General features: G+C 39.3%; 7 protein-coding genes across 12 annotated transcripts in view; 3 read left to right on the top strand and 4 right to left on the bottom strand.

The window, feature by feature from the left end:
- Positions 1-16947, bottom strand: part of sycp2 (synaptonemal complex protein 2) — a 20806-nt gene extending 3859 nt beyond the window's left edge. The window contains exons 1-31 of the mRNA XM_061734862.1: positions 16926-16947; positions 16305-16729; positions 12875-13015; positions 12669-12800; positions 12471-12575; positions 12355-12379; positions 11956-12041; positions 11758-11852; positions 11627-11661; positions 11371-11513; positions 11195-11247; positions 10801-10846; positions 10466-10568; positions 10289-10351; positions 9948-10096; positions 9681-9737; positions 9307-9393; positions 8776-8878; positions 7041-7086; positions 6840-6916; positions 6089-6696; positions 5868-5983; positions 5728-5764; positions 4769-4934; positions 4620-4684; positions 4326-4535; positions 2911-3049; positions 1912-2213; positions 639-923; positions 408-459; positions 135-260 (exon numbers count right to left, since the gene is read on the bottom strand). Coding sequence (XP_061590846.1) covers positions 135-260; positions 408-459; positions 639-923; positions 1912-2213; positions 2911-3049; positions 4326-4535; positions 4620-4684; positions 4769-4934; positions 5728-5764; positions 5868-5983; positions 6089-6696; positions 6840-6916; positions 7041-7086; positions 8776-8878; positions 9307-9393; positions 9681-9737; positions 9948-10096; positions 10289-10351; positions 10466-10568; positions 10801-10846; positions 11195-11247; positions 11371-11513; positions 11627-11661; positions 11758-11852; positions 11956-12041; positions 12355-12379; positions 12471-12575; positions 12669-12800; positions 12875-13015; positions 16305-16729; positions 16926-16947 — 4099 coding nt within the window. The remainder of the gene's footprint in view (positions 1-134; positions 261-407; positions 460-638; positions 924-1911; positions 2214-2910; positions 3050-4325; positions 4536-4619; positions 4685-4768; positions 4935-5727; positions 5765-5867; positions 5984-6088; positions 6697-6839; positions 6917-7040; positions 7087-8775; positions 8879-9306; positions 9394-9680; positions 9738-9947; positions 10097-10288; positions 10352-10465; positions 10569-10800; positions 10847-11194; positions 11248-11370; positions 11514-11626; positions 11662-11757; positions 11853-11955; positions 12042-12354; positions 12380-12470; positions 12576-12668; positions 12801-12874; positions 13016-16304; positions 16730-16925) is intronic.
- A 587-nt stretch (positions 16948-17534) lies between these two features.
- ppp1r3da (protein phosphatase 1, regulatory subunit 3Da) lies at positions 17535-20608 on the bottom strand. Of its 3 annotated transcripts, none has more exons than XM_061735002.1 (2): positions 20198-20608; positions 17535-19698 (listed from the first exon to the last, which is right to left on the bottom strand). In XM_061735002.1, exons 1-2 carry the CDS (start codon positions 20298-20300, stop codon positions 18749-18751), a joined length of 1053 nt encoding a protein of 350 aa, XP_061590986.1. In that variant the 5' UTR covers positions 20301-20608; the 3' UTR covers positions 17535-18748. The 3 variants fall into 3 exon arrangements, with proteins under 3 accessions (XP_061590986.1, XP_061590987.1, XP_061590988.1); XM_061735003.1 differs by having other exon boundaries at positions 20386-20608; XM_061735004.1 differs by lacking the exon at positions 20198-20608 and adding an exon at positions 19912-20049.
- A 1082-nt stretch (positions 20609-21690) lies between these two features.
- On the top strand, positions 21691-26750 carry fam217ba (family with sequence similarity 217 member Ba). Its single transcript, XM_061736437.1, has 4 exons — positions 21691-22185; positions 23008-23107; positions 23202-23266; positions 24029-26750. The coding sequence occupies exons 1-4, from the start codon at positions 22079-22081 to the stop codon at positions 25446-25448; spliced, it is 1692 nt and encodes a 563-aa protein (XP_061592421.1). The 5' UTR covers positions 21691-22078; the 3' UTR covers positions 25449-26750.
- A 535-nt stretch (positions 26751-27285) lies between these two features.
- ttll9 (tubulin tyrosine ligase-like family, member 9) lies at positions 27286-33472 on the bottom strand. The gene is made up of 14 exons (XM_061734861.1): positions 33458-33472; positions 31383-31429; positions 31172-31267; positions 30888-30999; positions 30343-30528; positions 30129-30197; positions 29949-30039; positions 28989-29029; positions 28808-28895; positions 28520-28578; positions 28193-28389; positions 27923-28036; positions 27548-27672; positions 27286-27356 (listed from the first exon to the last, which is right to left on the bottom strand). Exons 1-14 carry the CDS (start codon positions 33470-33472, stop codon positions 27286-27288), a joined length of 1311 nt encoding a protein of 436 aa, XP_061590845.1.
- A 9195-nt stretch (positions 33473-42667) lies between these two features.
- edn3b (endothelin 3b) lies at positions 42668-51087 on the top strand. Of its 2 annotated transcripts, XM_061736436.1 has the most exons (5): positions 42668-42781; positions 42944-43079; positions 43212-43404; positions 46635-46787; positions 47289-51087. In XM_061736436.1, the coding sequence occupies exons 2-5, from the start codon at positions 43013-43015 to the stop codon at positions 47341-47343; spliced, it is 468 nt and encodes a 155-aa protein (XP_061592420.1). In that variant the 5' UTR covers positions 42668-42781; positions 42944-43012; the 3' UTR covers positions 47344-51087. The 2 variants fall into 2 exon arrangements, with proteins under 2 accessions (XP_061592420.1, XP_061592419.1); XM_061736435.1 differs by having other exon boundaries at positions 42674-43079.
- A 44733-nt stretch (positions 51088-95820) lies between these two features.
- Positions 95821-150887, top strand: si:dkey-178k16.1 (band 4.1-like protein 1). 3 transcript variants are annotated; one of them, XM_061736432.1, is made up of 24 exons: positions 95821-96016; positions 117289-117377; positions 117698-117847; positions 122943-123047; positions 126889-126931; positions 127036-127111; positions 129354-129572; positions 129654-129741; positions 129855-130007; positions 130928-131025; positions 132758-132933; positions 133071-133303; positions 133809-133847; positions 134859-134888; positions 137273-137428; positions 139227-140198; positions 141330-141380; positions 142567-142968; positions 144370-144591; positions 144689-144748; positions 144891-144980; positions 145100-145180; positions 146343-146459; positions 146557-150887. In XM_061736432.1, the coding sequence occupies exons 2-23, from the start codon at positions 117306-117308 to the stop codon at positions 146457-146459; spliced, it is 3633 nt and encodes a 1210-aa protein (XP_061592416.1). In that variant the 5' UTR covers positions 95821-96016; positions 117289-117305; the 3' UTR covers positions 146557-150887. The 3 variants fall into 3 exon arrangements, with proteins under 3 accessions (XP_061592416.1, XP_061592417.1, XP_061592418.1); XM_061736433.1 differs by lacking the exon at positions 139227-140198; XM_061736434.1 differs by lacking the exons at positions 134859-134888; positions 139227-140198.
- A 489-nt stretch (positions 150888-151376) lies between these two features.
- Positions 151377-253584, bottom strand: cntn3a.1 (contactin 3a, tandem duplicate 1). Its single transcript, XM_061736430.1, has 23 exons — positions 253135-253584; positions 237730-237865; positions 223375-223507; positions 216718-216893; positions 203042-203137; positions 192764-192967; positions 192120-192222; positions 191669-191853; positions 188387-188526; positions 183915-184044; positions 181399-181549; positions 175243-175370; positions 164674-164849; positions 162946-163063; positions 162115-162273; positions 161787-161936; positions 160316-160386; positions 159575-159809; positions 159185-159300; positions 158727-158913; positions 158017-158129; positions 154326-154494; positions 151377-152760 (listed from the first exon to the last, which is right to left on the bottom strand). The coding sequence occupies exons 2-23, from the start codon at positions 237782-237784 to the stop codon at positions 152669-152671; spliced, it is 3087 nt and encodes a 1028-aa protein (XP_061592414.1). The 5' UTR covers positions 237785-237865; positions 253135-253584; the 3' UTR covers positions 151377-152668.
- Positions 253585-288358: the final 34774 nt, after the last annotated feature.

Below are 288358 nucleotides of genomic sequence, written 5' to 3'. Positions count from 1 at the left end.
ACCCCCCTGTTGATGGCCGGTCACATACACGTACATAGCAACTTCATCTCGTGTTTACAAACCATAATTGTGTAGTCTGAACAGTGCAGCAATCTACTGGCAGTAACATGTGTGCAAAATGAAAGCAGCCTTACAGGATTTGAACAATTTTCTTGGCTTCATACGAGGAGAATGCTGTTGTCTAATATTGCTTTTCTTCACTTCTTTCTCATCTTCCTCAGAATTACTAGACGGGGAGATGTGGCGCTTCCGATTCGGTCCTGCAGAAGGGGGAAAAAAAGGACAATTAATCTATGTGGTACCCTATTTAGGGGGAATTTTTGTTCATTATAGCTATTCAATTAAGTGTAAATGGAAACTAGAAAATCCTAGTCCAAATAACAAGAGGAATACAAACAATGTTTTACCTGAGGCAAGATGCTGTGTGCGGTCAAAGTTTCTGCTTGTACCTGGTGTTTTCTATCAGAAAGGGTAGTAATGCATTAAATATATTTTGATGGCTACATTGCTTTAGAAATCATATGAACTCAGTCACCCATTTGTGTTTTTTGAATCCATCCATCCATCCATCCATACATCCATACATACATACATACATACATAATCATGACAAACAGAGCTCAGGACAGTGATCAAACCTCTGTTTTAGAAGACACGGTCAGTGCAGCAGGGGAGGTGTCCTTATAACTAAGTACTGATGACTTAAAGGATGATCGGCTCAGTGAAACCAGGGATCCAGAAGACATTTTACTGAATTGAAGGTTGCACTCTTGATGAATGATATCCTTAAGGACTGGTGATTCAGGTGAGGACGGTACAGTTGGCTTATCGAGCTCAAGGAGAGTGGACGTCAAAAGTGGCGGAGAAGATGGAGATACAAGAGACTGAGGAGCTGAGGACAGATGTGGCTGGACTGCAGGCATCTGAAAACAAACAGAAGAGACAGAAAGTGAAGAATAAATATAGACACTCATTAAATCATGCTATGGATTAATGAGAGTAAATGATGAGGACACATTTCCACAGTATGTAGGATATACTGTATATTAGTGATGCACCGAAATGAAAATTTGTGGCCGAAATCGAAAATAATAATAAACACTTGGCCGAATACCGAACAATACTGAACATGGTTCTCCAGCAGTTTTTCATTTATTTTGCCAATTTTTTCACCATTGCATAAATCAAATACATTTGATTTAGGCATGCTTTTCAAAGAAAAAAATCTTTTACAAAATTACAAGGTAGAAAATATTTATTGAACATAAAAAAATGAAATCTTTTTAATTTCCCAGCATTATGTTGTTTTGGTTCCACCTCCTCCTGGTGAATGTTAGGTAAAATTCTTATGGGGTTAGTTTTTGGTTGGCCAACGATTTATGTAGTGCGCAACGTTACGGGACGGAGCGGCGAGTCTATTTCCTTATTTTACAACGCCGTTATTAATTGTTCGTTTTTTTTCCCCACTTATTCCACCGAACACCGAAAGTGTTTTTTTTGCCATTTTCGGCCGAACAATTTCGGTTACCGAACAATCGGTGCATCACTACTGTATATATATGCAGAAGGATATATGAAATGCACGACTGTTAAGCTCTGCCTGCAGATAAACATGTCATTTAAATCATGTTACTTGACTGTGGCTCATACTTTACAATGACATGGTTATAGCTTAAAAATGGGGTCACCTTTAATTTTACAGTCACGTGCACTTGATCTGGGAATTTCTCACTGGAATATTTCCTTTTAATAAATCAATATATTTACACTATGTTAAAAGACAATTTTATTTAAAACATCAAAAGTGCTTTTAAAACTTTTGCTACGAACAGCTCTTTAGCATTGTGAATGGGGAGAACATAACTGGGAACACGTGATACAGAATCATGAAGAGGTGTCAGAGAAAGGTACCTTGTTTGTTTTATGTCCAGTTGGAGGACTGGGAGCAGGGACTCGACGTCCCAATGGAATGGGAGAGGGGGTAGTCCGCATGGACTGAATCTTGGATGAGTTGCGTTTCTTTGCTGTACTGTAGAATGAAGACGGCTTGAATAATCCTTTACTGCTGACTGTAGAGTGAAGTTTGGGTAACAGCAGGATTGGCGAGAGGGTGTCATGGCAGGGAGGCGTAGGGGAGGCAGGGAGTGGGGATCCCCGTGGGCTGAGGACAGTGGAACGGGTCAAATTCCAGGCTGGGGCTGACCCGTCAGCAGCTGTGTAAGTCCAAAATAAGCACAGATGTTCATACAGCTGGCTTCAGAAGTTGGACAGAGAGCAGAGGGTCAACATATACATGCATTTTACATATCCATTTACAGTAAAGAGTTTAGAGAACAGAGGGGCTCTTTATGCAACACTTTTTGTGGGTTAAATGTATCTTATGCAACCTGGAACTGTACTTAATGAGTATGTAGAATGTTTGAGTGAGGCGAGTGCAAAGATCTAATAACTACCGGTACTATTAATGCAACTGAATAAGTGCTTTATACCTTAAATAGTTGTAACAATGTGGGTTTTTGGTTGATTTTCTTTTTTTAATACTTCACTACCACCACTACAGGTGGAAATTGAGATCTATAGTTGTTTTCTTTAAACATTTAATGTCCATTGTACCATCAAATTTGAGGACTTTTGATAAGTATGGGACATTTGAATAAACTATCTCTGAAGGGAAGTACTTTTGAACTGAAGCCACAAACTCTTTAACTACAAGTGAGCAAACAGTTTAACTGTGATCAGTAAAAAGAAAATCACAAACTAACCATACTCGATATATGTCAATGATGAGAAACAAATGTGTCTAAAAGAGATATTAAGTAATAAATGTGGTCACTGTGATGGACTTAAACAACATCAAGAACAATGTTCTTGAACTCCGGTGTTGGAAAGTAGCTTCCCACAGGATCTTACATCTCATCTTCTCGATGACAGGAGGGAGAGACTTCTGGAAGCCCGCCAGGGAATCTTTCAAAGAGCTCATCTGTTCTTGGGCTAGGATATTTTTCTTTTTCAACTTTGAAGTTTTTTGAGGAATATTTCCAGGTCTAAGCTGTGAAAAAAAAAAAAGTGAAGAAGGCATGTTTACATAATTCAGCATTCAGCTTAGCAGAGTAAAAATGTTACAGCTTAATAAATTCTTGTTTCCCCTTTATGTTACATGAGATGCAGTCCACTGTATTTTAATTTGTGCAATACTAGGGTGTTTTAGAACCCATCATGTGGATATCCAAAGTTATTCAACATACAATATTAATTAATATTACTATTAACTAATTATGTTAAGCAAGAGTTGAGGATTGAGAGGACATGTAGTTGAGCAAAGTCAAAATAAATGTGATATTGATGCAACGTTCTACTATACTACCAGTCTTCATTCAGAAATAACATGCTATATTTCAAAACTAACTAAAATATTTTGCAAAGCGTATTAACAAAACAGAATAAGATCATATGTAATCTATTTTTACAATATGTAACAGTAATTTCAGGGCATTGCTGTTGTGATGCCTGTTGGTGGTTATCCATGTTATCTGATTATGTGTCATCAAAACTATGTCAAGCTAACCTTAGTTTCAAAGATATGAGTTAAATACAAAGGTTGCAAAAAGAAATCACTATTTATGCCAGATTTTAATTATTGTACATGCTAATATAAATAATCAGAAACTTTTTTGTTAATGTACATCTAAATTGGGGTAGCAGATCTATATGTCAGTGTAGTTAAATGACAAAAGATTAAAAAAAAACAACCCAAAAGGAATAGCTCAGTCATTGTATCTCTATGTACAAGCATCTTTGAGAAAAACTGTTGAAAGCTGATCATTTTCAGGTTTTTGCAACCCATCGTGTGGATATTTCAAGTTATTGCTAATTAAAATGTTTAAATTTAAATACTGACAACTGACAGAACTGTATCATTACTGAGAATTTTTGAGTAAATATGTATTAACTGTCTAAAATGATCAGTTAGAATGATGTGGTGGACAGTGAAAACAGAACAGAAAGCATCGTTTATGAAGAACTTAATAATCTTAGTGTTTGAAGCCATGATTTTGTGTGAGTTCTTGAACTGAGTAAACCTCAAACTGAGTTAGGATGCCTGCTGATTTGCAATTTTGAATTCAATCACATCAATTTGTAATACTACTTTAATCAAAATAAAATTCCAAAATGGTATGTGCAGAGCTATGATACTTCATCTGATAGATATTGATGTAAATTACTTTGATTACCTGCCAGGAGAACAATAACAGTGAATATATAATTTGTTCAGCTGTGTTTAAAAAGGAAAAAAAAAAAGGAAAGAAAACAGAGGAGAAATTTGCCTTAAGAGGGGGAGACGCTTCTGGTTCACTTTGGCTGTCATCAGTATTCACTTCCCTGTAGCTTTTCTTGGATTTTGTTGCGGCTCTACTGGGTCTCTTGCCAGATGCACGCGGTTTGCTGATTGCCGCTGTTGCCTTCACCATCTCGAGTTTATCCAACTCCTTCTTTGGCTGAGCTGGAGCTGGAGCTTTCTTCACATTGGGATTCTTCTGATACAACAATGACACACTGTGGCTAAATGGGAGAGTGCAAGACTGACCTGAAAAATGTCCTTTACACCTACATTCCTTTACCTTACTGGGTTTTTTGTTGCCTGTAACAGCTTTCGAAGAGGGTGGAAGCAATTTTAGAGATTCATCTGCAATTTAAAAAAATGCATAACAAATATATTATTGGGAAGAACATTAGTACGGCGAGCATTAATACTGTTTGAAGGGCCTACATGAAGAATTGGGTGGGTCAGCTTGGGGTTTGATGACTGGCTGTCTGGAATATTTAGTAACTTTGGGTTTGGGCTTCCTGGAAGATTCTCTCAGCCAGCTGACCTCTGTCGTGACATTGTCTGTGTCTGTGTCACTGAACAAATGCTTTTTGACAAACCGCTTGTTCTGCAACACACATACATATATCACATACACAATTAGAAGTAGACTTTCTTTCATGTGCATTCAAGCAGCCATTAAAGAAACTTGGCTCTGTATATAGATTGACAAGGGAACTTGGTAAAAAAAAACACAAACTACAGGACACTGAAAGCCTACTTTTTCCACAGGTTGTGTTTTCTTGGTTGTCCTTAAAGGAATGGGGGAGTTCTGGATGTCACTGTAAAAATAATGCCAGAAATATGAAAATAAATCCATGCAATAACAAAACAGCAATTTCAGGGTCTTCAATTAATTTCCATTATTTTCAGCTGCTGTTTGACCTACCTGCTTGACACGGGATGAGTTGTGGTGAAAGTTGTGTTTCCTTCCTAAAGTGCAATAAATGAAAAATACTTACAGCAGTGCAGTGGTCATCAGAGGACTCAAGTATACACTGAATTATATGAAATGCAATAACAATATTTACAATACTTACAATACTAAAAGATGAATCTATGTTGAATGCGAAAACATCTTCTCTGTAAATTGGAAAGGGCATTAAAAACAACCTTAAATGCTTTGAAAAACAATTCCAATCTTTTAACTGACATATACTACCTGTGCTTGACACTGTTTGTTTTGCTTTTGCTGTAAGATTTCATTACAGCTCCAGGTGTTCCTTTCTATCGCAAAAAATATAAATTTAGGCATAATTAAATATAATTTTTGAGGTATAAATAAAAGACAAATCAAAATTATGTTCAGTGTTAGTCAAGTCGGGTCAGGTTATTACCGTAACTAATTGCTAATCACTTACCTTACCAGATGATAACCAGCTCGTGTTGAAGATTGACCTATTATCAAAGCAGAATAGTCACTATGACACCTTCAGACTAAAAATGAACAATTACTAGAGCAGAAATAAACTGTAACTCTAATATGTATCACCAAACCTACCTGTTGACAGAACGGTTCCAGCTCGGAATATTTTTCCCAGCATCACTGGATTTGGTATTTGTCTCATGATGGCTCGAGATGAGCTTTATCATGCTGCCTGCAACCTCTGCACCCCTCTAGGTAGAGACAGCAAAGGAATAAACACAATATTTAATTTTTTTTTGTTTTTAAAGCAAAACCAAGAACCTTAAAATGAACATGGAAATTTACATAATTCCTACTTTCTCTTTGCTTGAAAGGATCATCTTAGTTTCAACCCTAACCCTGGAGTCCTTTTTCTCTTGCAGAGCTTTGGCTTTGGAGGGCTTGCCTGAAGCTTTAATTGGAACAGGATCTGTATCCAGTGACATTCTGTCTTTACTTTCTCTTTTGGTATGGTCATTTCTCTGAGCCTGCTGCTCCCTGGGAGCCCTCCGTGAAGAACCACATGAGTTTCCTGAGCTTGTGCCTTCCAACTCCTTTCTGTTACTGGTCATTTTTTTCTGTAGCGGAGCTGGTTCCTGGGTTGAGGGTTTTCTATTCCTTTCCTTGAGGACCTGCTGTAACGGAGCTGGTTCCTGGGGTGAGGGTTTTCTATTCCTTTCCTTGAGGACCTGCTGTAACGGAGCTGGTTCCTGGGGTGAGGGTTTTCTATTCCTTTCCTTGAGGACCTGCTGTAGCAGAGCTGGCTCCTGAGGTGAAGGATTTTGATTCCTTTCCTTGAGGACTTGCTGTAACCGTAGAGTAAGTTCACTGTGGAGTTGCTCTTGGAGGACAAGGCTTGAGTTTGAAACTGACATTTTCTTTGCTGAGGGCGGGCAGCTCTCCTGCTGTGCCTTTAAATTAGGCTCTTGGGGTGGGGGTGCAGGTGGGGGGTAAAAAACAATTACATTACTTTTTTGTTGACCAAGACAGATGTCAGTTTTTAAGTATGTAAAAAAAAAAAAAGGCACTGAGAGATACTACAGATATTTGATGTCTTTGTTGATTTACCAGGGTTTGGCAGATCCATTTTCTGTGTTGGCATCATTACCATTTCTGAAACTGACATTTTGCTCCAACTAGATGATCTGTAATTTGAACAAAGCCTAATCAAGCACCCTCTTAATGTATGGTAAATGTGCACACACAGATAATGATGATTAGCATGTCAGCCATTTGAATGTTCAACAAATTTTCTTTCACAGAGCTTACATATTGTGTCCAGATTTGGGTTGGGTGTCAGGTACAAAATAAGACTCTGTAAGTAAAATAAAAAAGCCATGAGAAAGCTTCAAGAGACTTTAAAAAAATAAATGAAGTAGCTGTATTACTAACAAAACCTGTCAAAAAAAGCAAACCAATACCTTGATATATTTCTTCTCCTTGTCCAGCCACAACCGCCACTGGTGTCTTCTGCAGAAAACGACAACAAATATCACTGAACGTTAAACTAGTCCTACTTAATAACAACTTACAAACTGTCGTTTTGTGTCATTTAAAAATCAAAATGATCTAACTGGTATACTATCTGTGATGGAAGCAGATAAAGAAACTGGGAACAGAGGCTATAAAGCCCAAGTTCAAGTCCTGGCCTGTGGCTCTGGAAGTCTTTACCACTAAACTACTTTTGAACATAAAGCAAGTTTTTCTTTTGCTGCCCTCTGCCACTAACACATAGACTGTGTGGACTTGCACACTTACAATTACATATCTGAGTGCATAAGTGCATTCATAACAACTGTAGTGTCTATAAGGTACACAAACAGCACACCCAAAATGGTGTGGAACCCTGAATACTTTGTACACTCTGTGGTCATTATCTTGTTCGCAATGTAGAAGATGTGGAACACTCAAATCTCTCTGGTAATAAGACAGGAAGATTTTTATTTTAGAGTAGGACATCTAAAATGCCTAAAGGACAAAGACTGGGGAACACTGAAGTACAGTATATTGAATAAACATTACAAGTGCAGCATCTTACATGAAATATGTTGAGTACTGTCACATACCTTTGCTTTCATAGCAACTGCATTTTTGCTATTAAAAGTAGTGGTTTGGCCACGGATCTTAATGGTTATATCATCTGAACAAAACTTTTCCACAGATGTATTGTCCTTGCCTGGAGTAGAAAAAAAGAAAGAAGAAAAGAAACAAAATGTAAAAGGTTTAAGTTGAGAATACATATTTTGTAAGATTCAACTTTGCAGTAAATAAAAAAGGAAAAAAGGAATAAAGCGTCCATCAGGCAAGAGAATATGCATGGAAACCTTTGCTATAATGTTGTGATTGTTAACAGGCAACAAATTCCACTACTGTGAAGCAAACATTAATTACTCTTTCGGAGGGGTTTTAACCAACTTTGATATCACTAAATTAGAGTAGCTTGAGATTTCTTTTTGCCAGAATAATGACACATTTGCTCCAGGAAAGTCTATTACCCACGATAATATTAACTCATTTTTTACAACGATCTTAGCTGATACCAAAAGATAAAATTCAGAGTGATTCTGTCCATCTCCTTGGATCATCAAAAAGCCACAAGACAAAAGAAAAAAAAAAAACAAAAACAAAAAACAAACAGGATTGTTAGTTTGATTGTGCTTTTATCAATGTGCACTCAAAATTTGTGTTCAGAGGTTTCATGTTCATAAATATCTTGGGAAATGTACTTTATGTACAGTTATACTGCTTATGAGATTAAAAAGGACCAAGCAGTAGTTCATAATACCTAATAAGTTGATAGCTAAAGCAGATTGAATATAGTAGAATATTTTACATACTTTACAGAAAAGGTATCCAACATTGATTAAAGAATAGGTGTGATGCCTGTACATCTGCTATACAGCTAAATCTTAGTTTTTTCAAAGCTGAAAGATTAATGGTATCATGATAGTAATAAAGTAACACTCCAACAGGTGTGACAGCAGACCTTCCTAGTGTGACCTACTTGATAGCTTGTGCGCATGAGAACTGCTACTGTGCATAACTCCTCCACTGCTGCATATGAAGTTTAAGGACTCTGACAGTCTCTTCTTGGCAGGGGTCACCATCTGGATGGAAAATCCAAAACTCTTTCATATTTTGTCTCGCCTCCACAACGTCAATTTAAATCAGCTTCACAAACTGGCATGGTAAACCAAATAAATCTTAATAGAAAAATTGAAGTCATGCTGTGAAAAGATATTCATTCATTCACGATTGTTAGTCTACTAGTTAACCATATGGATTTCAGTTGAGATAAATTTGGACACAGGCGTGTGTTACTTGTGTATTATATGATAGGTCAGGTATAATGCATAAAATATCAAATAACTAACATTGTAACAATAATTTACAAAGCTTTGTTATAACATACTCTTCTGAATTTACTACACAGCTCAGCCTAGTTTTATGACTTTACTGAATCATTAATGCCCTTTGTCACTGATAAACCAAAGTACCTGTATATTTGAATTTAACATCCGGCCACATCTCTTACCTGTGCAGATGCAGCTGGGGCACATGACCTATAAGGGGCAGTATTTTTCTGGCTTTCACCTAGAGAAAGCTGACTCTCTGGAACAACCTGTGTGAAGGGTGGTATGCAGTGCAAACACAAATGATCACTTCATAGCCAGTATGCTGGTTTCATGTAAACAAGGTTTTTTTGATACAATAAAAGTCAATGTAAAGGATTATTGCCTGGTTTAATTCCAACTATAATTTTGTCTATTTGATCAAAGATCGTCTTAAATCTTAGCCAGCCCTAACAGTGTGCAGCCATTTCAATGATTGCCTGTTTTATATCATTTTAAATCACTCTCAAACCACAGCTATAAATTGAAAGAAATATATTAACAAGACATTATTTACCTGGGAGTTGTTCCCATCAATCACAGCTTTAACTTCAACGTTTGTTACAGATGTGTGCTGGAAGAAAAATAAACGTATTATATATTTTCAGATCTATGATGCTACTTAAAATACTCTAGTATAGATATATTTACAGAGTATCTATGTCATCATTGTTAATCTTTAAATTAGCAACTCATGTTTGTACTGTGACATGTAAATACAATAAACACTTTTAGTAGGGTGCAGTTGATAAAGAGATGAGTGAATATGCCAGGATATCGCTACTTTGTTTTTAAGATGCCCGTAGACACTGCGAGCAGCCTGTAGGACGTCCAGAGAAGAACTAAAATGGATGGTGAGACTGGATCCTTCCACTGCACCAACGATCACCACCTCTGAGAGCTTTATCCGCAAGACTTGCTCCTTTCTGTTCCCTGAAGATACAGGACTGTCTGTATTGGAGCAAACCAAAGGGGGTAGCAAGGAAAGTGCTGTTGATCAAGTTCATTTGTGCATCAAAATATGTGTACTTAATTTCCTTTGCATGGAAATCCATGGAATGCTGTAAATATACTTCAGATAAATCAGCATCAAAATGCACGCAGCTGTCTTTATGATCTAATTACCTGTAACAGTGTAGCTTTGGACTTCATTCTCACTGATGCATATTGTTTCCCAGTGGCCCTCCTAGATCAAGTAAAAACATGCTTTAATAGATGTTGACTTTCCAAAAAGTGTTTGGTTCTTCTTAAACAAAAATACAGCTTTTTTTTTTTTTGCACATAAACAGACTTAATGTATAAGAACCTCTTCGCCGGGTAAGGAAAAGTAAAAGGAGATGCTGTGGCTGGCAAGGTTGAAATCAATCCAGAATTCCTCAAGCTTCTCATCTGAGGGCATCAGCAGCTGACAAGACAATCACAATCTATTAAAACCTACTACCAGACTTACTTTGTGAGCATTATGACATTCAAACTTATATACTGTGAACTTAAAAAACCAATGCAACCAAAGGGTTTTTGATAATAGAATATTTATATACTACGTATGTTTGGATATTGAACACTAAATTATTATTTATTTTCAAAGGATCCCCCACCCACACAAACACAGACTTAAAAATCCTGTTGATTCTGACCTCATATTTGTCCAGATAAACTTCCAAACAAGGATATGAGTACACTCTGCCGAAGAGAAAAAATATTTGTCAGTTATCAAACCATCAATTTTATCAACAATTCGTGTATCCTGGGACCAGTTTAGAAACCGGAATACACTATGAATTTATAGGGTTTAAGTAAAAAAAAAAACAAGCTCACAATAATGCAGTCGCCTTCCAACACAGCTGCTGTGAGGAATTACGATTAAAACAGAAAAAAGAAGTAATAGCTCTGACTAAAACAGTCGTTAAAAATTATTCACTCTACTTTAAGAGTGTAGAAAAACATTTCTCCTTTGAACAACAACCTTAAAGACACTTCAGGTTTCCAAGCCAGCCTTGAAAAAAACCTTGATCTACAGCACATTTGTACCTTCGCTTGTCTCCCTGCATCCCATTCACCATGTTCAGAAACCTCCGACAAGCCTGAAATCACACGCATTTACATTCAATTGTATGTATTGTTTTGGGGTAAGACATTACAATAAGTTGTAACATTAAAATACAAATACAAATTAAACCGAATTAACAAGAACCGTATGATTGTACCGTTTCAAACTCAGAATCGCTGATCTGAGTAAATGCAGTAGCCACAAGCCCCATACTGAACCACTGATCTGCTAGCTTCTTCCTCTGGTCAGGAGTGGCCATTCTGCATAATGCCTCCATCAGCGACGACTGCAAGTCATAATCTGAAAAAAATGAAACACCAAAAGTAATGATGTGTTTATTTATAACTTAAAAAGAAAAAAAGAAATAATATACTAGGCAAAAGGTCATATGAAGGTTCATAATAAAAACTTACCACCACCCTCCAATATCAGACCAGCCAATTTGGTCCTGTGGGAAATTGAACACATAAGGCTTTAAAATAGTGTGGACAAGCTTAAAAAGAATGTATATATTCCTTGCTATTAAGAAACTAGTCTGACATACATGATATCTGAGGCCTCTTGTGATGTTAGGATCTTTTTGTTTCTCTTAAGCTCCACTGGGATTTTGTCCAGAATCAAGTTATATTTGCGAATTGCCTATTAGAACATGGTGGACAAGTTAATTTAAGAGTAATTGATCTTAAGTGTTTCATATTTAATGATACTCTGAGAACAGGTAGTTAGAAAACATATTCTACACCTCCTTCTGGATCGCAATGTAGATTCTGGGGTCTATTGCCAACTGACCGACAGGATACAGGAAGGACTCTGTGATTTTGTAGGTTCCTGTAAAAATAAAAACAAAATAAAGCCTTTTCTCATGTACAGAGATTCGTCACATAATTGTTATAAGAAACCAATCTTGCATATAGATTTTATCAAATATTTCCAAGCAATTTTTAAAACATGGTTTGAAAATTAGAATAAACAACCTTTTGTGAAACGATTGCACAAAAGAAAAGATTGTACTTTGATAAATGATCATCTTTCTATTGATTTTCGCTCTGAGATTTGGATATTAGTATTAATTTCATATGGTTTCTAGCTTAAGACCTTACATACTGAGTACTGAATGCAAATAAAAAATATATAAGCATACCTTCTTTGCCTGCCTTGTGAACTGCCTGTGACAGACGAATTTGGAAAACCCTTTTAAATTAGGTAAATTAACACATTTTATGATACAGAATGTGTCTTCTATTAGTATAAGCTCACCATTAAAGCACTGAAGAAGTTATCACACAGGGTGATCAAATTCTCATCCCAGTGAAGGCCACACTGGATCCACAGTTGCTTGCATTTCTCAAACCACTGCACCATGTGCACAAAATCATATTCAATCAAAACCTGAGTGAATATACTTGAAAAGGCATCATTATACTATGCACTGGCATGCATTAGATGTATACTTATCTTCTTAATGAGTCCTTGAGTTATTAAACCTTGTAGTCCTTGACTGCCATCTGGTAGTTTCAGCATTTTCCCACACTTACAGAGAGTAACAAAACCTAAACTGGCTGATTTTGCATCTTCTTGATCCAAACTCTGAGGAATATTGACAAAATTGTTAAATCCAAAAGCAACACAGGATCATATTATAGCATTGGGCTTCTTCTTACCTTTCTCATAAATGTATCTAATTTGGTGACAAACTGCTGTGAACACTTAATGTGGGTCTTTTCATGCATGTCCTTCTCTAAGAAAACATAAAGCGCTCGGACATTTCCACTCTTTAACACCTCCTCCATCAGGTTCTCCAACTGTTAAAAAATATTACATCATACACAACAATTAAATAATAGTAAGGTAAGGGATGTTAATTTTGGTGAGCTTAAGTTGTCAGTGCTGATCAGCACAACCTGTAGGCTTTGATTTGTTGCCATTCTTGCTTCTTAGGGACAGCTTCACTACCACTTGGCCTGTGCAGTCCTCAGTATGCGCTGAAACTGAAAACACAAACTTGAAGATTACAACTCTTCTCCAACAGTCACAAAAGAGTGACGTTGTTCTGCCAATTTCTGCTGCTTTGCCAAAAAATGCTACCTAATGGTTTTATACCTTTGTAGAGCTACAATTTTACTGTGTTTTACTCCCTAGCCCACTTCCTTTTCCCCCAAGTGGTCATTGTCGCTTGCCAGGCCGTCATTGTAAATAAGAATGTGTTCTTAATGACCTGTCTGGTTAAATACATTCAGTTTCAATTGTTGAAATTTCATGAATTAGTAGACTATAGTATCTTGCAAACTGTTTAAAGCTCATAAAAAAACTTTACCAATCAACATTCAGAAAAGATTTGAAAAAAGAGAAAGCAAGTATAACTTAAAAGGAACAGACATTTTTTAAAGAAGATTAAAGATTAAAGATTCAGGACTAAATTGATGGAACGTTGTGTTTCTGTGAAAAAAAAGAATCAAAATCAAACATTACATTCAAAATAACAATTAAAGCCTGTATGTCAAGTAAATATAATGAAAAATGTTAGTTAAGTTTGATTGACAAACCCATAGCTGGCGGTAATTTTATTTTATTTTAGTTTTTTATTTACTTAGTTGTTGTTTTTTTAATTTTTAATTTATGTTATTTGTAAATGTATTTCTTGGGAAAAAGGGGCAGATTAGATAAGATTCTTCTTCTTTCTGCTCCATTTTCATTCACAATTTAGGAACATTTGTGTTTGTATTTGTATTGAATTGTTTGTTTTATTTTTGAATGAAATAAAGAATAAAATGAAATGAAAAAATGCTTAATGAAATTAAGGCAAACGACTGAATGAATATCAAATAAAGCGATAGAATTGTTTGTTTGTTTTTCTCTTGATCGTATAATGTTCACAAAGTGTAATGCAATTCATGTCATGGGTAGTGTATTTTGAAGGATCAAATACTCAACATCCCATATTATACATTTTACATCGTGTAAAATGACGCAAACTATGAAAATCGACTGTGCGCATGCGCAGAACCACAAAGTATCATTTCTCGGCAGGGAGCAAAGATTGGCAGAACACCGGTCGCCATCATAAATCGAGCAGTTTAAGATGGATAAATGCATTGTGACTGTCAAATTACATATTAAATGTGGCTTGTCTTAAATTGTTGATGACCTCCAAACGGTTATAATCAAATAATGTCATAATTGCGGCGTTAGTACATATTTATTTCAGATATTTCATGCTGTTGGATGGTAATCAAAGAGCCATCTAAAGTAACTGCCCCGCTAGCTTCACGATTACAGTGAGAGCAGCTGGCTTTGTCTGCTGTCTAACTCAACTTTTTGGAGAAAAAAAAAACATCAACAGACTCTTAATGACAGAATGTAAAGACGGAGTTTTTCTCACCAATTGTTCATCGTGTTGCCATATTTTGTACAAAATCCGACGTGAGACTTCGGAACGTTTGGGGTTTTATTCTAAACGGTCGCTAAAAGCGCGCGAAATTGACCGTGACGTCACAGCATGTGACCGTGTAACGGTCGTTTCTGATCCGTGAGATTCTTATGGAAAAAATATGTAGAAATTACATTAGAACCATTCGTCTCTCCCAGTCTAGTCTAGTCTAGTCTCTCTCAGTTCTATAATACATCCATGGTCTCTCCACCAATGCAAAGGCCATTAACACCTTAAGTTTATGTGCTCTTTTCAATGTATTTTTTGTATTTCATTGTGTCCTGATTTTCCGCCGCTGAGTGTATGTCTCCCCCTGGCGGTTGTATTGTGCTGTTTGCATCTTGTCTTTCAATAAAAAAAAATATGTAGAAATGATTTCTTACATTCACATTCTATAGTTGCACCTCATTAAATCCTAAATTGGTAAAAAAAATAAATAAAAGTCAGCTAAAATATTTTCTAAAAAAGTTAGTGTATATTTTCAAAAAGGATAATCATTAAAAAGGTAAGAAAATTAGTCATATTACAGCATAGCTGTCAAGTTTTGGATTTATGAATTTATGAATGTATTAGGATCAATAGATCCATGATTAGGATCCCCATTAGCTGATGCAGTACATCAGCTACTCTTCCTGGGGTCCACACATAACAAACAGACATAATATACATTTACACCAAGCACAAAAACAATATGATCCATACTGATATTCCCTGCTTAATACACTTAACAGTCAAATAAAACAACATTAACAGTAATAGTAATAATGCAAGATAAACTCAATAACAAAATGAGATTAAAAAGTAATAATCATAATAATAAAATATTAAATAAATAAACATAATTATAAGTGTGTGAGTGTGTGTGTGTGTGTGTGTTTGTGTGCGTGTGTGTGTGTGTGTGTGTGTGTGTGTGTGTGTGTGTGTGTGTGTGTGTGTGTGTGTGTGTGTGTGTGTGCGTGTGCGTGTGCGTGCATGCGTGTGTGTGTGTGATAGTATCCTACGTGTATGTCTACATGTGCAGAATTGTTTACAGGCGTAGGGCTATTTGACGTTGTTTCAGTTGTCTTTTAAAGCTTGCTTTTGTTCTTTCTTTAGCAATCTGTCGTGGAAGAGTTTTCCCTTCTATCATGGCTCGATATATAACTGTTCTTTGCTTTGATTGTGTTCTAGCTTTAGGAACTATATAGCAACCTCTGGTGGCATGCCTCGTGTGTACATACCACACGAGTGAGTGTGGTGAGTGGCCACTACACCTTATTTTTAAATCATACATGTATGATTTAAAAATACGGTGTAGTGGCCACTCACTAGCAGGACACTACGGGAAATCTTCCGCCACCCGCTGTCTCACCGGCCCAACCGAGGTCCAGTTTCTTACATTTTTAAGACAGATTTAAGAGAAATCCAAAATAACTACCTGTCAACCACTTACAAACTGCAATTGATTGATTGAAACCCCCTCTGGGGAAAATCAGTTGTTAAAAAGAGGAAGACAAACAGAAAAACAGAAAAATAAAGTGCAACATGTGCAGATAACAACATGTGCATGTGTTAAAGTGCAACATAGATAAAAGTCCAAGTCAGTTAGCCTAACAACTCCAGCTCCAGGTCTCCCCGGGCCTGCAGGGCCTGGTTATAGTCGGAGTGCAGCAGGAATAAACGACTGTCCAAATCTCTCTGTGCTCTGACGGGGGAGAACAAATCTGTTGCTGAATTTGCTCCTCATCCCCGTCAGCTCGCATGTGCAGTGGATGTGGGGGATTGGCCAACATGGCCGCCAGTTTTTCCCCCATCCTCTGTTCAGCCAGCACCTCCAGGCTGTCCAACCCGGTCCCCACCACAGAGCTGGCCTTCTTCACCAGCTTGTTCAGCCTGGCAGCGTCCCTGGCACAGATGTTGCCTCCCCAGCAGGCCACGGCGAAGAACAGGACACTGGAGACCATTGACAGGTAGAACATTCTCTGTAGCCTATTACAAACTTTAAACAACCTCAGCCTTCTCAGGAAAAACATCCTGATCTGCCCCTTGCTGATAAGAGCCTGGGTGTTGTCGGCCCAGTCCAGTTTGTTGTTAATGTGTACCCAGGTACCTGTAGGAGGTCCACACATTTAACTTACACTCCCAATTATGTGCTCATAGCCTGATAGGCCGACCTTTGTTGATACTGAAATGCTGTGGACATTCCTATGTTTGTAAATCCTATAATAGGTCTGCTGCTAGTGGTGACCTGAGGAAGCTCCAGGTTGTCCAGAACAGGGCAGCACGGTTAGTTCTCGGCTGCTCACCTAGGTCTAATGTGAGCCACATGCATGCCAGCCTTTCTTGGCTTACAGTAGATAAAAGGTTGTATTTTAATAAGCTTGTACTGTTCAGCTCAGTCATAATCTGTAAAAGTCCTGTTTTTATTTAGAGTCAAATAGTTTATAGCAATACTGTGCATGATCACAACACTAGAGGTTCCAGGAATGGACATCTTGTACCAGGTCCAAAGACAAATGCTTTAAAGAGAACTTTCATATATCGATCATTGGCTCTTTGGAATAACCTGCCCCAAAACCTCTGCAATACCCTTTTCAGTAAACTTACTTTTAAAAAGAAGTTAAAATTGTATTTGTCACTGTAAGGTTTTTTTTTGTATTTTGTTTTTGTTTTTTTTTGTTTACCATGCTTTTTAACAACTCCCATCATGTAACTTGTTTTTAAATTGTAAGGTTTTTTAGTACTGAATACTGATATTAATTAATGTTGTATTTGTAAATCTATTTTGTATGTCTTTTATGTGGACCCCAGGAAGACTAGCTGGTCGCTACGGCGCCAGCTAATGGGGATCCCTAATAAAATCAAATCAAATCAAATAGAGCCTAAATGAAAACACAAAAGTGGATTAAAGCACATTTATTTATTACATAGTTAATATGCACATTTATTGTCTTCAAGTGAAACATTTACATTTTCTTTTAAGTTGTCATTTTCACTCATGTGGCTCTATGGTATTCACTGACTGTATTCTGTATCTCCTCTTTAGGAAAGTAAATTTAGTTTCCCATTTTTAGAGATATTTACACCAAGTCTTCTTTTTTGGCAGAAATGTTTTCTCTCTTGTTACATCCATTCATCTTTGATTTGTTGTTCCGAGTTTGCTCCCGTTGTCGCCACTAACCTCGCGAGAACTTCCACCCAGGCTACAGCAGGTAGCAGTTCTCACGAGGTTAGTGACAATTTAGTTTGCTGTTTAAAAATTATTATATTATAAAACGGGAAATTCAAGAGAAAATACTAATACGGGAAGACAGCGGGAAAGAGAGGTCAAATACGGTAATTTCCCGGCCCAAACGGGAGACTTGACAGGTATGTATTAAAGTTTACATAAAACTGGAAAATGTGGACTTGAGTTAAATAAAAAAAACAATATATTACAACAAAATAATGTTTTGACATTATTTATTGTTACACAAAATTAGCATTCATTTGATTATTTATTAAACATAGATAACAATTAACAATATGATTTCTAATCTCCAACATGCTTTGGACAAGTAGTGAATACAAAATAAGAAAAAAAAAGTTCAGCAGCTCTAAATGTACAAAATTAGATGACCCCATGGTCATTTTACATTTTAAATAGCTACGTTTTATAAAAAGAAAACTCCCGCACACCTTCTTCTCACAGTGCACTCGTTTATTAGGCCAACATAGACCTTTTTCAAGGCATCAAGGTTTTTGATGCCTTGAAAAAGGTCTGACTGAAACGTTGGCCTAATAAACGAGTGCACGGTGAGAAGAAGCTGTGCAGGAGTTTTCTTTTCATATTTGGCTGCACCTTTCCTCCTCCAACGCACCTTTCTGCATATCCGGTGTGCAAAAACTTTTCTACTTCAAATAGCTACATTTTAAAATTCAGTGCAGTTTTAAAAAACAAGTCAAACAATGTTTTTTTAATTTCAGTCTAGTCAAGTCTTATCAACGTTTATCTAGAATGCAATGGGATCAAAGACTTTCTGCAGTGACAAAATGAACAGCATCACTACATGTGCTTCAGTTATTTGAAAGTGTATTGCTACCAGCAGTCATAAAGTGCTAAAAATAGATTTATTCTACTTTCTGCACCCTAAATAAAGTGCACCATGCTGTCCTCACATTCTTTAGGCACGGTGAGTTTGTAGTTTTGGCAAATTAACTTATAATTCTCTCCATCATTGTTGTCCCAGTATTCAGCCCCACAGACTTTGTACTGAATGGCAAACTCTAACACTGCACCTGGCTGCAGAAATGGAGGGACTGGCAGATGGAAACGAAATGCATCACAACTAAATTCCCCCTCTCCTCCTTCCCAGGTCTTCGTGACGGTGGACACCCAAGAGGCCTTTGCTTCTGCATAGCTCTTCCACTGTGTAAATGAATAACGAGCTCTGATGTCTTTCTGAAAGTCCAAGTTTAGGACCTGGGTGATGCAGATAATCCCCAATTCAAAACACAAGACCCTCTCCAGACACACTTTCTGTTCACAGAGGTGGTACAGGAATTCTGGCTGATCGCCAGGTTGTTGGGCAAAAACTGGCTTCAGATATGGCAAGGAAATCTCCAGATGCCTCCCATCTGCCATCTCGGCACCCATTAGCAATCTGAACGTGACATGATGTGGCACAAATGGATCTTCTCCTGATTTAAAAAGCCTGACGTCTTCCAAGTCCAGTCCCAAGGAATCAATAAACCGCACGCCAACATTTCTGCGTTGTCCCTTTTTCTTCTCGGTGGTGGAAGGCAGTGAGCGTGACCTTCTCCGGATGATGGGTTTAGGCGCAGCTTCACAAGAGAGGAAACCACGGCGCTCTTGCTCTCTTGGCAGATGCTTTCTAGGGCTTGGTGGGCGGATTGGGACCGGCTTCTTCACCACATTGGGTTTGTCAGCTTGAAGCATTTTAGTCAAGTTAATAATCAAGCGTGGTCTTGTGGCACTGCTGTGGTCGGATACTAGCTGTTCAGATTCTGATGGGAGAATCTTCTCACGTCCAATAAACCCACCTCTATCCATGTTGTCAAGAAGGAGTTTCTGCTCACCTGCATGAAAAATAACATGAAAATGAGTTAAGTCAAATGTATTCCTTCAATTTGACTCTAATCAAAAGCATAGTGACACTGAAATGAAATCATAATTTTAATTTTCAAAAGATTGCTTGAGTTTGTCCTAACACTTTGACAAGCCGTTTTGAAATCAAGAAAAAAGTGGGTGTGTACTCCAAGAGTACGTGCCTTCTGCTGCGTTCCATTTACCTCGGAAGTCGGAACTCGGAACTGGGAATGGCGTCACAGCCGAGTTATCAGCGTTCCAGTTACAAAGTAGGAAAACAAGTTTGTAGTTCGCATATAGCACATGAAAAATGTAAATTACACTATGGCAGCATATATATGCCGAACCATACTTGTATACGACTGATTTAGTGTGACCAAAACTAGAATGAAGTGCTACGAATTTTTACAGAGCTCTCTTCTACTGTTTACAACCGGGGCAGCCATATTGGAATGTGAACTCGGGGGTGGGGAAGACTCTCCCACTTACCCAGTGGGAAATCCCACTTCGAGGGGCGTTCCAGTTGAAAATTCCGACTCGGAACTGGGAAATCCCCACTTCCGAGGACAAATGGAACGCGGCATTTATGCATGTAGTCTATTTTCCTCTGTTCCGAACACCGAATACTGAAAATGCCTTTAAAGGCCAAGTAAAATTAAACTTTGACATCACCTCACCATGTAAACACACGAAGGATTAGTTGCATGTGGGATGAAGGATATGGTCTAAGCGTGATCCTCCGTTTGGAGTAATATTTATTGAGTTGCTCGTTTCCGTGCGTCATGAAGTCTCAACTATCCAGTCATGCCACATGATTTGTAAAACACACGAACATGACTATATAATGGCTTTTATCCCTCCTTAAGTCGCAGGAGATCAGCTAACATTCGTGCAGTTAACAGGAAACCACATAAAAGCATGCCACTGAGGCCGCATGGGTGATTGAGTCATGTAAGGTTCTCTATTATATTTCTATCAATTTATTTCAATGTCCCTAATCACACACGCAGACGGTCGCTTTTCTGCATGTGTATCCTTTATTTTAATGTGACAAGCAGACGTGAAAAAAACTCAGACAGCAGTGGATTTTAATATCGACTATCAAATTAGTACTACAAGTCCCACAATGCATCTGTGCGTCTCGCTTCGACACAGGCAGGCGCATAGACATATATACGTAGACGCCCCATCGCTGCTGCGATACGTCAACGACGCCGCCATATTGGATGTGGCAAAACTGCGCTCTAAACTGTAAATTGACTTATTTTCATAAAGCGCCTTTCTACAAAGAAATGCACGTTTTACGTCTCATTTATTCATTCACACACGCACTGATATACTTGGGAAACAGTTAGGCACCAAATATAATATGTTTAATTTTCTCAGATGGCAAAAATAAAAACCTTATTGTTCCCACATAGGAGTAAGAACAAGGTAGTGCTAAAAAACAATATATATCCCCCCTCACAAAAATAAGAAAAATAGAGAAACATATTTTCTCATCAACAAAACTAATTTAAAATTTTTCAAATAACATATTTGAACCATTTTTCAGACAATAAAATAACATTTTAACCATTTTTCAGACAATAAAATAACTGAAAAAATCTGAAAAATGGTTCAAATATGTTATTTTGTTACTTGAAAAATTTAAAATATTTTTATGTAAAATATGCTTTGTTGATGAGAAAATTGAGAGAATTACTCCTATGTGGAATTAATAAAATCTTATTTTTGCCATCTGAAAAAAATTAATATATTATATTTGGTGCCTAAACTGTTTCCCAAGTATATTAGTGCGTGTGTGAATGAATAAATGAGACGTAAAAGGTAAATTTCTTTGTATAAAGGCGCTTTATGAAAATAAGTCCATTTACTGTTTACAGCGCAGTCTTGCCACATCCAATATGGCGGCGACGTTGACGTACGGCTCAGCGCTGGATGGGGCGTCTACGTTTTTATGTCTATGGGCAGGCGAGCCAGTCAGCAGCAGGTAAACAAACCCATCTCACTGGGAAGCAGAGTCAAACAAAGCGTCTGCACTGTTTTTTCGTTTTTTTTTGCAATTGTCATGGCGAGAAAGATGACAGTCGAATACGACGTGCATCTGCTGTCACAACCCCATTAAAATAACTGCAGAACCGGAGTTCAAAACCGTGAGCTCGACTGAGTTGACGTTTGTGAAGCTGCAGCATCAGAGAAGAGGCTGAGATCTGCGAGTGATGCACTGCAGCACATCGGAGAAAATGGGCGCTTTTAGCCGTCATTTGAAAGGAGTGTGTCACATCCGAGATGTCGGTTGGCTTCTTTAGCTACCGTTTAATTTAACAACCCACGCTGGATTCGGCACAGCATCCCCTGTGGTGCAACATGGGGCCCATTATGCAGGAGCGCACTGCATCCACGACGCTGAAACGCGTCGTTTCCAAAGAGAAGATACGCGTTAAGAATACTGAAAACAGCGGGACAGTGACCAGGTAGGCCTCGTTTTTTACAATGGCACGAATACGATGGGTAGTTGTGTTTTACTCAGTACTCGAGTTGTAAAAAATAAATCAGGGGGGATGGTGGATTTTATCATATGGGGACAGATAATTTGTGCTGTACAAATAATATAATATATTACAAATAATAGCACTGACCAAAACACCTGCAGAAATACTGCAGGAATGACATAGCAGCAGTTAAATGCAGCCTTCTATAAGCTTTAAATCAAATACATCAAAACACAACAATAAAAAACTGTTTTCTGAACTTATCAATATGCCTCTGTCCTTCACAGGATAAGTAAAATGGATCACTGCAAAAACTCACACTCTTAACAAGAATATTTGTCTTATTTCTTGTTCAAATGTCTCATTTTAGTAAAAAAAATCTCAAAGAAGACTCATCACTGGAAAAAACAACAATTTTCACCTGTTTCAAGTAGATTTTCACTTAAAATAAGAAGAAAAATCTGCCAAATCTTTTTTTTGCTTATAATAAGAAGATAAATCTTGTCCCACTGGCAGATGTTCCTACTTATTTCAAGTGAAAATTTACTTGAAATAGGTGAAAATTTTCACATTTTTCTGGTGTTATTTTTCTGGTGATGACTCTAAATGTTGAAATAGCAGTAAAACCACATTCATTGATGAAATGACATAAGGGATGGAAAGGGGGGATGGCAGTTTTACAGGGATGGGATGATTTTGACCATTTTTATTTCAGGGGGGGATGCCATCCCCCCTCATCCCCCCTCAACTCCAGTACTGGTTTTACTGCAGGGACAAATTTGAACCATGATAATGTTTTCACAGTTTAAAGAAAGGTAACAAGACGAAGAAGGCAGTGAGCCAAATGAGAAATGGCCTGCCAGGACCAGGTCAGGATAAGGACGCAGTGACATCAATCCACAGGGTATGTGACTGGCATTTTGATGAAGAATAGAGATGATTGTTTATTAAATACTTTGCTTGATTGACAAAATAAAATTTTGATGACTGTGTTACAGGGTGCACAATCCAAAAGTGGAAGACTCAAGTCTAGCTCTACACGTAATACTAACAACGTGTCCAGGTAAGGATCATAATTTATGAACAGTGTTGCCAACTCCTCAGTAAGGAAAGTAGCTATTGGCTGTCCCAAAAGTCGCTAGAAGTCGCTAAATGACGTCATCGCCTAATTTGCATAATTGGCAATTTGCATATAACTGTAATGGACGCTGTAGGAGAGGAATAACGTCGTGGGAGAGACAAAAGTGAGTAAAAAACACCCTAAATATGTTTAGAACTACAAATGTACAAAAATAATTTCAACATTAACAACATTTAATGATTTCAATGCTTTGTCTAGATCCACATTACACACATCAGTGTTGTCCTGTATTGTTAAATGTTATAACAGCAAATTTAATCAAAAGATTGTTATGTAGGGTGAAATTCCTAGCTCTACAACCAACCCTCCTCCTTTATCCGGGCTTGGGACCGGCAAAGTGACCCAAAAGAAAAAAGAAACGTTTACATTTACATCCCGCTCTGCAAGCCAGCGGCGGCTTTGTGCAAGCGCATTTCATTTGCAGTCTGGACGCGGAGTGGTGAGGGTCTCGTCTCTGCTCTGCTCTGCCCACCAGATAAGTCTCCAATAACACCAGAAAAAGTCGCTAGATTTGTCGCTAGTCGCTTTTTTGGAAAAAAAAGTCGCTATAGGGGTCTGAAAAGTCGCTAAATCTAGCGACAAAGTCGCTAAGTTGGCAACACTGTTTATGAATGCTTTCCTTCAGGTAAAGTTATTTCCTAAACCCTTAAGGGCTTTCCTCTCAATTAATCTGGTTCTTTACAGTCCTGAAGAGGATGTAGATTTGAGGCCTCAACTCCGCAAACACTCATCTGTTACAAAAAAAGAGGAAAAACGAGAAAACCAACGGATGCCAATGCCACAGTGCAGTACTGAGCTCCTCCAGAATCGTCAGGGGATGGGGAAAAATCGGCGAGCCCTCTCCCTGCCGCTTTCTCCAATATCAGGGCTACGCCACTCACCAGCTCTGCCCCTATCACGCTCCCCCGCCCCCACCCCGGAGACACTACAGCAGCACTACAACCACAAGGATGAAGACACTGACAGTGCCAGCGATCTGTCCGACTCTGAGAGGTTGCCTGTCCTGCCCTCTCCGTGCACCCCCTGCACACCTCCTCACCTCAACCTGCGCGCAGAGATCATCAACAGTGATGACTTCCCCCCAGACTTTCCAGGACCCCATGGGATAGCGGGTGATGAAGATGAGAGTGAAATCCCCAAGTACGGTTACTCAGACTTCCTGCCTCCTCCTTTCAACAGCTGGAGTCTGAGACAGTTGGCGATGTTTCTTCACACCGAGGGTCGCGGTGCCCCCCGGCCCAAGCCCGTGGGGCCCATGGAGAAGTACCTGGAGAGGCTGCTGCAGCTGGAGTGGCTCCAGATCCAAACAGTTCAAGCAGAGAACAGCCGCCCACCTGGGAGCCGTCCAAGGCCGCAGAGCTTCCCCTCTGCAGCTGCCACTCACATATCCAGGCCTCACACGGCACCGCCGTCCCGTCTCAACTCCCCCAAAGGGCTGCGGCAAAGCCAGCGAGCTTTTACCCCCGTCAGTAACCCCTTGTCACCTGCCTCGGCCCAACACCAGCTGTCCCGCTTTCCCGTCTGTCCACACTGTCACACCCGCTATCCATTGTGTAACGGCAGCTGCTCGGCCTATGCGTACCAGCGCCACTCGCGTCTCAGCCCACTGCTCGAGCGCAAAACGCGAACCGGAGCAGCAGCAAAGAGAAGCAGCAGCGAGACTCGAGCGACCTCCGCGGAAAGCAGGAGCCCAGGAGGTCAAGGCGGAAACGGAGGAGGAGGAGCCCGGACCCCCGTGAGCCCGTCGGCTGGGAGGAGTCACCTCAGGCACATGCAGGCCGCAGGTAATGCCCGCAAGCCGCCCCACGAATCTAGCGCCAATCAAAACAGCAGAGGTCAGGTGAGGAAAAGCAGAGTCAGAGCTTACTCGGAGACAGATGTCAAAAAGGAACCTGGAGGAGTTAAACCACCAAGCGCTGAGAAACGTGGTTCTGCTGCAAGTAAGAGGGAGATCATGACACCAACAAGAGAAGAAAAGGATTATCTGAGGATAGAGGCAGGAGGTCAGGGCTGTAAAACCGCCATGAAAAGAGCATCTTCCTCCAAAGCTCAGCTAAGTAAACAGAATGGCAAGACAAAAAATGTCCACTTTGTTGCAAAGTAACTCCTATAGACCTGATGGATAGAGCTTTACTTAGTAACATATACTTGCTTTTGGTGTAACGTGTGTAATACAAGCACCTTCTAACTGTATTACAGCAGACTAATTAATTCACTGGTGTACAGCCATTAAACAGTTGAAACTAAGAGCGACCGAGCAGCTAGAATTCAGATAGACTAAAACTCCTTTCATTTCATGTAAATGGCCAGGTATATTCATAATTGCTGAGCTGTGTATTTAACAGAAGTCTGAGTATGAACTTGAACTCTGATTCTGTGATTAAAAACAGCTTTTATTTAAACTTCTATTGCACTTGCAGAGCCATCACTCAATATTCTACTAATGTTAAAATAGAAATAAAATAAGGATCCACTGTTCTGCTGGACAGCTTTGAACACAAGTAATCCATAGTAGTGTTTAACAACAGTCATCGCATTTCAGTCATCAAATACTTGAGCAACTTTTGATGGTGGAATGTATTTATTTTCAATTGTTTTCCTTTACTTGATGTTTTCTTTTTTTATTATTTATTTATTTTGTGCCTCGTGTTTTAAAGTGTATACTAAGTTGAAGCATCTTTTAGTTGAATGGGAGGCACGTTAAAGAGTGGGTTACTGCAATACTGTGGTTGTTTTCAGATATGTTGTGCTATGGTTTTACATTTTTGGTTACAAGGGCTCTTGGTCTTTGACTCGCTGGAATTGTCGTCAGTGAAAATGTATTTTGCATAGAGCCAAGCTCCTCCTGTCGTTGAAGATGGTGTAACGTTTGCTACGAATGTAAATGCATATTTTTCCAGATTTTATATACCATAGTTATATTTATGAGAAGTGTTGTGTTGGACTTGTATTTATCATTGACATTGTTGAGTTTACATTGCCACGCACAATAAGAAAATATTTCGTAAAAAAGCTGAATGTAACTATGTCTCCTGTGCTGTCATTAAAATGATTCAGTTGAATTTTCCAAACGAATCATCGCTGGTCGACTGCAGCATGGTGGTGTTTGGAAGATCCACATTCCACTGCATACTTGACATCTGTCGAACATTGTTTACATTATAGTGCTGTATCTGTTTCTTGTATGATTTAACATGTGCAACTGATTCGTGAGAACAATAAATCACAGAAAAATGTGAAATATCTTAACCGCTTATACTTTCACAATATCCATGTAAAATATTCAAGCCATAGGTAACGAACCAGGACACGCAATATAGTTGTAAACGTTGTACACTACATGGACATGCACGCTGAAAGATTGTAGTATGTATTTTCTTGGTGTTGAATGCAAGTGTTTGTAAGGCATAGAAATAAATGTTTTGCACATGAAAGAGGTCTTTTCTTTTTTTCGTTGAATTGCCTGGAAAAGCAAAAGTAGATAACCTGGGTTCCTTCTTCCCTTCTCTTCCTTCTCCCTACAGAGGTTTCTTCCTCTTAAAGGGAATTTTTCCTTTCCTTAATCGCCTGGTGCTTGCTCAGGATGAGACATTGTTTCAAAAAAAAGTTTTGATGCAATCTGTTGGTTCCTTAGCGAAGCGATAATTACTGTTATCCAATTAGCTTTGTGTTGATTGGACTAATTTGGAATCAGCTGAACTATTGTTGAAGTGTCATGAGATGAAGCTTGTGATTTGTCATTATATTAATCAAGTTAAATTAAATTTAATATATCAAATCTACACTTTTAAAAACTCATGGTTGCTCAAAACACGACTTGCTCCTGCAGATTTTAACAAAGTTCACCGAAGAACTATTGAGCCAAGAAATACTACATTTTATTATTTTTGCTTTAACTTAAACCATCTACGATGTTAGCAGGCTAGAAGTCCTGCACATGTTCACTTCTTCCTCTGGAATAGAAAAGGTCTTTGAAGCTGGCGAAGCTGCTGCTCTCTGTCATTCACGCATCCTGCAATGAAGAACAGGTGAATATTTTAGTGATTATAGTCATCATATGATTATTCAGAATATAAATCATAACCAGTCAAATATCACAGTAGTTGCATGAAAGACTTTGTCAGAATGTCTTATTTCTAATCCTTAAAAAACGAGAACTCCTGTTGCCTCATTAAGTTTGCATTAGGAACACTGTTAAATTACCCAAGTGTGTGTTGGCAATGAAACTTGAACTGCAAAGTGTTTGCAGATTGACATCCTCTCTATAGACGGGTCCATCATTCCACATGAGATCATAGCCTCCCACTCGTTTCTCCTTGCCAGTCAGCCTAATTAGAGAACCAGTCTGTTAGAACTCTAGAACGGTTATCAGATCACCACATGAATGCACGGTCTTCATCAGGTGATCTGATAAGATGGTAGGAAGTTTTTCTTAACACCTACAGCGTCTTCTTCAACTTCAAACATGCCACAACACTATTTTTAAAAATAGTTCCTTCTTCTTCTTTTTTAATGAATCAAATGAAAACCAGGAAACTAGCGTTCCTTTTTCCCAAAAGAATGGTTGCACCTCTTTACCTTCCCTCCATATCAACAACATTCAAAGTGTCCTCCAGCAGTCTGCACTTCATCTCGCCATCCTCTTGACTGCTGGCTGTGTATGACGGTGAGGCGTTCACTTCAATCAACCACCTGCAAAACAAGGGGACAGAATTCAAACATTTACTTACCGGTAGCTTTTCGACCAGTTACCAGTTGGTTGGGGGTTGCTGATACAACTTGGTGGTGCATGCTCCAACGGGGAGTGTGTGCAGGTCTGTTGATGACGCTCTTTGATGGCCCACTTACGGTTTGAGGTTCTGGTCCAGAAGTATGTCGTAGCCATAGAGCTCGAAGCAGTGTTTGTCATTTATAATGATCTTCTGAACACTCTGAAGGCTTCGGACAAAGATGTTGTCTATTTCTTTAAAGAGGGTTTCGACTACCTCTCGACCGTGTTTGGCAGTGAGGTATCTTCGAAGCTGCTGCATCTGCCATTTACATCCCTGTTTAGTGACAGGGATGAACATAATATAAATACAGTAATGAAAATATACAAATAGTTACTTATTATATGATATAACTTATACGATACAGTAAGGGATCACTGATTTGTGAGCTTCATACAATACACACCTTTTCAGGGTCATAGTCAGGTGCTGTTTTCTGAACAGAGACGTTTGTGAGGTGCATGTCTGAAATGCTGCAATAAGGATTATTTAGAAACTTGGATGAAGAGCCTTAGAAACTGGGCCAAACTGAGCTTTTCAAAACAGGATTTGCATGAATATTTTATTAAAATAAGTAACAGAACAACTAAAGGGTATTTTTCTTCTACACTATCGTATAAATGAATCAGCATTCAAATCTAAATTACTAAATGTGCACAAAAGTACGTTGTTACCGAAAGAAAAAAAGGGATACACTTGTCGTGAATGCTGGTGAGGGAAAAGCGAGTGCCGGAAAAGCGGGCGAAGCCGTCTCGATACAGCCAAGCTCTCAGGGGAACATACTGGAATACAAACACATATTCACTCATTTAACTATGCACCAATATTCAAACTTTGTGCCAAACATTGGACAATAGGAAACAATCAGTACTTACTGACGTGACCAGGACATAAACTCTCAGATCAAATTTCCTCCCTGTAAGGACAGAAAAAAAGAAACTTGGGAAACTTCCACATTTATGTGTTAGGGCCAGTAGCAGAACAAGACTAGTGCAGGCTTGTTTTAAACAGAGCTGCAGGGGGATACCAACATGATCCACTGAGCGGTGCCCCTCACCCCTTTTGCTCTCCTCTCCTCTTCTTCTCTTTCCTTTCTTCAGCTCAATCCACAGTTATTAATTATAAGTATCTCATCACCATAATTGCGCTCCATTGTTCTTGTAGTTTGTTGTGCTGGTCTGCTCCGTCTTTTTCTCTTCTATCCATGTTTACAGACCAGAGCTTCCAGAGCTGCATGCTGCCCTGCAGTCCCACCCTCTGACCACCTCAGCGTTTGCTGTCTATACCTATTTATATAGTCCGTCAACTAATCACGTATCAGTCATATGTACATACAACTCTTCAGACAACGGATGACTACTAATAAATCTTGTATCTTGTACCACTGACAATATATCTGTGCCTCTCCTCCCTCTGTTGTTCATCCTCTCTTTCCTATCCCCTTTTTCCTGCTCTATCCAGCTGGCCTTCAGCAGAAGGGTTTCCCCTAATGAGTCAGGTCCTGCTCAAGGTTTCTTCCCTCCTAAAGGGGAGTTTTTCTTGCTACTGTTTGGCTTAAGGTTTTCCTCCCACTAGGGGAGTTTTTACCTGCCATTGTTTATGTAATAATTGCTCGGGGGTCATGTTCTGGGTCTCTGGAAAGAGCCTAAAGACAACTTGTGTTGTAATAGACGTTATGTAAGTAAAATTGAATTACAGTGTACATGCAGTTATTGTACAATTCACAATTTGACACTTTTTTTTAAAACTACATTTCATAGAATTCAATTCCTCTTTTCAAAAAAGTGATTTATAATCAGAGCACATTTTTTTATAAGATTAAATTAGTTTATTACCGTTAATAAGGTAGGGGCTCTCGACATAACGCTGCGCTACGTAGTTTTCAACGTGTGCTGCATCCTTCTCTTCCTCTGAGCGGGAACTGTTCTGTGTAAGCACATTATCAGTGAGTGTGGAAGTACAACATTAGCTTTTGAATTTACATCCAATTCGTACATCAACTTCATAAACATTACCTTCTTCCAATCGGTTATGTCCTTCAGTTTCCTGAACAGGAAAATGCCTTTGCCTTGAGACTTTGCAACCTAAATAAACACAAACACATTCATTTTCATGCTGTCAAAGCGGTTTGGAGATAACTTTATTTTTGTTTCTAGGATCAGAAAAAAATGAAAGGATAAAATATCTCTTTCACAAATTTGGTTAAATCTCTGGCCTTCTTTGGCTCACCGGCTTCATGATCCAAGTGCTGCCAGAGTTTCTGTTGAACTCCTCCACAAAGAGGTGGTACTCGCTGGGCATTGCAAAAGTGCAGGGGAAAAAATCACATTCGGATGCCTCGCTGTGGCTGGACTCCTTCTCGAGATTTTTCTGGAACCTTTTGAGGTTTTTCACCATGAAATCTTTGCGTGACAGCTGTGATATATAATTCAGAAAACATACACACCACATCTGTTATTGCAGATAGATAGATAGATAAATAGATAGATAGATAGATAGATAGATAGATAGATAGATAGATAGATAGATAGATAGATAGATAGATAGATAGATAGATAGATAGATAGATAGATAGATAGATAGATAGATAGATAGATAGATAGATAGATAGATAGATAGATAGATAGATAGATAGATAGATAGATAGATAGATCTTTATTAATCCAGAGGGAAATTCAAGGTATTCAGCAGCTACATAGATGCCCAAAAAGCAGGTTAGTATCAACAACAAACAGAAATATCATCCTTAAAGTTTACAGCCATAACATACTCACCTCATAATAATTGCGAAAGTGGTTTATTCTAACATGCTCTTCCATGTACATCTGATCAAAATTCTCCTTGAGCCAGCCTACATCACACCAGTTGAAGTCCCACTCTCCATCACTGTACACAGGAGAAAACAGGTCAAGAATTCAACCAGATAAAAGTTGATGAGGGATGATTCATTCTGAATTCACTCATGCTGCTTATTGAATGCCTCTCACACATGGTAACATTCAAGGATGATCCTACACCTTTCCTGCAAAGCTCTCTCTACAATTATCTACCAACTCACTCTTTGACTTCAACCCAGTTTGGTCTTTGGCGCAGGACAACTTGTACTGTGCTGCTGATCATGCTACATTTGTAACGCACGCAACTTCTTCCTTGCCTGAGGGGACAAATTAATAACACAGCGAGCGTTGCCAGAGTGTGTTGCCAGAGTGTTCTTTTGTGTGGGTGCGAATCACAGATAATTGTAACACAGCTTATCTACAGCACCTTACCGTTCCCCAGTTTTGGCTTTATCACATGGGCCTTTATACCCAGATGTCTGTAAAGAAAGCAAATCAAAATGAAATTCTACTCACTTGCTTATTACAAGTAGATTTACTTTATTCTTTGCTATAATCTTTTATGTCATGATATCTTCTTCTTGTAAGCCAGTAGTTTTTTTTACATAAATATTTGAGTTTTTTGTATATTGCATTTATCTGAAGGCTGTAGACAATGATTGCTTTACATATTAAGCATTTTAGCATTTAAAATCTTCAAAATATAAGGTTTTCCAGATTCAAATACCCAACAGATTATCCAAGTAAAGGCTTTGCGATCATGTCACCACATTCCAGTTTTGGTAAATCTCCCATGTGTATAGCTCGTGTTTGGTCCTGTACACCAGTGATCTTGGGTAGTAATATGTTGCTCTGTTTGTTGGTTGGTTTCTTTTTTTTTTTATTGTACACTTTGTATTTTGTTGTATAAATGGTATATGGATCTATGCTTAGATACTGTTGTTTGGCCAAGAGCAGAGAGACCATCATTTAAAAAAGAGAGACAATGGGATTACTTTTCCTAGCTTTCCTGCCAGCTGCATGTAAACATATACTGTACTTCCATCATGCCAGATTAACTTGTTTACTTGCGGTCCTCAACAATGTAGATTATCACTATTTGTTACCGCACTACTACTCGGTTTTGCTGTTTGTTTAGTTTTATTTACTTCAAGACCGTCAACATACTAATGATCGGAGTAAAGACCTGATATATAGTTGTTGTACCTCTGATTCGTTGTGATTTTTATTGTCATTACCATCTCTTTCTTCAGAGCGGACCTTAGTTTATGTAGTTAGGCTGTACAAGACTTTAAGAATAGATGAGAAAAGTACACAAATAAAGATGTGCCAAACCTTCATTTGAGTGACTGTATTAGAAGAGCTTGTCAGCTTGAAGGTTTTTAAGTCCTCGACTCATCTACCTCTAAATTGCATGTGACTGATGGGGTTTGTTACTCCTGAGCTGCTCATCTGTATGAACTCACACCACAGATAAGACAAGAAAACACATTGGGTGGTTGGGCGTCTCAGTGAAGGGAGCAGGTGGGGTCAGCTGTGCTTTCTTTGGGGCCTCACATGAATCTCAACTGTTCAAAAGCAGTGTCTGGGCCTTTTTCTACAGAGAAGGTACACTACACTTCCTGAGGGGCCTGTTCGTTCAGCATCAGCAGGAAACTGCTGTGGAAAACCAGTGTTTTCTTCTACTCTGTGGTGGGAAGCAGCACGGTGAAGAAGGATTTCACCAAGCAACTCCATAGTGGGTGGTAGGAAAGAGAGCATGGGGAGGATATGGGAAACAACACCTGGGGAAGAGGTGTAATGCCTGCTGATGACCATCACATACATCTCCCAAACCCCAGGAATCAGACAGACTCACATTTTCATGAAGAGTCATTATTTATTTTTTTATTTATCATTCAATTCTCACAACTGCTGACACATAGTTTTAACCAATAAGCTGCAATTTATGTATAGATTTTTTTTGGTCTGTCATACTCATTTTTTGTATGTGTTTTTCTTTCTTTCATTATTTATTTATTTATGGTGCTGTTTTCTTTCTTTCCCTTTGGTGCCGTAACCCGGAACATACATTTTTCCTCAATAAAATTGTTCTATCTATCTTGCTTTGGACGGTAACTTGTCACAGTGGGTTTACTCCATAATTTTCTTTCTGTTTAATTATTTTATTTTCGTTTATCGTGGCTTATCTCCTTTTAATTCTTTTTTGACCAGGCACTTCTGTAGCCACCAGCATGGCTGCCACATCACAAAATACAACAGGCTTTCCCAAGCCCTATTTAAGAAAGGATATTTAAAATTAAAATATTAGTTAATTGAAAGATCCTTTTTCTTAAAGTAAAGAATTGTGATACTTGAGCAGAGAGAACCTTGCTCCACTATGGATTACTGATTTTTGACTCTTACCATTGCAAAATAGTCTTGCCTCAATTGACACCTCATTTGCTTACAAAAGTCACAAAAAGCTATTTAACCCCAACACAAAATAGCTATTGGTTTGTTCTTACCTTGTACTTTGACATTGAAGCCGTCACCATAAATAAAAATACACAACCTGCTGTTGAAGTAAATAGTCTTTAAAGCTACAAGTATCTGGTGAGACTGGAGTTTCACAACGACTGTTGTCATGGTAACGTCCTAACAACAGGAAGGAAGATTGTCCGAGTGAGCTTCTGTAGCATAAAAAAAGAGAAAAATATCCTCAAAGTACCAATCAATCACCATGCGGTGGCGCCAAAACTTCAACCTAATTTAACAGGACGGCTCTTAAACGGATTATTACCCCACACCTCTCCCTTTCTCAAAGAAGTTACATTAGATGTTTAAACGTTAAATAGCTTGCATTGGACCAAATCACTTTGAATGTCAAATTATCTGCCTGTTTATACAAATAATAGTCAATAAAAATCTGGTCAAAACACCAAAAGCAAACAAATGGTGTGGTAATTAAACACAGACGTTTACTCTGAAAGGAGCATTATGAAAGCAAACTGTCTGGAGTGCACCAGGTTTGTACTTGATCTGTGATCCCGTGCCATACCAAGATTAACATCCCCTACGGCTCATTGAGAAAACAGAAATTCCAACACATTCAAGGCTGGATTTGCTTCTAATATGTGTTTACTTCTCTGCGTTTGAAGCTTGTGAATTATTAATCTGTGTAATATTCAAGAACTATGTTTTCATGTTCTTGCATGAAGTGCAAAAAGGGTTATTTTTTTCCATCAAGGAGCTATGCCGTCTTGGGGCGCACTATTTGTTCTACTCAAGTAACGCCCCTACACAGTTCACAAAAACATTACTGATTGTTTTTAACACCTTGTTGTCAATAATGTAATGCAAGCAGAGCACATACCTGACTCAGATTACTGTCTCAAGTTAAATAAATGTGAAAATCCTAATTTCTTATGGATCACTGCATTTTTACATCTCAGCCATCCATCACTAATCAAACAATTGGCCGTATTTAAGACTCTTAGATAAACAAATTGGCTGTATTTAAGTGGGCCTAATATGGAATTTTATCACTTGTGTGGCCAGATACTGCCAGCGTCCACAGTGGCAAAGAGGACAGAGTTGGCCTCTCAGCAGTGTGTAAGAAGAGTATTCTCTAACGTTTCAAAACTCCTCTAAGAAAACAAACAAATAAAAAAAATGAAGGTTTCGCAATTGCTTATTCAAAGCATAATTAAAATCCGTGGCGGGGCCTTTGGAGACCTATACATAAACAAATACCTGCAAATCTCAATTAACTGAAGCAACACTGAAAAGAACAGTGAGCCAGAATTCCTCCACATTAATATGACAGATATTATACAGAAGATTAGTGCTTTGATTTATTGCTGTTAAATGTGGTTGTAACAATTAAGTGAAGTATGACGTATACTTTGTTTTTCACAGCTAGGTTTTGGCAATAGCTTTTGATCAATAAATCATGTCACAGTGTACAAGAATAAATATACACACACACACACATACATACATATATATACACACACACATACATACACACACACACACACACACATACATACATATATATACACACACACATACATACATATATATACACACACACGCACACACATACATACATATATATATATACACACACACATACATACATACATATACATACACACACACATATATATATGTATATATATATATATATATATATATATATATATATATATATATATATATATATATATATATATATATATATATATATACACACACACACACATACATACATATACATACACACACACATATATATATGTATATATATATATATATATATATATATATATATATATATATATATATATATACACACACACATACATACATATATATACACACACACATATATGTATATATATATATATATATATATATATATATATATATATATATATATATATATATATATATATATATATATATATATATATATATATACATACGTATATACATATATACCAGTACATACACATGTATTACGTGTTTTTTTCACGTACCACATAAATACAGGTTTTAAAAGCCTTGCGCCTGGAAATAATTTATTTCTTAATCCCCATTATTATTTTTTTTAAACCATAGGTGCCTTCTAGAGGTTAACCTTTCCATGATCCTTTATTTTGAAGCAGATTCCCTTCATTTGAGCTGGTGCAACAGTTTAAGGTTTGGCAGCCGTCCCTCCAGAGAGCTGCTATCTGTCTCGTGTAGTAGCCATACGTGTTATGCATGTAATTTCGGCTAACCACTTGTCCTTATGCAACTTGTGGGCAGAAAAAAAAAAGTAAATGTTCAAGTATCTTGGAATGAAAACTGTTTATGGGAATTAAACCACAATGAGTTTGTCTCTGTTCAACATGCAGCCTAAGTTTCTCGGTATATAAAGTTAAGTGCCAACTTTATTTTCCTATCTAAATAGTCACACTGAATCTTTATATTTATTTTTCAGTGTTTCTGTGATTGACATAGACTGACAGTGCTGTTTTTTGGGTTTTATCTAACCACTGCTTGGGTTTTGCATAAGTCTCACAAACCACCTCATGCTGTGAAGCATCCCACAAATCATGTTTTCCACAGGGTGATAGTGACTGCATACTCCCCAGTAACTAAACCACAAAGCATGAAATCTGTGCGAGCCAGGGCATCAGCTGCAAACCATTTCAGAGGTATGTTACTGACTTTAGTGTGATAATCCTCACCTTAGAAAGATGCTCTTTTTGGTGGAGAGTCCAGCTCCAAGACAGATATTTCAAAGTAAATTGATTCAAGCTCTTCTCCACATGCAGAGGAAACATCTCTACTAGTGCACATCTTCAGATCAAGAGAGTAACGGTAGGAAGAGGTAAAGCAAAGTACTAAAATGTGCCCTGGGAGGACTTATTATATATTATTCCACCAATATTGTCAATGACTGATGAGTGATGATTGCGTTTACAGCAGTCTTTTTTTTATAGATCTGTATTTTTATTGATTATTATATAGAATTAGGTGTGATATAAAGTGTAAGTAGTGAGAGTACAGATTATTGAATATATTGAATTATTGGCATGGCGAGCCTACACTGAGCCTTTTCTTCTACAACTTAGAACTATCATGCGATTTACAGTTGACATGCATGTCCTTAAATTGCTGCATAAGATGGCACACCCATAAACTGTATAAGAAGAACTGGATAAAACCTCTGCGATGTCATCCATAGGTTTTCTGATGCTTGGTTTTGAAGCCTCCTTCCTGCTTGTACTCCATGTTTTAAATGGGTAGAATGGGAAGGCCTGGAAGCCGGAACCGGAACACACCCACCTTAGTTCAGTCACTGTGAGTTCGCTTTCGTAGCTTGGCTAACTCAGCTTAACTCATGATGGTAAATAATGTTAGTTTACATTATTTCAGGTCAAATCTGTTGAGTCATAGTCATTTCAAATGTTGCTACCAAAACAACCTCCAAAATAAATGCTCCCAGAACTGAGGCGAGCAGCTCCACTGGGGCCCACTGTGAATTACAGGACTAGGCCAGTTTCAGAGCCTGGCAGCTCATCCAAGCCCAAGTGGTGGGCCTGGGCTTTGCAAGCCAAGTGAATATGGACCCCAGCACTTCTCATCTCAGCTTTGGGAGTACTTTTTTCAGATGTAGTTGGCTAACGGTCTGCTTAGTCAACTTGGATGGGTCCTGAAATAAAGTCTCTCAACTGGAGGACCTAGATCCTGCTAGAAGTAGAAGGCGATGAGCTAGAGACCGTCCAGCTGATCCCTCTGGTCAGCCCTGGATGGAAGCCTTCAGCTGGAGGGAGTTATTGCTTTAGGATGCTTTGTTTGGCCTCCGGACCACTTCAGGTGCTCACTTAAAGGAGCTTGAGGCTCCTTTTAAGAAATGAGACTCTCTAGCGCCACCCTTCACCACGACGGCCGTTGGGGGTACTGCAGCCAACAGTGAAGCCGGCACGGGAGAACGGGGAGAACGCACATGCATGTGACGTCACATCCGCCGCCCAGCGCGGGAAATTCGGGACCGAATTGCAGCACATTTTGCAGCACACAGCCTGTTCAAGGCAAAGGAGAGATACACTAGAGGGCTCATTCTTTTGGGTTTGGAACGCTTCATCTGACATTATTACTAGAAAACTTAAAATGTATACAGATTTTTTTCATAAATCTTGCCACAATCCGGCCTCAAGCTCCTTTAAGCGGTTGCAGCCGGCTCTTAGTACAATTAACAGCAAAACAATCCAGATTATCATTAAAATCACTATATTCTGGTAGGTCTTCAATCACACCTCAGAGGTCAACCCAAGACAAAACTATGTGCTAAATTGCAGCTAGCCATTGGCTATGCCTATTGTGAATCAAAAAGCCATGCCCTTAAATATTCATAAATGTGTTGTTTTAAGTAATCTGAATTGATGTGGTTCAAGAAAATTCACCCTTCTATATTTGTCATGGATGTGAACTCTATCTATTGAAACCAAAACTGTTTTTTGAACCAGGCTGCATGTGTTAATTTCTGCTGCAAAGTTGGATGTTTTTTTACATGTGGTACCTGCGTTTTGAGCCAGCCCCTGGTGGTCAGTTGGGAAACTGCAACGTTTCTTACTTCTTCATTGGACTCTACCCAAAAGACCAGACATTGCCCCCTGAGAGATCCTGAAAAACAGGCAATCAAAAACACACCAGCTCCCCGCAAAACACCTCTAGCCTATTCAGACAGATTCATCACGAGGCGATTGCCCGCGCCAAAACTCTGCTACCCCGATCAGACAACACTTTGGCATATTCATTTCAAAAGGCTTACATATCTGCAGCCTGTAAGATGTTAAAGCCACCTGTTTATTTTTTTCCTCTGCTCCCCACCCCAGTAGCACCACAAGACTATAGGGGTAATGAGTGTGCAAATCCTTTGACTCTGAACACAAAAATGTTTTCTAATAAAACATAAGAAGAGGCCCAGAAAAACAGGTCAAAGTGGTAGCTGGAATTCTTCTGAAAGGCTTTACATTCCCTAATGTCTCCTGGTTTATGCCAGATTTTCTTGTGAACTTGTGAGTTTTGCTCTGCTGAAAGGATAAATGCAATGAACACCTCCTGGGAACAAAGGTTGGGACACAAAAAAGTTAACACCTATTATGTGTGTTCCTTGTAATGCATAACTATAACTAGATTAGTGTTGAGGTGAGGAAAAGTGAAGGGGTCCCAAGAGTCTGTCAAATTATTGTAAAAGTGTGAGAAATGCCAAATATAAACTTATGGAAACTGCGTGAGTGAAAGATTTGATTTGATAATGGTAGTGGGAATAAAGTGAGAGAGAATTAATATAATGTGGTCTACTCTTGGGTTTCCCAACCTCAGTCCACTTTTATTGCTTTGATGGGTGATGCCAAACCAAGTTATCCAAGGAGATTTTATTCCGTGATTGTTTAGTTATGACTGCACACTTGGGGGAAATAATCAGCGCTGAACCCAACATCACTTTCAGTAGAACAGGAGGCAGGAGGTCCTTCACAGCTTCCACACATCCTGAGAACGCGAAACCACACACAATCAACTTTCTGATAGCATTCTGCTCCATAACTCTGGTCAGGAGAAAGAAAACAGAATATGGTCTTAATTTATCTGGAATTCTTTCTGTTTCCCAGCTTGGGGATCATGCCAGAGAACTTGGGTATGGCACAAAACCTTAGCCTGAGGGAATTTGGGAGGGGACGAGAGGGCAGTCATGAGTCAGACAGATCTGGCTTTTGTAGATGCCTCAGCAAGAAAGTACAAATCCAGGACACTTACCGAATGTAATCCAGAGAATGAGAAGGTAAATAGTTTGGGAGACTATGGATCCTTATGCATTAATAATGATACGCTATCCTATAAGCTTGAATCTTCCCTGGGTGTATGTAGATGCTACATTTGGGTCTACAATGTATATCTATGCTTGACCAGCTTTAGAAGATAATTACATTTAACCTGACTTTTATCTTTTATCTTAAGTACTTATTTCCACAAGGGAAACACAGCATAGTAATCCATGGATATTTGAAGAAAGAAGACACACAAAAGGAGTTCTGTTTCTCTGTAACAGGTTTGGGGGCTGGTTGATGTTTCACTGCAATAATTGCCCCAAGGGGGCACATAACTTAAAGGAAATTGGAGTTGGATGCTCCAGGGGCTAAGCTTGTTTTTGTAACAATTATCTGAGCAAAGCTGCAGGTGACAGCCCCACCCACCCACCCACCTACTGGTCATCTCCTTGGTGCTCCCTTTGAGTTGGTTTAGCAACAGGGTGGGGAGCATTTTTCGATACACATCTAGCTGCTGTGTTCTTTACCGAGCTGCAAATCAATCACTGACAGTTAAGATCTATCACTCCCATTTATTACTATATACTTGAACTGGTGAAGCTGGATTTGACTGCAGTTGTTTGAGTGTCTGCATCATCCAAAGCATTCCTGTGTGGATCAATAAAACCCCAGCTGCTTTAGTTATGTTTCCAGGTTTAGCATCCATGCTACATGGCTTTCACCTCCCCAACGTCTAACAGATGAGATGGTCTGCTTTGGATTGTGAGCTGTCCATATAGCATCGCTGTACTTTCCACCATTAATCAAACAGGAACATTGTCTCAGTTGACCATTTTGGTTAGATTTAAAGGTCTTTCCGTTGTATCCAAAGAGAGATCTTTGGACTCTCTGGGGTCATTTTAATGTGAATTTAAAGGGTGTGAGTTAAACAGAAATGCCAGCATGAATTTACTTTGTACAACTCAAAATGAGAAAGTGAGATGATTGTCAAGTCTACCTCTTGTCAAATAGGGCCATTATATCAAAAATCTTTTGAATACTGGTAACAGTTGTAATGTTTGCTACAGTTCGTTGGTGCTGGCATAAGCTGGTACGGAGGACTGGAAGCAATGACGTGTCTATAGGACCAATACTCAGCCTCCAATCTATGTTACACTTCCTAAGTCACTGAATAGAAGGTAATTAACTTTCCATCTTGGTTCTTAAAGAGGTTTCACCTTTCCCCTAAAAGGCTTCTATGGTTATACCTGAGGAATTGTGAAACAGCCTTGGAGGGGAGTCAGGAACGTTGCGTTGTAAACGCTGCATAGCCGATACCTGAGGCCACCTCCACTGTTTAGGTATCACATATCCAACAATTACAATGCAGCCTCAACCCTCCTCCCCAGGCCATTTCACACTTTGCACATCTTGATTCACACGACTTAAACATCTGACAGGTTGCCAGCAAGGTAAATTACTCAGAGTTGACAACGACATTCCAGAGCCGCAGCTGGACCACTATCGTGCAGATGACTTCAGTGACTCAAGAAGTATGAATGTCCCAACAACAGCCTGTCAGCCGAAACTCCCCACGATCCATTCAGAGGAGCTCAAAGTAATATTCTCTTGTAAATAACTGCAAAGTTATTTAGTAGCACATTCATGAAATCCTTCCCAATCTTTAAGGTAAAGCAGTGTCTGGTGGTGTTTCTTAACTGACTCAAGTTCTTTTTGAATCAATATAACATTGATATTAAATCATATAGAAAGGGGCCCAGTTTCTCAGGGCTGTTTTAAAAAAAAACAAGTGACCCCACCTTCTACACCTATTTTTGTCAAAGGGCACACTAAAACTTAAAGTTGGGTTTCCGATGCTCGCCGGTGTTGGGTTTCTGCCTCCCTCCCCCAGTCCTAACTAACCTAAATGCAGCTGTAGACAAGCAGATACTTCAGATCGGTCTGAGAAAATGTTTAGGCAATGGCATTTACTATCAAAACAAACCCAAAATGCAGCAGGAGAGACACAACAGAGGATTGATATGTCTGTCTTGTTAACATGTAAATCTTGTATATACATACTATGTAAACGTATATTACTTATACTGTCAATAATGAGCACCATTACAAAAGTAATAATGCAAACTTAAATCATTAACTCTAAATGCTCTCCATTATTCTGACCAGAGTAAAAGAAAACAGTGGCTTCAGACAATCAACCCTTATATAAACTAAAACAGTTCAAAACTGAAGGACTCCTCTAAATCAGACAAAGTTAAACATTGGATAGATCTAGAAGAGTCTAGAAGAAACGTAGATCTTGGACAGGGCCAGCACCAGGTGCCAAACGACCTACAGATTAGTTTATTTAGATTCAAGTGTATGTTTCAGTTATAAACAGTCCTTTTAATCCTCACATGAGGATCAATTTCAGTTCCAGGATGAAAACGTTTATGTTAATTAGAACTTTTTTTTTTTTCCTGGGGCACTGTCCTTGAATTACATGCAATTTTCAAACAAAAAGTGCTTGTGTTGTGAGGTGTGCTGTTCTTGAAATGAAGGTACCACAACAACAGAGACAAATAGCTTCATCAAATCTATCATGCACAATATTTGATTCAGTAGAGCTTGTAGCACCCTATAATGTAATAATTTCCTGAAAATGTAATAACACCTGAAAATGTAATAAAATTTGCACTTAACTCAATCGAAAATGTAATAAAACCCAATAATGTAATAACTTCACCGAAAATGTAATAAAACCAAATAATGTAATAACTTCACCAATAATGTAATAAAATATCCTGACGGATATTGTAATAACATTTTTACCAACAACTACATTATTACCTTATTACATTATTGGGAATTTATTACATGGTACTCAAAGTCTGCAATTTAACCCAATAGTAATTCTGGTGCTTCTAATCCAGCGTATATAACATTCTTAGATACTTATACTTAACACAAAATGTAGAACTCTGGACTGAAAATGAACAAATATATTACATTATTTGTCAAGTATTACATTATCAGTTTTGGAAGAAAAAAAAAGACCCACCTGAAAATGTAATAAATTCCCAATAATGTAATAAGGTATTACATTATCGGTAAAAATGTTATTACAATATCAGTCAGGATATTTTATTACATTATTGGTGAAGTTATTACATTATTGGGTTTTATTACATTTTCGATTGAGTTAAGTGCAAATTTTATTACATTTTCAGGCGTTATTACATGTTCAGGATATTATTACAGGGTGCTACAGAGCTGCCCAGTCCTGCTCTGCAGCCTGCTGCTGCTGCTGCTGCTGCTGCTGCATGTGACTCAGCAGCTACATAAGCAGCCAGGAGCGCTAGGGGAGGTGTGGGCGTGGACCCGTGACTCTCTAAAGCCCTATACCTTAGTTTGGGGCTTTTAGAAGGTGGAGGGAAACTGACGTTCATCGTTCCTGTCTTCGCCACAAAGAGCACATTTGCATTGAGACTAAGAGGATTTACAGTTTACATTAAGAAGACAATTTCCTTTGACTCCGATGCGCAGGTAACAGCTTTCTGACAGGTTATTCATCTGAGAGGGAAGTGCGCAACAATTATCCTCCCAGCTATTTCATTTATTTATTACTTATTTACTATTTACTTTATTACTTTATTTTTTTATTTTTTATTTTTATTTTTTCTTCCTGGACTATGTAAACTGCTGAAGGACTTTCCCTAAAGTTAACGGATATGCATCCTCACCCAGCTATGACTGATTTGGGGACTATTTGACAAGATGAAGATGATGCCGTTCCACGCAAGAATCATGCTCATCAAAATATTGGCACTGATTCTCTTACAAGGTAGATTTTTATTTCTTAAAAATAGTGTATAATGATTGCAATACAAAGAAAATACAATTGTACACTGTTCTTAAATTTAAAAATGTATATCTAGTGCTGATTTGGTTTCTTTTTGCTCTTTGATACATGAAGGTGTGTTGGCGTCCCCTGTGCAGCCTGAGCGGGACTCCAGGAGCCTCCCGGGCTCCAAGCTGTTTGGCTCCCGGGATTCACAGCTGTCTGAGGGCGCAAAGTCCAGACAAAAGCGCTGCACCTGTTATTCCTACACGGATAAGGAGTGCGTCTACTACTGCCACTTGGATATCATCTGGATTAACACCCCCGAGTAAGAACTGCAGTTAAGCATGCAAAAACAAACAGTCTGTTTTTTTTTTTTTTTTTTTTTTTCAAGTATTGTGGGAGGTTTGTGCAAGCATCACCATGCTGGCATTCGCTGCTTGTCTGAGGATAAAGGGAAGCAATTAAATCGCCGATTGGCCTGTGGCGGGTTTGACGGTCCCTAAAAGGAATCATTCAGTGAAAACAACGCGCAGTCGAGTCACACCCGGTAGTCTAATCCGTCCGGAGGCGCCACAAGCTTCACGGTTCAAGTGATGACAAGCCCCAACGGAGCAACCTGCCCGGCTACAGTTCAAAATCGCTTTTTATTTCCTTTTCAGTGATTGGCATCGTAGATTGCACGCACTTTTACATGCGTGGCGTATCGTGTAAAGCCTGAATTATGGTTGCGCGTTAAATCGACGCAGAGCTTTCGCCGTAGGGTACGCGGCGACGCGCGCCGTACGTTGCGCGTCGCCGCATACCCTACGCCGTAGGTTTTGCGTTGGTTTAACGCGGAACCATAAATCAGCCTTAAATCTAATTGTTTAATGATACTGCAATTAACCTCCAGCAGAAAGAACGCCTGCGACTAAAACTTGTACTCTAAGAACTGAATTTATTGCAAAGTTATTACCGAAATAGGATCATATTATTAGCAATTAAGATGAAAAAATAGTTTGGAGCGCCTGTAATGTAGGAAAACGCCGTTTTAAAATTGGCCGTCCTCCAAGTAGGAGGTCGCGGGTTCGAGCCCCATCCATTCCCAGCAAAGATAAATGCTTTTACCGCACATTTTAAGCAACAGGGTATAATCAAAACATGGTTGAGGAGGAACTATAGTCTATAAGTGGCTTAAGTTATAACCACATACAACATGCTGGGGGCAAAGATGCTATCAAAGGTGAATATGTGTTCATTTACTTCATATAAACTGTTACAACCAGAAAGTACTAAATAAGATTAACATTTGTCTGACAGCTGTGCGATCAGGATTGCAACAGCTCTCTTTTTGGTTTGGTTTTTGGCAGGTAAATTATCCACAGCGCTGCTGTAGATCTTGTCTCTCTCTGTGCCATGGAGTCTTCTCCTCGCATAATCTTAGAATGACTCCTCCACAATAAAATTAGAGCTCCCCCGGGAACAAACCATCTGTTGAACAACTTATCTTGCTGAGATAGCTCTTTGAGGTAGTGATTTGGTTCTGGATGTAATTTTCTGGTTGTTGTTATGTGTCTTCGCTTGACAGATGATAATTTGAACACATGAAGCACACAGCAATTTAATACAAAACGATAGCTAAAGCTGACACAGGCTTAAAAAAAAAAAAAAAGGTTTCTTCAAAAATATCGGCTCCTAGTAGATTAACATTTCAAAGAAGAGGTTGAGAGGCTTGGAAGGCAATGAAAGAGAAATCTGTCATGCAAAGATAAATGTTATGGTGTGGAGAAAGAATTGTCCTCATGGTAGAGTTTAAATTGTATCAACCAACACTTTGCCACATTTTCCTCCCCTCTGGTATTGTGTAGTAAATTTGCCCTTAATTGTACTTTTTGTTACACAGTAGATGCCTTGGAATTACCCACAATTTAAATTCATAAACTTTTCATGCATGGCTTGTGATAGGCCTATAACAACAAACATCAGGAAAGGCAGCACAATGAAGGTATTGTTGTTAAAGGTTGCAGTCATTTTATTGGTTTACCACACAAAACCCTCGTTTTTCGATCACTAGGAGTCAGAGGCCTGTATAAAGGACTAGTAGCAAGAAGTGTTTAACATTCCTGTCCTCATGCTGCCGCTGCAGGTGGTGAAGAACCATGAAAAGTAAAGGATACTTTTGGATATCATTCAAATGGACAGTTTACGCCAAACCGAATCCACAAAATGTGGTGGACATGTGGGCAGGCATACTGCAGAAAAGTTACAATACCATAAAATGTAACTTAGTTTGAAAGCAGAAAAACAAACATTCTTCTCTTTTTTTAAAAGCTTCTGTTGCACACTGCCTCAGATGAAGAACTCACTTTATTACTGCATGGCATGTTGGGACAAACTGGCATACTTGAAATACTGAGCTGGGTATTGACACACACAGAAAAGTTAGAACAAAAGTAGCAAATCTATTTCTCAATATGCATCTAAATACTGTGAGAACCTGCAACAAAGAACAAGGGAAGCTGCCACCTTCCTCTCATCCTGGCAGCATCCTTACCCATAACACTCCAGAGCAGGTTGCTTTTCAGATGACTTTTGTTAGAAGTCACTTTCAAGTGATAGTGTGTACAAGAGCGGAATGATCTCACCTCAATGCCACTTGTAGCACTTAAGTTACTTTACCATCAACAGATTACTTTGAGCTATATTACGAGTGAACAGGTAGAAAGCCACTTGGTACTTTGAGGTGTAGAGTTGCAAACTGGCAGGACCGAAAGAGCAGGCAAACAAGTCAAAGTGGAAGCAGCAGGCGGGATGTCAACAGCGCTTCAGGTATTCAATCAGACGCAAGCAGCACGCAGTCTGACATATTCTGACAAGCCCATGAACGAAAGCAATTCATCTGTCAATTGATCTTAATTTCTAACTGCAAATGTTGCATATTTGGCCTCATGGGCAAAATTTTTCTGAACAACACGTGCTGGGATACTTAACAGCACACTCTTTATCTCCTGACTTTTAAGACCTCACAAGCTACAAGCAAAAAAAAAAGAAGATTTTTTTTATTTGATGGTGATTTATTTATATAAGTCAATCACAGATGTTTGAAAAGAGATGAAACAAAAGAGGGGAAAATGCCAATCTGACAGTGAAAATGTTGGTGTCCAGATGAGAGAATTGGCAAAGATGTACGTTTCTGACTTCATAATGTTGATCTATGGAAGTCCACTGTCAGGGTTTTTATTCCCCTTTCAACACCCGTTCTGGTCTGGCTGCCTTTATGTTTTTCCACGATCAGGTCCTGCTAGTCATTTAACTAAAACCAACTGTTTCAAAGGTGTTACAACTTCTAAAGGCCAAGACACAGACCCACAGCAGAAAGCAAAACCCTCACTTGTTTCAGGGTGACCACATCTGTCTAACATATCACTAGAACTTTTATCATTAAAAAAGAAACGGTTATAAAATAGTGTTTAAAATGTCACCACCTTATAGGAAGCAGAAAAATCTGATACATGAATTAACATTTTGCAATGGCACTGTTTGTAATACCAGGCTACTGTTTGCTCTTCATCTTAGGCGTACTGTGCCCTATGGTATGTCCAGCTACAGAGGACACCAGAGAAGGAGACGCGCCGTCGGAGGACGAACGTCCGAAAGTGACGGGCTAAACACACCACGCTGCATTTGTGTCGTGGCTGATAAAGAGTGCCAGGACTTTTGTCTTTCAAAGTAAGCCTGCTTTTCTTTATCAAATATTTATAAAGTAGATTTTTCTTAAATCATATTATGGGTATAATTATGTGAATCGATCAGCTGTTTTATTTGGAAATGAAAAGCAGTTTCAGATTGTAAGGAAACACTGTTTTTTATTTTTGTTTGTTGGTTTTTTAAGGATATTTTGATCTTCTCCAATATTAAGTAATTGTTCTAGGAATGTATTTGCTTAAAAACCTAATATATGTTTAAAAGGCATATATCCTGTAGAAAGGTTATCCAGACAATCATGGTTCAGTTTCGGTTGAGTAAATCTGTCAACTGTGTTTTATTGTTTCACTGTTAGATAACACTAGGTGAATGAGTGCAGTCCCACACTGTGGAGCACATTGTTGGACATTAAGGCCACTTTGAATCTAATTATTCATTTTAAAAAGCTCCCTGTACATTAGATGTTAAATTCCTGAATGATTCGTTTAAAATTTCAGACTTAATTTGCAATTATTTTTTTCCAAGCTCCAGTCAAACTCTGTCAAGCAAGAGTCTGCACAGAGTCCCCGGCCTCGGATGACAGTTTTCACACCTTCCCCATCTTCTGGTCCTTCTTCTTGGGTGAATGGACCCTCCTCTCCTCTGCAGCCCCTTCCCCTTCCCACTCCGTTTGGCACCTTGCCTCCCAGGTACACAGTCGAGTGAAGAACTTCGGAGCTGAACACTGCCAACATTCCTCAAAACTCTTGGAACATGTTCCATCAAGCCAAGTGGATTCAAGAACTCTACAGCAGATTTGATGCAGATCCCTTGAGGCTGTTCCCCTTTCAGTGCCCTCCTGAGAGCAGCGTGGGGATTACTTTCCCCCATATTAACAATATTTTAGTATACTGGCCTTGCATATGTCATGCATAAGACTAACTCTTTGGTTTCATACCTGGTGTTGTGGACTACTCTTGGCAAAATCTGTTAAGCAATACAATCATTTCCTATCTTTTAAAAAATGGAAAGCAAAGACAATTCCACAAAACTGTGAGGGAAGCAAAAAGTTTCCTGAGGATCTGTGGAAAGCATGCGTGAGACCTAACATTGCAATATTTGGGCATTAAAAGCACTAAAAAGTGCAAACAAATACAGGGGTAAGCGTTTGACCCCATATCGTCTGAATTTATGTGACAGTATTATTGATCCATGAATTTGTCAGATTATGTAAAGTCTTTATGGGAAGTGTTGACTGTTAAGTTTCATATATACTTTTACGACAAGGATGACCATACTCCCTGTTATTTTACAACTGGCAAACATCACACCTGTATTTGCTGTGCCCAACTCAAGCCAGTGTAAAAATGTTCGTACAGTATTTTTCAGGTGTGTATTTCTTCTACTTTAATAGTAAAGTAAAGCTGATGATGTTCTATTTTTTTGTTTCTGACATGGACAAAAATGCGGTTGGCATGTGTTGAAAAAACAAGAAAAAATGTTTGTGAACAGCTGCACTCTGAATTTCATGTACCGTAATATTATATTTGTGAGTAATCGAAAAGATATGCAGCCTATTAGTCGAGGATTAAACGTACTGTCTCTTCATTGTATCAAATTAATAAGATGTGCTACTAACTAAAAATAACATACACCACCAGCCCCACCAGCAACCCCCCCCCCCCGAATTTCCTTCTCCCGGAAGGCTTGCGTCCTCCCATCAGCCAGTAACTAAATCACTGAAATACTTCAGTTTCCTTCGACCAGTGCAGAGAAGTGATTGCACCTTGAGAAAGTTTCATTACTTTGGAGAAAGATTTCTCATTTCACAAAACAACTACAGTGTAAATTGATAATATGATTAACAATGTAGATAAACGTTTGTGTGGATAGTGTGTTTTTTTGGCAGGAAACATGGTATCTTAGTCATCCAAACTGCTCGTAAAATTCCGTATTTGTTTGGTCACCGTATGCTGTTTAAAAATGCTAAAAAACTAAGTTTTATTACATTAGAAAAGAAAATGTAATGAATCCAGTACGTGGACAGGTATTAATTGGTGGTTCTGAGCTTATTTGCAGCTACAGTACATGTCACTGAGAGAATTATATGAGAATGTTAAGACAAAACATCGCTGCTTTTTCCTTTAAACATATAGGCTTAAACTGGAGTTTTAGTGTTTTTTCTTTCTGTATTATCAGGTGCAGTAGGGAATTTGGTACATGCACCTGTCGTAATTGCCACATCTGTGTGTTTGTTTGTGGGTGAGAGAGGGAAACTAGCTGGTGTTTACACCCAACCCAAGATTTCTTGTTAGGAGTTGTGTCTGGACTCTGGTTTGGTCACTGTGAAATGTTATCCACGATTATCTGTTACACATTTAATAAGTTCTCTGGCTCAATATTGAATGGTTTGTCTTTTTGGAAGGTGCACTACCCCTTCAACCCAAAGATCTTATCTAGATTCCTCCAGAATCCTCCAGAATAACATGCAGTCTTCTTTCCTGAAGTTTATTTAAGGTTAAAGCATCATCCCAAGGCCACCCTGATGGATCTGAAACATTCCTCTATTAACATCTCAAAATAGACCAGCGGACACTGCACAGGGCTAATTTTTGCTTCACCGAGATGGGTACACACAGGCTTGCTTAAACTTTCCAAAAGCTTAGGTTGACAGAGGAAAAGGGTTTTAGTCCCTAACGCAACCCAATCTCCCAACAGAATGAGTAATAGCTATACTGATCCATAAAAACTCAATTACCATGTTTTTCTGAATAAATTCCCTCTGTAAATGCAGTAACACAGCTTAAATGTTGCTACATGACGATATCATTGTTAGCATGTACTATTAAAGTCTTTCTAAAGAACTTTCATGATCAAGTCATCACACAAGACTTAGCACATGTTTGATAGTGATGGTTTGGACATACAGAAGGAGGAGAAAGAGTGAGGCAATGCATTACTCTGTTTGCTTCCATGCATGACACCATGGGTTGACATGGGTTATCTACACACTTTTGTACTCAGCTCTCTGTTTTGAATGGTTACGCTTATAGTTCATAATTATGGTGTGGGTTAGAAGAAAATGCATGGTTAGTTCTTACACGTGTTAATATTCCATGGACCACATACAGTACCATCATCTCTAGTCATAGAACGTAAAACTGCTATGTTTTCAAAATGTAGACCAACATACAATACCTATTACACACTTTCTCATGAGACTGGGTTAAAAAGTGCATTTTAGATGATATTAAAGTAAATAAGACACGTTCACCACCGAAAACATGGTAGCAGCAGCATAATGCTTTGACTCTTTAGGGAATTTCAAGAAATTCCCCAGAAAATAAACTTGGCCTTGGGATGTGTTGGACCTTCCGACAGGACATTACAGCTGACCTGATCGGATGATGGTTAATAGAGAACAGTGTCAACCAGGCACAGTCTGGACATAGCCCTCAACCAGAATGACAATCAAAACGTTTGTTAGTGTAAATAAACCCTTTAATTCTCTTGGTTGCAACAAAATAATTCTTTGCCACATATTATGGATAAGTAGTATGAACCCTTCTGAACTTCACATTAGCATTTCTTGGTCATATCTATCACGAAATCAGACCTATCTCATGCCATTAAAAAAGAAGTCTTCAGAAAGCTGTTAATCATTTAAAAAGTCCCTATAAATCAAAGTGGAGCATGGCGTTGAATAATTTTGAGATTAAAATGAGAGAAAGATCTAGCCATCTCAAATATGAAATCAATTTGAATATAACAATGGAATCAACACTCTTGTGAAACTTGTTTACTTTGAAGAAGCTATTTCTACAAGATCATCTCTATTGGTATGCATAACCTTCATGTTTATAGTTTTCATAAAATGTCCTGGAAACCTCTGTCCAAAAGTACGTGAAGAAAAAAAATATATACAAGGTCACAAGTTTTGTACAGTCATTTTCAAAAGTACCCCTTTTTTTAAATTTCAAATGTTTATCTATCAGGATATAAATGACCATAAGCTGTTAAGTCATGGGGTGTACTTAGTTTTTCACTTTTTCTTTCTAAATTATATCCCTTTGTTCAATGAATGATGACATGTGTTATGTGTTCTTCATCTGAGGTTACATCTACCACATTTTAAGGCCTGATGAAGACCAGATGATTTTTTTTTTCTTAAATTATTTTTTGTTGTCCTGATACACAAAACTTAAAACATGTAAAAGGGGGTACTAACTTTGAATGTGACTGCATATATTTTAACGGTGTATCTCCTTTTATACAATGTATAGCATGTATCTATGACTTGTATATACATTCATGGTTCACATATTTATATATTTTAAGATTTTGACACGTATATCAAGAACATATAAATAAATAGATGTGAAATTAGTGATGGTGCGCAGCATGTTATTTATCTATCTTCCAACATGAAAAGGCGGAGGGGGTTGGGACATTACAAACAATATGAAAAAGAATTTTAAAAAGTAAGAAGTCAACTTGAGTCAACTTCGGTGGCATAACTGGATATTATTTGTTTCTCTTCCTGGCCTTGCTACAGATGGATGCTATATTTCCCCCTATAGGCTTAATGATGTGTAAAGTAAAGAAGCAATAGTTTTCTGTATAAATTGTACTTTGGACCTTTAATGAACAAATGAAAAACACATACAGGGCTTTGTTGAACCATACATACATCTTTTTATTTTAGGTCTTTAGAACATTTTTGTTCTGTATATATCTTCTCTTACACAACACAGGAAAGTCATTTTGGAAGGAGAGATACACAGGAACAGCCCCCCTTCCACATGTTTTAACGTCCCTTTCTTCCTGTAAACAAGCCTTAAGGTGCGCCACAGCTGGGGGTCATTACTTTGACGGGTCAAGACTTCTGGCAAGTCAGTCCATCATCTGAACTTTCTTCCTCTGCAGTCATGACTCTGCGATGTGCCCAGAAGGGCAACGTCTCATGCATGAATGCCTCTGGAAGGCATGTGCTTTTGAAGGCAGCATATGCTGCTCTGAAATTTGAATTTATGTCTTTTTTTCTGCATTAATGCAGCAATAACAGAAATATAAATGACCCTCCCAAGGGTATGGTTACAACCTCTTACCTCTTACCTTATTCTTTTTTTTCTTCTTTTTTTTAAAGTCTGGATAACTGACTTGTTTAACCATGTTTCCATTGTGTTGGTGCAGCCCAGAAATCAACATCCTCCCATGGAAAGTTTAACATCAGGATTCCTTTTTGAGCTCTTACCGTGTCCTTTACTCGTGTGTTGATATCGGCAACTGATTCAGGGTTGTCCGACGCATCATTGATCATAAATATTCACTTTAGACCTGCATCCTTGCCCTCTACACACTAAACTCCCTCCAGAATCTTTAAAACATCTAATGACACTTTTACAACCCAGATGGAAAATAATGCAAATCTCAGCCAATATTTCTTTAAGGAATTTTACGTTTAAACAATGATTTCATAGTTAGTCATTGCTCGTCCTAACTGGTCCAGGTCTCAACTTTTTTTACACTGTGTTGCTGGTCTAAAATGGGGGAACTGATTCTATTTCAACAACAAAAAACACATTCTGAGAAATGAACTGCCAAGATGCCCACTCATAAGCTGTGCAAACCCACCCTTGATGTTATTAAATATTTGATTCGTAGTCTGCATTTTTTTCTTACAAGCGGAGAAATAGAACAAATAAGACAATAAACTGGTACAAATCTGCACAGAAGAAAAGATACGCAGCAAATTGAAACGATTCCCCTGCTGTTAGCTATCTTCTCATCTCCAGATGGCAAATTCATTATTTTCTTGGTAATTTGCTCATTTGTCTGTGATTTGTACAAAACAGAAAATTACTATGTGATCAGGAGCTTACTTTCTAATTGCCTCGAGATAATGTCTTTTTGTTTTCTCAAGATCAAGAAAAAAAATCTCATTATGAGAAGGAAAAAAAAACATTGCTTTTCTCTGCTTGTGTGATTTTTCATTAGCTCAAAAAGGACTGTAGCAACTTCTATTTTTTCTCCCCATTATTTGCTTACAAATCTGCAGAATTCTGTTATTATTTGCATTTTTGTCTTGAAAACACCTTTTCCCATTATAAAGGCAATATGAGATTGACTGGATCTTTGAAACTAATACCACTTATCAAGCTGGAATGTTGCGCTAAGTCCAGCCTAAATAAGCCTACCCTGGAGCCTCAGTGTAAACCCAATGCAGTCAGCAAACCTTTATTCCCACAGTACACCCTGGGAAATGTTTTTGTGCAGACATCCTGAACATGCAAAGGCAGGTTCAGGGCCCCAGTCACAGCTTAAACCTTGTAGATTGTGCTCTGGTCTGGTGACTACATGGACCACATGTAACAGTTTTATGTAAATATATTTAAGTTTGCATTTAGGTTATAAAACATCAAGTACAGAGAAGCAGCTGTTTTAAATGTACTTGGCCCAGTCACAGTCACACTGATACTTTTTCTAAAGTAAAATAAATTAAAGGTAAGTTGAAATATAATATGTTCATACTTTTAATTCCTTTTTTTCCTGAGGAGGTGTATTGTTTGGTCATCCTCATATGTAATGTTTTTCTTAGCAGAATGTAGCACACACTTCCTGCTACAACTGCGTACAAGTGTTTTTTTGCTGCTACAGTAATCAACTCCAGTCTGATCGCTAGATCTCCGCTCTGTCCGTTCTGCAGAGATCTGCATAGCAGGTTTAATATACTTTTGCAACTGATCTAACCGACTTGCCCTGCTTGTGACCTCATCAGATGACGGTTTTATAAGACTGTCTGGCACACTTCTATCAGTTTTTCTTTTCCACGCTCATTGGCATTTAGGAAAATTCTTAAAATCAACAAGGTGTTTTTCAGTTTTATGCGAGAGGACTGTTGCGACACTTTCTAAATCTTTGTTACAATCTGCTCCACCCTTGTCAGGGACTGTTTAGCTATACAGAAGTTAGGAATTAGCAAGGACAGAAAACATTCGATTCTATCTGCAGTGGTATAAACACCAAACAAAAATAGTATGAGTCAAAGAGTTTACTTTCACACCCCAAAATCTCCTTTTCATTGGTAAAATGTTGATGTTCACCATGCAAGATTAGAAAAGAAACCAGTATGGACACACGTGGTTAAAATTGCAACTGTCCCACATGACAACATTCCTAGCCTTCCCTAATTTAGCACAATTGGATCAGGACAATGGAAAATGTTCTCATCTTTTTTAATCTTTTGATCACAACCTACATCTGAGCTGTCTCTATAAACAGCACAAAACCATGCAGGGCTCTTAAAGGGTCCATATTAAGTTTTCTTGATTTTCAAAGGCTCAAAAGCTTAAACTCATCTTAAATATGTTCCTAGATTTTCAGGCTGTCCAACTGTACATTTGACAGATGCACAGTGAATTAAGCAATAAATAAGTTTTGAAAGCACATTCATATCAACAATTTCCACAGATTTGTTTTTTCTAAATTCTCTGTTTATGCAAGCATTGACCTAACTCCAAGCAGAAAAAAAGAAAGATAGAGGATTTTGAGCTCATGATCTAAGCAGAGAGTTTTTGATTTGTAAGGAAAGTAAAATGACTCCATTGTGGTGGTTGAAAACCTGAAAAGGGATCAGAACTGCATAATAAGGGGTCTTTAAGAAAATTAGGTTGTCTTCGCACAGGAGTAACATATATTGAACTGAAATGAATTTAACTGAATTAAATAATACTATATTAATACGTCAGTCAATCATATTATACTGTAAATACATGTATTGCTTGATAAAAACTCTCTTGGCATGGTACAAAAAAAAATTCACAACCGTCAGAGTTGTCATGGATGTGAAACGACGATGAAAACGGCCTTTTGAACCAGGTTGTTGTTTATTTCTAGCCCTTTTAACATTGGACTCATGGGAGATTGACTCGCTTTTGCAGCCAATCTCTAGTGGCCAGTCGAGGGACTGCAGCACATCTTGTATCCAGGCTCCTTTTGAGATGATGAAGTCACATTTTCATGTGGATTCTCAGTAAACAGCATAGACAGAAACTCACAAACAAGTTGAATATCTGGGAGGCAGAGATGCTCCTCAACTACAACAAGTCCAGGACTACACCTGGTGTTAACAAGCACTGGAATCCCACAAACGTTTAGTCTTGCTGCTCTGGCAGTTATTTCCTCCACGTATAATAGTTGGGCATAGACGCACTGGAGATCAGAATGTACAGAGCTGTTGGAATCCTGAAATGACATCATGGTGAAATACACAGCGTTTAATTTCCAAAAGTCCAAATATGTCTTTATTGGCTCTCCAAGCTATTTAACCTTACAGGATGTGCCAGTAATCTCACTTTCTCCCTGACAACTGAGTAAAGAAATTGTTTAAGCGTTGTCCTCTTTGCACTCTATTTTTCTCCATTTTACTGCTCAAATTCCTCAATGTCTGGTCTTCAACCCATCTGGATATGGGGTCTTTTTCTGAGCATTACTTGGGCCTTGGAATGCTCAAACAGCTGCTCCTAAATACAAACAACTCATGGTCATGGTTCAAGCCATGGTTACCCCTCATAGCAGATGCTGAAAAGCAGAACAGTAGTCAAAACCAGCATTGGAAAATATTTTTAAAATATTTATTATAAAAGGGGAAAAAAAATCTGTATAAAATCTCAAGATGTTGCAAAGAAAGAATTTAGTGCCGTGCATTCAAGAACTATCAATCTGCATATATATATATATATATATATATATGTATATACATATTGAAGTCAGCTTCAAAAAGACTGGAATTGATCAAACTGCAACCCAGTTCTAATAAACTCAATGATTTATGGCGAAGTGGCCAACTGAATTCTGGCTGTTGTGGATGATTTGAGAGATCTGTGGGCTGTATCTGGATCAAACATTTTAAGATGCATTCTGAGTGACAGTCATCATGTACATCTCTCCAGGGAGTTGGCCCAAGACTCCTTCGGTGAGAGATACTAAATCATCCCCAGAAAAATGTTAGGCACATGGGAGAATTTGCCCGTTAGAAAGGATTATTAAGCAGATAAGACATTAAAGATTTCAAAGAAGATTTTAAAACATCTATACCACGTGCCTGTGTGGGTGAGTTGAGGAATTTAAATGACAAACATGCCAGAACTTACACAAAGAATGAGAGAAAGGTGGCCCTTGGGGATTACTGGGGGAAGAAATGGATCGAAAGCTGGCCAAACGCACTGATGACTAGCAGCAGGAAGCTGGCATGCCAGAGGCAAGTAGGATAAAAGCCAATTTGCAGCTTGCAGTCAGGGAGTTTTGCTTGTGGTGAGAAGTAGGGTTTTAAATAGGGAAACTGGCAGGAGGCAAAGATGTCCCACCCTAAACACCGGGGGTGCTAGATGGAGGCTGATTGTTTTAGGACTGGAACAGGAGGGAGGTTAACAGACTTGAGGTCTGCTTAAACTCCGGGGAGCCGGCACCATCCAGGGGGCCAGCGGGCCAGTAGGCTGGGAAGCTTATGAGAAGGGCCAAGCAGACCCAGCGCATCAGTGACAAGCCAAGTCAGAAATGGGATTTTGATGTGGGCTATCAGGTCATGGACAAGCCAACTCAGGCAGGAGATCAAGCAGAATGGGATGAGTGGAAGCAAAAGTATGTCAGGTAGGAATTATGAGTCTGAAGTGAACAAGATAGAAAAAGAAATTCTGCATAATGTCAACTCACTGTTCAAATTCTGGCTGCTGCTTCCAAAAGGTTGCTAACATGTCCAAAATACATCTTGATCTTACCTAATGAAAATATCCATTTTAATTCCCTTATTCTTTCTTGAAAGGGGTAAATTAGTGAGGTGAATCCAAGATTATAACATAAAAAGCAGGAAATATATACCGTATTTTCCGCACTATAAGGCGCACCTTCAATGAATGACGTATTTTAAAACTTTTTCCATATATAAGGCGCACTGCATTATAAGGCGCTACAGTAGAGGCTGGGGTTACGTTCTGCATCCATTATACCAAGGGTATGCAACCCGCAGCTCCGGAGCCGCATGCGCTCTTTCATCCTTATACTGCGGCTCTGAGTGGCTTGGGAAAATAAATTACAAAAAAAAAAAAACTAAAGTATTTAATTGAAGTGTATTTTATTTGTGTTAGTTCTTTAATATTTTAGTTCTAAATTGGAAGATTATTGTGATCTTGACATATTAGAATAAATATATTTTATTGTTTTTTTCGTCACTCAAAATAGACGTCATACTCGCGAAAGCCGGTATACCCGCCAAAACGCCATCCATTCGTCGCGATATATATATAAGGCGCACCGGATTGTAAGACGCTTGGTCAGCTTTTGAAAAAATGTAAGGCTTTTAGGTGCGCCTTATAGTGCGGAAAATACGGTGTGTATATATATATATATATATATATATATATATATATATATATATATATATATATATATATGTATATATATGTGTGTGTGTGTGTGTGTGTGTGTGTGTGTGTGTGTGTAAAGGAAAAATGCCAGCTTTACTCACAAAATGCTCTTTTTTGTTAGAAATATTAAACCAGAGTTAAAACAAATAAAAACTATGGTGAGCGGAGGGGGAAAGATGACGTGGTTGATTGGAGAGCTGGGTGCAGGGCTGGCTGGTCTTAGGAAGGATTACAGTGGATCGTTAATGAATAAATCTATGACAAAATCACTTATTTTCATTTTCTTTTAAAATGTTTTCATCTGTGTGCTATTTGCTGTGGGGGTAAAGCTGCTGAATTCAACAATTAATATAAAAAAATGTGGCAGGGTTCAAACAAAAGACAAAATGTACAATAGGTAACAGAGCAGTATGAATGATACAATGAAAATTTTAGTGAAATGCAGGATATCAGTTAATGAAGCATTCACCTGCCATACCACAGAGAATTTTTCAGTTGCTTGTAACATGAGACACCAAAATATATGTTCTCACTGAGATTTATTTTCCATACTTTACTCTTTAAGGTTAACGGCATTATCCCTCAGCTAGAAGCGATCGCTGTGAACCTTTATGAATATGTGAATCTAAAGACACTATACAAACACCACATATTGAGTCTTAAAAGAGTTAAAAGAGTGAGGATCCAGACTCGGCTGCCAGATGCACACATGTAGACGTTGGAAGTATATGGCAGACCTGGCATGCAGCTGACATGTGGATATAAATTATTTCAAGGATATGTTCTTGGCTCTTCAGGTACTGTAGGCTTCGGGCACTTGATGTCTCAAGATCTGAACATTGTACATTTAGTTTCCACATGTACTTTGAGAGAAACTCAAATTGTACATTTGATTTTCTCCACAGAACTTATTCATTTTGATTACTGTATGTTATAAAAGGCCAATTAATGGAACATTGCTTTATTTTGAAGAGTAAAAGAGAAAAAAGAACGTTATATAAACCGAATGAAACACAGAAGAAAACAATGGAATGAGAAACATCCTAGTGTGTCTGTCCTTAGCTGTAATCGCTCACAGGGCTTTTTTAATAAAGGTTTTGAAATCAAGGCTCACATTGCTCCAGGGAGCCAAGCAATTCATTTCCTGTCTAAGTGGCAAAATCAAATCAATGTTAGCATGTAAAAACCACTTGAAAGAATGCATCTTCAGATCCCCACAAGACAAGCCTTAACCCATTGGTGTAGTTCACAAACATTGGAACTAATATGTTCATGTTGTCATCAGTTTTTGATGTGTTCAATTTGTTCCAAATTAGCTCCATTAAACATGTGGAATGTTATTTTTTAATCTTTTTCCTGTGGTTTTTTGTTTTATTTATTTTTTTGCAACAAGTTGACACCATATTTTGAGATATTAATAAAAAAAAATGATAGAGATACTTCACAAATGTCAGCTCTACATTACCTTTAGTGAAATGGGTACTCAGTTCTTAATTCTAAACTCAGTGACTATGTTATTTTTGTCTATTTGGCAGAATTAGATCCAAATACAGAGCGTGAGCACAGAGAAAAGGTTCACACGTTTTATTGCAAAACAAAGGTACAGGAGTACATTGATTATAGGTTAGAGGGGTGATGACTGGAGAATAGGGGCTGAGTTGGCAGAAAGTGGCACCGGAACTCACCCTGAAGGCAAAAGGGTAGGCGGGAGCTGTCGAAAGGTAGACTGGAGGCTTGGGCGTGAGGGAAATTAGTGGGCACCTAAGGGGATACCAGGCAGGGGAAAAAAAGGAATGACTCAAGAACAATTGGACTGAGAGTCAACAATTCAATCAGGGAAATCTCACAGGGTCCAGCGGAAACGCTGGTATTAGTGTAGTGTGGGATTTTAACAGGAAAAAAAGATCAGCTGTTGAAACCAACTTTCATGCAGGAGGACAAGCCATTTCCAGACACATCTAACTCTTACAGAATATATAAAGTGACTTTTCGCACATAATTTTGTTAACAGGCTGCAACCCACTGCTTTATTGTTTCTATTTGGCTTTTTTATGCTTCCATAACTGCGTATATCCAGCTGTTTTTGGACAGCTGTAAAAATCCTCTTACCTTTTATGATCCTCTTTCTGCCCAGTACCTCAGAACATAAGAGGCATGCTGTGAGATGAATAAAGTTAAGCATTTATCGACGAAAACAGAGATGTAGTGCTACAAAACCACCATCCAACTTTGAAAGTGAGATGTCAAAGTTACGATCACACAGGGAAGCCAACATATATCCATATTCTGACGCAGCGAAAATACAATCACAACTAATGAGCCTGACTTGTACAAAGAGGAAACGTACGCTGCGTGCACAGACACGGGAGAAGCTGTAAATATGAGGTTTTCAAACCAATGAGCCGGAAAAGTGATTCTAATTTTGTTCTGTCTGCACAGACGGAGGGATGAGTGTATGTGAGTTACTATGGCAACACTACATGGTGTCTCTGTTCCTCTGAGATATTTATTTTACTTCTTTAATTTCATAATCATTTTTTGCAACTGATAGACTGTGAAAGTAAACAACTACTGTAGGAATTACAATAGGAGCCCAAAGGTTTAATACTGTTCAAGGAAGTTTAATTATTCAAAACATTGTGTGCTCTAAGGTTTCATTTATCAAATCGATTTACCACATTTTTATCATGACAGTACAAATGCGGCAAATAAATTCAAATGTGAAAAAGATTTTCTTGTAATAATACTTTCCTATACTGACCCCTTTCTCAGATATTTACTGTTGTAGAAGTATTCTTAGTGTAACTCCCCCCCAGTTTAATTAAGTTCTTGGGTTTTAACAGCCATTCATTTGGACAACATGTCTTCTTATGCCCCAATAATGATAATAACTGAAATTAACTTATGAAAAATACAAAAGGACTTACATGAAATAAATACAAATACAGATTAAACAAATAAATAAAGCACACATTGACTAGATATGAAATTTAAGGCTTAATTGGCTTCACTTTCACTCATAACTTTCACATGAGGAAGTAATTAATAAGAAACAACTGAATATTGTACTTCATTGGCCCCATTACACTACACAGGAATAAAGATGATTTTCACAGCTAATTCTTGTAAGAAAAGATAATTTTATCTTCTGGGAAAACTTATGACGTGTCTCTTGTAGACATTACATGCAGAGCCTCATGTGGCTCTTGGAGTGGGTCAATTAACCTGTGGAAGTGGAACAAAACAATTGGTCCGCCCTTACCTCTGTTTTTAACCTGTTTTGAAAATTGTCCCATATCCTATTATTGAACATTGAAATGAATATTAATATGTATTTATTGTTCTTTTTAACTGAATATTATTAATTGAACATATGAGAGATGCCTCTGACGACAGCTACACTTAGTTTTCACGACTTCCTAACTAATCTTCTTTCAAACAAAGGTTAGGTGGTGTTAAACATCACTACATTTGTCACCATATTTAGTTAACCTAAATTAAAAAGTTACTTTTGAATTTAGATTTTTCTAAGTTTTTTGTTGTTGTTGTTTTAAAATCTTATTCTGATGCACTTTTCTGTACTGCTTGCAGAAATTGAATAAAGAGATAAAAAAAAAGGTATATTTTTCTCTGCTTTGATCATTCTATAAAGGAATCATATGCATGATCAATGACTCAGACAGATTTGCATGTAGAACGAAAGATAGTTAGAGTAACTTTAGAAGCCTTTTCCAATAAAAATGAATTGAGAATTAATCAAAACTGTTATACTTTGTGTTCCTTCATGAGCCGAATCAGAAGTAGCTGCTCTGAAACTGCAGAGTACCACCTACAGTGTCAGAAAAACAAGGCCAGATGACTCCAGTTTCAATTAAATCATTGTTTCCCAACCCTGTTCCTCGTGTTGCACACTGCCCAGCACGTTTTAGATGTGGCTCCGCTTTAACAAACCTGATTGGGTCACCATCAGCTTATCATCAACATCTACACATGTCTGTCAATGTCCCACAAATTTGAGCCAGGTGTGTTAGAGCAGAGCAAAATCTAAAACCAGCAAGGTGGTAAGGACTCCAGGAACAGGGTTAGGAAACACTGACTGCCTAAGGACTGTTTAAATGGGAAGTTTGCACATGCTACTTAAAGAAATAAGCACAAGCAGCTAGAACTTGGAGGAGAAGCTTGTTAATATGTTCAGCTAATTTCTATTTTAGAAGGATCAAATTATTGATCTATGTCAAGGTGAAAAAACATCTTCAACAACATTGATTGTTAAAACAGAAATTGGTAAATAACTGTAATGCACTATTAAAATTCTAGCACAACGGTGGTGAATTACCGAGTTTAGGAGGATCATAATTGGAAGTAACAGGATAACCGACTACTTCCAAAAATGGTCGTCTTAAACAAGCAGACATTATCTCGTTACTGATATGACCTGACAAAAGATTCCTAAATTGATTAATACATAGATTAGACTTTTGTTTCCAGTTCATTAGAATGGTTTTCTTTGCGATACATAAGACAGTGAGAACCAGGTGAGCCAAGTTACGTTCCATGTGGCTGTCCCCCAAGTGACCTAATATGCATAGTGTGGGGCACACAGGGATTCTGCAATTGAGCCATGTGGATAAGTCTTCACATACCTCCAGCCAAAATGTCTGCACAGGTGCACAAAACCATAAAGCATGCATTTAATTATCAGGGGTGTTCTCTGTGCACTGTGAGCAGATATTAGAGGGTCAAAACCCATCTGGAACATCCTTTGTCCTGTATAATGTGTTTGTAAAGAACATTGCATTGTATAAGTTGCAAGTTTGGATTCTTGGTCATAGTGAAAGTATTTAAACATATTTGTGACCCAAAAATTTGATTAGTGTTAAGAGATAAGTCAGCCTCCGACTGAATTATCAATTTTGGACATTCATCTGTATAGTTTTCATAGTAATTTTGGGGTGTTTAGATTAAGTAATTCTGTCACCTTAATGGGAAGTTGCAGATCCAGTCGGTTGAGTTTATATTTTTTACTTATTATGGACTTGAGTTGTTGGTATTCTAAAAATGTGTTACTGCTAATCTCATATTGAACAGTGAGTGTGTTAAATGGTAAACAATTTCTGCTTATGATTATATGTTCTAGATACTTTATTCCTTCGTCCCTCCATTGAGTGAAGTTCACCATCTTTTTATCATTTTTCAGAATGTCTGGGTTGTTCCAGAGATGGGTGTGTGATCACATGTAATAAGTGAGATTTGAGCTATTTTAAGGAAGTCCCACCAGGCTGTCGGAGAGGAGCTAATATTAATACTTTTAAAGCATTTATGATGCTTAATATTTTAACTAATAAATGGTAACGCTGAGCTTTCCAAATCATTGCAAAACCCTTGTTCTGAATTCAGCCATTGACTAGTGACATTGATCTAGTGAGTGATTTTTGCAAAATGTTAAGATATACTGTAACTTTCGACTCAGCTCCTTCTTCACCACAACCGTCTGGTACACCAACCTTATAACTGCAACAATCCGTCTGTCAATCTTACCCTCCCCTCACCCGTGGAGAAGACCCCGAGACACTTAAACTCTCCACCTAGATGGCCCCCCACCCTTTTCTTGTCAAGAACCAAGGCCTCGGATTTGTAGTCCAATTATAATCAAGTAGATCCAATGTGTTATAATCAATTTATAATGCAAAGTATTCCATACTCCAATCAGAAATCTATGAATGTTACATTAAATTTCCTTAACTGAATACATGAAGATGTTGGAGAGGGTTGAGCTACACTGTTCTTCATTGATATTTTGTCTGAAATATCAATAGATCAAACATCAATAATCCACAAAATTCGTACCCTGCCTTCAAATAAACCTACTCATCAAATCAGGATTTTCAGAGTAATTGAATTAGCATTTCGTGTTGCAGTCACATTATTTCTGTTGTAGCATTTTTCCCAGCTTCCCTAGTTAACCCAGTATGTTTTCAGCTCAGCATAACGGTTACAGGCTTTGTATGTATGTTATGTAATTAAATGCTTATGTTTGACTGCAGAGGACAATATTTGAAAAATAACTCTGTATCTACTTTAATTTAATTTAATTTATTGATTCCTTCCAAACATGAAATGAAAATGAAAATGAAAAAACCAAGCATGTACACTTAGGTCACGACCAAAGGGTCAAGGTTGAAGCCTCGGCTTGTGAAGGCCCACCCCCCTTCTTACATTTCAAAAATTTCCCCTTGTCTGACATTTTCCTTATATGAAATACAACAAATGAATAATAGCTAACAACAACAAAGAGCATATGCACATATACATGCATACCTATCTGCTTATGACGTACCTACACATATATCCATACATGTACATACATATACACAAGAACATTACATATCCACATACATATGTACACTACACATGCTTACACTTACATACATGCATGTATCTGTACACACATACCGGTATATTAAAAAAGGATTACTTAAGTGTTTATCATAATAATACTCAATGTACCCATCCTTTTGTTTCTTTTCTTTATGACATCATTCCATTACATGAGAACAAGTCTGTACTTATCCATCATCATGTCTTTATACCTTTTTTAAAAATTCAACACATTTTTGCTATATTTTAATTCTTCTGGTAATGCGTTCCATAACCTCACGCCACAGACAGAAATGCACCTACTTTTCGAAACTGTATTCCAGATTGGTTGTTTCCAGTTGAATTGGCCTCTGAGGGCATAACCCCCCTCTCTCTCTCTGAACATGGTTTGTATGCTGGGAGGAAGTAGATTTTTTCTGGCTTTAAACATAAGCAAAGCTGTTTTCTGATCCACCAGGTCCATGAATTTAAGCGCTTTTGACTTGATGAATAATAAATTGTGTGATCATAAAAGCCAACATTATTCACGATTCGTATTGCTCTTTTCTGTATTGTGCAAACTGTCTGTAGTGTGGTCTTGCAAGCATTACCCCAGATTTCAACACAGTAAGCCAAGTAAGGTAGAATAAGCGTGCAGTATAGAGTATTCATAGATCTAAAGTTGAAAAAATGTCTGACTTTGTTCAATACTCCGATACTTCTGGAATTGTTTAATCTTACTTGGCCTCCCTGTGGTTTCCAACTGAGTTTATGGTCTATTATTATCCCCAAAAAGGTGTTCTCATATACTCTTTCTAAATCAACTCTTTCTATTCTTGAACCTACCTGGGTTGTTAAATGTGTTTTACGGTTTCCAAAAATCATAAATTTGGTTTTATTTAAATTCAAAGATAATTTGTTGACATCACACCACATTTTCAGTTTGCCTAGTTCAGCTTTCACCTTCTCCATTAGCCTCTGTAAACAATCATCTGAATAGAAGACAGTAGTATCATCTGTCATGTCAAAACCATTGTACATAGAGCATAACAACGTTAACACTAGTATGAATCTATGTATCTATATACAAATATACATACACATATACACACATGCATATACACACATTTTCATCTCACATATATAATCTCTTGTAAATACACTTGTATAAATAAATGAATCTATTTTAACTGAATGTACACAAAATGAATAAATCTCATACAATGCAAAGTACTTGTTCATTCTCAACCTTACTGACCTTATAGGATAAGGAGGTTTATCAGAACAGGAAAAAAACGATACTGGTGTCCTACGGCACATTTCTTTGCCACAAATTTGTATCACGCTGGCAGAAGTCGACTCTCGTGGGAGTCCAAATCTCACCTCCGCAGGCAAGTAATGTGTAAACATTGGTTTGTTATAAAGTGGAATGTGAGGGATTTTTCCATTTGGCTGTTGTTCACACTTAATGACCTTGTCACTCTGTTCCTTATTTGGCATTGTGATGACAAACATATGATGCATTTTGTGCTGTTTTCAGACTGAAATGTGCTACCAATTCCCCCCTCTTTTACATGTCAGAAGATCCCGTGTGCGGTTGAAATTATTATTTTTACATTCCAATAGTATAAACAATAATGCTCTTAATAGTAACAGTAATTCTACTGTCAATACAAATAATAAAATAAGTAATAAGAAATGCCTTAGACAAACCTGTCTCATGTGGTGTTCTTTTTTTTCTTGCTTATTATGGTTACGAAAAGCATCAACTGTCATCTTAAAATCCTTAACAGCAACGTGACAGGTTGCTAAAACAGAAATAAAACACTCATGAATAAGTTTATCTGCATGTTTTTAAAAGTTTTATGAAAAAAGTAATATCTTTTAGCTGCAGTAAATCTGCTGGCACTTGTAAAATCAAGCCCATCTGGATGATGATTGAATCCTCATTAATGGAAATTGGCACGGCTGTCAGAGCTCCGTTTGATGATTGCCCACAGGGAACTGAGAGGTGTTTAGAGGTGTATCGGTGCATGTTGTAACGCAACACCTGCTGAAAGTGGTTGCAGTTATGCATGAATCTTGAAAGAATCAATAACGCTTAGACTTGATTAATGTAGCTGTCTAAAAGCTATATCTCTCTGACAATCAGTTATGTTCCATTTCACCTCAGCGGGACACTGAACAATTTTGAAGGAATTGTAGATGAACTCCATTTTCATTCCATTGTGGTGAGGTTTTTTTTTAGAGAACTTCACAATTTTGTGGAAGAATGTTGACAGTTATTATGGAAGAGAAAAAGCTTTTTTCCTCTTTTTTCACCCCCTGGAAATGAAGCCAAAAGTGGTAAAGTGAAAGCAGGTCGAGAGGTCTCCTGACAGACAATGTCAGGACTCACCGACTATGTAGTTGTGTGTAAATAAACTGTGGAGGGGAATGCTGGGAAGAGTGAAGGTAGTGCTCCTGTGTTTATTTTTACTTTCAACACCTTTATATATTCAAAATTTGTTGCAGTCCCCTTAATCCATATATGCATTCATACGTCAACACACGCATATACATAAACCTCCGTTGGGTCACTCGGGAAGCAGCCTAACCAGAGAAGTCCACACCTCCCTCTCCCTGGCCACCGCCACTAGTGCTGCCGGGAGAATACCAAGGCATTCCCTAGCCACCTGGGAGATAAAATCTCTCCAGCATCTCCTGGGTCTGCCTCAGGGGAATTTTTTTATGTAATCATTAATACGACACAGGACAGAATTCAGAATAAGTCAGACCAAATTTATATCAGGACCTTAATTTTTGAGGAAATTTTACATATTTAAAGTATATTTATGAAATATGATGCTCCCTTATAGATGCTGAAGTCAACAGTACATATGTTACATGGTGTACCCTGACCTGATACAGCAGTAAAATGATGACTCCACCTGGCAACCTGCACAAGCATGCACATGGTTTAACATTTTTAGGAGAGCTCCCACTCCTGTCAGACTAAACTTAATCCCCTCAAAACTCCTCAGTGCTCTTTTACAGAGTACATTCTAACATTTCTATTCATTCATATGACTCAGGGTTGCTCATTTTTAACCATGGTGCGATATACAACAGCCAGCTATAAATGTTTGAACCAAACAGATTCTTCCAAGTGAAAAACAGATCAATTAGCTTCTCCTCTGTATATTTTGGAACCAGAAAATGATTTTTAATAACAGGAAGAGTAATTAGAAGAGATTACGTGCAACATAACAATATGAAAAGTAAATAGTAATAGATAAAATGAGCATGTGACTTGAAATGAATTTGATGCTAACAGCAAACAGACCGTCGTCTCAGCTCTGAGACGTTCGATAGCTCTTTGTTTAGGGGCCAAAGAGGTAATAATGTTCAAAGACACTTAAACATATGGCGACTGTGTGACTCTAAGATGAAAGTATGCAAATATATCAGACTTTTAAAATATTTAATTGAGGTACTTCAGCTGATTCGAATTTGAAGAGCAGATATATCTGTTAATGAAAAGACTGGAGCCAGTTTCTATGGTCCTTTTATGTGACTTGAAAGAACATATTCACCAAAGAAGTACCTCCAGTGGGAGGCTATTTCCTAATTTCTTGGGTAAATCGAGGGGGTGAATGGTTTTTTTTTCCCAAGAAGTCTATTTTTCTGAGTAACTTATTTTGATGCACCAAAACAAATACTGCACTTTATTTCCACATTCAAAATCAGACTTACTGATCAAAAGTGGTTCAGAATAAATGAGACAAATGGCACCATTGTAGAATAATATGTAGCTGAGGCAAATTTTGTCATAAGAGATTATGAGGGCAAGAAGTATTTGTTCATGTGGACCGTGCTCTCAGCAAGGGGGCAAGGACCAAGTGGGCCAGTTCTTGTGGCCCTTTGAATGCCTAAATCTAAAAGTTCAACTTGCAAAGCAATTGATGAAACAAAAAGTAAACATGGAAGTATAAAAAAAACCCTAACTCTTCAAAACTCACCTCTAATGATTTAACATCCTGTAACCTTCTGCTTCTTTTTTTCACCTCATGGGTCAACATTACTTACCGTATTCATATTTACTGTCTTGGCTATTTGCATCTTCAAATCCTGCTGGAGGCCGTGCATCAGTAGGGTGGTGTGTCCCTCACAGGCTTAAGTTTGAGAAGATTCAAAGCTTTACTGATGCTCCAACTATGAATCATGGAAGCTCTGAGGAGGCACCCTTAAGGCTACTGAGAATGCAAAACCAAGTTTACATGTGCTGTTACTAATGCTGATTACTTAAAAAAAAGAAGAAAAAACAAACTGCACCATGATTGGGTGGGTACATGCTACATGCCTGTCCATAAACCCTGCAAGTGTTTCTGCTTTTTCTGGATTTAAATTCTTTATATTCACGCCATTGTCTCCGAGGGAGCTCAAAGAACAACATCAAATGTCAGACTGCTGAAATGTTTACATTTAAGAGTACATTGTGCAGTCAGTCAGTCAGTTCAAACTTCTTTGACAACATGTAGGAATTTACCCTGTAGCGGTATATGATGTGTAACCAAACAAATGAGAAGAAGAACCCATTGCTTTCACTCTGTGCATTAAGCCTGTAAATAATTGTATACATGGAACTACTTTTAATCAAAATTAAAAAAGAAAGAAACAATATATATTGTAAGGTGCTACAAGGATGTAATAAAATTGGAATAGAACAATTAATTTACTGTCACTGCATGTAACATACACAATGAATATTTTATGTACAGTACAGACCAAAAGTTTGGAAACACCTCATTCAAACAAATGGGGAAGTGTGTCCAAACTCTTGGTCTGTACTGTATATATGTATCTATCTTATATATGCAGAACAAATCTATTTTCTCTGTGCAATGAAGGCAATGCACGCACGCACGCACGCACGCACGCACGCACGCACGCACGCACGCACGCACGCACGCACGCACGCACGCACGCACGCACACTCGCACACTCGCACACACGCACACAAGCACGCGCACACACACACACACACACACACACACACACACACACACACACACACACACACACACACACACACACACACACACACACACACACACACACACACAGTCTTGTCAAGATTTGAATTACATATGTATATGGATTTGTAAACATAAGTCACATAAACAATTGTGACATTATGATATCAATTCACACATTAAGAGGGTTTGTAAGGCAAATTCCTGGGTGGTTTGAATTAAATATTGTCAACATGCAACAGTTTCACACAAGTTATGAATTCATGCGTGAGATATTCTTCTTTCAGCTGTAATTCATGAAAAGCCATGCGGCATTCCAGTTCCAGTCCAGCGCATGCAAAACATTTACCAAATTTGAGTCACATTTAGCCCTGTGCAGCTTTTATGGTTATAAGATGTACTTCTTGAAAGATAAAATGTTTCATGAAGTACATCTTTGTTACTTAAACCATGGTATATCTGGAGAGTTCCATTTCTCACTCACTCACTCATCTTCTTCCGCTTATCCGTTCCCGGGTCGCGGGGGCAGCAGCCTCAGCAGGGATGAGTTCCATTTCATCACAAAAATCTGCAGACATGGACAGATTTGGATGTTCTCTTCCATGAGAGAAATAAGAACCCACAATGGTCACCAAAGCAATGATAAATTATAATTTACTGAAGATTGATGATGAAAATTGATTGACATTGCCTTTAAATGTAGGTTTAACAGAATAGTTAAAAAAAACTAATGAAATTGGACTTGACAACTTGGTTGGTACCGATAGAAAATATTAAAATGGTGACATGTTTAACTAAAGAACATAGCAGGTGTCTTCAGCCTTCAGTCAGTCTTCCTATTTAATGGATGAAAAGTTTGGTATCATGGTGTTCAGCCCACTGAACCTGGACCAGAGAAAGAAAAATGAGGGAGTTAGCTGAGGACAATTGGATATATTAGTCAGCCGTTTCGGGTCAACAGGCCTGTAGCCAACATCCACGGATGTGGCAGCAAGTGGAAAAATGATGACAAATTGATGGAAGTATGAACGGTAACCAAAGAGCCCAGAACAACTTCCAAAGAGATTCAAGGTGAACTCTGAGGTCAAGTTAGGTCAGGGTGATATGACACCATCCATCACTGTTTGAGCTGAAGTGGATGATTGAGGAGGACTCCACTGTTGAAAGAAAATAATAGAAAAGCCAGAAAGAAATTTGTCAAATTGCATATTGACAAGCCATAAAGCTTCTGGGAGAAGCTTTATGGCTTAATTGCATATTGACAAGCCATAAAGCTTCTGGGAGAATGTGCTTTGGACAAATGAAACAGAACTAGAACTTTTTTTCACATCAGTTCTATGTTCACAGACACAAAGAATGAAACATTTAAAGAAAACAAGACTGTCGCTACTGTGAATCATGGAGTAGGCTTGGTTATGTTCTAGGGCTGCGTTCCTGCATCTGGCGCAGGGTTTCTGTGTCTGTATCTGTGCAAGGTAAAATTAAATCTCAAGACTATTAAGGCATTCTGGAGCGAAACATACTGCCCAGTGTCAGAACATGATACAACAGGATAATGACCCAACGCACATGGCAACAACACCTAATAATAACGAGAAAAACAAAAGACTGTTCTGAAGAGGCCTAAACCTAAATCCTATTGAACATCTGTGGACAAAGCTGGAACATTAACTCTGGAGAAGAAACCTGTCAAACCTCCTAAATACCTGTTTACAGGTGCATAGGTCTGATTAGGAGTTACACAAAACCACTTGACTGCGGTTGTGGTTGTGCAACCAAACATTATCAAACAAACAAACTGGTCATTTTTGTCCAGGCCAGTTTCATTAGCTCTTTTTCCAAATGAGTCGCCTGAACCTTACAGTTTAAAGTTCAAGATATTTCAGTGACCATTGCAGATTTTTCTTTCTTTAATCGAAATGTACCAACAAACATTTCTACCATTATATATATTTATATCATTGCCATTAATCTACAAATCAAGCGGAAGCTACTTGGTCTGTGTGTCTCGAAGAATACCTGGTTCGGTTTAGGAAAACACATTTAATGTTGGCATTTGACACTATCAGTGACATGTTATACAGTTTAATTTGCAGTTCCCAGACAGTGACACATTGATGAGTCCCACAATGATGCACTACCAAAAAATGTGCCACTTGAGTTTCAGAGCAATTATGCCGTCTCAAGTGAGGCTGGGCTGCCTCCGTAGCTGAAGTTGACTGCTGGTGATTTGTTTATTGCTTGGATACTCATCACTTTCCCGGGTCACCTGGAATCAAGCAAGGCATAGCAAAAGAAAACACTCTGTATCCTGAAACAAGAACGAACATGCTGCAAGATGAATTGCTCCGCTTGCTCTCATTATTATTTTTTTTAAGGTGGCTGGCTGCACAGAGAAAGACTCAACTGTTCAACTGTCATTCTCTCATTTTCTTCCCCGCTCTCTTTTTTTCTCTCAGGTTTCTGACGTTATATTGTTCACATTGGACATACTGTATCATCCGTAATATCTTTTTAAAGATCCTATGACAATGTTCTCATCTGTATTTCCACAAAGTACAAAGCTATACCCAAAAGATGCCAGGTTTGGCCCTCAGCTGGAGCTTATGTGGAGTTTTGCAGGTTCTCCTTGTGTTTTTTTGGGTTGTCTCGAGTAACATCAGTTTCCTCCAACAGTCCAATAGCTAATTGGTGATTCGAAATGGCCCTCACGATTTTGTGTGGTTGTTGGTCTTCATGTGGGCCTACAGTAGACTGACCACTTGCCCTTTCGCCCTAAGAGAGCTGGGGTAGGCTCCAGCAGACCCCCGAAGGTCTGAATGAGCTGTTATAGATGACGGATCACTAATTGGTGACCTCACTACAAGCCTAAGAACTATATTTAGGAAGAAAATGATCAGGCTGTTGTCACACTAATTTTGAAACGTGACCCATGTCAGACTGCGCCGTAAACTTCTCAAGGACCAACATAACACAGAATGTTATGGATGAATGTAAACAAGAAAACGTGTTGAGTTAAGAGGCCTTAAGTGAGGTAAAATGGAAATAACACATGTGAGGGTCAAAGGGTTGTTGCGGTAGTTGTTGTGTAGGGGAAACAGGCATAATTATGTTTAACAGCAAAATGATGACGTGAACGAAAAAAAGAACCTGCCTTCTGAAATCAGCGAACGAAAAAGGAAAAAGTTTGGACAATAATAGTAATATCTTTTATTAGAAGAGTAGCTGAGCTCTGCTTTAAGCTTCATCGCTGCATTGGCCAGCCAAGCATTCTGCTTCAAAACTGAACCTAGTGATCACAAGTTAACCATCTTTCATTGTGTTTATATTGCAAGAATTATTCTCCGGTTCTGTCAGCCATATTTTTATTCCTGCGGTACACATAACCGTGTTATCTTCTTTGCGTCCAGTTTTGAGGACTGCACTGTGGTTGCATGATGCAGTTTGATTCCTCAAAGTTATCCACTAACTCATCACATGGGTCCAGTTTGGAAATGAGGACGTGTTTTTGTCCGTTAATCTATGTTGTTCAAGCAGATTTTTTAAAACACAGTAAACCTAAAACAAAACATCACCCCAGAATTCCCAAAAGGTTGAACAAGATAGAAAATGCAAAGAAATGAAAGAAAGAAAGAAAACAGACAGACACTGCTTTTCTTTTACTGCAGCAGATTTGAGACATGGACAATTTAGTGCACATAAGAATGTGAAGGAAAGAATATGATTTGTCCATGGCAGGGTTTTTGTCAATCAAAACAAGGTTAAGGGTTTACACTTTCTCAAATAAAAATGTTATTGAAGTATAAGTCTAATGTGCATAATATGTATAAAATTTCAAGCAATCCAATAAAAGGAGGAGACACAAGTCTAAACTGGACGCCTGTGATTTCTGATCCCTCAGATGATTCTGGATGACATTAATATTAAGATTGCTCTGATCTGTGTTTATGCACCAAATTGTTTTGATCAGCATTTTTATGACTCACTAGCCTCTATATTAATAGATCTTCCAGAGTACCAGCTTTTGATAGGGGGTGATTTCAATGCTGTATGGCTCCATGACATTGATAGAACAGGAGTAACAGAAAGTAGAGATCAACAGCTGGCATCTATAGCATTACAGAAATTGTCTACAGATCATGGGGTGATTGATATTTGGCGCCTGATGAATCCTTCCACCAGAGAATTTTCTTTCTTCTCCGCTCGACATAAGACTTTTTCAAGAATTGACTATATTTTTGCATCCAAAACTCTTTTTAGTGATATTCACAGAACTGGAATGACTCCAATCTCATTATCTGATCATAGGGCTGTTTTATGTACTTTATCATTAAGAGCCAGTCAATCTAAGGCTGTCCGCTGGCGTTTTAACACGTCTCTACTTCAGAATGACACTTTTAGACGAGAGCTTGAGGCTGAATTGAACGAATTCATCACAATAAATAGTCCATCAGTTGATGATCCTCGTGTGTTATGGGATGCGGTTAAAGGTTGCATCAGAAACAAAGCGATTTCATTTGCATCAAATCTCAGTAAATCTAGAAAACATCGCATTGAATCTCTGGAATCTGAAATTGTAGCACTTGAGCAAGACATGATGAATAATATTTCTTGTGAAAATACCTGTAAGCGACGGAAATTACTTGGTGAACTAAATAGTCTGTTAAGAAGGGAAGCAGAATTTATTATCCACCGCACTAGGCAGAATTATTATATGAACAGTGCTCGACCTAGCCGATTGCTTGCACATAAAATACGAACAAATGATAATCTAGCAAATATATCAGCAATTAGGACGAATGAGGGGGACATAACATCTGATCCCATAAAGATTAATAGCACCTTTCAACTGTTTTACCAAAATCTTTATAAGTCAGAGGTGCTTCATGATGATAAACTCTGCTCTGAATTCCTTAGGCCATTGCATTTACCTACGCTAACTCAGGAGGCCACTTGTCAGTTAGAGGCACCTATTACTCTAGAAGAATTAAGGAAAGCCATCCAATCAATGAACAGAGGAAAATCTCCAGGCTTGGATGGATTACCACCAGAATTATATGATGCTTTCTGGCCTCAGCTTGGTCATTTGCTGTTAAATATGTTTAATTTTGCTATTAAAAGAGGCTCCTTCTGTGTTAGTTCTAATATTGCAATCATTTCTCTTTTACTAAAAAAGGACAAACCATCTGATGACTGCAGTTCCTACAGGCCTTTAAGTCTCCTGAACTGTGAAGTTAAGCTTTACGCTAAGGTTTTAGCTACCCGTTTAGAACAGCATATGCCCCGTTTGGTCCACCACGACCAAACTGGGTTTATTAAATCCAGATTAGCATCTGATAATGTCCGTCGCTTACTCCATATTATAGATTCAGCCTCAGATTCGGAAGATCAAAGTGGCATTCTCTCATTAGATGCCGAGAAGGCTTTTGACCGGTTGGAATGGTGTTATTTATGGTCTGTACTCCAACACATGGGCTTCAGTGATAGTTTTATTTCTATGATTAAATTATTGTATGTCAACCCTTCTGCAGTTGTTATAACGGGCAACACTTGCTCATCTAGGTTTCCAGTCTCCAGATCCTCTCGTCAGGGCTGCCCTTTATCTCCACTTCTATTTTCTTTATCTCTGGAACCGGTTGCTCAGGTGATACGACAGTCAGAGGTTCTTGAACCAATTATTATTCACAATACTCCACATTATATCTCTCTGTACGCAGATGATATTTTGATTTTTACAAAAAATCCATCTAAATCTCTCCCACATCTCTTTAAAATGTTTGATGTCTTTAGCAGTATATCAGGTTATAAAATAAATTGGACAAAATCAGCCTTAATGCTATTGGGAAGACCGGGTGATCAGACTCCCCTCTTTAATATTCCAGTTGTTTGTGAATTTAAATATTTAGGAGTGTCCATCCATCCCTCCCTTACCTCACTAACCTCTGCTAACTATAATAAAGTCCTAAGTGATATTGATGGTGACTTGAAAAGATGGGGTATGCTCCCAACCTCCTTTCAATCCAGACTTTCAGTCATCAAGATGAATATACTGCCTCGCATTAATTTTATCAGTTCCATGATCCCTCTAGCTCCACCGGGTGGTTACTGGAAGAAGCTCCAGTCCATTATTAGTACATACTTATGGAACAAAAAGAAACCCAGAATCAAAGCTGCTACTCTGCAAAGGTATAGATCCTCAGGAGGTGTTAATTTGCCCAATTTTGAATGGTATTCATGGTGTTTTATTTTGCGTCCACTTACTACTTGGCTGAACTCAGAGACTCTAGTGTCATGGCGCCCTATCGAAGAGCATCTAATCTATCCACACAAACTGTCTAATCTGATATACTCCAATATACCCCAGAGGACAGTAAAACGCGATTTTGGGCCAATAATTTCGTATCTTTTTATAGTATGGCATAAAGTCCAGCGATTTGCCAAAATTCACAATCAATTCTTTGCTCAATCCCCTATTTTTCTTAATTATTCTCTTCTAATCGAGAAAAAACCAATTGTTTTCCCAAAATGGAGGGATAAAGGAGTCTGGGTGTTTAAAGACATCATAGGAAGAAGTGGGCTTCGTGAATTCCATGACTTAGATAGGTCTTACAACCTACCAGGTACTTTTTACTTTTATTTACAGTTACGTGCAGCAATGCGCGCTCAAGGTGTTCCGTGGGGCACTGAGTTGGAAAACCATCCTCTCCATGCTCTTTTTGACACTAAAGGCAAAAACAATGGTATTGTTTCTGATTTATATAAATTCATAACCAAGGCCTCATACAAACCTCTATTTCTTAATAGACTCTGGAAGACGGATATTAGTACTCCCTCAGATCTAGATTGGCAAACTATATGGTCAAATGTATCTTTGTCTTCCAGAAATCCTGATCATCAAATGATACACTACAAATTTATTCATAGATCTTACTTAACTCCTCGGAGACTACAACAAATGAAATTCAGAGATAATCCATACTGTGATTTTTGTCCAGACAATACCATTGCTACTTTCTATCATATGGTTTGGCAGTGTCCGGAGGTAAATAGTTTCTGGAATAATGTTTCATGTATCATGTCTAACTTAACTGGAAAGGCCATTCCTCACTCACAAGCTTTGCTTTTACTTAATGACACCTCATCTCTAAAACTAACTATAAACAACAAGCGTTTATTGTTGGCTGGTGTTACAGCCGCTAAAAGAATGATAGCCTGTCGCTGGAAACCACCACATGCACTGTCAGTGAGGGAATGGCTTTTTGCTTACCGGGATATTGCACAGCTTGAGCTTTCTACAGCTCGCCTACATCATGCCAAATCACCAAATATCAATTGCTGGTCAAATCTATTAGAGAACATTTCTGAGAGGTTATGAATGTTTGTGGTCCAACTCGTCCATGGTTTACATGATCTTTGTCTGTTTGGTTTTATGTTTAGAATGGCTTATTTAGTGAATGGGAATGTCATGGGATTCCTGGATGGCAAGCGGAGGGGGTTGGGAGTGGTGTACGTGCTTTGTGTTTTGTTGCTGCTGCTGTTTTTGTTTTGTGTGTTCTGTTTTGTGCTTCTTTTTTTTTTTTTTTTTTTTTTAATTTATTTATTTAATTTTTTTTTTTTTTTTTTTTTTTTGCTCTCTGCATTTGGATTCATTATTTGGGGGGGTATGGGGTGGGGGTGGAGTGGGTTGGTGGGAGTGGGAGGGTGTGGGAAGGAAGGGGGAAGAAGCATCTGAGCAGGTGGTGTTTTTTTGTATTTTTTTTTTTTTTCTCTCTCCCTGGACTGTGGGGACGCTTCTCTATATATATAAATGAAAAATAAATAAAAAGTTGATCACAAAAAAAAAAAAAAGGATGACATTCATCAATATCTGACAATAACTACATGGACGTACAATACTACAATACTACCTATATTCCCGAAGCCAGGGTAAACTAAACAAATGTAAAAAATAAGCTTTTATGTTAAAGCTGTTGTTGGCCTCTCTGAGATGGTCTTACAGTGGAAACATGCATTATAGTCAAAAGAGCTGGGAGTCCAGATCTTTTTGGGAAGAATTGGACATTGTTTGCTCCCGACTGTTTCGTTGATCAAGCTGCCTGAACAACTGGAACATGCTATGCTCAGAGATGCTGCAGCTGAGGGAGAAGGTGTACAAAAAGTGGATGAGGAGAAGACTCCCTTCACACTTCCCTGTTATGATCTGTCATCCTCTGTCAGTGCTGACTCCAGAGAGGGAGCGAGACTGAAGCTGCGTCTTGCACGACTGGGGTTTGAAGCTCGTGAAAAACACAAGGAAGCATAGCTCAACTACCAGCTGCTAATGAAGAAGATGGAAATCAAAGCTGACAAAGCAGTGCGCATACATCAGCGAGAACTCTCTGCTAAACAAGAAGCACACTCCTTGGAAACAGTTGCTGACTCCAACCGCAGCAAACATCCCTCCTCCCCTCTCTTATGAAATCCTAGTTCCACATTTGGTATCAGTAAGCATATTCCCTTAGTTCTGACCTTTCATAAAATCAAAGTGGATGCCTATTGTGGTACGTTTGAGCGCATTGCGTCTGCTCTACCATGGTCATTATTGTTGCAGTGCAAGATACGTGGAAGGTTTCAGGAAGCCGTTTCAGCTCTTTCTTTGGAAGACAACCTAACATACAACTGCATTCAAGCAGCAATTTTGAATGTTTATGAGCTGTTACCTGAAGATTATAGACAAAAGTTCAGGAAAAAAACCTTATCAAACCCATGTTGAGTTTGCCAGGGAAAAGGGACTTTTTCGGATAAATGGAGTGCAGCTTGTGTAGCTACTGATTTTGTTTCCATTCATGATTTTATTAGAGGAGTTTAAGATGTGTTTGCCCAATCGTATAGTTGTTTATTTGAATGTGTAGAAGACAAAAACATTCATCCACTGCTGTGTTCGCCAAGGAGTGTGTGCTTAGTCACAAAACTACTTTTGTGTTGATTTTCGAGAGGGCACAACAGACTCGGGCAATGCAAAACCAACTGTCTAATGTATCTAGTTGGCTTATGCGCTGCCGTTAATCCGCATGCAAATCCAACACAGCCTTACAAGGTGTTGAACTGGGTATCGTTCTGTGACCTGTATACCGAATTCAGTCTAAATGCGGTTTTTCCAGTAGTCGTCGGTCCTGAATAGCTGGCATTGTATTTCTGATGGGAAGTGAGATTGCTTGGGGAAAAGGCACTCCTGCGCTGGAGGGGACAGATGTGCCTCAGTGTTCCAGAACTGATGATTTACTTCAATTTCCTTGTATCTTTCCCAGCTGTCTGATCACACACGCCCAGGCTTGCAAAAATGACAGTATTTTATCATATGATACCATGTTTGTGTCTGTCTTTTCAGACTATGAAAACGATGCACTCGAGGAAGCTGCTGCGCCGATGCATGGTGGCACAGAGTGTATCCCTCTGCAGGTGCATCGAGAAATGCTATGTGCTGAGCAAAAGGCTGACCTAACTTTGACACAGTATCTCACTAAGATGATGGTATTTTGGTGCATAAATGATTTTATTTGTTAGCATCTGATTATGAATTTTCAAACATTTAACAGATTGTTGTTCCTTTTGTCTAAAGAGCTCCGGACCACACGTGAGCTGTTTTGTTTACAGCGCCAATGTGGCAGGAGAGATAACTGTTTGTGCAAGTCAAACGTCACGGCGTAATTATGAACTCCTGAGTCTGAGATTACAGCACATTACAACCCAAAGGATATTGAAAACTATGTGGCTAAAATTGAAAGATCAATATTACTTACCCTTACAAAGCTCTGGGAGTACTTTTTAAAAGCACCAAAAGTGCAACAGAGCTGCTAAACCTCCACTGTCCCAACATCTACGACTACTTTCCTTCGTCCTACAAAAGCCTGGAGAGGTACAAATGGACGTCAGGCCCTGGATTTGTGAACAACATTCAGCTTCGGACTCAACAGCAAAGGATTATTTAATCATTACTGGAAGGGTAAGTAGCACATCATTATTTAATTTAACAAAGGTGCTTAATAAAGGCACAACACAAAGACAGTCAGTGTAGGCTAATGTGAGTCAGGTGAGTCATTCACAAAGACTAAATGACCCTCGTATGAAGGCTTGGATAGGGGTCAGAAAGGATGGTGTCGTGCTTGGAGTCCACTGCAATTGCATGGCTGGATTCGGGGAGAGCTTCTCTCATGTGTCAGCTGTCTTGTTGTAGTATGCTGGCATCCTGGTGCACAACAGCTATCGGGCATTGTTACTACCGTTTACCGACGCAGAAACGTAATTCTCGCCTGTTTCGGCCTTACTGCCAATAGGGCACTGTCTACATTCTAGAGTGTTGCATGCTGGGAATTCCAGCCTCTAAAGGGCTCCCAACTTAGTGACGGCTCATGAAAGTGTGCTGTCGGAACATCTTGGAATAATGAAGACCTATCAGCTTATTCTGCTGCATTTCTTCTGCATGGCCAGGTATTCAAATAGATATTTCCAAGTACTACCGAACTATCGATCTTTGAAGAATATGGACAAAACATCTTGACTCTGACAAATTATTGCGACTGTCGCTACCGCTGTTGAGAAAATAGTCAGATGATTAAGGCAACAGATGATCATTGAAATTATTCTTCAGAGACAAAGCTCTTATGTGATACAGTAATGCATAATTATAAAGAAGTATTTGAAGCCAAAAATACCTGGAAACTAGATTTTGATTACTTTAGATAGACCTTTGTCACATCCAGCGCTGCTGATACATGCAAAAAGTGTTTCAACTACACTTTTGCAACAAATTAGATTATGGACATACAGGAAAAACCACCTATGAAAGCATAAAAGGTTTTTGCGATATTTGGGAGTTTTTTCGTATTAGAGCAGTTTCCATTACAGGGTTGGTTGTTTTTTTTTATTGACATTGGTGTTTTGTGAAATTTTTTGGGGTAATGGAAAAAAAAGTACTTCTCCAGGAAAGCAGTGCCTGAAGAATCACATGTTGAAGTATCTGCAGAAGGCAGTTGTGTGCCCCGACAGTAGAAGAGACTGTTGGACCCGAGGACGAGGGACTACCTACTCCAGTCAACACATGAAAGCGCACCCTTATTAATCTCATAATAAATATAGTGTTCCAAATATTACCTTCTCCGTAAAGTCATCTATCAAATGAGCGAAAGCATGATGTGATCACCTTGATAAATCAATATTTCATGATGTACTGATCTGAACTACTGTCATTGAACATGACTTAGATGTGAGAGCCCATAACACAACATCCATACCGCACTAATCCCACAAGATGCAAATTAATGGAAAATGGGGCCAAGCTGTACCCAGTTCCACTCCCAGGAGTTTTCCATGCCTGTTGGAAATAAAACTAGAAGGAAAGCTAGAAGGAAAGCCCAGATTTACAGACTAACAGTTCTCTGCAAAGTAAACAGTGTTACAACTCCCAGTTCGCACCTATTGCCGTACATGAAAGACTGCGTGGATAATCTAGGCTCTGCTAAGAATGTCACCAAATTAGACTTGTTTAAAGGTCATTGGCAGGTTCCCTCACTCCCTGCACCTCGGAAATCTCTGCACTTGTCACTTTTGATCATTTTCTTCAGTATACTATTAGGACCTTTGGAACATGTAAGATTAGTAAATACCCTTTTAACAGATTCGACAAATTTCAACACTTATTTAGATGATCTAATCGTTCACATGTTTGTTTCACGTGTTTGCATGACTTGCAAACACCTTTCTCACTTTAAACCTGGATAAAGGTGAATCTGGCAAAGCTATGGTGACATTTTTGGGGAGACAAGTTGGTCAGGGAGAAGTGCGTTCTGTAGATGACCAAATGTCTGTGATGGCCACATTTCCTTCCCCAACCACACGGAAAACTCTCCATCATTTTCTTGGCATGGCAAGTTACTACCGGGACTTCTATCACAATTCTCCACAGTAGTCCATTCCCTGACTCAGCTACTCAACCCTTCTGTAATGCCAGGATGCTTTTGAGAGCATAAAGACTCTCTAACCCTATGCCCCTGTGCTGGCAGCTCCACACCTCTCAAAGCCTTTTAATTGGCGGTTGATGCCAGCACTGTTGAGGCTGCTGCAGTGCTTATACAAGATGATGATGGAGTTGACCATCCAGTTCCCTATTTTTTCATAAATTCACCAAACATTCAACTACTCCAACATTAAAAAGGAGACCTTGGCTCTTTTATTAGCTCTCCAGTACTTTGAGGTGTACCTTGGGTCCAGCCCTACTCCTATAGTAGTTTACACCGACCACAACCCACTTGTGTTCCTTTCTTCCATGTAAAACCACAATCAGGGAGTTGTGATGGGCACTAGTCGTCCAAGATTTTAATCTTGACCTTCCTCACAAGAAGAGATCTGACAATGCATTGGTGCATCGTGCATGTGTGAACTGTGTAACTTATTTACGAGATAGATAGATAGTTCCTCACCTCAGCATCATGTCAGATGTTTATGATAATGTTTTCATGTGTATCTTGGTGGGGTATATATGTGTGCTGTGCAAGTATCAATGTGAGGATGTGCATGAAAATGACCTGACCTAAGTTTATATGTTGGTGTTGATTTTATTATGTGAAGCACTTTGCGCTACTGTGTATGAAAAGTGCTACATAAATAAAGTTTGATTTGATTTGGTTTGATTTATCATTTATCAAGTTTGCAAAACTGCATTGTGGAAGAAGGTGGTGCAGGTTCTGGACTGGCCTACCTGCAAGTTCAGACCTGGCCCAATGGAGAATATGTGGAGAATTCAGAAAAATAAAGTGCAACCCCTTAAGATGTGTTTTCAGAAAATGAAACTCCCCATAATGCCAGAACTCGTTTTACTGTAAGTGTTTTGAGAAGGAATAGCAATAGCAGAAAGGGGTAAAAGTTTACTATCCCAATATTTCAAATTTTCACTCGGCCTGATTGCAAAAATGGATGGAAATCAACAAAGAAAATGAAATTGATGACTTAAAATGAAAGTAAATTCCATATTTTCTGATTTGGAGTTATTCTTCATTATCACATAAAAAATGAAGAGGAAGGAATTTTTCTTTTAAACCAGTAACCTTTGTGATGTTGCATGATTTCAAGGTGTTTAAATTCCCCCTGGATTTATCTTTAAATTAATATGGAATGACATCCTACATCCTTCAAGCTAATGTCTACAAACCACAAAGAATTGACCACGTATACCCAGATTACAGTGTGATCTCAAGAAGTACCTCACCTCAAATATTGCATCACTGGGGAGCAGGACTTCTTGCACTTCAATTTCGATCATCAACATCCACTTCCCACCATGTTTTCGACGTTTCCCCACTCTAACACAGCTGATATAAATGATAAGCTGACTAACAGAACTATGCATACATTGATGACAAGTTGATGGCGATCCATTCATTTGAATCATTTGTGTCGGAGCAGAGAAATATCTAAAACATGCAGGGGAGTGGCCCCTAAGAGTTGGATTTGAGGAACAGTGACTTACTCGACCGCAGAGATCCAGATGTGACCTTAATTTGCATGTGCAGACACGAGAAACACCAAAACAGTTTCTGGGTCTCTGGCTTAGCCTAATCCAACAGACGTCTTTAAAATTGGAGAGATGGCAGCAGCCAGCTAAAGTTTGCAGGGCGGTGGTCTTGAAACAAGAGCACACCATGGTGTCCCATAAATACACAGCCTGTCAGTACACATGATGATCACAGAAGCAAGTGTGTGTACAGTGTGTGCGGCTGCTTGTTTACACAGGTGTAAGGTCAAGTCACTGAAGAGATGTAAGTTGACACTAAGTGAACAGACCACACACACACGCACACAACTCAGTTGTGCTGAACGTCAACATTAACAACAGTCCACAAACTAAGTTAGACAAATATGTACATGTATATGTAGCATCAGCCCTGTTGCTTGCATTTCCTCAAAGCCTTACCTGGCACAGCTGATTTCAAATGTAATATGCCACTGGATGGTATTGGCTGATTCATGGGGGGAAGAAAAAAACCCTCTACAAGCTGTTACTGTTGCACTGGAAAATAAAGGAAAAATGATCACACCAGTGACCGGTGTAGCCTACAAGCAAAACACAATTTCTTATTAGATCAGGGAAATTCACCTTTTTAATACAAAAGCTGCTACATACATACTAACTAAACAATTAACATAAACAAATATGGTTTTTGCCTTAACGAAATATAATAAAATACATTCACTCATGCACAACGCATACACAATGCATGTCAGAATTTAGTAATTCCACAAGATGGCGGCACACGCACTTGCTTACTCTTGAACACCAAGAAAACCTACTTTTTAACTTAACCTCCTGAGACCCATGCTTTTGTTTGATGTGCATTTTTTATGTCTCCTTACTATTTGGGATCAGTAGGACCTAATTTTAGTTGAAATAAAATTTTAGCTTTCTATGTGCTGTTGAACTATGTCAAATCCAATGTCCTCACATGAGGACAATGGGTTTATCTTTGCATATACATTTTTTCCTTGCTATTTGGGATCAGGAGGACCCAAATAGACTAAAAATGAAATTTTAGCTTTCTACAATAAGTAGAAAAAATCAATGTCCTCATATGAGGACATTGGTTTTTTCTACTTATTATTATAAGTATTATAATTATTATTATTGGTCTATCTTACTGTATGACAATAAAGACCATTCAATCAATGTTATTATTTACACCTGTTTCTTTCTGTCCCAACTTTATGTATGACACAATGAAGACGCCATTAGTTAATAAAGTACAAAAGTTTATTTTATACTGTCAACAAACACAAAAGTGCAGATAAAGGTGTGCAGCTTTTGCATGAAAAAAGTGCAAAGTTTATGAATGTCATTATGAACATGTCATAGCGAACTCAGTCATTCATTCAAATACTGCTACTGGCCTCTGTGAAAGGCTTTGCATGGAAAAGTGCAAAGTTTATGAACATCATTATTGCAAGGACAATTTTTGAATGGCAACCATCTTGGCAGAAAACAGGGTAAACCTGCACCTTGAGCCAGACCGACACAACAATTGACCGATGGACACAGATTGATGAATGTAATTTGCTGTGAAACCGAAAAAGCAAAAAAGAATAACAACAAGCTGAATAATACCTAGGAAACTATATAAAATATATACCTGCTTCTCCAGCATGCAATCCACAGCTGAAGAACACGCAGTACACCTTTGTACCAGGATGCACTATTTTTGTCAGGCTTTTGAGGACCAGGGCTCCCAAACCCAATCCTTCTGCATCTGGAACCTGTGCAGCCAGTGCCCTTGAAACTTGGTAAACTTCAAAGTCCAGAACGATCCCATCTGCTGATGCCAGGACAAAGTTCTTCATGCCAACTGGATTTGGCTTTAGCGGCACATACTGGCGGAATGGACAGGCTCCACTGAATGGTATCATCTGCTCATCTATTGAGACGGATTCTGGTCGAGCCTCAGCGTGGCAGCCTTTGAGTATGCGATTCATGAAAGACCTCACCTTCCAGAATTTGTCTGTTTTCCTGTCTTCAGGAACGTCGTCATCAATCTACCTTCAGATGGCTTCTCAGCTTGAAGAATCAGTCGCGTCTCATTGTGTCACTAATGGCAGGGATTCTCAGGCTATTGGACCAGAACATGCGGGTTTGTGGATAAGGGACACAGGACATCAAGATGGATGCTCAAAAAAAGTTGTACATCTCTTCAACCGATGTGTTGAGAGATCTCCCACTTTTGGCTAAGGACATAGAATTTGTACAGGCGGCAAGGACTTTCATCAGTTCTATGTCAATGTACTGCTCCATGTACTGCACCGGCCATAAATCTGCTCTCTCGTCTTGTTGTTCATCAGATCCCTGAAATGGGACTAAGATAGGGTTGAATGGAGCAAACTTCCAGTACTCTCTATTTCCCTTTCTTTTTCCTGCAATATACTCAGCATTTTGAACGAAATAAAGTGCTACAGAGTAAAAACATGGGTATTAGGTTATGTCTCATCATCAAGTGTTTATTTCCTATTACAAGGAAATAAAAACTTGCTCCGCTGGCAGATTATTCTACTTATTTCTCGTGAAATTTGCTTTAAACAAATGTAAATTGTCTAAAAACAAGTATTTTTAGTGTAATGAGACTTATTTTGACTACTGTAGATATTGGACATTTTGGGTAGAAATAAAGACAAATGTTCTTGAAAAGTGTGGCAGGGTGGGTGCCACGGGGGCCCGACCGAAGGACGGAGAGACACAGAGTTTTGTGCAGACCCTTTTTAATAATCACAAACCACCCACATGTGCACAAGCATCACACACAGCTTCTCCGACCCCTTTGCTGCTGTCCAGCTCTGCCTTACAAAGGCAGGCCGGGTGGAGGCGTGGCAGCCACTCAGGTGGATGGGACACAGGTGCGTGTCCCGTCAACCTCTCCACCCGGCCACACACCCCCAACGCCAATCTCGAGCCGGGGTCCGTCCGGAACGAGCCTACTCCCCCCCCCGCCCCCTCGGAGCGGGAGAGGAAGCCCGGAACCCTCCGGGCCTTCCTGGTCGGGGGGTCGTCCCCGGCGTCGGCCTTACCAGCGCAACGGTCGGGGGGGTCGCCCCCGGCGTCGGCCCGCCCGCCGTGGAAGACGCTCTCGGGGCCGGGCCCATGGTGGCCTCGGGCCACACAGTGCGTCCACGACCGCGTCCCTCACGGCGCAGCCCCGTTCTAGAGCTGGTGCGTCCCGGACCACGCCCTCCTTTGTGACGCAGCCCTGCGCCGGCTGCTGGTCCGCCTCCAGGACCGCCTCTTCCCCCACACTCTGCTTTGGCCGCAGGTCCGGCCCCGTCTCCGCGGGACCCGCCGTCGCGGGCGGCTGCGCCTCCGCAGCCGCCTCCCCCGCCAACTCTGCCTCCGCGACGCAGCCCTGCGCGGGCTGCTGGTCCGCCCCCGTCTCCGCGGGACCCGCCGTCGCTGGCGGCTGCGCCTCCGCAGCCGCCTCCCCAGCCAACTCCGCCTCCCCCTCCGTCTCCGCCGCTGACTCCATCCCAGGAGCCGTCGTCTGGCGGCCCGCAGCTTCTGCCTCGCGGCCCCTAAGCTGCGCCACCAGCGCTGCCGCGGCGAACCTCAGACGGGGTGCAGGGATGGGTCGCTCCGTCGGTCCCGCCGTCTCGGGAGCCGTCGCCTGGCGGCCCGCAGCTCCTGCCTCCCGGCCGCTTAGCTGCGGCGCTGGCATCTCCTCCCGCGCTGCTGGCGCAGGGGTGGGTCTCCCCGCGGCCACGAGCGCCTCCATTGCGGCCAGCTGCCGCTCGCCCTGGTCGCGGAACATGGCCGCCATGGCCTGGGCGAGCACGTCCAGGGCCCGCTCCATGCCTCTCTCCGTCCGTCCCTCGAAGCCCCACGTTGGGCGCCAGATGTGGCAGGGTGCGTGCCACGGGGGCCCGACCGAAGGATGGACAGACACAGAGTTTCGTGCAGAACCCTGTTTTATTCAATTAAACACCACACACAGTGCACAAGCATGACAGCAGCTCCTCCGACCCCTTTGCTCCTGTCCAGCTCTGCCTTATAAAGGCAGGCCGGGTGGAGGCGTGGCAGCCACTCAGGTGGATGGGACACAGGTGCGTGTCCCGTCAACCTCTCCACCCGGCCACAGAAAGAATTTACGTTTTTGCAGTGAAGATAGACCTGGGGGGTATTCCAAGAAGGAGGTTTACTGGGTAAACTGGGTATGTTAACCCAGGGTAAATGGTAAACCTGGGTTTTCCGTTCCAAAATGGTCAGGTTAAGTAAGTCACCATGGTAACATAGGCTCTGAACATAACCTGGTAGGGGGTAGGTTTTATGCCGGTTTTGTTCAGATAACCCAGTTATGTTCGGGTATTTAAGCGCAAGTTCAGGAGGGCTGCTGCGTAACTTGTTACACATAGAAGCCCAAATTGTCCGTGGAATTCACCGTGAGAGGGTGATAAGACCACGGTATGACAAATTCTATGACGGCATTTTGGCTTTCCCCGATGAGTATTTGCGAGAGCACTACCGTTTTACAGCAGAATCCCTGATTTATTTGAGTAACCTTCTCCATCCATACACTGTAAACCCTAATAAGTTCACAGAACTCAAAATTATTTTTGTAACTGATTACCCAAAAATATTTTAGTGATATTTTTAAATGGTTTAAGTTTATATAAAATAAAAATTACACTTACAGTTGCGTTACATTATCTTAATATTATCTTTAAAAAAGTTATATTCCACAACTTATAGTTTGGGAGAAATACACTCAAAATATTCCTCAACTCATAGTCTGTGAGACATACACTCAAAATTCATTCTAAAACCAAATACTGATTCCAGCCCACTACACATAATCAGCTAATAATGTTAGAAAAAATGAAAGTGACACCACTGTTACAATTCAACCATTTTTAACGTTTAACGTTTGCAATGTATACATTGCAAACGTTACTTATTGTGGGTCTGCCCTCTCTTCGCTGCAAACAATGTGCATCGCTCTCCGTTTTGGAGACGCTGAACATATCGGGAAAGCAACTGCCTGTCGTTCGGTGCGTAAAGTGTGCCTTGCGCTAAAGCGCTTCATGCACAACTTTATTCATTTTCCTGGCCACAAACCTACGAGGGTCATAAAGACGGAGTTCCACCAACTGGCAGGTCAGCAGCGCTTAGGTTTCTCAAATATGCACAGAAGTCTTTGCTGGTGAGATTACATTTAATGAGCATTGGCTATATTGCCGGCTTTCCAAATGTTATTGTATGCATCGATGGGACGCATGTACCAATTACAGCACCATCCCAAAATGAGGCTGACTTTGTTAACAGGAAAGGTTTCCACAGCATCAATGTCCAAGTATTGAACCGTAAGCTGCTTTTATTTTTGAGTGCTCTCTTAATGATGTTTGAAAACGTATTTTTTCAATTGCCAGATGATATGCAATGCTGCAAATCTAATATCAAACGTGGAGACGAGATGGCCAGGCTCTGTGCATGATGCCAGGATGTACAGGGAATCAAATTTGAGCACCAAATGTCTACAGAGTGCGTTTTATTACTAATATTATATTGATCAGTTTTGCGAATATTCATGTGTCTAACTTTGTGTTATACGTGCAATTGCAGGAGCATTTGATGGCTATCTCCTGGGGGATAGAGGATATCCGTGCCTCCCCACGCTCATTACCCCGTATCCCGATCCGGATGCTGGAGCGCAATGAAATCTGTCTCAATCATTTCAATTAAAAAAATACAGTTGACAGAGTTTTCACTTTTTTTTGTTTTTATTTCTTATTTTTCTCAATTCATTTGCTTCATTGCCTGAAAAGAGAAACATTGTATTAAAGATACAATAATGGAATCACTGACAGGTTGTTTTGAACATCATTTCTTTACCTCAATTTTAAGTTTTAAATATTCCATCTCCAGATCAGCCTTGGTTATCTGGCTCTGCAGATGGACCCTGTAGAGTTCCTTTGCCGACATCTAACATAACAAAGCACGTTCAGCATTTGATGGAGTTTGGCCCGTTTACGCATAAACTATGATTATTTCTTACGTTGCTGTATTGATTGGAGCTTGTAGCAGGCTCCTCAGCATCTGCCTCATTATCAGCCTGAAGTACATATTCATTTAACTTAAGTGAAGACTGAACTGTAGGTTGAATAATTTGAAATTGATCACGGCAAAGGCTTTACCTCTGTAGAGAGTGTTGGTGGCTCCTCTATGGCCAAGAGTGTTTGTTCATCACCCTCCTATAGAAAACAAAATAGGCTACTGGCTGTGGGCTTGATTAATAGCCTAAAACACTGAAATAAGGACTTACAGCAGCAGTATCAGCATGTATGGGTAGCTGCTCCACCAGCAGCAGTACTCCACCTTGAACTAAGAGGTTGACAAATTGGTAATTTTCGCGTAAAAGCAACACTTAACACACGAGGAGTTTTTTTTATACAATATGGTAATTAAAAAGATAATAATTATAATAATTGAATATTCCAATTGAATATAATAATTTATATTAAATAAGCCTAGGAAAAAGCAATAGGTCATACTGGATACATGAAGGGCTGACTAGGCGTAATTAGGAAAAATACATTGGACAAGAGGGTTGTGCTCCTCCTGGGAGGTGGCCGGCTCTGACGACGTCCCCCCAGGAATCCCCTCCATCATCGGCCGGCCCGATTCGCTGATACTGCAGCTCCTCGACAGGGGTGAGGGGCTCAGTTACCCCTGCGCCAGTCCTTCTCGCCTCTGCAGTCTTCTTATTAGCTTTAAAATAGATGCATCTTGTTGGAGCATGACAATAAAAGGCCCATATGGGAGACATGATATCCGAAAATAATACTCACCAATTTGGACAATGTTTTTGTATTTCATTTTGACCTGTTTCCAGGTTATTTTCTGCCCACCGGGGTTGCATCTAATAAATAAATAATTCAGTGACAAGTAGTCTGTATTAGAAAGCATCATAATAATAAGAAAACAGGATTTTATTTAATTTAATATAAAATTCACATAATGGACTAAACTTAGCATTTACGCGATCAGCCAAGCCTTATCACGTGCTTTGGCAGATGAATGGGTGTTACTTTTTTTTATGATCACTGGCCTCTCCTCCTTGTATGCCTCGAGGAGGACTTGCTGCTCCATCTCAGTAAAATATGTTGCTCTTCGTCGAGCCATCTTTTCGGGTTTCGACCCTCAATAGATGATGTCTTTATAGAGTCACCGGGAACGCGCACAACTCTGGGTTAACCAATCGGGGGTTAATTGAGTTAATTCATAACCGGTGTGTTGGAACCAACGGAGCGGATTTAGTTGTCATGGGTTCAGATAACCTTCATGTTTACAGACGTTGTTGCTAATATTATTTAAATGTATCAAAAAAGCATGCCATGTGAAGCTGCAGACGTTATTGTGCCTAAATATACTAGTTTCAATCATAAAATGAGGTTAGGATTTTTACCTTGTCCACATTTCTGTCGGGAGCTCGTAGAAGACTTCCGTTGTGATCCCAGCCATCTTGTTTTTTCCCAAATGAGTGTAATTTCATTATGAGACCACTAGATGGTGCAGGCGGGGATGAGGACAATGGTCAATGTTCGCACAAATGAAGTATCATGGCGCAGAGCAGCAGAAATGTAATGTCCTCATATGAGGATGCGGGGTCTTTAATAAAACATCACAAAAATATTCTGTTGTGTTTCCTCAAACCAGAGCTTTTAGTTATGAGAAAACCCGCGCTCGCTCTCTCTGTTGGTGGGCGCCTACTCTGAGCGCAGACCAAGTGTCATGAGGCGTCAAACTGAATCCCAGAAGGACCGGTGTCCTGCATGTTTTAGATGTGTCAGTGCTTTAACACACCTGATTCTAATTAATCATCGTCACCAGCTTGTCATCAAAGTCTGGATAGTTCTGTTGATGACACAGTCACTTGTATCATGGTGCAATGAAGCAGGGAAACATCTAAAACCTGCAGGGACACCGGCCCTCGAGGACTGGAGTCCGACACCCCACGATCCCTGATCCTGGCACCTACTCTGTGCAAAATACAGGATTTTTTCTGTAAATACACAGCATTTTCTCTTACTATTACATTACCAGGGTTCAAGTGCTGTCTTACAGCTTGACAAGCGGATCCAAAAGTATCTGGACAATGACATAGTTTTAGTTTACACACCACCACAGCAGATGGGAGTTCAATAAATCAAGATGTGATTAAAGTGTAGACTTTCCACTTTAGTCCAATAGGTTTAACAAACATATAGCACTCATTTACAACTTAGGAATTAACAGCTATTGTAATCAAAGAACCTCCATATTTAAGGGCTAAAAAACATATGCAGGGAAAATGACATAAGTGTAAATACTGTATAATCATCATTTTCGATAAAGGACATTTTTAAATCCTTTGCAATCAAAATTAGTTTGAAGTCTAGCATTGGTGAGTATAACCAAATTCAGATTTTCCGCTCTGGAGATGTGTTGTCAGGCCTTCTTTGCAACCAACTTTAGTTGCTTTTTTGACATGTTTTGGGTCATTATTCATAAATGCTATTGAAACGCCATTGCTTCAGTTTTGTAGCATTTGACTGAATTTGATTAGAGTATAATCCTATAGGGTTACGCCTCAGAATTCATTCCTATTCATAGCTGTTTCTGTCTCATCATCAGTTTTTTGCAGCCATAACACTCCCTCCACCATGTTTGACACATGATGTGACATGCTTTACATCAGTGTTTTCCAACCCCTGGTCCTCAGGGGCACAATGTCCTTACATGTTTTAGATATGGCTCTGCTCCAACATATCTGACTCAAATGACTGGATCACCATCAGCTTGTCATCAGGGTCTACACAAATCTGTCAATGACCCACTAATACGTGTGTTAGAAGAGAGCAACATCTAAAACATTCAGCACAGTGGGCCCTGAGGACCAGGCTTGAAAAACACTCCTATAGATCACAACCAGCTGAATTTCTGCTACATACTTCTTCTCTTCCAAACCACTCTAGCACACATTTATTTGCCCAAATATTCCGATTCAAGAACATCTGAGGCTTTTGAAGATGGGGAATGTCTCATGGCTTCTACTTCTTGAATGTTACCAGGGATTACACCTTGTTGCAAACCTTCACTGATAAAGGCATCTATTCATTTTAGATTGGCAATGACGCTTTTTTTCTTTTTCAGCTTTAAGATTACCTCCTTAACTTGCACTTAGATCTCCTTGGACTTTATATTGGTAGCGTCAGTCTTAAAGCTGCCTAAAAATACCTGATATCTATCTTAGACCTTTTAACTGCTTTATTTGTCCTGAACAAACAAAGTAATGGACCACACCTGGCCAATTAACTTATTTACAGTAAATAAAAATACATTTGAACCACTGAAAGTGGAAGCCCTTTACTTAAAATGACTGAAATCCCTAAATTGTAAATACCATATTTTTGGCAAACCTCTTAAATAAAAGCCGACGATCCACCCTTTGATCACATCTTGACTGTTTTATTTTAAATTCATTGTGTGGTGTGTAAAGGCTCTGTCTTTTTTCAACTGTTTGTGATTATAACTGTAAGAAACAAGTACAAGGCATGATTGGTATTACTTTGGCTACTTCATTGAAACAGCTGTAAATGTTGCAGCATTTTTTCCGTGTGAAAAATGCAGCAAATTTAACTCAAAACTGCACAACATCTGGCATGAAAAACACTTCTTTTTAGTCAACAGGTTGCATTACTTAAATGCTTATGTGGCCACAGTGGATTGCATAAGAAATCGGTTTCACCTGTTTGCAGTGTCATGAGTGAGTCATTACTTCAGACTGAAAGTTTTGATTTGGTGGTTTACGGTTAGCAGGAAGTATTGTGAGTGGGAAGGTAAGCATCCTGACAGAAGCCATCAACAAAGAATAAACTCAGACTTATGAGTAATCGTGAGTCTTGAGAAAATATCACTGAGCAGGTTAAAGGACTTTGTAGTGCAATTAAGCATATCATCGCTTCAGTAGCTTTAAAATCAGATTAGTTTAATTAAAACTGTCTGTTTTGAAACCTAAGCCTCCAATTCTTGCATGCCCTTTTGTATCACCTTATGAAGATAGTATGCTACGCTACAAATCGTATTTTTTTAAAAGAAGTCATAGTTCTGCCTTTAGGTAGAAATCTATCAAATAAATCAGATATGATAAAATATTTTATTGAGACGTTTTCATCTTCGCTCCTCCCTGAGTCCCCTTTTTTGTGCCCCCTTAATATGACAACTCTGATGAAGAAGACTTTGCATCCAGCTCTGCCTAATAACCGCAGAAGCATTAATTTCTCGCATGAGACCTAGAGCAGGTTGTCACATTTTTCATGTATGGAATGTTGCTGATGTTCTCCACAGAGACAGCCAGAAGAAATGAGTGATCACATAGTAAAATGCAGGTGCAAAGAGAAAGAAATTCTTTCAGGAGTCTTAACATGTGTTTGCCGTTAAGGGTAAAGCAGCCTGTTTTTTTTTTTTGTTTCAGACTGTTATCCTAGTTGTGATCAGTGCAAAGATGGCGTATGATTGCCACCATGTGGAGAAATCTCATCACAACTTGGAACGTATTTTGAGCTGCATATGTTCACAAGTAAATTATCCATTGATATCTTGAATAATTGTGATATGTGTATGTGGTCATTAAAGGCCACATTCAATAATTCAGCAGAAGTATAAAAGATTCAGGAATACCCTCAAGCATTTGTTTTTTTGCTCTATTTATCCTCCATATGCTCATTTGTGCACATTTAAATCGAGGAGACCCACTAAACCGTGAAGAAAAAAATTATTTTCCTGTATGTGTATTTGCATTTCAACACAGCCTTTTTGCATGAACACAGAAGGTTTGCATGAGTCACCGAAGCAATACATCACCCACGTAGCCTTCATGCATACAACACACTGCTTGCTATAGGAACAGTATGACTTTCAGTATGACTTTCAGTAGTTTTAATGTATAATTTGCTGGAAGTATGATTCTGTAACCCTAAACACCACATAAATGTATTGGTACAGCTATTTATACATGTTTGAACTGCTATGTTATGCAATTAATGATGTTGAATGTATATTTGATGTGGACTGGGAATAACTGGAAGGTTCATTAATGACCACTTTTGAGACCAAAATGATGTAGTTTTATTTCTCAAAAACTCTAAAAGAGCTGCTCAGCTCTTTACTTTGAGGAGGGCTGGCTTTAGTTTTCAAGCCTCGGGGGGAAATCATGTGAAATGTGCTTCATTGTTGATGTCCCTGTATTTTTCTGTTTAGTCTACTGACTCGTTTCACTGTGGAGATCACTTGTTAGTGTCTGGCAGTCCTTGTGTCCAAGCATGGTGCATTACATAAATCAAATCCTCTTTTTTCTTGTAAATGAAGAGACTGCCTGGTTGAACCATAATAGTAACTTATAAAGGATTTTTCTTTCCTTCTTTTGCAACGAAATTTCAGCAGATGAGTTTGAAGTAGGATAGATTGGTGAATTTAATATCCATCCATCCTTCCATCATCTATACCTGCATGTTCCCATTTAGGGTCACTGAGGTCTGCTGGAACTTATCTTCAGGTTAAAGGCAGGGCTACGACGTGGACGTGTCTCCAGTCTATCACAGGGTTAAGCATATTAACAACTAGATGTTCAAACTCATCGCCACGGCCAATAAAAAAATCACCAATTAGCTTAACATGAATATTTTTGGGATGTGGGAGGAACCCTGAGTACTCCCTGCTAAGATTTGAACCAGACACCTTCTAACTGTGAGGGAACAGTGCCAAACACCATGCAGTACTGTACAAAAGTCTTAAGCAGGTGGGAAGAAATACTGCAAAGCAAGAATGCTTTCACAAATTGACTTTTTTTTTTATCAATATACAGTACAAACTGCAAAGTGAGCATACAGAAGAAACATAAATAAAACCAGGATCCCATTGATTATGACCAAATTGCCAACTCCATTTGCAGAATTGCAGAGCGCTCTGCAGCTCTGCAGACAAAGTGCCTTCTGCTGCAGCCAAATGTTACACATCTTGGCTCACTCCCAATTGCTATATTTTCAAACTGTATGTAGTTGAGTCTATTGGCCTTGCTCCCAAATTGGAGGCATGGCTTTTTGACCTTGACTGTTCCATGAACATCACTCCTGGCCAGACTTCTCTGGACATTATGGGAGTATGTAGGTCCCACCGGTTTCTAGTTCTAACCCGGTGGTGCTATGGGACATCTCACATCTTTGAAATCAGCACAAGGCATATTTCACATTTCGCACAAGGGTTCCTTCGTTCACCACTGAGTCTACAGCTATATACCAATATCCTGTTTTTATGTGCTTTTTCAAAGGAGTTTGAATGGTACAGCTTGACATCCCTCTCTGGGTTACAATCTTTGCACGTGCTTCTTGCTGTACTGTACTCAAGTTTGGCATGGCATGTTTGCTGTTTCAATTCTATTTCTCATTAGCAATCTCATTTGAGAGGTTAATCATAAAGCTACAAAATCATGACTTTGTGCAAGTATACCTGAGGGTGACCACACACACACACACACACACACACACACACACACACACACACACACACACACACACACACACACACACACACACACACACACACACACACACACACACACATATAGATATCCTAATATTTATCAAATGAAAATATTAGACCCCTGTGCAAGTGAATTTAAAGGGACCTATTATGAAAAACACATTTTCTCTTGCTTTAACATATGGTCTCCCCTCAGCCTGCCAACTCAAAGGAGGAAAGCAACCAAATTCTGCAGTGTCTGTACAGCCGCCCGGATGAGCCTACCAGTGTGATGTGGCTTCTACGAGCGGTTCAGATTCTGCTCCCTTTCGTTACGTAACCAAAATGCAAACCACGCCCGCAACTACACAACGTGTCCTAACTGCATGCGAGTGTCCGACTATCTCGTCGCACTGCGTGACATCGGACGCTCTCTGTCCATCTCCCTCCAGCCAGCTGCCACTTTATTGAGGTTTTTGTAGTGAAATGAGGAGGATCATCGAGATAACTTCTCATTTCAACTAACTGGATCAGCCGTTCCTCATCCATGACCGTTTCCTACAGCGCTTTCAACCTGCTTTCAACAAGAGTGACAGGAAGAAAATAGAAGCAGGGCGTCCGACAAATGTTTAGCTCAAAACGGCACGCTGCGTCGCTCGTGGCCAGTTAGGACAGTCCAATAGAAAATAAAGCAATGGAATTGATTTTGTCGCTGACGCTCGCTCGCATTGCATGCAGTTAGGACACGGTAACTCCGCCGGCCGGAGCTTCCGCCATTTTTCCGTAGCGATGTATCGCGTCATTCAGGCAGCCAATCAGCACAGTGCCTCATTATCATAGCCACGCCCACTCAGAATCCTGCATAGATAATGAGGTTAGAGAATGGGAAGATAAAGACATGGTTTAGAGGCTGAATTTCTAATTTATTTAGCAAAAACTATTAAAAGCTTGTTTTTAAGACATTAAAGGCCTGTTTAAAATAGGTATTAGATGCCATAATAGGTCCCCTTTAAATATTCACAAAGAAGTCTATCACATTGAAAATATATTTTTTTTTCCTGGCAAAAGCCCCAGCTGTGAGCTTTGGTGGGAAAAGATGAGCCAAAAATGAGTAGGGCCAGTGCAAGAGACGCTGCTCGTCATGTGCACAGACTACGCACGACGTTAGGAGTTCCCTCGCCTGCCTGCTGAAACGCCCCTCCGCTGTGCTCGTCTCCTCCCGACCGCCATCCATCCCTGCCGGCTGCGCCCGTCTCCCTCCCCGCCTGCAGCGCTGCATCTCCGGCGGAGAACAAGGTGCTCCGGGGCGGCGGCGTCCTCCTCCTCCTCCTGGTCCTCCGCCTCCTCCTCCTCTTTCCTCCACTTTCCTGCTAATCTCAATGATCACAAGCCGGACTGAGCTTTAACAATCCGGACCTGACAGGGCAGGTATGCAGTTCATTTGTTTGTCTGGTGCAGCGGAACAGGTGCATGGCTGCGTTTACTGCTTATTGCCAGGTGACATTGTGGGGGGAAAGGAGGTGAAGCTTCACCGGTCCGGCGCGCACAATAAAGGCTGCGCGTTTGACATGTCTTGCAAAGACATTTCTTTTGTGCTTTCGGGTTGCCATGGGCTGGGATGTACAGGGTGTTGGCACACGGCTTAAATACGGCCAATATGGTCGGCGGGCTGCTTTAATAAGCTGCAGCATGAGAGGGCAGCGTTTATTTCATGGGTATCAAGGCCCACTATAGGAAGCAGGTGCACCTTTTAAACGTCTTATTACATTTCATATCGCCTGCTGCCGAGCACATCCTGCCCACGTCCAGTGTTTGAGAGCCGCTCTGCGAGTGTAGGGATGTGATTCGTGTGTGTGGAGCCGTGGGCCAACAGCTGATGCCGGAGATAATGAGCTGATTGAAGACGGAGCTGCGCGGGTGCGGGTGTGGCAGAGACCAAGGTCTCCTGAGGGCGCGAGGCTGGACCTGGACATTCCCTCAAACTAGGAGACACTGCTGAAAAGAGTGTATTCTGCCCCCTTTTTTTCCTGTGTCAAAAGACAGCACATTGTATACACTTTTGGTTAGATGTTTGTGGCATGATTTGGCCAAAATACCAACTGCACACATGATCAGAGGTGTGTTTTCAACATGCCTACATGGCACTGTCCATGGCCTCTGATCCAGGACTGTGATGTCACAGATTCTGGATGATGTTTACTCAATTTACATCATTATCAGATCCAGGCAGCCCAAAAACCAAGAGAAGGGGCTATGTTATGATGAAGCTTTGTGTTTGATCGTCACATCAAACACCAGAATGCATGCCATATTGCTTATATATAATATATAAAGTATTTTTTCATTATATCCTCTTTATAACATCATTATTAATAATAATGTAAGGATGTATGCATGTTTACTAGCATCAAGCAGAAGCAAAGTCAGTGTAACCTGAATTTATCAGACTTCCTGGACTACCTTTTGAAATAAATTAATGAATTAGACAGTGTGTTAACTGCTTGTTCATTAAATCTCACTCAACATTAATAAGTTAATGCAGTTAAGGTAAAATCAGTGTGATAGTTTTTATTTATTTCATTGGACAGCTCATCCAACTGAAAGATTATCATACTGAAATATCATGGATATTATATTGTGTAAAATACAAACAATAAATAACATTTGTTTAGATTTTGACAGTCTGTGTACAAAAATATCATAATTTCCAAAAAATAAACTACTGAGTTCTGCTTCCTTACAGTAAAAGTGAGAAAAAATAATTTGCTGTAGTTCTAAATATATCGGTGGAGTGAGAATATTCATCAAATCAGACTGTAAGCCTTCATCTTTATTAATGCATGCTAAAGTTAGTTTTGCTTCTATTCAAACAGACTGTCAGCTCCCGATTGTCTGGCTCTTTTGCAACCACCCTGCAGGCTAAAGCTTCTTCCAGGCTGACTTTGTGGAGGGGCATATTAGATCTAAAATTCATCCATCTGTCCATCCGTGTCTCTGCCCCTCCATGCGTCCTCCAGTCTCATTTTCCTTTCACCTGCTCCACTTTCGGCTTCCCGGGTGTTTTGTTACGATGACACGCCCATAAACAGTAGCACTCCTCCTTTACAGGTCTTTCCCTCGTTTTAGATTAAAAGGGCAAAAACTGTTTCCTTCCATGGGTGTTGTGTTGAGAAGTTTTATTTACTCGACTGTTGTCAAGGTGGCTTCACCGTGGGCAATAAAATAAAGACATTTCATCCAGATAATATCTAGCAGCAAATCAAGGGAACTGCTTAATTCACTGCCAATGAGTGATGTATAAAACCTAAGTGCATGTTTATATGTTATCAGTAGGGAGGTTGCACCTTTGTAGGTGTGTGTGTGTGTGTGTTTGTTTTCCATGTAAATTCAGCATGCATGTTTGTTTAAAGTGATGCAATTCTCCCCTGAGCCTCATGTTAAGTCATCCTGTGATCGATTTGTAATAGCCCATTGAAGCAGAGCCGGCGTGTGTTCACAGCCAACCTGGAACTCTTCTCTGAATGAACTGAAATAGCTTTGAAGTCGGAGGAGCTTTCAAAGGCATATCAAAGAAAGGACCATGTAATAAACTGTCACTTGTGCATTATCCCCACAGATGATGCAAACATTTGCACACTTGGACTTACAACTGGTAACATGATTTGACACACAGTCGCATGTCAGGTCACACCCGATGAGACTTTCAGTTTAACACCTGCAGTAATTAATTTTTCTGAGGGACGTCGGCGTGATTGCTGCTATCTAACAGGATAAAGTAATAAATTAGGGTGAAGAATGAAAAGAAGGAAATCTGGTTATATGGTTAGACTTTCTAAAGTCTTTAGCTGGAAGTAGAGTTAAATCCACAAGTAGGGACAGTTTGTAAATTTGGTCAATGTTCACACTGCAGCTATATTGTCCAATTTCTGTGCAATTCTGATTTGGTAAATATTTGATTTGATGATTTACAATCATAACAACATGTGTTTTGCACTGGATTTTCATGTGAGCGTGGCAGCCCTCTGAAACAGCATGCACGCACACCAGATGCTGTTCGGCATGTGTCGTTTCCATCAGCAACAGAAAATGTCATAGTTGTGAGCCCATACTGAAGTGGGAGATTGTATAGAGGCACCGATACAGACAGTTCAGAATATATGTGGCCGTAGCTACAGTAAGATATTGGTGACATCTCACCTCTGACGGCTGCTACTTTCTTCTATTTCTACTGACTGATTTTTGCCTGTGTCAGTGCTGTCGTGTTCTGCCTGTCTGATGAGAAATTCATCCCCTGTTACAGAATGCACATGTATAAATCCAAAAAGCCACATGAATTCTGTTAGGTGTCACATGGCCTCATAGAATCGCATACTGAAGTGATCCAAATGTGATCTTAAAAATCATAAGTGATAATGAAATTTAACTCTGGAAAAAGAAAGGATATGAGTAGCATCAATAGAGGAATTTGGACATGGAACGGTTCAATCATGTAGTGTGAACAGGATAAAAAGTTACCGGATGTTTGTATTGTATGCCACCTAACACTGCATTTCTGTCCTTGAGGTATAGGCCTACTCTTTCACGCCTTTCCTGCAGCCTGAATAATGGTCCGTGATGGGATTCTTCTGTTTACTTTTGACTTCAGTAAATTAAAAGGTGCTGAAGAAGACAAATGGCAAGGAAATTACTTGACCATTTAATTTCTCGGCCTTGAGAAGCTGACGAGTTGCTTTAACTGTATATTTTTACCCTTCGTCCATCTGTGCTGCGACACACTCTCCAGTTTTTTTGCAGCCTTGCACTGAATCTGAGCTGACAGCAAATATTAATAGACCTCAAAATGCATTGTGCTTCCTCCATCAGCAGCCACAGTATCGATAAACCCCAGTGGGCCGGGGCCACTGGCAGCGGTTGATGCCTGTACCGTCACACTGCCACCAGTTTGGAAACATGAGGTGTGCTTCCTGCTCCATACTTATCTCCTTCCATTGTTCTGTGACCTGCGGGTGGTGGCTTTGTCTGTCAAAACAATACGGACACTTAGATGTTTTTGGGCAAAGTTAAATGTAGCCTTTCAGTCTGAGTGGTTTTTGGTGGTTTGCAACTTGAAGTAAATCTTAAAATCTTTTGTGTTCATGGAAATCTATTTAAGCTTTTTCATCTCTAAAAATTTTGCATTCATCAACTTCAATTGCAAGTACATTATTTGATTGTTTTTTTTTTATCAAATTCTGTGTATTTTTCTTTGAATTTAAAGTTTTCATAATGCACAGTTTTTATGTTTATCAATGAACAGCAGCATGAACAACAACAACAACCCAGGTTTTGAAAGGGTGCTGGTGTGCATTATTCTTCATCCAAAGGAACACTCGCTAAATGTTCAAAAAAAGTTTCAATGAAATATTTCAGAACAACACCTTCTCATCTCCTCTGGCTGCACTGAGGCGTTCTCTTGCGTTCGTTACATACTTCAGTTGTTTTCAGCAACAGACCCAGCCTGGCTTGTCGTTCCTGATACGAGGCTTCAGTCCTGTTGTCATTTCCTCACACCAGTAGCCAGTGTTTTTATGCAGGTTGATGCTGGGAAATGAGGCAGATAACTACACACATTCCTCACATTAAGCTGTGTATTCTTCTTTCTGTCTGCCTTACCAAAAAAACAAGCTGCTACATTTGCAGTCAATTTTTCACAGATGGACCACATATTGTCGCTGCGATAATTACACGACGCGGTGATGACTCGGGATCAATCAAAATTTTATACTTGGGCATTTCAACATTGCAGTTAGAATCTAAAAAGTATGGTTAAATGGTTTTCATAACCGTTTTCAGCAGCTAGCTAACATCACTCCACACATGTACTCTAGGCATCTTTTTATAACTTACCCTTGTAGACTAATGGGATTATTTACAGTTAAGGTCACATAAGTGATAGCAATAAAAAGGTAGCATTAAATTATCTTGTTTATTGTGCAGAGTGCCTCACAAAAAAGAGAATAAAACATTTAAGCAGTAAATCCCACACACGTGCACACAGGCAGCATGAGGAGTTTTTACTTTGACAGCGTCACATATTACAAATCGGATTTTTAGTTGTGTCTGACTTCGATCCTGAACATCCACATTACTAGACAGATGTTTTGTATTAGAAGCAAACGTTTAAAGCACAAAGCAGAAACCGAGACCACATGTGAATCTTGTGTTTGCTCTCTCTATCGTTACCGGCGTCTTCACCACAGTCTCCACCGTGTCACATCAGTGCGCCGGTCTCTACGTGAACAGTCACATTCTTCATTAGACCGCCATGTGATGCTTCACCTCTTCCGCCTTCTCTTGCAAGCATGTTCGTGTCAAACAGACCCCCCCCGCCCCTCCGGCGGCTCTCTTTCTCACTCCCTGTCTTTTCCTATTTCCTTTATCTTATTTTGATATGCTTGGTGCATGATGTTATGCCAGAGTTCCCATGGTAACTGCATATTAAACAGGCATGTCGGATGTCTTTGTGTTAACTATTGTTGGTGGCAACACTCCTGACTTTTGTCAGATGCGAATCGAAAAAAAAAATAGCCGGCTTCCCGCTGGCAGCGCAGCAGGGTGCCTGCTATTTTCCTGTCACTGGCTGAAGTGAAGCCTTTTTTCCTGTTTGACTTTGAGAGTAAAGGTGGCAGAAACACAAAAGTGCAAATATCATCCCACTGTGAGCATGCAGACTAATATAATGAATATGTTTGACTTTTCAAACGATCGAAATACCCCTTTACTCTGTCCAGCTACAGTAATTATGACTGTATAACAACCGGCATGGTGAAGAGTCATCTTCCTCTTCTTGAAAATCACTTTCAGATTCAAATTTGTACGGCTGAATTACCGCAGCATCCACAGTAATACATTGTAATTCTGCAAACCCCATTATAGTTTGTGGTGGACCAATGTGAATAGCTTAAACCATAAACATTTGGAGACAATTACTTGGTTGCACCGATTCGCTTCATTTCTAGCTTTTTTGTGGTTAACCTCCCCTGATTCACAAAGCTTATGTCAAGTGATAATGAGCAGAAAACAACACTCAGATGCGGCGTGACGACGGAACAGTAAGTGCTGCTGACTTTGTTGTCCTTGGCTGTTTGAAATCGCTGCAGCTGCCGACATGTGCAGGAGGAAAGTAACTATGAGAGCAATCCGATGAAGGCTGTTTTCCAGCAGCCTGTTTTTGTTTCAGTGCCAATGCGAAGTGAGCATGGGTGACTGTGTGATATGCATTTATGGCAGTGTGTAGATGTGGACCTGCTTGGTTTTGAATCGGTGCTTTTAAAAGGAGCAGTTACTAGTATGGATGTAGTCTAAGTTGCGGAGTCACGGGAGATGGGCCAGAACTGAACCATCTGCTCGCGTGGAGATGTGGACGGATTAACATATTCATAGATCCCAATTTGACTGAATAAGGAATGAGTTGGTGAGTAACAAAGTGGGTTTGAGCGGACCGGAACTGTGTTCTGGTAATGGAGGAGCACAGCTTCCTGTCCACACACCTTCTAACATTATAACCCATTAAAAAAGGACATTGTTCCTTTAGCAACAGTGTTACCTCTCAATCGTCCAAGTCTGATGTGAACCTGTTACCAGTTTCTCCACTTCTGTGGACTTCAGCATGTTTGTGTTTTTTTTCACAATAATTCCCAAACAGTGGTTTTGATGATTACACAAGTTGCAAAGACATTGTTAGGACTCACTAACTGTAAATACTGAGAGCAGCCGTGGCGCGATACAACCTCATCTGAGCAGTTTTCACTAGTACTTTGTAGGGATGCAAATTATCGATTATTTCATTAATTGACAGTTGATAACCTTATCGATCGATCATCGATTAGTTGATAAGCGGCGTTTTTCCCCCATCTGAGATACAAACATAATTTTTTTTGCTTATATAAAATACAAAGGACATTTTAATGTATTCCTTAATCAAATATTTATTTGATACAAAAGTAACAAAAAGACATTTTTGTACCACAAGGAATATAATATAAAGTGCACTTCAAGGCTATTAGTAGTAGCAGCAGCCATAATAGTGTCATTTGTGTCAAGCAAATTTTAAGTTCTAGTTACGTTTTAAGTTAGAGTTTTGGCAGTGTTCAAAATAAAATGATGAGACCTGCTGTATTGGAGCACATTTTCTTTTAGTTAAAACTGTAGCGGGGACAGATGTTTAGAGAAACCTATGTATGTACCGGGTGAAGGCTGATTTATGGTTCCGCGTTACAACAACGCAGAGCCTACGCCGTAGGCTACGGCGGCGGCTCTGCGTCGATTTAAGGCGGAACCATAATTCAGGCTTTAGGGGAGCATATCGGAGAACAACCAGAAGAATATAGAGTGGATTAAAAATAAAAGTTAAGCACTGAGCTACATGTGTCTCCCGTCTGGGCCATTGCAGACTCATTGCCTGAGCATGATATTACTAAAACCAAACATATCCGCAGTCTCTTTAACTTTATGTGCGCGGCGCAGCACGTTGTGTCGCATTAAATGTGGTCCGGGCGTAATACCAGTTGGTGAAATTAAACGAAAAAAATAAATAAATAAATAGATTAATTGTAATCGTTAATTTTAATCGGGTAATTTCATAACGGCAATTAATCGAAAATCGATTAATTATTAACATCCCTAGTACTTTGTGTGTTAGCTTAGCGAAGATCACAGTGTTCAGTTTCGGTGGCAGCCTCGTTTTAACAGGTGATTCAATATCATTGTTCATTTTTTAGGGAGAAAGTTGTGTTGGTGTATCAAACTTTTGTTTGAGTTGTTTTACAGATTTCAAAGTCTGTAAAAACCAGTTGAAGTCGTGGTTATTTTGAAGACCAAACTCCAATGGCATTTTAACAAATCTGATTATCTGTGTCACCCACACAAGGGCACATTCAGTGGGATTTTTATTGAAATACTACAAATCTAAACGAGTATTCCAGTCACATCCATGTTAGTAATTCCAGCACGAGCTACGACACTGAATGGTGGCACGATTACGTTGTGGTGTTGTAGGATCGAAGATGCTGGCTCTTTCAATTTTATGACCCGATTAATATTTAAGATATTCATCTCATAAATCAAATCATGCATTTTTGACAGCTCATTTTGAGGGATTTCACTTGCTGATTTATTTTAATCAGTGAAGATTAACATTACGGTGACCTGCCCCAAACTCCCTGCTCTAATAATCTTGAAATGCAGAGTTTCTACCTTCTTTGACCCAGGGCAATAATGAAGCAGACACAGATACCTTTGCCATCTCACAGTCTGTCTTTTCATATCAGCTGAAAAAGAAAGGGGTACGAGAGACTAACAGTGATGGAATGAAGAGACTGCATGTACGGATACCAGACGTAGTAGTGCAGACCCTTTCACACTTAAATGTGGACTTGTACTGAAGTTGCTTTCTCTTTGGGAGGATGAACTTGTAGCCTCATTGGTTTGGATGTTGGCTCATTTATCTCAGATGCAGGTGACATGATTTTCAGCCGACTTAACAGTTGTGCTACGCAATGTGCTTCTCAGACTGCTGAGTGCCACAGGTTTGGATGGTGCGTGTACGTGGTTTCTCCTGAGCAAGGGCATCTCACCGCTCCCTCTCACCCAACCCCCTCCTTCCTGTAACTGGTTTCCCCGAGCCAGCCTCCGCTCCAGGATTGATGGACTGGCCGTCCAGGCCATTAGAAGGGAGGCGCTGATAGTGAAACTGAGGTGCACGATGATATGGAGAGACGAGGAATGTGGAGGGATTGGCTGATAGAGGAGATGGTTTCTTTGGATGTCAGTGGAGCAATAAAAATATAGCTTCTGCTGTAAATGATATTCTACAAGACAGTGTATACTACGCCCTAAGAGCTTCATGGGCAAATTCCTATTTATTAATTCTATTCTTGCCAGTACTCAGTAATGAATAATCATGAATGTGAATACACTACCTTCATTAGCTGTCGTTTAGCCACGTTCTTGATTGAAAATGTTGCTGTTTTTTGTAGCTGAGTATTCGTAATAATTGTATAATTGTCAATTAAATCTCAACTGCAAAATTTCTACATTTCCATTAGGTCGCAACAAAGTTGTATTTTCTACTCCAAAGTCTCAAGTCTGTGAATAATTCCAATAAATATTCTGCAGCTTTTCATTTTGGGGATTAAATGTCTATTTCTGGACATCTGCGGTGAACTGTCACAGGTGCAGCGCTGGCTGCATCTCAGAAAATACTGGAAAATCGGTGTCCAGGATTTCACTGAAGAGTAGTGGATTCAACAATACAAGATGACTATGGCAAGTTTTTGTTGAGTTAAACACGGCTACTCGAGTTGTTGTGCATGCTATACAATACACACGGGAGCCCACAGAAAAGTGAATGTGACTTTTTATGGTACGTCTTGTGATCCGTAGAAACAAAATGGATATTTCCATTTCAGTTTTACAAAATTTATCTTTCTCATATCAGCAGAGAGACTGCCTCATGCAAACGTTAAACTGGTTTTGCTACATATTGCAGTTTTTACAAAATCGTTGGTTGTGGTTGTATTTTAATCACGTCTCAGTAATGATTTTCTGTGGATTTTCTGTGGATTTTCTTCTTTTTTTTTTTTTTTTTTTTTTTGAATTAACTACATCATTTTTGCTTTTTAGAAATAAAAAATATGGTGAGTGCAAGAAAAAAATAGAAAATTACCTAAAATGAGCTCTTCCACATTAATAAGTGTAAGATAATTCAGAAATCATGTTATTTGCCAACATAGAACATTCCATTTTTAACCATAATTATACACATCTAATGTCTCAGCCTATAAAGAAAGTATTAACTGTTTAAAATGAAAGTAGTGAGACATGTTTGCTCCTGAATCCTGAATTATTCAGAAAATGGAGCAGCTTTTTTTTTTTTTTTTTTTTTTTTTAGGAATGACATTTTTTTTTAAAGAAAAATGACATTGTCAATTCTGAAAACACAGAAAGAAAATATTTATAAAAAGGAAAATGATTATGTAAATTTAGAAAACAAACCTTTCTTTTAAAGTGAATGCAAAAGTTTCCAAATGATTCATAAATAAATAGATCGAATAAAAAACAAATCCTATAATATCTAATCCTGACTGTTGGACTCCTTTCTGTGCAGGGAGTGCACTACTTGAGAGGTGTTTTGAACTCATGATCTGAGGGGAGAGGTCTCTGCACTCTCCACAAATTCTTTAAAGACATACTAGAGCCGGTGCCACAGAACTCTGAAAACCAATACCGGTTGCATGAGTTTGCAAAAGCATTGAACAAACTTGCAAATCAGTTCTATAGCCTAACAGTTACAAAATAGCAAGGTAATGTCGTTTACCCTGCAGCTAAACCTAACAATAATTACGATATGTCTGCAACACTGAGTACTCTCATGCCTGCCAGGCATGATTTCAGTGCATAGTCTACACTTTGTCTGAGTCTGAAGATCTAATCTAGTTGTCCTTTTTGCTGCAAAAGGTTTTTGACTGATCAAAAGACCGAGGTACCTGTGTAAATGGCCCATTGCATATGGTCACTACACCATCACTTTGCCATAAAAGGTATTCTGTAGTCATTTCTGGATCTGGCAAATGTAAAACATTAGGTCAAATAATAAAGTTTTAAGAAACTGATTTTAGTACGTCTCCATGAAGGAATCATTTAACACAGTCTTCAGTATATTTCCACGTAACCTTCATGGTGTGTTGGGATGGATGTGGTTTAGGATTTAAATATTTCCATCTTTGGTGTGCTCAGTTTGTTGTTATCTTCTGAGTAGGTGTTTTTAGGGTTGAAATACATCACAATGATGTCTTTAGGCATCTGATTTTTCTTTTAATCACGGTTAAAGCACCTTAACTTGGGATTATGCTGCAGGAATCGCTGATTTGCATGGGTGTATTGCATTGGCAAACGTTGTTCCCATGGGAGGGGATACAAATGATAACGACTAAGCACCATAGAGCTAAAACTCTTCAAAGAATATCGTGGGGAAGGATGTGCTTCTTCTAACAGCAGCTCAGGATTGTCTTTTACTTTTTCAGGCAATCAGGTCTGATGGACACAGTCAAATGCTGCATTTGGGTCTGAAGGCTCATCAGCAGGATCCACTGATAGGTCTGACGTACGGATGAGGGCGTTAAAACTTTTTATTATGAGAGATATTTTAAGGATTTCTGTGGGTTTTCAGGAAATAATGCTGTTTCCACATACATTAGTTTTGTTAGAAACTGTTTGATGACTCATGGGTTGAGCTCAATGCAGTGTATTTTCTTCAGAAAGAGGTTCTGAAAACGTTGTTTTTTATTCAGTGATTTTGAAATTGAAACAGTCTCGAGGCAAACCGTTGATATATCATAATAAGTGGACTTTGACTTGGCTCGCTGCTGCTTTTCTCTCCTTGTTTTGCTGTCCTATGTGTAAAAGGCTTGTTTTTTTCCCACCAAAATAATCTTAGCGTTGGGAAAATGCTTGTTCTGTTAGCATTTTCTTTTTCCTTTTCATGCCATTGTGTGAGAAGCCACAAGCTGTTGGTCGTGCATTACACCTGCCTTGCTGTGACATATTGTTGAGATGCTACATTTGACACATTCTTGTGCCCGTCTGTCGATGAAGGATGGGCTGCTGGGTAACTGACGCCCGCCTGAAGACACATCAATTTCGGGGGCCTCTAAACTGACAGACTCTTTGTTTGAAAAATGACGTGAAGACAAATGTGCCCAGGCACGCTGCAGTGAATGATGCAGCATGGACATTATTTTGCCTTACATGATCAGCCATCATGTGTTTTTTACTATCTGTCAATATTTCTGACCTTATCTGTAGCAGACAGTGAGGGGTTTGCATTGTATCCATTTGGGTTCTTTGTGCAGTTTGAAACCTTTGTTCAAGGCAGTAAGTGTAGTGGATACAGGACTTAAGCAATGGACTAAAAGTAGAGCACAGAGGAGGTCATCTTCAGAGATAGAAAAGAGAGAGAGTGAGAGGACTCTGCGATACTGATTGTGTATGTGTAACTAAACATAGCTTATCAGCTTCTTGTCACAAAGTATTTCCAGTAACTGTGACTGATCAGCTGAATGCATCTTATCTTAACAATAGGAGCTGGAAGGCAGTGCCTCCTCATGGAGACGAAGCCCTTGTTTCTGATTTGAAGATAAGATCTTTTCTTATTTGCTGTTGGACATACTGCACTGACGTAAGGTGAAAAGATAAAAAAAAAAGTATGCAATGGCGTTGGACCATCTGTGCACTCCTGTACAGGGAGAGTCAGCCCAGGATGGGGAAGTGAGTCATGGCTCCCTGCTATAGAAGTATACGGTGTGTATGGTAAAGCTTAAAGGAACACTGTTTACATAATCATTTTAGATGCTATTTCACAAGTGCCTTAAGTAAATTCCCTAGCAAATTTGATTAATGTACCTGAACATGGATATAGTGTACATGCATTTTCTGTTACAGAACAGTTTGGTCTTAAAATATTTGTCCAATCTTGAAGTAATGGATGTATGGAATAGATTTTTTTTTTTTTTGCATCACCCAGCCAGCCAGCATCAGAAATACAAATGGGCTGAAAAATGGGGCCCTATGTGGAATTGTCTGCTGGTTCCACAATGACTCCCTTGGGTTCGCTTATATGTGTGACTTGGATAAGACACCCATTTTGCAATTGACTATCTGTTAATGTTTCTTTGCTTTTCTGTTGTTTCTTTGCCTTTTGTTGTTTCTTTGCTTTTCTGTTGTTTCTTTGCTTTTCTATTCTCTTTTTGGTTTTCTGGAGGTCGGTAGCCACAAAAAGAAATTTGATAATGTAGGATAGGCTTTTATAAGCAGTTTGCTTCAGCCTATGCCTTTTCAGTCATTGTTCAACACATGATTATTGGTTTTGTATGAAATGTTAATGCTGTGCACAATGTTTTTTTTTTGTGTTGTGTTTTGTGTTTTGTGTTGTCATGACTCAATAAACTTCATTCATTCATTCATTCATTCATTCATTCATTCATTTTGGAGCTATACACAGTCACCACCCATGAACCTGAGCATAACCGTAACATGGCTAACAGAATCCATGGAAAATACCATATGACGCCCATTTTTCAACCCATTTATATATCAGATGGGCTTCTCATGCAAACTTTGGCTGGATCTGAGGCAGGGTGTCCCCCTAATCTGGCGATCGTAGAAACCTGTTTCATGTGAGTGCAAAAGGTCATATCTTGGTCAAAATATCTGTAATGCTCCACACAGTAGTATCGGAAGTCAATATTTTGGAATAAATAATGACAACAATGATTATATTTTGTTTTTCCAATGTATTTAGGTCCAAAGAGCAAAATTTGAGGTTTAGGCTGAATTAAGACAGATAATTCCAAGTCATGTACATTTATGTGCTTTTAAGTCATGCTTTTAGTCTGTGTCAATTACATGTCAACATCCAATTTGTAGATTAGTGCAAGATAATCTACCAATTGGTTCTCAACCAACAACTGGTTCTCAATGCTGCATTCGACATGGTTGTCTATAATATCCTGATAGAACGGTTGAAGAACTGGATGGGACTTTCTGGCACAGCACTTAACGTGGAGTACCTCAAGGTTCAGTTCTGGGGCCTCTGTTGTTTAACATCTATATGCTCACACTTGCTCAAATTATGAAAAAAAAAAATAATCTGTTACCATAACAATGCAGATGACACACAAATCTATATAATCATTTTACCAGGAGATTATAATCCAATTCAAACACTGATCAAGTGCATTGATCAAATTAAAGAGTGGATGTGCCAGAATTTCCCCTCAGTTAACCCTTTATAGGGCACTCATTGAAATACTTGGAAATGTACAATTTCAACCCTAGAGTGTTATTGGGGGCTACTACCAGAGTATCTTTCATTTTTTAATTTTTTTTTTATTATTCTTGATGCAAATCAAGGTCAAAGAAGTTACCACATATGGTTCCTTGCCCGTCGCGAGTAACATTGTATCTAACACTGAAGTTACCATGTATGGTTACTTGCCCATTGTGGGTGAAATTGTACCCATAAATTGGATATGTATAAAAATACAAAAAACACATACAATATTTATGATACCTTATTTTTTAAAACTTCTCAACATTTTACTGTCTCTTCATAGAGATATTAGAACTTTTCTCCATAAATGGTATAACTTGACTTATAGGGCTTCTCTTTTTCTCCATCCATATATTTCGTCCAATCAGTCCAATCACCTCCTGACCCTCTCTCTCCACCAGCAGCACACAGGTTGATCATGCCATTGACCATGCCACAGAACAAGAAGTGAAGAATAGCATTAGAATTAATGGTGGTACTGACATTATGCTATACAAATCTGTGGCAACATCCAATATTGTCTTACCTTATAATGCGCTATTTGTAAAACGAAAACACCCGAAGTATGACTTACTAGATGCACCGGGCATATGTCTACAAAAGGACACTGTCACTTGAACTAGTTTGACCATAAGGGGGTGTATTTGTAAAAAAAAAATCACAAAGTATGGCTTTTTAGAGTATCTGGCATATGTCTATAAAAGGTTCCTCAGTCACTTGTACTATGATCATATATGGGATCACCATTATTCATGCTAACTATTTCACTGATTTCACTAATTCTGCACAAACAACACTTGTCTCATCAGTTAGCACCATTCAAACACATACTGTGTGATTGTCATCAACTTAGCATGGTTAGTTTCAGCTTTCTGAACTTTTGTGTGGAAGAAGGTAGGAGCAAAAATGTGAATTTTCCCCTTCTTCAAAATCAATGAAGTTCCCGCTTCTCCAGGGCACTACTGATTGGTCAGATGCCATGATGACACTGTCTGTGACAAAGCATGATCTGTGCTGATTGGCAGGATTAACTCACATGACTTCAACACCTCACTGAGAAGTGTGGGGAAAGTAGTTTTTCATGTCCACGGAAGTTACCATATATGGTTACTCGCCCTATGACAACACAGAAATAATAGTGTTTGGAGCCAAGGAAGAAAGATTAATAAATAACAACAACAAATAGCCAAGTCAGAAATCTGGAAGTGGTTCTGGACAGCCACATTAAGACAGCAGTGAAGTCAGCCTATTATCACCTAAAGAACAAATTGAGGATTAAAGGACTGATGTCTCAGCAGGATTTAGAAAAACTGTAACGCTGTTCTCACGGGGCTCCTAAAAAATCCATCAAACAGCTGCAGTTAGTCCAGAACGCTGCTGCCCGAGTCCTCACTAAGACTAGGAGAATGGACCATATATCTCCAGTTCTTAAATCTTTACACTGGGTTCCTGTCTGTCACAGAATATATGTTATAATCCTGCTGTTGGTTTATAAATCTCTGAATGGTCTCGGGCTGAAATATTTCTCTGATCTCCTGGTCCATTATGAACCAACCAGAACCCTCAGGTCGTCAGGTTCACGCCTACTTTCTGTCCCCGTGAACCAAACACGGTGAGGCAGCTTTCAGCTTTTATGCTCCTCACCTGTGGAACAAACCACAGAATGCATCTGGGCTGCTGGACTTTTAAGTTGCTTTAAATCAAGGTTGAAAACCTTTTTATTTACTGCTGCATTTCAGTAATCTCCCACAGTGCACTGCAACCTTTATTTCTTGCATCTCATTTGTTACTCCTTTTTAAGTGATGTATGTTTGTCTTCAATTATTGCTTTTTGACTCTTTTCTACACTGGTACTTTTAAATTTGAGTTTCAAAATGTAATAATTTAAAATCCTGTAAATTGGGTTTTATTTATTTCTTATACATTTTTTTGTTTAACTTTAAATCATACTTTTTATGTATGTTTTAATTTATTTGTAAAGCACTGTGAATCACCCTGTAGTTGAATTGGGCTATACAAACAAACTATAAACCTTGCCTTAAGCTAGTGAGCCTTTAGGTACAGTAGATGAATAAATAAATGAAACTTTCAGTAATTGTTGGAGACCAACAAGCGAACTGAAAGGGAGAATAAATCAGCTTTTCAAGAGGAGAACAGAAACTTGGCTCTAAATTCATACCAACTGCTCTGGTTAATGAGTAAATATTAATCAGTTTTTAAACTTTTCATTTCAAAATGCTTTTGAATAAAGGAACAATTGAACATATGGACACTTTTGGATACACTTCATGGGGTATTTCAGACTTCCTCTCAGTGCCAATGCTTCTATATCCATTGTTATGAAAAGGAAAATACTCCAATTTAAATCATTTTTAGCACTCAGTTGCTTAATATTTCTTTGAAAATATATAAAAAACAATCTCAAATACCCTTTTAGAAAGCTTTTTGGTTTTCAACTTCAGTGTTGAGTGTACAAAGGGTCGGTTAACTGCATCATATTCTAATTCTTATGAAGTAAATTCTGGCTGATGCACTGAAACATGTGACGTGAACTTGCCAACTTGCAAATGTAAAAGCACAAACAAAAATATCAACAATTAGGTGGAAATATCTGTTTTGATGCCGGGCTAATGGCCCTAAACGCAAATCTTTTCTGTAGGGAGTGGCATTCCTTCAACAGGGAAGATAATCAATGAGAACTGACGGCAGAGCTTTGCCTGCTTCTCTGTCAATATCTGATTGATTTCTGTTTCTCCATGTTGGACCCAATTACTATCCATGGTAATTTGGGCCTGCTCCAGACACAGTTAATTGTCTATTAGGTACACTTGACATTTATCAGATCAGACACACACACACCCACACACCACAGTGACCACAGAGGAAAAACTTAATAGACATGCAGAGAGGAAGTTGTCTGGGACTATTTCTTTTACGTGTGACTAAAATAAATATTCGATCTCCGTAGTACACTAAGTACATGAGTTATATAATAGCGTGAATGTTAGCAGACACTGTTTTAATTTGATCTGCGAGGGACTAAAGCGTAACAAAAAACTATTTCTGTCTCATCCAAAAAAAGAAAAGCCAACTCATGCGATCTGACTATTTTTGGAAGCTGCTGTTTTCAAAGCTTCACCCGCCATCATTCTGCTCCTGCAGCTTTTAAGGTCAAGGACCGTAAAGCTGAGATCGTTTAATGATGAAAGATCATTCATTCGAAGTCTGTCTGAAGAAATCAGTGTTGCAGGAATTAGAATTCGAGCAGCAGCAAGACCTCAGTCCTCATCCATCTCTCTCGCACCAATGAGGTGTGCAGAGGCCAGAACCGAAGCAACCTCGATTGATTCAATCATAAAGTGACTCAAATGAAAAAATTGATTGGCTTCACGGTCACTATGCGTGTGCTATAACAACAGTTTGAAGTCTTCGACACCGAGCTGTGAGGATTTTTCTGTAATTTACTTGTGGTTCAAAGAGGTTTTTATCATCGCTGCATCATTGTGTTGACACAAAACGGTTGTATTATAGTGAACAGATCTGAGTGGCTTACGAGACGGATCAGATTAGAGATAGATATCCTGGTTAAACAATGGATTTAGAATCTGAGTCTTCTTTACTCTGCTTCGTTGCACATAATAGTCATTGCACTTATGTGGGAAGATTGAATTCTTAATAAGTAATTCAAAGCCTCACGGTGTTACTGAGGCACTGGGATCCAAGAGATGATCATTATTCAGGCCCCATTTTTGAAGGAGGGAACTCACTGACATATTGTGGAACCATCTCTCCTATTGTTTCCTGTCAGCCTGATTGTACACAGATATATATGCAAAATCGTGTATAAAATAATCATACTGAGTGCACCCTGGACATTAAAGCTGGGATAGGAATAAGAAACCACCCTGAAGGGGATGATGGATGGATGGATGGATGGATGGATGGATGGATGGATGGATAGATGGATAGATAGATCAGTATTATGCCCCTTTTACAACCCTTGAAACAATTTTGTTTAGTCTTAATGAATTTGCTGTAATGAATTCAGCCACCTTTCTCATGGGTAATGATGCGTCAATAATGAATGAACTTTGATACAGTTCTGATTTGGTAAAGATCCGATTTCACGGTTCATAGGACACAAGCATCAAACTTTCATGTGAATGCTACAGCCCAGAAGTGTCTGTACAGATACCCTCCATCCAATGTCATCTGTATCAATAATAACAGGAAACATCACGCTTTGGAGAAGAGGTAGAAATGATTCAGGCAGGAGCTAAAGCATCCAGTATGGAAGAGGTCACAGCTGTTGTGGATGACATTCAGCTCCAGAGTATGGGAAAGACTTGCGCAGCCATATTTGATAACGTCAAGCAGGAGAAGATGGATTTTTGCTGTTGAGCTGCAGCATGTCTGCGTAGAAAACGGAGCCTTGGAGGCAAAATGAAAGGCAAAATGAAAACTACAGAATACTGAAATGCTATGTCAGAAATGTAAAACACATGTCAACCTGCTGCCAGAAATGTTGTTAAAACACAAATACTGAAGCATAATGAACACATTTGAACACTTGAACACTTCATAGTTTTTCAACTTTTATTCTAATCCTGCATCTTCTTCATTAGACACCTAACAAAATATCACGCGGTTGAGTCGAAGCTCTGAAGGAAAAAAGAACGTCCAGTAGTTTTTGTTGGAGTTATGTACCAGCCAGGGGGCGACTGATTCATGTCACATGGATATTGATCAGATGTGCCGTATATCCTCTCTCAGACCAGCTTTTTAAAGCGACACAGTTCAGATCTGAAACTCTGAACTGATCAAATCTTTCTTCCACACAGCCCTATAAATTCAGATGTGGGTAACATCAACGGAAGAAAATCGGATATTTGTCACTGAAGGGAAGGAGTGTCAATGTTAAATGATAGAAAGCAACGTTGTCTCTTTTCAAAAATCATTATTTGATCACACAAAATCTACTATGATTTCTCTCTTTGATTCTCTTTGGGTGCAAGGCTAAGGTGGTCAGAATTATTGTGTATTTTTAATGGAAAATTATACAGTTAAATTAGATTTTTACTTGATGCAAATCGTAACTGCTAGTGAGTGAATGTCTGGCTGAATCTGAACAAGTTTTAGTTACACTTTCTGCGAGGTGGTTCTCTTTTGAGTTGTATCCTACAGCTTTGTTCCTCCATGCAAACATAGGTTGAAGACTAACTATACTCAGAAAGCCTTGAAGTCTGTTATTATTGCCCTCACTACAAACACTTCAAACACAACAATCCAAGCGCTTACCACACAACAAATTGATTGAAATACTTGACTAACCCTTTTTTTAATCTTTTCATAAAACATCTTTTCTTTCTCTTCTCTGCAGTTTTGCCTTGAACTCTTGGTACTCCCTCTTTTTTAAGTGGATTCATGAGCCAGGAACCAACAACCCCAGCTGGTCTTTATCCCATATAGGCTTTAGAAAGCCTGAGCCTCATGTTTTTGGTCTAAGGTTAAAAATTGTTGCTTACCTGGTTAAGGATTGCATGATGTGTCCAAGTTCATGCTGGTTCTGCTGCTGCATACCAAGGTTGCATTTGATAACAAATTGACCCCAGGATGTACAATTTCAAATTAGTTAAAAAAGAAAAAGAAGAACAGGGAGTCAAGAAGTTAAATTTCATAGTAAGGATATCAAACTTTATCCAAAGTATAAAGATAACACAGCAAAAAGCAAGACCAAAATCGTTTCTGCGTCACAGTGAATGCACTGTGATTTGAAATTGAAACTGGGAGGAGATAAAGATGAGCAGGAAGGACAATTCTGCTTCAAGCTTATTTTGTGATACCACAGTACTGCATATCTGAATGACTAACTGAAAGACACATTTTCCGATCTAGGTGTCTCCAAAGAGTTGTTAGCCTCTTCAGACACCCAAACAAATACCCTCAATCACAAAAAATATTATTTAAAAAAAAAAATTAGATGTCCATCTTAAATAAAAACTACGTTATTAATTCAACTGAGATGTGATGAATCGTGTTCCACAGCCATGGCTATGGACATTTGATGTGGTCAGCTCACTGACATCACTATAACATGACAACAATATGCTAGAAGATTGAAGAAGCCGTTGATGGACGATATATGTTATTGTGTTCCAGTGTCTTAACCTTTACAAAGATTTTTCGTGCTGCAGTTTCTCATTTGTCTACTAAAATTAAGAAAACTTGATCATTTGCATGGTCAAGTCACAGGGTTGCATTTGAAAAAGCATTCTCTAAAATAAATAGACTTCATTTTTGTATTTGATATCCAGCGATAAGAGCTATGCCTTGTCTTGTAACAAATTATATGATTATTCATTAAATGAGTGAAACGGCCCTTTAAAGTTTTGGAGGAACAGCGTGTGTGACATCTGCAGCCTTCAAAGAGCCAGGCGGCTCCGTGCCTTTGATCCGATTTCATTATACAGAAAAACCACGACTGACCTATCATGAAAGTCAAGATGTGATGTTCTGCAGCCTCCCAAACTGTAAACAGAGGCGTTCTCAGACAGCTGGTGGGGAAGAAATAGAAAAGTCACAAAATGTACACTGCTTTATTGCTATTCTCCACATACTAAGTAGTTATTAATGATGTCTCTAGAGGTGGCCGGTACAGTGGTAAACACCCTTGGCAGACACAATTTCAACATAAGAACCCGCATGAAAAGTCACAGTATATGGCAAAGAAGGTATTTTTTGCACGGAAATTGGGAAGTTGGATATTCCAAAATAAATTATATTCTTTTGGTGAGGAAAAAGCAAAATAACCTGCAATTATCACCACATACTTTAGCCAGACACGGAAAATTAGGCACCTGCTTAAAAACCCACACGACTGCTGCTCCATTGTCTCCAACATACACACAAAAAAAGGAACTTTGGCCAGCCTGAAACTGTTGGGAAGAGTGTTTCCCATTTTATCGGAAACTTTCAGCTTGCATTTAAAGCTGACATAAGCCCGTGACCCGGTGCTCCCCTTTAGTAGTAAAGATAAATTTGCCGGGGGCTTTATCTTGGATAATTCCTTTCACACAGCTATCAGCCATTTTACTGTCTCTCGCCTGCAGAAATATGCCGTGCAAGAGTCCAGTGCCAATTTAGCAGTGGTCACCTTGAAATGATAAGCCTCATCTGTCCCCTGCTCAACGGCATATTGCAACAATTTTTGTATGTTCTACATGATTTTGTGCAGCGCTTTCCTTCCTCCTGTCTCTCATCCTCGCAATCGCGCGTGCCCTTTTTCTTCCTTGTTGTCCCCCCCCCCCCTCATTCTCTATCACGGTTACTCTGCTGGCTCGTGTGCCGCTGCAGGGCTCTCTGGTTGATGTGATTTATGCGATCTCCTTTGCTAGTGTGAGGAGAGAGTGTCCTGAAGCCAACACTCTTCATGCAGAGTGCTCCTCTGGGAGGCTGCGAGCCAGCTCCGACTGAGCTATACCCTTTCAGTCGCCTTTTGCTATCGTTTTTGCAACACAATAGTGACCATGCATGTATAAAATGATGCTTAATCTGCATGGTAGCGCAGGCTAATTAAAGCTACCACACAGTAGCTGTCAGCTGCAGTTGAAATGGATGTTATGTCAGTGAAAGTATTGGCTCTGCAACCATTTCAGCAAATGTCAGTGTAAGTCCAGCATGTGCTTTCTACAGATGGGGAAAGTGTGTTATCATCAGCTATTTGGTCTAATTGAATCTGTGGGCAGATTTGATTTATTTATATATGTTTTCATTAACGTTTAGGAAAGGAAACAATTTGTTGATGACTGAACATGTCTATGTTTGATTGCAGGTTTGTAATTCATTCCTATGACAACGGAAAGGGATTGGGCTGAGGACATGAAGACGGCGATGGAGTGTGACGCCAGAAGAGCCAATCAGGTGGGAGCATTTTACAGCTCGTATTAGCAGTAGATAATTTTACTCGGGCCTCTTAATAACTCAGGAGCCTTCTGGCTCTCTGTTTGATATGCAAGACGTCCCGTCCTTCCTGCCTGTGCCAATAACAGCATCTCAGAGCAGCAGCTCACACTACATCATCTAATGAAAGACTTTTTTGATGAAAGACTTTGGTTTTTTTAATTTGTTTCAAGGGACAAACGCATAAAGTCCCTTGAGACTCAGAATCCAAATATTTACATGCCAGACAAAGTGCAGGGACGTCTTCCTCAATGGCTCAAAGACGTTTTCGTGTCTCCCAGGGTTCAGACGACCACGGGGAGCTGGATGATAGCTCAGAGAAGACCCCCAGCAAAGCCTCCAAATCCCCCCAGAAAACCACCAAGCGGCTCAAGACCGTGCCGGTCAAAGTCACTCTGCTCGACGGCTCAGACTACGATACTGGAGTTGAGGTATGGCGCTCACGTTGTACAGAAAATGAAGAAGACGGATGATCAATACGAGAACACCTTTTTAACGGGGGAATCCATGTTTCGAAAATGACTTTAACTTGGATTCTCTTTCTAGTCCAGTTCATCCAATAAATATCATTTTCAGACAGGGACGTGAGCATGGAGACAATCATATGAGGCTTAAAGGCAAACAGCAGGGGGCCCGAGCTCTGAAGCAGGATTTAGGGCAGTATGAGGTGATTTTAGATTAGATTAGTTTTTTTCAGATCCACAAAAGTGGTTCACTTATTGGGGTACACTGCACGGTAATTTACGCTGCACACCTAACTGGCTTTTTCGAAAGAGATTAAGAAAAAAAATTGATTCAACATAAAAAAATATTAACATGGGCAACAGGTTATCTTTAAAAGAGACTAAGAGAAGCACTAACTGCTTTTACCTCAGATTTAGCAGATGCTTTCATCTGAACAGGAAAGCAAACAAGACAACTAAGCAAGAGGAGATGGAAATCCCAGGACACCTGCATCGTGGTGTAACACATTAAGAGTAATTGTTTATTCTTGCTGTGAGGAATGTGCAGCTTCTGTATGAACAGGATGAGAGAATAAAGAACTTGCTCTACTTTAGCATGAGGTTGATCTCTGTGAGGACAACTCTGGCATTTATGAAACAATAAACAGAAATATAAACATGCACTTTGTATTCCCCTAGTTTGGGGCTTGTTTGCAACCTTACAATTATTGATCTACTCTGCTTTTCTTGCTCTGTCAGTTTGTTGAAGGAGTATCGCACCGCTCATGGGAATTAATCGATTGGTCGAACGGGCAAAAATAATGCTGCTATCTTATTTTCATGGCATTCTTATGTGAGGAGTTCTCCTTAGGCAATTATTTTAACCTTAGCAACTCTAAAAACTTGCAGAAACACAGAAAAAGATGGTTTGGAAAGGTTGTTTTCCAATACTGTTTGGCTGTTTTTCTGCTCTGAAATGTACATATGCTTATGATTCCTGTATTATTTAAATTTAAGACAGTGCTTTGCAAATCCTGGATTGGAGCAGAGCCCTTGACTCAGCATACTGCATCATTGTGGCGATGGTGTCTGGAGACGACGTGCTGTTGGGGCAGGAAACGTAGATTTACACTGAGACTCGGAGGGAGCTGAGTTACGCTCCCTCATGGGGAGGGAAGACTAAAACAAGGAATTCCCAGCATCCACGGTTTGTACACAGACGAGTGCAGCTCGCAGAATCTGCACTGCCAATCTCCAGCAGTCAACACGTTTATCTCGAACAAGCGCTGAAGAAAATGAATCTGCTGTTCTAATGAAGTGACTTCTGTGGGATGTCAGAGGGGGGGGGATTCACACCGGTGGGGTATCCTGAGCTGCTTTCAAGAGCTGCCTTTATTCTCAGTTAAAGCAGCACTGGGGCCCTGCTGGATGCTCCTGATGACGGGGGGAGATGCTGGCCTCCCAGCCTCGTTCCTGTCATCTCCATTGCTGTTATTGTCAAATGACCTCGCGTAGCAACTGGAAATCACATGCATGCATTTTCCTCCAACTCCACCTCATCTTTCTTTCTGTTACATTCATGCGCGTGCATGCACACACACACTTTTTCAGGTCATCTGGGAGGTGACAGTCCAGGTTGTAGGCTTTGACAGGAAATCCATACAGTTGACCGATGACTGCTCTTATGTTTGACCGGGGAGAAAATAGAATGGGAGGAGGAGAGGAAAGGAGGAAAAGATGGAGAGGAGGAAGAGAATAGGGAGTGCTTGTTTATATACTGCAGGAATGGGTAGATGAGCGCGCTTGCGGCGGGGAAAGAAGGCAAGCGGGGACACAATGATGAATGCAGCAAAGTCGATACTTTAATTAGAGTCATAATGTCCACCGAGCAAACTGGAAACGATAAAAATAAGCAGCCAGAAGCTCCCGTTGATGTTTGGCTCACCACATTATAGATATTGACTGCGGTCAATGCATTTACCGCGTCCAGTCCTTAACCTGGAGCCGTGCTGTTACAGCAACCTCACTGTGTCACTGTGTTTGGGCTCAGATTATTCTTTCATGGAGCATCTGGCATTTTTGTTAACTCCTGAGCTGATTATCATACCTGTGAAGTATGCATGAACAGAATTTTCTTGCAGTTGACATACATTTGCTCCTAAACCTCGTGGGCTTGTGAGTTTCCACTTTATAAGAATCACAGGGCTTGTTTGAGATTTACTATCCTGTCCATGAGTTCCCTGTTGCTCATATTTCAGACCTCAGCTCATGATGCTGGGCAGATATGGATGATTAATAGCTGTCAGATATATTGTAGGTTGTTGCAAGAATTGGTTCATTTCTTTATTGCTTGCATGAATTCATGTCCAGTCCAGCAGGAAGGTTCTGGATTTGAACCTGCTGGTCAGCTGGGATGCAGTTTGCATGTTCTCCCTGAGCTTCCAGGTACAGTGACTTCTTCCACCAATCCAGAGTCACACTATACTATCTGGTATTTCTAAATTAATTGACAAGGGAGAATATTTGTGTGAATAAGGGTCTGTTTATCTGCATTGATCCAGTGATGGACTAGTTAGTGGAGGGATGGATGTTCCTGTGTTGGACTCAAGTAAAGGGATGGAGCAGAGGTGGGGCGATCACTGAGACAAGACATGCAAGCCGGACAAAAATACATTTAAATAATCTCCAGTACACTTTCTCCAAGGGGAAATCCACAAGGTCCTGCTTCTGTGCCTTAAAACCCAATGAAACCAGATGAAAGAATAATGGAAGGAAGATGATAGGAAGATGATAAGAGCCAATGCACAGTAGACGATGCAGCATTTCTGCCTACATGTATCAATACCACTGATCTCAAATACAGTACATACCAAAACAACTCTACTTCAGGGTTCAGTCTGAATTATAAAACCTTTGGTATTTTGCTCAAGGCAACTTCAGAAAATGTATTTATACTCATACTTGGGCCTGTCTAAGTTTGCATTTTATGAACCATCTTGTGTAATTTAAACTCAGTAAACTCAGCAGCGGCTGGACAGACTGGTTTAGTTTGTAAATTAAGTCACCAGGAAATGAATGGCTGTTATGAACAATGTTCATCAGTTTTTACTTTCGTCTCGTGAGAGAGGCCACGGGGATTTGTAAGACTGCACACGTGCAGGATGTGGATGCATAACAAGAAAATTCAGATATGATTAGCTGCCGTTGTGTGACAGTCACATCCTCTAAACTGCTGCCCAACACGGTTTAGGGTTGAGTTTGGTTGAATAGATTTTGATCTCTAGTACATCATGTTGCTGCAAGTTCCCTTTGATGAGTCTTGAAGAGGTCATAATTTTCCCTGACAGTTAGCATTTTCAGGCAGTTTTTTTCCTTCATAATCCACAATATTTGGCAGTAAAGTATGCTACATAAGTCTGCAGAAGCTCCTGTAGGTAAAGTCATCATGACCTGATGCAACATGTGTGTGCTTTCAGGCTTAAAGCTTAAAGCCTGGAGCAGTCTGTGGTATGCAGGTTTCCAAGTCACATTAAATCTTTTATGATGAAATGAATCATACATTTATGATTAAAAATAAATAAAAACACACTTATTTCCAGTGAAATCAGAGAGTTAAGGCTTTTAATATTTATCATGTTCTTTATGAAAAGGATTTGACTTTAATTAAACATAAAACGGTGCAAACAAACCATAAAGCAACTCACTGTAGAAGTAATTTCTATGCAGGAACAACCCTGTTTAAAACAAAACAACAGTTTTTGAGTAGGTGGCAGCTTCAGACAGCCAAGAATATGCTCTTCCTGTTCAGTACGAGCTATGCTAAGTACTATGCCTGCCTCTGCAGTGTGCTGGAGAACTTCACGAGCTACATTTTTAAAGAACACATCTCCCAGTTTGCAGTCAGGATTATTTGTCAGTCACTTCATCCTTTTAACATTTTTTATCATTCGCAGTTTTGGATTCAATTGTGCTTTAATTCCCCTTTGCATTCGTATAAAAGTGACCAAGTTCAATAGATTTATTTGCCCCTTGTCTTTCCTCATCTCGTTTGTATGAGGGATGCAGTTCCCTGTATGGATTTCTAGAATTACACCGAATGGCTGCTAATACAGTCAGACCACAGAGCTAGTGACAGAAATGGGATTCGATCCATTCACTGTTCTGTGGAGTAGTAAAATCTCATTAACAGCATCTGAACTGGTGGCCATGCTTTGGAGAACTCGCAAAATCTGTGTTGAAATAACATTTTCGGGTAATCTGACTGCACTTCCTCTGTCTATTAATCACTGCATCACCCCTGACACCCTCTGTGCTGTGAAGGAGCTAAGTTATTATTTATTTGCATGATACAGACAGATTACATTATAGTGTTTAATTAACTATCCTTCTCAAAATTTTAAAAGTTGCCCTGGCTGTAATGCCGTCTTCACTCAAGACCCCAACAAAGCTTCATGGTGGCCTTCTATTAACCAGAGATGGAGTGAGAGGGCATGCTCACATACAGAAGGGACCTATTACCTCTGTTTCCATGGTAACAGCTGCTTGGTTGCTTTTGTCACCATAAGAGCCAGGTCTCCCGAGGAGATGAATCTGGTGTATATGTGTGCGTGTCTGTCTGTCTGTCTGTGTGGGTGCGTGTGTGTGTGTGTGTCGGTTCATGTTTGCGTGGACATTTTGCCGGGTCTGTCTGTGCAGCACACATGCCTTGATTTCAGCCCTGAAGGGATGGAAAGAAAATAGGTGTGGCCTCTTTGAAACGCCGCAGATGCAAAGTGCTATTCCTCGCCTTATATAGGCACAAAGAGTGTTCAGTAGCTCCTCCCACTCAGCAGGGAGGAGTGACAGGCTGAAAGCATCTCTCAGACCCCTGTTGGAGTGGATTTTCTGGTCACTGATATTTCTGTTGTGTTTATTTAAGAAGACTCAAAGATAATATACAATTCTTATCATAAAAACGCAGTACAGAGAGGTTAGTAGCAACTCGCAGCTGAACTCTCCTGCTTAAATCACATCTCCACAGTATTAAGCACCTTTATTTCAAGCACTGCCCTAATGTTTGCGTGCATATTTGTGTGTGTGACAGAAACTCGCCAAGGGCCAAACCCTGCTGGACATGGTGTGTGGCCATCTGAACCTGCTGGAGAGGGACTACTTTGGCCTGAGTTTCCTGGACACGGATAACACCAAGGTCAGAGACGGGGAGGAAAAAAAAAAACAAAAGAAATCATCCACCTACAAAAATATAGTCTACTTTGAGACTTTGATGCAAGTCTGAGACCTGTGACAGTGAAAATCTGTAACTGCTACCACATGAAGCCACATTTAAACCAAATGCAACATACGGTATTTTCCCTTTCAGACATGGAAACCAACCATTTGCAAGACTTTCTTAAATATTGATAAGTATAAGTTCAGAGTTAATATCACTCCTGGTTTGGAATGATTTTTATTCAAATTATGTATTTTATCTGAATGGATTGAAAATCCATGGTTTAAATTAAATGAGCAAGAAAGAAAGAATTTTTAAAAGTGCAGTTAATCAGTATAACATATATCATAGATAAGAACCACAAAGCTCTTCATGATAAAATACAGCAAGGAAAATAAAAAGTAAGAAGTAGTGAGAAACAATGAGCTAACTAATGATGATGAACGATAAAACTGGAGTCATGCGAGTTCTTTTATTCATTCCAATCAGGAGCCTGCAGGGTTTCTCTCAATCTGAAGATAATTGAGGTCTTTTTGAAAATTAGATTGTTCCAGTGACCAAAGTCATGAAAAAGAAAGGACATCGTCTTTTATGACTAATATTTTATGCATTAACACATGGAAAAAAAAGAACGTTTTAAAATGAGGCAACAACAACCTCAGATGATTATTAGCTTGAGATGTATTGCAGCATTTAATTTATGAAACAAAACTGAGCTGAACTGCAGAAGCAGTGAGTGAAAAATTGAGTACACACAACTCAGTGGTTTGTCAAATCAAAGTCAGCGGCCGTAACTTGAAGTAGGTTTCATGTTTGGCACAGCTCCCTTATAGTCCCACCACAGCATTTGAATTAGGTTGAGATCCTGACTTTGCGTGGGCTGTTTCAACACCTGGCTTCTTTTCCTTTTCCTTCTTTTTCATGAGATCATGTCTCTGTTGGATGACCCAGTTTAAGTCAAGTTTTAGTTGTCAGATGGCTTCACATTAGGCTGCGACAGCTGTGAAATAAGTCAAAATAATCAGTCTTCTTCCTCTATGCCTCAAATCGTGGATATGAGGTGTTTGTCATGTGCTGTGTTTTGTTTTCAGCAACTTTGCACTGTGCATTATGGTGAAATATCTCAAATACGGCTTAGTCCGTCCAAAAGACTGTTTCCAGAAGCCTTGTGGTTTGTTTGGATTCAGCTTTGCCAACCTAAGCCATGCTGCAATGTAAGAGGAGGCTTTCCCCTGGGCAACCTTTCCAAATGAGCCTTTTTTTTTCCTTCAAACTACATGAGGTTTCAGTAACTGAAGCCTGTAGTGTAGCGTAGTGATTTGGCTCTGTGATTATCGAATTTCTCTCAGCGTTATAAGGCCTGACCACGCGCCAACCATCTAACTTCCGGGTTGAGATTGGTTGCAGATCCTCGACTGGCTGCCCGAGGCCGGCTCTAAAAGCGGGTCAGTCACTATTGACTCCCATGTTAAATTGTCCGACGTTGGAGCAGAAATAAACATATTTATAGCCTGGTTCTAAAAACTGTTTTAGTCTCAATCTTTGGAATGTATTTCTAATATGATTGATTCACAGTTGACTCACCCAATGTCAAGTCACTATCACTCCTTTATAGGGCTGGGCGATATGGACCAAAAGTCATATCTCGATATTTTCTAGCTAAATGGCGATACTCGATATATATCGATATTTTTTCTGTGCCTTAATTGGGGTTTCCCCCAAAGCATTATAGCATAGCATCTCTGTTAGCTTCATTTTTTCTGAGGCAAACCCTTAAAAAAACAGTCAGTTTTAATACAAAGCCTCGTGCCAAATGTCACACAGGTACCTTATTTAACAGAGATCTGCACAATATCAAAATGTATAAAACAAATGAAATAAAAATAAACTGCCTGCATATATAGAATAAAAATGCTTCTTGAATAAAATAAAACAAATATCCCTTTCCTGCAAAACAATTAAATTAAAATACACTGTACAATTAATACAATGTAGACAGTGACAGGCAGACTTTTCCACTGAGGTTGACAGTTGTGCAAATAACAAAACATTTGTGCAACTCTCAAATAAAACATTCAAGTCAATTAGTCACAAAATAAGCTATATCAAAATAAAAAAAAAAAAAAAAAAAAAAAATGTTTTTTTTTTTTTTAAATCGATATAAACGATATTGTCTCGTACCATATCGCATTTGAAAATATATCGATATATATTAAAATCTCGATATATCGCCCAGCCCTACTCCTTTATCATATCCGTTACTGCCATGCTACTACGCTTAGTGACCAGTTGTTCGTAATAAACCAGCATCGGCTAAACGTGGCAGGAATTCTTCATTTCACAGGTGAGAACATGTGTAACTGTATGTTCTGCTATGAAGTCTGCTGGCAGCTCTGGAGATATTTCGGCGGGGATCCGCTGAAGGATCTCGTAGCAGCTAATTTTGGATGGAGTTACGGTGGGCATGTTCCTGTTGGCTTCTAGAACAGTGTGGCTGTGCCCTGTAGGAAGAAAAAGAGGCTTCAAAACGGCTCTTCCAAACCACTGGGTCATGTGACCTAAAGCTTCCTCCATTGTTTTTTACAGTCCGTGGGTCTGACCTTGGGCTGAACCTGTTGGAACTTATACCCCGTCTTGAATATTACCCTAGCAATGTTTTACTACGGAGCCATAGTTTAGGAATAAATAACTGTAAAATTGAAAAACAAAAAAAGAGAGTCAATTTTCTCTTTTAGAAAAATAATGAAATGCAAAAAAAACTATACAAAATAAGAACCACTACTCCCTTTTTAAGAATACTAATATGGAATGAAAGTTGTTCTCCGACATGTTTTAGTCATCGTAGCCGATGAATCCTTGAGCTGTGAGAAAATTAACTTTTTCTCTTAGCTTGGTATTAAAGCAACCATTAAAAAGATGAGAGATGACGTTGTTTACTCTTTTTACAGCTTTTAGAGGTCAAACTAATTATATACTGAAAAATAACTTAGTAGTTGTTTTTTTTTATCTGCTTTCAAAAGATTATTTTCTGTTTTCTTTGGATTTTCTCTTTGATTTCAGACCAGATGTCAGCCAGCCTTCCAGCTGAGCATCATATCTAACTATCTAGTTTCTCCAATTACAGAGCAAAGAGACTTTGATTGCTCTTTTAAAAGTCATTAAACCATTTATATCGTAAGAGTGACTTACATGGCCCCCAACATTTTAAAATGTGATTAGGCAGCATGACATTATCAAAGATTGTGTACATGATTTACCCTAAAAGCTCTAGTGACATTAACTTGACAGAGTTTGAATCTGCTTACATTTCTAGCTCCAGTTTTGTTTCATTCAGTGTTGAGGCTGATAGAACGGATTTCTTAGGGTTTCAATCGTCACGGGAGATTGTACAGTGGAAGCAGGACCCAAACATAAGAGAGGAGGCGTCAGGTAAAGTTGAAAAAAGTAATTGAAAGCAATGAAATGCAAGAAGACCAAAGGAATCAAACTCAAAACAGAACTCAGGACAGACCAAAAAACCCAGAAACCCACAAACACACACAGGTACAAACACGGAGAACCCAAGGAAACTGAACACACGAGGAACAAAACCGTACGGACCATCAGGGAGGAAATCAGGGCAGATGGGAACAAGGGAAGTCAAATTTATAATGAAAACGCAAGGACACAGACTTTCAAAATAAAAAGGGAACAAAAATAAAACTCAACACCATGACATTCAACATTGAGTAGTTGGAGAGGTACACGTTTAAAAAAGTGTTCTAAAATCTTTTCTGGATCTGTATCTGAACACCCTCTACCCTCTACCTTCCATTATCAGAACTGGCTGGATCCTTCCAAAGAGATTAAGAAGCAAATTCGGGGTAAGTGCTGCACATTCACCATTCATGCATGCGCACCAAAAGTGTGAGGAATCCACTTTCTTATTATCCCTCACAAGACAACCTTGCTGGTGGTTTGTTCACAGTTGGTTCCTGGAATTTTGGGTTTTCTGTCAAGTTTTACCCTCCAGACCCGTCTGTACTCATCGAAGACATCACCAGGTACGTCTGATTACAACAAAACTGAGTTCATCCCAAAGAAAGAGATTTGTTTCTTTTGGGTTGTTTTTTTTTTTTGGCGCATTTTTAGCATAAAAAGGCTTTTGCACTTTACTTACAGTCACGGTATTGGACTCAAATTGGCATTCAGTGAATAATAAATAGATGAATATTAAATAGTATGTAGCGCTGGATAAAAATATATGAACAAGTGATTTTCTGTTGGTACTTTTTAAAGTTTAATTCAAGTCCGGTTTGCTTATCAGTACGCTTGGCAGAAGACTGCCTTTACCTGCACATTAAGGTCACCTTCAGCCGCCCCGACTGCTTTCCCCATGTTGGTGTTTATCAATCCTGGTCCTCCCGCACCACGACCCTGCAGGCTCTAGATGTTTCTCTGCTCCAACAGACTTGATTCAGATGAGTGGTTCACCTCATCAAGGTCTGAACAAGTCTGCTAATGAGCCGTTCCTTTCTCTTGAAGCAGGAAAACAACTAACGCATCCTTATAAATGACGTTTCAGGACCAGAAACACTGGTCTGGCATCAATCTGAATGTTCTCGTATGAATGGAGCCACATGTTCTAAGATTTGATTTATTTCAAGATTTGATTTAGATGCTTTCATGTCCTCCATGCTTTGTTGGATTTTAGATGGATCATAACAAGGTTTCCGTTCTGTTTATTTCTTTATTTAGGCATTAGTCTAACCCTTGCGAAACCCTGACCTTTAATGAACCAGGTATATAAATGGACTCTTTTAGTTTTCATGAGGGCTATAGCCAGAGAACAGCTGACGTTTGGTTTGAGGATGATCCTAAATGCCTAAAAGGTTTTTTGTTGTTATTTTTTCACAAAAATCTCAGCTCGGTCATCCATATCATTTGACACCTCTGATCGTTGGATGAGTACGTCAGGGACATAAATCCATTCAGTAACATGAGCCACAATCTTTTAACTTCCTTTTTATATTACGGGGTGGTCAGAGCATTGTGCATTAGGAAATCAATGAAGTCTTGAGACAAGTTGGAGAGGGTGGTATTGTTTACGCCACTTCTCTGAACTGCTTACATAAATATGATTATCACAAGCTCTTGTTGAGTAGGTTAAATCGCTGCACCCTGCTCTTGCAGCAGTGTCATGGCGACACTTGGCGGTGTGTGTGTTTCCTGCGTGTCTTCGTCAAACCAGTAAACAATTAATCACATTTCTGCCTGATTGGTACACAAGTAAACTGGGGACTTTGACAAAGTGTTCAAGTTCATTGGCTGGAACTATGACAGTTACCGTCTCCCTAGAGCCAAATCCTCAACATGACCAAAATCCTTACTCAGCGATTAAATCTAAGACCAAATCCAGCAGCTGGATCTGATAATGTGGACTAGGTGTGGGTATTGGGAAGGACCTCACGATACGATACGCATCACGATACTTGAGCCACGATACGATACACATTGCGATATCCCGATTATGCGATATCCCGATTATTATATTCTACATAGTTCACCGAAAAATTTAAAAATGCATTACACATCTTAAAATCCAAGTTGTATATATGTACATCAGATGATAGTGATGGATCTTAAAATCCGAGTTGCACGTTCATCAGATTATAGTGACAATTCATGGGACAAACTGAGTCAAAACAATGTTTTATTATAACTATACAAGCTAAAGTTACAACATATTTGTATATGTTTTTCATATTATTTACATCATATGAAATTAACATTAAATTTAGTATGAGGTTGCTTTAATTATTTGGCAAATGATAATAAACACAAGAAAGATGGTACTAAAACCAAGGACAGGCACAGTGATCAGTCAGTATAGATATAAATCCATTATTTTTCATTTTTTAAGGACAGGCAATTGTGTTATATAAAAAATAAATTATAAAATGAAATAAAACGTGAAATAAAACCTGAGCTCAGTGCAGGGCCCTCCCAGTGTTGGTAGAGAGTGGCAATGCCCAGGACTGTCACTTAGGTAGGAGCACTGGGTGATATAATGGGAAAAAGATCGGGGATAAAAAAATTAAATAAAAAAATAAATAAATAAATAAAAAAAAAAATAAAAAATAAAAATCGATATTCAAATTTTGAATATCGATATTGAATCGGCTGGAAAAGTATCACGATATATTGCCATATCGATATTTTTGCCCACCCCTAATGTGGACTCTACCTTTTTTTTTTTTAAAGTGGAATGTCAACTGCATCTCTCCTTCCACCGTATTTCTACAGGTACTATTTGTGCCTGCAGCTGAGGGACGACATCCTGTCCGGTCGTCTCCCCTGCTCATTCGTCACTCATGCCCTTCTGGGCTCCTACACCGTCCAGGCTGAACTGGGAGACTACGACCCAGAGGAACATGGCCCAGACTATGTCAATGAATTTCATTTTGCTCCCAGCCAGACGCGAGAGCTGGAGGAGAGAGTTATGGAGCTACATCGTAATTACAGGTTAGTTAAAGAAGCATGACATTTCTTGAATAGGAAGAAGCGATAAGAATTGCATCATCCCTTGTGGTTCCTCTTCTGTAGAGGGATGAGTCCAGCAGAAGCAGAGATGAACTTTCTTGAAAATGCAAAAAAGCTCTCCATGTATGGCGTTGACTTGCATCACGCTAAGGTGAGTAACTAATATTCCAAGTCTTCCATCTCATACTATTTATCTCTCACTGTTTTTTGTTTCTCAGTTATTTTTCACATACTTTTTGATGTTTTGTTGCTTGCCTTCACTAGGATTCAGAAGGAATAGACATAATGCTCGGTGTGAGTGCCAATGGACTGCTCATCTACCGCGACCGCCTCAGGATCAATCGCTTTGCATGGCCCAAAATCCTCAAGATCTCTTATAAAAGAAGTAACTTCTACATCAAGATCCGTCCCGGAGAGGTAAATAAAACACCAGGATTGTTATTTCTGTAGCGCATACAGCTCACTGCACAAATACTGCATAAAAAAGCTCAGAGAAGAGCTTGCAGTCACTCTGGTAAAGTTGTCAAATATAGAATAAAGAACAAATTCTTCCAGATCCAACTTCACATTTCTATTTCTTGGTCTCGCAGTTCATAAAATTACATCACACTTTCTCTTGAGTTGCCCCAAGCAAAATAAATGTTACTTCATGTGCCGAAGTGGGATTTATCTGCTACTAGCTGTGTGACATCTTTGGCGAGTGTTTTTCTTTTAAAAGTCATTATTAGGATTTTCCCTCATTCTTAAGCCTTAAGGATTTAAGAAGTGTGCTTTGTCTACTATCAAACTGACACTGACATCTTTATAATGAATACAAATACCACTGAGTACATTCACCTGGCCTGCATATCTATCCTCTTAAGTCAGCTGTCACTTTAAATCGGCCTGGAGCTTCATCGTTGCACTTTAAAGCACTTTTATTCAACACTATCCCCACCATAGTTTTGTCTCACTATAGTTAAGTTCCTCTTACGAGGAGACTACTCCTGGTCTTTAAAGACCGATTATTGTTAATAGCTTATTGATCTGTGAGCATTTTTCATCTCTTCACACCACTGAACCTCTGATGGAGTGTGTGCATGAACGATTAATTTATAGGTTAGTTAGAAATGGAAAATCAACCTGACACAACTGCAGGGGATGAAGGCACAGATTTCCGTGAGTAAACAGTAAAAACATTGATTTTCCCATTTCTGCTGTGTAAACACAATTCACCCTGCTGCCAAATTTCCAACTTTCCCAGCACTTGATTCCTTCACTCTCCTTTTTTCTTCACCCACCCCCCTCCCCCGACGCTTCCATCACCTCGACTTCCACCGCTTTCCCTCACCACTCAGTACGAACAGTTCGAGAGCACCATAGGCTTCAAGCTGCCCAACCATCGGGCCTCGAAGCGTTTGTGGAAGGTCTGCATTGAGCACCACACCTTCTTCAGGTAGGACTCAGATACGCTGACAGAAGCACTCTCTCTGCACTGAACCCGTTCACCTTGCATGAACTCTTACCACTTCATGTAGAACTCACGATAGAGGTGTTTCATTCCTAGGATTTAATTGGTGAAACTTCTGAAAAGATTTTCTTTTTCTTTTTTTTCTTGAAATTATCTTGAAAAAAGAAGTGATCCAGTGTATGCAAGAGTTATGGCACCCCCGGTACATTTCAAGTGCTACAAAAAGGCTTATATACCTCTTTATTCGTATATTTTTGCTGCTCTGATTATACATCTGTGGATGCATTAGACTGTTGTGATGAATGTCTGTGAAGGAAACAATAAAAAGCATAATTGAAAAAAAAAGTGCTACAAAAAGGCAACTACAGTTATAATGAAGCATTTTCCTAATTTGTTTACGACCTTCATAGTCAAAGTTGCTAGTTATACAGGAAAGTGGAGATGCATATATAACAGAATCAGTAATGTAGACTGTACGAGAAAAACTGGACAAATCACACAAGTGTTTTTGAAGAGTGCTTTTGAAGCCTCTTTCTCAGTCCTACTGCACAGCATCATGTTGCAAAAGAGCAGAACGAGCAGCTGGAAGCTGGAACACATCCACCTTAGTTCAGTCACTGCTAGGTAGTTGTTTCAGCCTGGCTGGCTTAATTTATGCTAACCTATGATGCTAATTGATATTATTTACATTCATTTTGATCAAATATGACCAGCCCGCACTCAGCCTGCCTCTCATGGGGATATGAATCCATGGGCACTTAGGACATTAACAGGGTGATTTATGTCCACTGTGACCAGAATTTCTCTGTGATTCTCCAAACTCAGAGCGCTGCGATCACTATCCACCCTGGAATAGTTAGTTTCTTGCCCTAAGTGCTTAATAGAGCCCCACTTTAAAAGAATTATTATTATTATTAAGTTGTCCATTTCTTTTTCGGAGTCTTATCCTGGAAACATCTTACTGATTAGCTTTTTGCCACGATTACAAATTATAACTAATACGGCCTCATGTTCAAACCGTTGAACCGTTAAGAGTAAAATTAACATCAAAGCGGTTTCAGCGGATGTCTTTAGCGTCTACCCTCTTTTATTTAAATGGGACCTATTATGAAAAACACGTTTTTTTCTTGCTTTAACATATATAAAGTGGTCTCCTCTCAGCCTGCCAACTCAGAGAAGGAGGAAAGCAACCAAATTCTGCAGTGTCTGTACAGCCGCCCGGATCAGCCGTCCAGTGTGATGTGGATCTACGAGCCGTTCAGATTCTGCTCCGGTCATTACGTAACGATGGAGCGATGCTTGAAACCACAACTAACTCCACCAGCCGGAGCTTCCGAGATTTTTTCGTAGCGGTGTATCGCATCATTCAGGCAGCCAATCAGCACAGTGCCTCATTATCATAGCCTTCCCGCCCCCTCAGAATCCTGCATAGATAATGAGGTTAGAGAATGGGATGATAAAGACATGGCTCAGAGGCTGAATTTCTAATTTATTTAGCAAAAACAATCAAAAGCTTGTTTTTAAGACATTCAAGGCCCGTTTAAAATAGGTATTAGATGCCATAATAGGTCCCCTTTAACACGTCCAAAACATAGAGGTGTTTTTATCCTCAATATGAAGGTAGAAACTAACATGACATTGTACTTCCCACTAAACTTCCTGTGAAGATATAGTGAATATCTGTGGTAGGTGTTCATAAATGGAAGCCTCTCTCCAGGTTGGTTTCCCCGGAGCCGCCTCCCAAGGGCTTCCTGGTGATCGGCTCCAAGTTCCGCTACAGTGGACGGACGCAGGCGCAGACCAGACAGGCCAGCGCGCTGATCGACAGGCCGGCCCCACAGTTCGATCGCTCCGTTAGCAAGCGGTACCTGCTGCCTCGAAGCATAGATGGAGGTACGGGGGAAGAATCTTTGATTGTCCACATGGAGGTTCACTCACCTTTGCTGATGTCATATTCCATTACAAAAACCCCTTAAAGCAACCCTCCAAGTGTCTTATTGTCCTATCACCCCCCCTCATTCATTCCCCAGCTTCAGCTCTTGGTGATAGTATGGACCAGCTGTCACAGAGGAGCTCCAGTGATCGCACGCAGTTCATGTCGAGAGAAGATCTGGACCAGGAGGGCAGCTTAGACCTGGAGCACGATCAGTATTCCTACCAGGACAAGGACCATGACCTGTATGGCGATCAGGATGAGGAGCATTACGAAGGACAAGATCAGAGGAAGACAATTTCAACGCCCATCAGGACCTTGGAGCTCAAGGTAAAGAGAGTAGTTGTTTTTATCCCAGCTCTGGATGCAGAACCCAGCGCTCTTTGTGGAGTTTACTCACATTTTTATCAACAACTACCAGTCAACAGTAACATTAAAAATGAACCCTCAGCTGTTAACAGAAATATTGTAATTTGAAGGCGAGTATACCTCCATTTTTGCACCCCAAGTCAGAAAAATCCCACATGAATTATACTTGAAATCGTTCTTTTTCACGTTCATTTTTACCAAAGATAGTAATCATCATCCTTCTGTTACTCTAACTTGGCCTCATATCTCATATTCTCAGCAGATTTATAAAACTTGCCAGTTTAAGTTCTCTCTACTTAACATTTCCTAAAATCTTCCCAAGCTGACTTCTCTGCTGCAGATATTTTTTTAACCCAACACCTTCCTTCTAACAAATCTCTTTTATTCCTGCTGCTGTTAACACTCCTCGCTAACCTCACCTCTCTTTTTCGTGCATTTCTGCCCCTTACCTCGTCCTCTCCTGCAGGGTGAGGAGGCAGGCTCGCCTCTAGACTCAAAGCCAGAGGTACTTTGGCCGTGGACCTTTTGTGCACGCCTGTGTGGTTTTAGGTCATGCGCTAGTATTCTGTGTCCAAGCACGAAGTTTGTGTCGTTTTATTGTTTGTCTGAGGAAACGTTTTCTCTATTCATGCCACTATTTCCAGGATTCCACAAAGTATAATCCGTGGAAATGGCATGAATTGATCTTCAGAAGAATGCTTCACTGGAAATCCACATTGAATTTGAATAATTATTGGGACTAGAACACAAGCAGAATTACTTAAAATACCAAAACGTCAATTAACTTGGTGTTTTTAGCTGACGGCACACATTCAGCAGCATGTGTCTGTGACAGTGTCTCTGTGTGATATTAAAGGGACTGATTGTTGATAACAGGATAAACAGATGGTCCCTAATCTGTGTTGATAATGTAGAGAATTAGTGGGTCCCCAGTTGATAAATCCCACGCAGGCAAAACATCTTTCATCATTTACAAATTTACTTAAAAGTAATTTTTTCCTCCCAAACTGCCTCATCGATATATGCTGTTGCTTCTTTTATTTATCAGTCCCATTTGCCGGTGTGTGTGATTGTGTTTTGTATATCGCAGGAAATATTGGGATTGCATTAGTATCCTAGAGGACGAGTTGTTTTGTTGTGTTCTCATCAGTCTTTCAGTGAAGAAGTATGGGATTAATCCTCATCCAAGCATTTAGAATCAGTCAAGAAAAAATAAAAAAGACTGCATTAATTATCATTTGGCTGACACTGAAGTGGATTGTCCCCGTCTTCTTGGCAGAACATTATTCAGCTGAACAGTCTCAGTCCCGAGCCCCCCTGCCCCCCTCCCGCGATGGTTTCAACTGTTTCTTGTATGTCGGTCTGGCCGCCTGCCTTTTTTGACTCACCTGCAGCATTTTACCTCTTTGTCTCTGCACGCTTCCGTTCTCCTCCCTCTCCCTCAAACTCTCAACCTCCTGCTTTGCTCTAAACCGTTCACTTCATCTCACTCGCCCCACCTCATCTGTTGGACAAGGATCTGGTCCCTCTTCGGCCCAAACAGGAGGTACTGCCTGTCCTCTTCTTGGCATGCGCTGCGTATGAACCTCATCAGGTGTTCTGTGCTGTCGTATTCACATGTGCACCTGCCGGTCCGGTTAGCTACTGCTAGAAACGCATCACTGTCAGCATGTGACGCTCTGGGGGAATTTCACCACCGGTTCCCATAAAAATACCCTACTAGTCTCAGTTCAATATAGGTTACTACTAGTAACTATTAATTAGTAATCCTTACAAAGAAGATGTGAAAAAAGTGTCTTAAATAATCATGAACAAAGTGTTAATTAGATTAAAGGAGCATGAGGCAAGAATAAGAAATGAGACTCATTAGCGCCACGACGACTGTCGGGGTTCCTGCAGCCAACAGCGAAGCCGGCACGTGTAATCTCATGTGATTTTCAAATCAAGCTCTAAATATGACTTACAATGTTATCTTACCTGGTCAGTAGGAAATGAGCCATGTCAGCATCTGTTTTCAGTCCCAATTCAAGTTGAAGCTGCCTCAATGACTCAAACGCGTATCCAATGTTTACTCGTGCGCCGCCGAGAACGCGCATGCAGCGTCATTTGACGTCACATCCGCAGGACAGCGCGGGAAATTCCGGTCCGGAATTGCAGCACATTTTGCAGCACACAGCCTGTTCAAGGCAACGGAGAGCTACACTAGAGGGCTCATTCTTTTTGGTTTGGAACGCTTCATCTGACATTATTACTAGAAAACTTAAAACGTATACGAATTTTTTTCATAAATCCTTCCTCAATCCTGCCTCATGCTCCTTTAAGCTGACTTAACAACAAATTGACACGGATTCAGACGTAAATCAAGTAATATGTATGAAATCTGCTGACTGTGGCGACGGCATGAAAAATAAGTACACAAACTTGCCTCAGGGTGGCACATTTTGTCATATCCAGTGCTGTCATGGACAACATTTACAACCAAGTGCAAGAGTAGTTTATCCATCTCTTCACCAGTGCACAGACACAAATCCTTCTGTTTTTCAAAACAAGTAGCTATATAGAGGGGCCATAAAATGCGACCCAGGTATGCTGTTTTTTATATTCATGCATCTTTATTAATGCAGTGCAGGTCATTAAACAGTAACTAAACTAACATAAAATAAACAACTACTTATGACAGCAATTACAATTGTGGTAAAAGGGAGTGTATGTAACTTGTTAAAGAAACCAACAAATATAATTTCCTTTTCCATAAGTATGATGTGGACAGCAGTACAGCTCCAATACAAATCCAATTTAATAAATAAATACAGTGTAGAAAAAGTAGGGAGCAGAGTGGCCTAGTGGTTGGGGCTTCGGGCTAATTATCCAAAGGTCGTGGGTTCGAACCCTGGCCCTGGCGTCACTTTGGGAAAGATGCTTTACTTTGCTTTTAAGATGCCTTTCCTCACTTCACCCAGGTGTATGAATGGGTACCTAGCTTTGCTAGGGGAAGTATCCAGCGATAGACTAGCGTCCTATCCTGGGGGTGGTTACCACCTGTTCGTTTGCGCTACAGAAACCGGAGATAAACACCGGCTCTATGGGCCACAAGGCTCGAAAAGGACATACACATAGAAAAAGTAGACACAAAATACTTAAAAAAATTATTTATCCTATGTATTGTATGATCATCTTCTGGCAGTGGAACGGCAGAAAAAAACACCACATACAAACAGATGTCGACCTTTGTTTTGATTTCATCTTTGACATTCTGACATTTGATGCAAATAAGGTTACAGAGAAGGTTGTTCATGCGTGAAACAGGTGTTGAATGAAGTAAACATGCCACGGGCGATCCGTAGCAGTCAGAGGCCGAGGCCAAACTCCCACATTTATAGGAAAGACCAGCTGGGGAACGGCGGCGGCAGGTTGTTCTTAGAGCTCAATAGTGTTAGATAATTATTTGAGACATAGTTATATTCAAAATCAATCTAGTTTCAAAAATGTTTGTCAGTTTAAGTTTTATTTTGTTTTCGAGGTGCTGATCAGTGAATATTATCAGACTTCACTTACGTTATACTTAATTTTATCTACTTAAGATTGTTTTTTTGTCAATAAAAAACCGTGATACTTTAAAATAAAATACTTAACACATCATTTTAGACTTTTACACTGATTTATGAACTTCCAAAAATCTAAAAGGCCTTTTTTTTTGTTTATTTAGCTTTAACAAAATAATGCAACAAAGAGGTAAAAGTCCACCTCTGATTATCAGTGAGACCTTTGTTGTCGGTTCAACCTTTAACTTATTCAGACAGCAGACTGCCATGTTGGTTAATTTGGACTGAGATACAAGTCTAGATCAATTTTAGACACAATTATAACACTACATAGCTTTTGAAGTCATGTTAATTTATGTCCCTGATGTTCTCTGTCCTGTGTGAGTAGCAGTTCTTGGACAAGCCAGAGGATGTTTTACAAAAGCATCAGGCCAGCATCAACGAACTGAAGAGAGCTCTGAAGCAGCCGAACAGCAAGATGTCCCAGCGGGAGAGACGCGTCTCCTCCACCACTCCTCCTGGAGGGACCCCTGAACGTAGAACTGTAAGAATCTAATCGTGTCTGTGATACTTACGATGCTGCTGTAGCTGTATCTCCCTCTACAGCAGCATTGGGTTCATTTCCTGCCAACTCAAAATATGTTCCCGGTGAGGTCATGTGACCTTGGAAAAATCCTAAATCTCTACTGAAATACATTTGTGGCTTTGGATTTTTGAAGTGCGGCCAACAAAGCTGAATTCACTGGATTGAATTGACACTTTTAAACACCCATGACACCCTGAAGATAACCTGCCATTAGACATTCAATATTAATTTAATATTTTACATCAATCATATAAATATTAAGAACCCCTCCCCCCAAAAAACATTTACACATTTAAGGTTTTTCTTAATGTAAAAAAAGAAAAAGAAAAAGAAAAGATGGAAAGCATCAGGACACTATTTGTTTAGTAATAGATGCTTTATAAATACAATTAAATGTAATTAAACTGAATATTACGTTTTATATAAAACTGAGTAAATGTAACATTTTACAGAGAGAAGAAAAACATCAGTTCAGGAATAAAGTTGATTAGGATGAAAAACTCGATAACCCCAAAGAAAAAGGAAAAGTCAATACAGAGATGAAGAGAAATAACATTTGAATATAAAAAAGAAAGAATCCCCTTAGACGAAACAAATCCTAACTAAATATTTTATGACGCAAAATATTTTACCCTGCAAAACAAAATAAATGGCTAAAAGAGGTAGAAAACTTGGAGTCTATAAAACGGTAATGAAAGTATTTTGAGAATCAAGATTACTGACTCAGATATCAAATGAATTAATGACTCCCTAAAGAAACAATTTAACTGAAATAAAAAAAAAATGTTTTAAAGATATTTGAAAATGGATTTTCAAAAAGAGAAATAAATTATTTAATTTACAAATTCGTTCAAGGGTACATTTTCCTTTCAGAATTTCCCACAAGTTCTCACGAGTGTTTCCTCTTCTCTGCTGAATTCTCAAATCCTTTTCGAAGTTAGATTTGCAAAATTACTGACCTTCTTTGTCCAGCGTCTCTTTTTACCTCCAGCGTTAAACTTCGGCACTGCGGGCCTTGGGCAAAGAAAAGCCAGTTAAAATATTAAAATCCGGTCCTTGAGGGCAACAAAGCCTTCTGATTGGTGTAGCCATTAAATAATTTATTTGTCTTTTTAAAATGCATTTTCAGATGGATTTTCAAATTGCATTAGTCAATAATGAATAAATGATTAATTAGATGAATCCTTAAAAAAAAGCCTTTTAATATGTGAAAAAAGAAAATGCTTTACACGCTTATTTATGGCTTTATTTATGAATTTGCAATCCCATTTATTCATTCATATTTTTATGTTCCCCTGGTCCTCCACAGAAAACAGGTTGTGTTATAAAATCATTGAAGGTACCTTTTAAGGTAGAAAACGATTACTTTGATCATGAGAAAGACATTTTATCCTCGGAGCGCCATGGATGTTAAAAGTATTCAGTAGAGCTTCACTTCTAAAACTCAAGGTGTTATGAACTTAATAACCTCTTTCCCAAAATACTTTTTCCCCCCAAAGAAAAACTATGACACACAAGAGGAAGTATCCAATGAGGTGGCACTGAATGGCACAGTGTATTATTTTATTCACCCAATATCAAAACTATGATTGAATTAAGCCAAAGCACATTTTGAAAGTTTGCACAGTGAAAGGCCCCCCAGGTAATGTGTTTTCTGACTAATCAGACAGTAATGATGCAGGTTTACAGTGATATCACCCACAGAACAGCAGTGTATCTGGTCAGGCTAATGCAACTGTCTACTCTGTCAACATAGGCAACCAGTGGTGCCAAATTCATAGACAAGCAAGATGCTTATGAGGGAACAATGGAGTCTTGCTCTAAAGCAGAAAAGAGTAAGCCCTCTTCTGTGGGCACGGACGCCTTTGCAGCGACATCTTGGACTGAAGGAGTTCTGAACAATGGCCGCGCATCCTGGGAATCTTCAAAAGCTGTAATTACAGCAGCGGGACGGAGGGACATGAACGAGACTGATAACACAGCCGCTACTAATGGCCATCTTGATCCTGTATTAGCGAGGAACGTTTTCAATGAAAAGGGGTATGGCTTTCCACCTGACACACGGACGAGTACAATAAACAAAGACATCAAGAACTATCAGTATCAGCAGAGACCCAAGAACTTGGACTCTCAAGGTGGGGACTTTTACTCTAAGGGTGGCGGGGCTAAAGGTGAGAGCAGTACAAGGCATTCAGACACTCGGAAAATGAAAGACCCGGGCCCCATGGGAGATACAGATTGCAAAAAAAGTGCTTACTCTCATTCAGAAGTCACTAAAATAGTCCCTCTTAAGCCGCAGAGATCAAAGAAGTCCCTGAATAAAGAGGACAAAGATGTTGTAAATGCTCGGAGTCAGAGCCAGTCTGATGGTGAGGCCGGGGAGGCGCGGATGACGAAACCGTCCTGCGAGTCGGGAGGCCGATGGGACGACAGTTCTGTACCTCAGTCTTCAGCGTGGCATCAGGAGCAAACGCAACTTCGTCAGCAGACTCATGAGTCATTTCCGCAGCAGGAGCTCAGAGACGGCAGGGACCAGTGGACGAGAGGCGGCGTGCCGCACGAAGATCATTTCCAGAACGTCTCGGAGTTCGGCTCTAAATTTTCCACAGCACCCCCTCGCAGTCTTCCTCTGAAAACCCACTGGTCCCGGGACCGAGCGGGCAACACGGACAGCAGCCACATCCACTACAGGACCCCCATCCAAGAAACAGCCAAGAGGAAGCAAGCGGTAAACCGTCTGCCCCTTAACCTGTTTGTCCATCATGGGAAAGTAAACACATTGCATGAGCTTCAGGCGATGCGGAGCAGATCTTGTTTTCACCATCTAAACACACACAACCCCCCCCCCCCCCACCTCCCAACATTACACACGTGTGTATACCTCAACACCCATGTGGCTGTTCATGAGAAAGCAAAAGTTCACGTTCCTTTGCATCGCACCATTGACCGACTCAATTCACGTCCATGGGCCCCGGAGCGTTTTGCTTTCCCTCGTTTCCTCTGCAAAGCTTGACATCTGCTTGGCCATTTCAGAACACCGTGGGGCCTTTTTTTTTTTTTTTTTAAGCAAGGTTCCCATTGCTTAAGCTTCAGGTGTCCTCTTTATCCCGCCTTATCTCGTCACCTTAACACCCGGTCTCTCCTTCCAACATCCTCACAGAGTAAAAGGTGGCCGCTGTTGCAAGGAGCGCAAGACCTTTCCACCATTTTTCTTTGAAACCTCCTTTCTCACATAATTTATATCCCCTTTTGTAAATGGCTGTGAAGGGCATTTGAACCGAGTGTTCTACCTTGGCACCTCTGTAGCTACAGCAGAAAATGAAAAAGGCGATTTGGAGTAATCACAGGCTGCAGAGCTGCCAAATCTCTTCAGGGCTGAGGCATTCCTACTTTATGCTGCATTTCCACATATAAATACCTTTCCCCCTGTAAGGGGATATTGAAAAATGGAACCTTTCAGTGCATGGCATTACCATTGCACTTGCAGTCATTTTTAATGATGTCAACCTGTTAATTGTTCCCTACGTGCATGCAAACAACAGCATTGATATGTGGAGTCTCTGGAAATCTTCAGATGCGAGTTTACCAATGTATTGCATAAGCCCTGTATTTATAAAGGATTATGAGTCCTCATTTTATAAATAGAAACTTTACCCAGTGCACTGCAGAAGCAATTAACTTGAAAGCTTTGAGTTTAGAACATTGGTTTCTAAATTATTCTGTCAGTTGCGCTTTGCCACAAACAGAAATTCGCATCAAAGCAGCGACGAGAACATAAAGCTCTCTTCTCCGTGCACTTAGCTTTTCCGGGAGGAAATTGTCTGACTTTTACCTGCTTTTTGTTTTTGCTCTTCTGCAGGAAACACCTCCCACACCTGCGATTCACGAGGAGCCTCTCAGTGAAGCCTCGGTGAGTATTTTTCTTTCTTTAATTTAGCATTTAAACACATTTTCTTCAGGGCATTCAGCATGATCAGCACGCTTCTTTCAAATAGATAATGAAATGGAGAAAAACATCTCACTGTAGCCAATTCAGTATCTGGAGATGGATATTTGATCAAGAGGAAATAACTCAAAAGAGAATTCTTTCATCTACCGAAATGACCCAGTAAATCAATGTGATTGATAAGGCAAACATGGTATGAAACTAATGGGTGTGTAAATGACAGATATGCTTATGTTATTATTTATTCTGACTGAGATTAAATAGAAGAGACTCAAAAAATATAACAACTCATAGATGTGTTTGATGTGTTTGAGTGTGAACCTTTGTTTTCGATATCTGGTATCCTGTAGTAACGTCTCCAATGACACTTTGGACCATTTTTAACACATTTTTATGTGTTTTGGATTAAGTCCTGGACTTTGACTCGGAGATTCCACGGCGTTCGCTTTATTCATTTCACGACGGTTCATGGTGGTGTGATTTGGTTTCAGTGGTCGTCATGTGTCATGACTTGCTCTCTGCTGCAAACAGATCCAGACCATGATACTTTCACTGCCATGTATTAGATATGAAAATGCTCTTGTGGTTGAATAAGAGCTTTTCGTTTCTGGAAGAATTCAGCTCATTTTTAAATAAAGAAAGCTCCGTTTTAGGACTGAGCTTTACAGGGTTTTTTTGTTTTTTACCGGCAAACTGCCGACAGCGCTGTTATTTTTGGAAAGCAGCTGCTTTCTCCCTAAAACACCAGTGATGTTCAGTCTTCTCCTGATGGAGGACTCATGCACATGAACATCAGGGGAAGGGAAAGATTCCTTCGATGCTTTTGCATCCTTGCGGATGATTGCACTTTGTTCTTGGAGAGACTTTGGATGGTTGCCCACGCTGCCCTGTGGAGTGACAGTGGCTGATTGGTCCAATTATTTGTATTATGAAATGGTTTCAAGTTCACACTAATCTTCTGATAATTTTCTCCATTTTCACATGTTTGATTTCATTAACTGCCCTTACAGATGTACAGATTTTTGTCCCTCACAGATATGTGGATATCATTGTTTTCCTTGGTAGAAATACCCGAACCTTGTATTTATGAAGAATATGGAAACGTGGATATTCTGGCAGGGAACATTCTGATCAATCCTCTTCTGTGCAGAGGGACCTGTGGGAGAGACGTCTCGGCTCGGTGTCCGAGGACGACCAGGATCATGACATCCTGTACCCGAGGGAAACCCACCTGGGCATCGAGCGCAAATGCTCCAGCATCACAGTCAGTTCTACGTCCAGCCTGGAGGCCGAAGTGGATTTCACTGTCCTCACAGACCTGCAGACGGGCATGGAGGAGTTCTCCAGGGGTATGACCGAGCTGGGAGAGAGGGAGTTGTCACCCGACCGGGGACTGTGCATGGGGATCGACCTGCTCCAGCAGGAGGGCCCGTCTGAACCCCCTCCACCCCCCATGCCGGCCCCTCTGTGCAGAGGAGCCAGCGGCAGCCCGCCGGCCAAACCCGTGCAGCCGGAAGAAGTTCGACCGGAGGTCAAGCGGCCTGAAGGCCAGGTAGACCAAAGTTTAAATATCTGAAATCATCGTTGTCCATGTTTTATCATATTTGCCGCTACTGTTGAAGCAAATGGAAGGTGTGCATCACACCTCAATGTGCCGCCACAAAGTGATGACAGGCCACAAAACAGAGGTGCTGATGACTTAATGCAAGCTTTGTTGGCTGCCTCTGGCGTTTCCGTTGAGATGTTGATCGAGTTTATGTGGAAGGAACTTAAAAATAGAACAGTGGAAGTGTCATACTTTGTATTTAAAGGAGCATGAGGCTCCTTTTAAGAAATGAGACTCTCTAGCGCCACCCTTCACCACGACGGCCGTCGGGGGTACTGCAGCCAACAGTGAAGCCGGCACGGGAGAACGGGGAGAACGCACATGCAGCGTCATGTGACGTCACATCCGCAGCCCAGCGCGGGAAATTCGGGACCGAATTGCAGCACATTTTGCAGCACACAGCCTGTTCAAGGCAAAGGAGAGATACACTAGAGGGCTCATTCTTTTGGGTTTGGAATGCTTCATCTGACATTATTACTAGAAAACTTAAAATGTATACGGATTTTTTTCATAAATCTTGCCACAATCCGGCCTCAAGCTCCTTTAAGTAGAAATTTTGGTTATCTATACTTCACTGGAGTAATTATTTTTCAGACGACTTTTTACTTTTACTCCTTACATTTTCACGCAATTATCTGTACTTTTTACTCCTTACATTTTAAAAACAGCCTTGTTACTCTATTTCATTTCGGCCTTTAAAAAAAACTATCCAATTAAATTGCTCCATCCGGATAGAGTGAATTTGGTTGTGGTTGTTTCAGATGTTCTTGTCCAGTTTTGTTCTTACATCCGTTCCCTCAGATTCCTGCAACTAAACTTGGATGTACATTCCAATAAAGGTTAGGATAAATGATAACATGCCTGAAGTTTGACTTTTTGCACCATTACAATACTTATAGGCAACTAGTCATCATATCTGCTGCTCTCTGAAACACATGTTAATGCTCAATAGTACACATATATGCTTCTTTAATATATTTGCATTATACTAAGATACATTCATTTTCAATGGCTTTTGTCCCAATGGCTTTTTCCCCCTTACATTACTTTTACTTTTATACTTTAAGTAGTTTTGAAACCAGTACTTTTATACTTTCACTTGGGTAAAAAACTTGAGTTGATACTTCAACTTTTACAGGAGTATTTTTAAACTCTAGTATCTATACTTCTACCTGAGTAATGAATGTGAATACTTTTGACACCTCTGAAAATAGAACAGTGGAAGTGTCATACTTTGTATTTAACAAAAAAAAAATATATCATTCAAACTGTACATTGGATCTTGTTACACAGTAATAAGCATTTAGTGATACAAGAAAATGTTTTTTTTAATTCCTTGTTTCAAAGCCTGTCGTTCCCAAAAAACCAAAGAGGTCCGTGCCGGTGTCGTCGTCGGTGGACAGAGATCGGTCGCACAGAGACGGCGGTCGCGTCTCCGCCGCCGCGCCGCTGAGCAGGGAGGCCAGCGACCTCATGCCCACGCCGGCCGTCAGGAAAACCGATGTGAGGACGGAGACTCAGCCCAACGGGTCAGAGGTCACCACCACCATCGTGGAGTTCACAGATCAGGTTGTCATTTAGTGAAACGCTGCTGTTGTACATTTCTGGAGCGCCATGTTTACTGTTCTGAATAAAAGAAGTCACACAACCACTCGGTCTGTTTCAGGATCACGGCATCACTGGCCTAAGTGAGATTTCTTACTCCACAAGACAGAGTGTATCCCCTGTGAGTGCAAATAGGACCTTAATGTTTTTAACCCAACCTCCTAAGATATAACAAAGCAAATAATGATTGTACTGTAATCTGCAGTGATTAGTGCACACGCGTTGTTGTTCGCCTGTTACATCCAGCTGTTCTGCTTTATCAGGTGCACAAAAGCGGCTTCGGAAGAGAGACGTCAGGGTCGCCTATCCTTGTTACCGAAAACGTTACCTCAGCAACCACGCATGTCTCCAAGGTAAAGAGGCTTAAAGGGAACTTTTAAAGACCGCTTTGTGACGGTCCGAGTGGGAGCAGCTCCTTTGTCATGCCACTTCTGCTGGCAGATGTTAAAAGAAAATCCACCGTGTGTTGCAGACGGTGAAAGGAGGATACTCTGAGACGAGGATCGAGAAGAGGATCATAATCACAGGGGATGATGATGTAGACCAGGAGCAGGTGAGAGACTGTGGCTGAAGCAACACATGCAATCCCAACACATTGGGACCCCCTTTTATTTTGGGGGGGGGGGGGGGGGTGTATTTTTTTTAAAAATTGTATTTATTTATGTATTTTTTTTTCATCATTACAACTTTTGGTTATTTTTTTGTTTATCCCCAAAAAAGGAATGTTTTGTTGGACACGAGAATAACTGGTGCCATGTTTTTGCCTTTAAATATGTCTAAAGGTATGAAAACATTAAAGTGTTAGGTTATAATTGCATAAATTGTCTATATTTCATTACTTTATATACTGTCTTGGGGTTACATTTGCAAAAAATGCTAAAAACCAAATGCTCAAAAATTAAAAACCAAAATAGACCGAAAATGGAACAAATAAAAACGGAATGTGGGAAAAAATAAAACCGATTTCATCCGTGTCTGTTTGCTGCCCTGGATCTGTTTGGTAATTCGGACCCACGTGATGTTTCTGAAAGCAGTTCTATCAGCATTCTGGGAGCTGATTGGTCCTTACAGCATCATTAGCTGCCAATACTTGCTGTTCAATCTCAATATAATACTAGTAGTAATATTTTGCATAACTACAGTCATATAATTCATGCAACAGCTCAAAAAACAGTTTTAATAACACTAACCCAAAACAATATCGGAATCGAATCGGATTGAATCTTGATAATCGATTCTGAATCTTAAGAATCGGAATCAAATCGATTCTTGACATTTTAATCGATCCCCAGCCCTAATCTCAAGGGGCTATCCTTTAATAAATTCAAATTCAAAAACCACACACAAGCGTCAGAAACACAAGCAAAGGAAGTATATCACGGCTGTAAATAGTAATTTCTTTTTCAAAAGTTGCACTGTTTTTAGGAGAGCATCCCATAATTTAATCTCTATTAAAAAGAAAAACCTTCTCTGTGTGAAGGTTTCGTCATTTATCCTCTCAGCAGCCCCGACACACTCCGTCACCGTCTTTGTGCATGAAAGGAACCTCAAGCTGACACCAATTATGCCCATCAATGAGCAATTCTCGAGACAAAAACACTGCAGTGTGATTATTAAAAAGTGCCGTATAGGTGACGGGCAAGAAAAAGTGCTCTGCTGAAACTAAAGGCTGCTTTACAAATGCAGTGAATTCAGTAAATGCTCTGTCTTCGCAGGCTCTGGCTATTGCAATACAGGAAGCCAAGCAGCAGCATCCAGACATGCAGGTGACCAAGGCAGTTGTCGTCAGGGAAACGGAATCAGCCTCCGAGGATCGACACGGTGCATCATAGGTACAGGTGGCTTCTTAGCATCTGTCTTTTATTCAAGCCTCTTCTAGCCGCCTCTGCTCTTCAGTGATTGTGACCATCTCGTGTCTCTTCTCTGCAGTGCTACTTTCCTGAGATGAGAGTGCCCCCCTTTGGACCAGAAGCGTCAGTACCTGACCTGAAATTGCCACCAACCATCCCGACTGATAAAATGACTGCCAGCAGCGCTGTAATGGAGCCTCTTGTACACGTTCATGCTGAAAGGGGGTCTCCTTTCCAATTCTTCTGTCTTGTTTTTATCCAAGCATTCCTGTAGTGAAAACGTACATACTCTCTGGAGCGGTTTTACAGTGAAGCTGCAAAAAAAAACAAAAAACAAACTGTGCTGATAATACGCCACCTGAAATCCAAACCCTTAATTAGAGACATAATCCAAATAAATTTCCTGCAAACCTCTCAGGGCCTTTATTTTTAAGTCAATAGCTGAATATTCGTCAAAGGTCAAAGGGAATTTGTTTAGATGCACTTATTTACGGTGGAATAATTCAAGGTCACATCTGGTGATGGCACCCATCCCATTTAGAGGGTAGGTCTAAGAAAATGAGCCTCTTTTCTTTTCATATTCCCAATGATGGAAAAATAACTACTGGGAAACTTTCTGTGTGTGTGCTGATGAGGGAGGTAATCTGTTACATGTAGCTGCAGTGAAGTTGGGTTTATTGAGAGCTGAAGCAATCCCCTGTTGAGTTTCCACTCCTGCATACAGGATGAAATGTAAGGAAAAAAAAAAGAGCTTTGTCCTCTCCCATCACTCTGAAGGATGAGTGTGTGCTGATTAGAGGGGACTGCGGTCCTCCGGAGGTGTTTTCTCCAGCTCGTCTGGTGATTATACGTCCCTCTCTCTCTCTCTCACATTTAATCTTCAGTCTGGCGCGTCTCACCTTCATGTGTGGGCGGCGAGGATCTGCATATACCGTAGGTGACTTTAGGAGCCGTTTAATACCCGATGTACCCGTTGTAATCTTACAAAATACCAGCAATGTAGTTTCGGAGCACGCTGATGTTTCCGAATGGGCCCAGGTTCTCTTTGGCTCCCCGCCTTCAGGCTTTCGGAGAGTTTGTTTAATAAATATATAGAGCAAACTTAGACTCCAGTCGCATTAGGAAAAGTAGTATTTGAGGTTACATTTGCATGGTAGATTCTTGCATCACTGGATTATAAGAGTACAGTAGATGTTTACGGAAGAAGGATGAAACACCCGGACAAAAAGGCTCAATAGTTCAGTGTAACTTGGAAGATGAGGATTGAAGATTCAAACTTTGAGGAACCCCAAACACGCAGTGGCAGCACAGTTGTTAGTTAATTTCATTAAAACCCTTTCCGTCTCATTCTGGCCACTGGTGCTGAACAATATTCAACATATCAGTTCACTTTTTATTGAATTTTCAACTGAATGAAAAGTAAAGCAGCCGTAAAGTAAAGCAACATTGTTTTTTTTCTTCTTTTAACTGTCTGTTTTTCCTGCAGTTTAATTTACAGCTAATTGTCCTTTTCTCAAGCTAGTCTGCTGAAGTAGTAATAGCATCAGAGCTGTTTCAACACGTCATGCGAAATGCAGTGTTACAAAAAAAGAAGAAAATACAAGAAACATCTTTGAAGTTTTAGCTGTGTGGGATTTAGTCTTTAAATGTTAGAGGGAAGCCATAGACGTCTTATGTGGCAATTAAGGTTGCAGTCCAATTTTACAAACACTGGTTTTGTATGGAATATATTTATATGAACAAGCTACTTTTAATTACAGTAGTGCCAGAGTGAAATGCATGAACTTGGCATGACGAGGTTTCCCTTTGAGTTTGCTACCTTTAACAAATAAAAGGGTCAGTTCTGTCTCTTTGCAAAAGTCATATATGCAGCGGGTCAGCTGTGGCCCCTCAAACAAATCTTTTAGGAAGTGCTCCAGCAAAACGATGGGCCGTCCCCAACATCCCAGTGCAAGATGCACCAACGGTATCTTTCGTCCAGACGCTGACCGGTCAGAGCTCTTTGGGAAAAGAAGAACAGCCTGCTCAATATTAAGCCAGTGGTTATGATGTAGCTATGAAGTCTACACACCCTTATTTAGTTGAGGGTTTTTTTATGTAAAGACAGAAATAAAACCAACATAAATGTCAGACTTGTTACATCTTCAAAGCAATATTCCAACTAGAAATCTGGATAAACTCTTCCACGGCTCGATTTCTTTAATCTCGAAACCCCTCCCAACAAATCCTTAGTGCAAGCCTCTTTTCCCTGTTTCACAGCATTGTGGCTTTATGAATAAGTCTCCCATTAACTTCACACATCTAGACTTGATCTATGTCCCACTTTTCTTTTTCAAAAGAATTCAAGCTCCTTCAGACTGCAAGAGGAGTCTGAGGACTGGAATCTGACCGGGCCATTCCAGGACGTTTTCTTTCCTCGTCTTGGCTGATTCGCATGTGTGCATTGGGTTATCGATCTCTTGGAATGTGAAATTCCTCTAAATTTTCAGCTTTTTGTGCCAAAATGTCTTGACATTTGGAGTGTCATCTCCCTTGACAAGTACCCTGGTCCAGCAGAAGAGAAGATCCTCTCACACAGCTTTCAGACTCAAGGCCAACGAGCTCCACCTTTGTCCCGTTAGACATGACACAAATTCCCACATGGGTTTGGGGTTACTGAAGGAATGGTTTTGGCTTTATTCAGACTTCCCACAGCCTTGACTTGCACAGAATGCAGGAGATGACAGTCACATGCAAGCAGGGATCAGGACCTACAAGAAATTCCTGTAGTTTTACTGTTGGCCTCTTGGTGGCGCCCCTGATATGTTTTTTCCTTGTCATAATGTTCGCCACATCTTTCTACTTTATTTTTGGCCGTTGATATTTTCCTGGCTTCTCCTGCTCCTTGTTGATGCTGCTTGGGCCTTGCTGCAACTACCACCTCTGCTTTCTTCTGGAGTTTGTTGACCACCGCCACGTCTGGTTGCTAAATCACCTGTTAATCAGTTTGGATTTGGAAATCTCAAAGGATATTTGCTCTTTGATTGTCTAACATCACCCTTGGAGGTATCTATTTTGACTTTGAACTTCCGATCCCTACTTGACACAGATGTTCCTGTACACTACTCCAGGTTGATGATTATGGCGTTCCACGTATGCCGTGCCTGCACCTTACACCTGGATCATCTCAGGGGCATCTTTGCACAGTCTTCTTGATCTCTTGTGCTCAAGGTCTGTTCTTGTGCTGCTATGAAGAGTGCCTCGGAGTCATCTTCAGACGTTTCTAGCCACTGCTAGGACTTCTTAATATCAGCCAGTGGCTGATATGGTGCAGGGTTTCTCCTTTCTGCTGCCTCAGCAGTATATCATTGAGGGACGTCTTGGCTGTGAATTGTCCGCTGGGGTTGTCTTCCACAGTCCTCTTGGGTTATTGATGAAGACTCATAATGTCCTGTCGATGTTGTGCAGCTCTGAACATTCCAGTATGGACGTGTGTACGTCATCATCCTGGCTCCCTTCTGCCATGGCATCATTATCGTACCTCACCGATACCCAACAGTGTTTAAAAACGTCCAATTAGACACTGGAACACCGAGTCCAAACACACATCTCCGTGCAATCTTAGATGTTGGGCTTTGAAGTACGAATAGGTCCCAGACTCACACACACACTCAAACATTTATCTACATATCTATTGGAAAATAAAATATGACTTTTGCAAAGTCACTTTTATATATATAAATATAGACACACATGCATTAATAAGTACTTGCAGCAAAAATAAAACCATTCAATTGATTAAAAACAATGTTAGAACCAGTCATGTCAGGTTTATGAGGGTAACACAGTTACAGCTTTGGCCTTTTCTCGTGTTCACTTGTGTCGTGTTTCAGGTTTTGATTCCAGATCCTTTAAAGTGATGGTTACTCATGGTGTGTGGGTGTCATTGGGAGGTAGGCTGAAAAAAAAGAAGCAGAAATGCACTCCTTGTACTGTTTATTTGGTGCCGTTTGGTGGATTGTAAAGATGTGAAGTAGTTAATGGCCATGGGCTTGATGTACACCAGGGGGCACCAGTTACCTAAAAGAAGTGAGCTTTGCATCATCAAACATACGCAGCAGACGAAATCCTTTTCACCGCTCTCTCATTTGCTGGCAAAGTTGTCCAAATCTTCCTCGGTTCACCCCGTAAGGACAAATTCATCCTCCTGCATCCAGAAAAGGCTCATTCATGACAAATAAGAAGCGGGGCTGTAATCACAGGCACTTGACTCAGACGCCTTGTCAAAGTGTGACAGAATGACCTGTGGTTGACCCTGAAACCTCTCAGCCTCCACTTCATCTTTTCTGCTCTACTGCTCTCCATTGCTTGGTACTGTGTCCTTGCTGTACATTGTACTTGCATTCTTTCAAAAATCAATAAAGAATAGGAAAACGAATTCACAAGAAGAGACTGTTTGGGTCTTGTAACCTGTCTGTTTCATAATAACTGATATTAAGGGAGTAAGTGACCTCTAAGGGAATAATGAAGCAAAGCTCCTGTATTTTTGACTATAAATCAGGACAGAATAGAAGATTATTTTACATCCTGAAGCAATAATCTCACCATTATTCACATACATTTCCACTGACTACCAGGACTGCATTTGAGTTTATTTTCAACATCGTGATCAGGAGCATATTTAAAAGCAAACGGAGAAGAACACGGATCATGCATGTACTGTAGCCCAAGTGGACTGAAGGTGGTTAATCTGCAGGTTCACATAAGGTTTCAATGTGTAACTGCTTTTCACGTGCTAAAATGATATTTCTCAGCTTTTCTACTTCAAACCTGTATTTGATCAGGAGACCGTAATATTGTGTAGTACCTGTAAAAGTTATCAATCTGAACTTGAGGAAAGAAATGAGGAAAATGGCATTATCTTTATTAAAAGCAGGTTGATCCATTCAGACATCCTCAGAAAGGTACATATACTGACCAGTGTCATGCCAAAACAGCGGCCGAACAGGAAAATACTGCTCGCACTTTGTAGTAAGCTATGTTAGAAAAGTCAGAAATCACTGTCACTTACTGTATTGCAATGCTCATCAGGACGAGATACATGAAAGGCTGCGGTTTCTGAGACCAATAACATGATCTAAAAATGAACAAAAGTGAAAATCATTACAGCCAAAATACAATGTGGATAAACAGACAAAAGAAAGGGGGAATAAATAAAAGTTGTTCTTTAAATAACAGCAACATGGATACTAATCAGAAGACTTAAGGCTCATTTGGGTCCTGAGGATTTCATACATACTTGCCTTAGTTACACACGTATGACGGCGGCAGGAAGGTGAAACATTGAATATCAACACAAGTCAGCTGTTTACACTGGAAGCCATACAGATGAAGGTACAGGCTGCCTTTTCTTACAATGCAGCAGGTGCAACTGAACCTGGTTGCTCCCAAAGCTTTGGTCCAGTCAGTTTCGTGTAACGGGGAGTGTGAAAGTGGGACTGAAATCCAGGCGGAGCTAAAAAGGTCCCAACTTCAGTTTTCCCCTAAAGTAATGAAGCTTATCCACTTTTTTGTTCTTTAATTTTTTATCATGGATGACTAACAGTAAGCTGTCTTTCTTTGACAGTGGAGGCGTTTTCTAAAGACACCCCGAAAAAGAGCAGCACTTTTTGTTTTTAAATCGAGCTTAAATGTTACTTCATTCACATAAACATTTAAGTGACCCCAGATCTCCTCCGCTCTCGGCTGCGCTGGAATCCGACGATCAATGAAAAGGTCACCGGCACATAAAATACACATCCTTCTAACAGAACTTTTACAGTCCCATTGGGAAACCATAAACACGTCCTAACGTATCCTCCAAGGTGAAAACCACACGAGATTATCCACCGCTTAGAAAGGAGACGGGACCCAAAAAAAAAAAAGAAAAGAAGAAGAAGAAAAACACCTACAAAGAAACTGCCATCAGTCGAGTCACAGACTCTTTTCAGTTCCATAAAAGAGACTTCAGAAGGAGCCGGTTCCTTTTAGCTACCACTTCAGAAAAGGTAGAGGAAAAGAATCTTCCTCAGACAAAGATCTTTGTAGACAGAGTGGGGAAACACACAGCAGGTTAAGGAAGAGAGCAGGTGGAACTGCGGCTGGCGGCCTTGTGTTGTCTTTGACCTGCTGTTTCTCCTCTGAATGAGCAGCTGCACGCGCCCGGACGGTTGTCATAGTATAGCTGTGGCTGTGAAGATCAGGGCTGCAAGGTTCACCAGTGGAAAAGCCAAGGACTCTGAAGCAGCTCCCATCGCCGTGGAGCCTGAAACACATAATCAATTCACTATTCAACATCTTTTTCTCCCTTTTTTTCTTCTTTTTCTTCTGTGCTTGCTCTGGTAATGTTGTGTGGTCCAGAAAAATCAGGGGAAAAACATATCCTATGTTTAATAGAAGCTAAATGCATGAACAAGAATATTTAACATCAGTGGTGGACAGTAACGGAGTAAATTTACTTGAGTACTGTACTTAAGTACATATCCAGAGGATTTGTACTTTACTTGAGTATTAGATTTCTTTGGTATTTATTACTCTTACTTGAATACATTTCCAAGACAAATATTTTTACTTTTACTCGAGTAAATGTCTAGGAAGGCTGAAAAGTACTCGTTACTTTCAGGTCTGCTCTTTTTTCTTCTTCCCTAAAATCCTATTGGACACAAGCTGTTTTTGTCAAAGGAGGAGACCTATCACAGTGCACGCTCTCCACTGGGATGTACGTAAAGCGGAAATACGTCAAGCCTCCTCAAAACGATACCGCCAAAGTAGCCTGCGTTTGTCAGGTTCATTTGGTTTCAGTTCATGATTGTTAATAAACTCTGCATCATCTGCTGTCCTCTTATGATCCCATTCATTTGATTTGTTTTTGGTTTTTCTGCAGGTTTTATATAACATTGTGGTTCTAAAAGCAGCACATCAGTGCAGCTGGTTTCAAAGAGTTAATTCTCAGAAACAAGAGTTAAAAGATCCTTAAATTAATTTAGAAAAAATATAGTAATTTACTGATGTGGAAAATAAGAAATTTACTCTTACTCTTACTTTTACTTAAAGTAAATTTAAGAGCATTTACTTTTGGATACTTAAGTACCTTTAAAAGTAAGTACTTTTCTACTCTTACTCAAGTAATATTTTGACTGAGCTACTTTTACTTATAACGGAGTACATTTTGACCAGTAGTATTTGTACTCTTACTCAAGTACTGGGGTCGAGTACTCTGTCCACCTCTGTTTAACATACATAATAGTATTACAGAAACATACCAAAGAAACCTAGTTTAACATGCATGAAGCACACGTGAGCGCTGCCTGGTGCGAGTGCACATAACCGTCGCTAGGTGGCAGTAGCACCACGAGCTGGACTAAGGCCTTAAAGAGCTGAGTAAGTGAAGCAGACGCAGCAGAAGACACAAATAACCACTTTCAAACGACCGACGTTGGGCAGTTTCCCGTGCATGTCTGAGACCATTTTGGTGTTTGATTATATATCTTAGCCAGTTGGTAGAAGAGGGAATATATAACCAAGCTGCTTCAAGAGAAAACTGCCCTATTCAAACACTAGACATTAAACACCATTAAATGGGGAAAATGACTCAGCAAGGAGTCTAAGATAATCTATTAAAGGCAGCTGCACTATGTGTTCAAACATATGTAGCTGAATTAAATGCAGCGGTCACAGTTTTCTTCTGCAAGCTATGAAAAACTAAATAGTGGTGTGAACGATACATTTTAATAGAATGAATAGAGCAAAACAGTGTAGCAGTTGTATTTTCTTGCAGGATTTTGAACGTGGTCTCATGAATGTGACTCTCACGCTTCAAAACTGTCCCACCTTCAATCTTGGGTATGGTAATCTGGCGACTGCTAATGCCTTCTCCGCCCTCGCTGAAAGGTTTAATCTGGATCACGTAGTCTTCGTTGACAGGCAGCGACAACTCCAGGGAGGTGTTGTTGGTCTCCACCACGCTGGGACGGCTGTGTTTGTCCTGGCTGTACATCACCTGCAGGGAGCAGAGTGAATATTCTACTTTACGGCACCAAGTTACCCGGAGACAATGTGAGTGGTGGTTGTCACGCGTTGCACTGACGCGAGTTCCTGCCTCATTACACGGAATGATTTGCCTCAGAGAGTAATGAGGATGAGTCTTGTGCTGCACATCTGCACAAATGACTGAGATGAATTAGCAGAGCAGTGAGTGTAGCAGAGATGAAGTCCACGTGAGGTACGGATGTTCTCATAAAGATGCATTTAGATGGCCCGAGTTTGACATGTTAATATAAACAACAGGACCGATGGGACGAACATGTCAGAGCTGGGGATCGGTAACAAGGTTTATCTCCCATCAGCAAACATTATTAGCTGGTTAATGACATAGTGGAGCTGAAGTGGACGGAGTCGGGGATGAACAGCTACAGCCAGACAGGCAGCAGAAATAGAGGCGGGGCTAGTTTGCATATTTACTGAACCATGAATATCAAATATGGCTGTTGTAGTGTTTCATCTAAAGCATGAGATATAATGTCAGGGCATATAATTTACCTTTGGGAATTAATGAAGCATCTCCAGATAATCTAAGTGAAGTCATTTAAAAAGCTGTTAAGGTAAAAAAAACAAGAAAAAAGATTGTACTACTAAATTGCCCACATCTGGAGAGGAGATAAGTTAGTGCTCTTTTTTTGAACCACCTGTAATGAAACATCACATAGACGTGGACAATTCAGAGGTAAGAGCAAATCCTGGTCATGTAGAGCACCAATCGCTCTCTGGGCAGTGGTCAGTGGATATTAACTCGTTTTTTGAATCGTGTACTTGGATGTGGACTGTATTGTTCCTGTCACCGTACTGTTCTGGCTTAAACGTGCAAATGAGGAGGAGACCCAGCCGATGAGGGCGTGGGTTCATGGTATCCTGCAAAAGCAGACAGAAGTCGGGAGGGTTTGTGCTCATCCAGGAGCTGCAGCTCTACACTGAGTGTTTTCAGGTGTATTTCAGGCTGAGAAGCACTGAGACTCACAAAACTGTGCAGGATATGAGGTGTGTCACAGTATGTCTTAAAACTCATCATATGCCATTGGCAAAATCAGCTTTCTCTTGTGGTCTGACAGGTTAGGTAACTTGCCGCACCAAACATTTTCTAACTCTGCTGCTGCGGCCATACGCTTCGCGTGGCGGGACAAGCACCCATCGTCTCTTCACAAGAAAAAAGAAAGTGCTGTTTAAGATTTTATATCGTTAGCAAGTGTCTCCTTGCAGTGATTGGTTTTGAACATAGTCTTGGAGCTCTCTCCTCTGACTGCAATGCTGTTCTGCCTCAGTATCTTTTACTGGAATTTAGTTCCTGACTGTTTACTTTCACTGCTGCCTGAAAGAGAGTTAAAAAGAAAAAAAAAATCCTTATTCTGCCTCTGATGCTTCCAACACAAGTCAAAGGTGACGAACTGGGACGATATGATGTTTATACGCGATCCATTAACAACCACTCCAACAATCATCAGAGACGTAACCTTTGTTGACCTAACTAAATTGTTAAATATGGGATGAAATGTTTTAGTTATTATCTTGTGAGATTGTCAGAGGTCGTTTGCCACATTCAGTTTTGTGATTAGTTGAAGTTCGTTTGCATGGAAACAGACAGATCCTTCATCTAATCAGCTTATGAGTATTTTTTTCAAACCATAAGTCCTGCTTTGCACCCTGTTTGTTAAGCAGACAAGGTCGGATTAATAAAGGTCAGCACGGTTGCTGATTAAGCATAACAAATCATTATTGATCTTCACAGTCACTTTGATGAATGTGAATACATCTTTGATTATAAATCAGGGGAAATTGTTTCTTGTACGCCTTGAGATATCACTTCCACTGTTACAATGGGAAGTTGTCAGAAAAGCCAGATACCCAGTACGCCTACAGCAGCCACATGAAACATCGTGAGCAGGAAAAGAATTTCAAAGAACTGAAACGCAGAAATGTTCTGCATTAGACATGACGGTTTTATTGTGTGAGTGTAACATCGCATTAGTCATGCATGCTTTCTACTTTCTTGTTTCATTGTAAAGTAGTGATCTGTCTTGTCAGTCCAACTCCTGGCCCTGGTTCTCCAGCGTATATTTCTGCCTGCTCTGGACTCCTGCCAACCCTGCCTTTTTTCCTACTGCTCCTTAGTTTCTGCCCTCTCTAACCTCTGCCCACATCTCCTCACAGTCCTTTGTCAGATTGTCTTTGTTCTCCATCTGTGTTCATGTGCAGCTTCCGAGCGTTTCCTTCAAGCGTTTTCCACACGGTTCACTCTCCTGCCTCTTTCCTTGGTTTCTGCTGGCTCCTTGACTGGAATAGTTTGCTGGTGTTTTTTGACTGTTTGAAAATTAGACATTATAGATTCATACAACTTTAACACCCACCCCCCCTCCAAAAAAGGAACACTGTTTAAAATGTAAATAGAAACAGCAAGGCGATGTTTTGTAAATCCCAAGGAACATGGGAAAGAATAATGCTGAAAGTGATTTCAGGAGGCTCTTTCTTGAAAACCATAACTTCCTTGTGAATTTTGTGGCAGCATCATGTTGAGACATGAGCATCAAAATACTGGAAAAGTAAGTTTTCAAACGGACTGATTCAAACGGACTGAGGAATTTTTGTTTTTGGAAAGCATGAATAGAGTGTCCTTTTGTTATCAGCGCTCAGTCTAAAAGTCATTTTTTTCTATGTACTTTTGGGACCTGCATATGGGTTTATGAGCTCTGCAACTCACTGCATTCTGATTTTATTGACATTTTACAGTATATATTTATATATATATATATATATATATATATATATATATATATATATATATATATATATATATATATATATATATATAGTATCCTGCTGTTGCCCAGAGTCAGGACTAAACAGGATGAAGCTGCATTTCAGTTTTATGCTCTTCAGATCTGTAAGAGTCTTCCAAAAGATGTGACACAGGCCTGTGAGAATGTTCAGATCCAGGCAAGAAACGGTTATACTCAGCTGTGCGTATGACAACTGAAAGTTCATTTTTAATCAAATAAATTATATAATAATCGTTTTAATGTTTTATTAGCCTTCTTGTGATTTTATGTAGCTGTAAGCTGTAGCCCTGTGATTGCATGAGTATGATTTGTACTCTGCAAATAAACTTGCCTTGCCTACTATATAAGCTCTATAACTTCATCAATATACTGTAAATGTAGAATATATTGAAAGAAATACCTCTTAATCAGTGTTTACAAGCTGGTAAAAAGTATATATAGACAGTATATATATATATATATATATATATATATATATATATATATATATATATATACACCATTTTAAGCTGGGTGTGCAGCTATATATTGCTCTAGATTCTAGAGTCTAGAATAAACGTCTTTATCTTGGAGTTAATGGATGAACTCAGTCTGTCATTCCCTGTTACGCTACACTCTAAAGACATTTCCTTGTCAGCTTTTGCAGTGGCGCCACCTCAAACATATGCTGGAGTAAGAAAAACTCGACTCCTTGCCTTATATCCTGTGACTTCTGATTCGTTCTCCAGGGCGTGCACTTGGTCCCATCGCAGGATGACTTTGGAGTTGGACGTGTTCCACATGATTTTGACTGGGGCTTGACTGGGTGCTTGATGAGGACACGCGGGGTGCAGGACAAGGTGAGCAAGGGAAGAAAAACAACAGACGATCCAGTAAATATGCAACAGCGAACCAGCTCAGCATGAAGAAGATTTCTCATTATCAGTTTACCATCCCACTGTTAGGAGTGAGCAGTGACTCCACAAATATGCTTAACGGAGTAAAAGAGAGTCTAATGATTGTCAGTTTATTGTTGGAAGTGGATGAGTATGGAAGAATGTGTTTCTTATTTTAACCACAATCTGACATGTTTATATAATTATCATATTGAAACAAAGGACAAAGGAAGAAACAAAGGAAAATCCCAGCTTTTGTCTATATATATATATATATATATATATATATATATATATATATATATATATATATATATATATATGATTTCAGTGTACAAATAACAGCTGATACATAACAAGAGCTCCATGTGGTTTCGCATGTGAATGCTTCCTGCTTTCAGGAATGTTATTTGTCATAATTGGATTTTTCTTTCTAAAGACAGAAAAATGCAAAAAAAGAAAATAAAAAAAGAAAAGGAAAACAATACAAGGACATTAGCCAACAGCATCCTGCGAGTGCAGTCCCTTACGTGGTTTCTTGGTTGTGACATTGACTATGCTGCTCTGTGGACCCACTCCAGCGCTGTTATAGGCCCGTAGGGAAATGTAATATGTACTGCGTCCCTCCAGATCCCTGATGAGTACTGAAGTTTTATTCCCCACTGTCCTGATCACTCTGGCTGGCTCTTGCTTCTCTTTCTCCCCCCAGTAACGCAGCTAAAAGCAAAAGACACCCAGGTTATGCATCATCAGTTTGCATTTAATTTCATACTGAATCTTTGCCAGTCTCTCAATACAAAAGTGGGCAAACAAAAACAACCCACAAAGGCCTTCATATACTGTAGTTTAAATGAATATACAGTAGAAGCTTATATAAAAAGTCATAAAAAGTGGATCAAATGAAAAAGAAGAAAACAAGAAAGCTATGAGCTGTTGACACTGTCAGTTAGGTTTGTTGTTGTAAGAGTGTAAGACTCTGCTGTTTGACCTCGTAGCCCAGGATGCGTCTGCGGCTGTTACTCCAAGGTAGCGGCTTCCAGGTGACGTCCACCTCAGACGCTGATACACTCTTCGCCCTCAGCCTACCCGGAGCCCTGTTGGGCTCTGAAGAACACACAAGGGGGATAGTTAGGAATACATTATTTCAAATCCCCTGTATGACTTATTTAACATTTTCACCTGAGAAATAGATACATAAGCGCCACTTTATTTATGCCAATAGATTCAAACTACCCAGGTGACCCCAATGTAAAAGTTTATTGAACATGATTTTAAATCTTAAAACTTGTTGAAATTGAAATGTTTCAGTGGATCACTGTTTAATATTAGTAAACAAATTAACACGTGCTTTGTTTGACAGCTGCAGTGTTTCATATACCTTCCTCTGCTGAGTAGATTGTTGTGACTGGACTGAAAGGACTTTCTCCCTTGTTGTTGTAAACCCTAACTTTCACTTGGTAAGGGGTGAATGGCGGTATGGTCTCATTTTTGAAGACGTATTTAGAAGCGTCTGGGGACGTGACAGCAGCCTGCATCCAGTCCTGTGCCCCAAGTGGGCGGAAGGCCACCACATATCCGAATCCTGGACCGCTCTGCAACTCCTCGGGGACAGGCTGAGGAGGTATGAGATGACGCAGAAGGATGACTCAAGAGGGACGAGGTTGACTGAACTTAAAGATATTAATACCTTTGCAGATATACAGCTCTGAATAGATTAGGGCACTTAGAGAAATAGAGCTGACGGCATAACAATACATGCAAGCGATGCATGAGCTTATCATCCTGTCTGGTTCAGTGAATTTATACTGAAAAGAAATAAAATAGAGGTAAACAAACAGAGATGGAGATTTATTTCTCATTATGTTTCCATTTTGTTACACAATTAATGTAAGAAACACAAAAGAACAAAAGAAAAACATTCAAATCCAAGTCATTAAGTCTTCACTGTTCTTTTGTTATTTTGTTATATAGGTGAGTGTTGTTTTTCTTTTTAATTATAATCATTAATGATTGTATGTATTCAAGTACAGAAATAAATTCATCCCAAAAGAAGCTACTAAAAAAAAACAAAAAAAATCCCACAAAGCTGAAATGACTTCATGTATGTAAAAGTACTTACCTCCCAAGTCATTACCAGCTCGGAGCGTCCTCCACCGCCACCATTCAGCCTCGCTGGAGTCGCCCTGGGAGCTGACGGATCAAATGTGTTGCATATTCAGCTATATTCAGTTGCAGCTGAAAACATACTCTCTTTGGTTAAAGCTACAAATTTAGTAAAAAATGTTAATATAAATACAGGCTTATTAGTAGCCTAAAATACAATTTCAAAACATCGTCACACATGTGGATATTTTGGTTTTCCAACTTGCTCCATCTTATCCAAAAGCACCAGCAAATTTGCCCACAACGCAGGGGGTGGTGGGGCCTCCATGTACTGTATGAAAGATGTCTGACTCAAACAGATAAATGAGACCAGCAAAGGAATAAATACAATCCCTGAAGTCATCCTTCAATTTCTTTCTGCTTGTAAACTTTTCATTTATTTATAATTTAGTTAGTACTGATTTCTGTTGAACATTTGGAAGAAGTCAGTGCCATTCTGGGCGCAAATAAAACATTAGTTTCAAAAAAGCTTTTGGAAAAAAACCCCAACAACTGCTAATCCAAGCAACACATGGGTTTTTGTTTATATTTTTAGGAAAGCAGTTTCATTAACTCAACATATCTTCATTATGTGAATCTAATTCCACCTTATATCATCCACCACGTCACAAAAGTGAAGGATAACATCATCTACTTTTATGTCTCGTTCCTAAGTTGAATAACTTAAAAACTGGCGATTCTTGACATATATTTTGTTAATCAAATACTATGATTTTTCTGTCTTTTTAAGGTTGTAACTTCCATCAGATGCTGTGGACATTCAAACACGTGGATGCAGAGAAGATGAAGATGTTGCCCTTCATGTACCTTACTCAGACATCCTTATTCGCTTCTCCTCAATACGTAGAATCAGATGCTCAACGTCCGTTTCTCAGCTATGCAGTAAAAATCGTGTTGATCCAAGGTTTTGAATTCACTGGCACCCCCGTATTTTTCGGAGCTTATTCATGGTCATACTCCTGTCGGAACACTGAGGTCTTTCAGCCAGATGGTCCTTGATATTCCCAGATCGAGACTTAAAAATAGCAGTGGCCATGCTTTTTAAGTTGCTGCCCTCATTCTTTGGAACCGCATGCCACTACAAATGAAAATTGCTTAAACTGTTGCCGCAAAATCTTTGTTCAAGACTTATCTCTTTGTGCTAAATAAATAAACATTTTGCAGCAATACTGGCTGTTTTGAATATTTGTTTTTTGATGTTATTGTATGAGTCATGGCATAAAAGCCTGCCCTGCTGACCTGTTGCGATTGGTTCGATACATTCTGTACCGTTGGAAATAGTTGTGAATGGTGAGAGTGCTGTGTCCAATTTTGCTATATAAAGTTTTTATGAAGTCAATGGGTTTGGCCAGGCTACCTGTTGAGCCTATTGTGTAAGAACTGTGTTCCTGTTAGCAGTAGAAGAAATACAAAGAACCGCTACTTACGCATTTCTTTGGTGCGAGCCTTTTTGGAAGGCTTGCTGGGTTCCCCTGTCCCTATGCTGTTGCTTGCCAAAACTCTGAACTCGTACTCCACCCACGGGTTCAAGTCAAAGACGGTAGCTGACAGCTGTTTCCCCCTTAGCAGCTCAGGAACTGAGAAGAGATCACACAATTAACCTTTCATTAAAGCCATGCCCACTGACAGTTAGCCAAGCTGCTGATCTCTTATTTACTGTCATCTCATTAGTAGTGTTCAAAAAAAGATACCAGTCACATCTCCTCACAGTTTTTTTTTAAGTACTCAGGAAGCTTGTCTTTCACTCAATCTCACCCGTGGTCACAGCTTGCCAGCCGAGAGAGAAGGGCGTCCTGGCCTGGATGGTGTAGCTGAGGACGGGGCTGTGGTTGTCCATCCCCGGTCCCCATGATAGAGAGGCGCTAGTTGCCGTCATATCAATCACCTGACAGTCCACAGGTGGGCCAGGAGGACCTGGTGGGATCATCAATCACATTTCCCTCATACCAGATCATAAATGTTGCCAAGATTAAATAATAAAAGGCGGCACAGAATGCAAACAAGACGTACAGCAGATATAACAGATAGACTGGAGAGCTAATGCTGTCTGAGGTTCAATATTAAACTACATCTGCTAAAGCCCATCTTTTTGGGTTTGTTATTCTAAATTAGTGGCCATTTATGAAAAATGTAGTTATTCTTATCTAATCGTCTTCTTTCTTGGTGTGGCTCACATATTGATAGTCTGAATCTCCATCAGGGTTGATGATTTGTAGAAAAAAATTGCCTGGATAGGTTTATCTTATCTACATGTGCTGGAAATGAAATAATCTAAAAGAAATTATAAAAAGTCATGCATCCTTTGTCAAACAATTCATGAACGCTGATCACACTGGGTGTAGTCTGGGACTGATGAGCCAAAATTGTTCTGTAATTATAATATGCTGCATGCAACATTCTCCCATTCACCTTCCCAGATAGTATGGAAGAGTTAGGAATACTAGTTTATTTTCTTAAACACTGATTAAGCTCATGCTGTAAGTTTTACACATTGATACGGTCGTGCTCGTCCTTCTTCACTCTCCTCCTCACTGACTGACCTTTTTTTTTCTTCTTTTTTTGTTCCATAATGATGGGAATCCTTACCTCTGACGACCACATCTGTGGCAATGGACACACTGTCCACCTTGGTCTGAACAGCGCAGGTGTATTTCCCAGCATGCCTTAGTTGAATGTTGCGGATCATGACATCACCAGCGGACCGCTTTTAGTAATAAAAAGAATATAGAAAAACAAAACACATTTTCAAATTTCTTAGATATGCAAAAGAAAACTTCTAAACACCCCCCCCCCCCAAAAAAAAAAAACAAGCATAATAGTTATTTTATTTCATTAGACTGATAAAAGTCCACAGACAAAATAAATGAATGCTGCTTTAATCAATTATGAGGACAGATCTTTGTCAGGCATAAAAAAGCTTCCCTCAGCTCTCTCTTTTATTCTTCCTGATTAAATTTGTTCTAAAGACAACCACTCAATGCCAAACACACTGTGAGCTTTGAACTTTTAAAATTAAAGCTAATATTAAGTTGATGCATTATCTGTAAAAGTAAGGAACTGGGGAGCAAGATGGAGCTCTGTAACTACTTTCATCTTTAATAGGGACATTTTATGTAGAGAAAAATTCAGATGCTTCAAATCATTCACTTTGAAACTCCCTGCTGTCATTAAAATAATATAGCTAAGGGCTGGATGCATGACAGATCTTTCACTTTGGAAAATTTTATATACAGCAAGAAATAGAAGCTCCAAGCTTGGGAAATACAATGACACTAAAAAGTCGTACCGAATACTGCAATAATCTGCTGTGGACCTCTTACTTCTCCAGCATGCACGGCTTTTGTGGTCATGTAGGATTATTACATCTCACAGTGCACAACTTTCAACTGCATAATCACGAGTATGATGTTAAGATTGATACGTGTGCTGTCTAATGATGAGACCTCCTGAATTGTAGGCGATGACAGATGGGGAATAATGGCAGCAGCATTAATATGGTTTGGCGATGGAAAATACACGGAGAAATAATGATCAGCCCAGAATTTACTTTAAATTTGTAGATTCTCTGGAGCAGCAAGGATTTAGTGTTTGAATTAACTATAGAGCAGCACATAATTATAGAGCTCTTGTTGATGTTCAAAATCCTGCCAAACACACATAAAAACAAAGGGTGGAATGATAATTGTTCTCCCAAATTAAAAGACGATGATCAACTGCAACACATCACTGAGTTTGATCTTCTTGCTTGTTTCTCTCGTCAATAGAGGAGGCGTTATTAACAAGTACACTGTGCAAACACGTTCCTATTTTCAGCAGATAAACAAATTAAATGAGCGAGATTTATCATGAAAGTGTTAAATCCTTATCTGCAATCAAGATTTTAAGAACAGAAAGTATAATATGCTGCAGTATGTTATTCTAATGTGGCACAAAGCGCTTTCCTGAGACTCACTTAGAACTAGTGCAGTATATTTTATATGTGCAGTTTCTTTAGCAACAGAAATTTGAGAATGTGGAAAATGTATGCTTTAACTTTCATTAAATCTTTTGAATCTCATATTCAGATGCTGAAACCTTTCATATGTGGTAAAATCCACAGCACTGCCATGAAGTGGAAAAACAAATTTTTAAGAGGATATAGAAGTACAACTTCATAATCTAGCAAAATATAACTTTCTGTTAACTAGATTCCAGTCTTTCAACTATGCAAGTTCTACCACACTGAGCAGCTTAAAAGTTCCTTAACTATTTACAGAAAGTTTTAGCAAAAGAAATTGGGACAAAGTGAAAACGCGGATGGAAGGATGAACTTACCCCACCAACTTTTTCAAAAAAAGCCCCGTGGCTTCCAAAGTGGATGAGCTGCTCGTTGAAGAACCAGGTGAACTTGAGGTCCAGAGTTGGGTCATGAGAAACCTGACAGGGCAGCACAATGCTCTCGCCCACGGTGACATCCAGGTGGCCTGCTGGACTGGTGATCACAGTTGCTTCTGCAGACAAATAACAGATTCAGAAAAGATGTGTCATATTAATGGGGTGGCTTTCCTCATTTAGAGTTGATATGCCATCTTCCAGACTGTCTGCTCCACTGTATTACAGCGTCTTTGAGCAAAATATTTTTTGGTCCACCCACTCCTTCCCTGAACTTTGACAAATGATCAAAACAAAAAACATTGCACCCTTAAAAACAAATCCTGTCCTCTCTCAAAACGTATCTAAGATATCGCGCTACAATTATGAATCTGGCAGCAGACTTTTGTTGGATCTCCTTTGAGTTTAATAGAAGCGTAATGCTATGAAGCAATGGAACAGTGCAAGTAAAACAAAAACAGGGTTAGGGTTAGACAGACAGAGACAGAGAATAAAAGCAAGAAAAACTCCAGTGCCATTAAGGCTGTTCAGGTCTGAGTGTATAATTTTCCACCATTTATGTGAGACCACCAGGCCCTCGATGTCATCCTCTCTGTGGTGTGCATCAACATAATCTTTGCTCATTTCTGCTGGATGTCTCATTCAATAGCGCTGCTGTGCAAAGAATTCATCTCGGTCTGAGAGGCCTACACACAATCCACTGTGAATAATGCATGTATGCCACAAACATCTAATGAACAGGCAAACCTGTGCTGCATATCAGGGGGGAGTAAAGCTCTACTGTATATTCAGCTCTGTCAAAACAAGCTAGCTTGTTTACTTCACTTATCATAGGGAAAACCGACTGGCCTTGGCATTTTATTCCAGGAGAGTCTTGGGGAAAGTTTGGCACAAGTTGTAAACTGAGGGGGCAAAACTTTCTGCCTACGACTGCAAAGCTGTCAAAGACCTTTCGTTTTATGACTGGAGGGAAATTCACAAATTGGCCCTATGAATCCCTAGTGTCCAATGTAAACATCCATCCTCATTCTGTAAATTAACAAAACGGCAGTAAACATATTCAAACAGCTATCAGGAGCTTTATGTACTACATTGATCAGGGACAGGGAACCTTTTTATTTGTATGATGTGTCATTATGCCTGGAAATCCACATCCTAACGCACCAAAACATAAATATTGCACCTGACATTCAGTGACGTAATAACCTGGGGAGAAGTTGATCATCAGCAATCAATTCAATACATCTTAGGAATGATTTTCCTCTGCAATGAATGCATCATCAGCAAGTTGGACAATCTACAGTTTTGTAAAACCAGCAAACTTCTGTATCCTGTCAGAACATTTATGACAATCAACTTTTTCTTTCTTGTTACACATCCAACAGTTCTGTCAAATCACATAAGGAAAACTACAAATACTTCAATAATTATAAAACACATTTGAGTTGTGGAGTTCAGGATCCAATCTATCTGATGCATCACTTATCAGGCATATGTGCAGATATTGGAGGTTAATGGGTGAAACTTAAACCCCAATTCGTAGAACTGGAGCCTGCATGTGGAAGATGGAGACGTGGTGGGATTTTCAGAAGGTGAGATGTATCAGAAGACACGTGAGACCTCTGGGTCCTTAAATAGAGCCATTAATGAGATGGGGTAACAGGAAAGAGCCATGTAGAGGGGTGAAAGTGAACTTAAAACGCCTCAAGATTTACTTTCTAAACTAGCCCTCTGGATACACACTGTAGTTATAAAATATTCATGTTATACGTCATTCCAGTAATCCACTGTTTTCCTGGTTATAATTATTAACTGAATGCTTTTAGTGGACATGTACAAAAAAAGAAGGAAAAAGAGGAAACTATCACTTGAAGTTTTGAAAACAAGCTATTTTTCTTGTTTTTTTTAGGAGAAAATTCAATTAAATAAAGAAATAAAAATAAAAAAATAAAAATGCAGATTACAATAAGTTGGGCCGCTAGATACATTAAACCTTACTGCACACAGTGCGTTGATATATCTTTAGTATCCCTCTGTGACTAATTTCCGAAGCACGGCATGCAGACTTTGAGCAACATACATGCATGTTATTTTTACATAGTGTTCTAACAGGCCCACTGAGCATGTAAGGAGGCTCTGTGGGGGAAAAAAGAGCAAAATTCAGCTTCTATATAAAACTTGATTTGCAATTCAAAAAAACCTATGAAAAAACACCACCATCAGGCTTTTTAATAGAGCAGGGTTGTTGACTCTGCTCTTCACAAAGACCTACAAAATGCCTTGCACTGCAGAAGTGTGTGATTTAAATGGATTGAAATCTTAAACAAACCAAGCATGGCTATGAACCACTGTGCAAAGGAAAAAAAAAAGTATGAATTAAACATTGCGGCACATGAAGGCAATGAGCCTCATGTCTCATTTCCTCGAGCCACTGTCAGTCCACCAAGATCCTATTTATATTTTTTCCAAGACAAATAATTAGCTGGTGACACGTCCATCTTGTTGATGTGGGTTTCCATCAGGAAGTTGGTATTTTTTTGTAGGGTCGATGACAACAGTGCATCTATCTCATCAACATTTCTGCCCATTTCTTTGCTTTTGTACATGTAGCTGGACAAAGAATGTTGTTCCTGGTCAGCAGTGAAGATTAGGATAGTAATCATGTATACTCTCTCTCGCTCTATACATATATATGTATGTAATGACGTATGTATGTGATGAAAATGTAGAAAACACTATGATATATATATATATATATATATATATATATATATATATATATACACATACACATACATATATACACACACACACACACACACACACACACACACACACACACACACACACACACACACACTAGTCAATTTATTATAACTGTTAAATGCTCACAGCCATTCACCAACTAGCTTTCATTAACATATACTTTTAATACTTTGCTACACCTTGGTCACATGTGTACGAAAAAGCTGTCATGTTGCACTGCGCAGGATGATAAAATGTCATTACCTTAACAATGAAGCTTGCCAAACACACATTTATAATAACCTAAGAGCATGCTCACAGTGTAACAATGGAAATTGCTTTCAAAGTAAACATCACCAACAGGAAAGCACTGGGTTGCAATAGCTGCACAAATGATGGATGGATTTATCACTGGATGAAAAGCTGCTGCTGGAGTGGAAATGATAGTAAACCATGAGGTACACTGCAATGCAAAACTCAGAAAAAAGAAAAAAAGATATGGTACAGAATTGTCTTATACAAAGAGGGGTGAAAAGGCTGTAGCGATTACTTTACTTACTGTGACTTATTTCTTTGCACACACTATGAACTCAATGCATGATTTAGATTTGCTTTGCAGGTATGTCTAGCTACCGTCCGTTGAAGCTCATTAAATATTCTAGAGTCTTGGGGAGCAAATCAAATCAGTCTATCCTTGTAGTGAGTCGCTGTGCAGGCTTAGCACGATGACGACAGAGCAGTAACATAATCTGGATGTAAATGGTGTGGATGGCTGCAGCTGCAGATTAACCTCCATTTGAATCAGCTTTGGAATCAACTGTTTAAGATTCAGGCTTTCCTTTGAAAATTGAACAGAATACAGCAAATCACTCCTTTGCATGGTGGATGTATTTTTCAAAAGTTATATTACTTTCCTACAAAACACACTCTTGACTCGTTTCTGTCGCTATGACCATGTCCTCTAGTTCCTTGCTCTGATTGGTTGTTGCACTAACCAACAAACTGCAAAGGCAGTTTGATAAGCAGCCGTTGGTGCTTATCATCTTTCTAGATGTTGGTCTGATCTACCAGGCCACAGAAAAAGATTAGATTTGGGAAATTTAAGAATTTTAATGGAGAAATTAATAATTATGTTATTCCAAACAGGTGTGTTAACAGCTGACTGTAATGATGATGTTTTACAAAACCATATCAGCAAATGCTAAGTCACTGAGGGGCGAAGATAGGAAAAGGATCACCAGTAAAAAAAAAAAAAAAAATGAATAGCAATGTTCTTCAAATAAATCTGTAACATGCATACTTCTCCTTGAGTATTGTCTTTAAAGAATTGAAAACATTTTGAGGACTTTTACAGCATAAAGAGCAAGTAAATCCCTCAGATGGGACTGCGTCAAAGAGCCGTCAGTCATCAATAACTTATGCAACCACATAGGTGATGATTACTTTGGGAAACTTTTGTTAAACACGAACAAAGAGACAAATCAGTATTCCAGATCTTTTTTCAATAAATGAAAATTTGGTCAGGCCAGAAACAAAAAGCCATCCAGCAAGTTGAAAAGCCAGGCTCTGTGATGTGCAGGCTTCAGTGATGCACGGGCTGATCTGAACTGAGCGGTCGACCGCGGTCACCTGCGGTCACTGCAGGTAATGAGTCAGACAAAAATATGCATAATCAGTTTTGGGTCAGGTTCAGTCGGGCTGGTTAGAATAATTATTGTACTTTGAAAATGAATATTTGAAAACAATTTTAACACAATGTAAAAAATATAGCAAACGCTATATAAGTCATAAATACTAAGACATAATTTACTGATGGAGGAGATTTCCGTACAGGCGCAAGCGTGCGAGGGAAAAGTTGAAGACGTTGAAAACGGAAAGATAGCCATATAGAAAAAAAAAAAGTTTGAGGAAACAATGAATCAAGATCATATTTGTTGTCCTGATGGATCATCAATGTTTGAGCCTTTAGGCTAAGACAGACCATGATTATTTGTAGAACAGGGAACTTTTTTGTTTTTCTTTTAAAATACGATATATCCAAGAATCAGTCACAGAAAGCCCTTTTTTTGTCTGGGCAATAATCTGTATGTCTCGGCAGGCGCAGCGCCACAATTTCTATTCTGGGTGTAATGTTGGATGGGCCTTTAATTAATAACAGACAACTGACATAGAGCTGAAAATCCCAACTTGATTGTCTCTGTAGTGCCTGATAGCCGAGGCCGTTAATGCTGAGACACAAGCTGTTGATATGAGCTTTGACAGCGCAGTGCTGCTCTCTCTCCCAGCTCACCCAAGAAAAAACTGTGGGTCGCGTAGCGGGTCGGGTAATATCTTGTGTTTATTAAAATTGTGCAGTTCTAGTTGCAGTCGGGTTGACTGAAAATGCTGGTTGGTTCTAAACCTACCCACGGATCACTGGTGTGGTTGTATCAGTGACGTTGGAAAATATAATTTAATCCTCTGTGATCCATCGATCCATCCATCCATCCATCCATCCATCCATCCATCCTCTACACCCTCTTCAACAGGGACTCTGATGAGTCCGTAACAACTATTCTGTCGGTGCAGAATTAATTCAGTAAAGGACATGACATCTTAGAGCAACATATATTCCCCTCAAGACAACATTTTCAGGGATGTCCACGTAATTTCTGTGAGACAACAAAAAGGTGTAGCTCAGAAAACAAAACAAGCAAAAAAAAAACAATATTCAAAACCATATCACCCATATTATCAGCAGATTTGAATATTGTTTAAAAAAAGGGGGGAAAAAAAGAACTAAATACAGGTATAGGCTCATATCAAAGCTGGAATTCATTGAGCCTTGATAGGTCCGAATAATTACAGTGTGATTTTAAGTCATCTACCAGCTCCGGCCGTCTGCTACATTTATTCAGCAGTCCATCTGTAGCAGCCACCAGATAAAAAAGCCCTGGAAAGTATGCGGTGCTTCAGGGAGCATCCTAGCTCCCATTTCCCTCAGCGAGCCTCCAGAAATGTTGAGTCTGAAAGCCTCTGAGGACTGAAGCCAAGCACTACTGCAGATCTGGCGCGCAGACCTGGGCATTGAAAGAACCGAAAACAGACAACCAGATGAGAAAGGAGCCGATATGAAAAGGACACAAAGTAAGGGGTTGACCTTTTCAGAGACACCGGGGAGTGGTCGGATTGAAGTGAGCCATCATTTAGACACTGGAGACAGGTCAAGCTGAATAACCTCATGAAGGAAGAGGCTTTGAGGATGGCACATTTGAGACACTTTGGGAAAAAAGCAGAATAGGCCCTGTGGTGTAAAGAGAGCTTTAACTTGCGGGTGTTCTGGTAAGTGGTTATGCAATGTTCAGATGTACGTGTACTGAATATGGCCATCTGTATGTCACCAGCAACAACAACGGTCCTGGTTAAGCTAAGCAAAAGGTTATTTTCTTTTAATTCTAAATATTGAAAGTGCTCAAAGCTTGCCAATAAATATCTGGTAGATATTTTGTAACTGATTCCTTTTTTATTCAATATGCTCTTTCATCCATAAGCTGCAAATAGTAAATTACTACTGGAAAAATAAATATATGCAATAGTGTCAGGCAGGGCGCTACTTAAACAGTTTTGGGGTGCGAGAAATGTGAAAAAGGGTGCAAAGTTGTGACTGGATGAGAGCGTGAGAGATTATTTGAGTGCTTGAGATTGTAGAAACTAATTTTTTTTTGTTTCAAAGCTCAAACAGAAAATAAAACATCAAGTGTTGACCTCGAGACATCAAAATGAATCAGAAGTTATGGGGAAAAGGGCTTCAACAAAACAAAAAAGACCCAAAGGACAGAAAGTACACAAAAAAGAGAGGAGCTTTAATGTCGGTTAGAGACGTTTTTCGTTTTAAAGATTTGTTTGTGGCTTGTCCTTTTAAAGAGGTTGCACACAGATCATTTACTGAATAAAACAAATGTGTTTGTCTGTGTGCAGGGATAGAATAATAAAATGTTATATGTGTGAGTCTTCAATGGGAACCCCCCCCCCCAAAAAAAAAAGTATATATTGAAGCTTGAAATGACTTGGCTCCCAAATGGTGGCCTGCAGCCTCCATGATGAGCCTCTTTGATACCTAAACTTCTCAAACTGCTCCATGTCTACATGCCTAAAAACTAAAAGCTGATGTAAAGTATGGAAACCGGGGCAAAAGAAAAAGTAAAATAAATAAAACCTGCTTTTCCAAATAAGCTAGAGCAATTGTTCGTCCTGCTTAAACCGCCAAAAGGCAGGAGAAAGTAGTCTGTTTAATGAACCTAAAAAAAAAGGGCACGTTGTACAAAAAGGTTTGTCTTAAAATAACATAACCCACATAGCTGGTAGAGCTAGAAAAAAAAAAGCCAATGGAGGCTGAGACCTGCCTGGTATGACAGGTACATGGGCCTGTTCTGGCAGCTAGAGGACCACCGGTCCGGCTAGCACAGGAGACCGGCCAACATATTCATTAGCACTGCCTTATTTCCTTGTACTGCTTGGGCTCATGTAAATTTATGGCAATGTGTGTGTGCTTGTGCCTCAAGAATGGATGCTGTGCTGCTGTAAGTTAACACTCACTGAAAACTTCCAATATAATTTAGTGTATCAAAGTTTCAGCTTGCTTTATTATCTACCTTGTACAATGAGAAATAACTCAACAGGGACAGCTCTCCCATAAAGGAGAAATAGGGCCGCCGCAAGGGGTGTGCGAACCGTGCGACCGCACGGGGCCTCGCGCCCCAAGGGGCCTCGCGCTATGGGCCGTTTTTGAAAAAAAAAAAAAAAAATTTTTTTTTTTTGGTTCTTTTTTCCTTTTTTCCCTTATAAATATATAAATATCAACAGTCACGTTCCATTACAGAACTAAATGTGTACTAGTCTGTGCATATCAATAAATATATGTGCAATGATGCGCGTGTCTGTTGTTCAATACAACTGATCAGACCAAGCGCAGACACAAGCTGCTCTGATCCAGACGGGTGAAGTGTGGAACAAACTGTCACACAATGTCGAGAGAACGAGACAGATTCAGGAAATTTCCATCAGGGGATGAAAAAAGAAAAAAACAAAAGAAAATGGAAGAGTTTAATGCCTCTCTGAAAGGCTCGTTTGATAAATTTGTTACAAAAATCACTGATCCGACTGGGTCTCAAGCAGCCGTGGGGCCCCGCATCCAGGCAAGCCAAATGATGATGAGGCAGGGGAAGGTATCCAGTATTTTGCTAATTGGAGAGTTAAAATTGCGCATATAGACACCCGATCTGACCCGAAAAAAACAAAAATTTTGCGCGCGCTCGCTACACTCACGCGTGAGGGCCCCCCCTGACCATTTCGCACAGGGCCTTGCAAATCTCCCAGACGTCTCTGAGAAATATTATCACTTTTTTCCAAAAGTTGCTACTTTTCAGACCTGTTTTGGTCTATATACACACACACACCATAGGAACAGTACAAAGGTCCCTTCTTTTCAACCATACCTTCACAGCTCTGTTCATAGAAGTAGGTTTTTAGTGGGTGGAGTTAGCTTCTTGATTCAGCTCTACCCACATTCTTCAAGGTGTGTCTTTTTTTTTTTAAGTCGAAAGACAACTTTGTGACAACTTCAGAGGTACAGTAAATGCTGTGAGATGTGAAACTGGTTGGAAATCCCTTTGGGGAAGTTGGATAATTCTAGTCTGATCAGCTCTGTCATGTAATGCTGTCCCATCCTGATGTGCTTTCCAAATCGGAAATCGGATCATGGTAGTCCTCAGCAGCTTGAATCAAAGTCAACTGGACTTTTTTTTTCTTGGTTATTATAGATGTGGATGCTTCCAACCAGAAAGCTTAAGTTCAGGTTTGCTGGGGGGGAATCACACATCACTGACCCTCCTGTCAGTCATGTGGGTTCTTTTGTCATCTGTAAGTTGTTTACCTCGTCAGCTGGAGAGATATTTTTGGCACATGAATCAAGGCATGGATGGTTGTGAAACAGCCTGGGTAAAAGATTCAAGGCTGCACTGATGAAATGTCTTGTTGTCTGCAGAGGATGAATTCTTCATAAAGCTGCCTTAGAAGGTACAAAGTTAGGCAGAACTTGGATAAAGGCATCTTTTCAAGTTGTTAATCTTTTACAATCCAGACTGGGAAGACTAATGGGTCTATAATAAGGTGGATTTGTTACATCCCTGTCCTTCTTGGGACTAAAGACATAAGGGCTTAATTAAATGTTGTGTGACTAAACCTCTTTGGGAAGCCAGTTTCAGTTTAATGTTTGCAGAATCTAAGCAAAAAGTACATACTCAATGTAAGAGACAACAGAAAACCTGTGAGTACTTGATTTCTAAATTTAAAAAAATATATATAAATCTCCCATTTTTTTCCTGTTTCAGCATATTTGCTCAATCTGACACTGTTTAGAGTAAAAAATAACTATTTTTGTTGTCTCTAATTATCATGTTGACCTTCTCAATCACTCATTATACCTCTGCAATGATGAAAATAATACATTTAATTTTTAATGCATTTCACATGTCTTTTACATTCTGAGCACAGTTAAAACTGTTCATATAAGAATATTCATTTATTGTTTTTTTTCTTTTGGGCGGCCTCTCTCATGACCTCCATATTTGCTTTAGTGGCCTTTCAGACAGTTGTAAATCTCTGTTCCCAAAGTTTGGTCATCAAAAAATAGTTCAATGATTGTGCATTAGTACTACACTATTTATTCTTTATCATGTCTCCCTCCCAATATCAAATTCTGCAGGTTCTGCAATAGTACCCCTGCAGGATTGTAACAGCAGTATGTTAAGTGCAGACTGATCACTCTTCCTATTAAAGGGAAAACAATTAAAAAGAGCTCAATCAAGGGTATCCCTGTGGGTGGGGATGGGTGGAAAGGGGATGGGGCTTAGTAAGTCTCTAAACATCCATACTGTAGACTCGTGTCTTGTTTCACAACATGAACTGTGCCTCTTTCATCATCAATGGACTCTTAGTCAATTTTTGCCCAGAACAGGATCCGACACTTGCTTTAAATCTCCTTGGATCCAATTCATTTATTATTCAAGGGCCATATTAAATTGTCATCTGCAGGTACGGCGATTAAAATAAATGTAAACCTAAGTAGGTCCCACAGGTTACCGCAGTGTCTTACTGTTGTCCCTTTTTGACCCCAGCTCATTCCAGTCTCTGCACTCAAACAGCCCCCCTCCCGTTCTGTCTCTTTTACGGGAAGATAAATACCCACTCGTCTCACTGCTTTGTCATTCATTCAGCTGGGATCTTTACTGTGGATGCTGGGGATGGATTCATCCGGAGGTGCCACTATGGAGAACAACTCACATTCGTCTTCTCCACTTGAATCACAAGCTGTTGATTGCAGTCTCAAATCACCTCTTGTTTGCTTTTTTTCTTTTTGCCCTTATCACTGTGAAGCTGCTCTGAGACCTTCACGCAGTCGATGTTTGACCTCCCTCAGTATTGCTTGCATGGCCACTACCATTTTCAGCTTGGTCCTGTCAATTTAATTGTAAAGAAAGCTGTTGTAACACTGCTGCAAGTCGGTGATCACTGCAGTCATGTAAGTCAAGCTGGGGAGGGGGCGTCACCTGCAGCGTAGGTGACGTTATGTTGAGGGGTTCTTGATTTGCTTTGGGTTGACAGCTACACGATATATAATTGAAATATAGAAATGATAATTACCAAGAATGCAATTTCCATTTCAATTTCATGCATTAACTTGAGTTAACCGAGAAAAAGTCAAGAAGCCAAGGTATTGGGGTAACTTACCTTTAACTAAAAGGCTTCCAGTACTACTTGCTACTCCAAACTGGTTTCTGGCTGCACAAGTGTAGAGTCCTGCATCCATTTTAGTAACATTGGATATCCGTAGGCTTCCGTTATCCAACACCATTATTCTATAGGGGATGGAAAAACAAGAAATTGCAAACCTTTATATACAAAGTACATATTAAAGCTACTAAAACATTTACACTTCTGCCTGTAGTGTTTTTGTGTTTAATAATTTCATTACATGGCAATGTAATAAAAGTAGAAGCTCATTGTACAGATTTACAGTTTTGGCTCTCACTAGCAATTTCATCCCAACAGTGCATGATCACTATATTGGAGAAAAGACAGATTTTTGAATTAACAGGGATAGTGAAAAGAATAGAGAGTAAATAAAAAGATGATTAAATAATTCTTGGCACACATAAATACACCATACACCATAAAACTGCTTTAATGTAGATAGTAAAGCTTGGGAAATATAGCAGATAACATTTAACAATTAACAGAACCTAAAAAAGTCTATTTAGAGACTGATTTATTAAGATACGTTTTCACACAGTGCCTTCTTGGAAACTATTAGTTTTTTTAATCCAACACTGATTGAAACAACTCTTACTACTATCCAGTCCAAACAGGATTTCGATTTAATTAATTTGACAATCTGACTAGAGAAGAAAATAAAACTGTGCGGTTATCCTTTCATTAAAACAACCATTTCATCTCACAGCAACAGTTACATTTATTTCACTGCGATTTATGAAACACTAAATAATAATCAGAACTGTAAACTAACAAACTGCAGATTATAATCAAACACATTTGAAGGTGTTGCAAAGTTAAATAATTGGATATATTTTGAGGTTGCCAAACAAAATCTTATTTTGGTAGCAGTGAAATGGGTCCAAACAGCATGACCACAAACAACATGGAAGGAGAAACACACAATTACATTAATTATACTGCATTTTTAGAGTGGTTTGAAAACAGCCAAGACAAAAGGGTAGGAAAAAAAGAGTTTAATTAAATAAATTGAAGCTTAATCATTTGGATGAAATCGAGGAGGAAATCTTGATGCCAAAACAAACAAAAAAAACTCTCCTTTGGCTTTGTGAAAAACCAGTCACATGTTGCATGAAATGTTTCAATTACAAGCTAAAAGGATTTATTTATGTCTTCAGAGTGCACACGACAGCTCATTCTAGACCTGTATTTAATGAAACATTAATCAAAGCTTGGCTTTACTGTGCAACAAAATTACTGAATTCACACTCCATAATTTTGTCTTCACTGTTTTCGAGGCAATCCAGCAGTCAAAACAAATTTATCTTGTTGTTTCTCTTTTAAAATTTGCAATTGCTGGAAGCAATCCCCAAGTTCCATTACTGCAGGTTTCTCTTGCCTAATGTATTCTCTACGTACAGATACTTTTATAGAATAACAAATTACTAGTTGAACTCGAGTGATAGATGTAACTATTTAAATATTTTAAAGATAAAAAGTCATAGAGCAAGTCAAAGTGGACACTTTCCTCTACATGTGAAAAAGCTTAGTAACGTTAGAGCCTATTCTGCTTTTAAGAGGAAAAAAGAAATGTCCAACAGTTAAAGCTGGTTATTTCCGACACTCGTTTTGATGCAGCTTCATTGGACTGACAGATGAAGTGTTGCAAATTCAAATCAGAGAACTATTCACAAACAGCACTCAGAGCTTGAGTGCATACTGCCAAAGAAATGGAGCCTGTCTGCATGTAGACGCAGTCATGGCAGAGCGCCGAGGGTCTGTGGTCTGTGGTGACAGGACTATGTTAGACTGGTACAGGACATGTATGAGGCCAGCATGACAGCAGTGAGGTGTGAACTAGGAGTAATAGATGGGTTTCAAGTAGGGGTGGGACTGCATCATGGGTTGGCCCTGTGTCCCTTCTAGTTTGTCATGGTGATGGATGGGTTGACAAATAAGGTCAGACAGGAGTCTCCGTGGACTATGATGTTTATGGAAGGCATTGCAGGGAGCAGGTGGAAGAAAAACCTGGAGAGGTGGAGATATGCACTAGAGAGACGAGCACTGAAGGTCAGTCGCAGTGAGATAGAATACGTGTGTAAATGAAAGGGAAGCAGGCGAAGCGGTGAGGATGCAAGGGATGAAAGAAAAGAAGGTACTGGAGGTCAAATTATTGGGCTCAACAGCCCACAGCAAATGGGATATGGAAAAGGGAATTAACGCGAAGGCAGGGTGGAGTGGGTGTAAGAGAGTGTCCGGTGTTATCTGTGTTGGACAAGTAGAAGCTGGAGGAAAGGGAAAGGTTTACCCGGGAGTAGTGATACCAGCTCATCCCTATGGCTTAGAGACGCACAGACCCAGACATAGGAAGCAAAGCTGATAGTGGCAGAACTCAGCATGTTTAGATTTTCTTTGGGAGGGACAAATATGGATGAAGTTAAAAAAGGAGAACGTCAGAGGGAACGCCCAGGGTTAGTCAGATTGAGATGGTGGGGTGGTAGGATGATGGAGATGAAGGTGTCAGGCAAGGGAAAAAAGGGGAAGACCAAAGAAGAGATTTCTAGATGTGGTCAAAGAGGACGAGGAGGATAGAGGAAGATGCAGAAGACAGAGAAAGATGGAAATAGGTGCTCCCCTGTGGCAACCCTTGAAGGCAGAAAAAATATATCCCTTCCGATCTTTCACTCTTATTTGGTTTTCTAAGTAAATAGTTGGACATGAATATTGCTACAGTAACTGTACATACTTCCCAAAAACTAGAAGTAAGAGAAAAAGAGCAGATATACTGTTAGAACCATTTCTGATTATAGAACCTCTGTTGTATTTGCCTACGAGGAGAGAAATGATAATAAAAGACAGAATCGGTTAGTTCAGCTCTCCCATTGAAGCCAAGAATCTGTCTTGCAGAAATGGCCTCAAGCACGTTGTCTTCAGCAGCTCAGATCTCCCCAGAGGAGCAGACATGAAGAAAAATTCAGTGACAGCAGTGACAATAAAATATCACACTGTTAAAACTGACACTCACCGCATGCTGAACTAATAATTAATTTGTGCCGGTATCATAAAAGTTTTACATCTTAAATCCGATCAGCTCAATGATATGAAACAGTTGTTAGATTTAGATTCAGTTTCTAAGATATTACTTTCAAAAATACATCTTTGATTACTGCCATACTGTATGCTATTTGTGTAGAAGAGTATTTTGTCGAAGAAAAGGGCCAACAATGAATAAACATTCAGTGTTTGTGGGAGAAATATGTTTTTGACATTTCTGATGAATGCAAAGCAGGAAATGCCATGCCATGGCTTCATCTCTTTTACGATGGCAAGCTCCAGTGGAAAAACCTCTGCAGTTAATTTCCTCAGTCAGAAAGGTCATGACAGTTTGATCATATTACATTCTAACTATTTTTGATGCTGCCCTTCAGCAATCTCTTCATTGCAGATGTATCCTTAGAAATTAATTACCCAAATGATTCATATCTTGCCCTAAAAATCGTGACAAGAAGTTCCCAACTTATCTTTTTAAACTGTACATAATTGTGCAATGGGGTCAAACTAGTCTTTCAAATATAACACTCTGGAAAGAAATGCTTTCTAAAAGATCCCTTAAAGGCAGTGTGGACCTCCTAAAATGATCAGAAATGACCTGTATCGCTTTAAAGGGTGGAAGAATTAAAATACATTAGTCTCTTCTACACTTCCTATTCACCATGAAGCCAGATGTATTCTAACTGAACTGAAAGCTTCCTTTGTAATGGGCCATAACAATGAGTTATGGATATGAGATGTCACAGGGATAAGACCTTGCATTAAACTGTGTTGTAGCCTATGTCACACTTCCTCCTCACAAAGCTACAAAGAAACAGTGTCGGATCCAGTAGGGATGTAAGGAGCATTATCTTTCATAAATGCTCTCACTTTGGTCCATTTTTTTCTCTCAAAGGTTGCCCCAAAGCAATTAAAGCATTGGTGAAATTTGTGGAGAACATAAAATCCAGAGTGCTGCTGATAAAGTAAACAGGCACTCTACCTCAACCTCACTGGCTGGTATTAAAGTGAGCTATTGGCAGTAAACTAAAAGTCTCCCCATGGTGAAACAAAAACGAAGAGGCTGTAAATGAAAACATTATTTTAACCACTTAAGAGGGATTGCATAATTAAGTCAGTATATTACAAGAAACATGCAATATTGTAAAGTGCTGCTTGATTCATTTTCTAGCGATGCGTTTTGTGTTTTGGCAACACAACTGGAGAACCTCTGCTGTTTTAGTAGCAGCTTGCTTCAAATTACTCTTCAAGGTAACGCATAACATTCAGTATAACAATCTTAAAGACAGTGGCTCAATCTAAAGGTAATATTCCTGAGAGCTACTTCCCTTATCCGTTTTACAATTGCTGGCTTGTGGTCAGCAGTGAAATTTAATTAAAGTAAGCCCTTTAATGTTAACCTGATAGTTGCCTGCATACTGTGAGTGCGCAGAAACCCCATTATAAGACTATCTTGTTATACATGCATCTGATATGCGCTGATTTAGGTACCAGCCCTACATGATTTCATTAACTAATCAGATTCCACCTTTATTTTAAGCTGATTTGTTTTTCCTTACTTCAGATCCTTGAAGACATTATCCCTGGAAGATTAGAAAGAATTAGAGGTACTTTAGTTGAGCCAGTGGGATGGATTAGTATTGTGCCACAGTTGTAATAGCACGGTTAACAGCCTCATTTCCAAATGGAGGAAAGTAAATGCTTACAAACTAAGAACAAGCGAACAGATTTGCAAGAGATGTTGCAGCAATGTCAAAACCCAAGATTTTCGCCTACTTCAGGGCCTTCAATGCTAAATCTTAAATCTCATCTATAAAAGGTGATATCACATATTGTAGTATCGACGCATTTTCCTCTGAGTAATCAAGATGATGATTAATTTGCAAGCTGGGACCATAATTTAGCAAGTATCTATAAGGAGTAATCTCGGTGCTGACTCTGCTGATAGCACACAAGGAGATATCGCCGTGTGTTGCATGGCCTGCTTCCCAAACGTGTTATTGGGTTGGTGGAGGTGAGACATGACCAAACCTGTGGCACCCCCACTGTGGTGACAATTGATATACCAGAAGTTAGATGTGAAAAAAACTGCTGAGCCTGTTTAACAATTAATCACAATCAGCTCAAATGGGAAATGCGGAACCCAGCTAAGTAAGTACAATCTGCCAGTTGGTGCACGCTGCTTCCTGCTGGTATAATCCTACTGGAAATAAAAGGATCATCAAACAGAAAGACATTAGAAAGACTAGACATTACTTTATATACATGGAAATAGTACAAAAAGAAAAAGAAAGATCTTTACATTCACTTTTGCCCTTCCATTTCAGTTTAAAACAGTCAATGATTTAAAAAGATATTACATATTAAAACCTGCCTTTTATCTGCAGAAATTCAAACAAGTCCTTGCCTACTGCTGCCTTGACCAGAATTATATTCTAAAAAGGGGAATTGGCTTTTTTTCCTATTTCTTTCTTTCTCTTTGGTCTGAATAACATTTGTTTTACCTTTTTCCATCTCCTCTCAGCACACAGAGCCAGCGCATTGATCTGTACTGATTTTTCATAAAACAAGGTGTGCAGCCCCGGCTCATTCCTTTGGTGTCACCATTGCTATCACGAACTAACATATGCTCAACAGCTGCCCATTGATCAGTCCGTTTGCGCATTTTATCAGCTTCTTCTGTGTCTCGATGGTAGCCTGGATCACCATCTGCCATGCGCTCTCTAATAACCCTCCAGGTCTCACATGCTGCTAATGAGCTGATGGATCAGTGTATCGATCCCAATGCCACAGTCTAGGAACAGCCAATTACCTTAAATAAACAGTGCAGGAACCAGCTCTGAGCACAGCCAGAAGAGCAAAGTACAATGGAGCTCAGGGAAGAAATGTAGATAACAGTGAGAGTAGTGGAGCCGAACCTGTTATGCAATGCAAATTATATTGTGACACACTGTGATTCTGTTCTTCACAGTTTGTCACTCAGAATATCAAGTAGGGTAAAATAAAACAAGTCAATGAAATACTGTTCCACAAATAAAGCAGAAAAACTAAACAACTATCTCACAAACTGCACTGGCAGCTCTGTACAAAATAACCCAGTACCTGTGGCTCTCTCGCAGGGCTTCCTTCCCCTTCCTCCATGAAATCACACCCCGAGGAGACATCCTGGGTTTGCATTCGATTAGAACGTCGCCACCCTGTCGGGCCAAAGTTTGGGCCTTTAACAAGTTCTGGGAGAAGTCTGGAGCAATGGCTGATGGGAGAAATAAAAGGAAAGGGATGCGAATATTGTGAGTGAGATGCCCGAAGAATAAAAAGCAGGAGTGTTGAGCTCTCTGACACATTAGGGCACAGAGTGGAGGTAATGCGGAGGATTGTGGAGATGGTTCATTCTACATGCCGGCCGCTTCATCTATTAGACTGGTTCTTTTTTATATACATACTGTAGGACACATTCAGAAAAAAAAAAAAAAAACAAATGCAGCAGAACCAACATGGTACATCATTTTCAAATGATGTAAAGAGGGTGCTTTTCAAATTCCAGGAATTTTACTTAGAAGGACATTATGCATTAAGAAATGTGCTCTGGGGCTTGACAACAAAAATGGGAGAATGTAAAACAAGAGGCTCTGGTGCTGCACCTTCAGGACGTAATTACTAATGCACTACCGTCTGGAGCTGTTTTGTATGTGCACCGACTCAGCTAAAAGCTCTTCAATGTGACTATACAGCCTGATGCCAGCGACAAATCTCAACACAGCTACATGCAAGATGATACACGCCCACTCATGCTCACATTTCATCTAACTTTTATTTCTTACAACTAATGTGGAACATTACATTTTCTTTTAAATGTAACAGGCACTTTTTCATGTCTTAATGACACGAGTGAAATCGCATTTTGCTTGAATGCTGCAAGGTATTACAACTTTCTAATAGAGTAATAAAGAAGTAATCAAGGCAAACATGAAACATGTATCATAATTTAAATAGCCTGATAGTCATGGATTCAAATGAAAAGACAGAAAAATAAACATTTAAAGTTCCCACATCTTCGTAAGAGACTACTGGTTAGTAATGCGGTTGATCATCGGTTGAGTGAAAAAATAATACATACAACACTGCCGACCTTGGCCAAGCATGTGACCAGTCCAGGGTTTAACCCCCCCTTTCTCATCCAGTAGAGCAGGGGAGAATGTTTTTTGTTTTTTAATCTTTTTTAAGCATTCTTTAATACGTTTCAGCCCATCATAAGATAACATTATGAGCCAAACTTTTCCAAACTGTCATAAGTCTGTACTTATTTTACTCGGAAGACCTTTTCAACCCAAGTCCTCCGTTATAAAAGCAGAGGCTGGAGAATTTGAGGGGGACCAACCTATAATTTGGGCTATTTTTTAGTGGCAGGTCCCCAGTGTGATACATTTCCTCCTGAGTTCCTTAAAAGGGTAAGATGATTTTGGATTTGGCTTGGTTGATATAAATGTGCAACACTGCTTGGAGGTCAAGATGGATGTGATGGCAGCCCTTTGTTGTTGTTTTTTTTAAAAAAAAGGGAGGTCCACAGAGTTTGTTCCAACAATAGAGGAGAAACACTGAGCCTCCTTGCTATAGTCTATGCTAAGATGCTATAAGTCTTTAACCTCACAAGAACACTTGAAGGTGTGTGGGAGTTTTCCAAACAATTCATCAAGTATATTGTGGAGTCAGATAAGGCTTTTGACTGGCTCTCTTGTAGTATATGATGGGGAAGCCTTGAGGAAACCCAGATAAAACATCTTTTTTTGATTAATTTTTTTGCCTGTGATTTGGTTCTGGTGAATTTATAAAGTGAAGGTCTCAGTAGGGACTGGGGTGGAGTATCAACCAAGTGTGAACCGGTCAGATGTGAATTAGGATCTCAAAGCCCGAATCCATGGTCCTGAGTCAGAAGAGAGGGATTATTCACTCTGGGTTGAAGATGAGTTTCTCTATCCAGCGAACGGGTTAAAGTATCTCAATGTTTTGTATAAGACTGGGCGTTAGAATCAAGCAGGAGATCAACAGGCAGATTTGGGCAGCATCTACTGTGCTGGTCTTGTTATGAAGAGAGCGATAACACATTACCAGTCAATGTTCCAACACTCAACTATAATCATGAGCTGCATTTAGTGGCTGAAACAACAAACTCGTGAATGCAAGTGGCCAATATGAGCTTTGTCCAAAAAGTGGTTGGACTCGAATAGGGATGGGTTAAAGAGCTCAGGATCAGCTCAAATCACTGCATCAAAAGGAGCCAGGATACTGCTCAATGCACACAATCACTTCAACTGTGCCCATTGAAAAGTATCAAATTATGCCATTCGAGCGCCCGACAATTCAAGCAGTACCAGGATGTCCTTCTGGGCTCGCTGCTGTGAACCGAACTGCAGACATTAATATACTTTTCCTTTGGTTTTCTCAATGAATCCTCTGTACTGTGTTGTGTTACATATGCAATAACAATGATTTAAAAGCACACAAGCAATAGGAGAACAGATGTTGTAGAAACTGTTGTTCCAATGAGTGTGAGGTGCTATGCAGCATGGTCTCTCATGTAACATAAAAGTGGCAATTCAGCCTTTTGTGTTGGGTCTTACCAATGACTCGGAGCTCAGCGTTGGTGAAGATTCGGCCGTGCTTGTTCTCTGCCATGCACTGGTACATTCCTATGTCTGCCAAATTCAAGCTGCTGATTGTCAGCACTCCATCATTTACCTGAATCCTGTCCTGCACACACACAAATGATTCAACATGAAGGCTTTCACTCCAACCAAACAAACAACAGATGCTGGATGGTTATATAAAATGTAATTAAGTACTATTCAAAAAAAAAGAAAGAAGAGAGATTACTGCTATACAGACATCAAACGGTATGTGAGCAAGATTTAAATTGCACATGCTTCTTTTCACCTTTAAATTCTTAGACTTTGTTCACATCACTTTGTATTTCTGTCTGTTGCTATGGAGGTGGACAAGTGCACCTTGTAACCCATATCACTTTGGTTGTATAACTGCCTCTTCCACATTGCATTTACTGTTTTGAAGCATTGTTAATTTACATAAGGAAACAAACACTGATCTTGAGTTTGATCAAAATTTGCAGCAGAAGATGTTTTGATCAGATTTAGTCTATAGCATACGGTTTGCAAATCAGACTTTAATCTGTGAGATGATTTAACACAATAATGACCAATATAACCTAATAAATGTATTCTATTGTAGCTTAACAGTTCAACTAAAAACAAAGCAGCTTCAGACATTTATTCATAAAAGTTATTTTATATTATATATATTTAATTAAATGCTTTTAAGACATTGTGTTTCTTGAATTACAAAATCCTCTGGATTATGTGGTCTCCACAATGTATTTCCTTTATAGTTTTTACCATTCCTGTTATACAATACAAAATGAGGACACTTCAAAATGTACTAGTTGTCAAGTATTAACAAAGACTGAATTTAAGATGTATTGTTTGCGACAGCATTGTGAGCATTTTACCTGAATTTAGACAATAGTAGACGGTAGTAACACCTTGCACTGATACATAACTCTGTAGATTTCCTTTCTGTTAGTCTCAAATTCTGTGAATGATATTTTGTTTCAGCCAGTAGCTTTTTATTTATTTCCATTCATTCATTTGACTTTATGTAAGAAATGTGAAAACATTTTTCCAGGAAAGTCTGTAAATTGTTCAATTAGCGCCACGCAAAGATACAGTACTGTTTACAAACTATATGATAATATGAGACTGACTACAACTGGTTTGTAGTTTGCAATTAGGTCTACGGGTGGGCATTTTAAGCACTTTTATATCAAGTGTCTTCATTCTGATGAATGGCCTGATTTAATTCAAGCTTTACCCACACTTTTCTATCCCTTGGGGGCTTGATAATTGAAACACTGTTAATTTTCTGTGGTCTTAATTGGTCCACAGTGACTAGATGCAACCACCTTCTGCTTAACATAGCACTGAGACTTTATCAAACAATGGCTGATGTCAAACCTCAGGGGAGTTACTCAGGAAGAAGCTGCAGGCTAAAGGTTGTCTTCTACTCCAAGTATCGCAGAGCGCTAGTTAGCAGAGAAAAAAATAAAAATACCCTATGCATGTGATTCAGTTTAACAAATAAAAGCATGCACATTCAAAAACAATGTCACACACATTTGGTAAAAATGAAACCTCAAACCACATACTGTACTTTTCAAAACTGTAAAAAGTTTTGACAGTCCATTTCTGCTCCCCTTTTTATACTTTTGTCAGTTTAAGTGTGGCAGCACTTATTGTTCTTGTCCTTGATCTTTCCATTAAGTGTACCTTGGCCTTTTAATGTCACTGACAAAGTAGTCCAGAGGGTCCTGCCGCCAGTCTGTCTGTCGTCTAGAATCATTACAGCAATGCCACTTGGGAAGACAAGTACTATCCCCAACATCAGTCAGTGACACTGCTCAAGATTTTCAAATACATTTCCCTCTGAGGCCAGTTTAAGCATGCGATGGACACATGGCTGAGCTTGCACTATAGCCTCCACCAGAGGGGATCCTGAGCAAGAATGGATGTAGAGCAGAAAAAAAAACCTTGGTGTTTATATAACGTATATTTGTTAAGACAGAGAGAAAGAAGGAAGAAGCCATAGTTATTCTGAATAGATGTGAGATGTTTTTTTAGGTTACATGGCTCAAGGGCCTAGGGGGGCTGAAAGAGCAGAACCACATCTGCGTAAGTGGATCAGTTGGTGCTACTCTTCTCTATTCTAAACCTGCTGCCCTGTTAAAACACACTCAGGGTCCATGGTGGCCCCATCAGAATTGCTTTAACAATGGAAACAACTGGTGCAATCCATCTGTTTCATAACTGCAACCTGATTAATACATAAAGATGTGTTTTAAAAAAATAAATCATGGAACCTGGGTTTTTGTCAGAACTGTACACTTAATTTGTACAAATGCTACTGCTGCAGCTGCAATGAGTATGCCTTAAAAACTAAAGCCATGTGGAGGACTTTGGAGGTCGAAGGTAGGGGAGCCACACACTCTCTTGTACATGGCTAAAAGGGGAACTAGCGATGTATCGGAAAATACAAGCGTGAGTGGGTCCTTGTTGTGCCGGCCTGACATTTTGAAGTGACAGCCCTCCTCTATGCAATTTAATTCCCATGGGGGGGCAAAAAGAAAAAAGGGAAAAATGGGAGTGGAGGAGCTTGAAATGGGGCTAAATAAAAATAAAAGAGAGTGCGAGAGATGCTGAGATAAGAAGGAGGCGGGGGAGAAGAGGACTGATCCATTCTAATGAGGAATAACAAATGGCCTTTTTGGCCTTCCCCTCCTCCGGCCTTTCTCACTACATTGCTGACCTTTGGGTTTGGAAATTGATTTACTGTTGCCGTGGCTGATGGTGGCATTTTGAAAATGGTAACACCCCACCTCATTAATATAGCCACATGCACAGAGAATACGCTACCTAAGACACCTGCCAAAGGAATTTTTATAATGTTATTTACAAATCAATGCTGGAGATGCACAGGTGGCACGATACTGTAAGTGCTTCGGGATGTGTAGCAAACGACGAAGTGACCTTTGTCAGCCCTTCAAAATGAGCAAAATGTCAGAAAGCTGGAAATTACAGAGAATATCTTCATGACATCTTCCATTTATCTAGATTAACATTTGAGTTGGTGTATGTACACAATCTGGGCTGTATATTACTGCCTTGTTATATCATTTTCACAGCATGTGAAACAACACCCACACTTTTTGATAATATTTCCCCTTTTAAACTAATATCTGTAAAGCTTAAAAAGAAGGAAAAAAGAGCAGCAGCTTGGTGTTAAGCTGATAAGCCTTTTCAAACACTAACATAACCACTGGGTCTAATGACCAAGCCGTTTAGTTTGTCAGAAAGAAAGCACACTTAGCCTGGCAGAGCAATAGCATGAATTAAGGCAAATTGCCTAAATCTAAATTGCACTTTGGATGATAAGGTATTTCTGACCAGTCCTAGGAAGAAGAGACCTAATGTTAAAATTGAAAGCAGCAGATAGGAGATGGAGCATTAAATTGTCTGGAAAGTGCCTGGCTGATGGTAGAAAATGGCATCACTGGCTTCTCTGAGAAGCACAAACAACGTCTCCTGCACATACACATGTCCGATGCCGTATTTAGTCCCAAACAAAGACAGCGATTTCAAAGCTGTCTTGCCAGCACATGCCTATGTGTCTGCGCCATTACTCGCTCCCAAGAAGACGGAACGAAAAAAAAATTAGATTCATTGAGTAAAATAGTTCTGAATTTTCTGTAATTCTATATTTAAGTTTTCATCATTTCCCTTCACTGTGCTGATTTCATTAGAAATTCTTGGGAGTCTTCTCACAGCAGCAACAACAGTACAACATTAAAGTAATACATGCAGTAAAATCTACAGATTTAATGCAGATAAAGAGTACTGGATGTCAAAAGGTTTGAGGCCAATATGGACATTTCTGTGTTTGTGGGCACAGTTATAGCTGTGCCACACCGTTTTATGCATGTCGACCTTGGTGTTGATAAAAGATCCATATTCCCATTTGTTAGTAACTGAAGACAGGTTTCACGGCCCATATGAATGAAACATAAAAGACAGTGAATAGCTTTCTGAGCACTTGCTCCTTTTACTTAAATATGGATAAAAATGATTGAGCTCAACCATCCAATCGACAAAAAGTGTGAAACCGAATGCTGTAGTGGAGTTGCAGCATCAGCCTCAGAGGAGGGTCCCTTCAGTAAGTGATTTGCACAACTACAATCTCAAATGAGTTATCCCATTTAAATAAACAATTAAATTGTAATTACAGTATTCTGATTATTCTGCTCAAATTGGCAAAACAACTTAAATTACACACAAACACTCTTGACTGATTATGTGAGGTTAAACGCTGCACACTGATTGTGCAACTCCACGTGGCATGATTTTGTGAGCCTTTCAGAATCTATCAACATGCTTTTTTTCTTGCTATATTTATTGGCCTTTTATTAAAAAAAAACAAAAAAAAAAAACAAACAAAAGAAAAAAAAGCAGTTACATAGACCCCTTACTTCCATTGGATCCAGAATGTCGCCGTTCTTCAGCCAGTGGTACGAAGGTTTGGGCTTCGCGTTGGCTTTGCATTCCCATATCAGAGTGTCATCAATAGTCTTCTGAACATCCTGAGGCTTCTCGATCAACTGCGGTGGAGCTGTGAGGTCACAAACCACTTTCTGTAAATGGACACTTAAATACTGCAGAAATCCTTAAGTAATATCTGAAAGCAGCAGTTTTGCAATAGATCAATGACCCAACCAAGCAAGCAATTAGTTCATTATAGAAGTATCTAAGGGCACAAGTCTTAAATCCACTTCCAATTAACCTGTAGCTGATCTTTACTTGGAAAAATATATATATATAAAAAAAACAACTAAAAACAACTGTATAAGGTTATGTTGCGGGGTAAAAAAAATCAATAGTGAATGCTTCACTTTAAAGACAAACAAGATTATACTGATTTCAGCCTAACTTCTTTGATTTTGCTATAGTGTTCTAGATCCTTCAAATAAATCTAATTTGCTGACCATCTTTTAACTTTTGTGAGGTTAACGCTGAAAACATACTTTAATCAGTGCAACCAATAACACAGGCTATATTTGTTTTTGTCACATCAGAAATCCATTGATAAAATCTGTCCACACTGGTGTCCACTACTGTCACGTACTCGGTCCTTATCACTAGAAATAGGGTTAAAAAAAAAAAAAAAAAGGTAAGACTTCGAGCAGCCTTCGTGTAACTACATGATAGCGTGCCAGGGTTGAAGGAAACAGGTCGACAGACAGTCTGTCTGCTTGCCAAGCTCTGTTACTTTGACAATGTAATCTCACTTATTAATCAATGAATCTGTGTCTACACTGGATGTCTGCTCTTTTTCCAGAACCTTTTATCAAATCTACAACAAATTTGGCGGATGTGGTGCTGACAACTTGAGTGACGGCAGTGATGACTTTCAAGTCATTCAGATGATGTCTCTCTTTTTTTTTTTGTCCTTTTCGCCATGGGACTTTGACTGCTCATGGAAAGAGACCAAGAAGCTGCTGTTACTAAACATCTGTGAGGCCAGGGATAATCTCAAGACTGACTGAATTGAGAAGAATGGGAGGCAGAGCCTTCACTTATCAGGCTCCTCTCTTTTGGAACCCGCTCCCAGTTATTGTTCAGGACACAGACATTCGCTCGACTCTGAAGATTAGCTTCAACACTTTTCTTTTTGAAAAAAAAAAAAAAACCTTTTTAGCAATTTCATTACGTCCCATGATGCATTAGCCGTCAGTTTTCTTGGGCTTTTCTGTCCCCTCACCCACCCTGCATTTAATTGGATATAATTTGAATACACTTCTTTTGAGCACGAATGATCTGAATTGCATTTAATGGAACTGCCCAGAAGATGTTTATTTTCCGTATTAATTACTTTGAGATTACTTGCTTCTGAAATGGCACAATGCAAGTCGACTGAATTTAACTGAACATAAATTGACCTTGTGGGTAATGTCTCAATTCTTTGTTAAAGCAAAACAGGAAATTAAAAGATAGCATGTGCGATACAGTCTATAAATAAACATCTGAAAGTACATAACAAGTAATGTAAGGAATTCTAGACTGTGATCGTGATCAAGCGATCCCCACATCTGAGATTACCTGCCGTAGCCTACACGTAAAGGTTTGTAGAAATAGTGCAGACAAAGACAAAATATGTGTCTGCACAGTTTTGAAGCCAAAGTCTTAACATCATTATAGTTAGAAAACTATTTGAGTGTGCAGTGTATTTTTTTTGTTCCTTTAATTAAATTTTTTCCTGCTGATTAATTCTGTTTGTGATCCCTAACTTCATTAAACCGTGCTTCACGGATGTCCGGAAGTGCTTTTCTGTTTGATATGAATTAATTAAAGTAATGTCAAGAAGCTCACGGAAAACATTTTCAGCTGTCATATATTGTTTCAAAAATTTGATACTATAATTTGTTATCGGAAACAAGCTATCCTTAAGATGATACACACTTGACATCATAAATACACTGACTACTGAGAAAGAAACGCTACGGAAAGAAGTTTCCTGCATGACTCCCAGTAAATACGATTACAAATGAGACTGTCACATAATGGGGAGGGGGGGGTGCCATGCAAGCGGCTTCTTCAGTAAGCCAATCTAACTGTGTCTGAGCCAAATTTAAATGCTGTAAACTGCTTGACCAGGATGTAATTTAACCAATTTAAGCAATTTTGCTAAATTCTTTTGAACTGCAGAGGGACAATTAAGTAAGAGACCCACCACCCAGCCAATGTCGTTTTTGTGTGTATATTTGATTGTCACAAACACCAAATCCGAGTATTGATTCTCCTATTCTTTTCTAGACATGATGGATGTCCCAGTGGGACTTTAATAAGATTATAGATTTTTATCACCTGGCAGCCAGTCAGTCTGTGAGGCTGTGTGATGACACAAGACCGAAATCTTACAAGGAGAAAGAAGCCGCACAGTTTATACAAAAGGCCAAAGATCTCAGCAATAATAAAACTAAAAGTTTCTGAACTAACTACCTTGCTCAGAACATTACCATCATAATGCCTGTTTACACTGTTTAAAGTCTTTCATGTCGATATACAATCTAGTGATTAAGTGAGTCAAGTTGAGTCCTTGGCATTTAGTCTGACACTTTCATTTGACTTCCAGGTCCTGAAGAAAAACCTGCGCCTTCAAATCAAAGGAATCCTCCCCCTCACAGTAAAGAACGTGTCTGAATGCGAATTCAGAGGAGAATCTTCGCAAGGCCTTGTGGTCAGACATCATTAATGCAAAAACTGCAGCTTATTCAAGTGAGAAGCTGTAAAATCCCATCATCACAGGACATTAAAAGGCTCCTCTGAATGTGGATCATAAATCCAGTGTTTTTGAGGAAAAAGCCATCTACCTCTGACATTTAGCGTAAAATTATGATGGCTATGGCTCCATGTTAGCTGAGACTAAATAAAGAACCTGTCAGAGATGAACTAGTGGTAACAGGTTCCTTTACTGACACAATCTGATACTGTTACATTCTGACAATAATTAGTTACAGATTGTATGGCAGCAAATAAAACGTGTTATGTCCACATTAAAGTTCCATTCTTATTTGCAATCTGCACTTTTCATAGTTGTGAAGGTTTAAATCAAATTTCTCAAATCTTTATAAAAGCACAAGATATATTAGAAAGACTACTGACGGGTTGAAAGCAGAAGACTTTTATGTACCCACAAGATAGGAAGGTGTGAAGTAAGATAAGTTCCAGATCAAAGCGTGAAAAACCATCCTTACCATAGAACGTCAGCTTGCCTTTCACAGAGTTTTTCCCTCTGCTGTTTTCAGCCACACATTCGTACATCCCTGCATCTTCCTGCTGGAAATAAGGGATCTCTAAGACTCCACTGGCCTTATTGATGTTCACCTTCCTGCCAAAAGAGGCACCATCCACTCTTCTCCAGCTGATTGTTGGCACCGGGCTAAAGCCAAGAAAATACAGAAAAGCAGGAGCGTAACACACAAAGAAATATTGTGCTGAGGATTCTTTTATCTGAGATATAAACAGTATGATGATTGTGAAATAGCAAAAGAGTTCAAGCATGGTTCAGATTAATCTGAACCATTAACGGCTGACTCACTTCAATTACATCTATGCTTTGCCATGCAGCTAACAGTGGTTTTAAAAAAAAATAATAATAAATTGTGTTATTATTACTGGAGCATAAAGATACACGGTGGGACATACTTTCCCAGTGCAAAACATTCCAGTTTGACAGTTGAGCTCCTAGCAACAGGGACAACTTCAGGGAACTGCACTTCGATCTTTGGCTCGTACTCGCCCATCACACCTGCAGTTACAAAGACAAATATTGAACTAATGCCATGCGACTGGCAGAAACTCTTTAAGCTCAAGGCCCGGAAAAGGTTACAAAGAAATCCAATGGAAATATACAGTGGTTTAACTAGGTCTCTATGTGATGCAAATACATGTGGGTCTAAAAAAAACACGAACTGAAATTGTCTGTGTTTGGACGGGAGGGACATCTGAAATGTACCCAGGGCTGAGGAGGAGGGAAATCCAATCACAATTTCTCTGATCACAGTTGGGGTTTTGATTTAAAGTTTAATTATTTTTGATAAAAAAAGAGTGAGCAAACCAGGCAATGCTATTTGTGGGAGCCAAATTACAGTCATAAAATGAGATACAAAAGATTAAATTTGCTGGTGAGAGTTTGTAGAATTAAACTTATCTTACCAGACAGTATTTAATTAAAGTGCCCGTGACTGCAATTTGAAAGTTTTGCATTCTCAAATTTTGATTTCAAAACAAACTACCCAGCTTCTGATTTATGTTGTATGCATGTTTCATGTAAGGGAGCCTCATCATACCATCAACCCGCAGGACTAAGGGTGTCGGTGGGCCTTGAACGCTGCTTTTGGTGACTGTGTTGGTGACGACACACGTGTAGTTGCCCACATCAGAGGGTTCCACTTTCGCAATGAAGAGGTTGCCTGTCTTCTGGGACACGAATCGCCGCGTATCCTGGGTGACAAATGACGGGTACTCATTGAAGATCCACGTGAAGGTGAGTTCTGTAAACAAAACCGAAGAGAATGAATGACTGCGGGCAACAGTTGTAAATATGCAGTGGATTTCTAAATCCATACTCATGTACAGATAACGTGTGCTTCATCAGCAATCTCATCACTTCTGTGGGAGTAGATGCCCTGAGGGATAAAGCAATTAGTGGATTGGACAGAGTGCCAGCCTTCCGTGATTAAAAAACATAATTTATAATGAAGAGCAATTACTCTTACTCACTGTTGGAAAAATGCCCTTAATATGGTTTAAAGTTTCATATATCCACAGTGTTGAATAGATGATGACAGTATGATGAGCAACGTTTTTTGGGGGGAAGTAGGTATATAAGCAGGAATATTAAGTACCTCTCATTTGATTTGACTTAAGGGCTTTTAGAAAAAACAAAGCATTAGTTAATTGTGTTTTTGTAACCAGGAATACTGAAAACACCTTTGAGCAAAAGGTCATACTGAAAGGTGTGACTGCAACAAGAAATTCCTACAAGGATGTATATTTTGTCGTTTGTGGATGTCAAAGTTTTCCAGCTGTAAGAACATTGTAAGGAAGTGGTACCAGGTTAACTTTCTTAAAGTAAATTAAACTTAATTAAACAAGAACAAAACATTTACCGATTATTTCCATATAGTGTTCTTCATTTTGGGATTTATTATTTAGCTATATTTTCTAAGAAAACAATACATACACATAAAACAAAACAAATAACAGCAGTTGAAAAATATCTCTACATTTGTGGTTCTGATGTAAAAGTGGAGACCTTAAATCAAACTCTTATCTGTAGCTTCTACGCGAAAAACTGTATAATGCCCTATAAAACTACCGGTAATGTATTACGGAGCATGGCATTCAGCTTAGTATCACCTCTTCTCTTATTCATCATCTGTGATAACAAGCTTCCGGGAAAGACTCCCAGTACTAGCAACCAAACGGCTTTGAACTAACAACCAGGAACATTATAAAAAGGAGTGATGGTGTTTTGACATATTGACACAAGGATAGATTGCCCTGGACCATATTGCATCCCCGTCCCAAAAGCAATCTGGGCTGTTGATAAAAACGTGTCTATATGATGACTCTGCACTAGAATACAGGGAATAATTGAGATGTGGCTTGAACGCATCTCTGTCTACATCAACGCATCGATCCATCCATCAATTATCTATACTCCCTCATTCCTAGTCGGGGTCACACGGATCTCTTGGAGATTACTGGTTCTCTTCAGGGGTACACAGTGGACAAGTCCATTGCACATGTCTCATATAGACAAGCAACCCCCCAACTGGTATCTATATCCGCTGAACTTGTATTCTACATTTTGGATTTTTAAGAGGAAAGATGATGTCTGGGCTTTGACTAGGGTTGCAAAATTCCGGGAATTTTCAAAGTTGGAAACTTTCCATGGGAATTAACGGGAATATATGGGAATTAACAGGAATATATGGGAATTAACGGGAATTAACGGGAATAAATAATACATTTACAGAATTGAAGGTTGGCCCTTAACAGGGAACTTAAATATAGTTGGGGGAAATATATTGTAGCATAGTCTTGGCTAAAACAACCAGATTTAATGCAAGTACACTCCTCAATCACATGCACACAGCACATTGCTTACTGCAGGGCTATTGAGGCCACGCCCCCTACATGCACTGTGCATTCCTCCATCACATGCACAGGTGATTTCTTGAAGCCTGGAGGCCACACATTTGAGCTCAAAGCACAAGACTATTGAAGCCACACATTTGAGCCCACGGACTATATAAAGTCAAGTTAATGTTGATAATATTATGGGGTAAATATATTTGATCTATAATGGTATTAATGTTTAACTTGCAAATATTAAATAAAAATGTATTAACACAGTAGCTAGCTAGCTGGTAAGTTAGGTGCTAATGTTTGGATATGATACAGTTTGTTTAAATTACCCCCAATTTCCAGTTAATTCCCATAAATTCCCATAAATTCCCAATAATTCCCATAAATTCCCATAATTCCCATGGAAAGTTTCCAATTTGGAATATTTCCAAAATTCCCCAGCTTAACTTCCCATTGAAAGTTTCCGGAAATTTTCCGGAAATTTACCGGAAATTTTCCATCCCTTTGCAACCCTAGCTTTGACCCTACAAACTTTATACCTATTTTGCTCTATGTTTATAAGTACTGATCAAAAGCTTTGGTATAGGGTTGTTAAAAAGTCCTGATAGGAATCTTGAGACCTTGTATTACAAATTTTCTTATTCTATCAATTTTGTTCTGGTTTTTTGTCCTCTGCTCCAACTTCCAGACATTCCCACCTGCCTGCTGCTTCACATGATCTCCTTGCCCTCCTCCTGACGTATTCCCATCGTCCTCATTAGTCACTTGGTATACAACTGTTCAGGCAATCACACTGCTTCAATGTCAATTGAAACTTCCTGCCAGAACATCTCACCATCTTTCTGCCATACTGAACCGCTTGTTTATTTAATAGCCTGAACCTTTTATTTTAAGCCTGTAAAAGACCTTTAGGATTTAAGTAAACATCTTCACTCCTTCAGTGCTTTCGGGGTCCTCAAATCTGAACCACAACAACTTCTGATATGCGTCCAGACATTAATTCTCGACAAGCACAGAGTGGTTATCTTATATGTCAGACTGGACGAGGGATACGTGACCTTGTTTTCGAGACCAGTGGATGAGAGTTGAACTTGGACCACACCGTTTCATCATGCCTCTTTTTCTCTGTGTGTTCTGCTCCTGATGTCAACATGGCCACATCTTCCAGTATCATAAAATCTAAAGTCTGCAGACATAAAGTATTTGTTGATAAGATCTGCTTTTGTATTAAATTCAATTCATAAATTGGGGGAAATACATCAGGGACTAATTTAAGTTAATTTAAGCAGGATGAAGCATGCTTTGTAGAATATAGACAAGGGTAGGCAGCTGGCATGAATCCCCCCCGCTGTCACCCTGAACAGGGCGAAGCATGTTCAGAAAATAAATGTTGGCGGTGTAGTTTAACATGTCGGGATGCAAATTATGATTATGATATTTTATTTGCTGATGATATTTTCAATGGATTAATTCAGAATATCAAAGTAACCTCATAGACCAGAGAGATGCATCACACCCTCTGCTTTGTCTAAACCCGTAACTGAACAAAACGTAACACAAATGGTGGTAAATTCACACATTGGAAACTATGGCTGAAGACTGAATTTAGCTGATTTAGTCTTTTTCTGTGATTTTTCAGTTGACCTTTTTCCATAAGGGTTTAAAGCCCTGCCTGCCCCGTGTGAATTACCGGTATACTTCCTTGCTTATTTATATGCTGGGATGTGATGAATTGCAATGTTCATTTCCTCTGTCCCTTTTCAGCTCTACAGCTATGTTTTTTTATGCAATAAACACACACACATCCACAGCATCCTTTCAGCGCTATCTTTCTCTGACCCGAGATGAATGTGTTTGACAAGATCCTTTCCTCCTCGTGGTCCCTCTGAGATAAAGAAAGAGTAAAGCTAGACCAGTGTGTAGCATGACTGTCATATGCATGGGAAGTGTTACAATTCATGTCTTTGGCTCCTCCTGTCACACACTCTTTCCTACACTCTAAGATTTATTAACATAGAGGTATAATATCCTCCTCTTCTCTCAGTAAGTGCTGTATATCCCAACTCTCATGCTGACATGGTCATGTATATTTAATGCTTGTTTTTGAAACCGTATCTCTCAAAGCTCCAGTGCATGACACACAGGAACCACAACAAATAAACGACTACTAATTGCTTTGCTAAAGATTAATTATTAGAAACAGGAAACAGGAACTAGGAAGTGAAAAGCACCAGTGGTTGCATTTGATTGACCTGAGAGCCTTCGGTGGATGGGTGGTAATGGAATACTGCAATCACGAGTGACAGTGAGTGGCAGATTTTCATTGTGGTTCCATTTAGTCCTTGTATAATGAACAGGCAGCATCAATTTCCCCTTAATGATCTGAACGGGGGGAAGAAAAATAAAACATGACAAGCCAAGGACATACTGAATAGATAGTGGGTTTATGCACAAATGTGTGTTTCAAAGAAAAGTATATGCACAGCATGTGTTAAAGTGTACACTCCCAGGTTCGTTCCCATGATGGTGATAGCCATTAACCAGCGCTTCCAATCTGTATTCATAACAGAGAAGTTCACTCTATGAAATGGTCTAGGTCACGCACATGGGAAAAATCCCTGCAAGCTATATATGCTGTTAGTCGCCAGCAAGTAGTCTCTGTTTTGTGGTAGATGCACTGGATGGAGAAAGAATACAAGTGATTTCAGCCTTGAGTAAATCTGAAAGGTCCATTTCCATTAGCGGAAGGAGGTCAGATGCATTAGGTCCTGGACTAACCAAAGTCATTCAGTCCGTCTCAAAGCAAAAGATGACACAGACCAACATCTAATGCAAATACAGTTTGGCGCTTTTGAAAGAATTCAGTCGGAGCTCCTCTTAGATGCTAGACAATATTTCCATCAGAGCGTAAGTGCAACTTCAAAGTGCCTTGCAGGTTCAGACCATTCTGGCTGCACCCGTCTACTTCCGGCAGTGGTCCTGTGGGTTTTGAGGCATTGTTAAAGTGAAATAATGGCTTTCTGAATCATGCATGAGATGTTGGAAGCCTTTAAAGGAGCGATGAGGCAGATCCTTGTCTAAGAATGTATTGAGCTGATCATGAATTATGTCCCGTCACCCTTTATGAGAACATGCCTCCCACTTTTCCAATGCTGAAAGTCATTTTTAAATGCCTGACACAATTGCCTGTGCTTCAGTGCGCAACAGCATAGTCATAATGATGTAACTAAAGATCATACCATTAATTGTATTAGCATAAGGATATTTTAGTCATTCTGTTTTGCTGTGATATTTCAAACCGGCTTTATTCTTATTTTAAATTCTTTACAGTCTCTGTTATCAAACTATATTTATAATAATCCTGTTAGATGCAAAGCAGACACTCATATTTGTCCTCACAAGGAGAGGTAAATGATGACAAGAGAATGAGACTGTCTTGAAAAGAAATTTTTCATGACAAGGACAAAATAAAAGTAGCATGTTTATCGTAGTCAGACAAAAGAAGGTTTTGCATGTATCCCTTCAGAACAAGGAAAACAGCAGGGAAGCTGACTGACCCAGTTGGAATGAATTTGACCAGAAACGGCAATTATTCACCATTCAACCAAATAAAATCATTGTTGACAGTTGGTCTGAAAGCCTTTATATTTGATGTTTGGTTCTTTTTTTTTTAGATCACTGTGTTTCACATTATCACAAAAGATGGCCTACATTATTTTTTACTGTCTCTATTTTTCCTTCATGACCTTTTCTGAGAAGTCATCGGAAAAACATTCATTTTTCTCTGCTTAAAATAGAAGTTATTTTGACAAAATCCCAAAATGGGATCATTTTGGAGTTACTTTAATGGAAATCCTGTTATTCTCAAAGGTCAAGTATGTAAAGTTTTGTTTGCCTTTAGCCCTGTGATGAACTGGTGACCTGGCTCAGACATATCTCACATCTTCCCTAATGCCAGCTGTGAAAGCCTTGAGCCCCCAGTGACTCTGAATGAGATAAAAAGGTTTTAGAAAATGGGTAGGCAGATGGATTTCAAGTGGAAAATGTAGCAAAACATAGTATTTATGAGTACAAGTGCCATAGTGAGACCAAATTATTTATTTTATAGTTCTCACATTGCTTAAGTGCCATCAAGTATCAACATTATAAAACTTTTGTTACATTTAGCAGTTTAACATCTGCCATTTTTTTCTCCTCTCATTGATTCATTTAATGAAAAATAAAATATGGTTTAAATACTGTGGAAGCACAACATTTTTTTATACACTTGGAGATTCTATCAACAAGGTCATGGATTAAAAACAAAAAAATGTCTGTCAAACTGAGTGAATGTACTGTGGATCTGAGCAGTCTTCACTTGAAGTCTAGTTTTTAAATCATTCATGGTCGTAGGAGTTGTGCACTTTCATTCAACTCTGAAAATTATATAGTATTTTGTCATATTCTTGGTTGACATAAGCTTCCATAGACTGCCTCCTAACACCCTCCAGGACTGTCTGGCCAGGCTTTTCGGGCCAGACAGGCGTTTCAGCTGATCTGAGGGTTTCTGGTAGTTTGTTCCAGATATGTGGAGCATAGAAGCTGAATGCAGCTTCTCCATGTGGTTTTGACTCTGGGAACTGATACTGTAAAAAACAGATCCAGCTGACCTGAGGGATCTGGAAGGTTCATATTGGGTCAGGAGGTCACTGATGTATTTTGGTCCTAGATCATTCAGAGCTTTACAGACCAGCATCAACACTTTAAAGTCTATCCTCTGACACAGAGGCAGCCACTATAAAGACAGCAGAGCTGGACTGATGTGGTCAACCTTTTTGGTCTTAGTGAGGACTCGAACAGCAGAGTTCTGAATGGGCTGCAGTTGTGTAACTGACTTTTTAGGTAAACCTGTAAAGATGCTGTTGCAATAATCACGCCTACTAAAGATGAAAGCATGGACTTGTTTTTCCAGGTCCTGCAGAAATGTCAGATCTTTTATCCATGACATATTCATAAGGTGGATAGTAGGCTGACTTTGTTGTTGCCTTATTGGGTTTTTCCAAAATTAGCTCCGAGTCCATTACAACACCCAGATTTCTGGGCTGGTCGGTGGTTTTTAGGTGAATAGATTGTGATCTGTGGTGACCTGTAATCGTTTCTCTTTGGCTCCAAAGACAATTACCTCAGTTTTATTTTTGTTTAACTGGAGAAAGTTGTGGCACATCCAGTCAGCAATCTCCTCAATGTATAGACCAAGAACCTGTTCAGGACCTCGGCCTCCCGATGGCATTGTGATATATATACTGTATCTGAGTGTCATCTGCATAGCTATGGTAGCTTATTGTTTTTTATAATCTGTGCCAGTGGGAGCATGTAGATGTTAAACAGAAGAGGTCCCAGGATGGAACCTTGTGATTTTTGTCTGCTCAGATGTAAAGTTACCTGTTGATACAAAATACTTCCTGTTCTCTAAGTACAGTATGGTTTGAACGAGGTTAGTACAGTAGAGCCCTGCGCGGGACTGTTTTCTTTATCCCGCTCCCACTGAATTTCTGACCATTACCGCCCGCCCGTGTGTTACACTCCGGCCCGCTCCCGCAGTGTTTAAATCCACTCCCGCCCACATCCGCAAAACTCTGAGAATTTATGCCTGCACAATAATAGAGATGCATTGATTTTGTGTCTCCTCCCGTCCCGCAAGAGAAATGTCCTAGACAAATCTATCTGATTTAATGTTAAAAGGATAATTGTGGAGCTTGATGGATAATTGACAGTTCAGAGGTCACCTGACCGAAAGTTAGATGTAAATCCATCATTGTCATCATCGCACAAGCTATTTCACCTTTTGCACACGCATCAATTATGTGATTGAGGTTATAGCAACGAGAGTAGGCTGTGAGTGGCTCAAATAACACTAATAAATAACAAAATAAACAAAGTTAACAAATGGAACAAATTAAGTTAACAAATCTATCACTTGGCCATTATATTGCTGTGGAGGAAGAGAATGTTGCTGACAGACTGCTGTCCCAATCCCGTGCGTCTCTCTTCCAAGATTCGCCACAGACACTAAACGAAGTTTCTCCAAATATCTGACTTGCTTTGGCTTTGTCTTCGTTTTGTAAAGACCTTTTTTGAGGTTGTTTTCCACGTCATTGATTTCCATCTTGTCGCTAGGCTACATCCCGATACTGCAGTGTTTTTTTTTAGCAGCCCACCCCACCCGCAGCATAGTTCAAACCGCCCGCTCCCGCGAGATTTGCGTTGGGACCCAATCCCAATGCAGCCCTCTATAGCAGTGGTTCCCAACCTTTTTTCCTTGGAGCCCCCCCTACTTGTGTCTAACACCAGCGAGCCCCCCCCCCCCCAAACCTTTATTTTAATTTAATTTTTTTTTTATATATTCCTTTTTGGTTTACCCTGTATACAATATCTATGCAATATCTGTCTGTCAACCTCACACACATTCTACCTGCTTTTTTTTTCTTTTGTACTACTTTTATTTCCATCGCAATGTATATACTGTCCTGTAATTCTATATTTTTTTTTTTTACTTTTTACTTTTTTACCCCCTTCCCTGCATGTGTGTGTTAAGTTACTGCTGCTAACATGTGAGTTTCCCCATTGAGGGAGTAATAAAAGATTATCTTATCTTATCTCTTATACAGTACATATGACTTTGTTTTTTTTTCACTTAATTTTGTGACACCAATGTTTAAAATCCGCACAAAAAATAATTGCAAGGACATAAAAATATTTCTGAAAAATGTCTCTCAATATGAGAGCGAACATGTGTAACATTTTTCCTTTAACAACCTGTCGGAGTAGTAGTATGATTAAATGTTGAATAATTATATAATACGTTTTTAAGTTTTTATCCTGTTAAATAACTTAGTATTTTAAAATGACCAAAATATATTTCTAAGTGGGTTTATACAGACTTGGATTACAGTATTCCATTAGTTGTGTTATTATGATTTTTTATTTAGTTAACATGCGCAAATATAATTTGTACAACTGCATATCCTCATGGTGGAGAGACCCACCCAGTTTTCCGTTTGAGTAAAATATTATGGTCAACTGTATCAAATGCAGCACTGAGATTCAGTAAAACTAAGACAGACGTGTTTCCACAATCTGTATTCCGACATGTCATTAAACACTTTGGTCGGAGCAGTGCTGTGGCGCTTTTTAAAACCTGACTGGAAAGCATCATAGCAGTTATTTTGTGTTTTTTATTTTTTGTTTTTTAGTTATTTTGTTTCAATGATCTTAGTAAAATGGGACATTTAAAATGGGCCTGTAGATGTTCATTTAATAAGTTAACCAGCATGGTACTGACAACAGTCCATCAGGGGCTGGAATCCCAGATGATCAAAAGCACAAAAGAGGGAAACCCAAAGTGAGAGAAATATAACTATGTATAGGAAAACAGTAAACATATGAGATGAACATGAATTTCTTAAGGTCATTTATCAAACGAATCAACTGACATTTCACTGAAAACAAAAATAACATTCAAATACTGTATAATTAGGCATCATGCTGGTATTGGATAAGTTTAAATCTGGGAACCTTGCAGTGGGGGACTAACTAATGTGATCCCCATCTTACATAATCACAAAAGAAAAATGTGTGTATATTTTTCATAGATAGAGTACACCTACTATAGGATATGCTGTGTTAACTATGCTTTCATCTTACAAGAAGAGAGATCAAAGCTCTATCTATTTATCTTTGTAAAAATAGACAAGACTTTAAAAAAAAAAAACACAAAACGTGATCAATCGCTTTTAAATCCAAAATGAACAAAAGCTCCACCTTCCCCCTGCTGTGTGCAGACTCTCCATCAGTGGAAAATTAAATTCAACCCTGCTGGCAAAAAGCCCATCCTCAGACCCCTGTGTAGGTGTTAATAGGACTGAATCCTAACTCCCATTGATAACATCTTTGGTGCTATGGGATGATGCGAGGCAAACAATGCACCTTCAGGTAGAAGCTCTGTTACTCAGCCTGGCAGGGCTTCAGCCAAAGACATCCTTTCCATTCTTCATGCCAGAGTTTTTTTTGTTGTTTTTTTTTCACCTCTGCTGAAAGTCAGGCTGACAGGCTATGGCGTACCACAGTAAGAATGACTCACTCCACTGACTTTCACAACACAGACAAACAGCAAGAAGCTTGGAATAGGAAAGGAACACAACATTACATTGCGTTTAGCAGATGCTTTGACTTCCGCTTTGCCCAGATAAAACACATCAGAATGATCGGAGGGGTGATACTGTGTGTTGACAATTCTGGGTAAATTCAATATAATCTTCACTCATACAGAACTGAAGCATAAGGGGCCTATACATATCCATATGTGTGTATGTATGTAATATATATATATATATATATATATATATATATATATATATATATATATACACATATACATACACACACACATTACACCACAACATGATACAAATCTTCAACACAGACCATCTTACCTCCAGAGTGAAGGGGTGGGCCACACAGTAAGACCACTCCTTGGCCTTCACGAACCCTTACTGGACTTCTTCTCTGGGTTTTGAAACTCTCCAAGTCTGTTGGTGATAACAAAAACAATATGCTGATATCCCACAAACTATTATAAGTTCTTGTATCATTACAGAACACCCGTTTAAACATGCACAGCGCTGGAGATCGACATAAATAAACTTTTGGCGTTAATCACAGGTCGAGCGTTAGCAATGACTTCAAGTATGCATGTTGGATACCTAGAGATTACATCTGCACAGCTCTTTGTAGTGTTCACTTTGAAATTTGACCATTCCCAGTTACAGAACCTCTTCGGCTCAAACAGATTTGTGGGATATCTGACGTAAACGGCTCCCTAGAGATCGTACTAAAGTATCTCTGTGGGGACAGAGTAGGCTAGTCCAAATGAAGGATTAAAGCCATTCTGTTGAGGAATTCATTTGATGTTTAGGATGACTGGCTGCTGCATCATCCAGCTTCGGCTTCCTGATGTTATCCTCTGGGATATTTTGGTGAAGTTGAGAGTTAATTTTCCCTTGATGATGGTAAGCGGTTTAACCCCTGAGATAGCAAAGTGAAGTCAAATTATACTCCCTCCACCATAGTTGACTACTGGAATGATGCTTTGATATGTGTAAGCTGCACCCTGTCCAAGACAGAAAGAGTAGTCTTCCCAAACAACTTTCATTTCATCAGATCATAAAATATTTTCCCAGCTGTTTTATAGTGACAGGATGCTTTTTGGCAAGCTTCAGGTGCGCAGCAATTTATATACTCGTTTTGTTTGTGGTTACCTCTTCCAGTTATGGTTTCAAGCTTTTAACTGTTACTTGTGTATTCTTCGTTACCTTATTATAGTTTCTGCATAGTGACTTTGGAGTCATCTTGACTGGAAGTCAGCTTGTTGGAAGTGTAGCCTCAGTCCTAAACTGTCTCCGTTTACAGACATTTTATCTAATTGAACATCTATGGATGTCTATGCACTATGAGATTAGGTGGTTTCCAAGGTTATGGAGACTCACTGCTCCTGATCATGTCTTCAGAGATCTCCTTTTCACATCAGCGGAGACTTGCGAGTGTATTTTATATAACAAGCAGCAGCACTGTGGATGTTTAACAAGTGATCAAGAAAAATATGATAAGTGACATTGTTATCAAACGTTGTTTTTGACTATTATTTTAACTTAAGGTTATTGTGACAAATTAGATCAAATGTTTTGGTGATTTAATGCATGCACCAGGTTCATATATGTTCTTACCACCGGTGATGCTGTAAAGTCCAAAATACCTTTGACTGGAGTAAAGAGCAATCCTTTAAGCATAAGTTACACATGAGTGAATTTAATTGGAACACGGTATCGTTATCACTTTCTGTATTTCATTCACTGCGCGAGAACCAGCGACAATTAAATGAGACTGAAACAGCATTTATATGGAAACCGATTACTTGTTGACAACCTGCTGGGAGCATATGAAATTGAGACGGTAATCCTTGAACACTATTCTGTGTCTTGCCTGCTTTGGCTCTTGAAGATATTGCAGACAGTGCGGACAAATATGTGGCTGACATGTGATGACATCAGAACTGAATTCAAAAGCGAGTAGGTAAATGATGCCTCCTTTTTGAGAGCACTGCAGGCTGAGCCACGGCATAATAAGCACAACGGATGATCTTTAGAGACCTTTTGAGCAATTGAAATTTGCTTTAAGCAGAAGAGTATTACGGTCATAATTAAAAGTAGTTATGTTTCTTCTACTTTTTTGATGATTTTCTGAAAAGCTCCTTTTTACAGCTAAATAAACTGATTTGCAGATAGTTAATTTATTTTCATACTAGCAGCAGACATATTGTGTGGACATTGAGATACCCATACAAAGCCTCAATGAAATGATTCAATACATTTAGGTCCCTTCTTTTATTGACAACAAAATCTATAAATCCCCGTAGATGTTCTGAAGCTGCTAGGTTCATGTTCATTCATGTATCCTATTATGAAAGTGTACAACCACAAATGGATGCGGAGAAAATCATTAACAGCTTTCAGAAAACCATGTAATGTCATGCTGCTCTTCACATAACATAAATCTGTTTGGCATAAAAGCAAATTTCTGATTTATCAGAAATTGAAGCTTCAACACCTCCCAAGGCGTTTGCACCCATATATCAATTTACTGCTACTAAAAACCCACAAAAGCTGAGAGAAAATCTGCTATACAGACAATGTGCCTATTTAGACTGATGGATTTTTTTTTGGCAAGGACACTATCTTTGCTTGTTATGGCCTAGATTCTTCTTACTTTCAGTGATCAGGACGTTTTTTTTTCTTCTCTTTGCACTTTAACTTTTGGGCAGATGGAATGCAGTTAGAGAGAATGTGAAAGCACAAAAGAGTTGTTAAAATCATCTATCTGGATGAATCTGATACACATATTATAAACTGCACATACCGATTAGCAGGTGGGCAGCGTATTCCTGTTTAAAAGGTTTGGACATGTTTTTTTCTCTTTTATCTCCAACAATGCCATTGCTTTATCTCAACCATTTGGAGAGCCAGGAAGAGGAGCCAATTTTAAAAGCTGAACTCGCAGAAAACATCCAAAAACTCGTTTGTTAGTTGTCCTAAAAATACGGTAATGTACTCAGTCACAAAGAATGGGACATGTCCACAGCCACGCATGTGCTATAATGCGTAATAACTGATGTTTAGCCAGTGAAAAGTTCGCTATGTTCACCGTTTTGAAAATGTTACAAAAATCACTTGCTGAGAAGCAAAAGGTACTGGGTGTCAATTATCTTTATAAATAATCTGCTCAAAAACCAAATTACATTACTGGTTATGTTGTTTTAAGGGTTGTTCAAAAAAAGAAATAAAACAGCTGCTATTAGTATAAGTGACATCAACAGTTTTTAATGCAGAAAATGTTTCAGCGTGTTGGAGGTATTCCCCTCTCTGAGCCTGTTGCAACCATCTCCCTTCCGCATTGATGCTCATGCAGGACTACGGTTCGCTGCAGTTCCTCGACTGACCGATAGAGGGTGACTGCAAAAACGAGTCGTTATCCATTGACCACGAGCAGAAATGATCATTGTAACAGCTGGGATTGGTTTGTACCACGCCAGGAGATTATATCACGCATTAAATGTATTTTTTAATATGCTTGTTTGGCAGTCGGCTCACCAATTGCTGGGCGTTATCACTTCCTTATCTGTAATCGTCAAGCTACTGCCCTTCGCGAAGCAAATATCCATTTGTACGAACCCAGCGTTGGTAAACGGGATGGTCATTTTTTTATTTCACCGTTCCAGTCAATATATCAAACGGTGTTTCCCGCTGTAAAAGTCAGAGGGCAGATCTGTATATGCTTCGGCTAAAGGAGCTATGAGCAAACCTAACTATGATTGATGTGCAGTGGGCACGTTCCCGAGGGCTTCCCCAGGGCTTCAAAACTAGTCTTCAGAAACCAATGGGTCACTGAATGCTTTGTCCATTGTTATATACTGTCTATAGTTGCACCTGGCCCTAGTATTGTCCTTTTTCATGAAATATAACCAAACTTTGGTGCCTTTCTGCCTCCACGCCATGTTGGAAACATTCTGAACCAAAAGACATGGCGTGTACTTGAGGCCATCACACAAATGCGTCAGACGTTGGGAGAACCTATAAATGGTATTGTTAAGCAGACTGGTTTACGAAACCACGGAATTGAACTACTGGGAACCGATTCCCATCCCTATCCTGATTTACCACAGTGAATTTCAGTGAAAATTATTTTGTAGAATATTCTGATGTCTAAGGTCCAGCAGGACACATGGCTCTGAATTGGATGAAGCAGGTATACAGTGCATCCGGAAAGTATTCACAGCGCTTCACTTTTACCACATTTTGTTATGTTACACCCTTATTCCAAAATGGATTAAATTCATTTTTCCCCTCAAGATTCTACACACAACACCCCATATTGACAATGTGAAAAAAGTTTTTTCGAAAGTTTTGAAAATGTATTAAAAATAAAAAAAACTAAGAAATCACATGCACATAAGTATTCACAGCCTTTGCTATAAAGCTCAAAATTGAGCTAAGGCGCATGCTGTTTCAACTGATCAGCCTTGAGATGTTTCTACAGCTTAATTGGAGTCCACATTTGGTAAATTCAGTTGATTGGACATGATTTGGAAAGGCACACACCTGTCTATATAAGGTCCCACAGTTGACAGTGCATGTCAGAGCACAAGCCAAGCATGAAGTAAAGGAATTTTCTATAGACCTCCAAGACAGGATTGTCTCGAGACACAAATCTGGGGAAGGGTACAGAAACATTTCTGCTGCTTTGAAGGTTCCAATGAGCACAGTGGCTTCCATCATCCGTAAATGGAAGAAGTTCGGAACCACCAGGACTCTTCCTAGAGCTGGCCGGCCGTCTAAACTGAGTGATCGGGGGAGAATGGCCCTAGTCAGGGAGGTGACCAAGAACCCTATGGTCACCCTGTCAGAGCTCCAGCATTCCTCTGTGGAGAGAGGAGAACCTTCCAGAAGGACAACCATCTCTGCAGCAATTCACCAATCAGGCCTGTATGGTAGAGTGGCCAGATGGAAGCCACTCCTTAGTAAAAGGCACATGGCAGCCCGCCTGGAGCTTGCCAAAAGGCACCTGAATGACTCCCAGACCATGAGAAACAAAATTCTCTGGTCTGATGAGACGAATATTGAACTGTTTGGTGTGAATAGCAGGGGTCATGTTTGGAGGAAACCAGGCACTGCTCATCACCAGGCCAATACCATCCCTACAGTGAAGCATGGTGGTGGCAGGAACTGGGAGACTAGTCAGGATAGAGGGAAAGATGAACGCAGCAATGTACAGAGACATCCTGAATGAAAACCTGCTCCAGAGCGCCCTTGACCTCAGACTGGGGCGACGGTTCATCTCTCAGCAGGACAACGACCCAAAGCACACAGCCAAGTTTTCAAAGCACTGGCTTCAGGACAACTCTGTGAATGTCCTTGAGTGGCCCAGCCAGAGCCCAGACTTGAATCCGATTGAACATCTCTGGAGAGATCTGAAAATGGCTGTACACCGACGCTTCCCATCCAACCTGATGGACCTTGAGAGGTGCTGCAAAGAGGAATGGGCAAAACTGCCCAAAGATAGGTGTGCCAAGCTTGTGACGTGAAAAACACTTGAGGCTGTAAATGCTGCCAAAGGTGCATCAACAAAGTATTGAGCAAAGGCTGTGAATTCTTTGTTTTTTTATTTTAATAAATTTGCAAAAATCTCAAAAAAATAATTTAATCAAATTAAGAAGAAGGCTGTCACATAGCAAAATGTGGAAAAAGTGAAGCGCTGTGAATACTTTCCGGATGCACTGTACATAATAGATGGGTGGTTGGATTATTATGTTATTAAAGTATTAACATCATGTTTCTGGAATTACTTAAAGGGGACCTATTATGAAAAACAAGTTTTTTCTTGCTTTAACATATATAAAGTGGTCTCCCCTCAGCCTGCCAACTCAGAGAAGGAGGAAAACAACCAAATTCTGCAGTGTCTGTACAGCCGCCCGGATGAGCCATCCAGAGTGATGTGGCTTCTACGAGCCTTTCAGATTCTGCTCCCTTTCGTTACGTAACCAAAATGCAATTTGCATCGGTTGGCCTCCGATGCGTGAAACCACGCCCACAACTAAGTCTGGCCGGAACAACAACAACAACAACTTCGCCGGCCGGAGCGGCCATTTTTTCGTAGCGGTGTATCGCGTCAGTCAGGCAGCCAATCAGCACAGTGCCTCATTATCATAGCCTCCTCACCCACTCAGAATCCCGCATAGAGAATGATGTTAGAGACTGGGAAGATAAAGACATGGCTCAGAGGCTGAATTTCCAATTTATTTAGCAAAAACAATCAAAAGCTTGTTTTTAAGACATTCAAGGCCTGTTTAAAATTAGGTATTAGATGCCATAATAGGTCCCTTTTAATTCAGCCCTTTTGTCTGCTCCCAAAAGATCTTCATAGTACTCAAATCTATTTCATTTCTTTTTGTTTTCTTCCACTTATAGTTTCAGATTTAGTGCAGCAGCCGCGTACGGGGAGCCAGTGGTTACAGTTCTTTTGTCAGCTGAAAAATCACACTTTCAAATTTTCCCTTTAATAAGATCCTCAGTATTCCTCAACACAAAACCAGACGTCTCTCACTTACAGTAATGCTCTATTTTCTTAGATTTGTGTCAAAGCCTCAATCCAAGTTTGACTGTCAGATGTCACACTCATTTTTTTTAGCAGATGGTCATTAAAGAGAGACAAGCAAATACAGCAGCCATATACAATATATACACACACACACACACGCACACGCACACGCACACACACAGTATATATTTGTGAAATTTAATAGACATATGATCTAACTAATGGTTACCATACTGTTCACAACTGTTTTTAATGTAAAGTCAGGTCTTTTCAAACAATCCTCATTTTGTGTCACGGCTATAAAATGCTTATTTCATATCTGCAAAAGGTTAATCATTTTGCAACTATATAATTTGCCTAAAAGAAGATTAAATAAGAAATGAAAACGACACCTGTGAAAATATTATACATTTTGGCTTTCAAGTGATAGCTCAGTAGATGGCACATATATTCACTGATGACACTGACAGGCACTTTAGGAAAATGTATATAAACCATAGCTGGTACACTGCAAAAACAGAACCTTGATAAATAAGCCTAATATTCCTAAATCTAGTCAACTAGTCTTATATTGAGCAGTAATGGTATAGTAAAGCGGCAGAGCAAAATAGGCTAGCCACCTCATAAAAAGTAGGACGGAATTTCTTGAACAAATTATGTTTTTACTTTCTTTTTGAAATGTGTATGTATGTTTCCAGTTAAAACATGAAATCAGTTTTCACCTATTATTCTCCTGAAAAAAGAAAATAATAATAGGTGCTTCCTATTTTCAAATTACCTCTTCTATCTTCCACCATGTAGTTTTGCAAATTTTCTTAAAGTTGTATTCCATACATTCAGCCGTGCCCTTTTATAATTGGTAGCGTGAGATCAGAAAAAAGACACAAAAAAACCAATCAAATCAGGTCAAGCAACCCATCCCATATGTTGTCAAATCTCACAATTCTTGAATATTGACCAAAAAACATATATTTCATGTGGTCATATTTATCTTCATCAAATGATCCGTGGTTCCAAGAAGACATGAAATGACTCGTGATTATTGTGATAAATCACGCTCAAATAAATTAGTTGAAAGGGAAGGCAGCATTTGTAACTAATATCTTCTGGGGGTATATCGCTCATAAGAATGGCACAGGTTGGTGTGCAGATGACCCACAAATGAGAGGGATAATTATAAAGTAGAAACAACATTTTATGAGAAAATGTTCTCTTGCTTCAGATGAATGAGAAGGAGTTCTTAAGATGTTCAGTTGCACTTAAGACGAAATGTGTTTTGAAAAACAACACATTTTCACCATCTGTTCTAGCGAAAACTTTCATTGAAAGGAAAGATTCTCAAAAGAAAACACATATTGTGTCAAAGTTTTATGTTTTAAAGATTTATGTTCCTTTTTTATTTTGAAAACATGCCTTGTTCCCTTCTGCCCTGATTGCTTGAACCTGTGTCTCATCAAGTCCCATGTGTATATATTTTCTTGTCTTTCTTGACCTTTGGTTCCTGCTGGTCCGTACTCTTCTCACAGTCATGTTTCTCGTCATGGTTAGTTCTTTTTTTGTTAAGTTTGGGCTCTTGTTTTTTCCTGCATTGCAGTGCTTTTAGTTTCAATAAATCACGTGTTTTGGAACTCCTGTCGCCAGTGTCTCCTGCATCTGGGTCTTGCACACCTCAATCTTGAAATATTGACTATAGTTGATTATGTTCACTCAGAACTAAGTGTGATGGGTTTTCTAATTCACTCATTTCTATGTGAGACAAGAGCCTCTCTTCAAAAAGCAAAATGTGCATGAGAGTGAAAAAAACAACCAAAAACATACCATATTTTTACACAATAACCGCTTTACTATATATATACCATTACTGTCATTCACCCCTTTGAACAACATACATAATCAGATTGTACTTATTACCATACTCACATATTCAAGAATATGAGAGATGTTCAACTCACAGAGAGTGAACTTGTTCTGATCAATATTCCTTTCGTGTATGGTGGGGCGTAAATGAGCTAGACACAATAAAAGCCAACAATGCCTGACAACCCAAGCTGTTCAGCACCGCATGGATTATCTTATCAAGCCTATCACATCTCTGCACCTCCTTGTTCTTCTGCATGGCAGGGTTCAGGCTATTTTGAGTGCTTTCAGATCCATGAAATTAGCTGTGAATTTGCATTTTTGGGCTAGCTGTTCCAATGTGACTCACTGTATAAATGAGAAGCAATTGTGGAGCAACAGGATGAGGCTATCCTGTTACAATGTGAGCCTGTGGACAGACTTAGCAATGGGTACATTTATTAGTAAGCCACTGGACATGAGGCAGAATTATATGCTTTCCTGAAAGCAGGATATCATTTTATATCAGATATAAGCTAACCCATGGAGGAAGGTATAGATCATATCAAATTAAATTAGATAAATAAAAAAAAAACTTAGAGATTTAAAAAAGCACAATATAACTAAATTGTTAGCTGAAATGTTAGAAATTAAATTCGACAGAAAATGGATATTACTGGCACATATAGGCCCAAGTCCATCACAACCTATTATTTCACAAGAGGTGGACTTTCACAGACTCATGAAATAATAAAAATACAACTCATAATGACAAGATGGTCATACCTTTTACTATCAAATCGGTAACATGACAAATTCACATCTGTCATATCATTTCTGGAATAGCACAAACACACTATTATTGGGGAAAGGCTGTGTGCACAAGCCAAAAAGGTAACGTCAGCAACTCTCCATATGTCTGTTTACTAGGTAATAATGCAAAGCCTGAACAGTGCTTGATAAATGATGTTGAGGGGAGTGATATACATCACAGGGGTTTCATTCTTGCAGAACACTGTTGCCCTTAACAATTACAACACTGCAAAGAGATGCATTCTGGTGACACACTTCTTCCCTTCTCTCTATATGATAATCTGAGACCCGGAGTAAGCACCGTCTATGGCGGTGCAGACACGAAATGCTTTTGTCCCTTGCTTAGTTGCAACAGATCAAAACAGGTTTAATTTTCTCCTGAGTCAAAAGCAATAAATAACGAGTGAACTGCTGATGGAAAAGAAAGAGGCTCGCACAAAATGAGATCATTTCTACACAGTAATTACAAAGACAGGGCAGAAATGTCAGACTGAGGCCAGGAATAAAAGTACAAATGCATAACAGAATTTGACCAGAATTCAAGGGTACTGGGTACAGGGGAGTTAGAATCTGCATTTCTATCATAAATACTGCAAATCAGACAATCATTAAACTCTGAGATACCCTTGTGGCTCAGTGAGCAGTGAATAGTCTCTGCTGTATCATTATAGCAAATAAATGACAGGCATTCACTGTGCTTTACCCATGTAGGCTTTGCAATCTGTTGTACAATGTTGCTTCCTGTATCAGTGGAAATTCTTAATTGTACCCATAGTAATAAGAATAAAATAAATAAATAAAAGGGGGTAAATAAAATCCCAGTGGGATTAGGAAACTTAATCTGGCTTGATGCACAATAAACAGCCAGATTATTCCTTCCAGCACTTCCAGCAGCCGGGTTGGAGCTTTTTAACGGTGTGTATTGTCAATGGGCTCAAGAACATTTATACTTTTAGAGGTTTAAGCCCATAGCAGATGGTAACAAAACCCGTTATATCATCCATCTTTCAGGGGATTAAAAATGTAATCTTAATTCTTATTCATGACCAACACATCTGTGCGATGCAAATTTAAAGATATAGGGCATAATTAAGAGTGCAAATCAAAATGCTCTGATCCGATCTGAAGGACCTCCATGAATACACTATTCTACATTTGTTTTAGCAGCAGTGGCTAAAAGTGTTTGTTTCAGGTTACCAGACCTGAGATTACTACATTTTATTTTAAATCCTTTTATCATCTTTATTTGATGGTTTTTACATCGGTCTGTCAGTTATTGCAAGGCTACGACAGGTGCAAGCTTCCCTGGTGTTTGAAAAGGACATTGAGCTTGTCAGAGTCAGTCTGTTACAAATGACATAATACTCACTCTCATAACAGACTGCTCCTCCATGACTTATTCCCTTGACCTGAGACCTGCTCAATCACACAACACACTTAATTAAGTTAAACCAAAAGCAATAAATAAGATGTATGACACATCAGCACTGATGCTTGTTCTCATCAGTTGACAAAGCAGCAGGTCTCCAGTCAGGCCCGGGCGATGGATGAGACCAATCTCAATGACATACAGTTCATGACAGGCTTAAAAAATTGATAGGAAATGTGAATATGATCAATAGCCCACCGGCAGCTCAGGATACAGATTTGCTCTATATGCCGAAGATTTAATGCCGCTTTGTGAAAAAGAAGCACAAAATAGGGACAAGATGGATATTTCTGTTCCTCTCTCGCCAAGGATCATTGCTGCATGTGCTTTGGCAGAGAAGGAGACATCAGAATTCAATCTAGCTGCACCATCCCTTCGCAGATATCAGAGCTATCATTTGATATGGGCTGCCCATCAAGACTGGAGGCCTCAAAATCACCTTGCTTTGAGAGATGCCTGAGACTCTGGTCTTATAAAATGTGATGGATGAAGGCTGGAAAGCATCAACTTTATGGTACTTGTCAAGCCTCACCATGCTTCAAAACATCTTCATCACATGGGTATGTGAATGTTAAGAGAGACCAAACACCCTGGGCCAAATGTATAAACTCCTTTCCGTTTCATGAGTACAACTGTGTGTGTGCACAATGGTGTACATATGCACACTAGTGTGCATATTGATTAATTTTTAACCAGATATACAGCCATGGTAACCTATGGCTCTCTTTCATCGATCTTAATTAAGGCATCATTTTACACACATACACACCAAATCTAATTTATTAATGAATGAATGCAGACATTTCTCGAATGAATCTTTTTAAATATAAAAAAAAAAAGTTGTGTTCACACAGCTCGATAAAAATGATGGAAGTAACAGCAAAGAAAATAAATGCAGTGTCATAATTTAAATAAAATTTAAGAAAAGAAAATCTGCTTTATAAGAAGTTTTCACTTCTAGAATTGTGATCTAAACAAACAGCTACTGACTAAAAAATAAGTAAATAATGTAAAATGTCTAAGATTGGAGCAAATTAGCCCAAAAGATATATATTAAGATCACAGAAAACAGGCAATAGCACAAACTTGCAGAGTATCAGGGCTATGTTGGATCCAGTTCCTCACAAAGCTCAAGAAGAGAAGAGCTCTTAAACTACCCCATGAGCCCACAATTTCCTGAATTGTTAGCTCACGTACCAATAAACTGAGTCTGTATTCTTGTTATAAATCGCATGTTTACTGTACTTATGGTCCAACAACACCAGGGCAGCAATTCAGTTACAATCATGGCTGCAGTTATTTGTAACAAACTCAATTACCAGGTGTCATGATGTAATTTGGATCCCTTATGTGAATTATTAGTCACTTTAGTCTTCATTGATCCCAAAAATAAAGTACATTTAAAGAGTGGCTCAAAAAAACTATTTGTTTCCAAAGGTAAGGGCGATTAATTCTTTTGTATCACATCAGGTAATATTATCTTAAGTATTATTTTAGAGCCATTGACTTATTCTCTCGTTGAGTGTCGCAAATTCAAATCAAACCATTTTGAGTCTAATATTCATTTAATTTAGAATCTGTTTCACAGCAGTTTTTTTTTGTAATTATACTTTTCATAATTTCATTTGACTACTTTTCACATGTAAGCAGTACCGGGTTAGTGGCTAGCTGTAATTACATTTGCCACTTAGCCCTGTAATCACTTTTGAGAGTAGCTTCTGAGAATAAAGACCTACAGTAACAGTAGGGCTCGGGGTAAACGATTATTTTTAAAATGATTAATCAGGCGATTATTTTACTGATTAGTCGACTAATCTAATGATAAATTGGACAATTGTTCGAACAATTATTTTTCTGTTGATTAAATAAAAACCTGTGGCAATTACGCAACATAAGAACCTTTCGATGGCGGATCGAACCAAAACAAACTGTTGTTTTCAGTAGGAATCCTTTTCCAGTGGCATTTTAGCTTCTGCTAATCGAAAATGTTATTTTTTGATGCCAGTAAACAGAGGTATGACCAGAAAAGATCAAATGTAGGAGCTGATGCAGACCATAATTTGATTGCAATTGTTTGCAATTATTTTGCTTATTATATTTTGCAACTACTATTGTAGCGCAACACGAGAGCTGTTGCGCTGGTCTGGTATGCCAATTCCAAAAGGCGTTTGAGATTAGATTTGAAGTAATTCCATACTTTAGATCTTTTGATGAATTATGGCAAGCTGTTATTTGCAGGACCTTGTTGGAGACGCTGTGAGGTGATCTGAGTTTGCGTCTCCATTCAGCAAAGTGCGAATTGTTTGTTATGGGTGTTGCGTGTGTGTGGCGGTGTGTCTACGACTAAATATGACATCAACGATAATTTGAAGCCGACGCATTGCTACAAGCCTACCTAACAAAGGCTAATCATTCATATGTTAAAGAGAATACATTTTGTGATGCTGTTAATTTGACCGACAGCTCTGTGGATTGACCTGACACAGTCCCACTACCAATCTTAATAAAAATGTCAGCTTTTGCTAACTGATCAACAGCTCCAAGTAGCAGTCCTTTACGATTCCACCAACTAAACCTGAAACTGGAGGTCTTGTTGCAGGGGTGACAGTGGCTCATTTAAGTAGGTCTGCTTCTGCAGTATAGGCTTGATCTGTTGTGCAATTGTAATTGGGTGCTTTTTCAAAACTGTATTTTCTATTTTTTGATTTCAATACAAATTTTTTCTACTTCATTGTCATCTTAAATTGACTCAAGAAGAAGTGTATGAAGAACATGAATATGGCCTGAAGGTTTAGAGGTACACATGATCTCAAAGCATGTTCTTTCCTAACACACGTACGTTTGTGTGCTGAAAAAAAGCATATGCTTGCATTTTTGTGCGATTAGTTTGGACCCAGTACCAAACCTTTATTAAGGGTTAAAAGATGAAAAAGAAAAACTTGACCTCATAAACATGTCCTGTTAATTTGTGTATTGTTTTACTTCATTGGTGTCAGCATACTGCAATATTCTCTTGTCAGTGGTTGATTTAACCTATAAAAAATATGGTCCGATGACAAACAATTTCCAGAGAATCCTCCTGAGCTATTAATCTTTCAGTGAACCACAAATGCTGATGTTCTATGAAAGTTTTACTTTCAAAGGAAACCATGGCCTGGACTAAACTCAACAGAATTTAAGTTTAAGTTGTACTGCGGAAACTTGTCAATGAAATTGAAAAAAAAAAAAAAAAAAAAAAAAAAAAATGTTTCAAGTCAATCGACCAAAAGTGAAAAATGAAACAGATGTATATTTGTTTATTGGAATGGGTTGTGACTCAATATATTATCATCCTAAAACAGAACAGATTTAGAAGCACAAACTAAACTGAAGTTAATAACTTACACGCAACGTGGAGACTGGACTCTCTGCTGAGGATTGTGCCAAAAGAGTTAGATGCCAGGCACTGATAGACACCAACATCTTCGTCTTTATTCAGATGGCTGATGTGTAAGTTTCCTCCCATGAGAGAGTAACGTGACACCGGGCTGGGCAGTAAGAAAGAGCCATTTAGCTTCCACCTGTGAATGCAAGCACATGGCACACAAAAAAGAAACCTTTAAACACAACAAAAACATTTTAAGCAACATTTAAACAGCTTTTTTTTTTTTTGCATCAGTTGAGAATTCCCATATTATGCTATTTTGAATTAATTTAATCCTGGCTAGGTAGTGCAATTAGTGACTAACACAGACCTCAACTTAAGAAATCAGGATAGTTATCACAAATATATGTAACTCTGTTTGTCCCTGACAATTTGAACATTTCATATATCCACAATGACATCCTTACTCTCTCCAAGTGCCATTGCAGATATTGACAAACACCAGTTCTGGGGCAAAACGGACAACTTTTTCTCTTACTCGTCAGTCAGATAATTGATACGGACAACTGTCAAATGCCTATTACTACTACTACTACTACTACTACTACTAACAGTGTTATAAATGTATTTTACTGAAAATGTGACTAATACAAACTAAATAATTGATATCTCTGATTAAAACTTCTGGGTATTCACCATTTAGCTACATATGACATTGGAGTTCAAGCTGAATCTGTTCTGGGCTCATTGTCAACCTAGTTTGTCATTAATTTTCGTCTTGTGACTATGTCCAAGTCACAGGAACATCAAATTGCTTGGAGATGGTGTCGTAGCTTTAACCTTTTAACATGCTTGTCTATTTTAACAAGGCAAACTAACACTGAACACACTCATGTTGAACTAGACTGTGTCCTGAAATTAGCATCACGTTACCATGGTAAAATCATTTTCAATCATTGCTATGAGCACAAACTAATTTGTCAAGTTTGTCAGTTTCATTAATTTGTGTTGTTTTTTTAATTATCATTCTGTTGAAACACAATTAAAAAAAGCAATGTCTGGTTTCCATTAGACAGTTTTCAGTAATTCAGACAGATTATTATAACTTTTGTAAGTTTAAAGTAATCTTCTTTAATGGATGCGTACAAACAAATACTGTATATCCACATCTGTACATCTTATACTTGAGTTCTGACTTACTGCAATGATGTTGGGAATAAGGTTAAGGTTTCTTTTAACCTCATGACGATGATGTTTTGGGCAAAAAGAAAAGTAAAGGCTACTGAGCACTTTATAACATGTAAAGGGATTATTTTGCCATGTCCGACTTAAACTGCAATCTTCATATGAAACACATTTAATACTAGAAATCATGTTTAAACATTTAAAGGCAGGAAACGTACATAGAGCCTTTACAGCCTTTGAAACTAGTTTCAATATAATCTATTTTGTATCTGATGATAATAGACAGAATAATGTTTACTAAAACATATGCAAGTCAAATTCATGTAAATCAAAAGCTGCCCAGTGTCAGGGATTGAGTTGTAGGAAGATCCACATGCAGGAGGACAAAAGGGGGCAGGAGTGCAAACAAAGTCCTTCAGTATAACAATAACACACAAAAAGAAATGCTTCCAATAGGGACACACACTTTTTTCTATGCCAGCCGCATTATAAATGAAGTTTGGTAGAACGGGAATGAAAAAAGACCAGAAAATGTTGGAGGAAATTTTAAAACACACAAGCCTCCACCTGATGCATCCTTGATAAAATTGGCGGAGCAAGAACACATCCGCGTATTACTTATGTTTTTGGTCAAATCCGTTCCTGAGAATTGGAGCAGTACTTCGGCTGCAGATGATGAGGTTTCACAAGAACACAAGAACGCATGTTGAGAAACGGCCACTGAAGAGGAAAACACAGAGCCAGGGAGACAAACAGATGGAGCAGCACAGAGGAAAGGAAAGATAGAAACATATGTACACTCTGGGGGTGCTAACAATCAGGGAGGATTGGGCAAAGGAAGTCAAACATTACATTCCACTACATTACATTTAGCAGATGCTTTTATCCAAAGCGACTCACAACAGAGGAAAATACAATCAAACTTCAGTTATATAGTAGATCACATAGTATAGTAGGCGGAGACAAAACAGTAGTTAAATAAGTGCTCAGGAAGTTAAAGGCGCAGTTCACGACAGAAGGTGTTCTTGGAAGAGGACAGTTTTCAACACCTTCTTGAACGTAGAGAGGGATGACTCTGCTCGTGGCCACCACCGAGGAACGATCTGGGAAAACATTCTAAATTCATGATTTGCGGCGTTATTTCGGCTGCTAAGGGTGAACTCCATAACCTGCTACAAAGTAGTTTAGGTTCAGAGATTTGGATTAAATTGGGGGGAAAAAGATCCGAACCACGCTTTCCTATTTTCTCCAAATCATGTGTTGCATCATTAAAATAACTCCCATTGTCAAACAGCTTTTGTAACGTTGTCACTAGATCTCTCCATCAGACTGCTTTTTCAAATGCAAATAATCAAATGGAAATTGCACGTTGCTAGAGCAGAAGAAATAAACTATACTTTCCATCAGTCTCTGCTTTTCCAAGTAATATAACATTAGCATAAAATCTTCAATTATGTTTTTCAAAATAATATTCTTACAAAGCTTCTTTTCCACTGCAGATTACTTCAGACAAGCTGAAAAATGAAAACTAATGTAAAGGTAAGATTACTTTGAATGTTTTTCAGGGTACTTCATAGAGGCATATATCAACTCCTTTGCAGCCGCTGTTATCACAGCACTGAATATGTTTGACCGGCGCATGTGAATGATTCAGTTTACTTTAGTTTTTTCTCTTCTCTTACATGTTTCTTTGCATAAAGCATCTATGAGTCAATATGCAGCAAGAAAGCACTCAGCGGGTCTGGTTGTGTGTTGGCACAGTATTTACAGTTCAATATTTGCTGTTCGGGTTCTGGGTGAAGTTGACTTAAAGCATCAGGTGAGTTTGGCTTGGACAAGTCATGATCTGCACATCGATGCATTGTACATCTTTTTAAAATGAGTCAGTGGGCTCATAACTTTTACTCAGTACCGAATTCATTCTTAATGTTAAGCTTAGCTCTGTACTTTTTTTCTGAGAAGGAATAGCAAAGAAGACAATCATTTCACAGTGGTATAAAGTGCATAGTCTGCTCCCAACACTGTCTGTGGTTAATCACCATGGAAGCATGGTTTATTTGTTGTTGTTTCATGTTTAGGGTTCTTCCCCTCTATTTGGAGGGATCAGTACAACAGAGCATTACAGTCTGCATACTGATTTGACCGAATAGGTTTCCTCATCAAATGCTGCATGCATGGGGAGAAACTACTCCTTACAGTGCGACCTGCAAATTTCATCTTTTTTTTAATATTGAAACATATGAATCAACTGAGTCCTGTGCTGTGTGCCGTAGATTAAAGCATCCACGACATAATCAACTGTTTCCTCTGTACACTGCAACGTTGCACATGCAAATAAAGCGGTCTGGGCAACAATCACATTGACTTCATGGCATCGGTGTCACAACAGAGACGGCTGCGTACGTGTTGTGGGAGAGCTTTGTAAACCTCCATCAACAGCACATTGCTAACGTGCATGGTGGTTGTAGTCCCTCAACTGATTTCCTACCTGTCTAAAGTTCACTCAATCAACAGCAATTCCCACAATTCCTTTGCTGTATGAATTCCTCTGCGCCAACGCTGGCCGAGCTGAGCACAACTGGCACTAATGGAGTGGTATTTTCAGTTACCTGACAAAAGACGTGTGAGGAAGAATGCACGGGACCTGTGTAAAATTTGGCTCAGACAAAGATGGGGGAAAAAAAAAAAAACTACTCTGAGAGGACAAGGACGACCCTATTACAGAGGCGGTATGAGGACATGCTACCTCAGAGGCTGCTTTGGAAATTGGATTCTGCCCCGGTGAACATATTAGAGTCATTGTTGGTCTGTTGTATGTCATCATAGGGATGATGCAATTTTCTTGTGTTGACAAATTTGCATAACAATAGTGCAGTACAATTTATAACCAACAAAAGGACCAAACAGCTAGTATTACAACAGATGGAAAGAATGAAAGAATAAATAAAAGAAACTTGATAGGGGATATATGAATAATGCTGGAAGTTCTCTGATGTTTTGTTTTTCTTCTATCCTGCAGAAATCTATTTATATACATAAAAAAAAAAACTTTTCAAAAATGATAACTGAATTGATTGCTTAGCAGCCAAATTGTTGTTTTTGTCCATATACATTAGTCCACAACAGTTCTGCTTCCACACTGAAATGGGGACTGCAATGAATCAAAATCTCTGTTTTTGAAGGTTTATCTCTGGGGCAGTATGGATGTGTGGAGCTTTACATTTTAAAATAAAAACATATTAATTTGGACATAGTGCATATGCGCTGAATAGAGCACTAGTGGACTAACGTCGAAGTTTGCATTGGAGTGAGTGCAGGATGTCATCACAGTTCATCAGTACTCGGCTACAAAAAAAGCCTTTTTCCCCAGAACATTTCATTTCATTTCAATTCAAGTATGAAAATATCACTGAGTCTTTAGAAGATGCTGAAATGATAGCAAATATCACCACATCATGTTTTCTCACAAACAAAGAACTGCCACTTATGAAGTTGAAGTTATGAAGCCACACGGAACTGCTAAAAAAAGAAATGGTGAAAAATAGAATAATAGTCTCGTCTATCATCAAAACTATTGTCAGTATTACAGTAGAAAGGGGATAAATGTGTATAACTTAGATGTATGTGGATTTAAGCTGTGTCCTTAAACTTTGTGGTTCTCCTAAAACAATAATTCAGGGTCTTTTATGGGTTCATTTATCCTCATAGTAAATAAAAAAATCTAAAAAATCTTTAAAAACAGTTAGTCCTTTTTATATCTATTTTGCAGAACATTCTTCTTAATGTATAAAGATGCTTTAAAATAATTTGATAAGCTTGTGAGGTATACTGTTTAAAGTAGAGCATATTGGAGTTTTTATTGAGAGAAATTGAATAAAAAGTAAAGGACAAATGTGCGGATCATGCATGAAATAAAACCAGATTAGGATGGATGTTAGTTGCTCTGTCTTTATTTAAGACTCACTATTCTTGGGGAAAAAAAGAAGCCTGAGGTTTTCTATTTTTGACTGTCTAGCTTCTTTTTTCGGCTGAAAGAATTTAGACAAAGGAAAGTGAGAGCCAGGGTTGAAGGATGAAGGGAAGAGGAGGACATATGCAGTGGAGCAGAGCTCCACAGCAGATCGGCTGATTAGACTGATTTAGTGATCACAGATGGAAGGTCCAAGAGCTCCAGATGAGATGACTCATTTGAACACACAGCAAGGGCCTTATGTGCTTTCATGGCTGCTGAGTTGTCTTAAAATATTTTCCTGAAAATAACCCTCCCACATTTTAAAAGAGTCATTCAGCATCAGGTGGCCTATCGCTGAAGTTCACAAATATCTAAAAAGTCTGTTAGATAAATGTATAGTTGTTGATTGAATTACAAACAATTCTAGGTTCAACTAAATATCAGCCCTGCTATAATAAGAGATGTAATTATAAAAATTATATCATATTATGTTGGGCACCATGTCAGAACCTGAGCTCTAAGAGGCTATACAATTTGTAGATTTGGACTCATGAAATTAGTTTCATTTAAAAGCAGGACTTCCAAGTCAGTGAGTAAGAGTGGTTGAGTATTAAGCATTCTCGACAATCAAAGTGATATGATCTTGCACATTTATTTCAATTTGTATCCATTAGGCATAACACCAAGACACTTCAAGCCACATTAACGGCTGCATAAGCTGATATTATGAGGGTTCGTTTCGACCTATTACACATTAAATGCCTAGTTTTGTAATTTGCATTTAATTACACTGACAAGAGTACAATGACAATGTAGCCCCATGTGACAGATAATGAATTAATAGCTTATGCACTTGATGCACTTTAAAATAAACCATTGTTTGTTATCTTTTTTTAATTTGTCATTGTTGTAGTGGCGGATGAACTCATCAATCTGTGTCAGACACAGTCGCTGGGGGACTACTCAACCACACAAGGCTAATGTCGTGAACAAGCAGAATAAGTAACAACTGTTTCTCTGCACATTAGCTGATCAACTGATTTGCATCTTGTTTATCATGTGATAACCCTGAAATCGGATGCCCCGTGGCAAAACCTGCGAACTTTCATCAGTGACGCTGCATTGAAAGCTCTCAGATGAGATGCGGAAAGAAAAGTTTTGCAACATGGCTTCCTATTTGTGATCCGCTTATCCGCTTCGTTTTTTTTCAACATCACTCAATCTCTCTTATGATAACAGATCATTTTAGTCCATGACTCTCTTGGGTCAAACTTTCAAAGCAAAGTCTATGGATCAATGCCTCACTGCCAGTGCAAATATACAAAACACCAAAAACTGAAGGCAATGAATTAGTCATTCTTAAATTAATTGTGACTGACAGCAAATCTAAGCACTGCAGGCAGTAATAAGCAATGAGCCATATGGTACATGAATTCCCAGTTTCCCCCAAGCAAGAGTTGCAGTCCCAACTGAGTTCTGAGGCATTACCTTAATGCTTAGCATAGTAAAAACTAAACTATCCCATGTCTGCAATTGTTACCTGTAGAAGGGTGGAGGGTGTCCTTGAGCCTCACAGCTAAACACCACTTCTCTGCGAATCTCTCCAGGTTGAATGGGAAACACCACGCTCCCTGGCTGTTTGGTGAACACGGGCCTCAGCAGGACTCCACTTCCTGGGTGGAGAACCAACAAAACTGCATCAGCTTTGATGTGCATGGAGCCTAAAAAACATATTAAACATTTTCCTGCCGGCACGCAGATGTTGAAAGCTTACAGCGGAAGGACCAAAGGGGGAAAAAGTGCTGCGCATGTAAAGAGGGAATCACTATATTGCATATATCCATTTGGAATGGATCCGTCAGCGGTGTGAGCAAAGCCCATGAGCAGTTTTCATATTAGTCATAAAAATGTACTCGATCCCTGAGGTACTGCATAATCAGCTGGTAACCTTCATACAACTTTAATGTAAAGAACTAATTGTACAGTTGTGAACACACAGCAAAATTTCATCAAGAGATTTTCACTTAACTTGAGTCTGCTTCCAAGACCATGACAAAACTACTAAATACTCATTTCAACTCCTAAAGGTTTAAAAATTAAGAGATACTTTTCGAAGTTGGACAAGATGAAAATGCCAGAAGACTTGATTTTTTTTCTTTGTATGTAGTTTGTTTTAATTGCGAGTGGAGGGGAAATTATTTCTTTACAGATGTTAAATAAATCACCAGTGCGGCTTGAAAATGTCTTTGAATCTCACTTTGGATTATTCTTGGGACCATGAATTCTGTGCATCCTGTTTCATTATACCTATTATTACTCAAGCTTTTTAAAATGTATTCATTTATTCATTTATTTATTTTCAGTGCAAGAAAAAGAAAATACATAAAATTAGCACAGTATCTCCTAAGTCCCTAGGAGCCAAAAAAAGAAGAAAACAGGAGCAGAAACAACAAAGAAAGCAGCATGTCTATAATGATATTCATTTCCTTTTTAATCATAAAGGTACACTAGTGAATATTCACATGCAGGCACAGTCAGAGGAGCCCACAAGGCAGTCAAAAGCTAACTAAAATGAACATTTTTCTCTGGAAAGAAAAGAGAAATGATTTAAATTTGTTAAAACGCATTTGTGTCTCTGCAAGAGCACGGAAGTAGTAATATTCCACAGGTAGGAAATTTGTATGAGGGAGATATCAGTTTCAAGTCTCTGGAGTTCAAGTAGTACAAATGTATTCTCAAGGCTCACAATAACTCCCAGAAAGGGTTGGGATGTTTGACAAGGGGTCTTGTACACTGATTATTCCTCTCCATGAGGATAAACCTCCAAAATCCAAAATGAAATGGCAACTTATTATAATCTTTTTATATGAAGAGTGTCCTCCAACCAGCAATGAGACATACTTGATTACCTGAGGAAGCTTCTGGTACAGTCTATATTAAAACAGTTTCATGAAACTGCTGTACACAAGCTAAAACAGATTATAAAGTTCGTGGCACACTTGAGATGGATCACTGATGAATTATTTCAGCTATTAAGCGAAAATTCATCAGTGGTGAAAGAAAAGTAGTGGTTTGGCCATTCTGCTTTAAATATCACCCTACTGTATGTGTCACCATTATATTATTAATACTGAGACATTTTTGCATAAGCAGCATGTTGCTGTTGTAGGTAGAGCCAGTTTGAACTATTTTATAAAGAGTTAGTGTACATGGACAAGCAAATATGAAGAACCTTTGGATCATTAATAAGGCAGAAGAGAACAAAAAACATCCACTTCTGTTTTGAGTATTTGTATTTACTCGGATCTATTATGGAGAATCATTGGATTAAAAAAAAAGAAATTAGCGAAATGAAGTTATTTGAGATGGTCAAGTGGAGAAAAAAAACATTATTTTCATCTTTGAACAATATTACATCAATTGGAACCATTTGTGTAAATTACAAACTAAAACACAGCCTTTTAAAGTTTTGACAGTTGTGATCCACCTTATCTCACATTGGTTAAGTCCAGCTGACAGGCTTTGATGCTGGATTGATGTCCGTGGGAACTGGGATGTTGGAAATCAGTACTGTGTGTACTATACACGTACAGTAAACAAAAGAAATGATCCAGAAAGTTTGATCGGAGGTGAATGACAGACCGACTGACAGAGCAGACAGTCAAATGCCTAGAAAAGGCAACTGGTGAGGAAACGGTAGTAATGTCGTGGCGCCAAGTCGCACACAGTTCAGAGTTAACAGCTTTGCAGATTTACAGGGATATACTCAAACAAATTCAAACGTTCTTAGGTAGAGGCCTGAGTGTTTTCTTACTAGCAGTGATGAGTTTTGAGAAACCTGGGGACAATACATTTCTGGAGCCGAGTTGATCAGATGCAGCTTTGCCAGGCAGTTGCATATAAACGGAGACATGAGAAAGAACAAACGAAGGATAAAGGGAGTAAAGAATAAAAGTGCAAAATAGGCTTGATCCTTTTAGCAGAAGAAATAAATAATCTAAAATGTTTTTAAGTTACTTCCTTCTGTTTAATGAGATCCTAAATGACAAATTAAAGTTTAATATTTATGTGAGGAACAAAAGAAGATGAAGTCAAAGTTAATGAACCTCACCTTATTAAAGTAGCCACCTTGGAACTGTAACTTATTTTGTTGATTAATGTTTTGTATCAGGGAGAATGGGAAAACCCCATTCTCGTACTCCCCATGGACAGCGAATGCGACATTAGATACAGCGGTGGCTTGCATTAAAAATATCTCTCCATTAGGGCTGTGCATTTAATACATTTTTTATTTTCATTTCAACTTTGGTTGTTTCATAGATGTTTCGATTTTACTGCTACATGAGAAATTAGGAAAAACAAAGCAGACATTATCTGCTGGGATTTTAAGGCCATTAGTTTGCTCCTTAACATATCAACTGAGCAGTCGTGTGCATGTCACCCAAAATTAATATTGAACTAATTGTAGACATTACCTTACGCAAAATTACAATGCAATTACATAAAATTAAATTAAACCAAATAAAAGTCTGAGGACCTTCTCTAATTTACAAGTTTGAATGCAGTTCAATCATTTGTCAAGTCAAGTGATAAGTCTATTAAACTAGGAGTCAAGTTGGACTTGAGTAGTGTTTTACACTACATTACTTATAATTATTTAGAGATGTTCTGATACTATTTTTTTTTCTTTCTGAAACCAATACCTGGGCTTGGGCATTGGTCGATACCGAGTACTCATCCGACACCAGTGTTGTTTTTTAACCCCCCCCCCAACACATAAGTTAAAACAATTACTTTTTTTAAATTATCATTAAACTGAATAAAGTACATCTAAATTAAATATACCTATTAGAAATTGTTTTTTATTTTAAATATTTTTTACTGGACTTCACTTCAGTGGATGTATTTATCTGAAAGGTGCTGGTCACCTAGGACTAGGAATTCTACAGTTTTGTTAGTCAGTGCTCCAGGTTTCTGGCTTTCTTACAATATCTCTGATTTCGGAAAAGCAAACTCCAGTGTTTGCTGCGGGAAGTCCCTCTTTTCCTTCATAAACTTGTGTTTTTGTTTGTTCATGTGGTGGCTCCTCAAATGCTTGGTTGGTTTTGTTTTTGTTATTTTTAGCTACTTTCCTGCTTCCTCTGGAAACTGCAGCTTTAACTAAGTTTGCATCGTCAGTTTTCCTGGTGTGATTCCCCCCCCGCCAGTCTAAAATAACGCCATATTGGCAAAATAACACCAATGCTAACAACTCACATTCTAATGATGACTCAAAACAAGATGTTGTAAGGCATCGTTGCACAAATTATTGTGCTAGCTGTTCGAGCAACAAATAAGAATTTGGATTCCGTTTATAAAAATTACAATTTATAGGATGACAGATGATATCAATACTGGTTTCGGTATTTGAACAACACGCACCAAGACGATGGCATACACACAAACAAGGATGGTTGCTTGGTGTTACAACTTCTCCCACCGTAATAAAACCTTTTTTCTTTAATAAAATTAATCTAGCATGAACTATAATTCAGTGTTTGTAGCATAATAATCATAAATTAATCGAATAAGGTGCAACATTTATTCATTCAAGGAAATTAATTTAGAGTTGCAATGTAGTGTATAAATGGAAATGTTATGGTTACTTCACAATCTTTTGTCTACCTAAGGATATAATGTGTTTTTTTTAAGTAATGTAGCCTTAATGTAGCCTACTTTTATGTACATTCACTATGCACAGCCATTTTTAATGCTGAAACGATTATACTCAGTGCACAGTGCAAATTATACAACTTCTGCAGTACAGTATTTTCAGCTTATTTTTGCATCTTGCTGATTATGAATAGAGGAAATCAGAACACAGTGAGTGATTATTTGGTGGTGGAATTGATTAAAAGACTGGACCATTCACTTATAACTTGCACCCTGCTATACAGCTCAAATCACATTAAGCCACTCGAGAACAACTTGAATTACACCTACTAAAACTGCAAGTAAACACCCTCAATGCAGTTGATCATGACTGTCAGGGGGGCTTTGCATAACCTCTGTGTCTACCACACTCTAATCAATCCTTAAATAGGCTGCAGTAAATAAACGCAGCTCAATATTCAACTGATTGTAAATTATACACCATGGATATCTGGCAACAGCACCTAATCTTAGTTGTGGTGGCACTAAACGGCCTGATCTTTTAGAGCACCATAGCAACTTGTATCATCAGGGTGAATAATGAGATGAGATTGAGCTTAGGGGGCTGCGCCTGGAGCTCAGTTCAGACTGATGCAAACTCTTTGAAACTCTTTCTTTGCTCTAACAGGAAATGAAAGCAAAATGTAGTGAAGAGCTTAAAAAGCAAAATGTGGTAAAGAGCATGTAAAGAGTAAAGAGTAATTGTTTACAAGCAAACATTTAGGCATCTCACATGAAACTACACCACTCAGTTCGCATCAAGATGTTAATACATTTTCTGTCGTACTTTTACAACAACTGCATACTGGGAGAAGAGGTGTTCCGATACCAGAATCGGAAATACCCGCCCAATACTGTTGAAGCTGAGGGTACCGTTGTCTGTGATGATTTGCTTCATTATTCATTATTGCTGCATTATCAGATAACATGTAAATCTTACAAAATCCCAGTTGTTGTAAAAGCCAGCACAGTAAGTTACACAAGGCTGCCTTGCAACTTCCTAATTTGAGTCGCCAGGCAGAGAAGCAGTTTGACTTGCGTTGTTAGAGGGAGGTAGCTAACTGCCATTAGCATAATGATCCCAATATCGTGTTATTTCAGATTGGAATCTCATGTTTATTATGCAAGACAGACGTTTCCAAGAGGTGGCATGAATGTTGGAAATATTATGAAGCAATCAAGGAGCCATAGAGTAAAAAAAACAAGAGGTTATTTAGTCAAAGGGAAATAGGGATGTACAAACTCTGAAGTTGTTTTTTTTTTTTCTTTTTTCAGAAACTAGAGAAATTTCCAAAGTAGCCAGCAACCCAGAGGAAGTATGGAGTAAAAGGGTAGAATTCATAGTCCTAGATCACCAGCTTCTAGATTGCCCATAGGAGTGATGTGAGTGTGTGTGGTTGCTTGTCAACCTGTCCTGCCTTTCACCTTGAAGAGAGTCTGGACAGGCTCCAGCAGATCCCCATGACCCTGAATAGGAATGAGTGGGCATAGAAAATGGATGGATGGACACATGACCAGCTCCTGTCAGTCAGTGAAAATGTTGGATTTCACTGTGTACCTGAACATCTGGAGTCCCAGTACATTTGCTGAAACTGCACTCTTCAAACAGTATGAGGCTGACTGATTACTTTTCACACCACCTGAAAGAAGTGCAGGTAATCAGCTGCATGGCACCCATTTAGACCCACAACGTGTTAAAATTTGAAAATATGCCTTTTTTATTACATATAGTTCTGTCTGCTATTTAAGTATAATTCTTAGATTTCTTTATTAAGTTGATGATAACACTAGTATCAGATCAGTCACAATAACCGAAGCAGAAGTATCAGCATATCGGAACAACTCTAAGTGGGCAACATAGGTATTTAAAAATGCATATTCAAACTCTAACTTTCAGATAGTTACCCTTTTTAAGATACTCAGGGGTGATAGTAAAAAAAAATCCTGAGCCTGAACTTTTTTTCCCTGGGAGGTAAGCGAGCCCCTAAGCCAAGATATATGCCCCGATCAACACAATTGTCATTTTTTGTCCTCTTAAAGTGTAAGTCTGGTGTAAATTGACCCATGGTCCTGTTGTTCAAGCTCACCACATGCAGCCCATAGAAAACAGAATGAGTAAATTGAACAACATAGGCCAGGGGTGTGATTCCCTGGGACAACATTTTGATAAATAGTTAATTAAATTGAATATTCTGATGACTTTTGTAGATTTTCCATATTTTTGTAGATATGCCTCCACGCTGCCAACCACACACACAAACACAACCGCATGTGAAGCAGTAAATTGGCTTAGAATGGCCTATTTTACTGTCATGAAGAGGAAATATTGTAGAAAAACATTAATGTCCACACTAGTATAAATACAGGTTTGCATGGCCTCACAAAATGATGCTGTTTACAATGAGGTGGCAGCACTTATGATTCTAATGTAGGGCTGAACGATTTTTGAAAATAATCTAATTGCGATTTTTTTCCTCAATATTACGATTGCGATTTAATATGCGATTATTTTTTTTCAAGGTCCTGTTCTCATGTATTTTTCAACTACACAAGCAATAAATCAGTCTGTTTCAAGTAGATTTTCACTTGAAATAAGTACAAAAATCTGCCAGTGGAACAAGATTTTTTTTGCTTGTAATAAGAAGATAAATCTTGTTCCACTGGCAGATTTTTCTACTTATTTCAAGTGAAAATCTACTTGAAACAGGTGAAAATTGTCAAATAAGTTATTTTTCTGGTGTTATTTTTCTGGTGATGACTCTAAATATTGAAATAGCAGTAATACCACATTCATTGATGAAATGACATAAGGGATGGAAAGGGGGGATGGCAGTTTTACAGGGGGGATGATTTTGACCGTTTTTATTTCAGGGGGGATGATTTGGACCGTTTTTATTTCAGGGAGGATGATTTGGACCGTTTTTATTTCAGGGGGGGTGATTTTTACCGTTTTTATTTCAGGGGGGGGGGATGCCATCACATCACCCTTCATCCCCCCTCAACTCAAGTAGCCTACTGCTCACAGGGAACTCAGAACTTCTTCATAAATAACTCAATAATCCCAGAGAGAAAAAAAACACCAGCAAACTAACAAACAAACCAATAAAGCTCTCAGAGTTAACAAAACAAACCAGCAATCAAAAAATCGCAGCTGTTTTAACCTCCTGATGAGCTGACGAGGCTGCAGGTGTGGTTTAAGGCTGATTTATGGTTCCGCGTTACACCAACGCAGCCCATACGCCGTGGGTTACGCGACCTACGGCGTACCCTACGGCGAAAGCTCTGCGTCGATTATACGCGGACCATAAATCAGGCTTCACAGCGCGACTCACTGTGCGCCCGGCTCCTCGCCGACTCCGCGCTCATATATTTAATAAATTTATAAAGCCCATATATTTATAAAGCCTCACTTGGCCAAGCCCTAACGCCGAGGCCATGGTAGATTTAGGTTACACGCGGACACGCGACACTGTTGACTTTTCCCTGCCGGCTCTGCTCACTGGCTGAACAGTCCCCTCACAAACAGTGTCCAGCGGGGCTACGTTCCGCCGCGCCGCGCGGCGTTCCCAACGTTGTGTACATACTCACCGGTATTACGGTATATGAAAAATTCATATCATAAGAAAAATAAACGACAAACCTGATTTTATTTATTTTTTTCTCGCACACACCTCGGTATGCCGGAAATCCGGCGTGACGCCGGAGCGCTATCACCCCTGGATACTAGTTGATGTGACAACTTAAGCAGAAGTTGCCCACTAAAAGGAGATAATCTCTTACCAAAGATACTGAAACTGGATACTGCATTTACTTGGGTCATTGAAATCTTGCACGCCACATTTGTCTTAAATCAGCTGTCATAAGAAAGAGTACCTGCTGCCTTTCGCCGTGGTGCATTGGTAGAGGAGCAACTTAGACTTCACTCTTAACCTCACCATCAATGACTGGAAAGGAAAAAAATGCCTGAAATGTCCCCACCCAAACGTCACCAGTATTATATTGACCTTGACACTCACTTGGGCCAACAGCAATGCACCAGCTTATTCAGAAGCAGATTTGAGAAACAATTTCGATCCCAATAACTTCAAATTCTACTTGGAACACATAAAACAGACATACAGAAAAGTTTGTCAACATAGTAGAGAATGAGGTTTCAAGAATACGGGTCAAAATCTGATGACATGTTCAAGAACCCCAAACTAGAGGAAGCCTTAGAAAACAAATTTTAAAAATAAATAAATAAATAAATATGATGACAAAGTTGAATGCACAAAGCCACAGGCAAGAGAGGGAGGTCATTATGAAAGGGAGTTTAAAAAAGGTCGCCTCTATTCATATCTGTCCCCTGCTGCCAGATGGTGATATGTGCATGTTTTCTAAGACTCCTCTGACAACACAATACTCGGCAAGTGAAAGGGAGAGGGAGCCGTTTTAGAGACTGAAATAAAAACTAATCTCAAATTCAATACTAGCTGACAGCAAATGAATTCCTCCAGCTTACCTCAGCATGAATAAACAGGCACATGTGGAGTCAACTATGGGGGGGAGGTATTGGCCGTTTGCAAGGCCCCCAAATCCATTCGTTTCAACTCAGGGTCTTATGCATAAAAAAGAAGAAAAAAAAAAAAAAACAACTTGCTTTTTAAAGCATCAACCTCCTCTGTCCGGGGCGATAAGGTATACCTTTAAGATCTCTCATGCAGGGGCAGAAAATGTTAACACCTGGGCAGATGGAGAGTCTGGGCTGTTTCAGGAGAGCAGGAGAGGCATTGGTATGATCATACTGTATCATCTTTATGCTTGAGTTGAAATTTGTTTTACAAAAATATGCAAAAAATCTCAACAAAATGCATTAATCGACACCTTACTGTCACCAGCTCGAAATTACCTTAATATGCATATTCCGAGATATTGTTGAAAACCATGAACGTGTGAAGTGATTTCCATGTTCAACCCACAGAGCAAACAAATTATTCTTACAAATACTGTATGCTATTCAATTGTACCCTAAATACTGGACTTCCTCCAGGCAGACTTTATAAGTGGCTGTACTCTCTTTTTCAACGTATTAGATCTTTGACATCTTCATACTTTATGTTTACAAGACGTTTCTCATTCAGCGAAAGAAAAAGAGCATGCATCCTTTCCATTTCTGTGACAGATCTCCTTTGAGTCTGCTGAAGAAAGCAGAGAAGATGCACCAGAATTAGTTGCACCTGGCTTGACATAGCTATACCATCTCATTCTTGCTTGGTGTTTGTGCAACGGAACGATCTTATATGAATCCAGTAGGGTACGTCCCGCTTGCCCAGACATCCTGGATTTTCTATTCTATTGCAATAACCCACCGACTTATGAGGAGTTTAGTTAAGAACCTGGAGTATTTTACTACCAAGCCATGCTGTAGTCTTGTTGAAATGAGAGACCTTTCATTTGGATGTATTTCATTGTATGTATTTCATTTGGGACTATCAAATATTGACCAATCAGAACGAGCGGCGGGGCTAATTTGCACCAATTATGTCCAAGGACTCAAAACCGAGTCCGATGACACCACCCACGAGTCTTTATGTCAAACCATTCAAAAGTTATGGCAGAGAATAGGGACTATCAAATATCGACCAATCAGAAAAAGGGGTGGGGCTAATTCATGCCAATGAAGGCCAAATACTCAAAACCGAGTTCGATGACACCACCCACGAGTCTTTATGTCAAACCATTCAAAAGTTATGGCAGAGAATAGGGACTATCAAATATTGACCAATCAGAAGAAGGGGCAGGGCTAATTAAGGCCAATGAGGGTCAAGTACTCGATACCGAGTCTGATGACACCACCCACGAGTCTTTATGTCAAACCATTCAAAAGTTATGGCAGAGAATAGGGACTATCAAATATTGACCAATCAGAAGAAGCGGAGGGGCTAATTTGCACCAATTATGTTCAAGGACTCAAAACCGAGTCAGATGACACCACCCATAACTCTTTATATCACACCATTCAAAAGTTATGGCAGAAAGTAGGAACTATCAAATATGGACCAATCAGATGAAGGGGGGCGCGCTTTTTGGTATCTATCGTCGCCACGGTAACGCTTTTGACTCAGAAAAGTAATGCACGTTGTCGCAGGATGGAGACGCACATTTTGATGTATAACACACCTGGGTGCACGTTACGGTTCGGGCTCTGAAGCGGCTGAAGAAATGGCATAAATTTCGCCAAAATGACACGATTAATTCAAAATTGCCGACTTCCTGTTCGGTTTCGACAATGGCGCCAATAGACTTTTCTTTAAGTTACGGCATGATATAGGTGTGTACCGATTTTCGTGCATGTTCGCAAACCGTATTGTGGGGCTTGAGGCACAAAGTTTTCTAGGGGGCGCTGTTGAGCCATTTTGCCACGCCCATTAATGCAAACCATTAAATATTACATTTTTCACCAGGCCTGGCTTGCGTGCAAAATTTGGTGACTTTTGGGGCACGTTTAGGGGGGCAAAAAGGCCCTCCTTTCGTCGGAAAAATAAAAAGGAAAAGGAAAAAAAAAAGGAAAATTCCTACAGATACAATAGGGCCTTCGCACAGTGCTCGGGCCCTAATAATTATCATTTAAGGTCTTGTATTCCTGGAAATAGACTAATAGCGTTGCCCCCACCCATCAAAGTTCAAAGGTTCTTCCTTTTGACTACATGTAATGAATTGTGGTTGAAAACAAGCTCAAAATTATGTTGAAAATAAAAGGAAAAACTTGAATATTGCGAGAAATGTATCATTAGGAAACAAAGAAGCTGAAATATATCATTGATAAAAGCTCACAGCAGTGCTCAAGGCTATTGTATGCATTCTGTCATGAATAAATTATTGTTTGAATAACCGAAATATACAATATTAACAAGACGCAATACACAGCTCGTCTGAATTGTGACTTTAAACTGCTCTACTAAGAATGCGAATACTTTTGAACTGGAATATGTTTCAGTCCTTGATGAAGGAAGTAAGTTGCCCACTATGCAAAGAAAACTCAGACCAACAGTATATGTCTTAATATATTAAATCAAGACATTATTTATTTAACAAAAGCTAAAAAAAAAAGAAGCAGTGTGTGGGGAAGAAAGGTAGTCTGCACCCCATTATTCAACAGTATGTATCACTTTCAGCAGTAATAACTTTGAAGAACTGTTTTCTTTATGAAACTGAGTCTCACTTATTTAAAGAAGACTCTGGGCTCACTCTTTTTTAGAGCATTGCTTTATTTCAAAAAGGCTTTTTGGTCATTTTTATTTTCTTGGTGAGCAAACTTCAACTGTTTGAACACAATTGGCCTCAGAGTTCACTAATATTTTGGTCGGCTGTGTTTATGGTCAACTCAATGACTGCAAGGTGTCATCTGTTACTGGTTTATCTATGGTTGTATTTAGCTAAACTAGCTAAGACCCAGTAACATTAAAATAATATATTTTTATTAGGTCCTGATGTATAAAACCTTGGAATTAAAATAGGGACTATTTTATTGCTGACTCTCCTTAATCTGATTGGCTAACGCACCGCATGTGGGGGGGTGTGACTTGTGAAGATCAAACATCTAATTATATCGGCTGAATATCAACACGCCTTGCGATGGACTGACGATCTGTCAAAGATGTACCTGAAAAAAACCTGGGACAAGCTCCAGCAGATATAACCCTAAATGGGAATAAGTGCTTATAAGGTGCGATCCATTACCAGGAACGACTCTGCAAAAGAGGTCTTCACGGGGGAACCTCTACAGGGCGAAAAACCTTCCTGCAGTGGAGAGGTACTCAGATTGGCCCGACAGGAACTAGCTGTTGAGGGGTCTCTGCTGATCAGGATTTCTACGCTAATGTAGAAACCCAGCGGGCGGGTCTTTTAATCTCAGTTGCTACCTCTGCAGTGTTGTTAAAAAAACGCAAACAAAACCACAAGTAGGCTCCGTGGTTTCCTTGTTTTATATTCTCCATCTTCTTTTGCGGCATTCTTATTTTTTATTTAATCGCGAGCAGCAAAAAAATTTGCATTAACGCCATCACGTGGTCAGCAGTGTTATTTGTTCACTCAGTGGTTCTTGTGTGGCACTATAGCATAATGGAGAGAGCCCTGTTACAGGTTCCTATCTGGCAGGTTGACCCTGATTGTCCACTAATGGAGAAGAAACCTATAGATAATGGATGATGCAATGGACTTTCAACACATCTCTGAGAATATTCAACTTATTTAATTTTTTTTTTTTTTTATCAAAAAAATTCTAAACCTTTCCAAGAAAAAAACATTTGATTAGTAGTCGTCATTGTGGCAATCTTATTTGTTTTCATTTCGGGGAGCTAAAATGCAGCACTTGTATGATCCCTGCCAAATGCTTTTAAGTGGAGATGTAAAAACACAATGAGCTTGGAGTTTTGGCATCGACACTTTTGCATTAAATTATTTATGTTTTGGTAAGTAGTTGTGTAATGGTGCAGGAATGTTCGGGGGATTCTGTTTTCAGACTGCTGTATATAACCTATTACCTATTTGATACCTATTTGACATTCAATGATCAAGATTACTGTATTGTTTCAATAAAATTGCTCTTTCTTAAAACAATGATACACTTTTGGGATTGCATTATATTACTCATTATATCAAAATTTCAATTGTGCAACAGCAAAACCACTATACAATAACAAAAGCACATTTTTCAAATGGAGAATATTGACCTACAGCTGGAATAGGGCCAGCGTTATGAAGGTTAGCTGTAACCATGCTGCCAAAGAACATCCACCCCTCTCTCTTTGCTCTGTGACTCAACTCACTCATTCACACATAGAGTAAGCGCCCCTGCCTCAGGCTGTTCAGGCCCTCAGAGAGAGGTAGGGTAAAAGGTGGTTAACTTCACATGAACTCGCTTTGGGAATGGTTCCCCTCATCACCAGTGCTCTCCCACACAACCAATCACTACTATTAAAAAAAAGAACAAACAACACCTCAAATTCTGAATAAGTGACAGAAGGCAACGACGCAAACCTCTCACCTTGTGATTGATTTTCAAAACAAAGACGCTTTGGAAGTCTAGAGGCACATTGCACCGTGCACCATGCACACATGTAATGTCACATCATGCTGAATACTAATGCTCAGTTACTCTGGGTTCTAACTATGGATATCGCACTCAAAAGTGAAGTGAGGGCTGTACAACACAACGCTTTCCCGAAACAGGCTCCTCTCTGCTTCATTCTCTTGCACTAAATTGCTTTGCATAGATAACTATGAAGCCAGTTTCTGCCAGTCATTGTGAGTAAATTTTGTAGAAGTGCAGATTTGAATAGCTCATCAAAGCGTTTTGTTTTTTTTCCAAAATAAAAACTGTCAAAGTCATTCAAGTGTCGGTGTTTGCTGCTTTAAGTAGGGCAAAATATGAGATGCAGAATTTTTGTGTCGATCCTAATTCCATAGTGAATAACAGGATTTAGTGATAAATGGTGCTAATTGCCATATATGCTAAAATGGGTGCCAACATGCTTTTGGCACCTAAAAAAAAAAAGTATGTGCACAAATAAATACACACGGTGACAATCACAAGCCCACACATACATGAAAGCTCATTATTTTTGGTCTCAGCTGTGAGGAGGGGCTGCTGATTTTTAGCTAGGTAAGATGAAAGATTACTCATTCCTCAAAATACTGCACCCATAAAACAAAGCCCCCATTCATCTTGTTTGCAGATTCAGGCTCTGACGTTCTGATAAGCACTTGTATTTAAGCCCTATACAGGTAAATGAGATCTCTCATTAAAACCAAGATCAATGACAACCTTCCCTTGCTACAACTAGTGTAATCTCTATTAGGGACACAGTTGAGATACTCTTTAAAATGAATGACTCCACATTCGACTGCTAGATCGTGGTTGTCTGTCACAGACAGAATCTGGTTTATTCTTTTGCAAAAGGATTCAGTGCCTGGGGAAAAATAAATAGTTTACTTTGCATAAGTGAAATAATGATAATTTGTTGCTTTGACCTGGCAGAAAAAAACACAACAATTTGAACCAACCCAAACATTTGTAAAAATGTTGGGAAAGCACTTTGACTTAAAACCTTTTTTGTTTGTCGATCATTCTTATCCAAATACCAAGGTGCCATCACAAAATTGTGCAAAGAACAGTTCATTGGATGCATGCAACATTAAAAAAGTGCTGATTTAAGAGCCTTACCTGCTAGACCCTCCACCAATGACAGCAGCACTACAAGTTTCCATAGCAACTCCATTTTAATGGTCTCAGGTCAGCACATGCTCAAATCCAATCACAGGTGTGGAGTTTTGTCCTTTCTAGTAGTTGCACTGTAATTCTGTCAAGTAAAAAGAAAAACAGTTGGGAAGCATTAAATATTTAGAACCTCTGGTCACTGGTTTCATAAACTGGACAACTTTAACAAGAACGGTAACTTTCCTTGTGTCAAGCCAATGAAACAAAACAAATCCCATTAATATCCTGGAAACCAAAATAATCTTGGCTGACAGAATTTGCTCTTTATGAACAATTCAGTTGACATTGAACAGCATTTCTACTCTGTATACATTCTGTACTGTACAGTTTGCTTAAATATTGATAATATTCCAGAATACGGATCATGCCAGCAAGAGAAACAAAGGCAGTAGTTGCTTGTACTCAAACCTGCTGAGACAAAACAAAACGCAGGCTGGTTGTCAGGCACAGCCTTACCATGTAATAAAGCATGGTCCTGGCTCCTTGAATTCATCTGAGCTGGTGGGATTATGTATTTCTGACATAAAGAGCTGACTCTACGCAGTGGAAAACCATTTTCTGTCCCCCCAGAGACTCAATTGATTTTCTCAAGGACTGAACTATAATTCATCTTTCCTTCTACTCAAAAAAGGCTCCCAAGAATGTTGTGAAATGGTAATGAGACGTACTCCCAACATACCTGATAAACAGGAATGTGTTTATTTGTCTACATACTCTTACACCCCCAACATGTTGATAGCCTTGATCCTTTCTGATAATGCTGCAGATAAATGTTTGCTTATGGGAGGCTGGTTATGGAGTGAAAAAGGATGGAGAGGAAATTAGGCATTGTATTCACTCAAACTGACTATCCTTGGTACATTTAACTGACTGATGGTGCAGCTTCCTCTGACTACACACCATCAGCATGCTGAAATAAATGAGATAAAGAAATTAATAGGAGCACCCAGTATAAGTCTATCAAGTTGCAAGTGCCAAAAAACAGCAGACAACTGAAAGATTACATGTTCATAGTTTCTCATCTATCTGCACACCTCCTATCTTTGCACCACAGACGGTCGCGACGGAGCATACTGATGCTTATGTGAATACATCAGCTGTATCCCTGACACGTTTGCCTACTCTACTCTTCCTTCTGCATGAGCTGAAGCATTAAAGCATCACTTTTAGCAGATATATCTTACTTTGAAAACAAGATTTTGAGTGCCGTCTTATTTCCAGCTTATCTTGTACTTATTACGATCCAAATGTCACCAGTTACTGTTGGCTTTTAATAGTAAAACAGAGACTTCAAATCCCCTCTTGTGCTCCTGAATATTTTTAGGATTGCTCACCTTTTAGGGGATAATTGTTTGAAATTCACTGAATAAATTACTCCGTAAACCCTCTCTAAGAAGAAAAAAGAGATGCAAAGCTTCATTTTCCAACTGCAGATATACACAATGTTGTATCAATATCTGCATGAGATCTAACATTTATAAGCATAGTAATTAAGACAAGTTAATAAGTTTTAATTTGACTGCAGTAAATATGTATGTTACCCCAGGCAGCGGTATGAACCGTCTTTAGAATCCGTTACGCACTCTTGTGAAAAATGTTCCCAAAATCTTTTAATGTAATTGTTTTGTCAGCCATGTAAATGTTTTACAGTCTGGTCATCAAATATTCATTTATCCACCTTTAACTACTGTTCTCACATTCTGATGGCACCCTGTTCATAACAGCTGGCATCTGTTGGCCTCTAACAGCAATCCCTTGATCTCTATTATTCTGTAAGCCTTGAGACACAAGACATCAGACAACAGGGTTGGAGGCCGAGGGGGGCGAGGGGGGTTGGGGTGGTAAAGGAAGTCCTTTTGATCCAAAGCAGCTTAGTGCTGAGATAATGGCAAGGGGAGTGAGGGAGTGTCTACACCAGCATTTGACTTCCCATTCAATACAAATGAATTACCCTTGTGGCCTTAAGTGGTGGTGACAAGGCCAATGACTCACTTTCATCACAAATTGATTGTCTCAATTCTTTGCTGTATGAGATGAAAGTTAATGATAGGACTGGCTTTCAAACTTTGCCTTTCAAGTTTCAACCTCTTTTATGTCCCTGAAACAACCAATGGTTGGAAAAAAAATAGAATATGATCAAGGCTGAAATTATTGGCCTCTAAGCACCATTTCCTGCCCCAAATGTGCACAAACGCAGTTGTATTTAAATGTAGTAGATGCCATTAGTGAAAACGGAGAAAAAGACTGGAGTAGCCATCATCCACAACAAGAGAAGACCGCCTGCCTTGTATCATGTTTGTAAATCCTCCATGTGCCATGTGTTTTTAACATTACTGCTAAACTAAAAAAAAAAATATCTGTAGTAATCAAAACCAGAAGAAAATGTGTTTACCTGGGGAAGAGGGCATTTTAGACTTTTAGACTTTAGACGTAATGAAAATACTCGAGGGAGTTGAAACATGCTGTATTCATCCCAAGAATGGCAACTTTGTTTCAAGAATTTCACTTAAGAAACTGGATGAGGGCAGCGACTCAACTTTCTTTGTAGTTGAAGAATAAATAAATAATGGAATGAGAAATTACATTTGCCATAAAACATAAATAAAAAAGGCAATTTGAAGATGATGTGCCAAAAATGAAAGCTGCACACAGAACTCTTAAATGTGAACTCTTAAAGAGCTCTTTATGGCTTATTTAATTCTGTGTTATCATTATTGTTATTGGCAGAGGTCTGATCATAAGGAAAAAGCAAGGCTCAAGTGCAGTGCTAAACATCGAATACCGGGGATGCCTAAATCACGTTTATTTGTCCCGAGTCCAAGTCCAAGTCATTTGGTATCCACTGATACTGAGTCCCTATCTGATACTTTGGCAGTCCATAAAAAACAAAAACAACCAATTCCCAAACTGCAAACAGCAGAAGCTGCTGTAGTACTGTATTCGCTGCCCAATTTGAAATATTCTGCAGATGTTTCTAAAATTCAGTGATTATGTCTGCTTTATGTTTACGTCAGCAAGTGTTGCCAAGTCCACAGCAAGGAAAGTAGCTATTGGCTTTACAATTTGTATATAATTGTGATAGCTGCTGTAGGAGAGAGGAATAAGTCGTGGGAGAAATAAAAAAGGAAATAAAAAAACACTCAATATGTCTAGCCCTATGTATGATTTTTTTTTTTTTTTTTTATGTCACAATTTCAACCCTCCTCCTTTGTTCCGACTACAGGCCAGTGCAGCACCGTTGAATATTAACTCTAATTATCACATCGATTTGAATTAAATATGAATAATTACTATTATTTAAGATTTATGCTGGGCCAGTGCAAGATCAGCCAGCTTTGGTTTCGCACATGCGTGATTCATTTGCGATCTAGACACGGAGAGGTGAATGTCTCCTGCTGTGACTGCAGCTGCGAGTGGCTGCTGCAGGACTGAGGCCGCTGAGAGCACTTTGGCAGGACGGGATGCTCCTGAGTGAGAACGGTTCAAGTCTTAAAGTCAATGTCTACAAAAGTCTTCAATCACACCTGAAAAAAGTTGCTTTTTTTTAAAATAAGTCACTGGAAGGGTCTGAAAACATGGCGACAAAGTCACTGAGTTGTCAATACTGATATGAGCTCATGGGCTACAACTACTAGGTTGAGGGTTATGCCTCCTCCCCGCCTCACATAAACTGTAATTCCTAATGGTGAAACTTATTGATAGGCAATAAATAAATAAATAATGTATATATTTATTAATTAAATAATACATTTTCATGAAAAAAATGAAGAAAAAAATCTGTTAATTTACACTTGATCCCCATCATTTGTAAATCATATGACCGGGCCTGATTTTTCTGATCAACTACAATTTCATCCAACAGCAAACATTTTATGTGCTACTCTGCCTTGCTTCATACTTGAGGTTAGGGCTTCAACTACAGTAATGACGATTAGTCACCGACTATTGAAACAATTGGTTAACTAATCTGAATATGAATCTCATAATTATCAAATGGCTCTCAGCTTTTACATTTTGCATGAAGTTGTTTTAAGTGATGTGCTAATTAACAATAAAAGACAAGAAAGATGGACACTTCATTCAAAAATACATCTTTCAATGAACTTTGCTGCCAGTTGCTGTGGTGTTGCCTTATTGTTTACCTGGGTATGTACTATATTGCATGTGCAACTCTCACCAGAGACAAGGACGGAAGCCTCACTATTTAAAAACATGTGGTGACGATTAGGGCTGGGCGATATATCGAGTATACTCGATGTATCGCAGCTTCTACTCTGTGCGATGTACAAAATGACTATATCGTGAATATTCGAGTATACATTGTCACACATCTGCTTTTAGCTGCGGGCATTAAATTACAGGCTTTTCTCACTCTTTCTCGTCTCTCCTTCTCAGAGAGATAAAACAAGCGCACCCAGTTACATACATCAGTCACATACTGTCGTGCGTGCATTGTCATAGGCCCACGACCAGCAGCAGGTGTTGGCGCTGCTGTCCGGGACCGCCGGTGAGTTCCACCTAACTTTTCCAAACTCGGCTTGTTTGCGCCGTGAGTTCATCCGCGAGGTTGCTACGCGCGACGGACTCTTTTCAAAGCAAACTGGGACGGTTTAGTAAAGACCGGAGGGGATGTTTTCTCCTCGCACGCAGCTCCAACTATGCCGCTCAGTGCGCACACGCGTCCACGCGCAGTGCGCCGCCGAGCCTCTCTCTTCCAGAGCTGAGATCACCTAGTTTTGCTTAAATGTGGCCACATGAAATCATTCACTATCATCGAAACAAAATCAAACAAGACTATATGACGTCATATTTCTAAAAGTAAGTGAAAGTGATGCAAAGTAAAGGAGGAGAGGATGAAACATTGCAGTCCCTACACCTACAATTAGGTTAGGGTTAATAAAAGGACCTGTAAGGGGCCCCTCCTGCTCGAGAGCAGCTCATCCAGGTAAAACTGGGTAAAACCGGGACCAGAACATGTTCTTAGCAGATGTTCTTCGGACGGGGAGTCAGAGAGATGCAACGTTCACTTTCTGTTTTGAAATGACAATTTTTATGTTTGTGCCACTCACTGCTTTGCAGACCACGTCAGAGGTAAAATTGATGACATTAGATCCAGTCTTTTATCTCAACAGATTTTAACTCTTAACACACCTGGATCAGTGCTTTTATCTGAGGAAACACTGGAGAGTTTTGTCTTGGTTGATGCAGGGACATTTGGTCGAGTTCTCTCCAAGGTAAAGCCCACAACCTGCCTTTTAGACCTCATCCCCACACCGTTTTTTAAAACACTATGGATTATTTGAGGAACAGCTCCTGTATTTGGTCAACTGCTCTCTTCAGACAGGTGTCTTCCCCGCCGCCTTTAAAACGGCAGTGGTGAAGCCCCTTCTGAAGAAAAGTGGCTTAGACCCCAATGTTTTAAATAACTACCGGCCTGTATCCAACCTACCGTTTTTAAGTAAAATTTTAGAAAAACTTGTTTTTAATCAAGTAAATTAATTAATAAACTCAAAACAGATTTTAGAGGCTCGTCAGTCCGGTTTTAGGATGAACCACAGTACAGAGACAGCACTTTTAAAGATTTTAAATGACATCAGGTGTAATTTAGATAACCAAAAATTCACAGTCTTGGTTCTGCTGGATCTAACCGCCGCCTTCGATACAGTAGACCATCACATTTTATTAAATAGACTGAGGAACCTGGTCGGCCTCTCTGGTACTGTTCTTAAATGGTTCACGTCCTACCTCACTGATCGAAGTTTCTTCGTAAGTATGGATACATGTTCCTCAGGAGACTAGAAGATAAAGTGTGGGGTTCCCCAAGGGTCAATTTTAGGTTCAACTCTTTTTAATCTGTACATGCTGCCCCTTGGGGACGTCATCAGGAGACACGGCATCAGCTTCCATAGTCACGCTGACGACACACAACTGTACATCGCCGTGTCTCCTGATGACACTGGGCCAATTGATGCCCTTTTTAACTGTATTTTAGACATCAAGTCATGGATGGTAGTTAACTTCCTACAGCTCAACCAGGGCAAAACGGAGGTCTTACTCATCAGTCCTGAAGGCCAGAGAGAGAAACTTTTACCAAAGTTACAGGATTTTAAACCCTCAAAATCAGTTAAAAATCTGGGCGTGATTTTTGACTCTGAGCTCACTTTTATTCCACATCTTAAAAACTTAACAAAGATAGGTTTTTACCATCTTAAGAACATAGCCAGAGTCTGCCCATTTCTCTCTCAGGCTAGTACGGAGGTGCTAATGCATGCTTTTATCTCACGTCGTTTAGATTATTGCAACGCCCTGCTCTGTGGTCTTCCTAAAAAGAACATGTTTGCCTACAATTATTACAGAATTCAGCCGCACGCGTGCTGACGAGGACCAGAGGGCGGGAGCACATTACACCTGTTTTAAAAATCGCTGCACTGTCTCCCCGTGCGCTTCAGGATCGATTTCAAGGTTCTTTTACTAGTTTTTAAGTGTCTTAAAGGAGCATGAGGCTCCTTTTAAGAAATGAGAGTACTGCAGCCAACAGCGAAGCCGGCATGGGAGAACGGGGAGAACGCGCATGCAGCGTCATGTGACGTCACATCCGCAGGACAGCGCGGGAAATTCCGGCCCGGAATTGCAGCACATTTTGCAGCACACAGCCTGTTCAAGGCAACGGAGAGATACACTAGAGGGCTCATTCTTTTGGTTTGGAACGCTTCATCTGACATTATTACTAGAAAACTTAAAACGTATGCAACATTTTTTTCATAAATCCTGCCTCAATCCTGCCTCATGCTCCTTTAATGGTCTTGGGCCTTCTTATTTGTCTGCACTACTATCGACCCTCGCCGACCCTGAGGTCCTCCGGTGGTGGCCTTTTAAAGATACCAAGAGTTAGAACCAGGACACACAGGGAGGCGGCATTCAGTTATTATGGTCCCCGATGGTCAAGACCCATCTCTTTAATCAGGCTTTTAACTGACTCATTTAACTCTTTTAAATTTTTTATGCTCACCCCTATTTTTATTGGATCTTACTACTCTGTTTTATATTAATCTTTAGTTTATCCTGTTTTATCATATTTTATTTTCATTTTCTTATCTCAATGTTATATCTAAATGTTTTAGTCGTTATTTATGGTCTATTTTATACATTCTACTGTCTTATTCTTTTAGTTTTTAATGGCTTGCTTTCTAGAAATACTTTTAGGATTTTATGTTATGTTATGCTTTTTAAACTCTTTTAGTTTATCTTATCCTGCTTTCTTGTAGCTTTAAGCTCCAGTGTTTCCTCATGGGGAGCCTCCATGGGAGTGACTCTGGCCTGCAGGGGGGGTCGTCATGGGGGTCGTTCTGGCCTGGATGGTTGTGGAGCTCTGCACCACGGTTTTACCGCTGTGGTGTGGACTCCTCTTTCCGTCCGGGCCCGGGATGGTCTCTGTAGAGGCCTCCCTTGTAGCTGCGGGTTATGAGACCTCCTGGCGTGGACGGCTCCCTGTTACCATTTCCTCACCTGGATCCTCTGTGCTTAGCCATGTCTACACCGTGTGTCTGCATGTGTGTCTGTGTGTGTAACTTGGGTGAATTGTGGTGTGCTTGTGTCTGTCTGTGTGTGTGCGGGGAGGGGGAGGGGGGCAGGGCATTAATACGTTTTATGTTTATTTGTTTTATGTAAAGCACTTTGTGTTGCATTTTATGTATGAAAGGTGCTTTATAAATAAAGTTTGATTTGATTTGATTAGTAACTGTTTAATAAATACAGTTTTGGTAAATTTGACTGAGTTGTGATTTCCCCCTTTTTGCATGAAAGTTTAAAATTAGCATATATTAATGCAGTGTGAACAAGAATGTTTTAATGTAGACATATAGAATCATCATACTGGTGTGATTGTATGCATAAAAGTGTTAATTCAAGGCTAAGGCAGAATATATAGATATATATCGTGTATCATGACAAGGCCTAAAAATATCGAGGTATTAATATTGTGTATCATGACATGGCCTAAAAATATCGAGATATTAATAAAAGGCCATATCGCCCAGCTCTAGTGACGATAGTGTCTGAATGCTGCTGCATGCGCAATTCTCGGCAGAGATAGGAAGGAAAGTAATAATGCCTCACTTATTTTTGCCGACAATAGTCATCAATTGAATTCATTGGGGACTATTTTTTGATCAATTTTTGTTGCACCCCTAGAGGTTTTACTTTTCTGTACAAAATTATGCTAATTTTGCACCGTTCATTTTCTCAGGATGTTGGCTATTCTTTTTTGATCTCGCTAGTGACCTGACAGGTTACTTGCCACAAATTGAGCCAATTCATTGCACATATACGTTCTGCACATTTGACTGGCCAGTTTTATCCAATTAGTGTAGGCATTATGGTGGCAAGTTGAAAATGGATTTCAAAACAACACCACACATAAATGCATGTCAATTGTATTATTAGCAATACAAAGACTTTGCCTTGCGGCATTTTCCAATATTGTGATATGTGAGATGCATAAAATGTCAGCATGATATGCAGACTATTTGGTCATTGCAGTATGCACTGTACCTCTTAGATGTTTACTTTTTTACTTCCAATACTTTTTTTCATTAATCACTTAAGTTCAGTCTTTAAAACATCAAGAATCTGCCAAACATAATTATTGCTTAATCACAAGACTAAAAGGGATGTCATTTTGTCTATCCAAAAATCAGAAAACCATCCATCTACCCATTATCAGTATCTAATCCATCCTGTTCAGGGTCACAGACGTAATGGATTTTATCGCAGCTGTCATCTATCTGTCACAAAAAGGGGAAGTACACTTTGGACAGGTCACCAGTCAATCACAGGGCAGGCAGAAACCCAAAGATGTAAAATGACCTGCACTTCTGAAACAAGGATTCTTCACATTTGATCATCTACATCCATCTCGTACCAGGCATTTTTCCTTGAGGATAGTGACAGAGAGATGTAATTCAACAGAAAGGTTGTGGCTGTACAGATATAGAACTGAGGGTTTCATTTTTTGACTTTTAAGGAAATGCAGCTGCTTTCAAGGAAACTTTAGACTGGTAGAGACAAAACTCTGCTCTGAATTTCACTGTTCTCAAAGAGAGTGATACCTCTGGCCCTCCTTTCCTCTGACAACCCCAGCTGGAGATGATAAACCACAGATTGTAGTTCAGTCAGCTACATAAGCTGACAGTGATGGCAGCTGATATGACCCTCTCCACTACACCCCAGCTTTCAGCTGCCATCAATTTTTCAGGGCTCAAAAATGTATTAATAGAATGGTTCTCTGGGTCCCTCTGGTTGAGGAGCCCAGATGAAGATAAAATTCACACTAAATCGCATGAGCATCCCCCACGCGCACACGCGCGCACGCACACGCACACACACACGCACCCACCCCAAAAGCTCTGAATCATGAATGAGGCCAGACTCCCACACGCTACGTGAACGAGACCAGAACAGGAAAATGGCATACAACGCTGCATCTTTAATCACCTGAGCTGTTACTTCACTTGATCTGCAGACGCTAGTTGGATCAGTGTTTTTTCTGCATGTGATTCTAATCTCAAAAGCTCAGGATGCCACCGATCACTTAACTTTTATCTTTTAGTGGTGTTTGAGTTGACACTCATGGTAGGAAATGTAAAATTTCTCTTAAAGCATGTGAATGAAAGATAATGATGAATGGTCAGGGATGATAAAATCCTAATTGTAGGATATGTATTTTACAATATCTGGCTCTTTTAGACCAAACATGTAATCTTTAGGCCAAATATACTGAACGTAGTAAGCAATTATGGCAAAAATATTTTCAAAGTGTTTACCTATTTTATTTATCCTTAAGAATTTATGTCCATAAAATCAACAAACTCAAAACTTTCCTGAGCTGAACATTTAATTTGCCGGTGCGTCTCCTTTTTTATTTATTTTGCCTTCCTCACAAATGGAACGCGATGAAAGTCAAGCCAGTGCCAATATATTCCCCAGTCAAGAGTCTACCTCAAATTGTGGCACAAGACAAAGAGACTAATAGTGTTTTGATCTAAGCACACAAGCCGCAGGCATGACATAACACATGCCAGCTTCTTCATTTCTTCAGCCCGCACCAGGGGCGCTCCACCAAAGCACTCATCCCAATCTCCCTTGTGACAAGAGCAACTGAGAATGTTGAGAGTTTCTTCCTGCTTGTATGAATACTTTGAGCCCAACATGTGGGCTTGGAGACGTCATGTGGTAATAATTTACACACCTTTGCAACACTATGCATCACAATTCAGTCAGAACGGTTTTGAAAATTTTCAGAAGCATAATTAGTTATCTGGTTAAACTTGATGTAATATTCACTATGGAGACACTAAAATAAAATGCAATATGCTAAAATAAACTGGTAATTGGCTGCTACAAAATTATGTGGACATAACCTTGAAGTTAAGAAGAACGTGACCAAAATAAGTCTATTAGTGTGTGACTGATGACTTTCAAAAATATTCCAACTGCGCCTTTTAAATCGTGCTATGTTATGTTTCCTTCACAACTTGCGTTTAATATAAAGCACTTTGTACCGCCTGTTGTTGAAAATCAGGATGGATCGTGTTAATTCTGACAGAATTTTTCGAGGCACAAGTAGTTGGCAACTGCAGTGCACCTGCATTTACTGAAGTGCTCATTAAGGGTCCCATTAGGATGTAAGAACCTGCCAGTTAATACGCTCTTAAATACCCTGATTTAGGAAAAAACACTTTGCTTGAACTCAGTAGCTATCGTCATGGGAGATCAATTTAAGCTCATAATTGTAACAGCGAGTAGTAATTACTGAAAAGATGTAAGGACTCTTCCAAACAGATAAGAAATGTATCATTCAGGGAGAAACACTATTTAAAGCATTTACAAAAACTGAGGGTGCACAGGTAATGAACAAACACCCCAATAGTTGACCACAGTGCTGTACAAACTGGACAAATAAAACAATAAAATATCAACATAAATATTAAACATTAATATTGAAATTTTAATATTAATTAATTTTGCTTTGGGGATAAAGACAGTATTTTTGAGTTTGAATTAAATATTAAACTAATAAACAATCAAACATGATGCAATGAAAGAATCAAATAAAAAATTAAAATGAATAAACATACTGATAAAAGAAAGTTTTTACTTACTCAGGAATATGAGCCAATGTTAAAAAAAAAAAAAGGTTTCAGGGAGTTTTCAAATGATGGAGGATGTTTGCAGCTCTGATATTAAAAAGGTAACGTGTTCTACAGTCTGGGAGGCACCACCAAAAACGGTCCATCACTTCTGCTATTTACTTTTAATCTGGGAGTTTCCAGGGGCAACTGGTTAGTAAATAATATAGAAAATAAATAAAGTTAAAGTTGCACTCCATTCTTTAGGCGCATTATACACACAATGTGATGTTATTTTTTTCTTGTAAAATAAGCAGTGTGGTATATTCACTTGTAGTGGCCACATTGTGCTGATTTTCAGTCATTTCATTTTCATCTTTGGTACACCTAAAATGGTTTGCATTCATAATTCAAAATACTGTATTTATTTCGGAAAGACCAAGAGTCACATGACGAGGAAGATTTGGCTGAAGGGTCTTATGATTGGTCAAATTCCTGGAGGCTTCCCTACGGGCAAATCCAAACAGCTCATGTTTTTTTTCTCTTGTCTTTTTTCAAACTAGTTCTGACTTGACACTTGCCAATCATTGAAGCTGTCTTGGCATGATAATTAGTAAAATGTACCACCTTTTTGCACAAGATGTTATAAAGTGAATACATTTTTTTTCTTTCTAGCATAAGACAGCATTAAAATGTGTGACTTTGCAACAATTGTCACTGTACTAAACTGTGGTACAGGTTTGTGCTAAAATTGAGGCACACGGATGCTTTGCTTAGCACTTGAGCTTCAACCCTGCATGTTTCTACGGTCAGAACGGTACTAAATTTCAGCTCAAGTCTTTCTGTAATTCCAATAGAGCTCCGGACCCCACGTGACCCGTTTTGTTTACAGCTACATTTTGGCAGGAAAGAGAACTGCTCGGGCAAGTCAAAAGTCACAACGTAATCATGAACTTCAGAGCCCCTGAGTTTTCCACGCATTGAACCCAAAAGATAAAGAAAATGATGTTGCTAAACTTGAATGACTTGATACTACTGACCCTTACAAAGCTCATGTTTACATTTTAAAAGAATCGAAACTGCAACGGAGCTGCCAGACCTCCAATATCCCGACATCTACGACAACCTTATCAACTTTCCTTCGTCCTACTCCGGGGATTCTCTTAAATATCATAAAAGCGTGAAGGGTACAAATGGACATTATGCCCTGGATTTGTGAACAACATTCAACTTTGGACTCTGTCAGCAAAGGATTATTTTATCATTATTGGAAGGGGAAGTGGCACTTCATTCATTTAATTAACGAAGGCGCTAAATAGAAGGCACAACACCAACACAGTCAGTGCAGGCTAATGTAATCGGTATGTTAATTAGAATCAAATGTTACCATAGTTTTTCGCCAGATCAATTAGATAAATTACGTTTATTCTGAATGTCAATTTTAAGGCACCACCTCATGCATTAATTTCATATGTCTATGATAAATAGTTATCATGCAGCTGCCTATTTTCTTTTAGGTGAATCATTCACAAAAACTAAATGACCCTCATTTGAAGCCCGCTTCAGCTTTACTGCCAAAATGCCGTTGTTTACATTCTATCTAGAGTGTTGCACGCTGGGAATTCTGATGTCACGGTCCGGAGCTCTATGGCATGTTCGGCTTTGTTTATACAAAAAAAAGTACTATAAAAAGAGTTGTGAAAAAAACAAATACATTCGCTCTGTTGCCAGCCTGAAAAACAAACTCCATTCACAGAGCCTTTTATCGGCTAACTTTCCCTCATAACCAAAAACATGGAAACAAAATTAAAATGCTTCGCAACAAGTGCTAGCATATCCCCCAGGATTTTGCGCAATCCTAAATTTCTGGTTTCAAAATGACCACTGAATCTCTCCCGCTTGGGGCTCTTGTGCCTTAAAAGGTAAGTCTGTAATCGTATTCAAAAACATTTAGTGTTATACTGGGTGAAATGGTCCTTCCATCCTGAGAGTAGCCAGTGAATAATGTGTTCAGAAAAAGGAAAGAAAAAAATCCGACCTCTCTGACAGCTTTAATCCTGTAAAAACTCTGACCAATCTGTTTTTTGTGCACCGAGTGGCACGGATTGGTCAGAGGACCAGAGGATTGGCAGGGGGTAAATAACCAATCAGATGCCTACATTTTAAGTTTCAAAACTTCAGAATGCCACTTTTGGTGTTAGAAGTAAATAAGTTTGGTTTCCTACTCTCTTATCCACTTCTTTCATCGCTTGAGATGTCCCTGAAGACATCTGGCCCATTGACATCAAAACACAAAATTAAGATATTTGTATCTTTTAAATGCATTTTTTTTTCTCCAAGGCAAGGCCCGTTTTGAGTGCAATCTTCTGTCTTTTCCTCTGCCAAAAATATCACACAAACACTAACAATCCCATGTTTATGATGTCTGACTACGACATGGATAATGGGCAAAGAAACAACCTTTTTCTTTTAATTACGGATGCACTCTCCAAGTAATCATTCTAGTCATGTTTACAATTACATGTTTTCCTCATTTACCCTGTGTTCACACACTAATTAAAATCATGTTTACATTTAGTATTAAAATTCAATTTCAACACAGCTGCAAACAGAAATGTTTGTTAGTATTTGCTTGATGTATTTGTTGCAACACAAAATCTAAAAGAACATATCCATTTCTGAGTTTCTTTATACCAAAGTAATCTGATTTGTATAAATACAGTTCTTTGTGGTTTTACCTTGAATTATGCAAAATAGTGCACCAGGAATTAGCACTTCAAATCAATACAGTTGATGAAGGTTGCACATCCCTGCAGATGAATGCTGTCATAAGTCTTTAATAAATATAAAAGAATGATCTACATTCTGATCAGGGATCAGAAATCTGTCTTGGATTTTAAATATTTGCAATCCATAGATGAGCAATATGCTTTGGTATTTTTACCATTACGTTCGCCATTCTATTAAAAAACTATTTCAATGAAGATTAATGTCAGCTCAGCAATTGTTGCATTATTTTTTTCATATTTTAATATAATAAGGAGGATGAACAGCAGAGAGAAAACTGAAGCGGAAACCACAAACCATGTAGGTCATCCCACTTTTTGATGCTACTGGATAAAGTAGCATAGAGCCCCAATTGTACAAAACAGAGTCGACATTATTTCCGACACAAAACAGTCTCATTCTCTGTGCAATTTCCTATCCTAAGACCAGACCAAGCTCCACTCACTGGAGTACCATGAAAATCATATTCACCCCCCACCTCTCCCTGAGCCCTGACATTATCAGAAACATGCCGGTCCATAATCCCATCCAAGGAGACGTCTGGTGACTATTCTAACAACATTAATACAAAAGGTAAGAAGTGCAGCTCCACTGCCGAATAAAGTTTAGTAGAGGGAATTCAACCATGGCTTTTGGCAGTGTGCCTGGAAGCATGCAGCTGCAGGGTTCTCTGTCAGAATGAAATAAAACGACTATGTTTACAGAAGTCTGTGTCTGTAAACAGAGGACTCCTCCTGCCTCATAGTCTCGTAACTTGAGGGGGAAATATGGCACTAAATCAGTACAATGCTGAAAAGAAACCCACTTTCAACTTTCAACTAAGCTCTCATACATATGGACATGATTTCATGAGGATGACTACTTCCAGCAGAGTCAAATGGACTTTGGACAATCTGAACCTATTAAAACAGGATGCAAATCACAGAAAGCGAGAGAAGATGAAGCTGGAGTGAATCCAATCCCCTGTTGATCACTGAGGACTATTAGCTTTCCCAGATGTTTTATTATAAAAAGACTTGGTAGGTGGATTTATGAGCTCTCACGAAAAAGCTGCACGGTCCAAATGGTCACAGCAATTAAAGGGCGCAGAGAATGGGATTATCTTTATGAAGAAATTGTGGCAAAGCTCAGATGGGAACTGAAAAAACATGACATTTTAAACCGATTAGTAGTTAAAACACAGTCATGTGTATTGGGTACCCTCTCACCATCTGCTAGAGGTTTAAAAAAAATCATTACAGCTTCTGCGATGATAGATGTATCTAAGTATTACATGTTAAACTACTTTTTCCAACACGACAATTCATTACCATGCAGGAAGAGGAAATTGCACTTTAGCTCTATTGACATATTTACACCAGGCAATTGAGCAAGGGAGGTTGCGTGTTGTACTTTACACTGATGACAGACTCAAGAGCATGTGGTTGTAAATATTTACCTGAGTATATCTCCTGCGGTATTTGCTGATATTCATCCCTTTTTGTACATCCATGTTCCGTGTACATGTTCCGCCTCCTTCAGCTGCAGTTAAGTTCGTCTCCCCAAAGTGAAGACGACTGGTGAAAACGGCCCCAAACACTAAATATCAACATGCACTCTTTCCCATCGTAAGAAATAGTTTTCAGACGCAGTTTCGCCTCTCTCTCTCTCTCTCCCTCCCTCAGGTCTCAGCCGCGGCGGAGACGGCGCTTCTCCCCGCCGTCCTGCACGCACTAACCCGAGCCCGGAGAAACGGGCTCCAGCGAGGACTCACTAGGCACAACCACAGCATTACATGTCGCCCCTTGCGGACGATATCGCTTCGTTGTAAGAAGCAGGAGGAAGTGGCCGCGGCGTAGCCGAGGTCGGTGCTCGAGTCCAGCTCGTCAACTGTGTGGTAAAGTGGCTGCACGCGCAACAGCGGCGGCGGCACGTGGGACATCAGAGGAGGATCACAGGCGGATTCATCATCATCAGCATCAGCATCATCATCATCATCATCCTAGTGCATACAAAATTCCACCAGGAGCTGCATCTTACTTTTTCTTTGAAATGATCTAAAACAGTCTCATGTCTTCGTTCCGTTGTGTGAAGGTGTTAAAAAGTCCCGCTAAAGCCTGAATTATGGTTCTGCGTTAAATCGACGCAGAGCTTACGCCGTAGGGTTACGGCGTAGTCTACGGCGTAGGTCTGCGTCGGTGTAACGCGGTACCATAAATCAGCCTTAAGCGAAACCGAATTGCCAAGAAATAACTCGCCCGGTAATTAAGTTTAGGTGAATGAGCGTATCAATTTTAGAAAGAAAATAATAATGCCAATAGTAGATAAATTACAATAAATAAGAGATAAATGAATCAGGGACTAATTGAAAAAAAAAGATTAATCATTGCATATAATGATGAGTTACTGAAACAGACTGGGGGAGCCTTTATTAATGAATTGGTAGGTAATGAGTTGATCAGTGATGCGTCCTTTGTCACCGTATGAAATCATTACTAATTATTTGGTCAATTGATAATAATTCCTCCCTCATTTTACGGAGCACCTTTACCAACAGATAACTGATAATATTACAAGACATTTGAGAGAATTTATTAATGATTCAATTCATAAGTGAATCTACCACGAATCCGTTTTTTTAATGATTTAAACACCACATGTCTGTAATAGCAAATTAGTAGCAAAAAGCATTTAACAAGTGAGTAAGTAATGAACTACTGAAAATGAATAATCAAAACCACTTTGTTTGAAAGAGCATGTGAAAATTAAGTAGGATCATCGAATGATAATGAAGGACAACTCAGAATATTCATACAACCATTTGTATTTTTTTTAAAGTTAACTGACAATACATTTTATTAATATAGTCATTTATTTATTAATTTATCATAACGTTAACTGTTGTTCTGTCATTGATTCAGCGTGTGTATCGGTGCTACATCTACCCAAGTGCCAACTATCCAACTTCCTCATTGAAGCTCACGCAGAACTAAGAATTGATGCAGTTCCTTGACTGGCCACTAGAGGCTGGCTCCAAAAGCAATCAATATCCAATGACTCCCATTTTAAAATGTCCAACTTAGAGCAGAAATAAACACATTTACAGACTCGTTCAAAATACCACTTTGCCGTCAATCATTTGATTTTTTTTGTACCACACCAGGAGAGTTTATATAAAACATTAAATTTATTTCAAATATGATTGATTGACAGTCGGCTTAGACAGTGGCAAGCAATCACCTTTCTGCAATCGTCATGCTCCCACACTTAGTCAAGCAACCACCCGTATGTTTTAACCCAGCATCTAAATGAGACTATAATTTTTATTTTGACGTTGAGTCAACATGTTAAATGGTATATTCTCCTGTAAATTTGCAGATTTCGGGCAGGGTTCAGCTAAATTTTACTGTCGTGCGGTGGCTGTGTTCCTGTCGGCTTCACACGGAGAAAAACAAAGGTTTCAAAACCGGTCTTTAGAAAACGAGCAGGCCCACGTGACTGCCAATCACCAACGTGATCCATTGTTTTATACAGTCTATGGGTCTAACACAATGGGTGGAAAACGGAAATGGAAGAAACCTGCTGTCCCAAAGTGACGACAAGGGAATTGGCTTCAAAAGCTATTATCAATATCCTTTCATCCCCATTTTAAATGGTTCAACTTAGCAGCATAAATACTACTTCAGCCTGGTTGAAAAACGGTTTAAGTATCCATAGCTAGATTTCATATCCATGTAGAGGGGGTGCCTTTTATGTAGCTTATCAGGTAAAATTATTTAAAACCAAAAATACATGCTTAACTGGGGGTGTGGACCTTTGACAGCTGGCTGTTGAAAAGCAATCATTTTAGCCACTTAACACCTTCCACTGTACTGAAATGACTTCTGAGTGGGGAATAAAGACCTAACAGCATAATCTCTCATTTTTAAAATAATGTTAAATTGGTGTGCTGTTAATTGTACTAATGGCTGTGAGCTGGCCTGGAAGGGTCCGAGGACAATCCGTAGCTCTTGTGGCAGCCTTTGTCCATGGACAAAATAGCTGTTGCTTAGCTAACTAATGAATGCCGTCTAGCTTGCTTGTCACTTGACCTTCACCCATCTGGAACAGCAGACTCCTGCAGCCAATCTTTCCTCTAGGTTGGCCTGCACCCTTACAGATTGACTAACTTTTCTCCAACCTATGCCAGGACCCCGGTCTAACAAAGCCCCAGGGTCCATTAATAAAGCTTTAGCTTATCAAGGCTCCTGGAAGTGCTCCATCATAGCTGAGCCACCTCTCATTTCAGCTGTGCTCATTTAAAATTGCCTTTTTTTTGTGGTAATGACATCAGAAATGAGGATGGATAGATTTGACCAGAATGAATGTAAGGCAATACAAGTTGGCATCATAGATCAGCATGAGATAAGTCCAGCCAGTAGACAAGCCTGTGGTTACTGAGCTAAGGTGTGCATGTTCCAAATAGCCTCCATGCTTGCTCATTTTACCCATTGTTGAATTATAGAATTGTTATGGAAAATATAGCATCTAATACCTCTGTAAACATTTTAACCACCAAGTGACTGCAATATCTGAGTTGAAAATAATATAGTGGCACTCTAAAATAAATACTTGGCAATATGGCGTGACTTTGTAAATTATTCAATTATCTTTTGCATGCAAAAGGGTCAAAATGTACATCTCAAGTTTCAGTGCAGGAGTGGCACAGAGTCATCGGCACAGCGGCTTTATAGAACAGAGCAGGCTGCTCGTTAGACAAAATACCACGCGGTTCTCAAAACAACATCTTTGCAGCTGTGTAAGACAGCCAAACCCAAACTGCACAGAGGCAGTACTGGTCTGAACTGAATGTGCTCATAATGAACTCTAAGAGTGACTGAAAATTGTCCATTACGAGAATTTCAGGCATCAAATTGGGACTTTAGTGAACATGTGAATCACAGAGGGTTTGTCCACTTCTATGCAGTCTTTTAATAAGAACACACTTGTGAGGAAAGATCTCTTATATTCACACACTAATCATTAGCTAATGGTTCATCCAGCCTGCTCTCATCATTACACATACTGTCTACTATATAAATTTCTAATGTGTTGAATAGATTTTCTTAATGTTTAAATATTTCATGCCTATATAATTTCAGGTGGCTGAACTATCTGTGTCTCAGTATAATAAAATGAATTAAACGAGTGCTTCAGTGGTAATCAATTAGACACAAAATGCAATGAAATAAAAAATGTAATTCTGAAGCTTCAATCACTGAACATTTGTTGAGCAGTTTCTCAACAGTGAGGACAGGTACAGTTGGTGCAAGACCTTTTGTTTGAAAGAACATTAATAGACAGGATGGTGCTTCATCCAGGGGGTCTACATGGGACTTAAAGTATAAGTTTTATAGATAACTCTCACTGTTTTCCATAAGATATCCATAATTCACCTCAACAACCCCACATGACACATGCTGTGGCCATGTTCCAGGTCGTACAGGCATGCAGCAAGCATACACAATAAGAATATACTGAAACCTGCAAAATGGAAGGCAGGTAACATTACAGGAAACATATTCTGCTGTTTTTTGAAAAGTCGGAATAGTTTTCTTTTCATACAAATTCACCCTTTTCAACCTTGTTTTTACTGCTCCATTCATCCAGCTACCTACCATCTTCCAGTCTGTTTTGAACACCCATTACCCAATTCTAAGGGAAAGCAAATGCAGCATGATGTCAAGTTGGATAGAAATAACAATGGAAAGATATAGTATTCTACTCTTATCTGGGTTCGTGATGTCACAGTATCCTTGCAAATAACGGACAATATCTTTTCAGTCCTGGAGAGTTGCACACAGAGTGAGAGGATTATGTTTTTTTTTATATCTTTCTTTACACCTGGACATGTTGCCTTTTATTGTACAACGTCACTAGGAAGTGCACGTCTCCCAAGTGAATGTGATGGATTTAAAGCTCAAGTTGAAGTTGTTTAACTTATATTTAGGCAGCATGAAAATATCCCCAACTGTGCTTGAATAAATCTATTCTGTCTTCAAACGTCTGACAGAAAAAAAAAGACTTCATCCTGTTTTTGTTTTCTTTTTGATGTGTGTGGTTTTTTTTTTCTTGTGGCACACTGTAAACATGCAGGGGTTAAATTATATAAGGAATAATGATCAATTGGTGCATATTGTGTTGTTATTGGACTGAAAAGTAATCCTTAAACTTTGGTTTTATCATTGATGAAAAGCAAACAAAAATGAAAGTGAGTTATCTAGGATTACATCTTTGTCAGTTAATCATGCATCATATTTCTCATCATCACTTGTACACAGCACAAGACAGATTGCAAGCTCATTAGATTTATACATTCACAACTTGTTATAGGTCTCTGGCTCCAAATCCAACCATTATTAGGAGTGGGATTAAAAAGAATCTACTTCTGTTTAAGCCAATGGCAGAGTGATAATTACAGAAGAAATTAATGAATACCCTGCTAAGCCCTGGAAAGGCAAAAAGGCAAGAAAATAATATTTGGATTAACCCACTAAATGAACATTTAGTATTCCTAAGTCATTCACATACACAGCTAATAATGGCACATGAAAGCTCCAAGGAACGATTAATATTATAGCCACCCTGAACACAAATATCTGAAACTAAGCTTGAATATTTCATTAATTCTTTAATGCCTAAGACTGGAGGGAAGTTTTGTCATCGTATTACTACAAATAATATCTTACCAAGAAAAGCTGGCATTTAAAAAAAAAAAAAAATTCTACCACATTCAGTCACACTTCTCTCTGTTCTCGAGGGGGAAAATGCATGCAGCTAGCCTTATGCTTCTTTTCATCATTTGTAATGTGTTATTTAAATATACGAGTTGTGTTTGGCTTGAGGCGGTAAATGAGATGCTGAAATGAGCAACTTGTGAACACTGACAAGAGTCAGACAGGCAAGCATTTCCTGGGCCGCCTCTCAGAGAGCGAGAAGTGGCAGATTATTCACAGCTCTCTGTGTCACATCACTTCTTCAGGCGAATGCAAATTAATGATCTTTCGTGAAATATTGTACTCACTTACAAATGGTTTCCATGATTTTATATACACACACACACACACACACACACACACACACACACACACACACACACACACACACACACACACACACACACACACACACACACACACTTTTACAGTTAGTTAGTCTTTAAAGAATTACATATTTTTTAGCGTTCCAACACATAAGTAAGTGACGCAGACCTGCCTCAGTATGAAATATTGACATTAAATTGAGTCTTCTAAGTAATTCAAATTTCATATGCCTTTTTGGTAATTTGCATGTGTTTTATACGAGATCTGTCATGATCTAGGTTTTAGGTTGGTTGGGTTTTCCTGTTTTCCTTATTTAGCTTTATAATGTCTGTTTTCTGTTAGGTTGTTTCTTGCTGCTGCGATTTCAGGGGGTTTGTTTTGTTCATCTTCTGGGTTTCTCTTAATAAGGCTTAATTTTCTGTGCTGGCCTTATTAAGACTCTTTTCTTCAGTTAATTTTTATCTTTTCCTTTTCCTCTTTTCTGTGTTAACCAGTTTGTTTTTCCTTGCCGTCTTGTTTTAAAAGTTTTATTGTTGTTTTACGTTTGACTGCCTCTGCTCACCTGTGTCCGGATTGTTCACACCTGTGTCTATTTATAAGCTATTTCTCATCATGCAAACTTGTCTGCACTTGTGCAGTAATATAGTTCTATCTTCAAATGTGTGATTAGGTTAAGGAGAGAAAGGATATTTGAAAAATGTCCTCCAGTATTCTTGGAGTTTTTTATCATAAACATGGTTGAAATACAAAAGCATAAAACCCATTATAAAACATGTCACATAAAGTAACGGTGATGCACACTTATGCCACCTGAGTCCATGGTCACATTCATTTTTAGAGTGCTTCTTTTATATTCAATGCAACTGTACATGTTCATGAATATGTAGCCTGCTAGAGCTGTAATGTCATCATCCCGGTCTGATTGGAGAAAGAGTGAAATGCGTTCTCTCATCCTCCAAAGAAAAGTCTCCCAAGTCATACATGCCAAGAAGAAACTACCAAGTACAAAAGTCCACAACTTGGTGTTGAGAAACCACTCTTGTCCTTCCCCTTTCTTCCTTGCTGGTCCATCATCATTGTGCTGCTTACTGTGCTTCTTCAGCCTCTGGTCTTTCCCCTCATGTTTTTGGTTAGTTGGTCGTTCTGCAGTGGTAGAACATTTGGTTTATATAAAAAGATTTCAATTTCTTTCTCCTATCTCCGACTCGCCCGGATGAACTGGACCCTGACAGTGATCCTCCAGGTTTCACACGGGATATGCACTGGTTTCACATGTAATCCCACAGGGACGTCACACATTTACACTGTGAAAATGTTACAAAACCACATGTTCCTCATGGGAAAACTACATATTTCACATGCAATCCACATAGTTCACACGTGATTTTCTCACAATAAATTTCCCACTTGCGAAACCAGGAGCACACGCAAAAACAAAGATTCATAGTACAACATTATGTCCCAGAAATAAGTTCCTGCTTCTGCATATTGTTATTCCATCTATTTATTTGAGTTTATTCTTTGATCAGAAGGACTTGGATCTAAGTCTGAAACATAAGTGTGTGTGATGTTTTCAGCTTCTATGACCCTCCTACTTAATCGCTTTAGAATTTCATGCTGCTGACAGTACACCTTTGGAACCTGACGTTGTCATGCCACATTGATGTTGTGCGGCAGGCTCAACTTGATTTAAGCTGTTTCATAACCCGTGAGTGAGATTCTCCGGTGTCAAATCTTGCAACCAAACACTGGCGAATGCAGTCCACCCAAGAGAGAAATATCCAACAGAAAGAAATAATATTTCCTGAACTAATTCCAATAAAAGTACATTTTTTCAGTCATGTTTTATGGCTGAGATTAAGTATGTCCTTTTAGAGGAGCATAGGAGCAATATGTTCACATCCCACAGTTTACATTTATTATCATCGTGAGGCAGGTATGTCTGGAATGTGCCAAGATGACAAAATTAAGATAGATGACAGGGCAGCATCGTACCCTTTATTGTTTTAGCAGGAACTTCATTCATTCCTTCAGAATTTTAATAAGACATTTTTCAAAAAAATAGATTGTTGATCGAACGTAAACTGTCCATGATTGAACTACATAACCTTCTTTGAAATATTTTGCTCATGAGAACCGGTGATAGACCTTTTCCCAGCTATATTTTTGTACACATCTCAAAGGGAAACAGGTCGATAAGCACACCTTGACTTTTCAAACATATTATTAATGCACATAAGACAAGTGCCATTGCTAAAGTAAAGATGCTTGATGGACAGGTTAGGACATCCAAGTGCTGAGCACAGCAGATTTTGGAGAGGTTTGACGGACAGCTCCCTTCGATCTGGGAAGTCAGATAGTTCCGCAATCATTGAGGGAGCAAGGTACAGCTGTATTTTATCATTGTGGAGCAGTGGCAGATCCCTGATTTTATTTTTAATTAACAGGTCACTGAGAGGCTACATTTCTCACAGTAGGGCCAAGTATTTCTCCAATATCCTCACGACCCCTTTTTCAGTAAGGTGTCAATACACTCAATCAGGTCTCAGTTAGGGCGGCTCCGCCCCCTTACAAACACAGATGTCCAGCTGAAAATTTTATTTTTGCAGAGAAAGAGAGCAAATGTTTTCAAGCCTGTGTTGAGTGTATGTTCTACTGAGCAATGTTCTGACAAAGGTTACTACGCACACTTTATCTTCAATCACCAGTTTTACAGTTCCTGAATCCTTGACACACGTCTCCATTATCAGAAATGGTTCAGCAACAATATTCAAGGAACCTTTACAGTGCTGAAACACATCCCCCGCTGTGGGTTCGCCGCCCACAGCAGCCCGGAAAAACTGCTGGGTTAAGCAGGACTGGGGAGGCAGCAAACATTTGCTGATACAAATTTGTTGGGATTTACTTTTATATGAATAGATTTACAGGAAAAAGAGTAAGTATGTGTCAGCCTTTATTCTCAAATTTCTTGGTTGAAACAGAGCTTAATGTACCTTGAGGAAGAGGACCCTGCATCATTTAACTACTAATAAAGACAGATATGAGCTGGATACACATCTTTGTAGTGTACAGTGTAACATGCTCTTATATAGTGAGAGCTGAAGAGCCACATTTATTTGACGATGTTTGGGACTGGGGGGGTCTGGGTGCTCTCAGGGTGCACTGTATATGTGAGTGTGAATGTGTATAGGAGCATCAGTGCGTAGTTGGATCTGAATGTCTATCTGAATGTCAATTTACAACGTTAAAATCTTGCACTACAGTGCTAAAATGTTGCATTTTTTTAATAAATTCATAAGACTTGAAAAACCGGATGGATATCAGTGTATTAGGTTATAAGAATATTTGAGAACGAGTAGGATTAAATAGGTTCCTACCCTTTTTTAGACATGTTAAAGAGCAGTTGTGTGTATTATGCATGTGCATGTACATAAGCATGTATATATAGATAGGTCTGCGCACATTTGGTACATTTGGTACAGATGTAATTTCTATATATTTATTTAGTGTACATTCAGTTAAAAGATCAATTTATCTATATAAATATATTTACACGGGTTTCTATATGTTCTAAATGTGTGTGTATGTATGTGTGTATATGTATATCTATATGTATATAGATGCATAGATTCATACTAGAATTAATGTTATACAATGGTTTTGACATGTCTGGAATTAATCAATAAATGAATGAAACCTTTTCATGATTTGTATTGTAATTTTTTTATTTTGAGTTTCTACAGCAAAACTATTGATGAAGAAACTCAAATTACTCAGTGTTTACTAGTTAATGTGTGTATTAATCAATGCACTTACACACCAAAACATAACGGCATAATGGTCAGCCTGTTTCTGTGTGGGCTCATTAGTAGTCATGGCAAATGTATCTCAACTCAGATAGAAATGATATCTGTCTTAATATCTGATAAGTTATCTCTGATCCAATGTAATGATTCATACATACGAAAGTGAAAAAAGGTGTTTTTGGGTAAATTAGTGCGGTTAGCTTGAAATGGCTTGAGGGCTGTGATATTGACTTGTGACTCCACGCTCCAAGGCTCCAAATTGTTTGTGTAGGAGATATTTCACACAAAATCAAGAGGTATAGGCTCTCTTTTACCACCAACCCTTTCGTGCTGCACACTAATAACTGTCTTGCCAGAACATTTAACCTTGAGCCAATCTGTCTTTTCACTTAGAAAAGCCAAGTTCCTGAACCATGAAATAGAGGTAGTTGTCGGTCTGAATGGAGGTTACAACTCAGAGTACTTCAATATTAATCAATTATTGGCATTGCAAATATCACAAGGTCAGTTAGACAGAAACCTTACAGGAACTTTGCTATTTCACTCTGGTTTTTTTTAATTTTTCATGTTAACTTTCACAAGAAATGTCTGAATGAATCAAGTTTACACGAGAAGCTGTTTTCTTCAGTTGAATCATACTCAGACATACTCAGAATCATACTCAGACTCAGAGATTTTGTTGCCGTTCTTCGTAAACTGATTTATCAGAGTGTGGTCATGAATTCAAAGTTACATCCACGTGAAAAAAAAGCATGATCCATGAATATTTTTGTTTTGATCCACTTTGTAGTTTATCTTAAAGTTTATATACAGTCCTGAAAAATGTAATTTTATACCAACATATAACACAGTCTCATGTAACTATGATAACAATCCAAATTGCAGGTGCCATAGATTGTGAATGTATTTAAAGACCTCCAAATCTTTTTAAAAAGTTATACATAATAAATAAAAACCTGCAGATAGATTTTTCAAACAACTAAAAATTCAGATGCACAATAGAACCTAAGCTGTTGGTAGCAAGGTGCCATCTCTACAATCACAAAGGTACACATTTTGATCTTAATGGAAGATGAAAATGCTACGAAAAAGACTTGTTGCAAAACTATATTAATATATACAAAGAAACAGATCTGGCCTGCTGGAACAAAAACATAAAAACATTTCCAGTTTGGCTACATAAAAAGTAGATATGGTTGATACAGAAGAGAAATATGGGCTCTTTTCTCTCTGTTCTGCCCCTGTTGTGCCTTTATTCGTTGTGCTGTGTGATTTTCAGTAAGGTGGAATAGTGTAGAACTTTGTTCTGCCACAGTTATACCTTGTTGCACTTTGGGAGGTACAGTATAGCGGTAAGCTTCTGTTCTGAGAAGCATTTGAGAAGCAAACGTAATACTTTGTGAACGCAACACCAGATCTTTGACTGTAAAGTTCAGAGGCAGAGAGCGATTAGATACGCTGCATTGCAAACTTTTTTTTTCTGTTGTTTTATATCCCGATTTTTTTTCCCATTTTACATCACCCAGTGCTCCTACCTAAGTCAGTCCTGGGCATTGCTCTCCCTCTGCCAAGTCTCCTCCTTACATCTTTTCACCAGACAGGGTGGGGTTTCTCCGGCCGGACGTAGCGCGTGGAAGGATCACATTATTCCGGCCAGATCCTCCCCACTCCATATGGCGCCCCGGTTAGCCAAAGGGGGCAGTGTATAGCCCAGTGTGTTGCATGTTTTTGTGAGGGTTGCTCACATTAGGTACCAAGGGAACACAGGGAGAACATGCAAACTCCACACAGAAAGGCCCTTTCGCCAACCCCACCCAGGGTGTGGGTGCTGAAGTCATGGGGGAACTGAACCCCTGAACCCTCCCCGCCCACCTGAGAGCACCACAGTCACTTGATGCCTTCAAAAGGGGACTCAAGACTTTTTTTGTTCACCAAGGCATTTGCCTAACCTCAGCAGGAACTATGCATTTTTAATCTCTTTGCTGTGCATAGGTGACCATGTTCTGACTTTCTTTTTTTCTTGCAATTTTAGTCTTATTTTTGCTGCTTTTTTAAACTTGTTTTTATTGTAGCACTTTGAGATTTGTTTCAAATATAAAGTGCGTTATAAATAAAATGTATTATTATTATTATTATTAACAAGCGCTCTGCACCCACAGCGTCTCCGGTGAGAATTGAACCCAGGACTTTCTAGCTGTGAGGCGGCAGCTGTGCCACCGTACCCCGGCTTTGCAAACTATGTCACTTTGCTTGGGGCACGAGCTGCACAGTGACCCCAAATTTCATGCTTAGCAACCTGGGGAAGTCACCACCAGGCAGCACCTATTCAGGCCAACTCCCAGGGCTGTTCAACCACTTCAAAATTGGTACTGCTGCTAGCCCACTGCTAGGCTGCTGCTAGAACCAGTTCCAAACCGGTTCTACAAAGAACGGGGTTACTTTTCCACTGACTAAAGAGCACCAGTGATCCCTGGCCCTACGTCCTTTTTTTAACGTCAGCCAACCGGAAGCAAGAAATATGTAAAAAGAGCATGAATTCCATTAGAACAACAAAAATAGTTTGGTTTCCTTTCGACCTAGATTTGCACAAAACCTAAATATTGCAAAGAAAAAAACTAACGGAAACGCCTGTACTCAATCAATCAATCTTTATTTGTATAGCACGTTTAAAAAAAAACACTGAGGCAGCCAGAGTGCTGTAGACTACATTAAAACAAAAATAGGTTAAGAAAATAACTAAACAATTTTTTTTTTTTAAAGACATAAAAACACAAACTTAAAAAAAATAAAACAGATTAAAAGCAGGTGCATTTTAAGGTGCCATACAAGATAAATTACAGTGTGTTAAAAGCCAAGGAATAAAAGTGTGTTTTTAAAAGAGATTTAAAAGCAGGAAGACAGGAGGCCTGTCTAACCCTCAACGGTAACTTCAAAAGCTTGGGAGCATCAGCGACGAATCCGCTGTCACCTCTGAGCTCCAGCGTTGTTTTAGTTTAATGTGAAAAACTGCCAAATATCGCAAAAACCTTTTAACGCTTTCATGAGGCAATTTCACAGCCATGTTGATAATTTAGTTTAACACTAAAGTATAATGGAAACCCTTTTTTCACCCATCTCTGGCAGTACTGGATGTGATGTAGTGGGTCAATCTAAAGTCATCAAAATCTAGTTTCTAGCTGTTTTTAACCTCATTAATACGATGTAGTTGTGCTATAACATTACTTAATCAACATGCATTACTGCAGTCCCAATAATTTATCAAAGACATTTTTGTTCATCTTCTTCAAAGTTGAGATCCTAATTTTAATTTTTTTGGAAGAGAAGTCTCCCAGGATGAGATACAGAGTTAGGAGATGCAGAGAGAGATCTAGAACAGTAACGCTAATAGTAACGCCCCTGCCGTGCCACCTAATGCATCAACATCAACAGCATTTACATTTCAGGGCGAAAGTAAGTTTTTTTGGAGTCATGTTTGCTGTACAGTAGACTTTTTTAAAATTTTTAATTTAATTTAAAAAAATTTTAAATTAAAATTTAATTAAAATTATTAGGAATGCATCCAGAATTTTCCGGTGTGATATATGCTTTAAACTCAGAGGTCGTTTAAATATAGTGGTTGCATAGATGTGGTTGGTTACAATCATCACGGCCCCTTACTAATCACCCTTACTAGCTCTTATTCAGCACCAACTGGAAAAAGCTGGACAGCGGAGGCAGATAGGGACTCTCCACTGCATCTTTATACCATGATCACTGTGTGAAAGTGGTTCATTTGTCAAATGAGGCTTTAACCAACCATGAAGCATAAAGCATGATCAGGAAAAATGTTACAGCTTGGATACCTCAATCACTAAACAGATTGCAGCCACATATTCTACTAAAATCTTGATAATTTCAATTATCTTTTTTTTTTAAGATGGTTTGATGTTATATGTGTGTAAGTTTAAGCTGAACATGGAACAGATATTTGAACAGGATCATGATCCTCAGTACAGTGACAAATCCACCGGTGAAGGAACCATATGACTGACTAAAATGTTGCTGGGGGCATTTGAGGCAGCTGGTAAGACAACCATCAAATAACCAGAAAATAAAATGTGCATGGACGGAAAACCTCTTTTTAGCTCAGGGCCCAAAATATTGCAATTTTGTCAGTACCTCTGGGCACATAGTGGATGGATGGAAAGCGGCATAAACTTTTGTAATCTCTATTGATCTCGTGCGCTGCCACTCCTGACTTTTCTTTGCTACCATTACTTTATTGCTTGTCTTAGTCACCTCTGCCATGTTGTCCACGGTAGCTCCGTTAATCATTCTTGATGTGTGACATTGTGCTCTAAAGTGATACAGCAGCTGTTGTACAACCGGGATGAGTGACTTTGGGTGGTTTTTATTGTGGGGGCTGGAGACCATGAGAACTTGGTGACACTTCCTGAAATAAAAACATTCCTTAAGAGAAAATTGAAACTCCTATGTTAAGATGAAAAAAATACTTCTTTATTCTGCTTTAAAAAAACGAAATTAATAAAATACAGTGAAAAAGGTGTGTTTTGGCATTGCCGCCCTGCTGCATCAATCATGGCATTATTAAACAGGCAGCAGATGCTTCATTGTGAGGAGTTTATTTATGTGCAGTATATATTTATGTCCACGCCGACAACATAATCAAAATACATATGGATCAACAAAAAATTTAACAAGCTTATTGAGCCACAATACAAAGGACTCAAACTGCTTAGATAAGCTTGATTCCTGCACTTCTTTTTGTTTTCCTCTTTTACTTCAAATCTCTGTCATCTGGTGATAAGCTCTGCCCGACATTATTTCCCTCTTAATTTTTTGTTTTTAAAACCAACACCACTTGGATAGGTTTTGCAAATTAAAGGGAAAGTTTCGTTTTTTACAACCTGGACCTTATTTCTGGCATTTTTCATGGACGTATACTCACCCAGAAAAGTTTGGTGTCATTTGGAGTCCTTCGGAAGATATTAGGAGTTTTGTGCGAGCCACTTATCCATATAATGGTAGCGAATGGGGGCACAGCGGGACACAGACGATGCAGCGTCTAAATAACACATTATTGCCGCGAAACTCGTTCATTTCTTTTATGAATCACTAGATCTGCTTCTGCGCGTCTTCCAGGACCTGTTGTCTACATCCGGGGCTGTGTGTGTAACAAGGAAATCAGTTTGTAAACAAGACCTCTGACCTGCATGACGTCATCTCTGTGCGCGCATCCCAGACACAGCTCTGTGTACAGCTGGAGTTCACTACTGTTAGTTTACTGTCAGTTATTTGAAACATGTCTGAATATTTGTCAAATTCTGAGGTTGTGGATGACGACTTTGAATATGATGGACGTCCTTACCGTTTTGAGCCAGAGTATACGGCTGAAGAGCTCACTGAACGGAGGATGCAGAGGCAGAGAGAGGAACAGCTGGCCAGAGAACAACAACATGCACGTCCACGAATAGATAGTAACTGGTGGTGCTCGTGTGGACAATGTTCGCCTCTGCCAACAGAGGAGGAATGCCTTTGTTGCTCCGAGTGGGATTTGAGGCCAGGAGATGCACGCCTGGATCTTTCCATAAATTAGTGCATCACAACAACAGAGGATTTCACGTCCATGATCAACCGGGCAGTGGTAGAGACTTTTTTTCGGGTCCCGAAAGTAAACTGGAAGAACCAGCCAAAGCCTGCAGGACCGAACGGGCAACTTTTCGATATATTACTACATATAGTGCTCAGTGAGAAAAAGGTAAACGTTCCGGTTGTAAAGAAGATTGTTTCAAATAACTAACAGTAAACTAACAGTAGTGAACTCCAGCTGTACACAGAGCTGTGTCTGGGATGCGCGCACAGAGATGACGTCATGCAGGTCAGAGGTTTTGTTTACAAACTGATTTCCTTGTTACAAACACAGCCCCGGATGTAGACAACAGGTCCTGGAAGATGCCCAGAAGCAGATCTAGTGATTCATAAAAGAAATGAACGAGTTTCGCGGCAATAATGTGTTATTTAGATGCTGCATCGTCTGTGTCCCGCTGTGCCCCCATTCGCTACCATTATATGGAGAAGCGGCTCGCACAAAACTCCTAATATCTTCCGAAGGACTCCAAATGACACCAAACTTTTCTGGGTGAGTATACAACCATAAAAAATGCCAGAAATAAGGTCCAGGTTGTAAAAAACAAAACTTTCCCTTTAAATGCACTGTTAGGGTGAGGGGGAAAAAATACATGGTTAAGGTAGGCAACGGACCCACACAGCTCCTTTGCCTGAGGGACGTGCACATCAGCAACTAAGTTTATTAGGCACGTTGACAAACAATACTGTACATAATACTAAAAATGGTCATAAGGCTTTCGTCTGCATTTATTGGTTAAAATGTGGTCCTGACAGCATGGGAAGCATTGAAGAGAAGCCAGTCATAGTATTATGGTCATTGTTATGCTATATTTTTTATCAATTGAATCATCTGTTTTTGTTCAAGAATGTAATTTTATTTTGAAAATATGTAAAAAAAAAAAAGAAACGAAAAAGAGACAACAGAAATTATTATGGGACTGTTAATGTGTTAATATTTCCATAACACATTATGTACCCAGCAGTCTTAATGCAATAAGGGAGCAAAGTTGCAAAAAACGGGGTAGCTTGTTAAATCTCTATATGATAAAGATTCAAAAGGAAAAACTTGCGTGTAGACGTTCCCTTTGAATTTTGATGTGTGTGGATGCATTTGTGTGTGTGTTCCTTTGCAAATTTGATATTTTCTTCTATAAATCGCTGAATTTACCAAAGGATTTAAATAATATCCAGCACCAAAAGGTTCTAGTCACTTTTTAGTTTAGAAAGACTCTGCATTTGAAGTGACAGCTCTTTAAAGAACAAACTGACTGTGAGAAAATGTCAACCTCAAACTTTGTGAACTTAGGGAAAAAAATAGAAAAAAGTCTTAGGTACGTGTTTATGTGTCTTGGGAATGAGGAGGTGCAGAGGGGTAGTGTGTAAATACATACCCTTGAGGTATTTTCACTAATCTGCATGTGTTATGTTCTCTCTGTCTTTTTGTGGGTGCGTGCCAATCTCTGGGAGCAAAGGCAACCCACTTGAAGGAACATTTTGTGTAGGAGCTTCATGATTAATACACTCATATATTTAGCCTCAACTTAATGAGCTTAGGTAATTTTAAATTAATTCAAAATAGATTTGTGGAGTGTTGAAATGAAGTTACTACTAAACTAGTATACTTTACTGTGAGCTTGTGAAGAAGTATTTTCCTGAGCATAATTATTGGCAATGCAAAATCAAATACTGTAGGTGTAATTATACCTTGATGGCATAAAAAGCCTATTATCAATGGGACATAAAAAAAAGAAGATAAAAATACATTTCATGAGACTGTTATTGTTTTCTTTTGTTTTGTGCACATTATTTTTAGCACATCAAGCCAGAAAATCCTGCAGGACTGCTACAGAGAAAGCCTTGTCCTGGTTTCCATCTCAAATAGGTTAACTTCCTCATCAGATGCTGTGTTTTGTGCCCTGAAACTAAGCAAGCAAGAGGTATCTAAACACCAGGAATTTCAGTATTCTGCTTAAGCTTTCATGTTTTTCGTCTCCAGAAACACCTCTGCAGAGGCAGCAATTGTGGCTGTCTCTCCTGTCTAATGAATAATGCACACCAAGACACCCTGAGTTATCCAAAACCAAGTCCCTCTTATCCCTGTTTGAGTGCATTGATTTCCTAGTCCTCACCAGCCCCTGCAGATGCTCAAAGACTACCCCAGTCTGTGAGAAAGAGGAATAAAGGGCAAAGACAACCATCAATCCTGTAAAGCATTCCAGGATACGTTGGGGTTCATTACCTGTTGTCCTGATGAAAGCAGATGACATGCCATCACTGTCTCTATCATACCCTGATTAGAAATTCAGGGACCATTTGGATAGAGACAATCTTTTTGAAAAGTTCAGTCGGGATTCAGAGCTCATTGAGCAGCAGACATAGATTAACCTGTGATCTCCTCATGGCCTCAGTTAATTAAAATGTGCCTACTTGTCCTGGCAGGTCTCAGTGTTGCATTTGACCAAAACACTCTATTATGGAGGCTTCAAAAGTTACTAACTGGCTTAGTTTGTACAGAGACAATAGTGGCAAAAAATATTAATGTGGCCATGTACAGATTTTTTGCCATTAAAACTGATTAAAGTACAGCTGGAATCACAGTCTCCTACTGAATCCATATCCTTTTTTTTTTATCCATCCATCCACCAATTCAGCCTTTATCTGGACCCACTTATTTCTGTTCAGGGTTGCGGGGGTTTGCAGGAGCCACTCCCTGCCATATTCAGGTGAAAGGTGGAGTGCACGTTGGGCAGGCCATCAGTTCACCGCATGACCACAGAAATACAAAACAACACCACTCACACTCCCTGAAGGGCCAATCCAGAATGACCAATTTGCCTGACATGCATGTTTTTGGAGGAAACCAGACTGCCACACAAGAACGGAGAGGACATGAAAACTCCACACAGAAAGGCCATGAACCTTATATTGCCAAGTACTTATTGGTGTATTTTTGATTTAGATCTACTTCTATTAGGCAGTATTATTAGGCAGCATAATATACACGTTCATAATACCGATAATGTATTTTGCTGTAGTTGCTGTCTGTTAGTGTGGTGACTTGGTAATGACTTAAAGGTCGGGATGACTTAATTTCCTGCTTATAAAGTCAGACAAAACTGAAAAACAAAATAAATCTCTTTTTTTTTATTTATTTCTTAGATCCCTGTACATTTTGAACATAATTTGAAATAATTTTCCTTTGCTATAAAGCCCTTAATAATATTCACTTTTCTGTATATAATTGTATTCGAATCAGAACGAATTTGATTATAAATGAATTGGACATCATTTATTGGATATTAATGTTCATTTGTTCACTTTCTTTGAAAAATACCCTGGCTTTTATTTTGAAATTCCACTACGTAGAAAAACTGCACTGTATTAGATGAAGTTATTTTAAATCTCTGATATTTGTCTTTTTTTCCCGCTATTATCTTCAGAACAGGTAACTGACATTTGTCCCTGATTAAGTTTACCGTATTTCAAGGTCAGAGCTTGCTGTAAATCCTTTGTAATTATCTGCTGGCACAAAGGGAGAGCTTTTAATGAGCTTTTGGACAACGATGCCGAAATGGGCTCAGAGGAGACTTATTCTCATTTTTCACAATCAGTAACATCACTCAGGAGAAATTATTATATGCACCATCTATCGTAATCATGCCACCACATTAGTAAAAAGACAACAACAGTCATTAAATTATTTTATGAAATATTCAAATAGCATTTTAACAGAGTGAATTGTTTTTATATATTTCTACAGCAATTTAAGAATATATAGCCTAAGGATTAAAAATATTTTCAGACTTCGAATGCCGCATGAAAAATATTTTTTTAACAAGGACAAAGAAAGGCACAATTACACCTTTTTTTTCCTGATGCTGCAGTCTGCAGCATTTTGTATTCATTTAAAGAACCCACTTTAATAGTTCACAGATGCCTCGTCGCCATGCACAAAAGAAGACGAGTATCAGTATTTCGTAGACAATGCTTTCTGGATTCAAGGTCTTTTTCTGCTGTCACCATCTGGCCCATATTTGACAATTTCAGATTAAATCAATATTAATCTTCCCGTAACCAAAAGGGACTTCACTCCCATTTAAATAAACCAATCCAATTTGATAAGGAGCCAAACTATTAGGATAAGCGTCGCAAGCAAATCAGCAAGAGATACACTCTTGTTCATTTTCTCGTTCTTATTGTTTAAGAGCTTAGCGCTCTGGAAAGTAAGTCTAGGGGAGTTTGGTCACTTATAGGGACAAAACACATGAGAAAGCCTTGCTTAATGCTGAAATAACTCAAAAGGATCACAGCAGAAAAGTAAATGGTATAATCTCACCTCCTGAGTCAAATTGTGGGAATCAAAAGAAATGATGAGTGGCCTCCAGTAACGCCCCATATAATCCAACTCAAAGGGAACATTTTTCACTGTGTTTCAAATGTATGGAAATCAATATTTAATCTGCACCAAATATTGAACAATGCACACAAGAGCCTGAGATACTAAATGCCAGACAGTTACTGCAGTTTGCTGTCAATGAATGACTAAGCTTTTGGGAACGATTAGAAAATAAATGTGATGCCTGGAAAAGCATCACTGATGCATGAATGAGGTTTTTTGCGTGCGCACGTGTGTGTGTGTGTGTGTGTGTGTGTGTGTGTGTGTGTGTGTGTGTGTGTGTGTGTGTGTGTGTGTGTGTGTGTGTGTGTGTGTGTGTGTTCATAGCCACTTATCTATAAAGCTCCACGACCTCTGCAGTAAGCAGGACAATAAGTTTAATATTGAAAGTCTCGAGATTTTCTTTCTGTAATTTGATAAGAAGCATTTGCATGTAGTAAAGAATACATTTCACAGCGAGAGCAAAGAATCACAGGTGCAGACAGCCCAACAACACGCCAAGACTCATCCTGACAAAGGTGACCCCAGCGTTAGACAGAGCAATACGTTTGCATGACATCGCGGCTGCTGCAGGGATGATCAAGATGGTAATTCATATCTGCACTCTACTATGTCTTGTCTGCCTAAAATAGGGTTGTGTGTGTGTGTCTGTGTGTGGGTGTGTGTGTATTCACAGTCTGAGGGATATGTCTTATGCTTGTTCTAATAGGCTTTGCTCCAGTGAGTGCAGGGCTTACAGGTGTACTGCTTCCTCGACACACTCACGGGCACCACATGCACACTTGCACTCACTCACTCACATTATATTTCAAGAGCCATCTCACCTTTCTACTTTAGATTCTTTTCAGTCTGCCTCTGCCTCAGAGGGAAAGTTGTTTTTTTGTGTGTATTTCTTTTACATCAACGAGCATACTTTATTTTGAAATAGTGATAGAAACAGCACAGATTTGTCTTGTGTGATGAGTTGAAACTATAATATACTATTTATTAGTATACACTACACGTCAAAAGTTTGGATACACTTTTCCCTGTTCAAATTAATGAGAAATATGTTTTTCTTACGATTGCATGTATTAAATGGAGCCGCACTGGTTACCAATTTCCATTCAGATCTATAGAGACACATTAAAAATGTGTGTGCAACATCCCAGCCTGAGTACATGAAAGCCTGGCCACCGACTGGGACACCTGGCAATCCACCTGTCACAAATGTGCCCCCCCCTCCGAACCCAAGAACAGATTGAGCACGTGATTCGAGAGTGCAGAGCAACCAACACCACATGGGAACCTTTATTTCTAACAGCAGGTACATCTGTTCCTGATGATTCGCTCCATTCATAACCAGTATAATCACATTCAATGCCACAAACAAGGTGTAAGGTAATTACAGGGAAATACTACAGCAAAAGTAAGAGCATGACAGTGTGTATCTTTTGAGTAATATTGTATCAAAATAAGTCATATTTAATAATGTCCTATGTTTTTAGAGTCACTTTTTCAGAACAAAAGAATTTGTTGGCAGTATTTCCAGTTCCCTCACTTCGAGAGAAGGACTCTAGGAGAGACAGACAGCCGGCCTCGCAGTAGGTCAGAGCATCAACTTGCCAAGGTTGCAAAAGGTCAAAGCATCCACATGCTTCCGAACCATAGCCATATCACTGATGTACCTCCAAAATCCCACTCTGTGACTGGCCTTGCAAAAAAAAAAAAAAAAAAAAAAAACCTTTTGTTGCGACAACTCTTTAGCAGCATTATGTATTAGGCAAAACAGTCACAAAAGAAAATAATGGATTCAATGCATATTTCTAAAATCAGTAATAATATTATTGATATAATTTCTAGTGTGCACACAACTATGAACTATATTTTGTTGTGCCAGGATGCTGGCTCAATGACAAATAAAGAAACTTGAATCTCAAATTCTGACCCGGGACACGTCTGACTTTGTCTCAGGTTCAGTTTGACGAGAAATTATGAGCCCAAAGCGTTAATGCTGAACCTTAGTCTGCAGAGGACCTACAGTACTCCAAGCACAGTTCTATTGAATACTTAAACCTCCATCAACCTCTGCAAGAGTACAGGTATGTCACTAGTGATCCATGGGTAAATATTTAATGTCAGCATAAAACTAATATGAATGTGAATATCGTTTTTCATTTGTTATGAATATAAAAGGTTTTTCATCCACAAATTTAACATAAGAAAAATTAATGAGATCAGATTTGTAAAAAAAAATGTATGCAAGACCAATATCTATTACAATTAATTTTTTTTAATTAATTCAATTTAATACTCTATTGTTAATTCCCAAATGGAAATTATGTAACCATGTCGTGTCTGTCATGGCATTGTAATTTCTCTGGATAATAATATCCAGCCTGTGTGGCTATTTCCTTACAGTCATTTGGAAAACTTGTGTATTTTATTTGATCTTTTCCACAATCTGCCAACTTTCACAGAAGTCCCTTGAGTTCTTTTGTTGTACTTTGTCTCAGAATTGTTTTAACCCTGAAACTTAATCAAAACATCAGACTTTTCGATATAGGACCTTAACATTTTTGAGAAATTTATTTTTGACTTTAGAATTATGTTGGAAAAATCTTAGAAAAGGCTTTTTAAAAGTGCATTTAAAGATCTTTTATTTCCATCTGCACTTTGTATAACTGTAAAATTGCGCTGACGAGAGACTTGTTTTTCTTATCTAAACTGAATATGAGTTTTGAATTGGGTGAGTTTTATGCAAGTATTAGTTTTATTTTGGAGATCTTTTTTTTAATAACAATGGATATTTATTTTAATAAAATCTAAACCCAGTGGCAACAACAATTCTGCCCGGTACTTTGTAGGTTTATTTTCTTTATCTAGCTTCAACAACTGATTGTCACCCTTTTTAAAACCTGTAAAAATGAAAAAAAAAATGTTTTTTTTGTCTTTTCAGCTCATGGATTTGATGTGTGAATGGCAGAATTAGACAGTTAAACCTTCAGCATGCAAACACAGGTCACTGCAAGGATCCCAGTTAGGAAAGGAGCTGCCCACAGGCTACAAAAGGCATCCAAAAGGTAGAAGAATCATTGAAGGGCATTATTATGATGTTTGTCACTGCCAATGATTCTGCTTGAGTTGAGAACAAGAGGGGAATGAGTGGGTTTGCACTCAGTAGAGCAGAAGAACGGCTGACAGAGATGGTGGTGATGGTGGAAATGGGGGTAAGAGACTCTAATGTGACTAAATTGTTGTCCACACAAAGCTGAGCTAGCCTACACAAAGTGCATGGTAAGAAAAATGTATTTTTTATCAAAACTGCAGAAGAGTATATTAGTATGTAATTGCACAGATGTTATTTATGATTGTATGACACTTATTACGAGTGTCTGCTGTTCGGTTTTAATTTTGTGGTATGTTTTTTTTTCGGTGGCACCAACCAAATTAACATAAAAAGGGCACAAATATGATGCAAATGTTGGTTTTTACAAACTTTGCTGCCTCAGAATGTTTATATTATTAACCTGTTATGCTGAACAAGTATTTCATAATTTTCAAAGTTTGTTCTTGAGGAATACATCAGATTAATGTGATAGTTAATATTGATGGAACTAACCGTTCTATAGCGCTGACCTAACGTCTTGCTGCACACCTGCTCCACTTTTGTACAGCCCAAGACTTGTGCAGAGTTATTTACTGTGCTCCCTTTCAGTTGCAAGTGAAATGTAATAAATGGATTACCCGCAGAAGGAAAAACGAAAAAAAAAGTGAATGAGTCATGTTTCATGCCAAGAGTAAACCATCCAAGGACTGTCCCTGTCGGAGTGGAATTGTATCTCATCTAAAGAAGTAGGTTCACTAACAGATCTACTGAAAAACACTGCCATGATTATGGAATAATCCAAATATGTCTCAGTCCACTGCCTACCTGCAGCTGCAGCCAGAGGAGTTTGAACAGAAGCTGAAAATGCTAAAACCAAACAAGGCACCCGGACCTGACCGAATCTGAGGGCGCCTGTTGAAGGCCTGCAGCAGTCAGCTGGACGGGGTCCTCTGTTCACTGTTTAACCGCTCCCTGGCCGAGCACTCCACCCCCTCTGTCTGGAAGTCATCCATCATCTGCCCTGTTGAGAAAAGGAGCAACCCCACAAACAACAACGACTATCGACCTGTCGCCCTGACATCGCTGGTTATGAAAAGCTTTGAGAAGCTTGTCCTGAACCAGCTGCAGGTTGATGTTTGTGGGTTCACCGACCCACTGCAGTTTGCATATCGTCGGCACAGGGGCGTGGATGACGCAGTGCTGACCCTGCTACATGGGACCATCACCCACCTGGAAAAACCCAAGTCCCTTGTCAGGTTGGTCTTTGTGGACTTTTCCAGTGCATTTAACACCTTGCAACCACACCTGATGGGACACAAACTGCTCCAGATGGACATTGACCCCCACCTGATCCTCTGGGTCCTCTCCTTCCTGACAAACGACAAACAGAACCGACAGGGTCAGGGTGAATGGCCACCTCAGTGCCCCGCAGACAATTTCTACTGGATCCCCTCAAGGCTCCGTCATCTCTCCACTACTTTTCACACTGTACACAGAAAACTGCAGGAGCTCAACCCCGGGAATAACATACATTAAATACTCTGACGACACCGTCATCATGGACACCACCAATACAGATGGACTGTTACAAAAAGAACTGGACTCTTTTGCCCTGTGATGTAGAGACAATTGCCTGGACTTAAACACCTTAAAGACCAAAGAAATTGTCATTAACTTCCGCCACGGACGACTCACTCCCACACTTTCTGTCAACACTGAAACAATAGAAAGGGTGGAATCATACAAATACCTTGGCACAATAATGGACTATCCATCCATCCATCCATCCATCCATCGTCCGCCACTTATCCGTTCCCGGGTCGCGGGGGCAGCAGTCTCAAAAGAGATGCCCAGACTTCCTTCACCCTAGACATTTCCTCCAGCTCTTCCGAGGGGAGTCCGAGGCGTTCCCAGGCCAGCCGAGAGACATAGTCTCTCCAGCGTGTCCTGGGTCTTCCCCGGGGTCTCCTCCCGGAGGGACATGCCTGGAAAACCTCCCTAGGGAGGCGTCCAGGAGGCATCCGGTACCAAGCCACCTCAGCTGACTCCTCTCAATGTGAAGGAGTAGCGGCTCGACTCCGAGCTCCTCCCGGGTGACCGAACTCCTCACCCTATCTCTAAGGGAGCGTCCAGCCACCCTGCGGAGGAAACTCATCTCGGCCGCTTGTATCCGCGATCTCATCCTTTCGGTCTACGTTGATGGACTACAAACTCACATTTCAACTTCACAGTGAACATCTTGTTTCCAAATGTCAGCAACGCCTCTTTTTTCTCCGTAAACTTCGTAAACTCCAGGTTCATCAGACAATACTTTCTGCTTTCTATAAATGTTTCATTGAATCCATCCTCACATTCAACATAACAGCCTGGTTTGGTTCACTCAGCATCACCCACCAGAACAGTCTAAATAAAATAGTCAAACTCAGCAATAAAATCATAGGTCAGGAACAGGAATCACTCATCAACATCTACAATACTCAGGTCAAGAAAAAAGGCACACAAATCGCAACAGACACAACACACACATTACATGGCAACTACACTCTACTACCATCAGCACGCAGATACAGGTCACTCCCTTTCTGGACAAAGAGAGCATCATCCAGTTTCATTCCCACCTCAATCCGACTTTTAAACACCTAACCCGTTTTTCCTTTTTCTATAGACCTGTTTCTTTCTTTTATCCTATGTAACTTTTTGTCCTGTAGCCTATGTGACTGTTTTAAACCCTTGCTACGAGTACTTGTGCTTATGTAGGAATATGTTTTTATTATTGTACTGCATGTAAGGATGTGTGGACTGCGATTTTTGCACTTGCACTTTTGTCCTCCTTTTCCTAAGGGAAAAATAAAGTACTTTTGAGTTTGAGTTGAGTTTGAATGGTATCCTTCAATAATCGTGAACTAATTTGGTGACGATCACAACACAGAGGTGACAACCAGGCGCGTCATTTACGCCGGGGACGGTGGGGACGCGTCCCCACCACTTTGTCTGACGAGCAGATTTGTCCCCACCACTTAAAAAAAAAAAAAAAAAATTAAGTAAGACGCGATTTGTCCCGTATTTTCATTAACGCCCCATACACACGTCTGTCACACACACATCAACACTAAATTGATCAATAATAACAAAATAAAACAGGAAACATTAAGGCCAGCAAAATCTTAGTGGCGGGACAACAGGACCTGCTGCGTCTGTGCCAGATCTGTATGTGTGTGACAGACAGCGCTGCGGGGAGGACTCGGGCTTCACCTCCAGGTAGGAGTTGGGAATTGGGAATTAAAAGTTGCGTTCCGCAGGCCCGGTTCTACGAGGTGCATAAGCATGCATTGAACCCTCATTTTATGTGTCTTCATGCTCAGTTGAAAAGACGAAAAGTCTGAAAAAACTGACAAATGCGCCTGATTTATGGTTCCGCGTTAAATCGACGGCGTAGCCTACGGCGTAGGTTACGCAGCGTCGCATACCGTACGTTCGCATCCCTGCGTATCCTACACCGTAAGCACTGCGTTGGTGCAACGCGGAACCATAAATCAACCAGTGTCCGTCACTCATCTGCTTCCAGCGCGCAGTTTCCTGCAGCAGCAAGACGCTGCTCTCTGCTGCTCCGTTAACACAAAGTAACCATGGATATTCCCAAGTGGTTCAGCACAACGACACAAACAAGTTTACAGGACTGTCTCAGAAAATTAGAATATTGTGATAAAGTCCTTTATTTTTCTGGAGTCCAAAAATGTCATACATTCTGGATTCATTACAAATCAACTGAAATATTGCAAGCCTTTTATTATTTTAATATTGCTGATTATGGCTTACAGTTTAAGATTAAGATTCCCAGAATATTGTAATTTTTTGAGATAGGATATTTGAGTTTTCTTAAACTGTAAGCCATGATCAGCAATATTAAAATAATAAAAGGCTTGCAATATGTATATGATGTTTCCGACGACCTAAATAAGACCGCGCAGATGGCTTTCAATATGGGGACAATATCGCGTCAATACGCATCATCTAATGCAATGCCTATTATTTATCATGAAACCTCAATTCGGAAGTAATGGGCGTAGCTCGTACCCAGCACTTTTCAAACCTTACTCAGGTTTATGGTAAATGTCCCCAGCACTTCTGAAATCAAACTGACGCCCATGGTGACAACTAAGTGGCTCGAAGATGATGGCATGGAAATGTTGGCTGCGTGGCCAAGGGACTCCTCAGGTCTTATTCCAGTTAAAACTTGCGGTCGGTGGGGGGACGAGCAAAAAATGTACAAACTGTGATTAATTCTGGGCTTTAATACAGAAAGAAAGGATGTACATCAGTCCAGATTTCGCCCAGAAATTGACATCCAGCTTGGATGTTTGAAAGAGGAAGAATCAACATTGTGATTCTTTTAATGAATGTAATGTATTTGCCAATAAAATCATTTGAAAGTTTTTGTGCATGTTCTTCGATACACAGTGGAAACAGGTAAAAAAAAAAAAAAAAAGAAGAACTAAGAATAGTGAAGTATCAAGAGGTTTGCAAAAAAAACAACAAACTTTTATCACAGCCAAAACATTTGGCCATGACTGTTGATCACGCTACAGTCAGCTAATCCAATTTCATGCAGCCCTGCAACACTGTTGCGAGATAAGTGGCTTCATGACCTTCAAATACCATCATAGTGAATACTTTTTCCAGACAAATGAAAATGATCTGAGCAGGCATGATTTTTCTTTTCTCTTTTCATTTTTGTCCACTCAGGGATAGTTGAGTGCCCTTTTGAGGCTAACCTAGCATATATGTCGGTCAAAAACTGCCCTTCCACACATTCAGAACTTTTTGACCATATTCTCTGACATAACAAACAGGAGCTTGTCATCGCTGTCACTTGTGCTTCTGCTGCTAATCATAAAATTCCAAATAATTGTAAAAGGGAATTTATATTTTCAGTCAGTGTGTGAACACCCATGGCAATTCTTTTTTCATACTATTCCAGTGTTTGTGCAAATTCAGTATCTGAAGCACCATTGTGTTATGTAGAGAGGCTACACCTGGCCACTTGAAATGGCAGGCTTGAGGGTGAACAAGCTAAGGGGAAAGTGGGATCAAACACTGAATGATTTAAAAACATCTGAAAAGGTAACAAAGGTGTTCCTTTGAAGGGATAAAGGGCCACATGTATGTGCATATATACATCACACAAGTGTAAATGAGTCTGTGTTTGTGTCAAGTGGCTGATATTAAACCCCTTGTTGGAGAGGTTTAATATCAGCCATTTGATGTCTTTTAGGTTCACTTGTCTCTACATCATGACCCCATCAGTTTTATTAGTGTCCAAATGGGCAGCTATTAGATGCACGTTGATTGGATTTTGTGACAGAAACTAACCCTTTCAAACCCTAACTTTTCTTGAAAGTTACTTTGAAGTGGTAGGAAAGTGGTGCAGCAGTTCAGCATGGCCACTACCTTCTTTATGTGTAAGTAACAGCAGTGAGGCATGGGACATTTCAAAATTCATACTGGTTCTTCTCACAGAATTAATTTTGTGATTAAGATTGACTAAATGAGATAAAGTTCCTCTTTAAGGCAAAATTTTACTATGTCTCAGCTATTGGTTTAATTAACAATAGCTGAGCTGAATAATCCTCATGGGTAAAATTGATAAGTACACCGAGTACATAAAAGAAGACAGCAACAATAAAATGGACTATTTATTGGATTTTGTGTTGCAGTGTGAGTTTGTTGTAGAGAAATACAACACTAAGTTATTCTATTCCTTAATGCTACTATTTAACAACATAAAAGCTACACCACAAATCCTCTGTGTGACAACGGGGATGTGATATGATTTTAAATGAGCCATTTGCAAGAAGTCATTCATTTTAATGTATTAAAATCAAATAAAAGAATTGAGACTTGCACAACTATTATGTTTCCTTTTTGTGTTGCTGTGGTTCTCAAGGTGGATGCCCTATTTAGAGTATAATGATGTTATTCACTGTGGTGCACAGTCTACTCTATCTTTTAACATAGCATTTTTAATAATTTCTTAATTTTAAAGAACACCACTAGCAAAACCAAGTTAAAGAACAACATAGTTTGATTATTCCATTAAGATTCACAGTAAATCCAAAGTAATAGGCAAAGCTATAAACGTAGGTTTTATGTCCTATGCAACCACAATTAAATGCACAGTCCTTGGGGTTCAAGTGCATATCTAAGATCTTTCAATATTTCTCATAATTTCACATTATTTGCTTTATGCTTTGGGGAACCAAGAACTTGACTTATCTTTGATTTTAGAAACAACCTCTTATCTGTTATTAGATGGTAAGGCGTGTAAACTTTTGTTAGGGACCAAAACAACAAGAATCAAACTACCGGTAGTTCTGAGTGAGAATGGAAAAGTGCTTTGACTTAAGAAAAGTTAGTCCCTAGACGTGGTTAGTTGTATACTGAAGGGACTCAATACTCCTGGAGGGGGGTAGTGTAAGGCAGTCGCAATAGAGAAGTTTGTTCCTTCTCTAACCCCTTACATGAGGGGTTACTTGTTGTTGAATACAGGTTTTGATTGGTTCATGAACCGGACACGAGCGTGCAAGGAAAACGAGACTTGACGGGAGTGTTTTTGGTTTTTACTAGGTTGAATGGTACTCACGGCTCATCGCATGGACAGTGCTAACTGCTGTTCCGTGCCAGAGCTAGAGACAACCCATTATAGTCGCTTGGCCTGATGTAAACAGCTGCATATTCTGTACACACCTTCTGCAAGTTCAGTAAAGTTCCAACCGGAAGATCCCTTGTCGTGTGAAGTAATTTCCACCCACGCGCATCCAGACGAAGCAGCTTAGCTTCCCACAGAGAGCTACAACGCGACAATATGTTTAGAAAACTGATTTAGTTTGGATACTTTTATCACTTGGGGTAATCAGGCTATGTTAAATAAATAAATGCTATTTTAATTATCTGCCAAGATTAAAAATTGTAATCGTGCTTGACATGAACATGAGTGGTGTGGGTAGGGTCCCTTCAGACAAACCAAGGTCATTTAAAGTCTGAAAGTGTGAAGGACATGAACATGAACAACTGTTCATACAAGCATCGCCGCCCAGTTGCCACCACCTTGTCATCAATCTGTTCAAGTGGACTACTGATGTAGTGCAAACTACTGTCAATAAATGCAAAAAGAATGAAATCATCTTCTAAAACTCGCTGTTTATGTTGTGAATATCTGAGTTCTTATCTCATTCTATGGAAACAAACTCATGATCTTATACACTTTCTATATACTTACAAGTTAATTGTCTTGTCTCTATACACCTGAATAATGTATTTTTGCTGCAAACATGTTCCGTTTTCATTAAAAACTGCTTTGATTCATGATATTTGATCCCTAATGAATGTTTACACTCGTTACAGTTTAATAACAGACCTAAGAATGTTAACTCTGGAGGATTCCTTTATAATGCTATGATTGCAGAAATCTCTCAATTTAAACTCGCTTAAGACCATATATTCGGCACTAATAGTCCCACATATGAGGTACTGTGTAGAAAATTGGGGTTTCACTTACAAGGGCATTACAGAACCAATATTTAAATTGCAAAAAAAAGCGCTTCGCATCATTCATTCTGTCCCAGCCAGGGCACATACGAACGAACTGTTCATAAAGACGAAATATCTAAAACTGAGAGAGATACTTCATTTTCAGATGCTACAAACAATTTACAAAGCAACACAGGCGGCATTACCAGTAAATGTTCAGAAATTGTTCACTCTTAGTCAAGGTCCTCACAGCATGCGCAGCTTGCTGCAGTTTAAACAGAAAAAGATAAGGACAACGATGGGAAGCCATAGTTTGTCAGTAGCTGGTGTGAAAATGTGGAATAGCCTAAACAATGAATTAAAGTTAGCAAGAAATTTAACTGTTTTCAAACATGAGTTAAAGAAGCTGTTATGGAAGGAATATCAAAACTAGGTACAGGAATGGCAATGTCTGGCTATGTGTACAAAACAATGGCAATGTGGGAAATTCAGCACTGGAACACCTGGCATGGAAACAAAACATGGAAACAAAACAAAGTCACTATAAAATGTGTGTGTGTGACATTGAGCTCTATCACAGCACAGCAGATATCACGACCAAGCAGAACATAAAATCAAGAATGGAGATTCTGAACTGGTCAGTAAATGCTATTGACAAGATTTTTTCTACACGGCGTGCTGGGACAAGGGAACCGGCCTGTCCAGATGGGACATTCTTGGCGGGATACACCATGGACAGTTGGAATAAATGGAAAGTGGTGTGTCTTGGGGTGCTGGATATAGAAGACGTGGAGGACGTCTATATATTCACGGGCATGACGGTGGGCCTGGTGATCCTAGGGCTTGGCGGGGTCTGGATGCTACAAAAGTTGAGAAAAGTGAGAGCTGATCAGGCAAAGCTGCTCTCTGGCCTCGCTGACATCCAGGGGAGACTGACCAGTGTATGGTCGGAGGTGTCCAAAGCTCGGGAGGAGATGAAGTCAGTACGAGCGGAGGGGGAAAAGGCTGTGGCGGCTAGAGAGCCAGAGGACGGCGACTAATCAAAATCTGCATTGACACACGCACCTCCATTGCAAAGTGGATTGCATGCAAAAAGAGGCTTGGACATAAAATTAACTGAACAGTGGACACAGTAGTAAATCACAGGAACGGTGATCAGGATGAGTGGACTGGACACGTGTACAAACATACATGCTATCTGGACTGTGAAGGATGAAATTAGACAAATTGCTATGTGGTAAACTATGTATCTTACTGAATTCTGTTGTTGATGTGATCATGAATCTTACATAGAACGGGGCGGGACTTTGATAAGCGTCAGCTTCTCCCGTACCCTTTTCGTCATGTGCTGAGTATGCAATGTATAATGTTCTGGAGATGAAATGTGTCTATATAAACATGCCGAAATAAACGAAATAATAATAATTATTACTGCATATGCATTGCTCAATATATACACAATAACTGTAAAAAAACAACATGTACTTCTAAGCACAGTACAAGTCATTAGTCAATAACAGCAAGATGTGGTTGTCAAAGTTCAGTTGAAGACAAAAGCATTTACTGCTAGGAAAAGATGAGGCACAAATATGAGCTACCTGTATTAGCGGTGACTGCTCATATGCTTTTCAATCATGCTGTCCCCCACTTCTTCTGCAATAGCAGTGCCATAGTGGCCTGTACATTGGATATGACAGCCACTGAACATCCTGTGCGAAAATGATGAATAACTACACCTATATATATATATATATATATATATGTTGTGTGTGTGTGTTTTAGAAGTGTCCTGCTTGATGCCACTTAAAAAACTATGTGGTTGAGGCAGGTTAATTTGCACATGGAGGACCGGGGATGTGAAAATAACATCCATATTCCTTAGTAAATGCTGCAATGGGGATGGCGATTGAAGCAGCTTATTTTGCCCCCTGAATCACTGGACCAGATGGTGGGAAAAAAAATTATGGCAAATAAATCCGTTTTGAGTCACAAAAAAATAAAAAATAAAAGAATTCTCCAGATAGAAGACATAGACAAAAGACCAAAGCATTAGTCAGGGATGCACCCATGAGCCGTAAGTGCGGATACCACTTTGCCAAAAGTCATCTTAGCCTGTCTGAGTTAATAATCATCACAGTGAAAGCAGCTGAATAGCCACCTGTTCTGTTCTGCACCCCCTGACTGAGTGATGATTCCTTTAAATTGAAGAAATGATTGCTTCTAACACTCTGTGCCTGGGAAACACATCAGCCAATATAAATCCATCTTCAACTGATTACAGTGCAATAATATTAACAATATGTCATTGTAACTTTGATAGTACATGATATACCAGATCCACGTGCAATATTTAATAATATGCAATATTTATTATGATTTAAAGAATTCAGTATAGATGGCAAAAGAACATGAAACATGCATTTAAAATTACAGCTGTGGTTAGCGCAGTCATTAGACAGCAGGAAGATCCCTACTTTGAACATCGGACGAAGGGTTTATATGCAGAATTTGCATGTTCTTCCCATTCTTGCATGGATTTTGTCCAAAAACTCGGCTTAGTCCAACAATCAGAGGCATAACTAGAGGCAATGCAGGCAGTGCAGCTGCATGCAGCCTCTCCCCACATGCAAGACAGAGGGTCTCCGCCAGTCTCAAGATTCAAAGTCCCTTATTATTTAGACCCTACTCAGAAATCGTAATACATCTTGTTACTGAAGCCAGACATACAAAACACACACAGTACTTGTGTGTTGGAGGCAGACGCACGCAAAAATAACTGTTTGGTTTCATGATTTAAGCTAGTTTAAATTAAGTATCTGAAGCAAACTAATTCACTTATATAGGGTTCCCTTCTAGACACAAGCGAAGTGTGAGTGGTTGTGTGTGCTTCATAACTGTGTAGTCCAGGTCATAGCCTGGTAATAACCTGCACTGGGGCTCGTCTTTACAAAGTTACACCGCTGCCAACAACAGGTATGGTAGGCTGATTGATAATTCTAAATTGAGTGTGAGCTTGTATGGCTTTTCTTCTCCTTTGTCTCCCTTTCCTTGTGATAGACTTACGACCAGAAACTAACCCGCAAAAAGGCAGGAGAAAAAAAAGAGAGAGGTGAGAAGCCTTTACATGTTAAGTTCCTGCAGTTGTGCCTTCCTACTAATTGTGGAGTTTCAAATAATTCTACGTTGATTAAATTCCTAAACACAAATCTCTGTTCATAAAGATTAAAAAAAAAAAAAAACATCCATTCATGCTTTCTACCTTTTGGATTTTCATTCCTCATTTAATCTGCTGGGGACTATGAATATGCAACCCCCCTCTCCTCCCAGCCTTATCCTGCTGCTGCTTGCCTGCTGCTAGCCATCACTCACAATTTGCTAATGCAAGCAAGACTGGTCTCAGCCACTCTTTAGTTCTCTTGCATGAATGGAGACAGTGCCAGCTGAAGTTAGCATTTTTTTTTTTTTTTAAAGCAAGAAAAATTCTGAATTTTTAAATGGGGATTACCGAAACACAGTCAAGGCTCTGTTTTGACGGATAAGTGACCTTTGCCTACCAAATACTGAGGAAGCTTGCACCCTACGTCCCATGTATTTTATTAAGCTATCCATTATGGATACTCCTAACACGAGGTGAAACGAAGCCATCAAGCACTCAAGGTCATTTTTCTTAGTCGTCTCTTCACAGGAGGGAAGGGAAAACGTACTGGGTCCATCTACTGTTTCAACAAGAGTAAGATCAAATAAAGATTTTAAGGATTACCCCTATTGCTTTCAGGTGTATTTCAGGAAGTGGTACAGTTAGATATGGCAGCGCTGAAATCTCATATTCAAAAGGAAACCACCAATTTCTGCAAACATGGTGTTAAGTCATACAGACGCAGTAACGCTTAGATGTCGACTAAAACAGGGGTGGGTTCATTCATACATCTATGCTACTCTCCATTTTATAAAATAGTCTAAGTGCGTTCCCTAACACTCTTCCTAAATATGCAGTATTTCATGATGACTATTAATCAGGATTGGAATTAGGATTGATGTTAATATATTGTAGTGGGGTGTTATTTCTTATTTTCTGGCTTTTGTTGCCTCCCTGTTTCCCCTCCCTCTTCTACGCTCAACTGTGCCTGTGTGTCTGCTGAACCTGGTCTCCAGCTCCCTGAGAGTCATCCTCCACTTCTGCAACTGTTAAATAGCGCTGCAGCTGACCATTATAACCTGCAAAGTCTTTACTTTCTGTTTTTTGGGTTGTTTTTTTTTCTCTGCTTTCTAAAGTCTTTCTTGTACTCCCAGTTCCCTGGATTCCTGCGCCGGCCAATCTTTGTCCACCCTGTCAACTATCCAAGGTGAAAAGTCAGACATCTAGCCTGATTTTTATTTATTCACTTATGTATTTGTTGCTATACGCCCCCACTGAACATACCTTTTGAACTTGTATTCTGCAGTTGAGCCTTTTACACATTCAGGGATCAAGTCCTTGTAGGTGATATTTTAATGTGATGCTCTATTAGGAGCAGTAAGAACTCACGTTCTTTCTCTTTCTCTTAGTAGCTAAGAAATGCTCATTTAGCTTGATTTAAAAAAAGTACTTATTGCACCCAAGAGCTAACGCCAGACTGACTTCAGCGTTGTAATACGTCCAAGTTAGGTAAGAAGAAAGGATCCTGATGTGTGACAGAAGTCTTCCTTTCATACTGATGAATCTTAATGAGGGCCACTGGATGATACTTCTGGCCAAAATAAATCTGGCTAAGTCATCTATGATTATGAAATATTTGGAAAAGGCCTAAAGTGGGTGCTGTTTCAACTTTGGACTCACTCCAGTTTGCCTCCAGACATGCATGAGGCACAGATGATGCTCTCTGACGTGTGACGCATCTAATCTGTAGGCATCTATTCTAGAGAATCCCAAAGATTACGTTTGGGTGCTATTTATAGATTGTTCATTTGCTCTTTACACTTTTAAATCATAGCTACTGGTCCACATTTTAAATGTCATGCATGGAATTCCTCATTTAAAAAAAAAAAACAAAAAAAACACAAAAACTAATATACCTCTGAAGGTAAAAGGACTCGCTTTCCAGGGTGTCTAAGATTTATCAGAAACTTGTGTGAGATCAGTTATTTAATGTACACTAATTAATGTAAGACCCACAGGA

The sequence above is a fragment of the Cololabis saira genome, chromosome 12 (assembly GCF_033807715.1).
Source record: "Cololabis saira isolate AMF1-May2022 chromosome 12, fColSai1.1, whole genome shotgun sequence".
NCBI lineage: Eukaryota > Metazoa > Chordata > Actinopteri > Beloniformes > Belonidae > Cololabis > Cololabis saira.
This window is presented reverse-complemented; position numbering and strand designations above follow the sequence as displayed.

Excerpts from the sequence above, each read along its gene's own strand:
- si:dkey-178k16.1 (XM_061736432.1), top strand. The coding sequence starts at position 117,306 with ATGACAACGGAAAGGGATTGGGCTGAGGACATGAAGACGGCGATGGAG. Across the intron at positions 123,048-126,888 it reads TGGACACGGATAACACCAAG|AACTGGCTGGATCCTTCCAA; the intron begins GTCAGAGACGGG and ends TTCCATTATCAG. Across the intron at positions 141,381-142,566 it reads AGCCTCTCAGTGAAGCCTCG|AGGGACCTGTGGGAGAGACG; the intron begins GTGAGTATTTTT and ends TCTTCTGTGCAG.
- edn3b (XM_061736436.1), top strand. The coding sequence starts at position 43,013 with ATGAAGATGATGCCGTTCCACGCAAGAATCATGCTCATCAAAATATTG. Across the intron at positions 43,405-46,634 it reads ATCTGGATTAACACCCCCGA|GCGTACTGTGCCCTATGGTA; the intron begins GTAAGAACTGCA and ends TCTTCATCTTAG. Across the intron at positions 46,788-47,288 it reads CAGGACTTTTGTCTTTCAAA|CTCCAGTCAAACTCTGTCAA; the intron begins GTAAGCCTGCTT and ends TTTTTTTCCAAG.
- ppp1r3da (XM_061735002.1), bottom strand. The coding sequence starts at position 20,300 with ATGCATAAATGCCGCGTTCCATTTGTCCTCGGAAGTGGGGATTTCCCA. Across the intron at positions 19,699-20,197 it reads GAAGTGGGATTTCCCACTGG|GTGAGCAGAAACTCCTTCTT; the intron begins GTAAGTGGGAGA and ends TTTTTCATGCAG.
- cntn3a.1 (XM_061736430.1), bottom strand. The coding sequence starts at position 237,784 with ATGGAGTTGCTATGGAAACTTGTAGTGCTGCTGTCATTGGTGGAGGGT. Across the intron at positions 203,138-216,717 it reads GTCCAGTCTCCACGTTGCGT|ACTTGGAGAGTTTCAAAACC; the intron begins GTAAGTTATTAA and ends TATCACCAACAG. Across the intron at positions 159,810-160,315 it reads AGCTGGTAATGACTTGGGAG|CCTGTCCCCGAGGAGTTGCA; the intron begins GTAAGTACTTTT and ends ATACCTCCTCAG.
- fam217ba (XM_061736437.1), top strand. The coding sequence starts at position 22,079 with ATGGGGCCCATTATGCAGGAGCGCACTGCATCCACGACGCTGAAACGC. Across the intron at positions 22,186-23,007 it reads AACAGCGGGACAGTGACCAG|TTTAAAGAAAGGTAACAAGA; the intron begins GTAGGCCTCGTT and ends ATGTTTTCACAG. Across the intron at positions 23,267-24,028 it reads AATACTAACAACGTGTCCAG|TCCTGAAGAGGATGTAGATT; the intron begins GTAAGGATCATA and ends GGTTCTTTACAG.
- ttll9 (XM_061734861.1), bottom strand. Across the intron at positions 30,198-30,342 it reads GCACTTGGATCATGAAGCCG|GTTGCAAAGTCTCAAGGCAA; the intron begins GTGAGCCAAAGA and ends GTGTTTATTTAG. Across the intron at positions 27,357-27,547 it reads CATTGCCAACACACACTTGG|GATGCGTGAATGACAGAGAG; the intron begins GTAATTTAACAG and ends TCTTCATTGCAG.